Genomic DNA, 288,358 nt, shown 5'->3' with positions numbered 1-288,358 from the left:
GATAAATGGACATTTTGAATGTGTTTAAAATGCAGGCCGATATATTATAGGCCATAAATCATTTCCTCTGGTTAAACTTCTTCAGCTACACGCTGCTCACAGTTAAAATACTGTACAAGACTGTCTTTCTATCGCGATCATTCACTTACCGCTATTAGCAAAACATTGTTGATGTAGGTACAGTATGTAGATACATTATTTATCAATTTGTAAATTATAGGAACAAAAGCATATTGTTTGAATCAGACTGCTGTCTGAATGCTTTCTGTCTTGAGACCTTTAAGACATGTGGCTATTAAGAAAATGTTTCTGGGTTGCTCTCGAACAATATCTATAATTTGTTTGTCGAATAGAAAATATACCAGAAAGATGAAGGTTAAATAATCTTTAACTAGTGTACAGTAGACTTGGTACATGATTTTCAGGGGAAAAAGAGAACTAACGGTTACCTTGTATTCTGCATTGAATGTTTTCAACTAAAAGCTTTTGTTTCAGTCTTAGGAAATGTTATATTAATGTCTAGATACTGTATATCAGCCAATATATTGGTAATCGCCTTCCAATGTTAAAGAATCATCGGTTATCGTTATCGGCCAAAATGTACATATCGGTGCATCCCTACTTTGATAATTATTTTGCTGTTTTTGGTGCGCAGCTTTTAGAAAATAGCCATGCGGGTGTAAATAAGTCAAATGGATCAATGACGGGAAACTTGCCAGGTAATATATTTCCTGTGGTTGTGAAAGGAACACACACAGGAAAATTAGTTTTTTTTCTTTAAACAGAAAATTCTCACTGACCGACATCATCACACGGATTTCAGCCCTCTCAATTTTTAGTCCTTTCTGAGCGGAGTTTCTTTAATAGAATTTGAAGGGTTATCGCCCGATTCATGCCACTTTTTCTCATGTAATCATCGGTTCTGACAGTGCTATCATAAAAGTATTTTCTTTTATTTCCGTACTTTACCTCCTTGAAATGACTTTTTCCTCTCCTGGAAGGCCGGAGATACATTTCTGTCAGACTCACATTGTAATTTCTCGCTTTTCAGCCACAAATGGAATTTCGGTTTTCATGTTTTGTCATCGAATCATTTGTGGGGCTATTGTGTAAACTGATGTATTTTAGCATGCGTGTGCGCCACCTGTGTTTTTGTTAGAGCAAAAGACCTCGTTGAATTAAAAATGGATTAAAACATCACCAATGTGAGAATGCGGTTATTAAAGTGCGAGATATGGCGAGTTAATCAATACGTTATTCTTTTATCGCAAAGTACCGTTCAACCTGTTAGTAATTGGAAATTGAAATGAGTTTAAATAGCCTCCAAACATCAATATGTGTTTGAAAGTCCTTGCTGTGGTAGTATATGGTTCTGCTGCTCTCAGCACGCTTTGAATAGATGGACCTTTCAAAGGCGATTTGTTAAGTCCTTTGTCCAAGTAGACTAGCTCCTTCCTCCGAGTGTGTTTCTGCCTGACTGCGAGGCGCTCAATCATTAAACATCAATCAGGCTTTGAAATGCGTTCCTACTGTGTTCCGCAGTGCCACACTTCAGCGTTTTCTGCAGTTTGCCTTACAAATGCATTAGCCGTATGGTACACGGTCACTCCGGGACATTAACACGGAGCAGCAGGTTCTTGCGGCATAAGTCCCGTTTTTAGAGCGTTCGGGCGGTTTAAGCAGAGGTTGTGTGGAGATCTTGGTGCGATCTGTTGGACTTTCTATGTCAGTGTGACTTGGGTAGGTCTTGAACGTCAAGCCATGTTTAAATTAGTTTCACTTAAACTTGAATTCTTGGTTTTGTGTGTGAGCTCCAACCACTTTAAAGCACGGAGACCGTCTTGAAAGGTGAAACAGAAAGAGATTTACGTCCATTTTAAGAAAAAGCGGTACTTTTTGATCACTTTTTGACTTTTCAAAGATAATTCGCAAGGGGGAAGGTTAGCCGCTAGACTTAAAGGCAGTATTGAATAGTTTTAGCAGGTTTACGGATTCCCGCTGGCGGTTAAATTAGCATTTCTAAATTTGCTCTGCCAAAACATACTGTAGCCTAATGCCCAAGTCACAAAACTAGCGTTTCAAAGGTTGCGAACTATTAAGCTGACCGGTGCTAGCGTATGTGTATTTTATTGTTCCTCTCCTACTTCAAGGAGATATCGATCCCCCTCTCATCAGAATTCTGAGCACGCTTCTGTCTCCAGACTCCGTTGGTCACGTACAATAGCACCGGTGAGTGCTTGCACCGGCGGCATTCTTCAGGAACAGCTTTCGCACCCCCAAATGAGCTACTCCAATTATCTTGCCCGAGCCAAGAGCTCTGAGGTCTCTGTTCTGATGGCTGTCCTTCTTCTCAAAGCGACCGCTGACTCCCACCTGCAACCGTAAATCATTTTTTTCAAAGCCCACCAGCTTAGTGGCAAAGCTCTGTTTTCTTCGGCTGAAAGTCCCCGCGTTTTGCAATGTAGGTTACCACAGTAAGCCACTTTGGTTTAGGATGTATGAATGCCACATTGTTTGATGGACATAAACATGGAGTTCAGATGCTGATCATTTACATTTGTGCATAGCAGACACTTATACAAAGTGACTTATAGTATAATCAGGCTTTGCATTTTGTCATGTGCAGCTTTTGGAAATCTATCCCTTGGCTGATCATCAGTTAAGCTTAAGGAAAACCTTAAAACTTGTATTTCCTTACAGTTCCCCACTACAGTTGAATCCATTGTGGTACTGTATGTGCAAATCAATCACAATCATTTATCTTTTTCTCTCCCATTTAAGACAATCTTAAAATAATACTGTTTCCAAACAGATACTTATGCATAGATTTCTTCGCAACACTTCGTGATTCAAGCCCAGCATTTCTCTCATATCACTTCAAGCATACATGCTGTCAGCGATTCTAGGCATTAATAAACTCGTCAAGTCTAGTAGTGTTTGGGTTTCAGCGACACCGGCCTTCAAGCAATCGTTCAGGACAGCCAATCAATCACGACGCATATCATTTCATTCAGACACTGGCAAACCCTGGGGCAGACGTTTCAATCAAACCAAGAGTCATCAATCTCCAAGCCAGTGACCGATGCAACTTATTTGATGGCTGGCAAAGTGATTTGTTGGGACAAAAGAATGGATCGTCTAGCGAAAGCTCGCCAAATGTGTGCCTAAGAAAGCATGAAACACCTGGCCATTTCTCACGCTGTAAATCATGAAGGATCGTTGTTGTTTTTTGCTCACCCGAAAGTGAGCCTCATCAAACATTTAGTGCAAAAGAATAAAATGATGTTTAATGAAATAAAGATAACAATTGCTCTATTTTATTCCATCATTTATTCACCCTCATGTCGTTCAAAACCTGTTTGTGAGTCTTACGTGGAACACAAAAGAAGATATTTTAAGAAATGTCAAGATGATTTTGTCTCCGTACAATGGGAGCCAACGTGGTTCGCTGACCAATGTTAGTCATACCGTTTTAAAATGGCAGTGTAAATGATATATTTTTTTAAATAAATTAAACTAAAATCCATTTATAGCTATAAGTTTGACGATATTGCAATAGTATTGATATTGGTTTAATAAATTCGTTGAACTTTATGTGAACTCTCAGTCTCTCAATTTTAACTGTCAACCATCTCATTAAGTTGCAAAAAGTGTTGTATTCTTTCTTCTGAAAGAGTTTTTGCCTTCACAATCAGCTCTAAATATTAGAGCCTGAACATTTTTTTTATTTAATGGTTGAATGTATTGCAGACACCACTTCAGTTAAGCTGTACTTCAAGATTATATATGTCCACCTCTCGCTTCCCCTCTCTCTCTCTCTCTCTCTCTCTCTCTCTCTCTCTCTCTCTCTCTCTCTCCTCAAGCCTTTAAATAGTGCCAGCCACAGCAAACGTCCCCAAATCTGCGTGCTTCAAATTCTGTTACATTTAGATACAGCCGACTGGCCATGACTGATAATACCCCACAATTTAATTTCCCAGGTATTAAAGAGGACTTGCTGGTTTTTGAATTGGATGTACTTGTAGGTGGTATTTGGCCAAAATAAATCTCTCTCTTCCCTGCTCCAGAGATATGAGTTTCCTTCATGTCTTCAGTCTTAGACAAAAAAAACTGTTTCCATCCAGGAAAGCTTTGTGTGTGCGACCTGTAGCGTGACTGAACGGCATTAGTATTCATAAACTGCACTGGTTTTGAAGATCCGTCGGCCATGCGGAGTGTTGCTACGTGTGATTGTTTCAGGTAAAGAGAAGTCAGCTAGCAGAGCTTGGAAAACTACATTAAACCACGTTTAGTTCAGTGAGCTTTGGGGTTATGGTAATGTGTGGATAACCGTGTACGTTCAGCATGAGAATTTGTGAGTGTCCGGATGTCTGGTTGAAGGTTCACTAAATTACCCACGTAACGTACAATCCCACTTTTTCCGTTGTCTGTTTTCACCCGTGTCTTTTAAGCTCAGACTCCCCGCTGATTTTCCCTTGTTCGTTGAATTCTGTAGCCTTTGCTGCCCACACGCCGTGCCAGTGTTCAGAAAGCGGCCCTAATTGGCCGGGTCTCTGGTTGGCACCGGTGCCCGCCGCTCACCCCGGCAGCTAATTGGCTCAGTTTGCCGCCCGTTTCCACGAGCTTTGGCCGGGTTGGATTGATGGATGGAAGCAGGTGTCAGGAAAGCTGCTTTCTGACAGAGCAGCTTGTGAAGTCAATTTACAGCCCAAAAGGCAACAGGAGGGTTTCTGCATGTAGCCATTTCTCTAGAGAGAGAAGGTATTTGAAAACACTGCTATTTTTGGACCTCATTTTAAATCTCGAAACTGTCTTTCCACAAGTTATATAAAATGAAAAAATATCACTTTATCGGAGAAGGTGTTCCAGTCCGACTGAAAGAAATGGCATATAGCTGGAATGATCAGGGCTGTTGTTATCGCCAGCCTTAATCCCTGATTATTACACTTTTTTACAAGCATGGATTCGCAATTAATGTTCGCCGGGAGCGTTGTCAGAGTTACAATGAAGAAAGAATATTTTTGACCTGACAGTGAGGTGAAGGACAGTAGTTTGAAGAAAAGTGTGGTGTTATTTTAACACGGTTTTAAAATAAGGGATACTTTTTATACTAAAGTTAATATTCGGTCATCGTTTAGGTGCTCTCTTGTCATTTCAAACCTGTAGGACTTTATTTCTTCAGCAGAACACAAAAGAAGATATTTTGAAGAATGCTGGTAACCGAACAATGGCGCTAACCATTGAGTTGCATTGGTTTTGTGTCCATGCAATAGAAGTGAGGATACCGTCGTTGTTCGGTTACCAACATTTTTTAAGATATCTTCTTTTTTGTTCTAGAGAAGAAAGAATATCATACAAGGTTTGAAATGACTTTTTATTTGGATCAATATTTTATTTGGATAAATATTGATACGAGTTTGTTTGTATGTTTTTTTGTGTAATAAGCTGTGCAATAACTGGCTAGATGTATTTTATCCCTTTCTTAATTTACATGATAGTCGTGATTAAACATTTGTCTGGTGGTGGCTGGGGCTGTATTCATTCTGAATGGACCAGTTCATGAAGGTTCTCCAGATGGACAAACGTCATAATTAGATTTCCACTAAATGCCCACATATTTAATTTACTTTAATTGTCCTTTATCTTTGTGAACTTGGTGTCCACCAGCTGCGCCAGTTTCCATGTGTTCCGGATTATCAAAATACTATTACAAAAAACAACTTTTTTTTTTTGCAAATGAAGACAACACTGGCCTCTTTGAATTGAGCCACCCTGATAATTGCCGAGTGTGGTGAGAGCACAGCCCTGCTGTTTATCTGCCTCTTAATTGGGAAGATGGCCAAATGTTAGCAAAAGCGTGTTCATCCATGTGGGTGTTAGTGAATCTTTTAGCTCAATATAAGTTTCACTGCCGCTTTCTAGCTCTCAAAATAACCTGCAATAAATTCTGAAATATTTGTTGGGTTTTCAACTTTAATAAAAATAAATTAGCTAGATTTTGATATGTTTGCTGGGGTGCTGTGAGTGTTTGCAATAGCGGTTGCTATGGTTCTCTGGGTGGTTGCTAATGCACAGTGGCGTATCTTTGTTTGGAAAAGTGATGGGGACAGAGATGGCAAAAACAATCATTTTAGAAGTTATAACTCGTTGGGAATATTTATCATATATTATGGGCGGTCCGGTCCGTTATTATTTATTACTACAGTTTTAATGTTGAGGGCTCCTAGTGGAATCCATCCCTGGATGAGAAATATGGATATTAGATTTTTGTTAAGTTTTTTGTCATCAGTATATTTTAAGTTTGATTTGGTGAACATTTTGAAAATGAATAAAAAATGTGTCTATTATTGTCGAATTATTGTTTGAGCACACCAACAATGCATTGCGAATTGTGCACAGAATATTAAAGGGATAGTTTACACAACAATGCAAATTCTGTCATTATTTACTCAGCCTCAATTGTTCCAAATCTGTATAAATTGTATTATTGCACTGAAACCGTTTATAACCAAACAGTTCTGGGGCACAATTGACTACAATAGTATAAAACGAAACTATGGTACAGTAGTCTGTGCAACCCAGATTGGCTTGTTTTCCCACATTATACAAAGAAATCGTCTTTTGTCTTTATCAGAACTAAGAAATCTCTACATATTTGGTGAACATTTTGCACATAATAACACAAAGGAAGTTATTGTTTATAAATGAGCTCACACAAAGCTCCCCCAGGGGGGAAAGTTGACTGGGATATACCAAGGGCAGCCCCCTTTTACCCAGAAGACCCCAGTTGACATGAATACGTAAACAAGCTCATTACAGGTTTACCTGACTGAGGTCATGAACACAGACGATAGTAGTCATGTGGTCACCTTCAGCACAAAATCCAAAGTCAGCACAAAGTCAGAACAACCACAATTTTACCTTGACCCCTTTTGTATATGCATAATCTCCCTCTCTCTATCACTGTCTTTCTCTCCCATTCGGCCTGTCGTTCCCTCCAGGGAGAACTTTATTCCAAAAGCAATTGTTCAGCCTTTCAGCTTTCTCCGTGTGTCCTCTAGTTCGATATTAGAGAGCGAGAAACATTCTTTTGTTTTGTTCAGAATCTCTGCTCCATTGTCTGCAGGGGTGTCTCTCCTCTTTATTCGCCTGTTCTCTCGCGGTGGTAATAGATGGCTTAGTCCTCCTTAGAGACCGCTCTCTATGAACGTGACTGATGATTTGATTTCCCCCTGGTTCTCCCCATATGGCCTGAGCAGAGATAACACAAGCCGAAAAGCGCTTCAGCCATCAGTTAATACCTCGGGCCGCTGATCAGTCAATTAATCAAAGCGTGTGATCAGGTTGGTCAAAGCTGACCTGCGGAATGAAAGCTGTAAGGCCTGGCACAGAAAGGGATACGGGCTCCTGCGCCTAGGTTATACGCGCAGTCATCCAGGAAATGGCCATTTCTTGTTTTGATGGGAAACAAGTCTACGTGAGATAGAAAAGTGCACACTACAGTATTTTTTATTTGGTCTTTAAAGGGACAGTTCACCCAAAAATAAAAAGTCAGTCATGATTTACTTGCATTCGAGTTGTTCCAAATCTGTATTAATGTATTTTGTTCCAATTGACACACAAAAAGATATTTGAAAGAATGCTTGTAACCAAACAGTTCTTGGCCACCTTTGACTACCATAGTAGGAAAAATTACAATGGTGGTCAAAAGTGCCCCAGAACTGTTTGCTTTCCTACATTCTTCAAAATATCTTGTTTTTTTGTGTTAAACAGAACAAACATGTTTCTAAAGCAATGTTTCCTACTATGGTAGGCAATGGTGGCCAAAAACATTAAGGTTACAAGCATTCTTCCAAATATCTTTCTCTGTGTCCATCAGAACAAAAACATTTAAATAGATTTGGAATAACTTAAGGGTGAGTTTTTTTTGGGCAAACTGTTACTTGAACTTTTTTCCTGACAGTGTTTTCTAATTCTAATCATGTTTTTAAACTTTCGGAGTCCCCAGAATATTTTGTTGTATAAATATGTAAACATGCAGTATATCAAAAGAAAGAACAGAACCTCTGCTTTTAAACAACAACAAAAATATTATGTTTTAGCTTTATTTGTTTTTATCAACTCTCACATGCAGGTGTTTCATAAAAACAACAATGGCTGAGAATTTTTTCCAAAGCTAAGTTTCCCGAAACCTTCTTAACGCTAAGTCGTACTTAAGTTATACCTTAAGCTTTACGTTATGGTTAATACGTGTTTCCCGAAACCTGGAGGTGTTTGGGGATGAATATGGGCTGAGAAAGACCTCGGTGTGATGGTGCGTTATTCAGTAACAAACATCCTGCTCCGTCATGCCACCGATTACATACGTATGCCTTTCGCCAGGCAAGATGTGATGGAGGCACATAAAGGCTTCCATGCCATTGCGGTTGTCCCCCGAGTGATTGGCATTCTGGATGGGACACTTATCCATATACACAAATGAGTGATTCACATCAGTAATTTGAATCAACACAGATCTTGGAGAACATTAACATACGATGGCAAACTATGAGAATATAAATGACCCTTTCAAAAACAAGCGAAACCAAACAGCCAGTTAATGTAGCTGGTTAACGCAGAAAACGTATGGCCAAGTGGGTGCGGGATCGGACACTTGCAAAATTATAAATACATAAGTCGCACACTGACACATATTTCTTTCTTTATTTATACTATTTTAGTGAGCCCGGATAAATGCAATTTCTACTATTTCGAAAGCGTTTCTTTATAATAAACATTGTTTTCTCAATACTTTACCCACTCAATAACACATGCTAGAACGAACAATCGATTCTCGAGGCATCGATATCAACCTAACGTCGCACTTAAGAAGGTTTACCTTAACTAACCTCAAAAGGTATAGTTCGGGGAACACGACTAGAAAAGGTGTAATGTGTAACTTTAAAGTCTTCGTAGCGCGCTAAGAGACAACGTTCCCTAAGAGGGAAACGCAGCTCAGATCGTTGTCAAAATAAAATTAAAACATAGATTCAATCCAATAAAATGCCCCTAAAGCTTTTGAACCTCTAGTAGTTCATTACATTTTATAATTTCAAACGGTTCGCATTCTCTTACATGTGCATTAGTAATCTTTCCGCTCCTGGTTTACGCACATCTTATCTGCTTGTTTTTTAATCCGAAGATGATTTACTTTTCCAGAACATGCATTACAGCGCCCTCTAACGTATAACAGTAAAATCGTAAATCATAGAAAATGGCGTCAATTGCAGGGAAAAAGTTGGAACATTTCGGTAAAGCGAGTACGTTTACATTTCCAGCCAAACTGTAACAGATGTGAATCTACCGAAGGACAAACTAGCATAAACAATATTTAAATGACAGCATTCAAGGTCAATTGAGTGCTTTTGACATGAGCATATGGAGTTACTTTGTCAATTCATATCGATCGAATGAAGATACTCTTTGACAGGTGAACGTAGGAGTGTGTTCTTCGATCGCCGTGTCAGAGTTTATAGGGCATCCGAGTGGGGGTCTATATGGAGGGCTGCGAGTCTGATTGGGGAATCTTTGTATCTGGACCCTTTAATGGTATAGGACAGGCATTCTGGTTCACTGCTAATTTGATCTTTGCTCACAGAAAATGAGGCTCGTACCCTGTCGGGACAGTTCATTTTTTTACCTTTCCCAGTTGGAGACTTGTCCGGTGCTACACAGGGGACCGTTAGCTCCTTCTGCCTACGCAAGGATATGACCTCTGACCTTCGCCCAGCATCCCTCTCAATTACCCACTGACCCTTTCTGTCATAGCAGCACAGAATGCTGGGTAATACATTGTGTCTGCAAACAAGTTTTAGCAAGAGTAATGAAGGATTGGCTGTTTGTGTATTTCAAAGCAGGGTTGTGCTTAAGATATTTTGGTGGGGAAACTTCAAGGATTTTATTTGCATGTAATGAAGCATAAATTGACCTTGTTAAGAGTACGCAGGCGGTTTTTTGCAGCATCGATCGCCACCAAACGGTCCGACGGGATATTAATCATCGAATTTAGCATTTAAAGACTTTGCTATTGAAAGTCTTCTTTCAGATTTACCTGCTCACCAAGTCAGATATATTTCTCTCCAACATACACATTTACACTTGCTCATAATGTCTTTTATTCCCTCTTCACACTGCCAATTAGATCTGCGAAGGCTGGCTGCGACCCGACATCTGACCTTTGACCACCTGCGCCTGCTGGACGGGCGGGCTCCTGGCAAGCTTGAGTTTGTTATGGCAACTGTGTTGCCAGTGATGGATGCAGGGCTCAAATAGCTCTGAACTTGTGCTGTTTGGTCGAGAGAGGTCACATTGAAAGAGACAATGTTTAAAACCAAAAGCTTTGATTTGTTGTCATATGCGTGGGACTGCCAAGTCTCTGCAGGCAGCGGAGAGAAGCAGATGTTTTTTTACCCTTCATTAAATGTGTGTTAACGGGTCGAAGTAAGCCAAACCTGGAAAAACACCGGCCCCAAATTCGTTTTTTAAGAGCCACATGACATTGAATTAACATTTTAAAATGACGTACTTTTTGTTATCATGTTGTATGTGCATCTTCCCTCTCATAGGTTTCCCGCTTACCGTTTAGTGCTGCGCTCATTGGAAACAATTTAAAAACGAGTGCATTTGCATGGTCGCCGTGGCGATCTCTACAAAAGTATCCCTTGCAAATTAATATTTTTAGTCGCAATTGCGACCGTTGAGGTCTGGAGCCCTGATAAGAAAGAGTTTTAAAATCTCCCATGATTCTCCCATTGGCATCTTTCGAGTTGTGTTCTCACGCACTTAAACTGCAGCTCATGGCAAATTCAAAACATTCCTCTTCTTAGTTATTCAGCTGCAGCTAATTGATATTCAGCAAGACACTTTTCCTCCTAAAGCACCCGTTTAATTTGACCATGGGGTCTGCTGCACGGATGCCGGAGTCATCCTGCCGCGAGAGAGCAGAGATTGTGTGGGAAGAGTCATGCTCATAATTAAAAGTTTTAGTTTTTACATGTCAAACTTTTTTCAAAGCGAATGAGCTGGAGAAAAAGAGGCCCATCTGTTGCTTTGTGCCACTTTGCGTTCTCATTTAGGGGATATAAAATGATAAATGCCACTGAGAGGCTGTTTTTATTGGTTATTTCTCAGTGGATGCTTTTGTTGATCGTGAAGACGTGCTTGATTGTGTCTTTAAAATCATATTTTGCTTTATTTTCAGCTTAATGTCCATGGAGAGCATCTGTGGTCTCCTGTTGATTATCGTGGAAAATAACTTCTGGGTCGGTGTATGTATGAATAGGAAATGCTGTTAATCGTACAGTTATAGTGTACAGTAATTGTCATTACTTCATCGACATCGACTGTATCGACATCTTGGTTTGAAAAATACAATTGCAGGTTACTTTATGTACTTGAGGTATCTTTACATAAAATGAAGTTTTTCACAAAATCGTGTCTAAAAAAACCAAGTTATAAATTATTTCATAAGCTCATAACCGATTTTTAACCATTTGAATTAAATTTCAATTATTAATCTTACCCAAACATGTTGCAGATTGCATATTAAAATCCCTTGCAGTGAAAATATCCTGTATTCAATTACAACCTGTAATATTCTCTATTGTCAGATCTTGAGTTTATTATTGAATAAAAAAACACAAATATTGTCTCGGGTATATTAAAGGGGGTTTTCACAGCTATGTCTTATAAAGTTGATTTGTTTGATTTGCAATTCGATGCAAATGTTAAACTTAACTTAAAACATTTAGTTTTTACCAAAGTTTTTCACCATACTGATAGGTCAGATGTCATTATTTGGTGGTTTAAATACCCATGTGAAGTCTCAAAGTTTTAAAGAATTTTCGGTGTGTTTTTAAACGATAGTTATCTATAGTCAGATAAGTGAATTGTCAGATTCACATCCACAACTGTCCATGTTCCTCATACATGGGCACGTGAAAATTGAAAAATAGTAACTATTTCATGTTCGATGAAGAGACATCGCTTCTCCATTTTTTGGGCATTATTGATACTGGTTTGCGCATTTTAATTAACAGAAATCTTACAAAAGTAAGGTGTCTCTCAAAATCCTGCAGGTATAAGGACTCCCTATCAGGGGTTTAGTTAAATATAAACAGATGGTTCCGTGTATTGGTAATAAATACATTCTCTAAGAATATTTGAGTTTTGACAAAAATTTAGCAACAGATCCAATATTCACTTTTCCGATAAGAAGTCTTCCCCCCCAGGGGACATGTCACACAAGGTGTGACTTTTGCATGATAAACCGCTCTCATTGTCCTCCCACATATCCTCCTAATCTGTTGTTCTCAATGTTTGTAGTTTCACTTTCTTGCATCCCACTCCCCTTTCCTCACTAGTGGGATAATAGAATGCGATTGGTCACGTGACTCGGGGGCTTTGTTAGCAGTGTAATGTAATTAGATGACCTGCAGAAGACTAAATAAATGTGTTCTGGTGGAAATACTCTTGACAGCCTGTGTGACCGAATGGCAGGGGTCCGCCATATGCCCCCATGATGCGTCGAATGAGGGGGGAATCCCTGCTCGCCCATCGGTGGCGAAGCCTCCGTGTTCTTTAATTGCTCATTGGATACGCTTTCACTGTGTTTATCTATTGGCCTGTGAATGCAGCTGCTGCGTTTGTGTGTTTGTTCTATGCTGAAGGTCAGCGGCAATAGCTTTATATCTTTCCATAGAAAATTTGGAACAGAAATGTCTCCTTGACTGATTACCCACAATGCTTCTTGCCCACGCAAGGGTCTATATTGGTTTATAGGCTTGAATGTGTGTGTGTGTGTGTATTCGAGAGTGTTGGAGGGGAACAGAGCAGAGGTCAGGTTTAGTCTGCTGGAGGGTTGGACCGAGTTTGTGGAAGACTGTGGGTGTTTTTGGTGAGCAGTTGTTTTTCTAGGTTTTTGCTGCAGCAGGTGTTGGATTTGATTAAACGGTGGATGTGCTGCTTTTACGCCATGTTGTTCACACCCACACATCATTGTTATACTTCCTGGCTTTAAAGCCAAAAATAAAATGTTAAGGCATCTTATAGTATAGACAAGTATAAAACATTTTGCATTTGCATGAGAGAGGATTGAGTAAGTGGTGCTGATTGAAAAGTGTGAAACCTATACCACAATAATTAAAACAATTTACAGTTGTTATTGCTTTATACAATTTCTGCCTTGTTGGACTTAATAGCAGAACAACCAGAAAACATGATCATTTTCAGATAATGGTAACAATAATATAAAAGTTTGAAGGCTATTTGAAAAGCTATTATAGTATCGTAGTAATACCAGTAATTTTTTATTTTGTGGTTTACAGCGTATAAATCAAACTAAATGCTGTTTATTTGAAAATGTTAAAAGATGATTTCATGAATGCTTTTGTTTTACGGGAGTAGGGCTAGAGGATAGAATATACAGTTTGTACAGTATATAACCCATTTTGTCCCCATAAAACATGAAAATGCAATATGTAGGTGTACGTGCGAGAGAGAGAGAGAGAGAGAGAGAGAGAGATGTCTGCGATGAAAATGTTTAATTTTACTTGGGATTATAAAAAATCTCTATGACCTAGAAATGATTGCAACCTGAGGGTTTCTATGTGAGTCAATGTGAAGTTGAGCCATCAGCAGGAGTTAAGCTCTGATGGAGATCACTGTGCAGCCGTGATTAGATTTACATTAGATTAGATTTCCAGGTTTAAGATTTTTTGATGTGATTTCTGTCATAAAGAGCACTTTCCACCTGTACCAGCAGTTAGATGACCTCTGACCTCAACCCTACAGTTTTTTCACACTGCCGTGTGTGTGTGTCTGAATATCTGCATTTAGTTAGCTGATGCAAACATGCACGCACACGCACATTAAATGCTGAATGTAATTTAAAGGAATATCATTGTTAAATCTGTGTTCTCTCTCTCTTTTTCTTCTTTTCTTGCTCAATCACTGCAGCAGATGGAGAGAAAGGTAAGCATATGAGAGGCTTGATTCAGACATCCCTCACTATTTATTTTATTTGTGTTATAGTCTTTCTCTCTCACACTCCCTCTCATTCACATATTTCAATGACTTACTGTTGAAATGCTTATAAATCACATTGTGATTCTTGTGTACACCAGACGTTTATACATATTTTAACACTTTTTATGTAATTAGCAACCTTGTTTAAAGGTGCACACAGTAGTTTGTTACCTGGTTAAAAAGTTCAATCTGAAAATGAAATGGAATAAAAAAGCAGTTTATCTTGCATGTTACTTTCTTGCACAATAAATCAAATTAAACCAGTGACCTATTAGAAATGTATTGAGATACTAACCGCTTTATTTCAGTGACCTCTCAATGCTGACTGCAAAAATAAAAGAACAGAAAAAGAAAACTGCAAAGACTGCAGTAATCGTTTTTTGCTTTTGCATGCAGCTGCACTAGGTGTCAGAATCCAAAGTAACCATTGTAAAACAATTCATTACTGAGTGCACCTTTAATAAAATATCACTGTCTGTTTATCCTAAACCTATGAAAGCCAAAATGACCTCATGAATAAGACCGCAAGAAAAGAAATGAGTGAACTTGACTGTCACTACATCTGACCTCTGAGTATGTTATAATAAATTAGCGAGGGTCCCTTCCTGTAGCTGAAGGTCAAGAGGGACAGAGGTGCAGAGGCATGTGCAATAGGACAGAGAATCACAGATAAGAGAATAAAAGATTCCTCATTCTACCACTGCTGATGTTATCTCTCTGCATCCACATACACTAAGCCTCTTACACACCGGCGAGGCTTTAGATGAAGCCTAACGTGAACCGATGCCCTTGAAATAATAATAGGTACTTGTCATCTCCCGCAATACCAATGACCTAAGGCTATAATGACTATATGCATATTATTAGGATAATGCATATCCAATGTGCATCCTGGTGTGGAAACTATTCAGATTAGTTTTTACGATTCACATTTACATACTTAGTTTTGTGTCTTTGTTATTGTGTGACATGTATGTGAATACGCTGATTCTTACTATATGTGGTGTGTGTGTGTGTGTGTGTGTGTGTGTGTGTGTGTGACATCCCCGCAGGCCGGACAATTGGAGGAGAGAGAAAAGGAACTCAAGAAGCAAGATGCCTTCTACAGAGAGCAACTGGCTAAGATGAAGGAAAAGGTATGGTCTATACACTTTCTGTTACATTATCCGCAGTTGATATATGCACAATGAACACTGAAACAGAGAGTGAGACAGCTTTTACTGTGTTTTACAAACTGAGAGTGAGACAGCTTTTACTGTGTTATATGAACAGAGAGTGAAACAGCCTGTCCTGCTCTACAGAGACACGGTGTGAGACAGTCTCCTCTGTATCACAGAGTCAAAGATAAAACATGGGCTATGTGTGACACATGCTGTCCTGGGTTATGGGTTAGATTATGAGAGGGTCATTTCTACACTATACAGTGAGACAGTCTGTCATGCAATACAGATGCAGTAGGGAGTTCTGCGTTGCTCTACAGTATCATGGGAAGGCAGGTTGTCTTGATCTGTAATGTGTGGCAGAGGTCTCTCTGCAACCTCACACTCATTTGTTTTGTCCTCAAACTGACACTCTGCTTCTGCTCATGGTCAGAGCTTCCTCTGAGCCTCTGGGGGAGGAGGGGTTCACTTCCCCTCACCTCAGACCCTTCGTCCTCAAATGCACATGACCATACTGGGCTCCCAGAGGGGACTATGAAGGTGAATGTGTGCAAATGACCTATTTTTAAAAGAATTCTAGTGTAGATTGTGTGCCTGTAGGTATCTCTTTGTTCATGGTCCTCCTCTATAGTTCACCCACTTTGATGTTTGAGCTAAATGCTAACATACTGTACATATAGAAACTGATCGAGCCGTTAGCACATTGAGGTTGATTGAGCTCATGTTGGGAATAAATATTTGAGTCCGGCCTGCAACATTTCGTAATTCCATTTGGGAGCATGCAAGAGTCGCAGGACACAGAGAATACGTTGAATGTAACCCAGAATATTTAATGAAATGTGTGTTAAGTCAAAGTTTAGATTTAGTTTGGGTCCATGAAAGGTGCTGATGTTGCGCACTGCAGCTGGCTTCAGCACAAAGTCTCTTCACCAGGACAGATCTCATGCAATTTCAGCTTTGTACACAACGACAGTTATCGATCTCTCACAGCTTCATCAATCACCTATTGAGCTCTCTTCAATACTCACAGGACTGTCAACTTGTACACAACCACATATACACTTATTGGATTCCTTCTGTAATACACACACTCACATGGACAGAGATGCCCGTCAGCTGTATGGATTTGTGAATCAGGATTGGTGGGTAGATGTCAAATATAATAAATACAGAGGCCAAGGTTTACATCAAATGACAGAATATCCATTAAAAAACAAGTATCGGTTTTAAGAATTTCATAATTCACTTTTAATAGACATGAGAGGGTAATATTAGATGGAGGTAGGAGTATTTTTCAGTGTGATGCATTGAGTACGGACAGTATGCACGCAAAGCACTCCGTTTACTGTGACCATGAAAGATTTTCTGTTTAAAGTCCCGACTCTGCAAAGAATAATTCTGGGCACCACTAGATTGATTCTGAATCTACCACTATATATTTTTTTGCGGTTGGTCTCTCCTCCCCAGCGCGTTCCGTTTTCACGAGCCTTTAGACTGTAACAGTACCAACAATGAAAAAGAGAGAAAGAATGAGAGATAGAAAAGAATAAAACACTGATATATATTGCACGTCTCTTTCAATAGACGTTGCTCATTCATCAATGGCCTCCGTCTGACAGCCCATCACAGCTCTTAGACGCCGCCTGCCACCTCCAGCCTACTTATTGGCATGACCACTCAAATTGTCTTTCTAACAATATCCGTGTGTGTGTATGTAGCCCTATATCACATTTTCACCCAATGCTTGCTGTAAAAATCTCATAATTCAACTTGGCGTTTGCCATTTCTACATCCAAGTTCTTTTTCTGTGCATTATTGCAAGTCCTATACGTAATGCTTTACGATCACAGCATAAAAAGCTGCAGTCTAAAGTGAAGAGACCTGCTAACATAGTGTTTCTTAGTCTGATCAATAGAAATTCAATGACCCGAAGGACACTTGACTTACATTGGCTGGTTCTGTTTGCTTGCTTATAATTAGAAGTCATTATTGCTTTCTTCTTTTCTTTTTTCTTTAACGCCTCATGTTTCACTTTGTGCTAGTCTGGCTATGATCATGTGCGAGGAAACCTTGACCTCATACCAAGCCAACATGTTCATTTAAGGTGCAGCTCATTAGCAAACTTCCCAAAATGCTTTGCACCTGCCACTCTACAATCTGGCAGAAATGGATTGGGTTCGTAGGAATATGAATTTTTTTGGTTCTGATTCTGTATATATTTAATGATTTCTATTTCTTAACTTTTCCAATCGTTTTTATCACTTTTAAGAATTTTTAGGGTAACATGGTCACGATGCTCAAACAAACAACGCATTATTTAGACCTATTGGGGAAATCAGCCTCGCAAAGAATGCATATTTTTTTATGTTTATAATTGATTTGAACAGTTATTGTTATACGCAAACAGTGAGGACAACAACTTTTTATAGACTTTTAACTGTAATGCAGATTTTTACAAGATCTGCATCCATTGTTTTACTGTTTTTACAGTAAATGGAATGAAGAAAACTATTGTCAGGTCAAAGCAAATCTTTGATACAGATATATCACTCAGGGGGTGGTAACCTGGCAACAATACACAGTGTGGTCTTGTGAACCCGTTTCTAAGCTCTGGTGTTTTGAAATAATACTCTATATACGATTCATGGTAAATATCGTAGCTCTGCACGTTTACTGTAAGTCTGTTTTGTTTCCCATGCTTGCTGAGCACAGTTAAGAAACTGAACGTGTGGTGTTTTATTTAAGACCGTGTGTGGCCATTATCTCTTCCTCCCTGTAGACAAGACACAGGGAAAGGACAGCGTCTGTCTCCCCACGAGCCCTTGTTAATTTAATTAGCAGAGTTTTATCAAGACAAGAGGACCAGCTTGAGCTCCGAGTTCACGCTAATGTCTTTTTGTTTTTGCTTACAAACAGCCACGCACGACCATGAATCATAGAGATGGAGCGCTCCAAAAAATTAAAACTCTGTTTAGACACCCTGTTGTCATTTCAAACCCATATAACTTTATTCTTTTCTTGGAAAATAACGTTTTCTTGCAAATAAATGTCTGCAGCAGGGGTTTTCAAACTGTGGGTCGCACAGTGATGTAAAAGGTGGGGTCGCACAAAGTCACTCGGCTGCCGCTAAATGTATGTTTACGATGATAGAAACAAAACCAGATAACAAGCAAAGACAATTAAGAGACGATTCTTTTTTTAAATGAATCATTTAACTTAAAACACATTCACACGGAAGAATCAGAAGTCTGAATCAACACAGGACTCATTGAATGACTCAATGAATTAAATCATCCCATTCATTTGTGTTGAACTTTCAAATGTTTAACTCAGTATCCTACGATGCACCACATCATTCAGGCCTATCTTATAAAAATAAGAAGAGTATCTTCGTCCGCAAAGACGATCAAAGACACTACCAGCATCACAGGTTAAAGCACTGCGAGCCCCATTTTTAGCTGCATGTCGAATCGCAAAATCCAAAGGCCACACACCATTGGAGAGGAGCTTCTTATGCTGGTGTCCGAAATTTCATCCTCCCGTCAGATTATCCTACCAGGCATGCGCAAATCAGTGTTACGTCATTTTTTTGCGCTATAAAATCATCCTATTTGTTTATTTTATACTGCTGATTGTATATTTTTTATTGTTAAATCATTCTACATGTTTGTTTAATACTGGTAGTACAATTTTGATAGGGTATTGCACTGTAAATTAATCCTACATGTTTCTTTTATGCTGGTAGGATAATCGGACAGGGTATTTTGCACTATAAAGTCATCCTACATGTTTATTTTGTCGATGTGGTTAAGATTATACTAAGTTTTGCTGACTGTTTTGACTACTTGAATGTATACAGAAAGGCCAAGGTTTTACAGTGGGAAAATTGTGTGGGTATATTTCATTAATATGATAATAAAATCTGCTCTTGTAGATCAGGATGCCTTTTTTTCCATTTAAAAATATTTCGGTGGGTCTTGAGATTGACTGTTCTTGTGTAGGTGGGTCCCGGAATGAAAATTTGGGAACCCATCTACAGTAAAGATGGTTTCATCAGACACATTAAATGTTGATCAATATTCATTTAGATTAATATGTTATTGTATATTAGTTGTATTAAATTAAAACTACTCAACATTTATTGATTCTTTGCGGCGGTCTACCGGAAGTTAAGTTTAGGCCGTAAGACGTTTATGTTGTTGCCGCTGAAACCATCTATAAGTGCTGGTAATAAAGAAGGATTATTATTATTCAATTTAGATTTACTATTGTTGCGTTAAAAAAAGATCTACTTTTCTTGCACTGACTTTGTAACCTCTCATTGATGTCTACGTTGTGTGTATAGTTTCATTTAAATTAGTTTTAATAACATTTTTGTTTTTCATTCTGTTCAGTCATCTGAAATGAATTGATAAACAAAGTCATTTGGCAATACAGTTTATTTAAGAAACATAAATGCAACCCCAGACAAAATAAGTTATTTTAAAAAATGATGTTGTGTCTATTAATGTAAATAAGTATATATTTGTGCACATACGCACCTCATCCTGTATAGAACCACCATCTAATAAGTTAATATAATGTTGCAAACGTCACTCAATGTCTAAAGATGTTTTCTTGCTCCGCAAGAGTGATTATATTCTGACATTGAGTAACAGCTTTGTTTATGTACCCGTGCTAGTTTGTGAATTTCCACCGGCCTGTTTTCTTTCGCAGTCTCCCGCTGTAAGAGAGAGTGATAGAAGGATTGACTCCACAGGCCTTTGCTCGGTTCTCTTTCCCTGTTTGCAGTCGCCAGTTTTGATTTGTTAAACCTCAGTCTCGCGCCTCCATCGGCGCACCGCAGAGCCAATATGGCCGCCGTGCTGTTGAGCCATAATGGCTGTCACAGTGGGGTTTCCTTCCACATACTCTCTGGTGTGTGAGAGATAACACAGCCTGCTGATTACCGCACCACTGCTCACATCTCTCATTATAAAGCCTTGGAGATTTTGTTTGAACGTGGGGTTGTGGCTTAATCTATAGCCGCTGCCGGTGGCAGAAGTAGCTACCTGTAAATAGAAAGCGAGAGAGTTTGCGTGCTGCTTCGTGGAATAGTTGCGATGTTAAATATCACTAATGTATAGCATGTGCTTCATGTCAAAAAAATAGAAAGGAAGTACGTCTAAAATATTCATATGTCGGATAGAAGCGTCTGCTAAACGAATAAATGTAAATGCACGCTTTACATCCTCAAGCAACGCTCACGTTTCATGTAACGTCAGGTTCCGTAACCACAATCTGATACTCCTGCTGTGGCTGGCGAAGGGTTTAAGGTTTCGTAAAAGAGCTTGTGGGAGGTAGACGTGTGCTCTCGGGCTGATGGAGGGGACTCCAAATCAGTGTGTGCACAACTCGCCCTCAAAATCCCACTCTCTCATTAATCAAGCCAAATGACAGACCTCCCATAATACACCAGCGGTTGGGTCAGGGGGTTGTCGAATGTGTGTGTGCTTTTCTCTTTTCTCGTAATCAGTGTCTTTGCTGGTTGTAGCCCTGATTACCACTGACTCCTCCCATTAGTTCAGCATCAACATTGCATGTTGTTTAAATCACTGCTGATTCCAGCAGGCCGGCCGGAGCCTGATGGTTAATCCGATGTTCCACAAGGGGATGTCAGAAATAGTAGTACTTTGTTGGAGCCGATAGCCTTGTGGGCAGCGCACTGACATATAGAGCAAATGCTCTTATGGCGACCCAAGTTTAAATCCTGGCTCAAGTTCCTTTGTAGATTTTGTTTCCCTATGTAAAAACTCTGTACTTTCCTGTCCTCTCCAGATATTCTGCCGCATTTAATAAAATGGGACAGAACAAATAACTTCCAAGATACAGATCCAAGGCTGAAATATGTCATTTTTACGAGGTTTACTTAAAGGAATCATTCACCCCACAATGATCATTCTGTCGTCATTTACTCACCCTCGTATCATTTCAAACCTGTATGACTTTCTTTCTCCTGCAAAACACAAAAGAAGATATTTTGAAGAATGTTGGTAACAGAAAACCGTCTTGTGTCCATACAAAGGAAGTCAATGGGGTCCGACAAACGGTTTTTGTTAGACTTGCAGAAGAAACCTGTTTGTGATTTGCAGAAGAAAGAAAGTCATACAGGTTTGAAATGACACGAGGGTGAGTAAATGATGAAGGTATGTTCTGTTTGGCTTCACTTTGATAAATCATTATTATTTTACACACCTTTTCGTTTTAAATCAACATTTTTTGTAGAACACAAAAGAAGATGCTAGATATGATTTTAGGGAATGCTAGTTGGCCTCGATCTTCATTTACTTTCATAGTACAAAAAAAAATAAAAGAGCATCAACTTATTTTGAAACGAGGCTGAAAGGATTTGGAGCAACATGAGGGCGAATTAATGATGAAATAATTTGTTTTCTCTCTTTATTTTAAGTATTTATGATAAAACAATGTTGCTATACTAATGTAAATCTAATATAACTTGAACGTTTTAGCATTCGAATCGTAACAATTTGTCATCAAGACAAGCCTAGTTTCACATCATTGATTGACAACAGACAAATGATTTTGACTTGACGTGCAGTCCATCAAAAGCTATACAGTAGCTTCACTAAAAGCCTAAGATATAATTATTGATCCTCTTGACTGTTGTCTTTCATTTGTATTGATTGTGTATGTGTATGTGTGTGTGTGTGTGTGTGTGTGAGAGTCCGAGCTAGAGAGATGAACCTGTCTGTTGGTGATTGAGAACTCTCTTTATGGATGTAGCTTGACAGAGTCACATCCTCAAATTCACTCGTTCATCCGACATTCAGAACATTTCCATGTAATGTCAGTTATCTGTGCAAATCGCTGCCCTCAAGGTCCATTCCAGGACACGTTTGTTTTTTGTAACTGGACATAGTTCACAATTACCCTCACAGGGTTTTGGATTGGCATCATATTTTAGTGGAGAGTTCTTTGATCATTACTCAGCTTCATGTCATTGCAGACCTGAATGACTTTCTTTGTGAACACAAAAGACGATATTTTTTAGAGCGTTGGTGATCAAACAACATCGGACCCCATTGGCTCCCATCATATGTACACTAAACCACTGTATCATCTTTTGTGTTACACAGAAGAAAGGGACATACAAGGTCTTGTATTTGTATTGACGCTTTACCTTGGAGTTCCCACAGCTCCTGCTCAAAATGCAAAAGCAAGCAAAATGCCTTGTGCAGCATTGACAACCGTAGAAAAATACTTATAATAAAGTTGTAGTTTATTTTTTCATGTGCTGTAGAACAAGACGGCGGAGACTCAACGGGTGGCAGCTGCTGCGGTTTTGAAGTTTTGTTCGACAAGCTGCTTTTAATGTCTTATTTTCCAGTTACACTGCTGAAAACAGACGGGAAAGGGCTGAATTTACAAGCTTAGCTTTTGATTTGAAAAGCAAAGTGGGTTTGTTATTGCATATTTGTTTTATTCTGACAAAAGTCTCTCTCTCTCTCTTTTTCGCCCAGAGTGCCCAGTTCTACAAGGTGACCAATGAGAACTATAACAAAGCAGCCGATGAGGTCAACGCCAAGTTCAAGTGAGTTCAGAAGAACAGTATGACACTCGTCAGATACAAATTGATTCATTCATTTATTTGGCAAAGCTTAGCTGAAACACAAACTGAACTTTAGCAGTATAAAAATATATGTATTGCTTACATACAGATGTTATACTATAATGCACATCAATGTTCTTCATTTTGTTGCGGTAGTGCTAAAAAATGTTCTTTAGAAGAAAAATCACTAAAGCATCATTTACCCTGCCAGCAAATAGCAGCAACGGAGCGACATGATCTCAGTCATTTCAATGGGAGCTTGGTGACTTCTGTGACAAAATTGAGAACAGTTTAACTTTGAGCAAATGATGAGCGACTACCAAAGTCAACAGACAATTAAGTTACTCATTTACTGCGAGTCATTTTGTTATTTGATATGAAATTTTGTCGCTCATGATTTGTGTAAAAACTAAAGACACACGGGGCAAAGCTGATAGCGGTGTGTGCGCAGCTTCACTAAGAGAGAAATCAAATACGGAATTGCTAAATCTGTTCATTTATTTAACCGAAACTTGATTAAAGTGTAATAATTACTTCTTTGCTTCTCATATTTACAAACTTTCCCTAGAGAACTTGATCATGGCACAAGTGTCGTGAAAATGTGAACACAGTCTCGGCCATTAGAAATCGCTGAAAACTTGTAACTGAAGAGGATCCCAATTATAGGACATTTTGGCTCCATATATCTTAATGTGGCCTATTAGCCCCAATAGTAATGCACGTTGGTAAAGGGGAAGTGAGCGGAGACTAGCCTGTTTTAGGATTAGCCTTGGCTCAGAAATCACATTAGACTATCATTATCCCTTCTTCCTCAGTGCCAACACAGGGATCATCGTCTCTTTAGAAATGTCAGAAATTGATTTGTGATGTCCACTGGGGCAGAATTGGAGTCGGGAGGGGGAGGTTGTGCAGCTAATGCTAAATTGCATTAGGAAATGCATTAAAATAGCATTAGCCTGACATGGTTCTCCGCACAGGCTTGCGCCGGGGTGTCATGTGACCAGTGGGGCCCGCAGTGAATGCTCCCATTGGCTGATTGCATTAGAGAGGTGCATTAGCCGCGCTGTGATTGGATTACGGGGTGGAGGGAGGAGTGTGCAAGAGTTTTTTTAGGACGTAATGAAATGTATTCAGGGTCTGGCGTTACACGAGTAGCCAGAGTGCCATAAACCCTTCTGACGGCTAATCGGGTTTAAATGCATGCTTGCGAGAGAGAAAGACGGAAAGAAAGTTTGTGTTTGATGAACGATGTGCCACAGGTGGGTTTTAAATAGCACAGGGATGTTTCCGTCATACATTAGAAAGACTTTTGATATCTATATTGCTTTTCCCGAGTGGATATTAGAATAATATTACCCTCCGAAGGGAGAGCAGGAGATAAGATCATATCAGGAAATGGGTTGAGTAATAAAAATTAAGTATGTTTTGAGTGCCTTTTGATTTCCTGAAAGTTGAAACTGCCCAAGAGATAAATATGGAAGTCCAAATCTGCATAATTGATGGCATTAACACGAGTTCGATACGATTATCTTTATCGTTGAGCTTGAATGCGGCTGTTGATTCAACATCTTCCTTTTCAAGGTTGCAGAAAGACCCATCTGACTTACAGAGATCACCGTGAATCAACTACATTCCAATTAACCAATCAGTACCCTCCGTACCCAAGACACCTTACTCTCGCCGACATATGCACACACACAGTCTGTCAAGATGCGTAATGTTGGATGCTGGAAAAATTACAGGTGATGACTTTGAGTGTAGGAGTGTAATGTTGTCTTTAGCCACCTGTCAGTGTTGACCTTTCTCTCAGTCTCGCGTTGCTATCTTGAAGCATGCAGTCTGTGTGTTTGTCAGGTGTCCCTTGGGGGGCTGCCGTACTTGGTTTGACAAAAGAGACACGTAAAGGCTTCAATGGGTTGACCTCTTGTAGGTTCTCCTATCTCTCTTTTGAATGGCTTTGGATGTCTCAGCTTGTCCACATTCGTTTACCTTCCATTAACGTGTCCCGTTCAGGTCAAATGCCACTTGTTAGTGTTCAACTCCCCAACATCCAAAAAATCACATGACTTTCATTTACGTTGTTCAGGAATAGTTCAACCCAGATTATGCACGGATGTTAGTTTATGGAATAATATCAGAGGGGTAAAGCCACCCAAAGACATACCAAAAGCTACAAGGCCTACTTACTTTTTTCTTGGTAGTTAGATATACAAGGTAGTCCAGTTGTAAGGGTTTCATGTAAATTATAAAATATCCTATTTTGTTGCCTTGTCTTTCACCAAACGGACATTAAAAGAAATATACAAACAGCCGCCTTCGTATTCTCCGTCATGTTTGTTTTGTAATGACGTGATTGCGATCCAGCTTCTCTCCTACTAAATAAACTTGCTTCTTACCTCTTGAGTAGGCGGGTTTGCGTGATGTGGGGTCTGGAGAGGCGTGTTTAGGGCAGGGTTTTTAGAGCAGCGCTGCCGTGGTACTGACCTGACAGTGGAGAAACAACTTGATATTGGCCTCACAGCTAGAAGCCCGAGGCTCCTGGCTCGGCCCAGCTCAAGGAAAGCCCTGGCCCGACAGTCGAAAGCCGGCTATTGCCTTGCATTGTCACGTCTTCAAGACTTGGAAAACGCTCTTGTTCACGTCTCTTTGGAAAAGCCCCTTATACACAGCACGTACTCACTCTGTAATTGGCTTCTATAAAGAAATAACTCCATTTAAGAGGCCATGAAGTTTGACTGCCTATTGAAGCACAGCTTGACCTGTCTTAGCCAGCACAATTATAGCTATTACAGCGAAATGTAAGTGAACGGCAGTCGAGCGGCCATAATATTTAAGCCAAGGGTTCTGTTTTGAAAAGAGGTCAGTAGACGGCTTAGCAGCCGAGAATATCAACATAGTAAACGGCCGCTGAGCAAGAGCAGAGCAGAACCAAAACACACACTTAAAGTTACGGCCTGTCTGCTACAGGTTATCAAACTCTCGTCAACCCTAAAGTGGCTCTCCAGACTGTAACCGGACCACTTTTACCTCCGTTCCAACTGCAACTAGAATTACCTATACATCATTCTCTTCACTCCCTCCCCATCTTTTTGTTTTCTCCGTGCCTTTCTCGTCCTCGAATCTGACCTCTGCTCGGAACATCTAGAGCCTCTCTCCGTATCTAGTCCTCTTCCTTCTGTTCTGGTTGGTAATGGGATGGTATGAGGCTGTAACAGAGCCTGTGGATTGTCTTTTTTTCTTTCCTTTAGTGGAACTGATGGATCCTTTATGAAAATGATTAAAATTAGCTTTAGACATTTTGTTGGGAGTTTGGAGTGTACAACGTCATTTCTATCATCATTATTGCCCTTTGGCTTTAAGGTTAGGGTTAAAACGTCTGGGGATTAGGTTATGTTTTAAAGATTGGGATTCAGGGTTGGAATTACAATTTCAGGCAAGGTGTTTGGAATAGGGGTTAGAGATGAAGGTTAAAAATAGACGTTGAAGAACATTGCTCTCAACCAGCCGTTGCTTTGTTATTAAGAACTCGAGATATGGATAACGCTGTGATTGGCTGTTAGGAACTCTGTTTTGTTCACCCTCATATCTGACCTCTTTTCCATCCAAAACCTCTCTTCTTTCCAAATCCTCCTTTCCTTCCATTCCAGCAGGTAATAAGATGGCGTGAGTTTGTATCAAAGCCCGTCGCTTCTTAGTCGAACTGATGGATCCCATTTTAAAACCGAAGAAAATGAGCGTTTGTCATTTTTCTTCATAACAGCTTCATTTGTTTTGATTTCTGTCTGCCTGTCACACAGCCCGTCAGCTTCTAAATGAACATACATGTGTTTTTTTTAGAAGTGCACGCTTAACCTCTTAACCTCACTAGACCGGGAGTGCTTGTAAATGATGACTGATAGTCACATGTTGTCTATTAAAAGCGTGATCCCGGTTCAGCTAGGACGACTGTAAAACATGAAGTTAAATACACAGCGCTGGCGGGGCCGATAGTTCATTAGTCTTGATTTGAAAGAATTAAGACTGTTTGAGAAATGTGGTGGTATTTTATTAAGCTGAATACAGCACTATGGGGGCGTCTTTTGTCTGGGTTCTGTGGTCGTATTCTGCTCAGTGGAGAGCCGCCGGTCCGTGCGCTACTGCACCTGAACAGTTTTGTCTAGTGAATCCCCCACATACTGGCACACCTGAATGCAGTCCTTCATTTGCTAGTGTAGGGTGAAAAGAAAGGTTGCAGGATTTAGGATAATTTCTCTCTGTCGTTTCCTGTCATTTTCTGCTTTTTCTTTTACAGCTTCTCTGTTTTATTAGAACCGTTCCAGCTAAAATCCATTTTTCCCTCTGTTGATGTGTGTGATTTTGTCTTTGTTAAAATCAGGGTCCATAATGTACCTTTTTTCACATGTGATGGGTGTCAGCTAAGTTGAGAAAATGTACTAGTCAGAAATATTTCTTACTGGCTATAACTTCGGTCTGCAATGTCAAGGAAGATTCCACATTTGTTTTCCATGTTGAGTTTAGTAGAAAAACATCACAGAGGTAAATTTGCATGCAAGTTTTTTTTTCTTCAAAAGGCAATTTCTAGGTTTGATTTGCTTGTATCTTTTTGCCTTCTTGTACTTGCGTCTGAATGTAAGACTGTAAGCATCAGACGGACATTCTCATGTTGCTTTCTTAATTTCTACATTGTTTCTAAGAAAACACGGTTTTAATTATTAAGTCAATTAATTATTACTAGCATTTTTATGGAAGTGGTAATTTTAGACTTTGTTTAGATGTTCTTTTTTAATCATCCTTATGACTTTAAGATACATTAAGTGTACTATTTGTATGCCATTTATTCTCCAAAAAGTAGATCTTTACTACATTAACTTTAACATTTGCTCAACCAATGATTCTGGGGTGGAGATTCCTGTTCATCCAACCAATGGAAGAGAGGGGGGTGGCTCAGAAAACAGTTAGTTAACCTTAAATACAGAAGTTAAAAATGTCTTTCTCAGTCTCTCTCGTACTAAAGCATCTCATATCTGTGTGACTCTCTCAGGCCTCCGTGTCACATTCATCCGAGCGCCTGCAAGCTGTTATTTATGACCCACATCTCTTTCTCTTCTACCAAAATCCATTGCAGCTGTACAGAGGGATTTACACAGAGACATAAATAAATATATACACACCTATGATATTATAGAGCTGTCCTGCTTTCTCCTGCTTGATCTGTGGATGGAGAGAGAGAGGTGCTTCTTTGAAATGTTTTCTTCCTGCAGGGCTGTTGATTTTTGCTAAAAGGCTTTCTCGCTTATATTTCTAAACTCTTATTTTGTTTCCTTTTGCTTATTTTTTATCAGTTTTACATCACAAGTCTAAAGGAGGGGGGGGGGTCATAGACACCAGCTGTGTGTATTTTAGCGTATAGACTGAGGAATGGATGCACAGATAGAGAAAAGGAGGGATAAGAAACGTGAGAGAGAATCCCCGGCCCATCCGGGACCCAAAGACTTGAGACGGGTGACTGACAGCAGGCGTCCATTCATCTGCCCTTCAGAGCCCCTAATATAAATGATGCAGCGGATTAAACCACGTCTGATCTAAAAAAAGAGTGTCTCCCTGAATAAGGCAGGATAGCATCTCCCACCCGCCCCATCCTTTCTTTGCATTTTGCCGCCCCAAAGGTCACTTCTATCAAATGAAAAGTTTTGTGTGTGTGTTTTTACACCCTGGGGACGGGGGATGTCGTTTTTTGGACACACTGAGCCTGAGATTTAATGAGAACCGAGGGAACATATCATTTGCATATTTGGTGTCCTTTCGACAAAATGTTGTTTGGTTGAATTTTTTTGACCTTGACGGGAACCTGAGTTGTAGATAATGATCTGTAAGGTGTAGTGAAATCCAGCAGGCAGCCGGTCAGGAAACTCTATGCCGTCTGGGTCACGGTTTGGTTATTTTGGGGTTGTTTGTGAGTATTTTTGAAAAGCTCACTTGAGGTTACCATAGTGTGTGCATGTGTCAGGGTCATCGGACGGTTGAAGGTCTCTTCAGCTGATATGTTGTGAAGCAGAACCTCATTAGACCTGCATTGTGTTTCAATGCGCAATTATCCTGCAGGGTAATTCTGTACGGATCAATTCCATTATTGACTAGCAATTGATCTGATGTTTACTTGTGAAAACACACCAAGAACATCATTTAACAGCTCTTTGTCACTGCCACTGGATTAGTTTATTAAAAATGCTAAAAGTAATTATGATGGATGGTCACATTTATTTATTGAATATTTCTGCACTTTGACTTTTCCCCCTTGCTTATTTTGTCTCTGTCTCTCTCGATCAGGCGATATGAAATTAGTCCAGTGTGCAGCGACCTTCAGGGTGAGATTTTGAAGTGCTACAGGGAAAATGCCGGAAAGACTTTGCAGTGTTCCAGCATAGCCTCACTTTATCTGCAGTGTGTCAACAATGCTAAACAGGTGAGTGCGTGTATCTGCATGCCTACTTTACTTACTTGTGGACAAAGACAAATTGTACACTAAAAGTGATGGGTTATTTTCAACTCAGCTTTGGGTAAAAAATGAACAAACTCCATCGTTGGGGTACAAATAAACTTTTGCTGGGTTGTTTTAACCCAAAGTTTGGGGTGTCCTTTTCTTGACCCAACACTGGGTTGAACATAATTCGGCATTTTTTTTACAGTGTATTTGAATTAACATACAAATATTATCAAGCAACTTGTCTAGTCTCTTTTTGTGTGAAAACAAGTTTGAGTCAAAATTTTATTTTTATCTATTGAGTAAATGTGAATGGGGATCAAGGCTGCCAGTCATTTTGTACGTTTGTAAAAACGTAAGGGTGACCAGATGACAAAGGATGTCAGTTGTAATAGGGCCTTGAAACGATTAATCGCGATTAATCACATCCAGAGTATCAGTTTGTGTTTGCATAATAGATGTGCACTGTTAATATTATTTTGGATTTATAAAAACATAGACATGCATGCATATATTTAAGAGAAATTTCAAATATAAGGATTAATAAATATGTATATATAACTAAAAGTATTCGCTAATTTAAATAAATACATGTAAATATTTCCTAAAAATACATATTTGCATAGTTTATAGACATATATGACAACTAGGGCTGTCAACGTTGCATTTTCTTAATCGCATGAAAAGGGAGCGATTAATCGTGATTTAAAAAATGTGATCTGTTGACAGCCCTTATTATAACACAAACTTTTATCCAGCATGCGAGTAGTCACGATTAATTGTCATTTTTAAGTGAACTTAAAGTGTTTAAGTGTTGCATAGAAATAACATTCTAGTATGTATTAGACTTTGCATGTTTGTATGTGCATGTTATGCCATTTCTCCAAAAGCCAATCATATGAATTAGCTTCCACAGCTCCGCTATAGCCCACAGCATCCAGACCTAGCGCATCAACCCCGCCGTACCTTTCGATCCCTGTAATAACACACACTCTTCCTACCTGACCCAGACCTGCATTTGCAAATCGAAACTTTCTCTCACTCTCCGCTCGGCTACGTGCACCACTAAGTTCACTCTAAATTGTAGGCTCAGACGAAAGAGTCATTTCCATAATACCAGCTGACAGCTGCTGTTCTTGGTCCTAAGTGTGTGTTAAATGAAGTAAGAGGGAACAAGGGTTGTGTCATTTAAATACCCCGTCCTGCAATCCCCGCCGCAACATCCCTGATCCGGAAATAGGCAAAATTCAGAAAATCTCCTCACCACACTCCAGCAATTCCAGACAAACACAATTTATATTCAGATGGGGCTTTTTCATTAGATTTTTACAGCAGCACAGTTTCGGGAGCGAGGGCGCAAGAGAAAGAGTATTGCTCTCTGGGGTATAAGTATTAAAGCTCTGCTGTGAATTCTCCGCTACTTAGGCAATACATCATGTAAATAAAGATATGTTTTATTCATTCTTGTCTCGCGCCAAAGTTACATGTAACTTATTTAGCATTTCTAATGTTGCTGCATTTGTGTGTGTTTATATGCACGTTCATGCATACTGTAGGACTGTACTTACTCTTAATGTTTTGTAAATTTAATATGGATTCTTATGACGACGTGGCCTATTTTATGATTTTATTGACTGGGCTGTGAGGAACAGGGCTTACCTGTGTAATAAACTTTTATTAGTCACACAGGAACACCAAAAAACAACAGCAAGTTAACAGAACCACTTAACCATGTTTATGTGTATATGGGTTAGAATTGTGGGAGATCTTCACACAACAAATTTAGGCAACATATATATACATATATATATATATATGTATATGTATATATATGTTTCATTTTTTAGTCTCTGAAGTACCACCTTAGAAGAACTCTCTCCAATACTGTTTAACAATTTTAGGAATAAGAAAGTCATAATATACATCCAGATGGTTTTTATCGCTTTGTAAACCCGACAGGGTGGTCTGGACCCTGACACAAAGCAGCTTTAAGCCAAGACACCAAGTTCAAACAAGACAAACATTCAATTTGGTTTAATCAGTTTGGTCAAGATGACTCCCAGTACCCGAATGAGTAAATGTTGGAGATGACCAATCAGAGATGAGTATTCTAGAGAGCTGGGTAATAAGCAATTTCAACTACTAAATTATCTTTGTAAATAGTTAAAATGTTAATACGTTTAATCTGAGTCAAACCATTTTGGTTTCTTACAAAACACAAAAAATATATTTTGAAGAATGTTGGTAACCAAACAACAGCGGTACCCATTCACTTCTATTGTATGGACACAACATCAATGGGTACCATCGTTATTCGGTTACAAACATTCTTCAAAATATTTTGTGTGCGGAAGAAAAAAGTCATACAAGATTGGATATGACAAAGGGTGTATAAATGATGACAGCATTTTCACTTTTGGGTGAACTATCACTTTAAATGTTGTGCGACACACCAGTGAAGATCCGCTGTCCTTGGACATTGACTGAGGTCTCCAGATCTTTGTCTCTTCTGTTTAATCAATTGACCACCAGAACTACAATGGCTTTGACCTGCCACATACTCTTGAGGTTTTTCATCAGTTCCCTGTGCTTTCCAAGACCACATCTATCAGCCCTACGGTTTTTCACCGTTTGTCTACATTTACAATCATCATTTGTCCTCCAGCCCTGGCTTGTCCGTCTGGATCGGAAAGTCCCGCAGGATCTTATCCTCATGCTTTACAAAGAAGGAAGACTGGATCAAGCCACCATGTATAATTTGTATTAACACCTCTTATTGAAGCTATCTAGATAGAATGGATCTAATCAGTGGTCACCATAGCTAAAGAGTAAAGAAGAATGAGTTCCCTCCATAAGCAATCACCGGTGGAAAGGGTAATGACAGTGATCGGTCATGGCTGAGGCTTTGTGAACATAATTACTCCATGGTTTATCTCTCCTGGACTGATAATATTTGGCTGTGACCTTCTTCTCGTTCTTCCATCACTTTGGGAAGCAGTAACTGCGGTACAACGTCGAGCCGATAGTGCCCTGAGCGTGGAGATAAAGTGTACACCCTCTTCCTCTCAAAGCACCAATACTACTTTATCACCAGCGATCTCGCTCTTTCTTATTCTTAAGACGTGGTCAAGCGGTCTTCACCTTCTCTCATTTTTCTCGACTGTCTTCCTGTTTAGGAAAGAGGGGAAGAGTTTGGGACTGGTGCATGTGTTTATGCCGAGACATGTTGCTGGAGGAAAATCTGTGTCCTTTAGAGCAGGGGTTCTCAAAGTGTGGACGTTTGTCCAGGGGTCCGCAAAATGATACCCCAGTGCGGAAAAAGCCAACAGAACCGCATGGTTTCTTGCCGCTTTTTCTCTTACTTCACACTCTCCAAACACGCAATAAAAACATTTGTTACTTTATTAACTTAAAAAGGGTCGAATCATAAATCTATCTTTTGTATATTGCTAAAGACGTTTAGTAGCTATGACATTTGTATATTAAGCCTGTTTGGGCCACTGAATAAAAAGGTAATTGTAACCTCAGCTCTGACTTTGTTTCGCCGCAATTCACACTTCATTACACCCAATTTTCATCTCGCATTTCTGAGAAAAATGTTGTTATTGCGAGCTTATGTCACGTAATTCTGAAAGAAAATACTTGATTTGACTTGATTGAAAACTATAGTCAGATGGGGTACACAGTATCTCAATTATACTCACCAGGACCCGCCAACATAAAAGGATAATAATAGCTAATAAAAAAGCGAATTAAATAATTGTATTATATTCACACAATTTTATCCATATTAAAATTTTAACAGTTAGCCTCTATTGTTCGCCACTGTTTGCTAAAATTAATAAATACAAGGAATTACTAGCCCATCATATTTCCTTTTGAATTCATTTTCAAATATTTAATTTTCAATGTTTTGTGTCTTTATTCGTTTACCAAAGTGTCTGATAATTTTAATTTGTATTAAAATCATAAAGCCAGATATACTAAAGCGAAACACTGATATGATTGTGACAAGGCACAACAATCTGTCATTCACTTCATTTACTGTCATCATAACAGCAATCTCTCTCTCTCTCTCTCTCTCTCTCTCTCTCTCTCTCTCTCTCTCTCTCTCTCTCTCTCTCTCTCACTCTCTTTATCCTTGCCTCACCCCTGAGATTCTATTTCCTGTTATCGGGTGAAGTTACCTGTGAGAGATGCGTATTGACAGAAATAAAGAACCGTATGTTTACGTTCAGACGTGTATTGGGGCTTTTTGCGTCCTCGGTGGTTCGCCTATCCGTCTCTTCTTTGTTTCACTCACAAACATACTCTCGTGCAATTCACTCTGTGTTTATTTTGGCCGTCTCCTTGTGTATTTGAGTGCAGTTCCATTTTGTTCCTAACACATATTTTGTCTCTCTTTCTAGGAGAAGTTAAGGACTGGAGGTTAAGTTTCGGAGCAGGAAGCGAGGGAGACCTGTGTGTATCTGTGATCTCACCGTTTATCGACTGTTGCAGAGGAAAGTCACCACCCAGAGACGCACCTTATTCACGAGAGCAATAAAATGAGGCACATGCTCAGACCTTTCTCTATTCCACCACCCTTAACCTCCACTTTTACCTTCCCTCCTGCTGTTTCTCAATTCTCCAGAAAAGGAGAAAATGGGCATAAATGGACAGAACAGAATGGGCACCGTGCAGTCCAGCCCAATAAGCAGGGGTGATTGTTGGTGGAACCGAATGTTCAAGACACCGAACCAAAAAGCAAACATCTCATCTTGGTTTACCAAGGCTGGTACACAATGCAAGAAAATGTAGAAGCACATTGAGTTGGTCGTTCTAGCCCGATCTCGACCTAACCACAACAATCTCAGAACTCCAAGCCAGTAGTTTTCAAATCAAAGATTTGGTCGGTTTGCCTTTGAACACTGACGTATCATTTGTCCTCTTCCCTGGAAGCCAATCACAATTCTCCACCACACACCTCATCGCACTTGACACATCTTCAAGCTGTTCATTGTGTTTTTGTGCGTTACGTTCATAATCCACTTGATTTGTTTTGTGTTGACGTTCACACGAGGCGTTCGGTCCGAGCCTCTGATCTGCTTTGACGAATTAAACTATAAAACCCTAAACCACTTCTGCCCGTGTCCTCTTATTGTCCTTTTAGATGCATGTTTTTAATGCATTGATGCTGTTCATAGTCATAGTAGATTAGGGTTTCATGAAAAGCATTTTTAAGACAAAAGCTAAAAGCACAGAGATAAATGAAGAGAGAGAGAGAGCAGATGCTACCAAGAATCAGAGTATTTGAGAGTAAAAGCACGTTTGCATCCTAAAGCGTAGCCCCTCTCTCTCTCTCTTATATCTCTTTCATTCTTCGCACCATTTTAAATTTATCCGTCAGGCTATGCAGTGTCGCTCCAGTAGTTCTTGAGAGGAGTGAAAATGCTTCTTCACTTTCAGGCTAAAATCCCTTTTACGCACACACGCTTTTCTAAAGTTGCCAGCCATGAGAACTCTTCACCATGCCAGAACATTCCCTGTGCACTGATAGTTCAGAAACACAAACATGCAATCTTCTTCATCTCTCGAGTCCTATATGGATGTCGGAGACTTGAAAACTGTGACACGTGAAGTAAAATGGGTTGTTGTTGCTGTTCGTGGTAGACTGTCCTAAGCGAGATGTACCATGAACAAAACACGTCAATTTAAAGTAACAAAATCTATATTTTTATGTTGTTTATATTTGATGTTTTTAAAATGTTTTAAGACAAACCATGTGCAAGTAATCATTCAACACCATAACTGAGTATTTTCTATATGACTATTAGACTTATAGACTTATTTGACATATTCATGAATCCCTGTATAGGCTACTAATGCAGACTGAGAGTTACTTTCAAGTTATTTAAAAACACGAAAAACACATTAATTTTTTAATATTTCATTTTAATGATCAAAGATGATTTTTAACAAAGATGCCTTTTTCGTATTTCCACAAACATCACGCCCACAGATTCTACTCGTCTCTCAAAACTCCAGGTTTTCTCCATCATTGCCTCTCAGCAATCAGAGGTTTATCTTCATTCTGTAAAGAGGATTCCTCTCAGGGCAGATCTACCTCTCATCTCCTCTCAGCAGCTACGGGCGGAAACTCCGAAGTCCTCTCAACTTTATCGGCCGTTTTCCTCTTTTCTTCTCTTTCTGATAGCTTGTCTTATTGTTCCTGTTTGTGTGGTGTGTGTATGTTTCTGGCGGCTGTAATCGAAGTGTTTCTCATGGAATTCTCTCTTAGGTTCTCGAATTCCTTCCAAACCAACGCTTGGCATTATGGGAAGGACAACTGCTGAGGCACCATTGCGGTTTACTTGTATTACATTAAAGACTCAATGTAGTGGTTTGACGGACACATTTTTCTTTTCTGTGTTAAAGCTACAATATGTAACTTTTGGGTTAAAATAAAATATTGAAAAACTACTCAACAAAATCTGGTTTGGAACAACCTGAGAGTGGGTAAATGAAGTGGGTGGACTGTTCCTTTAAGTGAAAGGCATTTCTATGACCAATACGAAGTTAGGAGGTGGGACTTATTGGCCTGTTCTGGTATAAAATACTCTCCTCCGGTTTGGTGTATACCTCTGGCACACCGGTCCTGCCGTGGGGCGACTCTCAGTTCATTATTTTAATGTGAAGGCAGATGGCACTCTTGTCGATGGGCTCTGCTAGTCTGATGGCTCTATTCATTAACAAGCTATATCCTCTAACACTCTCTCCAAATAATTTATAAACTGCAGACTTTCTCTTTATCATCCTCTTCTACTCCACAATGTCTCCTCACGACAGAGCCGCTAGCTAAGACGCCCAAAAAGGTTGTTTTAATTGACCCGTTAAATATGGCTGAAACATTCAATTTGATTGTTGCTAATGTAATTCAGCCAAAAATGGGGCATGTTGGATTAATTGAATGGAACTAAATAATGCATAAAGGGAAGTATGGATAACTTTGCGCAGGTAAAAGGAGAGAGAGATCATAAGTGGGTTTAATAAAAAACGTGATTTGTGATCACCAGAGGGGAGTGAACTCCATCTGTTCCTGCCTTTAACAGGAGCAGTTTTCACAGCTTTTTTGTAAATGTTGGTCTGTGTACATGTGTGTACACATTTAGTCTTGTAAATGCGAATTATTGTCTTTAAACAGCCTTGCCCACAAGTAACGGCTCATTCTTTAAGCTGCTTTTTCGGTTTCTACAGTGTGGGTAGGGTTAGGGTTAGGGACAGTGTGGGTAGCCCCGCCCACTGGGAAATATCATTGGTCCGAAATCCTGCTTCGTTTAGCTACATAATTAAGAACACTGTAGTAATTCATGTGTTCAGTAAGTTAAGACATGTGTTTCCCTTACTTTACTTTACTTTACTTTACTTACTTTAACTCATCAAAATAACATCCAATTTCAACTTTATAAGTTTTATGAAATGCAACTTTTTTGTCATATCTAGAACCTTTAAATGCAAGTAACTTTGAAAAGCTAATTTGATTTAACCTAAAATCTTTGTGAACTTATTTTTTTACATTTAACAATTATTTTTACAATTAAATTACTTTTTACTTCTATTGTGCTGCATCGTGCCGCTAATTCACAAGTCAAGATTTTTTACCACAAGAAAAAGATGCTACAGAGGTTTTTTTGTGTGTGGCTCGGATGGACACTTATCGTATCTATCCCGTGATGCCACGGGAGCTGAGCAACGGTCAAATTTCAAAAGTAAATCAAATAAATATATCGAAAAAAAATTATAATATACTGTATATCATTATATCCTATAATTTGACAGAAATAAACATTTCAATTTTTTACTGATTTTTCTTTTACAGTGGACATGCATATTTTCTCCTGAGAGGAGGAACACAATAATGAGGTTCATCGCTGCTGACTTGGCAACAGGCAGGGACGGGAGGCTGACCTTTTGGGCCGAAGCTATGGGTGTGCGTGGCCTCTCCCTGTTTGTGAGAGATGAAAGAAAAGAGTCCTGAGTAGATCATCTTAGAAGATACACACAGACAATTCTGGGACTGTACACACCTGCCATTGAAAGCCTTTCCCTGGCATGTTTGAACTTTTAGTTTGAACCGTTTTAAAGTATAAATACCAAGAGGAAGGAAGCTTTGTGCAACTTGACACATGGCTCGTCTATAAATGATCCACAGGTGCACAAGCATTAAACTAAACATTCGTCTACGTTCACACTATTTAGACTCTCTCTCTTTCTGTGCAAGAATGTAGTGAACATAAATCTATCCATGTGTGAACACTCAATCCCTTTTACTGAGGAACTGGAAAACTGGTTTTCCCTTTGAGGGGATTTGAATTATTTCCCCTGCTAGTGTATCTGCTCCAGTCGCTCTGTCTGGATGTACTGCAGCTTCTCTGTTCATCCCTCCCTCTGTGGAACAGTAAAATGTCTTCAGTCCCTTTTACAAGGCAGTAATGTTCTCTCCCACCCTAATCTTGCTCTCGTCTGTTTTATTTGTGTGGTGTGGGGAGGGCAGGAATATACTTCCAAGCTTATGAGCTTCAGGCACAGACTTGGCTGTTGGGAGCTCTTGGACTTGTGGGCTGTATACTGTATGCATATATTACAGTAAATGTAAAAATAAAAAGATTTCTAGTAAAATTTGTATTAGTTAATTATTAAAACAGACTGTCGCGTTGTGATTTTGTATCTTTTTGTCTCTCTCACCTTCAAACCCATGCAAAACACTTACGGACTGAAGAATATATTGTCTGATTCAACAAATGCCAAGTGTCCGTCTCTTGAGAGTCGCTCACGCCTTTTCCTCTGCCGCACGCACATTATCGTTGGTATATGGCTGCTTCCTCTTCTTCTTTTATTGGTTTGTGTCTCCAGCTAGGGGGATTCCACTAGGGGATTGTGTGTAGAAAAATAAGCCTGCCTCCATCCCGACTCGCCTGCAAAGCTGTGTAATTTCAGTTAGACGTGTTAAAGCTCTTTTAGGTCCTTCTGCAAAGAGCTCTGGGATTCGCAGAATCTCTCCCTTTATGGCACGTCCACACACACACACACACACCTGCTTTCATACGTGTGCGTATCGTAGCGCAGGAGCGATAACACTGTGCTTCCCTTTGGACTGACCTGTGCGCACATACATAAACGCTACATATGTATCAAACTCTGATGGAGTGGATAAATATATATATATATATATATATATACGTACTGTATCTATTTCTGTGCTGATAAATGCAGGATATTTTTATATCTGCTATATAAATATCCTGTACTTTCTTGCTTATTTTTTTGTAGTTTAGTTGACATTGCTGCATTATTTATAGATTTATAAACCTTCTAGCTTTGCACATTTTTTTGGATCTGTTCTTTCTGTCAGACTAATCTGTTTTAGTGCATTGTGTCACTTTATAAAATGCTGTTATCTAAGTAACAAAACACAAATTGCTTCGTCTTTATCTTTTCTAGCCCATGCTGTGAGGTGGCTATTGATTCATGTTCACTAAAAGCCACCTTTTTTGCTATTGTTTAGGCTGCTGGTTGATGCATGTAATGCGATGTCATTTTTAACACTTTAATTTAATGCATATTTAAAAAAACATGCTTTTCATGGTGACCTTGACCCTTAGTCGGCACCGTTTCAGGACTTTTTTCAGGACTGTTTCTCATGTGCTCATCTACAATCCTATGCCGACACGCTTCAAGTCTGCCTTTATTCTGCAACAAAAATAGCACTTTTGACAATTCTGTGAAATTCCAAAGAGAAAATTCAAGCTCCATCCTACCACTTATTTCTTGTTGAGGATCCTGTTTCACATAAGAGAAATGAAATTGGTGCCGGTCACTCTTTTTGCTTTCATTATATACCCTCCCTTTTCATTTCTCATTTTTGAAAGCTTTACAGGTTTATATAATCCTCCAGTTATGTGCAATTCTTTGAATGTGTGGGGTTATATTAAATTAATTGGGGGGGGTCTGAAATTAAAATTACTAGCTTTTCACCCAAACTATTTTAAATGAAATATATTATATAATTGTATATATTTTATTTGTACATTTAATTGATGAATTCTCCGTATTGAGTTCTTTTGATTCTCAGACATGCTTCAGATTCTCTCAAAGAACCAAAAGGAAAACTTGCTCCGTAAAAGAATGTATGAAAATAACTGAAAGCATTACTATTATTTTCACATATTTACGTTATGAAATTTTCTTTTTAACCACACGACTCAAGGTTTAAATATATAAGCATACTTTTCAGAAGATACCAAAGTCGCTTTGGGGTCAGATTGACCGAAAACTCAACTGGATGGTTAAAGTCAAGTTTCTTATAGACCACTTCGCAAACACTGGTCCAGTTTAGTTTTCTCTTTAGGTATCTCACGTATGTTATTACATCTTAAAGATGTTCCTTTAACATTTTGATTCGGTTACAAATGTCCTGCTGGTTGTATTCTGTTCAAAGATTTGTGCAGGAAGTTTTGACCAGCATCGTTTTTCAGAGTGGTCTATAAAAGAATGTACACAATACACATTGCGTTTTGAAATCACACATTTGCAGGATGGGTTAAAGACAAAATAATTGGCACTTTGTTTGTGTGATGTGACACAACCACTGATCGACCCCAACCCACCGGCCGATTCATTTCCTCGTTCTATTTCCAAATTCCTTGTTTTCACGCTGAACATCTTCGTAGACAAAAGAAGCCCATTAGGGGGTGTGTAGGGTCCTTCACTCAAGTGAATTAATCTTAAAAGAGAGTCCAATCAGACCCAGGCAGCCCTAATGCATGATGGCTTAATTACCTGTTCCTGTAATCCTAATCATACTTAAATATTTATAAGGGGGTAATCTTTTGTTTAGACTTGACCTTTCTCAGGGGCTCATTAGCATCCGCTTATTACCCATTTTTTCCTTTCTTTTACGGCCCTCGGCCTGTTATTGATTTTGATTACCAAACTGACGGCGCGCCGAACGCGGGTTAATTCAAGAACATCATGACATTTGCTTATCTGCATCCGCTGCAAAGAGAATTCGCCAATGGGACGTTCCGCGTGCGCGCGTTTGTTTATAGGTCCGAGGAGCCCGTCCGAAGCTTATCTGTAGCGTGCACCATTGTCTTTAATCGACCACGAATGAAGCAGATTCATATCCGCCAAGAGTCAACGGCTTCTTGTGTACTCAGCGTTTCGAGTGACCGGGATGATTGGATTTTGCTGTTCCGTGCGAATTACCATCCAACACGCCCCCCATTCCGCAACGTTCCCGCACGAAGCCTCTTCCCTCAGGCTATCCCAATGCCCTCAATCACAAAAACAGAAAAGGTCTTTCATGTAAAAATGAAGTGGATAGCATTCCCTCCGGCAAACTGAAAGGCAGAAATGCAGCTTCCTCTCTCACCTCGCAGAGTGCTGATGTTTTATTGGCGGGCCGCGTGTCTGTGTATCTGGTCTCAAGTGTTTCTCGCTCGGAGAACATTTACGTCAGATGTTCAAAGCACAATCCACACGCTATGCAAATACACTCGAAATGATTTTGACGTTTTCCGGCTTGACGGTAATATTAAACACTATCGGGATTTCGTCTAATAAGTGCTCTGTGAAATGACTTCCCTAAATTGGCAAACAATCAAACTTTATTGATTTTTCTTTTTAGATAAAATATGAATAAAAAAAAGAAACTAAAGTTTTTCACAAGCTCTCTTGAACGAAATCCAATAACTCCAGCATTGCACCCTTGCCGGTCATTTGTACCATAAGGACCCATCATGTCTCTCCTTACACACCTGCTCGATTTCACAATAACCATCACCGCAGTGACCCGCAGCAGTCGATATACTGTACAGACGAATCTCTCTCTCTGTGCTATATCTATATCATCACCACACGATGACAAATCAAGGCAATAAATGCTGGCAGCTAAAATCTTCCATAGTAGGGTCCCGGAGGAGAATCTAGTGGTTTCTGTGAATAGGATCATCTGTCGGGGTTATAGACAGAATGTTATGCTTATTTATTTCTCATTCAAGCGCTACTGTAGAATGCAGGCCAATTTCAGTGTGCAGTGGCCCTCTTCATAACCTCTCGCGCGCGCGCGTGTGTGTGTTCCTCATAATGAAACTCAATTGCTCTTAGTTTGCTTTTACCACATGCGTGACGTCCAACCAAAATGTTTGCCAGAAACAACCAACGCAAAGACAATAAAGAGCCATTTTGCACCCAACGTAATTCTAATCCTTCTCCCTCAGCTCCAGTATTTCAGCTCCAGAGATCATTGTGGCAGAAACAGACCGTGGCAGTACGTCTGACTGGCAGGCGTCATTATCAAGCGTGTTCCTTTGGACACGCCATTCCAGACTGAGAAAGAGGTGAGAGGGGCCCATGTTCAGTGAGCGTGTAATGAAGCCCGGTTTGGATCAGGGTCATCGACTCGAGTGCCATTTATTTCTGCAAGGAGTCCGGTGTATGCGCTTCAAATTGCTGCCGTTGGAATGGTTGAAAGCTAGGGACTAAAAGTGAGAAGACAGACTGTAAAAATACTTCGATATGGTATTTCAAGCAGTGTCCTATAATATGACACTTCAACCATTACTCTCAATACTGTCAAATCGAAATGCTTATAGATCACATCTTGCTTTAAATCTATTGACGTCAACAGGTTTGGTTGAAGGTTATGTTTGGGCGATGAATATGATCTTAGTATCATTCTGTCTGTGAGAGCTTCTTGTATATATATTTTCTCACATCTGTGTGTGTATGTTGTTAATTGTTATTGGGGGTCTTTGAAACAGACTGTGCCCCTGTCTCTGTTCATGCCATCAGGACAGAAGCAGTCATCCATACAGCACATTGTCTAGATTTTTATTTATTTTGCAACCAACGGTCTCTGAATTTCCTCGGAGCAGCCTGCTGGACAGCTGCAGCATATGAAGCCACGTTACACTCATTAGCATGAACAAGGGATGAGACCCTAGACACACACACACACTACACGTGCTAATGCCCACCCTCTGTCTCCGGTATGGCTGTGCATATGCATATGTGCTTGTGTAGTTCCACAGTATATGCGTATACTGACACATCACGGGTCAAAGGGACACACCACAATTTAGTAAAACTGTATTGTTACTGTAGAATTTATAACACAAACGTATGCAAATTGTCAATGTCAGACTGAAAGCTCGTATCTCCAAAACCGCATATTTACAGAAAAAAAACACTTTTCCATAACTAAACACTTTTTTTCAAAGTTGACAAGTTATTCCTTCTTACTTTTTATTGGTTGGTTTATTGGTTAAATAGCAAAACCCCCGACAAACATGAAGAGTAACTATTTATGAAAAATAAAATCTGAAATGATAGCTTTATGAAAATAGACTCTTAGGTTACAACAAACAAATAGTTTTTAGAAATTTGTCAGTAAAGACATTTTACATTTCTGTTTTCATGCACATTAAAATTTCACAAAAATAAACCTTTTGTTCCAGAACCTTTCACTTTGATATGTACGATATCTATTTTGTATGGAAATACCATGTTTTGTTTTGTTGTTAATACTTTTATATAAAGACATACAATAAGGTTATAAGAAAAAGTCTAAAGCTGTCTTAAAACCCATCTCATGCTGGTCAATGTTTTGGACTGTGCAGTTGTAAGTTGACGTTCATATGTTTGCCTTTAAACTTATGGTCTCGGGTGCTGTGTGTGTGAAGGGGAATTGTTTAATTTGATTTAATGGCTACAAGTTAAACTGCTCAGAAGGGAGAGAGAGACGTCAGTCAACACTAGCACGAACAGAAATGAAGGACGATTAAGGTCTGATTATTGAGCATTAGAAAGTGTCAAATTGGATCACTCAAATGTATGAGACTCTTCTGCTCTGAGGGTTCAAATGAGGACAGAAGGGAAGGGGGGGGACACGGATGAGAAATATGAGTGATCTTCAAAAGCATATGTGACATACATAATCAGCCATATTCACCATCTTAAAGCATATTAGCACCTTGGCCAGGCTGTGAATCCATCTTAAAGATGTACATCATACGCACATATAGTATGTATGCAGGTTCATTTAGCCGCAGATTCATTAAGAGCACAACAAAACAACATTAGCTCCTTCCGCCGAATAATGTTGCTTTAAGTATGAAAGTTTATCTTAGAAAAGTACGTGAAAAGTAGAGAAACGTCGGTGAGGTGAGCAAGGGTACAAAAGCAATAAAAAGCGAGTGGAGAAAGAGATGGTTAAAGGATAAAAGGGAACTGTGGGGCAGAAGAGTGAGATATGAAAGGCTTGACGAGTTGAGAGAGGAGGCGCAGGGCTGTGTGTTAGTTCCTCTTCATTTGCTCTCTGTATGTGGCATAGAGGTCAAGCTGAGAGCTGGGACTCGGGCCATGAAGGAGAGAGCAAAGACAGCCTTAGGCGAGAACACACACATACACACCCTGTATACACTTATGCTCTATATGCATATGCCTCGATCACACATACACACACTCTCTGTTTAGAATAATACATGCTTTAACAGACAGAACTATCTGGTGCACAGAGAACAGATACAGTTCATTTTAATGACAAAATGCACATTTATCTAACTTCCATGCATGAAACAAATCTGCATTTTCAATATACAGCATGTTACTTTTTTACCCTGTTGAAAAAACAGCTGATCTTATCCGGTCTACCAGCCTCTCTACTAGTCTCAGCTGGTTAAGTTATAAGCAAATACTTTCATATAAGTAAATACTAAAAGACCAACCAGCTAAGCCTTGCAAATAAGAATCCAGTGAAATGTATTCTGATTTCGATCCCAAGAGATCTCTGAGACAACCCTGATCTTCAGACATGGATGACACTGTCACATCCTTTCAATGCTCCAAACACGATTCCTCCATCAGCTGAGCCCTGTTTACCCTCACCTCAGTAATCATTGAATATAATCAGCAGATGGAGGCAGAAAGGCAGCGTTGTTTCCATTTCCAAAATCAAATATGCGCTCGTCATAAAAAACGAAGAAATAAAGCCACCAGAGGAATCTGCAGATCCGCAGAGTAAATCTAATTTCCCTACAAATGCGTCTGAAATATTTCAAATCCACGGCCCGGGTTAATCTAACGCTTCATTTACATTCAAATAAAGCAGAAGTCATGTCTTATCAATAATAAGAGGAAAAAATAAATGAGGTTTTAAAGAAAGGAACTTGCGGTTTTTCTTTTTCTAGAGAGTCAATAAAACATAAAGGGACTCAATTATTCTATTAGGCTGAAACATTGCATTACCACCGAGCGTTACTGAGTCAACAGAGATTTTCGGGCGTGTTTGATGAAGTTTGGTATACACACAGCATACTCAATGAGCAGTGGCCCGGTAGAGGTGTGTGTTTAACAAATGAACGAGAGAAGAAGAGTGTGACCGAGGAAGCCTTGTAATGTTGAAACTTCTCTCATAGCGAAATGCTTTGTGTTTGTTTCCGTGGTGCTTGGAAAGAACGGCATCAGCGCTACATTTAGGTAACTTTGTTAGGTCCGCATTGTCTTACATGCATGAAACTCAAACCATGTGGTTTGATGAGGAGAGGGGTGTTATAAATGCAAGTCATTGGAAATAAAAGTCTAGTGTGACCGAAACAGAAATGTTCTTCGATGTTAAAGGTTTTCTAAGGAACCATTCAGCGAAAAATATTTATTTAAAGACACAAAATGAGCAAGAGAGAGAGAAAGAGGAAGAGAGATCTACTTGTCTTTAAAGTGTTCACCCAAAACAGCACATAAAACCAATGAAATGAATGGCTTCTTTTGTGCTCTGCCGAGTCATGCAGGTCTGAAATGAAAATAGAGTGAGTAAATAATGACAGAATGTCATCACTTTAAGGATGCGTGAGGCATGCCACCAGTCCTTTGCTATTCAGTTGACGATTTCACACTTCTGTTTTTGAAATCACAGAAAGCAAACACAGGTGTGCTTATTCACCACTATAGTCTCAGAAACACCCACACCGTTCCCTGTTCTCTAAATAAACCATCAACACACACAACAAACACAGGTGCACATTACTGATTATCATGGTTTTGGATGCAAACTCGCCAAGGACATTATCGGCTACCACTGGGACTGTCTGAAATAAAGACACAAGCGCACATGCAAGACGCCGGCCCGCTTCTGCACCTTGGTTTGACGGTGATAAAGGTTTTTATATGTCATCTGCTCATGGCTGCTGAACTTGCAGTGTGTGAAACTGTCTTTTAAATGTCACCTTGTGAAAACACAAGCGAAACTCCCACAGCACAAACGCACACTCGTTTTTCAAAGGCAATTCCTCGTATAATGTACTGAATGAGGGTTTGAGAGACAGACATGAGCTCGTGTTCCTACGTTTCTCATTCCATCCGTGGCATTCGGGATGCACCCCCGCTCTTGACCCTAATGGTTCTGGGGGCAGTTTACAGTCACACTATTAGGAGTGAAAAATTATCTCCGCCTGCATCCCTGGGCAACCCGCTGACCTATTAATGCCAATCAAATCCCACGCAGACCGTGGAGAGATTATGATCTAAGCAGGCCAGAGATGGAGAGATAGTATCAGCTCTCCGCTTTCAATCAATACGGCTGATTCTAATAGCCATTGATTGCATCAAAACCTTGATCCCAAATCGCAGATGTGATTATGTAATGGGGAGCCGTGACACTTTATTGAAAACAATGAGTCTGACGCGGGACGCTGGAGGAAATATTAATCTTACTGTGTCACGTAACAGAACTCTGTCGCTCCGCTTGATTTATGATGTGGGTGTGTCGTGGCGAGACGTTGTGTGTTTACGTGTGACAGCCGAACATATTGACATGATGTAGGACGTGTTCAGAATAGCATATTTTCAGCTGTATGTGTACTGTAAACGGTGTAATGTCAGTACGTGAACAAATGAATAAAAATATGCCTCTGTATTTATGGGATTAACGCAATTACGATCCTTCAAAATCGGCCAGAATGTGAATGAAATAGTTTATTCATGTAATGACCCATAAACCTACTATTTTATCGTTTATTCTTGTTTATCAAATCCTTGTAAAACAAAAAGTTTTATTCCCGTAACGATGTCAGCGGCTCAATAAACATTGAATTTGGATGGAACATCGCAATGCTTATTTATTTTTTATTGTGTGTGTGTATACATTCATCATCCCTCTGTCAACAAAGATCTGTTATTAGTTTTAATAAAGAAAAATATACACCCAGGCACCCTGGACATATGACAGTTCATCATAATGACCTGTGATGGATTGACGTTTATAATCCCTCCGTCCTTATTCCAAGAGAATTCTATGGCGTTGCATCTTTTTCTTTGTATACATCCATGTCTTTGTGTGCATTGTCTCAAATTGTATTATGTGTCCCATTGTATCCTCACCGATGCAGGAAACGGGGTGGAGAGGGGAAGAGAGAGAGAGAGAGAGAGAGAGAGACGCTCACCCTCACCAGTAATAAATCAAGAGAGATATGATGTAAATAAAATAAGGCTTTGCACACCGTATATCAACTTAGATGAAGGTTCTCTGTAGAAGAGAGGAGAGTGGTAAGAGTTATATTATGATTTCAAAGAAAGAGGCTTTTGTTTATGTACCAAAGAATTGCACAGATCTAAAATCTAAGTGCATAATAACCTCCCATAATGCCCCACCAGCCCCACATGTAATAAAAACCACTTGAACGACCCTAGAAATTCTTTGAAAAACTATCTATTTTAAATCAATTTTTAATGATGTAATTTATATGTTAATGTATATGTATGACTGGTTGTTTTGTAGCGACCGATGTCATAATACACACTTACTTTGGCAAACATTTCAATTTTTTGGCAACACAGCCACTAACAAACATAACGCAAGAAAGCCATACAACCCATTCAACCACACAGCACGACTGGACACGTAGCTGGTTGTGACCACACTGTATACAGATAACCTCACCTTCAGCAGGCGTGATTGAAAAGCCAGAGGCAGAGAATGTTTTTGGTGAATGTGTGTTTGTAACTCATCCTTATCACCACTGCCGTGGGCTACAGGTGCTCGCTGCATCTCAGCCATGCAAATGATAGCAGGTTCTGACAGAGGGCAGGTTCACATGGAAAACTTTACGTATGATTCTGGGCCCACAAGGCCTTCTGTAACCTTTTCTCAGGGATGTCTGCCTCTATAATAAAGCAATCTCTCCAGATGAGAATGTCTGAGTTGGGACACTGTGCCAGGCAGACACACGACACACACAATGATTGCCATTGACCTGGAGGATGGAGTGACCAGCTGTGTGCGAGGAACAGTGACGACAGTCATGGGTACTCACAGGAATCAGGAATCTTGTGTATGTGAGTTTAAATTCAGCAGAATGGTGAGATCATTGCTATGAGGCCACATTGAGACGTGTGAGAAGGCTTTAAAATGGATAGAAACACACATTTAGAATACAAAGTTCCTCTTTGCGGATGAATGTGATGTTGTTGTACATTGACACATCTTGGTTGTTTCTTTTCTTTTATCTGTTAGATTACATTTATATGATTTTTGACTTGTATTAAAATGTATTTTTATCCTTGTCCCAAACTCTCTATATTGATATCCATTTCTAGTTTTAAAATGTCTTGAAATATATAAAATATTTTATTTTTAAAACTATAATGTCGGTTTGTCAATGGCATAATTTGCCTTGACCAAAAGCGTAATAATGTTTTATTAAAACAACGTAGTTGTTTTTAGTTTAAAGTATGATCCAAAAGATCAAGAACTGGCTTTAAATGACACACTGGACATTCAATGTACAGAAGATATAAGAAACATTTATCAGAATATTTTTTACTGTAGCTCATATTTTCCCTAAGAAGTAAAAATGGCCATTGATGACATGCATTCATACACAAATAATATTATAATTATAATTGAATTGTGTTGAATGTTATTTTATTTATTCTACATCGGAACGCTAACACATATGACAGAATTGCACTGTGCATGTAAAAACAACTGGACAAATAACTAAACCGCTGTGAGTGTTTTAAGAGAGTGAAATTGTTGGACACACAACCGATGCCAAACAGATCACAAGAACAGATGAGGTTGTGTGCACAGCACTGACAGACATGGTTATCAAAGGGATGTGCATCAGACAGAAATCGGTGTTGAAACACAAAAAGCAGCCAATAAGAGGGTGGACACATTTATGAAGGCAGACACTATAAATCCTGCCATGTCAATGGAAAACCCATAAATATTATGGGTTGTGGTGTAAAATGGCTCTGTGCATACACATTTGGCATGCACGATTTAATAGCATAAATCCAGTACGGTACCCTACAATGCTGAGAAAGATGAATGCTGAAATGATATTACGTAGCTGGTAAGTGCAACCTCTATTTGCCCACCCTCCTGTCCCTCTCTGTCTAAATCTAGGATTTAAAAAACTTGGTGTGCGCTAAAACTCCTCATTCTGAACTCAAAGTCATCATTCATAAGAGGTGTAAAGCGGAAAATGGCGTATCACTTTCGTGGGACACCGTCAGGTGCACTCTTTACTAATGCAAGACCACTATTCCCACTGCCAAAATCTGAGAGTAGCCTACAGAAACATGAAGTGCTGTGAAACTAAAAGAAACCACTCTATTGACTTAAATACATTTTACATGAGTGTGTCAGAAGTTTTTACTAACAGACACATTTTTTTTTTATTGAAGAAAGTATCAAAACAGACAATAGAAATACAGTACATTTCAAAACATTTCAAAAGCTAGGGGGAGGTACAGTCAGTATTATAGGAATACTTCAAAGAGTGTACATGCTTGCAGAATTTTAGTAACTTTTTGTTTCTTCGAGGGCAATATTGTCTCAATATAAAGCTTCACTTCATTTTCAAATGCAACAAAACACAGCTTTTTCCCTGAAAATTTGCTTTTATGAATGTGGAATTTAGCCATTAAAATTAATAAAATAAGTGCAGGGTTGTTTATCTTTTGAGTTTACAATACCTAGTAGAACAATTTTCCACAGTAATGTAAAATTTTTATCAATATTTCCAACAATGAAACAAAGTACATTTTGCCTAAAAAAAGATACATAAGGGCAGTGCAAACGACGTAGTTCTAACACATATTCCTTATACGATTTGCGTCAGCGCAACATCGCCCGCGATTGGTCGTTTCCGCTGCAGCGCAGTGTGTCGTGCCTAGTAGCCCCGCCCACTCAAACGATTGTCATACTACACTTCAAACGCGGACGCGCGTGGAAGCAATTGCGCAAAGAAGAAGTAAAACAACATAAGGAAGATCGGTAAATATCATGCATCAAGAGAAGAAAGTCGTGAAAACAACAAGGTAAGTGTGTTAGTTTAACGCTTTAAATATGGCGCTGTTGCGAGCAAACGGCACACACCTGGTGCTGATTGGCTCTGATTGTGTCGCGTGCCCAGATTCCCATTTGTTATGTTTATTTGTCATAAGCACGCGATGTTTGTAAACTAATATGCCTGATGTTTGTAAACTAATATTCTTAATGTTTGTAAACTAATTTTCTTAATGTTTGTAAACAAACTGCTTGTTGAACAAAACATTTTCTTCTGAATGGCCTTCTGCCGCATTTGTATTGGTGCACAGTTGATTCACTGTAGTGAATCGATTCGTTGAGTTGCCTATGTAAATGAACTGATTCACTGAGTCACCGAGTCATTTAATGCCTTTTTGGGCATTATTTAGATAAACTCTGCTGTTTATTTCTAACCACAAAAAACTCTTGTGTAATTTGGTATAGACTATAGTCGGCTAAACTGTAGTAAGATTCCTAGAGACCATTGTGTTTTAGCTTTACAGGGATTATACAGTATTTGAATATGAGTATTTTTTTTACCTGTTTGTACAAAGTAGGTAGGACAAAGATTTATTTATTTTTAAAACACTTGACCAAAACATTTCTTTACTCATATAATATTGGATGTATGTTTGAAAATAACACATCCGAGGTAGTGTAGTAAGTTTCCGAAGTGTTGCTTTTTCTAAAGAGTGTCCTGATTGTAGTTTACGTACTTCATTGTAAATTAACTTGTATCCTGGCAACCTAAAGTTTCCCGTATGCAACACCCCCATTAGCATTCACACCCCCTTCCCTTCACAGCGCAAACTTGAGGAGCCCTGCGCTGGTCTGTCTGTAAGGCTCTCGTAGTTTGGCCTCTTGCCCTGCATCCTTCAAGCTTTTCTTTTGGGCACCAAACACTCCGATCAATAGCATTGATCATTCCTCGGCAGGCTCAACCTGTCTGAGGAATCTATCTGTAGTGAGCAAAAATGTATGAACTTTTAATCTACTACGCTGCACACAAACGGATCCGTTGAGGGGCGCTAGATTGTACCTCTCTGTCATGCACGGGAATAATACATCTTAACTAGATTCTTATCTAGAGTAACTGACACAAAATCACTGAAAACAACAGCTTGGTTGTGGGAGCACTAAATCATGCCTGTCCTAGAAAGGCAAAAATACTTGATAAACAAAATGTTTATTCATAAAAAATGATGCAATATACAAAAACATATATTTATAAACAACAAACTTTCAGAAGTAAACCTTGCTGATTTTCTAGGTTAGCTTTGCTCCCTGGTCCACATACATTGCCTATTGATCAGACTGGCAGAAAAATGGCCAATATCGGGCCCAGATCTGTTAATTCCTCTGCGCCGTGGACCGTTCGTTTAAAGTGACAAATTGTTTATTTTGTCTTTATATTAATTGTATTTGACAGCTCCCTGCCTTTGGGACAATGACTGAAAGTGTAACAGATTACAAAGTTGACCCTTCAGCAGTCTCAATCAATGGATTCCAATTATACATTTGGAACTTTGGTGTTTTCACAGACATATTCAATGTTGATTCATAGTCTCTGCATTGATTTACTAAAAGGTCAGTGTTCTTCACAGATGACAATTCCTTCAATAGCACAATCCCTTGTTTTTTTAACTTTGATTTTTCCATTGTTCTCAATCTTCTTAACTTCAGAGTAAATAATGAAATGTTCTCATAAAGTCACTTCGAGTCTGTACCTAAAGTATACATATTGTTATATGTTTGTTTATTAAGCATAATGATAATATTTGCGTGGAAACCGCTCTTATTTTGTATAGTTTTATTTTTTATTTTCATGCTTTTTATTTGTAAACCTTATTTGGAATTGCCATGCTTTTCGATGTGTAGCTGTTATTCCCCAAAAGTAAATAAAACAAAAAAAAAACATTAGTCAACGATGAAAGAAGCTATCGACTGAAGTGTTTACGTTTGCTTAATTTAAAACATGTTTTGAAATATAGAGACTTTGGAAATGTGTTTGTAAGCATCAGCATAACGTAAGCATTTATCATTGTTATACCACCATAGACATGTGTATTGATCATTTGTCATTGAAGATTGATTGCTCAGTTTACTTGTATTTAAATGCTCTTTCAAACTGTATATACAAAACCATGCTTTCTCATTAATGTGGATTCTATTAACTTTTTCAACTAAACATTTACCTGAATTGGATATTTGCGGGGGGAACAGAGCACTCGAATGAGCAATGCATTTTTATCCATAAGTAATTATGATGTTAACACATTTAAACACTCTATCCTCGACATTGACTCCAAAACTCCACCACTGTGTCTTGAGGGAAATTACTCGTCCTCCACAAATATTCAATGCACAGTTCACCAGGGCGTTTTCTAGCATATTACCATGTGTCATCAGTCCAGGCGCGCTTTTAACATACTGTACTTCATGCATTCTGAATTTAGGAAACAATAGAGCGGTGTTTATTTTTTGAAAAGCCAAATTTTGAATAATTTAAATGTGGCATTGAAACGTTCCATGGGATGACCTACAAGCACCCTTTAGCACAGCGCAGATCAGGGTTGCATTCAGCATTGTACTGATTAGGAATGAATGAGACGCCTGGTGCGCAGAGCAAAAATTGGGATGTGTGTGTGTCCGAACATAGATGGAATATTTCTGTGTAGGCCTGCAGGTGGAGCTGTGATGCAGTGTTTTGAGGCTCTTTGCATTCAAAAAGCGCGACCAGATCGGGCAGGAATATTGCACCGAGTCAACCAAACAGTATTAATCACGCTACAGTTGGTGGAAAGTTTGAGATTATTGGTTTTAAAAGTTGGATTGTAAAGTGGATTGTAAGCAAATCACTTGCTTGTGAATAGAATCACAAGAGCCTAAAACATTTTCCAGTCGGTTTAATCTACATGCATAGCATAATGTGAACATCATCATAATTAACATTCTCTAATTATTCTCTAATTTAAAGACTTGCATTATTGTTTTTAGATAATCTCCAATAAATAGTATAATGGAAGTAAATAGATTTGTATAAAGATAATCCCTCAACAAAATCTTTATTCATAATTATACATTTACCTCCTATAATCTCCATGTCTAAATGATCCCACAGATTAGATATTCAAATCCGAACATAATTCAGTCCCCATCATTGTATTCACCCGTGTTTTCCCCTAAATCCCTTATAGGGCGGAATGAATGCATTATAGAAACATAAAAAGACATTAGTGTGCAGCATCCTATGCATCATTCATGCAAGACGCGCGCCTTCATTGCAGCCAATGAGATTTTACAATTAGCCCAATCCGCGGCCAAATTCTGGGTGTCACTGCGGGCGAGTTAGGAAGGTTCGTAGAACAAGTCAGTCGCAGCGTCTCAGCAGAAAGCCACTGACTCACGCCTCTCTAGTTCTAGAGAGTCAGCTGCGAACCAGCAAACTCCAAGACAGCCGCTCCGACTCCGAGCTCCTACTGCAGCGCGCACGGCACGTTCTTTCCCACGCGCGGGATCCCAGTAACGCGGTTTCAGTTCTGTCAATCAGTGCGTCATGATGGAAACTATAGCGGCAGTTTTAATGGTCACCAGCGCTTCGGTTTATTAGTCGCAGAGGAGGACACCGCTCAACGCTGATGGGATTCTGCATCTCTGTCGTTTCTTCCCGAGGAAAATAAACGCGGAGGATTTTTGCGGCAATTACAAGCAAGTCAGCCAGAATAGAACCAAGTGTTTTAATGTTTTTAAAGGCGTTGTTTCTGGAGTAAGTGAGTTGGGATTCCTGCGAAGGTGCCCATCATCCGCAGTGTGAGCGCGACTGCGGCGGTGAGGTGAAATCCGCAGCGGGAACAGGTAAGCGCTTGACACGGGACAACCGCACCACCGGATTGCTATTTTAACATTTCGAACTTGTTTTTCAACGAAATTGTGACCCGGAAAGGTTGTTAATGCAGGTAAGCGAGGCGCGTTACCTGTTATGTAGTATAAGGGCGTGCTGCGAGGAGGGCAATGCACCATACGCACCCGTGCGTTAAAGGATTTTAACGTTTTACTCTCCGGATATCTCTTTCTATATAAAACGACACGTTTCCAGGGAAGTGCACTGGCATGATGAGATCTGAAACGTTTAAAACAAGTCATTCTTTATAGAAAACGCATAAGCGCGCGGAGTGCCAACGAGTCTCAGAGACTTGGCGTATTTATGTTAAGAGGAGCGTTCGTCAGTATTACGAGCGCCTTATGATTATATTATAATACATGACTCGATTTAAGACTTGATTCATGACTTCAAGTGAACTAGCGCATCTTTCTCCGCTATTTCGGGATGACAGTCTATGGCTGGGCAGGGAGGATGGAACGCTATTGACGGGATGGTGGCATGGGTGATTTATTTTGATAAGGAACGCGGGCTTGATAAAAGGCTTGAAGAGGAGATGCGCGTGCCGCGAGAGCGTTAACTTGAGAAGAGCGCAACTTGTAAGCCGCGTGAGTGAGCGCTGCCTCTCGGCTCGCGCTGTACCTGACGGCATGAGGTGGAGAATAAGCGCGTGTCATGCGAGAGATTTTACCCTCCGCATTTTTGGCAATGGTTGGGACCTAGTTATAGTGCGTCAGTATTTTATGAATTTCACCAGGGTCACCAGAATGTTGAGGTCTGGTTTAAACGTCCTTGATGTCCCAGTCATCTCATTCCAGCCTTATCTGAAAGTTCCTGATTATGATTCATGTTATGCATTAAACAAAACTCTCCTTTAGCGTATTTAAATATGCTATATATATATTTATGTACGCATTTCATTGAATTTATAGATGTGGATGGATTAATAATCACCCTCATATACATCCGAGCTCATGAACAGCTGCATGTCATGCATCTTCTGCTCCGATCATTCCGTCTAATAGTCTCGTGACCTGAGCGATCAGAAGCCACATTTCTTGCTTCAATGCAACATAGAGCACGTGAGGATGCACGTATCTAATGTTAGATGGATGGTGCAGATTCGCTGCTCTCACATGCACAGAATGGACCTAGTCATCATCATCAGGCACTAGTGCATCGGTGCTGTCTGATTGACAGATGCTGTTCACTACTTTACATTTAATTTAACGTAGTGTTGACTGCTGCGGATCAGAATCTGTGGCGGTAATACAGTGTGAATCTGAGCGGTTCAGCAGCTTAGATGAATTCTATTCATAGTGGGACTTCACAGCGTTGACAGCAGAAGACTGTATCTCGAGATTTCATCTTTGTGTTGCGAATTCAAGGCGGTTGTGTTAATGAAGTATTTGAGGCATTGTGAATAGAAGAAAGTTTTGTTGGCTGATAAGAGATAGTTTCCACTTGGGGTTGTATACAGTATGTGTCTCTATGCAAGTCTGATTTAGATGTTAGTGTGAAGCTGTAGGTGAGTGACAAAAGAATTGGAGCATTGCCTGCATCGCCGTGTGAGTGTGTGCATGCAAACTTCTATTCTTTTATTCGCTCGTTCCTGAAGTGTGTGCGTCAGACAATTTGCGCATAACGCTCAGTTATGCAGCCAAAGTGCCCCGGAGCTTCAAGGAGAAACGGCAACTACCATCAGACTGCGATAAAACACAAAGCTTAATCATTTCAGCACATTCCTGTGGAGTTTTGGCCTTGAATGCATGACGGTGTGCTTGTCTGACTCCCCCCACCCACTGAGCTTTCAGAGACCTTAAAAGCACCACGCTATCAGCAAGGATGAATGTAATATTGACATAAGATCTTTCATCTCTCGGTCAAAGTTGGAAATAATAATGTTCTGAGAGCAAGCGAGTTGGATGATTAAAATGTCATAAATGTTCTAGAGTTGTTAGTTAGGACGAGAGTCTTGTGGATTGAGCCGAGTGTGTGTTCACACGCACTCCAGTATGAGCGCAGAGTGGGTGAGATGGGTTGTGCGAGTCTGAATGACTGGTTTGGGAACTGGTGAATCACTCTCTCTGTCTGTTCTTCCAAAGAGGTGCCGCCCACTCTGTTCTTATAGGAGGTTAATGGGCTTTGCCAGCCAATCAGGTTGAAGCAGTGCTATTGGAGGGCAATATAACAGCATTTTTATAGGAGTATCTATTGCTTTTTCTGCCACTAGCGCTTATGGGTAATTGACACAGGAATGATGAATGGTGATGATGTTTGGGTAGCATTTTTACCCCATTTAGAAAGGTGATTTGATGAGCTTGCTTGAGGAAATTAATCTCCAATAAGGTGAGCGACTAAATTGCTGACCATCTAATACATTGGTACGACACAACAGCGTACAAGAATCTTAAAGGAAGAAAAATCAATGTTCGTAAGCTGGTGTGTATATAATGAGACTCTGGTAGACTGGTTTCCTCAACCGGCTTGTTAAATATGTGCGGCGCATGCAGTCTGTCGATTGTACAATGTTTCTTACTTTGCCTTTATGATTGTGTTACAGCGGTTGATAGGATTTGTGTTAGCTTACAAACATATTTTCTGTGTTCAGAATCTTACATTTTCCTTTATGCATTTGGAAAACGATGTGGTTTTGATTTAGATGATAAGTTTGTGCATGTAGTACATCATAAGTAAAATAGAGACAGTGTACTGGTTTTAAATGCCACACTTGCACTGGTAAGGACTTTTAAGTGGACTATTACTCAATATTTATTGTAACAAAAAGTAGACTCATAGGACTGAGGGTGTCATTCGGCACAAGGCCAATGTCAACGGCTCTTCATGCAATTGTACATTATATGCATGTCCACATGCTTATGTCATTGTCAATATTATGTGTATAGCTGGGTGGGGATTATCCGTAGGTAAATGTGTGAATTGTGAGTGACAGTCCTGCTTGTAACATCTTCAGAATAGACTCCCGTCGCGCGTCCCCACATCCCGGCACGAGTGTGTGCCGTAGGATGTGTGTCTGTGCGGATAATGAGAAGAGAGTGATTTCTAGCAGTATGAAGCTTGGCTTCCTGTCAGCACTGTTGCACACGTGACTACCGTTGTGAATCAGCGGGCTGTCTGTTTTTTTGAGGGTGCGTTACGTACATCTTTTATATCTTTTTACACCACTGCTTTCCCTTTATCATGTGAAACTGACTGTTGTTTTGTAACAAGCTTTAGCCTTATGCTTAGGTGCAAATGAACCAAGACTGCATTCTTCCACGTTTCACTAGCACCTGATATTTATAGTGCAGATGATCAGAGACAGTATTAGGAGATGGAACGCTTAACTTATAAAAACAAAAATAAAATGTGCTTTTGAGCACGACCCTCATGCTCTGTTTGGGGTACTGTGAGGTGCTTTGGATAGAAAGGCATATTCTAATTGTCAAGAGCTCAAATTTGAGAGCAGAACGGATGGAACACCGCACAGTGATTTTGGTGCAGAATGCAGATATTCCCAAGGGTTAGGTCAGGAGGATTATAATAAAAAGAGAAAAAACAACATCCGTGTGGCGGTTTTATGTTTGCCTCTGCTGAGCCATGTGTGACAGGTAATAAATTAGTTTTGTTTCAGATGCACAAAATGATTTGAAACTGCAGACAGGTTTGCGTGCCTTATTACTTTTGCAGGGGACCTTACTGTCTGAGATTGTCTGGCTTATCTGATAGAAATATTATATTATAGTCTCTGTTTTAACACAGCAGAGTCACGCCTGGAAACGCGAACAAGATTTAAATGTGATTTTTCTGTTTTATTTCCTGCACTGTCTTGAGAGTGTGAAGGGAAAGTTAAAAAGCAAAAGGAAGGATAGGCCCTTATGCAATGGTGCAGTCTTTCACGGTTTCTTGAGCTTGTTTATGTCATTATGAACAGCGTTTGAATGCCCAGCTTGTGTTTTATCATTTTATGGTTAACATGAATGCAGGAAGTCTTTGGCATCTCTTGATACCTTTCATCTTAATGGCTTATTTCAATTGTCATTTTCCATTTGGCCAATGAATGTGCTTTAAACCGAATATGGCGTCCGTGGCCCTAGATGAGAATGTATTAAAATGTTTTGAGGTGAGTCAACTTCCTGTTGACTTGAGCTCGACTATTGTGTAGTGTTTATCAAGAGCCTTGACGTTTTGTGCATTATGAGTTGCAAAGGTAGGGTCTGACTCACCTTGACATTAAACACTCAGGGTAGACAAGTAAACCGTATTTTTTACTCCTTTAATTCCTGAAGGCACAGGTGAACTCATTCAGCAAAACGCAACCATGCTGTCGGTGTCTGTACAGTACAACAGATGCGTGTCGACAGTTGGATTCGTATATACAATCTGTGCATGGACATGTGTATTTATGATTTTCTTTTTCTGTGTTCTGTGCATTAGGCATCTCTGTTGTATCAGCCAGCTACAGTCCCTCTGCCACCCACTCTCACATCTATAAGTGTTCCCATGGAAACATGGGACTTTTAGCTCCGTTATCGCTCTTAATGTCTCCCCCCTCCACACACGTGTACACACACAAATTACGATTGCGGCGTGAGCTAGAGGGTGCTAGTGAGTCTGACACACTGATGTGGGTTAAGTCATTTAATGCAAATAATCCTGTAACCAATAACCAGGTCAGAACATTTTAATGAATGGCGGACACTGAATTGAGGACTAAGCCAAGATGCCTCATCCCTGCTTTATAGACGTATTTCAAAGTTTTCAATAATGCCATATCAAGTGCATTTTTTGCTGTCACACTGACAGGGAATTACAGCTGTCGAACGATCTTCTCCAGCGGCTTTTTGTGCCCCTGCCATCCCAGCGACTTCAAGATAAGGGCTTTCGAGCCCTCATTGGACACTTTTCACAAGGAAAATTTATTTGGCTTGGCTCAGCGAATGCAGTCAATATTAGAATCTTGTCAGGGTGATTCATGTTCGCTTCTTTTATTGCAGCACTACGGGACGAAACATCCTCTTATAGCAAGATGGAGAGTAAACAAGCGTGCTACAGGTTATTTCCACTTTTCCAGTGTGACTGGGATTGAGCCAGTGTAGAACATCGGCACAAGCTCAATCCGAGCCCTCAGCGTAAGAGCCTGAGGGGTTGGATGGATTCACTCACGTAAGAGATGTGATGCGTTTAAGCATGTTAAAAATCAAAACTAAACAGCCCGACCAACTGCAGAGAGGGAAAGAATAGAGGAATGGATTACAGTTCCTTTATCCCAAACCACAGGAGCCCCTGCTGAAAGCCCTCCCATGTTTACGCCGAGGGCTCTGAAAAACAGAGCAAGGAAGGAAGGTAAATAGAAAACAGAATAGAGCGCTATCTTTGTGTTCTGACTCCTGCACGGAGATGAGTAGGAGAGGAAAACTGGCGCCAGAGGGCCAGCAGAAGGATCGCACTGTAAGAAAGTTGCGGCAAAGTTCACGAAGAGACTCCGCCAGCATCAACGGGGCAGCAGGCAAAGCCTTCTCATTTCCAATTGATTTGTATAACATTCATGTTGATGAGGTTGATTTTTTCCTGCACTTATGCAACCACTGCATATCCTCCACTTGCTGCTATTGCACTTCTGGTTAGACAAAACTATATTTTGTTGACTTGTACTTAATGTAACTTACCATAATGAAAAAGATCAATCTAATCTCATCTGCATGTATTTTTGCAACGCTTGAGTAGTATGTGATCTAGCAGTGGTTTGACAATAGGGTATCTGTGGTGAAGTCTGCTACATGAAAACGATGGACGTTGGTGCATCGTTGTTAACCCGCATCATCGAAACGTCAGTCTCGTGTTCATCATTATCTCTGCATATGACGCACATGACGGTTTGCCTCCGGGGCGTTGGCAGTGTGAAATCTTCACAGTATGGATGTGTGTGTTCACACAAGTGTTATTGTCACCAGCACTTGAATGCTGGCATTCAGGGGGATCCTACTCCTTTGTCCGTGTGACTAGGGAAACCATAGATTAGACACAGTGATGGTTTTGTGAGATGTATTTGCTTTTGTGTTTGGCAGTTCATAAACGATGGTAAAGGCTCGGATTCGGATGTAAAGTCATAATGCTGTGTGTGTGTGTGTAGTTTATCAATGACTCATTCATTTGGAGATATTTGGGAGAAATCATATTTAAAATGTCTGAGTCATTTCTTAAAGTCATTCTTATCAGTAGCTATCGTTGTCAGAATAATGTCTCATTAGCATAAGTTCCTAAGCCTCGACATAAGACGAAATCGACTGCGCTCAGCATGATTCTTTATTACAGTAGCTAGAATTACAGCGATGAAGCTTATATAAATACTGTTAAATCTTATATCATTGTGTGTGTGTTTTCAATGGCCGTATCAATTGTTGGAGAGAGAAGCAGAGAGCAAGTCTACTTGTTTAGCATGTCAAACTCTGTCGGATTTATGTGCAACAGTTTTGCCAAGTCACCTCATTCTTGAGAACGCTCTATAGCTTTATTATTGAACTGGGTGACCTTGTCATGTCGCACACTTTTACAAAGAGTTGTCATGTCAACTCTTTTATTTGGTGCATCTCTACTCGTAGTAATATATGCAGACGCAATACTTGTTCTTGGTTAGAGGCGTGATTTTAGACGCCTTCTGTTGTGACCTTTCAGAAAACCGTTTCCCTCTCTATTCTCTCTCCCTCTCAGCCCTTCCCTTTGGTTAATGTTGACCGGTGATTTATCACTTGTGTGAGTCTGTAGGAAAATGGGTTTTCTCCTGTAACAGAGGCAGTGCTGACAGATTCTTTAAAACCTTGCTTTGCAGCCTCCCTGGCAATTAGATTGTGTTTCCAACCCGTTCCACTGTCTTCAATTGACTTCAATGTGGCTGTGATTTATTTTAGACCTTGAATCTGCACACATTACTTCTTCCAGAGTACTGGATTTAAAAGAAAGTGCCAGACAGGGTCTTATTGCATTTAGGGTGTATATTAGGGTTCAGATGTCATTTAAAGTACGGCTATTCTCAAAGCAGGTCACTGCCAACACAAGGGATGATCATTTAAGTAATAGCAAGGACATGTGTCCACTTTTAATGGAATATTTCACCCATGAAGTTAAATTTGTATTCTTTATCTAAACAAAAAAGTAGAACTATTTCAGGAATCCTTGTTCAACACTTGTTCAAGCCATTGCTGTTAAGTCATGGTCACCATACATGTATGCACTTATGTTTGACTGAAGCTGAAGACTGATTGAAAACCAGATTTGGGTGAGCACATTTTTGCATTTAAATTGTACCATTTTCACCAATGTATCATACAACCAACAATTTTCTATAGAATCAAAAGTAATTATATAGCCTATACATACAGTATGTTGGAATATCAGAGACATCATATAAAAATCCAACGTTCATTTGTACAGCATCTTACATTTCACCAGAAAAATACCAGATGGTGATGGGATTGTGTGTAGAGAATGTGAGGGTAAAAGTTTATCACAGCTGAATCCAGTCATGTGTGTCAGACCCCATTCCTTTACACACAGATTATTACACACCCCCACCACAGGGGCGTTGCTATGGTCGGAAGGGATAGTAAGCTTAGCCCCCTGAGAATAACATTCAACATTACTTGAAGTAAAAAATAAACTTATTTAGTTTGACTTTTTTCTTAAATTTATGCTAGTTTTTCTTAACCCACTGGTAGATTATTTAACTGGTAGCTTTTTAAACTTGGAAAAGTCCAGTACACTGTAAAGAGTCTTATCTTAAAATGATCAGAACACAAAATTCTCTTGAGCATATAACAGTGACTTAACATCATCATCTCATTTTTGACAGAGGTGTTTTTTTAGAGGGTTTTGCATCTGAACTCTTTATATGTCGATCGTTATAATCATACATTTCATCAGTAATGAACTGTTTTCAAAAGATGAGGGTCTTAAGCCCCCATAGCCCACCCCTCACAACGCTACTGCCCCACCATACAGACACACAAATTAAAAACACACTTTATTGGTTTATAATAATCAGTACAAAGCTAGAGATTATCAGGCTTTCATGTCTAAAATTCTAATCTTGGGTCAAGACCATTCAACACAATCTAATCCTTTACAATTGAAGCTTAGTATTAGTAAACTAGTCACCAAACTGTCTGAAAAAGCAATTCTACCCGTTCCAGTGTCAAACTGATAACATAAAGCTTATTCCCTAAATACATCTCTCAGGTATATCATATTCATATGAATAATTTCCCATGTCTCGTACAGTTTAAAGGCCCTATGATAGGAGAGGTAAACTGAGTTGCATTTGGTATTTGAGATCATATCTCATAACTTTATTGACGTTTCCATACTTCATTATTTGGTTCTTAACTGTGGCATTTGCCTTTGGGCTCAAACGGTTGCTTCACCTCTATGAAGTCCTTCAAACTAAAACATTCATCAGCACCTTCTAAACATCTTTCCCATAGTTGATGTAACAAGGCATTCATTGATGACAGTCAATCACCTCCAGTCTCCACCGCCAGTCGGCCCAGAACACATCAGCACTGTATTATTGACTCTGCTGTGTGGGAAATGAACTTTTATGATCTCTGATTTATTACCTGCATCGGTGCCTCTGAAATTCCCCAGAATTGCTTTGGGAAAGGCTGAAGGGTGGTTGGGGGGGGCAAGGTGTTCATGATCTGCTGTCACTAGCCGATAAAAGCCATGCATGTGTGTGTGTGTGTGTGTGTGTATGTGTGTGTGTGCACAGTGATTATGGATTTCTCATGAGCCATTTTTTAGACATCTAGTAAATGTATGTGTATCATAGCGGGGGAATTTTCACGTGATGTCATACAGTCTGAAATTCACAACATTATGATTTGTGCATGGATACATTGAAACTGGAGGTGGCTATTGTCTTGATTTAATATGCTGAACTGTGCATTCGTCTCCCGGCAAGTGTGTGGGTCATAAATAAGACATCATCTGAGTGGTGACCTCTCATGACTGTCTTTGAAAACAAATCAAGGAGTTACGGAGAAGTTCACAGAACAAGCTGGGAGAGAGGGAGCAAGAGAGCATAACACAGCAGCAGGATACTAAGAGCATATAAAACTTTCAGTATGCAGGTGTAATGTGGTGAGACTGACAGAAGCCGAGGGTGAATTTCAGTTGCTCCCGTTTCTTAAATGGAGGTAGGTGAAAGGAGAGGCAGCGTGGAACGTGTTGAGACTGCGAGTAAGGACTTTAAGGTGAAAGACGGAGGACCCGATTTGTCGAAAAGTTCTGCATCCGATTTTCTCGGGCGGCTCGGAGTTGAAAGGGGATGATTAAAGAAGGATACGGGTGGGGATCAGCAGTAACCCGGTAATACATTATTAAATCAATATCTGGGTCATAATATAATAATGTTGATATTTGCTTTGTTTGAAAACTGTGATATCATCATGTTTTAGTTCTTTCTCTCAGATCTGTAATTGGATTTTGGCTGAATTGTGTATGTTTTCAGACAGTTATGTAGAAGTTGTTCAGTCTGTGTCTGGTTTTGCTTTGCTTTACCGTCTTGTCATCTAAACGAGTATAACATTCCAGTTTTTATCTAAAGATCATATCATTTCCCCATCCTATCACAACCAGGTCATTAAGGTCGATTACTATTTTGTGGTCTTCCTGAGATCGCTTTAATTGAATTCAAGGCCTCATCTAGCCATAGTAATGAGCGGCAAATAAGACATTTGTTTACATGAAAAACTGGAGACGACTGACAGCGGCAGGAAGCAGCTCTTAGTTTAACCTAATAACAGGATGCCGATGATGAAGATCAGTAGCTTTCCTATAGGCTTCTTAATGGTATCAATGCATCCGTGGAGTGCGGTCAACACTGAGTAACAGGACAGATAGAGATGGTGTAGACACAGACGAGTATGTCTGTCTTTGTTAGATGTAGCATGTGGGAAAGAGCTGGGTGTTTGTTTGATTGTGCACACATGACTAGCTGTCTATTTTTGTGTGTTTATGAGCCAGTTCAGAGGGCTTCGGTCTTGACGGGAGACATGTGCCTGCTCAAGGCAGCAAGTCTGACAAACACATTTTCAACTTCGAGTAAGACCCCAGCTTCTTTGATGATGCATAGAAGGTGCGAGAGTGGAAAAACGGGAAGGCAGATTTTTTGTGTGTCGAAGAGAGAGAGTCGGATGGAAAGCGGTTGAAAGCGTATTTGAACCCAGAGCTGCTGTGGAGGATTACAGTCCCTCTGATCAGAGTGAGAGAGGAAATATAAAGAAGTCGAAAATGGGAGAGAGAGAGCAATAAAGAAAGAGGACAGGCAGATGTCAACACGTCTTTCAGATCCAGTGGATTTGTCTGACCAGCGTTGGGCTCAGTTCATCGCTTTGAAATACCACAACACTGGGAGAGCTCTCGTTCGGGCTAGCTCATGGTTTCGAAAACAATCAAAATAATGTCAATAATTTCAAAAGCGCAACTGATGTATCATTCTTGACATGTATGACCTGTTCACACAACGCACTGCTCGTAGTTTGATCTTGACATCAGAGTCATTGCATATAGTTTTACTTTTTGAGATAGAAGATTTGTTAGTTTTGTGTGCGCTTATTTTCTTTATGATATGCCTTCGTGGATCGGTTGGTAACTTTTTTGCTTTTCTCACTATAGTTCTATATATTGTTGACTACATAACCAAATTTTCAAGCACTTTATGTCTAACGGTGCATTTCAATCCATCTTTAAGATTCTAATTGACATTGGGAGTTAATCACATTACATATATTATTTGTGTAGAATGTGCCCTCTCTCGGGCATCCAGAGGTCCCTTAAGGTTTATGGTGGGCGGAGCCTCTTCACCCTCTGGGAGTCTGTGGATAATTAAAACCTTTATCTGTGTGAGCTCTGTGTGTAAACACGGCTCCTTTTCTTTCCGCCATCCTTCTGTCGCCCTTTCCTCTAGACCCACATGAGGGATGAATCCCTCCATCTGTCCACGGAGGGATGAGAAGTGAAGCCTGTATTAATGAAAGTCTAACGGGAGGGCACGCTGGCAAGCGTCTGCGCGAGTGTGTCAAAGAGCACGAGATTCCTCGCGGATGTATTTGTGACATGTTGTAATCAAAGTTGAATTGCACTGTTGTGAGATAATGCTCTGAGATCAGCGAGGATAAATTTGTGATTGTAAGGATGCCCTTGAACCCCCCACCACCAGACACATACACACTCACAGGGTGTTCTGATGTGATTTCAAGGTTGAGTGTTTGCAAAGCCTGAAGAGGCTCTAGTCAAACACTCCGGGTAGCTTCAGTGCCTTACAATCTCTTTGTTGGGCAGTTGAAATCAGCACCACCACCAAGTAGCCCGTGACTTTCATTTGACCTCATTTGACACTCAAATGTCCTGGGCTGTCACTTGAAATGCAAATAAATATCATGAAAATGGTGACTACCCCTGGTTTAACCCAACGCCCCTCCCCCCTCTTTGGTGTCAACTGACTTTGCCATAGTGGTGCCCAGTATGGAGTCTGTGGCATTGGTGGCAGTTGTTGCACAATTCAGCCAGAAGTCCATTAATGAAACAGTCAGGCTGGACATGGCAACGGAGACAGCAATAAATTCAAACATGGCTATTGATTTCATTATATTGTTTATTAATTGAAGAAGGCTTGAACTTGTCTCCTGTTAACCTTCTGATGAGCAGTCATTAAAAACCCAATGTCACGAAGACGGCATATGAGCAAACACGCAAACTCTCGCATTGATTTGGCAACACGGATGCTTGGAAAGTCATTTCTGGCTTAAATTTAAGGTCTTAACCTGGACAGCTTTTTCTCGGCCATTTCACATCTAGCCCACAGCAGTGTGAAATCAATACACCCATGTTCTGTTTTTCCCTCCTATTTTTCTTCAGTGCAGAACTATTTCCAGCGGTGGTCCGACGTGCTGCTTTCAGAAATGCTGTGATTCAGAATTACATATTTTTCTTGTTATTGCTGTCTTACTGTGATATTTCTTTTAGTTAACTGAAAGAAATGCATCAAGTGAGACTTCCTCCGTGGCAGCTGAATGCTGGAAAGTCAAATAAATTGAGCGAGAAGCGTGAATATCCAAGTATTCATCAAGTATGCACACACACAAACACTCATACCCACACGCAGCCCGGACCCTAAATGTGTTGTTTCCTCACATTCCCAGAAATGCTGCTTGTGTGTGGTATTAAACATGACTTCATTAGCAGTCTTTGATGTGGCTACTCAGCATGTGGTCTCTTGTCTGTGTGTATGTGTGTTGCTAGTAAGCTTTCCAAAATCTTGCCAGCATGCTGGGTATATCTCCACTGGCCCGAGTTTGAGTGTTCCCGGCCCGGAGGTCAAATCATGTTTCCTATTCAAGATACTGGAACTTCTGAAATGAGGCCAACTGGAAATATTTTGAAGCAGCCTATGGGAAGAGTCTGGCCAGACCCTTGTTTTTGGATGACCTTGCAGATCTGTGGATCATTAAGCCTACTGCTAAATTAGAAGGGTTCGCATGAAAGCTATCCAATCATTGACATATAACTAGCATGCACAGTTTAGTTGGTGTGGAATAGGTGATGCTTTTACTGTGCTTTATTTAGCGACTGGGAATAGATGCATGCTTTTTTGAAGGGTCATGGTGTGTTTTTTCCTTAGCTTTACAAAACCATCTCTTCCTCCGTGCATGTTTTTCCCCACCTCATGTCTAGTTTCTTTCTCACCTTAAATGTAATCGTAGTAAATTATACCTGCTCTAGCATTATGAAGGGCTTGTACGCTACAGTTTTCTATCAGAGAAAATTATCCCCCACTGCTCAGATTACATATGGCTATATTTTCAACCCTTTCCATACACATCTACCTAGGCTGCAGACCCTAATATAAGTCTACTATGCCTCTGAGTGGGCCAACTCCCGCGTCTCTGCTTTCTGTTTCAGTGGCTAATCATTGCTGTGAGGTCCATACCCTTCACTCTGTATAATGTATTAATGGCCGCTACAACAGCAAAGCGTTGATTTTCACATTCGCAGTGAGCCTCAGTACTTTTGGGAAAGCATATCATGCCATTGCTAGGTTGGCTGCAAGGCCAACAATTGGCTATCAAGAATAGGTTGAATTTTGTGTGCAGACCAGAAAGGTGGTCCAAACCTAATTAACTTAAGGATAAACCTTTATGTTTTTGATTTGCACAACCTTTAGCAATTCCTTCTAATTGACCCTGTGGTCTACCACTGTTCACATTGCAGGCATGGCTATATCAGTGAGCCACTTCTTCATATTTGTCAGCCGGTGAGCTGGGCTATCTGGAGAGATGGGAAACTTCGGCAAATCATATACAGGGGGGAGAATCAATTAGAAGGCCAGAGGTCCAGCTGTGAGCTGTGGCACAAGCAGAGAAATTGTGCCCACACTTGCTGTTAACTCCTGGGGCAAATGCATTATCCCATTGAGAATGGCATCCATTCATGCCAACTGTCAGCTCCCAGAGCGCCCTTTTCAATCTCATTTACTGGAAAACTGTCATAATTTGTCTTCTGTGGGCTCACCATATTGTGTGGTGTTGAATCTAGTTGTATTTCTTTTCAAAGTCTATATTCACAACACTAATACTCTTGTTTTTTTCTCTCTTTACAGGTACAGAATGTCCTCAACCTCACGAGAAGCCTGAATACTTATACCGCGTACAGGTAGAGAGCAGTGGACAGAGACACTCTTCCCCTAAGGCACAAGGACAATGGCTTCCCACAACAGGAGATGGAACTTTGTAACTTTTTCTTGCTGCATCATTGTCTTGTTGGTTCCCCTCGTGGCTCCCAGGCCCCAACAGCCTTCAGCGGCATCCATAGTACTTGAGGAATATAATACATTCCGGGCGGAAAACCCAGAATGGACTTTTAACCACCTGGCTGTAGATCGCAGAAATGGGAATGTGTACCTCGGGGCAGTTAATCGCATCTACAAACTTTCACCTGAGCTGGACGTACAGGTGTCACATCAGACCGGTCCGGAAGAGGATAACCGGAATTGCTATCCACCCCGTATCGTCCAGCCTTGTAGCGAACCACTCACATGGACCAATAATGTCAACAAGATGCTGCTCATGGACTACCGTGAGAACCGGCTGCTGGCATGCGGCAGCCTGTACCAGGGTATTTGCAAGCTGCTTCGCCTGGATGATCTCTTTAAACTTGGAGAGCCCTTCCATAAAAAAGAGCACTACCTCTCTGGCGTCAATGAGAGCGGCGCCGTGTTTGGAGTCATTGTGTCTTACGGCGATGCCTCACCCGATAAGCTTTTCGTGGCTACAGCTGTTGATGGAAGGCCGGAGTACTTCCCAACAATTTCTAGTCGTAAGCTCACCCGTAACTCTGAGGAGGATGGGATGTTCGCGTACGTCTTCCATGATGAATTTGTTGCCTCTATGATTAAGATTCCTTCAGATACTTTCACGGTAGTGCCAGACTTTGACATCTATTACATCTATGGGTTTAGCAGTGGAAATTTTGTCTATTTTCTCACATTGCAGCCTGAAATGGGGGGAGGCCCGACAACAGGGTCTTCCGCAGCAGGACGTGAACAGGTGTACACTTCCAAACTGGTGCGACTTTGCAAGGACGACACAGCGTTCAACTCGTATGTTGAAGTTCCTCTCGGTTGCGTAAAGGATGGAGTCGAGTATCGCCTGCTGCAGGCTGCCTACCTGTCCAAGGCTGGTTCTATCCTGGCACGATCACTGGGCGTAGGACCCGATGATGACATCCTTTATGCCGTGTTCTCCAAAGGTCAAAAGAGGAGGCCCAAAGAATCGTCTCAGGAGTCTGCACTCTGTGTGTTCACTTTGAAAGAAATCAACGAAAGAATTAAAGACAGGCTTCAGTCCTGCTATAAAGGAGAGGGAACGTTGGATCTCGCATGGCTCAAAGTGAAAGACATCTCATGTAGTAGTGCGGTAAGTGTACCTTTTTGTACCAGCTATGGGCCATTAGAATTACAATACAACTCATGATGGGCACTCTAGTAACTCACTATGACTCACTGTTATTATTTATTACTGTTGTTAAATTCGGGGCTAGTCATTCAATTCAATGCAAATTATAGTTTTAGAAATGAGGGCATTCAATTTTTAAGCAAACTGTAGAGCTAGTTTTTGAAGGATAAAGACCCAGAAATCTGGTATTGCCTGCTGGCAATGTATTACCTCTTGCGATCAATTACCACTGGCTGTGTTTCTAAAAAGCTTTTTGACAATATGGAACAAGGTATCGGAATAAAATCGTAAAGGTTCCCTGGAAACAAAAATGTTCTACATTCTTTTCTGAACAAAAAGGATTTGTGGGCTAAATGATTCAGACTAATATTAGACGAGTTTAATATTTTGAGGGAGATGATTTTGCCATGTACTGTAGTAGATGCATTTTATCTGTAAGATTTTCACATTACTTGTTCTTATTTTTTATATTGATTTTAACACGCATTGAAATGTTTTAATACTCCAAGCCGTGACAACATAATAACTATCATTTTGAATAATCCTGACTCGCCTGATCCAATAGGTTTTTCTTCCATTCCATAAAAGGGTTAAAGTGTTGGACACTCAGTAGGGGGTTTCATTTTTCTTTTAGACAAGCTGAAGAAATACAACATTGCTTTTTCTTTAAAATGCCAGGGAAAAAAATGAGTCATTACCATACATGAGTCCAACACCAGACCAACCTCAACTTTCTTTCAGAATTCTGTCGGTCAAACGCTACAGCAATAAAATAATGTTAAAGTGGTAGTTCACCTAAAAATTCACCCACTTTTCAAACATATGTGACTTTCTTCTTCAGAACACAAAGAAGATATTTTGAAGAATATTGGTAAACACAACAATGGCAGTACCCATTTACTTCCATTGTAAGTTGATGGGTACCACCATTGTAAGGTTACAAACTTTCTACAAAATATCGTCTTTTGTGTGGAGAGGGTGAACTAATAAAAAATAATGTTGTTTTAACATGCCCCCATGGTAATACCATGGTATAGGAACCTATTTTAAGAACCTATCTGATACCCTCTGCCATGGTAAAACAGTAGTTTTAGCAACACAGTAAATGTGGTAAAAAAAGTTTTTTGCGAATGGTCATAACTCATCAGGAACAGTTAAAGAGGCTCCACGCACACACAAACTTGATGGCACTCATAAGAATAAATGGGAAGCAGATTGTGTGAGAGTACTTTCCGATAGGTATATGGGTGGAGTGAGGAGGAAAGGGAGTTATGTTGAGGAATGATGCTATTTCCGCATGCGCTGCAGTATGGCCACTGCTGCATAAATTAAAGAGCAAGCGACACGGCGAGGGAAGAGAGAGATGGATGGTCTGCATCTCCTCCTCCGGTAACTATGGCTACTAGCTCCTCATTTAAAAGCAAGGCAAGTGTAAGAGAAAGAGACAAGTGAGCTCAAACCCATTGCATCTGAGACTGATAAATGCTCTGTTGTTGTGTGACAAGACACTTGTTCAGAGACACATGTGACGCTGAGATGCACCGTCATAAATGTATTACATGAGAAAACATGAATTAAAAATAATTCTTAACAGACGTTCCAGTTCCTGAATGACAGAATTTAAAAAATATTTCTTTACCAAAATGTAACTTCTTCTACCCCTTGTGTGATGATGAAATTAAGGCAGAATGGGCGGGGAAAACATTATTAAGCAATAATATGAAAGTATATCATATTACAGAAGCTAAATGCATTGAAAATACAGTTTGATGTTGTCTTTTATAAAGGGATTAGACTAGAAAAAAGCAGCTTCTAAACAACCCCAAATCGCCTATGCACAAAACACCTACTCGTAAACTGATTCCAAACACTCGCCGACCAAAACACATGAACGTACATATACAAATAGGAATGTTTGAAGCCATCCCAGTGCAGAAGTGAACGACATCTCTCTCGTGCACTCCTGCCACTGTAGTTAAATGCTTTCGGGTTGCGGTGTTCCTGGATACTCGCTCGTCAGGGCCGCGTTGACAACATGAAAAGTGGGGAATGACAGGAGCGGGGAACGGCGCTCGAACTCGCTATCTGCACGCAGGAGACGGATGCGTTACTAATATCATTCGCATGATTTTACAAGAATCGCTGTTGTTGGTCTCGGATGGGTTTGCGGTTTAAATAAAACATGAAAATCTGCCTCTGCATGTGAATGTTGTGGGAGCGTTCGCATCTTTTAGGGCACTGAACACATACAAGCTTCAGAGCATAAACCAATGAGCAAGAGAGGACTTACGAGGTTGTGCGCTCAGGGAATGGAAAAAAACCAAGTAGGGACTTTGTAGCTTTTGACTTCTTGATATGAAAGTCTAATTAAGTAAGCAGAGAAGCGCAGTGAGATCAAGAAAGCCCCTCTTCGTGAACGCGTAGATAACAGTCTCTCAATATTCAGCTCTCTCTGCTTACGCTGCATCAACATGACACGATAGGGATGCAGGTGGGGTAAAGATATGAAAGTGATGTATATCTTAATATCCTCACTGTGCCCTCTGCGGATATGATAAGGATATTATACTGTGAAATATCACGGCGTAAAGTATAAGCCCGGCTCATAAGAGATATATCTGTAGTGCCGTCCAAAATACAGGGGTTCGCTCGCAGTCATATTCATCACGGGCGGACACATGACACGGATGAATAGCTTTTTGATGATTATAGATGCATATCTGAAATAACAATATAGAAAGAAACGGGAAACGAGGCCTTGTGTGAGAACATTTAACAGAAATTCCTTGTAACGGTCACATACAAATAAACACTTGTATTTTATAGCATTCAGTGTTATCATTACAGACATTTGTCATGGTCTGTTCTTTATGGTTAAAGAACTCAAATAAAGAATTAATGCAGTTATGTGTGTAGGGAGTTTTTGTGCGTTCACGTTTTTAAACACAGAAATTAAAAAAGATAAAAAATGTATGTATCTCAAGACACCTGCTTTCAAAAATCATATCGAACCAAAAATACATTCGTTCCATCCATTCAGAGGCAGTTTTTGTCAGACGTCAGTTACCACGGTAAATTATAGTAAGGGTTGATTTGTGTGTCAAGCCAGAGTCAAGATGTCTTTGTAAAGGAAGCAGTGGCACTCTAAATGCTTCGCTCACTCTTGCAAGCTTTCTGTCGGCCTTTCCTCTTATGCTGTGTGTTTCTTTCCGGTTAATGAACAGATGAGCAGCTCTCCTGCTCATTAGGGCAGTGCGACTGCACGAAAGGGCCACTGTTAATGTCAGATGTGACATGCACACAAACTCACAATAGAAGGGGTGTGCATTTCATCGTGCGTGTCACAGACTAGCCATCTTCATCAGTTCATTAAAACGGACTTACATTAAACCGGACTGGAGTACAATAATGAAGTCGTCTCTCACACACATACGCTGATGCAGTCACCATCATTAAAAGAAGATTGCATGTCTTTGAAACATGCACTGCTACATTAGAAGTGCACCCTTAATTATTTATAAACAGGACTTGGTGTACAAAGTATTCATTTTAGTGGCATCCAGAATAAAGATTTGTGTTTACATAATATATGTCTGTGTACAATGCATTTTTATTCATAACAATATACACATACATGCAGAGAATGTTTAAATGTGAATTGATAAAAAATGTTTAAATGCTTGGTAAATATAAATAAATACCTTTAAATGTTTCCTAAATATGTATGTGTTAATAAATACAAAATTAATATGCACTGTGCACAGAAATACTGTATATTATGTAAACACAAACTTTGCGATTAATCACGATTAATGGTTTGACAGACCTCAAATATATATATTTTTTGTTATTGTTATAGTTATTTTATTGAAATTATACATTATGTGTAATATATAAATATACATGCAACACACAAAGATGTTATATACAAACATTTATTTTGGAATCTATTAATAGTGGTTAATCGATTTGACAGCCCTCATGTATTTATTCATTGTATGGTTTCTGTTATTTAATAAGAAATCTATTTGCAAGATTCAAATGTTTTAACTTTTTGGTTTTTCACTTAATTTATTTATTCAAACTATTTAATTTTTATTTAGAGATTTTAAAGCTGGGCCCTGTTCCCTTAATCCCGAGTCCAGGGTTCGATAAGTCATGCTCACAGCTTTGCTCCCACGGGGTTACAACTGGCAGCTGTGCGCTGCTATTTAAAGATCAGACACACGGAGGGGGAATCCAAATGGAGAAGCAGAGAACTGAAGCCCACTCAAAACTACTGTAGCTTCAGTTCAGCCAGACATCTCTCAGACTTCCCAAGTGCCTATGGGCCCAGACAGATGAGCGTTTAAACCTGAACAACAAAAGACAATCTCATGTTTGTAGGACGGTTTGTTTATCTTGTGGATGGCATTGTTTGCAGGACGGTTTGTTCATCTTGTGGATAGGATTGATCTCCGGGCATGGGCTTTTCTCACAGGAACATGCTGTCCATAATGTATTTTTTTAGTTGTTAGTTAAAAAGTTTCCTTCGTTTGAAAATGTGAGAACTTTGTTCATTTTTAATGATTTGTAGAACATGGCATGCAGTGTGTGCTACTGAGGTGTTGTGCTTTTATCCTAGTAGGAGAGAAGATAATTTCAAGGCATTCTTGGAAAGAGAACATCACAAATGCATAATATCATAAGCGTGGAAGGCTTGGTATCTACCCATAGATCACGCTGTGCTGACATCTGACCTATTAAAGAAAATGTCTGCCAGCACCCCATGTTCCCTGTGTCAGCAGAAAAAAAGTGTGAAAATTACGCACGGTGAATGTCTCCTGGAATCATGTAAATAAAAGCAATTCTTGCACTGACTGTGTGTTTTTTTTTCATTCATTAAAATGTTCCTGAACCCCCGGCTCTCTTATTCAGACATTGCGGACTGAAAGATAAGAATATTGCAAATGAATATTGGGTCTGTCATTAATATTCATAACCAGCTCAATTAGACGTCATTAAAATCAGACTATGGCTGCTCTCTTACAGCTGTCACTCTTTCTGCATTCTCATTACATCACATTGCTAAATAATTCAAGCTTTTCACCCTCCTAGACACACCAGTGCTTTTTATACTACAGACTGTAAAATCAGCTGTCAGTTCTCCGTATGTTCCTTTTTATTTGCATGAAATGAAACCTGATTTAGAAGGCTAAATTCTGTAGTGGATATACTCCGCCGGTAGTAGTCTTGATTTCTCTTAATTAACATGACTTCAGTTGGCAGCCAAGTTTCACTCTGGTCAAGATTTAAACCACATTTAAGCACTTTATGAGATGGTGTGACATGGTTTTAATCAGTCCTGTGCACTGCGAGCACTGCATATCCATTCATTAAAGTCGATCTCCAGGTTTATTTGCCTCAGTAATTACATCTCCCATCGTAACTACTGCAGCAAAGGTCATAATCCATCATAAGATCGTTATCTCCTAATCAGACTAAACTCACTTTACATGTAGATGTGAAAAGGTCACGTGCCCCAGCACTTGTCGGGTAGCGTCGGCTTTACCTTTCGTTTCGAAGGACTATATAAGTGTTAACGTGCGGCATTGCATGTTCACGTGCATGCGTACGCAAAAAAGTAGATCCTTGTTGACAAAAGTGAGCATGCTTAGACAAGAGCTTGTTCACAAACGCAATGAGATGCTGAGCTGTTTTCCTGTTGTACTGCTTTTGACAGTTGAGATCATGCAAAAACATGATTTGCATCACAAACCCGGCAGCTTTTGCTTTCTTGAATATTTCACAGATGCCGAAACAAATAAACAATATTTTGCAGACGCACGCGCACACAAACATACAACCTCAGATGCTTGTCAAGCATGTGGAAACGCAAAACTGGAGTCTAGTCACAAATGCTGACATTTCACATTTAAGGGTGATGGAGTGCGTGATGACATCATCGACAGCGACTGCATGTTTCTGTAATCGAGCTTTACTCAGCCAAATCAAACAAATGACTCTTTTCGGATTGGTCTCCTGAGCTTTGCACAATGAAAGCTCAGTTTTTTCATGAACCTCCCGTAGGTCCGGCGGGTGATTTTTAACTTTTATGTTTAAAGAGACTGTAGTAAGGATACAGCTGATGTAAGAAGGCTTCATGACACACCTGCCCTTTAGATACCATCAAAGGTCTTTGAAAATCCTGTCCTGTGGCGGTGTTTAGATGTTGGATTTTACCGTATATGTTAACGGCACAGGAATGCCTTGAAAAGGGGATTTAATGGTGTGATTTAGATCAGCAACACTCCTTTTGACATCCGACAGTTAGTTTGAAGTTGGACGTGCTGCACGGAACAGGCCGATGTTGGGTTAAATCAAGGCAACAGTGCTTTCAAATAGAGGTCTGCTATGAAAGTCTAGCTCACGGTCAATTAAGTTATTAAATGTCATTACATGCAGAGAGTTGTACGATACTACTCAACCTGTCTTTGTGGCGATCTCTGGGTAATGTCAGGGCTGGGTAAAGCCCACGTCAGAATAGAAACAAGAACTGAAGACTTCTTTAATTTAAGAAGCAGTGTGAAAACAAGCGTGAACAATTGAGACAGAGAAATGAATAGAGAAAAGGTAATAGAGGTCGAGTGACAGAGTGCTATTACGCAGGATTGTTGCCTTTATTCTCTACTCCATCATTCAATTATACGACCCATCAAGAACACCGACCACGCATCTTAAATATTTGGCTTGGAGTTGAACCCCAAACCCTTCCATACTAAACAAAAACCGCACCATTGCACTACTTAATTTATAGAGCTAAGTTGCAAATAGGTATTTTGATCTCAAAAATAAATATTTGTGTATTTTGCCTCCGGCCAAATGCACCTAAACCAAACAAACGTGTTACAAACAAACAACCGCTCAAGTGCAGGAGATTGGGGTGCGCATGAGGATCGGTGTGCTCCGAGCTGATTGAGTGTTGATATAATTACGTCGAACATGGAGCTGAGATTTGTGGGAAATAATGTCTTTGTTGCTAACAACAATCCCCGCATGAGATATTACTTGAGCATGAAAAGGAAAGACTCTGAAAGGCTAATTATATGACTGTGCAGAATTAGCTCTTGAAGAGCCGATTCATCTTCTCAATGATGTACACTTGCCATGCTGATCAGGCTTTATTTGCATAAACTGAGCATTTTGATCAAACTGTGATCTATTAATAGGGTCTTTTTCACCCTCACAGGTTTTTTAAGCCTGGTGCATGCCGTGCTGTTTTCTTTCTGTCCTTTATGGCAGTTCCTTGTTATGTGTGATGATAAAACCCTGTTGAGAACATAGTGTGTGACATCAACGTTTTTAAAATATTAATATAAAAAGTATCTTAGGACTTCAAAGGGTAAAATGTTGGCCAAGTTCAAACAGTGGTTTCAAAAACATTTTGGAACGTAGTCAAGTTCATCATACTGTAGTTCAAGCCCCGGTTTATTGTCCCCGATCCTTTTACTTCTTGTGCCAGAGGTTTCTCTAGCTTGGTCCCGTACGTGCTCAGATTGGACAAAGGACCTTAAAAAAAGCTCCTGAAAAAGCATCTGATTTCACTTGTTGTCTTTCTGTAAAGGGACACAGAGACGCCCGCTCAGGGAAAGAGAACCGTCTTTGTGTTTCAGGAGCTAGCAAGGCAGCAAGCGGTCCGAATGACCCCATTCTGCTTCCGCGCCTCTGGAACGAGTTCAGATGAAAAAAACAGCGCCCGCGTCGATCCAAAGGCTTTAAGTTGCTCTCGTCTAACCGTTCCCTCCTCCTCTTTTACACCTTCAGACGCGCAGCGTGAAATTGCCAATAATGCAGCGGCTTGTTCGCATGCCACGCGCCGGCAGCGAGCGAGAGAGTCGTAGATGCAAGGAAAGAAGAAGAGGTGATGAAAAAACTGTGAAAGTTGGGAGAGATTGATGGGTGCTCTCCCTGTTGCCCCCTCTCGCGCATCACACCCGGGGGGCGGATCGTTGAGAGATGCCGTTTGCGTTGGGATGGGCTGAATAGAGATAGAGGAAATGTCATGTTTATGTGGCTAGGTAATGAAAACTAGTCTGCTTCCTGAAAGGTTGATTGACAGGAAGCCTATTTCATTAGATTGCAGCACATAGGTTCTGATTGGCATGTTGTTCTCCTCGCCAGGAATTACGTGGCATATGCCAATGAGGAGATGAGAAGACACATGCTTTGTCACCAAGCCCCCCCCCCCTCTGTGTCACTGGCATATGCGCTCTGCCATGCGAGGCCTGGGACTTCTGATAAAATATCCGCTGTGCCAAAAGGCATGAGTGTGTGTCATAGATACTTGTGGCAGGATATGATGGTCATTGAGTTTATTCTTAGCAAAACTACCCTTCAGACAAAGTGTTAAGAAGCAATATTGGCGACGACATCTCAATGAGGATTTTGTAATCTGATTTGAACAGTATTTCTAAATGTATGCTGCACGGAAACACTTGTTGACACAAGTCAACATTTGAATGGACATTATTTTTATTTTATTAAATGTTACATTGTTTTTAAATAATAATATAAACAATTATTTGTTTATTCTTTTTTACAGTAAATTTTATATTATTATTTGTCGATTTTCTTTAAAATTATCAATAAATTAATCGATTCATCATTAATACCACAGAAGACATATGGAGAGCTTCACTTTATCAAGTCCACTGGATAGAAACACCTATAATGGTGTACAAAATACATCACAGTTCCAAACTTAATGCTCACTTGGCTGAAAAGTTTTTCTTGATCTTGAAAACTTTTTAATATGAAGGCGTATGTCTAATTATTTAATAATATTTTTGGTTAGATTGGTTAGATTATTTTACATCCCATCTGCTCGTGTGGTTCCTAAAAGCCTTTGTGTTCAAGTTAAATGATCAACAGTCAACAAGCATTATCTATTAAACTACAAAGATAAATTCATCTGTCATCGATTAGTAGTTAACATAATATTTTGTCCGATTCATGACCATTAATAATACCAGGATCACAAGTGATCACTATATTTGCAAGGACGTTTAAAAAAAATGGCACCCACACGATAAATATAGCTGTTTTTTGTGAGTCAGTTTAATCGTAACCTCAGAGGTGGCTGTAATGTCTCTCTAACAGTTTCTGCCGACGCTGTGAGCTCTGCTGTGTTCGAATTTTACATGTTATGACCCGTGTAAGCAAGATAAAGGCTGCTGTAGGGTGCGATTGCGGCTGGGTGTTATTTTTATTTGCCTGCGTAAGCAGGTGCGCATGTAGAAGCAGGTTCCTGCTGTATCAACAACCCGTGATGATTCATGGCCCCCGATACGGACAGGAGACATCTGCAGAAAGACTAGCACTGCAGAAAACAGATCTTTCATGTAGCTGCGGTTTTCTAACAAGAGCCGCATGCTAGAAACGAAGACCATTAGTCTGCCCTCGCGCAGCCGAGCCGCACGCAGGCTTCAGCTGACAGCCGAACATTTCTAAAGGTCAGACATCCACAGAGAGAAGAAAAACACACAACTTTTAACATTTCCCTATTCTCTCCCACTCCCTCGCCGTCTCCCCTTAATTTCTTTATTTATTCTTCATTCCGACTTGGAATTGAGTGCTGTGTTCTTCATCGATTCGCCCGATCACTCATAAACCGCCATTTTAGAGAGACAGCCCCTCTTCCATTTGCTTAATGAAGGGTCTCGTATCTTCTGACCGCTGACAAATAGACATTTGCTATATTGCATGTGAAGACCTGTCCGCTCGAGTCTACCGGTTACTTGATTGATCGTGTCTCTCTCAGAGGTCGGTCCGATGCGGCCTCCGGGGGATGAAATCACTGGAGATTGGTCCCACAACTCACAATGGCTTTTCAGACAATGATGGCCTGTGAAGACAAACATCATTAGCCGGGGTCTATTGTTATAAAGATAAACACAGCCCTCGGATGTAATTGAAGTCTCAGGGGAATATGTACATTATTTCAGTGAATACATAATGAGTTGTGTATGATTGATGATGTACACCCAGATGCTTCCTCTCACGACCTGGGCATCGCTTAGTTTTGCCCTTTACCCACATTGTCACAGGGGACCGAACTGCGGCGTGGTGCCTGGGGGCAAAATGCAATTCAGGCCATCTCGTGTTTCATGATCTTAGAGAGAGAATATGCCATTAAAAACTTAAATATTAATGGTAATTTGGTTGAAGACACCTGTTATCCGTTTTCACGGATGGACAATTATTGGCGAACCTTTTAGAATCAAATTAGACATTTTAAAGGGGCTGACATCATGCAGCGCCGACCATTATTCATGAAGACAAACACAAATGTTATATTGTCTCTAAAGTCAACATGAAATGACATTAGAAAGCAATTTAAGGGCTGTAATGTGATGCATTTCCAGGATATTCAATAAATGTACTTTTTTATTGTGCTTACACAATAAGACCAGAAATGTGCATAGGGTCAGTTTTTATTTTTATGTTATTTTTTTAAATGTAACAATATTTGAATATATTAAATATTTAATAATTACATGTTTCCTATTTTAAGGAATAGTTCACCTAAAAATGCTCCCCGTTATCTTATCCATAGTATTTTTCATTCCTCCTATGGAAAGTCATTTTTGGGGGTGAACTATTCCTTAAGTAAAACACATTGTTATTTATATATTTAAAAAATCTATTTATATTAAGATTCATAATTCTTCATTCAGTAGCGGCCTGAGGAATCATGAATGACCTAAAAGCCTTCAGCCTTTCATATTTGGCAGCATTTGAACTGTTATGGTTTCATGGCCTACAAATTTCCCAGCAATCATTAATCACGCCTTCCATTTTACACTCTATCCAGAGGTCTGCACAGCTCTTTCAGTGGATGTGTTTCCTCACAGCAGACTCAAATATAAAAGCATTACCAAATGATCATTTGTTTATCAGAAGCTCTACATCACTTCATTGTGGCTGACACTCGCAACTGTTCCCGCAATATGTTATTTGTCAAAAATTCACGCTGCATCACCTGATACGCCACATTTAAAGACGCTTTTTACCCGAAGTGATAAATACACCCAGTCTTATATCAGATAATCTCCGCAACCCTATTTTAAATACGGCTGAATAGATGCTAAATAGTGACATTGATGTATGTGATATGAATTCTGCCTTCATAAGGTACGGCTGACGTGCTTTTTCTGACTCGTTTTGGCCAACGAAACAGCTCTCATATTTGCAGACGTTTTTTTAACAGTTGAATTTAACACCCGCTGCCTTTTCCTTTTTAGCTCCTCACCATCGATGACAACTTCTGCGGCCTGGATATGAACGCCCCACTCGGCGTCTCAGAGATGGTACGTGGGATTCCTCTATTCTCAGAGTCCAAGGACAAGATGACGTCTGTTATCGCCTACGTGTACAAGAACCACTCTCTGGCTTTCGTGGGCACCAAAGGTGGACGTCTAAAAAAGGTAAGACCCTTGTTTCTTGAAATGGCAACGGATCTGTTGTTTCTTTGTTTTTGATCCATCGATCACATCATTGTAACCTTGTAAAAAGCTTTCGGGATCCAGGAAGTGTTGTTCGGTAATTGCTGATATCAGGGATTGGTTTGTAGACAGAATGACGCATGAAAAGATCAGAGGTGGTCTGCTTTAACCCACCCTGTAGGAACGTTAGATCTGGCGAGTTACGCAACCGTGGTCATCTTATCCGAGGTGTGTCGAGAGGGATGGTTGGGAAACACCGGGCCGAGAGGACCGTGTGAATGCCTGCGCAGGCAGTGGCTGTTGAGGGTAATTGGATGATGCGGTGCAGAGGCTTTCGGCCTGGTACCCTCTCCTCTGACTGAGCCTCTGTGGAGGCGTGTCTGAAACGAATCCGAGGGCCAGCCAGACACAGCAGAGAGACGAAAATAACATTAAAATAGAGAGAGAGAACACTGGAAAGGAGGGGAAGACAGACAGAGAGGAAGAGAAAACGACAGTATAATTTTTCTCAAGTGCTAAACCTCCAGGGTATTGGTGTTACAGGCGGACAAATCTTTGCCAAAAGGCAGAATTCCAATTTTAACGCATTCTTGTTATTGTGGTGCCGGTTTGTGTTGTTGGATCTGGCTGTGGATGAGAATCCAGGACTAGTCCCAAAAATTCCTGTAAACAGGAGAGGTAACAAGCATTCCAGATTTATTAAAACACATTTCCTGCTTTTGTGGAAGAATATGATGAAAAATACAGACAGAAAAGTACAGATACAAACAAGTGTTACGGCCAAATCACCAGGGAACAGACAGTCAACACAGTGATGTTCTTGTTCGGCCAGACGGACAAACCACACGCACACACGCGCGCACAAACCTTTTAGTTGCCATTTCGGTGATTGCAGATCTCCGTGGAAAAAAACAGCGGATGATGTCACTGTTGTCATTTCGGCAGACCGAGACAAAAAAAACATCTCACAATCATTAATCAATGAAAACGAGTTTATTACCGACCCTAATGGATAGTGAATTATAGACTGCCATCACGTCACACTAAAGGAATTGTTTACTAGCTGATGACGAACTCTTCAGTTGGCGTAAATATTATCCGTTGCATCTCTGACCCTGTTTATACGATCACACAGACTGTTGAAATTCCTAAGTCAAAGTATGAGCTTGTTTCGGTAGTGCTTGCATGAACCTATGAAAAAGACACAATTGTCAACGCAAACATTTGCATTTATTATGTCTCATCCCTGTTTTGTACACTCAAATGTTGAATGTTGAAATTAGGATTACCTAGGTGAACAAAAAAGCAGAATCCCCAGCAGGTATTTATTTTAAATTTAAAGCAGGATAATCCAGGGTTTACAGCGTTTACGGCTGCGGTTCTCCGACTGCAGTCCCCCGTTTGATTGACTCTGAGAGGAGGCGCAACTGCGGAATGTTCTGCGTCTCATCGCGTTAAAAGACAGAGCTGCAGCCAAACCCCAGAGAGAGGCAGTAGACAACTTCTTTACCCTCTAGAGAAAATCCCACAGACACATTTTTATGCATGTGCGCACACACATATGGCCGTCAGCATCAAACACAAAACGCTGTTTGCGACAGAAGCCGTTCGGCACCATGGCACTGTGACGAACCTCCACACCAGATGTGGTCCGGGGACTTTGAAACCTCTTTATCACTTCCTACTTTATCTTTCTGCCTCCATCTATCTGTTCATCTATCCCTACTTCTCTCAATCCAGCTGTCTCTCTTTTGGTAATTCCCTTTTCCCAACGGTGTTGGGATTTCAGGCAAGCCATCATTTTTTATGACTTTCAGGTTGTCATGGCCTGCTGTTTAATGAGAAGGTTGTATTTATGAGCACACATGAACGCCACATGTTGTAATAACTAGAGGGAGAGGAGACCAATGGTTGACTTTTTGGGTTTGGGGGCGTGTCTATTAAATAATGATGGCGGAGGATAATTATTGTGGGTCAATATAAGGATAGTTGATATATACTGTCCATGGTGTGACATCACAAAAATTCTGAAAACAAACTTAATATTATATTATTCTGTATTATAATATTTTATTTAAACTCTAAAATAACAGTGAAATAAATCTCTTTTCTATTTTGTAGAAGCTAAAATAACAGATCTCCCATAATTCTCTGTAGCAGCACATGAATGATAAAATATCTATTTTTATCTGTTTTCTTGCTTAGAGATTTCTCCGTTGGTCAGATGATGACCAGAGAGATTTATATTTAATAATTGATTTGGATTTTATTTATATGAAAACAATGTGTTATACTATTCAAACATCTCTGCATATCATGTGTTGTTGACAAACCTCTCCATTCCCTTTCATTCTTCTCATTGGCATCGACTTTGCCCTTCAAAAACCCTGCACGATGGCTTTCAACGTATATTAAATAGGCCATATGGCCGAGGCCCCAATCTTTCCTTTGGCTTGTCTCTACGTCAAAAAGGGTGAAATTAAACCTATTAATTGCGGTCAGCAGATCCGTTTCAAGCCAGCACGGAAGGCGACAGGCTTCTAATCCCTTTTGCGTGAGGCATTCGCAGCACCGCATGCGGGAGGGAATTTGAGTTCTGGCAGGGTCTGATGAGCCCACCAACACTCCCCCAAACCCCTGTGGAGGTGATAATGCATCCAGGCCCGCTGTCCGCTGAGGGAATCTCAGGCACTCACTCGATACAATGATCAACTAACCTTGAATCAGACCTGGCACAGGAAGGCCGGCTGACAGTGCCCGGCGTGAAAGAGAAAGAGGAAAAGGCGTACGTGTGCAGGGGGTGGAAGTGTGCGAGTGTTATCTGATGAGGTTCTGTGCATTTAGCCATGAGGGGTGCGCTGAAGTGAAATCAACAGCCCGGGGAGATGGCATTAAGGAGATGCACAGTTCAAAGGGCAGAATAAAATTGTTCGGAGGAGACGGGTTGCTTCAGCGTAAAGACTCAGATTGCAGGTTGTCGAGGGTGATGGCTGGTGGAAAAAGCTTCCATTTGTCTGTGAATGGGGAAAAGGTCACGTCATCCTTCAGGCGCTGCTCACGGCGTGTATGCCTCTCTGTGAATTATTGTTCTTTTCCTTTTCCTGTTTTACTGATTCAAGCAGGTGTGCATGGCAATGATGTTTGACTAGTTAAAATCTCATGCAAAGATTCTTGCTAGATACCAGAAAGCAGCCTAACTATCTTAAATTGGTCCTAAATCTACACTCTTAGAAATAAAGGTGCTTAAAAGGTGCTTCACAGCGATGCCGTAGACGAACCATTTTTGGTTCCACAAAGAACCATTTTTTCTTACTTTTTTATTATCTGAAGAGCCTTTTTTCAATACACGGTACCTTTGGTTCTTCGGATGTTAAAGATTCTTTATGGAACCAAGAGGTTCTTCTATGGCATCAAAGCACCGTTTGAAGCACCTTTTTTTTAAGAGTATAGATTGATGTTGTTTTGCGTGTATGCTTGCATGATGTCAACGTGGGTTTGCTGAGACCCTCACTGCAGATGCAGATTATTGAAATGATGTGTAAGAGCAAGAGCCACTGAAGCAAAGGATTATGTGTTGAAATTTAATGATGAAATATGCTGCAGGATAGCGGAGAAACGTTGGGTGCTAGTGTGTTATTAGTGTGTGCGTATGTGAACGTTCCTATATGGGTCGTGTGTTTGTCTGGGTGTGTGTCCTTGTATACAACAGTTTTATCACTCTCTCTGCAGCTGCTTATGCCAAACCCCAGAGGAAAACGCTGTGTTTTTACTCGGACCATTCTGCACTGAAACAGGACGGCCCTATAGAGAGAGACAGTATGAGAGTACACAAACTCATTCGTAAGAGACACTTAAGTATGTGTGTCCTGAATATGTAGGTAATGAAAGCGAAACTTAGGCCTCTTCTTGTGCTTATGAATCTATGGGAGCGTTGCCATGGCAGCCAGTTTGCTCACTCTCGCTGTACGCGTTGCAGTTTCACTTATAAGAGAAAAAGATGCTTCCTTTCATGTGACAACAATAAAATCTGTTTTTTTTTTAACAAAATGCATGTTTATGTTTATGCCAGTTTGATATTACTTTGCAAAATTTGATACGTGTATTTCAGTATTTAGTGATACTTGCATTTGAACACAACACACACTCCTCTCTCGCCGCCCACAGACCTTTACTCTCCTCTCTCGGTTTTAGTTTTAATGACTTGTTTGTGCTGTTTTTGAGGCGAGTTTAGCTGCAGTCGGTCTGTTCTGAGGCAGAGCTGGAAGCCTTTGCTGCGGTTGTTTTGTGGGTAAAGCCTGCAAACGGCAAATGAGAAGTGAGGCGCAATAATGACCTGGGAGCAGTCTGAGATCCACACCGCCGACAACACGCTGGCCTGTTAGTGCTGGGATCATACACACACCCGCCCACACGCACGCCTTATTATTCAGAAAAGGAGAGACCAAGACAGAATGAAATGGAAAAAGAAAAGGCAGCCTTATTTTGGCATTCTGTGAAACAAAACAGTCAGTTTAAAGACGTGTTCACACCGACACTAGTGTGCAGTCGAAGTCACTGGAATCAACAGTGAGCACTAGTAAATGTGATGCAACAAAGTGAAGCCACAAATAAAACCTTATAACTTCATCTAAACATGCAAGGAAGTAATGCTGTTGTTTTTCAGTTCCATTCAAATAGATTTTTAATGCGCTTGGGTATGTTTTGGCCTATGGTTGTCTATTAGATCTCTACAGTTATGAATACATTGAGTTTAAAAATATCACCGCTAGGTCATGCATATGATATATGGCTTTTTATAGTCAATCTCTGTTTGGTCCGCCTCCCTTTCCATTATGTATAATTGATAAAGCCACTTTGAGCTCTTCAGGGTTACAATACAAATAACCGATTACACGGGGCATCATGGGACTCGTAGTCAATGTGTTTTTCATAATGCGCTACTCTTGTCTTCTGTTATTAAGACACTGATGTTCTGTCGGATGTAACCTGGCCCCATTGATATTTCGATTAACCTTGTTTGATATTCAGTTTTTTTATATGCCATATAGTTCCACGTTTTTGAGATTCGTGGCTATTTTTTGTAAAGGAAACGACAAATCAGAGCTGACAGAGAAACCAAAAGAGTTGAATATTCCTGAGTGCGCTCATTCATGAGGAGGGTTATTCATCCCGATGTGAAGTGAATGCCAGAGCTCTGTAATCATACTGCAGCGATGGAGAATACGGGCACTGCTGTACCATTCAGTCCAGTTGAAGATATGCAGGGCTTAGATTACCATGTATATTTTAGCTGTGCTGTATCGTGTCCTGGCGGTTATGTGGAAGGGGTTATTCTTTATATGTGTGAATAACAGGTATTGTGTTGTTGTGTGTGTGTGTATTATCTGTGTATGTGTATGTGACCGTTCATTCCCTGTTCATATCAGTCCTCCGAATGTGCCACAGCCTTAGTGGATTGCCTTGCTTCTTACTGCCTACATAATGGAACCATTATGGAACCACATAAGTGACATTTTTAAACTAGAGAGCCACCGATACTAAATTTCATATCTGCAGATTTATTATTAATATGTCTTAACTTGTATGATGATGTTGAATGTCATTTCATATAATGATTATTAATATTAAATATTAAACATCAAACATCAAAATTATGTTTCTTAACATTTTCTATATACAGAAATTATTATTTTTGATTGGCAGGCTGTATAGGCACTAATCGTCGGTTGTTTTTAAACCATCGGGCGATAGTGTGAAAAAGAGCTTTTATTGACCGATACAGATTATTGGCCGATAAATTGGTGCATCTCTAATTTCAATTGATTCATTTACTTCGATACTTACAATCCTGCCTATGTAGGTAGTTTATCAGATTTTTAGACCGAGCATACTGTACAGCAGGGCTAGTAAATGGAGAGACTCGAAGAACGGTGTGCTTTAAGAAATGCACGTCCTGAGACTCCTCATACTCGAAAGTCCAAAACGCTGCTACAGTCAATACAAAAGTAATTCCGTGGTTCAAAACGTTATATTGACGTCTTATAAAGCGATTTGATCGGCCTGTCCAAGATACTTAATGTTATTTACAACTTTATAATCTGCGATCCACGAGCCACAGGCAGTCGGTTTGCACATGTGATAAAACACGTCTTGTGCCTTTGAAGGTAACTGCAGGAAGGGTACAACACGTGAATAGTTGTTTCAGGGATAAGGAAAAACTGTTCTGTTTTTATTACTGCATTCAGCATGTATGATTTAAACGGCTATATTTAAGAAAACAGCTGTTCATCTCCCTCCAGAACTCGCACTAGAAGGATCTGCCCTTCTTAGTGCGTGGGGCACATGAATGCGATTGGTATGAACCCGAAGATGCGATAGTAGCACAGACCAATTGATTCACTTTATAAGACACCAGTTTAACATCACAAGCGGAAGGGATTACTTTTGTGCTAAATGTATTAGCGTTTTGAGTTTTGGTAATTCAACCTTCATAAATATCTTCTTGAAAAAATTATGCCACCCACATCTTGGATGTACTGGGGGACTGGGGGGAGTAAATAAACAGATAATTCATTTTGGAATTAATGAATATAAACTACAATTAAAAAACAATATCTCTTTAAATTAAATTTTATACGAAGGCACAAACACTGAAAATACTGCATACAGTATTTGGTGCATGTTTTAATATATGGCCTATTTGTAACAGCATCAAAAACAGTATAAAAGGAACAACATGCAATAAATAACAGAAGTACAAAATTACCAAATTAATAAAAAAGTACACTATTTATACTTTTAGAATCTGGCCCACAGAGAAAAGTAGTTGAAGACCCCTGCTATACAGCACAGTCAAATAATGGGCATGTGTGTAGACCCGCCCCTTACAAGACCAGAAGCCTGTGGTTGTTTATGGGAAGTCCTAATGAAATGTTACGAGCCAGGCCTTTCCTTTTAAACAGTTGTAAACAGACTATTAAGACAACAGTAAAACCACACAAACGCCCTGGAGGGGAGGGCAGCCTTCAAACGGCAGCTTCGCCTTTCAGTCTCTTTTTGTACTAATGGACATCTGTTCACTAAAGCTCTCACTTTCAACATTATCTGAACTCGTAGAGGGAGTCAAACCACCTTGGATGATTGAGATTGTAGCGGTTGTGTGGGCTCATGGGTGAAAATTGGGTAATGGAGCTGATATATGGTAGCGTTTCTGAAGCTATATTTGGAACGGAATAGTAGTGAACTGCATACTGTACACAGTATTCTTCTTAATGTATCATGTGAATTGTTTTATTCATTTTTAGTCCAACTTGCAAACATGCAAAACGCCATGTCGAAAATGACAGAATAAAGTATTGCCAGCTGTTTTGTCATATTGGAAATGGAAGGGAAGGTTAAATGCATTGTGGGATATTGTAGTATTTTGCTCACACATACATTTCTAGGGATTGAGCGTACAAGCAGTACATCACTATTGAAAGTGTATTTCCCATAATTCTCAACCACAATCACTCCTGCCCATCTCCTGTCCAATCACCACCAGCACAGAGGAGTTCCAGCAATTTCATAAAGGCCACATCCTGCCCAAACAGTTTCAAACCATTAATATCAATATTTTTGCCTGTACAATGTAACGTCTTGTGATTTTGTATGTCTTTATTATTCAAAGCAGCTGCTTCTGTGTAAGATGAGTAGTCAAACATAGACTGCACATTCAAGAGACACTTCTGTACGGTTTAATCAATCCGGTTTGAGACGATGACGAGTCATCTGCGTGTGTGTGTTCGTGACGAAGTGTGCTTTAATCGGTAAGCGTGTAGGATGTTGAGGAAATGATTAGAATGAGACATGCAGAGGTGCCACTCCTTTCAGCTGGATAGGAACTCCTTGATTCTACATTAATTACTCAGTGTATCAGACTGTGAACGTTACCTTTCAAACGTTTAATTAAAACCAAAGTTGATCTTTAATTAAATAGTGCGGCGAAAGGTTATTCGCATTCATTCGACGACTCGAAACTTCCATTGTTTTAATTAGTCTTCAAGATGTCTTAGCGTGCGAAAATGACGGTCGAGATTGTTGTACGTGTTTTTCACAGCGATCGATTTTTAAGACCCGTAGACCATAAACAACAAGAAGCACTCACTGTTTCCGGATTTTTACCATTACACAAACGTTAGACAGAATACAACCAATTTGTGGTACTTAAACGGTTGCGTAACTTTTAATATTTGAATCCCTCCTTTGTTCCCAACTCCAATGCATGAATTATAACATCAGTGAATGTGTCGTGTTAGAGTAATGCTGTCTATATATATATAGATATATAGTCTGTCCTGCTTAACTGCAAAGCCAGCTCTTTATCATCATCGTTGTTCCTTCATCTCTCTCTGATTTATGAGCCTCCCTCTTCAAATATCACTGTAACAGTAGCGGACATATTGCAGGTGAGCTTACATCAGCCAATCACAGCGCTCCATCTGGTCTCATAAGGTGACCGTAGCGACTCGCTGCTGTGGAAGCAGGAAAATGGGTTTCCTCACAACTGGGTCACTCATTTTCCTCCCTAGACAATACAGCATTGGAACAACCTAGAAAAGGTGTGCTGGATAACCGTTTATGTGTGTGCGCGCTTACTCTTTAGGTATTTTCATTTTGTCAGTGTTTGTAGGATAAATACAATTTGCATATGAATGATGCTGCACAACTATTGCGCTTTCTTTAGGCACATTCTTTTTAACAAGATTTATGAAATAATGCAAAAATTAGGACGTCCATTCCTTCCATTTCCCTCGTCCCTTCATCCCTCTGCCGACGGAACCATCACCCATATCTTAATAAGTGGATTCTTATCTCGGCTACACCGTCTCTCCCAAAGGATTATGGGGCTTTTCGCTACGCTCATGGAATGGTAATTACTGATCTTTGAGAGAAACACATTCTACTCCAGAAGATGAGAGATACATGAGATGCGTTGCTCATTAGGGCCCGTGCCCCCGAGTTTGACTTACACATGCATTCATCACTGTGCCATTTGGGTTTGTTGAAAATTAAAACAAGTGTGGGTGTTTGTGCGCATGCATGTTGCATGTAATGTTTCCTAGGGGATACAGAAATAAGATTACGTTTTTTAGATGAAGTGGTCTGGCAAGAACACACATGCAGTCTTGTGCTCACCCACATACAGTTGTTGTAACTGCAATATCGTAAAGCAGAACATGCTATTCAAGATTGGCTGTTTTCAGCTTGTTGCCCATTGAGTCACCAGGCTTAAAATTCTGAATGTGATTCTTGGAAAGTGGGACGACAAATCTCACTGCAGCAAGACTGTAAGTTTGGGTGTGTGCATGTCAGTCTTTCTTTTTACTATTCAGTGCTCAAATATTCTACTGTGTTGTAACTGCCAATGGTGGACAAAACGTTGCATGGGTCAACAGAAAGACATTGGAGAGATGCATTTCATTTAGTTTTGTGCATTAGGAACTAGTCAATGCTTTGGGTTGGTTGCACTAGTTTTATATGATGACAGCTGGCAGAATATTTCACAAACCGCATGTCCTATCATATTTGCATGTCATTTCTTTACAAACCAAATATATTTGTATTTTGGAGATTGTGTTTGAGGGAATTGTAATTGTCGACGTGTTAAATTTTAATGCCTCAATCCAATCCTACACCTCCCTTTCGAAGCGCTACGGTGGCTGACACATCACTAAGATGTAGTCATGTTTTCGCTTTCTTCTTGAAGGAGATAATTTTGTCTGCTTAGGGCTACTGTAGAAACAACATGGGGAATTCCATGTATGGGGGACCCGCGGTGTATGTAGATAGAAATAGCTCATAAGATAATCAATATGTAACGCATCATTATGTAAGATCTTTATACACGTCTGAAGACATGTATGTATATTATTTTACATATCTGTCAATAGATACTCAAAAAATGACACACAGCACCTTTAAACCTAAGCTACGAAAAGGCACGAAAAAGCATGGTTGTGCACTTTTACTTTTAAATCACCCCAAAAAGTACAAGGCATCATGGGAAATGAAGTTCCAAGGACTTTCAAATGATGATCTTTGAAGGGTTTTTTATGCGGTTAACAAAAGAAAGTGCTGACAGACATTGTGCTCCCTCGAGCTTGTGTCCTAGTTTAGAAACTCTCAGTATGTAATCAAGTAAACCTTCTCGCTGAAAATGACATTGTGGAAAAGAGAAGATCGTGCGTAAACGTTCAGCATTTTATAAAGGTGAAACATTTGCATTTGTGCATGATGCATTTTATCTGCATTGATACGATTTGCCAGTTTGTTTCCTGTTTGTTTCCCCTGGTTGTATCAAAGCCCTGATCTTGTGTTGCTAGTGCCATACGGCACCAGCCGACCTATAGGAACCAATTAGGACTTATTCCATTTTCTTTCTCCCTCGGTTAAAGAGATTTTCTGCGTTTGCTGAACTAAAACACCGCAGAAGGACCAGGGCAATTGTATTGGATTTGTCTCTAATTGATTTCTGTTATTTCATTATAGCTGTTTAGTCTCAGCTGTTCGCCTGGCAAACCAACCGTTTGTTTGCTCCGTAGACTTGTTCCTCAGTGGGCTATACCCCATGCTGACTCGTTGCAAGGCCTCATCTGTTTTTATGCGGTAGGCTTTTAACACAAACATGGGTTTCGCTCTGTCACGGAGCCCTTCTGTTTACACCATTAAGAGAGCTGAGAATTGATGTAATCTTCAGCTCCAGAAGGTCCATTGGACATATATGGCCCTTAGGCTTTCCCCTGATGAGTCTTGCTGGTTCTTGATGTGTGGCAGAACTCTTTCAAGGAACGGTACGATATGAATCCACACAAACACACACACACACTTGGTTACTATTTTCTTAGTTTTAGCCAAATGTTCGTTTTAAAGGAGACCCCACTCCTTGACCCGGCACCCTCACCCATTGGATCGGCAATCACTCTTCTTATCAGGGAAGGACATACATAATTGATTCAGGAATGAGGAGTGAAATTACGATGATCTATTGAAAACGCCGACTCAGACCGCCGTGGCTATTTTGGGTGTGCCAGGCCGGAAACTAACTCTTAGAGTCTCTAAGGATACCAGCTCACTTAACCTTACAATGTCTTTCAAGAACACAATCTGCGTAAATGAAAGCTTAAAATTGAGTTAAATGTGCTGGAAGTTGATTTAACAACCGATAATTTTTTCTTGTAATAATTTCAGTGGAACCATGTGTTTGAAATAAAAAGGTCCCGTTACAGTCAGTGGTTTGATTCAGACACAGTTCTGTACTGTAATTTCTCAGCGTCTCTGTATAACAGAATTACACTTGTATCGTCTGTGGCAGAAACCCTATACGGGATGGAAAGCAACGAAGCGCCTTTGTTTTTATGAAACGCTATCCACTGTTTCGGCAGCCGAAGTATCTGTTTCCACACCTTCTGCGGGCCACAATCGATGAGACGGATCCATTTCTGTAGAGTTTTGTGTGCAGTGTTTTCCCAGGGCCGTGGGTTAATGAATGGCCATTTTGCAGAGTCTCATCTAGTCTCATCTCTGATCTCTGAGTGCTGGTTATCTCTCTCTTTGTCTCAGCCAATGGGCATTTCTCCAAACACACAGCTTCTAGGCCAGATACCTGGAGAGGATAATTCAATATTCTGCTTAAAGATATTATAATAATAGTTATAATGAAACTGTCAGTTTTAGCAGTAGTATAGTTGTGCCTTGTTTTGTAAATGTTTTATATTTAAAGTCCCAGTGTATGAAATGTAGCAGCATCTTGTGCTGAGGTTGCGAATTGCATCAAACGGATCACTCCCCTCCCTTTCGAAGCACTACGCTGGCTGACACATAACGCTTCATTTTGTAAGGTCTTTATACACCTCTGAAGACAAAGTGATGTATATTATATTACATTTCTGTCATTAGATCCTCACACATCACCTTTAAATATAATGTTTTCATGAAAACTCTGACCACTTAGCAATTACAAATACACTTTATTTTTGCTTTCTGTGTGTTAGTTTGAGTGGAGTGGTGCCACAAAACACGCAATAAATCCCTCGAACCTTTCTTCAGACTTTATAGCCATTAGTCTGTGTGTCACATGTAAGCTTGGCTTTTAGCTGTATTAAAAGAGAGCGTTTGTTTTGCCCAGCCGAGTCCAAAGTTACAGTCTCCTGTCTGCACGCCGTCATAACACTCACGCTGTTTTCACCTCATGTCTGAATGAGCCGCTGATTTATAGGTTTAGAGGTGAAGAACGCGGCACATCATATTGCGAGCGAGAGGCCATTTATACATTGCACTCTCTCGCTTTCTCACCTGTCCAACAGTATTGATCATGCTCACCTTTTGCGCTCCCGTTGAGGTGATAGCGTGACCTTCCTAGACGTTCCATTAGTGGTATTAGTCTTCCATCTAATCTCCTTCAGCACGCTAGGACCCCCGGTTTAGGCTGTAGAGTCAGATCGCTGCTAACTTGTGTCTGTATTGCTGAGGTTTGGGTGAGTCTGAATCATGAAAGGAATGACGCACTTAGATGTTGCTTGCTCGGCTGCTTGCAGGTTTAGCGGTGTGAATGTCGCTGAAGTAAGATGATGATGTCAAAGGAGCACAATTTTCTTAAAGAAACTAAGTAGATGCCCCAGAGAACTGTCTTTATTTCTTATGCCAGATTTCCACTGCTCCAAACCTTGTATCTCCACATTTCTTGATTTCTGTTGCGATGAATCATTATTATTATTCACCCTTTATGTTTGTCACTAAAATGTATGTTCTTTTTTTTAAACTACTTCAAAGTGCTTGTGAACTTTGACAACACAGTATTTAATCATTTAAAAAGTACAGTTGATTTTTTTGCAATTTCCTGAAAAACAGCAAATTTGAGCATCCAAAGTTTTGGAAGGACAGCGACGATATCATTGTTGTTAAATTGAGTTAAATACGTGAAAAATATGTAATAGTTTGGTTAAATTCAACATTTTGGCTTGGGTGGATTTATGAAAAGTGTTGTGGCAGGGTGGGCACGGACCCAGGAGCCATAGTGCCAACCCTTCTAGGGGTTCAATTTCAACACCAGATGTAAAGAATCACTTTAGAGAAGGAAGATAAAAGGATGAAAGGATAACTGATCGAATCATGGTCATTTTATACCTGTTCAATTTAAGTTTAGGTTTCGATTCAAACTCTCTCCCTACCAAGCAGAGTGGCATGTTTCTTACAACGCCTTGTGGGCCTTATTTGTTACAGTTGAAAGCCTTCTACAATGATTCACGGATAAATGATTTTCACCAGCGGCCTGCAGGGGTTCGAACTCGGCCCAGCGGCTGCCAGCAATTCTCACGTCTACTTCATTGTATAAACACCAGTGTTTGTAAATAGATAGAATTGCCTTCAGCAGCTTGAAACCTAAAATATCCAACTTCATATAGAGCCTATGAATATAGAGTTTTATAGGGAATGATCTGATGAAATGCTGCGTACACACACATAATAAACGTCACTCCTCGACAGAGAGAGGCGAGAGAAGAAGCGCATGAGATCATAAAAGAAGACGGACTGTAAAAACGTACAACCCCAGATGCCCCGCTGTTTATCCAAACACAGCATTTTCCCACTAAATCTTTCAAAATAAGACACCCCACAGATTAAAACAAGGACATCTGAGCCCCCCACCAGAGGTCAGGGTTAGAAAAGTGATTAATCTGCCAGCAAGTGTAAATAGGATCATTAGTTTAACATGAGAATCGAATCAGATTAGTGAAAGCGCAAAATATTACAAAGAGGGAGAGCGGAGTGGCTGACGTTTAAATGCCACACACGTACACGTGTTCTTCTGCGCCTTTTCCCTCTTTTTCTCCACAGCGGCTGATAATGCACGCGTAGCCCCCGGTCGCAGCTCCAATTGGAGAGTGATATGAACTATGTCATTTGCTGTGATGCGATGTTGAATAGTGACAATATAATGACATGGGTGGGTGTGAAGGGGAAGAGTAATGGAGAAAGATGAGAGAGAGAGAGAGAGAGAGAGGAGTGTAACATGTTGGCTTTCTGTGTAGTTGAAATTAAAAACTCCCAGACTTCAAAAATCCTACTATGTCTTTGCCGGGTGACTTCTGTTATGGATTATCAGGACGGATAGCAGTAGACACACTATACAGAGACCCCCCTTGTGATATTTTTACTTTGATCTGCCCAGCTGAGCTTAAAGGCACAAACAAAAAATGGCAACATTTACAGACTTGCATTTTTCAAACCTTTTTCACATCCAAACAAATACAGCACTTGGCTAATGAAAAGGTTAGTTTATCATTAAACCAGCTCACCAGCTGTTTGACCTTGACCTTATGCCTAACCTTGACTTTTGACCTTGACCCCGTGCCCGATCTGTCCCTATTTAGAAAGCGTTTTTTGGAAGACATAGACAGTTGTATTCTTTTATTTGTATGGCCTGTCATGTTAGGATGTGCCTTTTAATCCAATTTGTTTATTTGTTTTTCTTATTTAAACATCAACATCAATGCTCTTTTATATGTTATCAAACCGAATACATCCTGCGGGTCTCAAAGGCTTCCCAGACCGGGGTAAGTTCAAGTAGTTTTGTTTTTTGTTTTGGATAGCTGGGATTAGAAAAACACAACAGGGAAAGTTTGGCTCATCCTTTAGTTCGTGGTTTGTTTTGAAAATCACTTTCTTTTGATGTTTCTTTCTTTTGTCTCACTGTCTCTCTCACTCTTTGCTGTCATCTCTAGTTTACAATGAAAGGTTTGGGCCTAGTGCAAAGGTTTACAGTGTTTTTTTTTTTAATCGGCTTAGGCTGTAATACACAGTTTGAGTTCTCTATGCAATATCGCACACAAACAAACACAGATATTCATCGCGTTGCATTTTTGAATGATTAACATGTTGGGAGGCAGCGTGTTTTTGTGAGAAGTCAGCCCAATGAGAGATGTTTCGGATCCAATAGAACCCCCCCACCTTCGATGGCTTGCTGTGGTATTAGAAAACCTCACCCCGGCCTGCAGTTCACACGCCGTACATGCCGAAAGACTTGTTCATTCCAGCTGTAAATGTGCACTTTACAAAACGCCAAAACAAGCAGATTGTATTTCACCTAGAGCCTCAGGATCCAAAAGATATTGCTTTTTCTCCCGTTAATATCTTCCTTCAAAGGGAATTCAATAGTGTAGGATTATCAAAATGTGGTTAGGGTTTGTTGGCCCCTTTTCACTGTTAGTTTATTCTACCAATAGCCAATGGGTCACCACAAAGACATGATCTGAACCTGTCATTCACACGGCGTCTTTCTTGCTTAAATAAACAGTTTTTTTTATATTAAATGTTTTGTATTTGTCTTAATTTGCTCACTTCTGTGAAACACTAAGGGAGATTTGCATGTTAAAATGCTTTGTTCCTTACAATATTGCATAACTGTATGCAATATTTTCCATACAAAACCATACTGTACAATACCTATGCATGATAAACAATGCCATTCATATCTTGATTTAATGAAGATGTACAGTAAATGGCAACCCCAGGCCTCATTCACTTTCATTGTATGGAGGAGCAGTTTTGTTTCTGGGTGAACGCAAGCACTCATAAACAACACTTTAAATGACATTAAGGTGTGAGACGTGAAAACATGTTAGTCATTCAGTGTTAGAACGTATAAATGATCATTCATTATTCTGTTAAATCGTATTGTTTGTTTTTATTAAGTGTAGTTGAAGTTTATTATCATATGTTAATAATAGCTGCTTTGGCAGAGAAAGATTTGTATTTGTGATGTATAAATTGACACCCTGAGCACAACAAAGGCATTATAATGAATGAACTGTGAACTGAATGATATCCGGACAATAACAAGCCTATTTTCCATTTTCATGATTAATGCTCGCCATATCCCAGCTGACCACTAAAGCAGAAGAACTGCGCTCTCTCACACCCCAAACACCAAGCAATTAGTCTCATAAATGATCCGGTTATTAATAAGCTTTGCGGAATAACAAACTACTGTCTGACACACCCTTGAATATTTCATTATTTTTCGTCTCATGAATTATGAATCATTTTCCATTACAGAATATGGCTACAATCCAACAACGATCACTAACCGTGAACTTTACATTACTTATTTCAAATAAGGTTTCCAGCCACGTCAGACAGAAAATCACGTCGAGATGTTTTCCCTAAATTTAAGTCAAACTCTAGCTGTGGATTAGCCTCAGGGTTAGTTTCAAGTCTGAAGTGGATGTGGATGTGACGTTCAGAGGGAGACGCATTGGTAAAACTGTCATACAGCGAAGAGATAAATTGAATTGCGAGCGGTGGATGAGGCTCTATTTTAATCTCTCCTCTATTTCAGCCGGCGTGGTTGATGGGCTCTGAGTGCCGTTGATGGAGAGATGATAGTCCCTCCCTCCCATCAGATAGCGCTGCATCTTTCCGCTCACGCACAAGATACCTGCTCAGTGCAGAGTCTATCTGTAAAAACAACAACAGCATCCAATCGCCTCCTTCAGATAAGCTCGCTAAGGAGAGCGGGGATTCTTTTTATTAACTGATTCAATGATTCAGTGAAACTCTAATCCTTCATCATTTTTTGGTCACACTTTTGATGAAGCCTGTCAGATGTGCATTCATTATTTTCAAGTATAGTACTATATAATGCATTTTGGCTTTTTAAGTGCTTACATTAAAGATGTAGTTGGGTCAAAAATAAAACTCTTTCTCCTGCGGAACACATTTTGTGAAATATCCAAAGTTTTGTCCATATGATGGAAGTCAATGGGAATATCTTATTTCGTGTTCCCGTTTGGAATGACATGAGGGTGAATAAATGATTCAAATATATTTTTTGCGTGAAGTATCCCTTTAAGTGTGCATTATATAGTGAAAGGTATTTTGAAAGCATTTTGATTATATATACAGTCTTCATGGAATGTGTTTATTTCTCCTCCCGTCCTCTCTTCATTTACCTTCTTTCCCGATCTTCATCTCTTCGGCTCTTTTGTCGGCAGATGAAAGTCTCCCCATGACTCTTTTCTTAAGCTCTCAATGAGCCCGAATGAACGGGAGGGATGAATCCCCCCACCCTAGCCTGACTCTCGCTGCGGGGAGTACAGAATAAGATCCGGGGACATGGCATGAGATCCCGCCACAGCCCCTGCGGGCAAGGGGGCGACATCAGAGTCTGTGTGTTACAGGGCCGTGCGTCAGTGGGGGATGGAGTCGGGCATTGTGAAGTGTTTTTTTATTAAACTATAATCCGGACAGCTGTTCTGGATAGATGCCCGCTCCCCAAACACGCCGACTCTCTGCCTTTGTGGCTTCCGCCCGTGGGCGAAAGATTCCTTTAATTATACACATCATGACACACACATCAAGACGCTGGTGTCATTTTCCGTTACACCACGAAGCGCAGCGGGGAACCCTCATTGTGCAATTCGCAGGGGCGCAGTTTGCGTGTGTGTCTGAGCGCGATATGAATCGCACGCTTGCCAAAATATTAATCACGTTTTTATGTGTCATAATAATTAACGACTTTGGTCGAAGGTACAGCTGTACCCCCTTTCTAGAGATATTCCCTCATCTGCATTAACATGTGCTCATCAACCCCTCACACGCTTTATCTCAAACACACACACACACACACACACACACACACACACACTTAAATGCAGTAGTAAGATCTGAGGAGCTCCTTCTACCTGCAGCTGGTCTTTGATTGAGTCGCGTCTCGCTGGGGGACCTCTCAAAGCGGGACACGTGCATCCCTCCTTTAATCACCCCTTCAGCCGCCTGCCAACTTTCCATTCCCCCTTTTTAGAGTCCCACTAACAATCACGACTCTCACTGAGGGGTGCGACGCTCTCCGTTTCTCTCCGTCCGCCGCCTCTTTTCAGAGCGCAGATATCAAAAGTGCCACAGTCTGAGCGTCTGAGTCTCCCACAGCCTTCAGATGAGTATTGAAATGAAGCTAATGACCGCTTTAACTCTTTCCCTGTGGGATGTGCATATGGGCAAAGGCTGACACCACTGATGCACAGAATAATCTCTGTTAACGGTCAATAAGGGCCTTATGTTACTCTATATTTGACCATAAAGAGATTTGATATGGTTGATTTCTCCATTATATATTTTTTTCTAGGGGTTTGTGGGGATTTGAACGGGACATGTACAACTATCTACTATTATCTTGGATACACAACCGAGTCCTCAACTAAAAAACAAACAAAGAAGTGAGCAATGATGGTGATCTTTACCATCTACTTACATCGATCAGAGCTACAAAATCAAGTATATTTTTTCCAAAAAAGGAACGAGAGCAGATGTTTAATACCAAGGGTGGAGGTTTTTCCTCTTTGATGTGTTAAGTGTGTGGGCGAGACTCAGTTCATTGGTGTTGCGCCTTTACCAGCAGGAGGGGGGCCGGGGGTCCTGATCTCCCCTCTGTCAGCTCAAGTGCTGTGCAGCTGCAGATATGAATGCCGAGACCTGGATTTGAATCAGGCAAACTAATAACTTCAGTTGACTTTAGTGCCTGCGACGTGTGATAGAGTTCACCAAAAGGCCTGTTTCACACCGGCGCCCAAGCTGCACAGCAACGGCACAACATTGCCACACATGCTATAGAGAAAATACATTATTTTTTGGTTGAAGCTCCACTTGCGGCCACACTTTTGCTACGCTGCTTGAACACGCAAAATGTAAATGCTAGAAACTGTTAATATGGAAATTGAAATAAATATCTGCAGTGTGAACAGGCCTAAAAAATAAGGATATTTGCTGGTGTGTCTGCTTTAGCCTACTCATACATGGGCTCAGTGAAAACCCCACGAGAGAGACGCTGCTTCAGGCTGTATTTCTCGACTACATTTGCTCCCGTGTGTGGCAAAATGTCTGAAATTAAAAATACATGTGCGCGACGATCAGACCGCCAGACTGAGTCACACAGTCGCAGAGAATACGAAATGTATTCGTCTTGCACAGAATGCTACATCGTTCTCCCAGTGTCTGTATTTGCGTTTCATTGTTTCTCAATTTTTGAATATTTCCCAAAGCACACAATAATGAGCAATATCAGACGCATGGCTGAAATGATGAAGAGACGTTTACAGCTGGGAGATGGACACTGGCCTTTCTTCGCATTGTTTCCATCCTCCCCTGTTGCTGGGTGTGAAACGAAAGAGAAATGGAGAAAGAGAGAGAAAGAGAAAGCGAGATTGAGCAGAATAAATCCCACTTGTTCGTGTTGAGAGGTGACACTTTGAAAAGGGTAGCGTTTCTCACCATTTTTCTTGGTTGTAGCTTGGACGTTGAAGCGCGAGGCGCCCGGCCAGCGTTTTTCGACGCGACACTCTTGAGGTGTCACTTTAGAGAGGCATTTTGGGGATATCTGTTGTGGCCGATAGAGTTTACAGTGAGTATCTGCATAGAAAGTGTCACCCGTCTAGTGTCAGGCGTCTGTTTGAAAAGGTTGATACTGTCAATCCTGGCGAACCAGACATTTTTCTGGAAACTATTGTGTAGTTTCACATGCACGCTGGATCCACAACACCTTAATGATCGTAGAGGTACACACCTCCAATCTGTGGTCAAATCCCTCGGTGGACCGGCCTCCCGCTCGCAGGGACTAATGAGCGGCCGTCTCACGAAAACATTAACCACGTGTGTCATAATAAACATCTTGGCTAATTCGATCATGCTTGCAACTACCAAAAGAGTCTAGTTCAATCAGCTAGTACGCATTTGACCAGGTTTATATCTGCAGAACCCAAATCAGAGCCGAAATGTGAGATGTTTCGAAGCATGCTAATGAGGATCTTAGCCAATACAAACCTCGATACATCCTGTTCTTTCAGGCCACGGTACAGAACATGTCTACGCATTCATGATGCGAGCCGCTCGGTGACCTTGACAAGCTGAAGTTGCATAGAAAACTCTGTCCTTCTTACTTTTGCCACAGTTGCCTTTCTCCGACTTTTGTTGCGAGCTGATTAATGTATTTGTGGAAGAAGCGCAGCTGCACGCTGTAGGGAGGATCATTTAAAACGATGCTGTTGGCACGCAAGACAGACAGACAGAAAAACAGACGAGCGTCTTGCAGCACAACGCTGTTGAAACATCTTTATTGTGCAAGTGTGTAATGAACTTTGGGCTAGTGCTCTTTTGGCACTTTTGCTTTATAGACCACTTTGCAAGATGTAACCACTGGTCCAGAAGCACTTCTGGTTTCAGTTTCAGTTCAGTTATTAACAGTAACATTAAATTGTTATAAATATTCTGTTGGTTGAATTTTGTTGAAACAGTTAACTTGTTGTAACTGAAACAGGAAGTTATTTTGGACCAGCGTGGAACCAGCATTTTTGATGTTATCCGAAGAGTTCTATAATGTTTCAATGATACATTACAGGTTCTGAGTTCTTCGAAGCACATGCAAATAAATAAATAAGAACTGAATAATAATGTTGTTTAGGACGTCCAGGAAGGTTCTACTATGAAATCAGGCTGTAAAACAGACCTTTCAGAGCCATTTCATCCAGATTGTGTTTATGGGTGCGTTTTCTTTGAATGTCACTTCCTTTGTTCCTTTCAGCACATTAACAGGAATGAATTTTAAATAGGTGCCGGTTGACGTATGGCCATGTGTTTATAGGCACTCACATATGCTTGTTGTCTGTGTGTTTAATGATGGCCTCTAGTGTTGTTGACAGTCTGTTTGGGCCATGTGTCTGCCCATGTTGTCATAGATTTATGGCATTACATTACCCAAGAACGACACCGGGCCACTTACCCTCAGTCCCATGTGTGCATTAGCACACCTCCTCACACACGCACACACTCCATACATCAGACATACGGACAGTTCCACACGTGCACGTCTGTCTCTGTAAAGTGCAGGTCAGTGACCGTACGACTCCATCGGTTCAATATCGCAGCAGCTGCGCGTGGTCTCGCCCCGAGAGCAGAGTGCAAGACACGAGCACCGCTTTAATGGCTTTGAACTAACGTTGGCCGCTGAAAGAGAGCGTATGCACACACTTCCCAAACATGCACACTTCTCATCATCCACACTGAATTATTCCTCTGCTGGAAAGTTTTCTGCGTCAGTGTTAATTTGGAGAGAGAGGAACAAACTGTATGCTCTCACAAAGGGACCATGATTAGAGACTCGAATCATTTATGCCGACAAGAGCTTTATCATTCTTGGTTTTGCCCCCTGTGCTACCGCTTTCTCTGTTTTTCTAATTCGTGTGCATTTCTCGCTCATGTCTTTGGCTCTAGTGTTTGTCTGGCGCACTTGCCATGTGTGAATACTGTATGTGGGTTTGTGTGTGGTGGCGTGGTTGTGTGTATGTGAGTTGCGGTGTCTTCTAGAATAGCCGTGTGTAGGTACCAGAATATCATATAAATGTGGAGATGTCCGTTTGGAGTTGGACCAGAAGGCAAACCTGCAAGAAACACTCATGCGTCCAACTAGAACACCCTAGCAACCACACAACACCTTAAAAACACTACAAACACCATAGCAACTGCAGAGCAGTGTCCTGGCGACCATCCAGAGCACCTTGGCATCTTGGCAGTGACTTTTGCATGGACAGACTTGACCCACATTTTAAACTTCTAGATTAATTCTTTATTTAATCTTATTTGCTGGTTAACATCTTTACACACTGGACTGTGCACTTTGATGAACATAATTAATGTTGCATGTTGGTTGTTGTGTATGTTTTTTGGAAGCAATTTTTTCTGACATGTGGTAAAATACATGAAATAACATCTTTTTTTCATCTTCTGTGGTCGGGGGGTTGGACTATTGCCAGTCTAATCGCACTGTACGTTCTTTTATTTCCACCGTCCGTCACTCTGTTGACACTCTGAGTGTGCACACACACAAACACACAATCACTTATCCATCCCCTGAAGAGGACTCTCACGTAGGGATCTGTGTGTGTGTTTTGCATTGTGGGACCTGTACAGTTTGGCATCAGATCTCTCCAGATGCCACACGTTGAACGCATATGTTGCATCTTTGTGCGTGTAGCATTGAGGTGGGCATGTTTCATTGCAGGCTTGGCAGAACTAATACAGCTTTCTTTGTTATGGATTTTTGGCAGTATTTCTTAACTTTTGTTTGGTGTTTTTGGGACTCACTTGCCAAACTCTTGCTTCCTCTTTCTGTCTTCTTTCACTTTGACCTGACCAGATGTGATGGGATAAAGCAACAGGTGATAATCTGTCTCTTTGGTGTACATGCACTTTTGTTATAGGCCTTCTTTTTCTTTTGTTTTTAAACGTTTTAAGATGTAACCATATACAAGATTTGAAGTTGGGATTTCATTCCTAGTTTTGATTCAATTGTAGAAGATCAAAAGATCCCTTTTGCTCGACTGAGATTGATTTTTCATCCGTGGACGCTTTGATGACGTCTGCGGAAAATGCCCACGAGTGTGCGCGTGTTTATGTGTGTCTGCACATTCATATGCGTGTGACCTTACCGTGTTCAGGCTTGCTCTCTCACCTGGGATCTGTGTGGAAGTGTGAAAACACAACAGATGCATCTTAATCTTTCCACTTCGAGTTTATCTGTCCTACATCTAGATCTTAGTTGGGATAGTGTGTGTGGTTAACTCCAGGTTACAGGGTCACAATAGGGACTGTGTGTTATGAAGTTTGAGAGAGCGGGGAGTTCTCTAGAGAGGGTTTTCCTCTCTCACTGTTTCCCTGGAGGATATGCCGTTGCAACCAGTATTTTCTTCAACCTGCTGCAGGAAAACATCCACACACGTTCCCGTTGGTGCTTGTACAGTTAATAACCTCCAATTGATCAAATTAAAATTAAAAGTGCAGCGCTTCAAAGTAGAGCGTACAACAGTACACAACTAAATCCTTCGCGGAGAGAGCATCTATGCAGTTCAAAAACAATTGAATTCCGTCCTGATGACAAATTTGTCCCCGAAGCAAAGATATGTATTGTATGTACACATACAGGACACTGGTCTGAAAAATGGGCTTGTTTCGTGTGTTCTTAAAAAAAGATTTTTCCAATAGCTCATCCCATAGTGCCGAGGTTTTAAAAGACTGTAACTCAGGCTGGGTGGACAAACACCGTCAGACATTTATCTGCTCTCTGTTCAACTCCACTCGCTCACTGACTAAAACTGACCATTTATGGGGAGAGAAAGAGACTCCGAACGAAATCCTCAGAGAAGGAAAAATGATGAAAAGCAAAGATCTGCAGAAAAGGAAAAGCACAAGAGAGAGAGTGCTCTGTGATGTTAAGTAATAGTGTCTCGTCTCTTTGTTCCCTAAAGGCTCTGTGATCTGCAGTCGTGCAGTCACACTGCAGTCACATGTTATTCCTCTAACGTGGATGTCATGTTTAGGCATGGATCATGATGTTAAACAAGTCATTTTAAATGCCAGTTGTGAGATCGGCTGCATTTTGCATATTTCTTGTAACAAGAAATCTTGTTTCTTCTGGAACACAAAAGAAGATATTCAAAGAAATGTCTCGTGGTTTTGTATCCATACAATGGAAGTCAATGGGAACAGTTGCTTGCCCACCGACATTCTTCAGAATATCTTCTTTGTTGTTCGGCAGTAGGAAAATCATACAGGGTTTGGATGATCTATCTAAAAACTTCATAAGATATTTTTCTATCTTACTCAGAAAAGCACAAATCCCATGTATAACCTGGGACAGTTATATATAACATGATCTGATCCTAAACTGTATTTGTGACATTTTACTAGTTGTAAAATGAAATTGTCGGTGGCGTGTTTGCAGATCTATGTCACACAGGGACGACTCAGTTTGTGTGTCTCTAATTGGACTGGAATGTTCTGTCCTGTTGTGAGACTTCTGTAGACAATCCCTCCCTCCCCGAGAGTGCTGCATGTACCTGCAGTCAGGAAATTCAGCCCCTCAGGAGACTTCTGTTTTCCAGTGCACATGCAACAAGTTTTAAGTGGGATTATCAAGACTTTGTAGTTATGGAGACGTCCAACAACAACTTTTCAAAATCATGTTTTTGAGGTTTGAAATGTGAACCCTTTTTCAGTACCATTGCATTAAGTTTCGTAGTCATTTTAGTTTGTATGTTTGTGAAAGTTTCTGTGATTAATGCATATTTTTGTGAGTACAGAAAAGAAGACGTCTTGGCATTTATTGCGCCCTGGAGAAATCTTAATAGTTTACGCTCCAACGCGCGGCTGGGTTTCGCTTGATTTGGGTAGAAACGTCTATAAACAATTTAATCAAAGAGTCCTACATGCGGCTCTTTGCACGTTGGAACAGTGTAATGTAATAAATCAATTCGCCGGTGGGTCTTGACACGTCTGGCAGGCCTGTGAAAGCCTGCCGTAAACACATCTGATATAACCTGCTTCTGATCGTCATGAAAACTCGATACCTTATTAAATGTTTCGCTAGAATTGATGCTCGAACCGATGCTGTGTGTGTGTGTTTGCATGCGTGTATGCGTCTGCTCTCTTTAACCCTTTGGTGCCCTAGAGCGTGCCAACATGCCAACTTTGCTTTGCCAAATGGTTAGCACAGATGCTGATGAACCATTAGACAGATGTTAGATGTTTGTCTTGGTTGTTAATGGCAATTAACCCAATAACCATCCGAGTCAATGCACAGACATTTGTAAATTCTGATGTGCATTTAATATCGGTAAACCGTTTATATGAATTAACTCATTTGTAACATACGTATACCAGTTCATTATTAAAAAAAATAATTATATGGCATAATATGTCATTTAAAAATAAGAATAATTACACAAAGAACAACACTAATAATAATAATAATTATTGGGTTACAATAATAGTAGTAATAATAACAATAACAATAATGATTATTATCATTATATTGCTGTTACTAATCATATTCTGTTTATAATAATAATTATTATTATTATTACTTTTTCAACAATGTACTTTGTGAAAAGTGCTAATATAAATAAAATGGAATAAAACTCATTTAGTTCTTGAATCCATTGTATCAAACAGCTGTAGCGCTGCTGTTTCCTTACATAGAAGTCATTTGACTGGAAATAGTGGAAACAGACAGTGTCTTTGTTTTTTGCAACCGCCATTGCACCTGAATGGGGAAGGGAGGGATTTTTCCTAAACACTTGATGGGGATGGAGAAATGAGGGAAAAAGAAGAGGAGGGAGGAGAGTCACCTCCACAAATAAACAACTTTACTCAGTTGATTTGAATTATTCAGGGTTGTCAACAGCAGAGAACCAGAAAACAGCTCGACAAATAACAAATTACGCCATCAAGCTCACTGGGGCGAAATTGACTGAGCGTTCGGCGCAGAGCTGGAACACATACGATTGGAAATTAAAGGAATGCAAATGCGCTTTACACGGACGTGTTTGTCTGTAATCTGTGTCAGAATACATCAAGTGTATGGCGGGTTTTATGCTTATTGCATTTTACATCAGGGAAATGAACATGATTGAAGCGGATGAGTTTATAATGTTGATGTTTGAATATTTTTTGCGAGACCCCTCGAAAAGGAATTGAATACCTAACTGCAAGGTGTAGGGATTCATCCAATTCACAGTTTAATTCGGTTGTGTTTGAGTTGTAAGTAGGAATAACTTTGGAAATTAATATTTATACAAACATATTTCAGCTTGAATATTTCATACATACGGTAGGAAAATACTGAACGTTTTGGGATGACACAATGACGCTAGAATCATCAGACTTCACCTCTATAGTCTAAAAAGGGAAAAAAATCTACAATTTGGAATTACACTGCAATCGCAGTTTCAGTGCATCCGCAATACTCTCGGTAAGCTCAGATGTCTCCCCTAATGCACCTGCATCCCTGAAAGCGCCAGGGGGGTCGATAAAGTATGACTTTCACATGTGTTACCTTTACACCTGAAACAGTTGTTTGATTTTTCCTTGTTTTAGTCCTTTCTTACAGGAGAGAACAAAGGAAATTCAGTCCATTCCTGGAATGGAAATATGTCATTCATAAACTTTTTTATCTGTTAATGGTTACCTTGGTTAATGGTTTAATTTTGGTAATGTCTTCCTTCTGTTTTTAAAGTTAATACTTTTAAGAGCATTCAAAAACCAGCCCGACCGTCCCTGTTTCCATGGCAATAGCCCTTGTGCACTAGTTGGGAATAGAATAGTTCCTCTCTCCTGCCTTTAGCTCAGTCACGGAAAGACTGCTCAACCCTTCTATCAGCGTTTCTTCAGGATAACACGGCACACACACACAGCTCTCAAGAAATCACAGCAGCACACAAATCCCAGCATGCCACTCTGCACGCTTGTCTCTGCGGAGACTGGCAGGTGGGGACGGACATAAACACAGTGTACAGGTGTAGCCTGGGAGATAGCGGTGACAGACTTCAGCCTGGAGTCTCTATCCTGTCTGCAAGGAGATGCACTCGTCTTACCTCATCGAAATGTTCACACTATGGGGTGGAGATTGTCTTCTGGCTATTTGCTCCTCTGATTTAGATATGTGTTATCTTCCAAATGTGGAGTCTAGGCATGGGCCGAATACCGGCCAAGGTATACCGAGGTTTGAAACAGTCAAGGTTTCAAAACCACAAACATTTTCTGTGATACCGTTTCTAAGGTACAGAAATAAATAATGAAGTCATGTAATGCAATGTTTGATGTTTGAGGCTTCGGTTATCATACCGTCAAAATCTCAAGCCGGCCCATGCCTATTGGAGTCCCTGGTTGATGACATCACAGCATGCGTCACCTGTTTGCACCTGTTGGAATAGGAGGAGGCAGGTGCTGCGTCATACCTGAGGCGCGCTTCCTCTGAGGAAATAAAATGCTAGGTATTGCCCAATGCACACATTCAGGAAAGCTTACTTGGCATCCACTCTTTGCCATGGGCAACATGATGTGTTTGTCTCTAATGGCTGCAGCATCAGGCAGGGGAATATGGTGGATAACATACAGCTGTATGTGATGCAAGGTGAACCGCTAGTTGTTCATTTCCTCCGTCTGTTCATCTGTGTTTCTCTTTAAGTCTGTGTTTTTTTCTGTTATTTTAGCACATGTCCAGTATAGGGATGGTCCAGGTCATTTCACCCCAAAATCAAAAGGACTTTTGTTGGAAAATAAGCAATGAATATAAATGCAATTAAATGTAAAAAGTAAAATACAAGAATGATTCATATAAATACATATTACATATATATATCAATAAATATAAAACATTTATTTATACAAATAGCATTTTAGCATTTAAATTCATTGCATTGCACTGCTTTTCACAAAAGTCAGTTTTTACCAAATTATGTATTTTATTTATAAAATTATTTGTACATGGTTAATAGTATTTATTTTACATTTATTTATAGGTTTAGGTATTTGATAGGATAGGGATGATAGTACGGTCATGCAGAATATGTGCTTTATATGTACTAATAAATAGCCAATATGCAATTAATAGGCATGCTTATAACAACTAGTTAATAGTGAGAATTGCCCCCTGTTTTCTACATAAAATCATTAAATCTCACATAATGTAAATAACAATATCAATGAAACCCTTGAACAATATTAATAACCTTTACTATTGACTGAATAAGGCCTTGTCAAAGATTGAAATTAACGACAACAATCTAACTTTGATGCTCGTACATTGAGACTTTAGCCTGGATTTTACAAATAATAGAAAACAAAATATTTTTTTAATCCCAATAAACTGTAAGACATAAAACAGCGACCTAACACACTTCACTCCACTATTTGAGTACTTGACTGATTTATCTCAAAATGACCAATATACACATCCCCATAGGCAGTCTCTCTTCCTGCTAAGCGCCTAGCCAGGGAAATTATTTTGGCCATGGATAAAACAGTTGGACTGAGTTTTCGTACCTCAGCCACTCCCTCCCTTCTACATCTTTTCATCCCTCCATCCACACAGCCCGCCTTCTCTTCATTTCCAATCCCGTTTCTTCCCCAGCAGCCTGCTTATAGAATGGAGCTACATTTCTTAAGCGAGAGACATTGCCAACAATTATAACAATTACTGCCAATTTCGCCACCTGTGGCCCCGCTGAAGGAGAGAGCCGGGCCCGAGCCAGTGTTTTATTCGCTGGAACGCCACAATGCACAATGTTTAATTACAACTAGCCAGCCAACATTTGTTAAATCTGTCTTTGAATATACACTGCCTGGTAATCCCCGCCAACTCTGTCTTTCCGTCTTCGTTTTTCTCTTTTTTGTTCGTAAATGCGTGTGACGCGCAGTGGGCGTGTTGCATTTGTCTGCTTTAGTTAGGAAATGTTTAGTCTGTTTCTTGCAGGATCAGAGACGCCACATGTATGCCAGTAAACTGCAGTGCGTGCCAGCTGCACAAACGCACTTAAATATTTCGTCCACGCTTCAAATGCACAACTAGGATTAATGCAAGCAAGCAGCATGCTCGGCACCTGCAGCTGGGTCTCATGTAGGCGCTCTCTGAATCTCAATTCACCCCGTTAAAAGGGAACGGAAAAACAGGGGCCACTTCTTTGTTGCATCTCAACAAGCTTAATGTGTGTGTGTGTGAGCACCAGCTCTGCTAAAACCCCTGAATGGGGCTACCAGATTACTCCAAAGTGCAGTCGTTTCAATGACATGACAAGCTTGTCAAATGCTCGCTCTATTCTCTTCCAGCGTAAATGGTTTGTCTAAGCATTTGTGCATGGCATTCAGTTTTAATGGGTTTTAATGGCTCTGAAGAGGGGCCTGATGCAGGGGCTTGTTTAAGAAAATGCTCAAGGGCGGAGTCCCGCCGCCTTGCTCCTCCCCGAGGCTTCTCATCGCCTCTCGTTTCGGTGTCTTGTATGAATAAGTGATGAGATTTCATACTTCACTGACCTCGTGTCTTTTTTACAAGTTCATCAATCATGGCCCCCTCCGTTTTATGAAGAGCAGATGTTCAGGGGTTCAGCCGTTTCAGGGGTACCACGCTACTGATGACCACCATCAACATCTGACCCCAAAGACCTGAGTCAGCAGAGGGAGAAAGAGAGGAGAACAGAAAGACAAGGTCTTAAATGAATACTCGTCACTGTGAGTATTATTGGCTTTGGCGAGCAAATTTAACCGGCCAGCTGGCTGATAACTTTAAAGTAATATAATTGTATTTATTGAGAATGTAATTTGGCCTCTGTAGCTTATATCCGATTTGTAAGAAAGATTGTCTGACCCTCAGTGATGGCCGGTGACATTTGAATGAAAGAAATGCAGAGACTTGTTTAGTCACACTGACATAGTGACCTGTGATGTTTTTAGAATAACGTCACCGTATTATCCCCTATAGAAACAAAATTGGGCTATTTGAATCCTGTGTGAAGAGAATGTAAATATGCCGCAATGACAAAAAGTAATATGTTGGAAGTGGGTGAAAAGTTAGTGTGGAGGGAAAGGAGAAGAAAGAGGAAGAGAGCGATTGTGGGAGAGGTATTAAATGAGCCACCGGGGATCATTGATCTGCTGAAAGTGCAACTCTGCACTGAATTGTAAGCGTACAAGCAGATCTTTGAACTCGTACAACATGTTTGTAAAAGGGTGAGAGAGAGACATTGGACAGAGAATAACACGAAATGAGACTATTGAATCAGTGTTGTATATTGTTTTTATTCAGGGTGTTTTTATGGCAATCTTGCTTTGGATTAGGTTGTGTGTGTTGTATTTGGTTAGCTTGGATCTGTATTATTTTCTAATATTACTTCATATTGCAACATCAGTCACGCTCAGTTAAATCTCATCGATCCAAGATCCGGCTTCACACACACACAGTTGCCCCACAAAGAGTATATTAAACATCTAATGTGCTCGGATTGGGCGTTATTGTTATTTGTATCATCAGAGAAACGTAAGGCTAACATGCTGACGTTTGAACGTTTCAGTCATGAACTAATATATTATAAAGTATATTGAATTAAATGCCACGTGTGTTATGTAATGTATGAAACTATTAACTTACCCCAAACATTTATTTTGTCATTTATTCACCCTCATGTAGTTCAAAACCTGTGAAAAGTTGAAGATATTATCCGAAAAAATATATTTTCAGTGAAATCAGTCAATCAAGTCAATAGGTCTCAATGTTGTTTGGTTACAAACATACTCCAAAATATCGTCTTTTGTGTTCTGTCAAAGAAAGTCATATGGGTTTGGAACGACATGAGGTGAGTAACTGATCAAAGATGAACGATCCCTTTAATACCTACCCTAGTATATAGGCTTAATACTTACTGCATAATACTGTACTGTAAGTACTGTACCCTCCTGTGTTTTAGCAGTCAGTGATCTTGAAATGAATAGAGAACCCATTCTCTCTTGCATTCTGTTATTTGATGTTGTGGTTATGCCTGTAACCGCGTAAAATGGAGTGAAATCAATATTTATTTTCTTATCAGACATTGTTATAATCCCAGCACATGAAGATGTGGACTGCAGGATGTTTTCCAACCGCTAGATTGCAACCAGACCCACGGGCTTGCGGTGTAACGGTGGGCTAATAATGTAAATCTTTACAATTTACAAATTCAAGAGAAAGAGACAGGAAACAATAGAAATGGAGACGGTGACTTGTGCACTGCGTCTAATTTGCATCCCCCGTTAAAATGGATGTAGTACATTTGAAGCACTTCTGCATGCAGCCCTTAATGTATTGTCTCTAAAGCAGCAGTGAAAATGACGTATTGATTTGATCAATCAATGCAGTGAAAGCTATAAAGGCATGCTGTAATGGTGGCACTTAAGGAAAGAAGGCTGAACACTGATCATTCTCGAGGAGGGAGAGAAAAAGCGAGATGGAACGAGTGCTCGTGAGTGGAGTTAAGGCAGCGTCTGCTACGCGTCAGTCCGGATGCTTCTTTTGTGTCTCAATGATTAATGCGCAGCTAAGGAGGGGGTCTTGTTCTTTATTACTTATTCCCGCATTTCCCTGTTCTTTGTCCCTCATTTGTTTTCTCTCGTGTTTCATTATTCAGACAATGAATGAATATATGACGCTTCTTATGATTGCGTTGTTCAAACCCAGGTTTGCTTCCACCCTCCTCCCTCTGTCCTTGCAGGTGTTTTTTCCAATTGCAGACTGCAACTAGACAACCTTTCAATGTCTTTTGAGCTTGTACTCACGTCCATAAGTGTAAAGTCACTTTCACACCAACCAAACTAAATGAACTGTGATGTGAAAGCCTTTTTAGCTTACGGTTAACAGCTTAAGCATTTCTGTTTATTTCTCTCTGAAGGACAGAAAGAGTTTCTCGTCATCTGACTGTTACCAGAAACTCATTTAGTTGCAGTTCTCAAGCACTAAAAGCCCTTCGTGCCCTCACAGCTGGGTGGGGGATACAGCCATTCCGTTTCATCAAAGATTCATTGACCCAATGCACCTTCGTCAGGAAATGGCCGGCATATGTTTTAATTCTGATTTTCGGAAGCTTTAAATGTTTAAAATTTTGCTAAAATACTGTAAAGAAAGGCCAGGGATAGTGTTGAAAAAGTGCGATCACTGTATTGTTAGGCAGTAGTTGTTGGAGTAGTGCTTCATGCAATGAATCGTAAACGGCAATTAATCGTAAACGGCAATTAATCGTAACTGTCAATTAATCGTAACTGTCAATTAATCGTAACTGTCAATTAATCGTAAGCGCCAAAAAATGAAAATGTCGAGGTGAAACAATTATTGTGCTGCATTCCTTTTTGCAAGAATTTACAGCTGTGCAGCTTTTGTACTTTGTTGTTTCAAATGGCAGTGAGTAATCATGTTAAATAATGTTTATACAAAATTCTGGCCAAAATAATCATGATAATCGAGCAGCCCTAGCTTCTGGTAAAGAAATAAAAGAAGATGGTTTTTGGATTGGGAATGATGGTAAGTGAGTGAAATGTTAACCCTAATCCAGTAAGACCTTTTTCCACTTAGTCCTGGGTCACCTGTCTGTTCTCTCGTGGGTTGAATAGCTCCTGGGCTCATGTATGTTTTAAGACGGCTCATATCCAGACATGGGGTATTGACCTGCTTGATTAACTTCTTTCCTCAGGGAGGTGGGGCTAAAGCTCTTGAGTGCCTCCCCTAAGCTAAACAGCTAGAGGAGAGAGAGCGGGTGTCCCGCCACAATGACCTGCACAGATTGGGAGAGGCTCTGTGGAAATATATCGAACACCGTAAATAGGATTTTACGGCTCCACCATTCGACAATAAGTGCCGGCCATTTTCCACAGAGACGTCCTAGTCATTGGCCTCAGCGCCAGGCGGTGGGGAGTTTGTGGGAAAAGCAGAAATCGCAGGGAATGCTGGGATATGGGGGAGCACAATCCGAGCCTACAGAGGTTAAATATGTTATGATTGATGAGCTGGCTTTAATGGCGCTCGTCTGGCCTCCCCTATCGATTAAGGAATGGATTATGCATGCATTTCCCCTTTGTGTTGGCCCAACAGATGACTTGGATTACAGTGACGAATTCGGGAAACGTGAACTCTGAGCTGATTGCTTTTCCGTTGCGTCTCAGCTTCATTATGAATGATGGAGCTAGTCCTTCGAACGCTCCGCGGCAGCTTCCGGAAAGCTGTAATAATCCTGTTGTAACATTTGGGAAATCCTATTACGGGGGTTTTTATGTGGCGAAGAAAGAAAAAAAGGTAAAGAAGACGGCATCTCATAGAAGCAAAACCAGATTAGAGTTTAACAAGATGGATGTGGACGTGTATTAGTCTTTGCTTTTCCTCTTTCCCGTAATCCCCTTCCTCCACATCGCTGTAGAACAGGGCCTACTTCTCATTCGTCTATTGAGCTGTTTTTATTGTTGACGTGTTGTTGTGACGTTTTCAGGACAGTTAGCTACACTGCTGTCAAAGGCATCAACATTTTCATAATTCATAAACCCTAGACATATAAGGAAATCTTAAATATGGTTTTCAGGCCTGGAAAAGTATTTTAGCATTTTTTAGGTTTGCTTCGTTTATATTTTATTGGTTCAAATATTGTTAAAATCCTCTTAGAATGGTTCAAATAAAAGTTTGGGCTGCAAGATGAAAGTGTTAAATATGAATCTGTGTTTCTGCTTTATACTTCACTTCAGTTCAAATGAAATAAATCCGAGTTCAGTTCAGCTCCGCCAAGCTTTTTTCAAGACCATACAAGTTCATATAGATGCAAGCCATGTTTTATTCCGACTCCTGTTGTGAATGATTGAGTCTCTGATTTGTGTTTTTGCCCGGTGGGTCACAACTCTCTCAGACCGCTGCAGCCGATCACACGGTCTGACTGTGTTCTGCAACAGAACAGACGGCTTATCACAAAATGCGGCGGACCCTGATCACATTTACAGACTCGGTGGGCGTCCAGTGACGCTTTTCAAACCCCAGCAGAAAAACATCCTTTTTTATGCACTGCAATCATACGCTCACGAAGTCGTGCCCCCTGGCTAAAGCAGCGACCGGTCTAGACCTATTCAACCTCTACCCTCCAAGATCACCCCACATGTCAAAGGTGGAAGGTCAACCTCAATGGAAAGACGAATGACTGTGTCGATGTCTCCTCGGGGTGTGTCGAGCACATCATGCGTGCGTTTCATAAGCTTGCACATGCAAGAGGTGGTCCTTATTCGCAGCCTTTCTCTGAATGGATGCTGATTACGAAGATTGAGTCGTTAATCGTCCGCACTAGCGTTAGAATATGTCACATACAAATGAATGATTTGATTATTAAATGCGTTTGTGTAAAGGTAATGCATGATATTACCACTGCCCTGTCACGGGTATGCAAATAAAACATGAAATATAGATCAGATTGAATGAATAACAAATAAATCGTCTCATTAGACTCCCAAATAAAGCTTGATAAGTGTATATTAAGTGATAAGCTTCACTCTGGATGGCTCTTTCTCAGGAGGGATCTGTGTTCATTTGTTATGGCTATAATGTGTGCGTGTCAGTTGGAGTCTAATAATGGGCTCTGGTTGAGACAGAGGTAGAGACATCCCTCTGTCTCTGCTCTCTCCTCCAGATACTCTGTTTAATTGAAATGACCCCATGGGGTTGTAGCAGTGACCGCAGCAATTAAAACTGCCATCCGGCACAGCAGAGGGAGAGAGGTCGGTATAGAGGGGGATACAGGGCAACATGAGTGTGTGTGTGTGTGTGTGTGTGTGTTCACATTCATGCTCAGTCAATAAGCACTGATGGCTGTAGATAGTGTCCCTGATACTTAATATTTAAAAGGGTCAAGTGCCTTTCCGCCCCCTCCGTACCCCCATTCATAGCATCTCGTTGTACTTTGCATATCATCCGGTTTTGGTCATATGCTGATTAAAACCTCATGCTGGTTTGTGGGTTTCAAATTTGCACTTCAGCCTTTTAATAATCATTCAGTAAAATTTTCAGTTTATTTTTGTAAAAATATTTTTGATGTTTTGGGATAAATTTCATGTAATTGAAAACAATACATGTGTCATTTGGTGTGACAGCAAAAATTCCGAAAACATACTGTTAATAATATATTATTTTATATTATTAATATTTATATTTGGGTCAATGACGTATAAAGACCACGACCAATAATATCAGAAATTAAAAATAAAATATATTCAATGTTGGTGGCTGAAACATGAATCTTTGATGCAGTATGCTTAAGTGAATAGTACATTTCAATTGTTATTTCAGTATTATACCAGTACGTTATTTTCATGAAGAATACGTTTAATTTAGTTCATTTAACAGTTTTATTAGTCAACTACCCATAAGCGATTTTATACAGTATATGTTGCACTGTTGTATGCTTATATTTTGACAAAACATTAAATATAGTTCATAACAAAAATGTGTTTTTTGTAAAAATGAGAATAACATCACAATTAGATTTTACAAACAACCTAATTTACGTTTGTGTTCAATTAAATAAGCCGTCTAACTAATAAACTGTGAACGTATCATCTCTCTTGTTAGTAAATTGTTATGATATGAGCCATTTCAATGAGTCAACATGGGCTTTTAGGCACCAGCTACAGTAAATCAACGTTTAAAGTGCCGAAGAAAACAGACGACACATTGTTTAGAGAGTCCAAAACATCTGTACAGGTGTGTTATTATAGTAGTGACCGCGGCTGTTTACTGTAATTAAACACAGTTTGTTGATCAGCTCCTGTATACCTCAGACATATGAGCATGTGTAGATGTGTCAGACAGTACGTGTCTCCATCGCTCTTTATCTTCCTTACTTCCCTGAAACGTACTGTTTATATTCATATTAAAATTCATTTCCCAGAAGAGGGCTTTGAGTGTGAGAACGCAAGTTCAGCTATAACAGAGTCCAAATTACAAGACTTCTCATAGACAGCAGATGGAATTCTGTGGTAGGACGCTCTCTCTCTCTCTCGCTCAGCCATAAAGAGCCACTTTCTCTGTGAATATGTCTTTGCTGACAGTTGGAAGTAATGGGACCTCTCGTGCCATGTATGGCTGTCTTTGCTGTCACTAACACCAGACTACCAGCGTGCGAATGTCCATATTGTATTTCCATTTACATAACCTGACTGTGACACCCATATGTTTGAAGGTACTCCTGTCTGTATGTAAAACACAAGATGTGTTCCAAAACAGGCATCCCAGTGTCCCATGCATTTCACATGAGTACGGCTATCAGATGGTGGAGGTTCTACTCTTGTAAGTACTGTCGAGCATTTTCTATAAGGGTGCTGTTTTAAACAGCGGCTATGTACTGTAAGTAATAAGAGAGCGAAGGCAATCTAGTAGGTTGTGGAGACAGCTGTGACGCGCTCTTACATGCAGTACCTGGTGCGGGTGTCTGCAGCTGAGATAATTAGAGCTGCGTGATTAATGAACTGCAGGATAATGTATGGCTATAGAACAGGATGTAGAGCTCATCGAGACACACTCCAAGTCTCAACACAACCATAAAACATCCTCACTTCCTCTCATACTGCAGTATGACGGATTATCACATCATTCATGAGGCACATCTCAAGAAGCCACTCTCTGACTTCAATTACACAGGGTGCGGTGCGGCTTTAATCAAGGAAAATATCACTTATTTATATCGAAAAGGTTTTTTAAGGTTTGTTTGTTTTTCTAAGAATAAATCAATCAAATTCATGTTAATTTGTGGGTTCGGTTTGGTCAGTGGATCACACTGTACACATACGAGTGTAGGTAGACAGAGAGTTTGTAACCAAACTTAAAATATTATGTAAACACAACATTTAATTTGTTTTATATTTATGATAATAATGGTTTTTAATTTCACAATTATTGACAAAACCAGCATATTGTGATATATAAACACTTTGCAAGTCTTCAGCTACAACCAGATTTGTTTTAGCATATTCTGCATACACTTTTTCTATATTTTTTGGTTGTAATGTAATAAATAGACAGAGACATAATTCAATATTGTCATTATGCCATTGCCAAAACAACAAATGCATAGGATGGTTTCTATGTAATATATGTATCTATGTATCTACTGTTTATCCATAAGATCTTTTTGCTACAGTGTATTGAACAAAGTTCGGCCATTCTATACTTGTCTAAAGCTAGATTTTTTTTAAACCCATCCCCGTCATGGGTCACAAGTTCAGTTTCCACTTAATCCGCATACTGATAAATTTCACCTAAAGTGAGTTTAATTTGCATATCGGTTCGATTAAAAGCATCTGCCAAATGAGAATGTAAATACGAGTTCAAAAGACCAGCTTTGTATATTTAACTGCAATTGCGACGCTGGCTCATTCCCTGAAATTCTAGCCCCAGGCTCTTACTGTGACAAACTGCGATCAAGATGTTCATTTTTCACACGACCAGCATGATCCCTCAGTACCCACTGCCGGACAACACAAGATGTGCTTCTTTTTTAGGAATTTCTCACAGAATGACTCCGTGGCCTCAAATATTCCTGATGGAAGCGTGTGCTGCTGTCCTCGGACGTGCGGTGGCCCGGCCCTGATCAATAATGAATGACGCTAGTGTGGAGCTAACAGATTTTGTGAAAGGCGAGGGAGGGGCACAGACAGTCCACTGCTCTGACACAGTGGGAGCTGTCACAGACATGCCCCTCAGACACAGAGAGAGAGAAGTAATGAGATAAATGCCCCAATTAAATACAGATGTGATAGTGGAGAGTGCTAAAGAAAGTCAAAACATGACACTGTGCATTTGAAACAAAAAATAAACTGCTTTTATAGAAATGCAAAGGGTGATACATTGGAACGAAAGAGTGATGGGTAGATAGACAGAGAGAGAGTCCGTGGAAGAAAAGCTCCGGTCAATAAAATCAACATCAGTTTGTTTACCCATCAGGCCGTTCTGAAGAACCCTTAACATGTCCGTCGCAGCCTCATCTGTGCACTCGCTCCTGTTGTTATTGTCAATTACGTCCAATTGACAGGCAATTTCCGTCGTTTTAAGTGGCATCATCGTTCAGTATGAAGTAATTCTGTAAATTGTACAGATAATTAGTTAGAACGGTATCCGCGTTTAACTGGCAGTGAACCGCGGCATTACTATAGCGCTCATTCAAAATCAACAATGAACTCCAAGCCTCGAAGATGCATTTTCTTACTTGCACTACAGCAGTTTTGTATTTTATTTCTCTTCCACGTTTTTGATCTGACTTGAGTGTTTTTTTCATATCTTGGCACCATGTCTCTTAGTGATGAAATGTCATGCAAAGCGTTGCCTTATGATTCCCATCTGCTCAGTTTTTATCAGCGTTGCCATAATTCCCCCCGCATGCATCTTCTCTTGTTTTTGAGGCATTTATCTAAACAGAAATTGCTTTTGCAGTAACATAGCGACTCGAGACACAAAAGCATCTCAGCGATATTTGATAACAATTTAATGAGCTGAATATTTTGATGCGCTAAAAGCATTCCGATCTTTCCTTCTTTGGGTTTCATTAATCAGATATATGAATCTCCTGCACGCTATCATACAAGAATGAGCTTCTTATCAGTAGTGTTGTATTATAGCCTTGCATACAAAAAGATATCCAATACGTTTAAAGAAATTCATTAAACATTTTCTATGCTGTATCTTGGCATTACGTGATAAGTATACTTTCCTTGGATTGCTTGGATCTTTAAATCGAATGATTTGGTCCACTACAGTGGTAGTCACTTAAGATCGCTTTTATGTTTATTTAAAGCCCATGTTATTAGAGCATTATGATATTGTATTGCAGTTCCCTCATGTGGGAATTCCCAGAGCAAGGGATGCTGTCACAAATCAATGAACTGCTCCCAGGTCAGCGCCTAAAGCGAATGATATGTTGTTGCATTACAATAGCAGTGGTCACTGTGTTTTGCCTGTGCAGCCCACACATATCAATATGGCTGTCCTCTTTGACCCAGTGCAATCTAGACATTATTATCAGGCAATCTTAGCCGTCTCTGCTTTTGATGTAACAAGATGTCTTTGGTTTCAATATAATAGCTTTTTAAAAGAGGTTTGAAGATGATGTTTCCTCAGGTCTTCCCCAGATTTACATACATGTCATCCTCACTCCATTAACATGACATTATCCTTCCCGGCCCTTTAAGACATGGGATATTTACGTTATGAATATAAACCTTCTGTGAACTTACGGTCTAGATGTAAACCACACCACTAGTTCTTTCAGCTACTGATTGATACTGCATATCCCATTTTTAGTGCTTTTTGTGTTTTGCAAGTTCGTAAACATTGTCGGCACATCAAAGGCAGGCTCTGTTTCAGTGCATCCTTCGTGCAGAACGAAGCTGACCCGCTCCGATCCTTCCCAGAGCTCATCCATTACAAATGTGAACTCTGGGTCATCGGTGTGCCACAGCACATTAAACTGTGTTATGACAGCCCCCGGTTGCCCTTTTTAACATCCAAGCCCTCGCGGGCTATTTCAGAAAATGCCTGTGAATGCTTTAGGATGCACAGCGTGGTACTTGGGGTGGCTGGTGTGGATCTTCAGCGAGTTGGCATGGAGATCAGAGCTGTCGGAGAATCGTTCCGCAAGTACAGCCAGCTGCCAAACTCAAGAAATTTAAGATCAGCTCAATTCAACATGTATAGAAATCAGAACTCACAGGGAGTTTAGTTCGAAATTGGAAGTCTGGACCATCCACAGGTTTTCTATCGATTTATGATGTTCTATAAGAATTTAAACGAATCCATTACATTCTGCAGGATCAAAGAAATTGTAAACATTCAAATTGTACACTTATCTTTGACCAAACACGTGTAACAGGTGGATTTTGTTTAAATGGCTTCGCTGCACAGCTAGATTTGGACCGGCTCCACATCCTTCATATGAGAATCCTTCCATTTTGCTGGACAATAAAGAATCTTGTGGTCCCCTAGAGGGTCGCTGCTTTGTCTTGTCGCATGAGGGGACCTTTAAAACAGTCAACAAACGCCGCAAGCTGCAATCTCCAGCCACGTAGGACATTACTATCCCGGACATTGATTAATAATGCTGTGCAACATGCAGAAAAGACACATGATTGGGCGAGAGGAAAGAAAGGCAACAGAAATGTGCGACGTTGTGATAAAAAGCAACCTTGCCGTCAGCTAATTATTCCTTTTTGGAGATTCCCTAAGAAGAAGCGCCCCTGAAGATTTTCAGAATAAACACATTGTCATATCTGTACCATAGGAGGACATTGATGGAGCAATGTGGGGATTTGCAGTCAGTTTGCCGGGTGCACAGAATAAAGATTCTCTGTGGTCAGGAATTGTTGAATCTCCCTTACCTTACGGAAATTCTGTCATTATTTACTCACCCTCTTGTCGTTTTAAACCCATATGACTGACTTTCTTCTGCAGAACACAAAAGAAGATATTTCAAAGAATGTTGGTAGCATAACAGAGACGTCATCTATTGACTTGCATTGGTTTTGTGTCCATACAATAGGAGTGGATGTTACTAACATTCTTCAAAATATCTACAAGGTTTATCTACCAAAATGGATTTTCGTTTCAGTCTTGAGGTGGATTTGGTTTGAACTTGTTGATTGAAGACCGGGTGCAGCTGATACCTGCCAGAGCACCGTGTGTCTGGTCTCTCTCTTTCTCTCTCTCTGGCCCCTGGCACCGTTGAGCGTTGATCACATTGCATCTGTGTGCCGGGCTCAGGCAGCATCTGCTGTCTGCTCTGAGCTCCCCACCCCGCCAGCCGGTCCGCTCCGCTCACACAGAGCCATCTCAGGTCGAGAGCGGTGAAACTTCCAGTCTGAACGTCGGTTAATTACATGACTCATCACCTTCTCACCATTTCTCGCTGTATTATAGTATACATATTCTCTTTTTCATCATCTGTTGATCATCTCTTCATCTCAACCCTTTTTCACATCGTTCCCTCTGCATGTGGTCACCGAACCTTCCATTCGTGTCCAGATGGGATGGACGCCGAGAGATTAATGAAGCACACTGGCCCTCGTCTGGGTCTCTTCCGCTGTCTCTTCATCTGACCGCAGGTGACCAGACCCACACACCTTAGGACCATATTGCGACTGACTCGGTAGTCTCAAGACAAAACAATCGGTCAACGGGTTATATACTATGACTAGCATGACCACATCCGAGTGACTCCATATGCTTTGATAATAAGAAATGACAAAGTTTAGGTCTGTATGAGAAACACGTTTAAAGGGAAAGTTCACCCTCAAAAATATTTTGTCGTCATTTTCAAACCTGTTTTTGACTCCGTGCAACACAAAATAATATATTTAAAGAAATGTCTAAATGTGGTTTTGTGTCCATTAAATGGAACTGCCAGCCTGACACTTTTTGATATTGATCTAAAGGTTGAGATTTGATTTAGAGAAACAGAATGGAACGGTTCAGGTGTGTCAGTGTGTGCACATGTCACCGCTGTGTGTGTGTTTATTGATCAAAATAGGCTGCTCTGTGTTGATATGACTCCGTGTCATCTCTATCTAGATGATATGACAGATATATTTGTGGATTGTGTTGGCTCTTGTATCCTCTCTGGCTCAATCGTTGGTCAGCGGTAGAAATGTTTACTGAGTAAATGAATGCGTGCGTCCGTGTGTATGAACCAAACCTTGCATTGTTTGTTTCTTTTATGATATCCAACTCCCCAGAAATACACTTTCTAGAAAATATTATTTACAGTGTGCTTTACCTCAAACCCAACAGTCCATAAAGAGGCTTTACATTAGAAATACATCTCAAACAAAAGATATTATATTCAAGAAACCATCTGTTTACATGCAGCACGGATCAGATATAATCTCAGGAGATCAGAGCACATTGAATCTGTTTAGTGTCACGATTGGCTCTCATCACGGCGGAGGACACTGAGATCAGTGTCGTCGTGGTTACGTCTAGAACATCAGCAGCGTAACTTAATTACCACCATTTTCGCTCCATTTTGTGAGACTATTTTAAGCAGTTCGAATAAAGCTAATATCCCTCTGTTCACAGCGTGGACAGCTAAACCGATCAGGCCTGTAATGAAAATTATTAGTCGAAATCGTGTTAAAAGTCAGCGAATCGTGATGTTGTTTTGCAGGTTTTTGAGACCATGCTGGTTGACCGGCTAACTCTTGCTTTTTTCATTCGCTTCAGAGGATTCAGACGGCACCGGCAACTTGTTTTTTGTAATAGTTCACAGACATACAAGATGCAAAGAAAAAGAATGCTGTATATTTAAACTATTTCGCTCAACTGGTTGATCTCCATTACGTTTATGTCTTGGTTCTTTTTTAAAGATGTTGAATAGCAACTCACTCTTAAAGGAATAGTTCACCTTCAAAATAAAAATTCTGTCATTATTTACATGCCCTCTTGTTTGACTTTATTTATTCTGCAGAACACAAAAGTATACAAATATCTTCTTTTGTCTTTTGAAGAAGAAGAAAATCACACAGGGTTAAAATGACAATTTGACCATTTTCATTTTGAAGGTGAATTATTCGTGCAGGCTTGAATACAAAACTGCTGGATTACCTTTGGCTTAACCTCATTTTTGTAATATTTCAAGTCTGAACCTCTCTACCTGTTCTACCTCGGTGCGTTTTTCTTTATTCGTGTTGTGGGCAAACACATAACCTTAGCTTTCTGCCGCTCACTGGAGCGAAACGGGTGAGAGGAACTGATCTGTATTTCAGAGAATTATCCTGACACAAATACCCTCCTTCTGCTATCATGATATCTTAAGAATAAAAACTCACCGTTTTGCATTTTTTCTTTTCCAAATTGCAGTTGACGGAATTGAACGCTTAAGGGAATATCGCTAATGTACGATGGCCCAGCTCTCGTAAGCGCTTTTCTTGTGGCAAATGGTAAATAGATGGAAGCACTTAATCTGTCAGGATTTGTCAGGAGACTGCAGGAGTTGTGATGTGCCGGTTGGGTTTGTCTGAGCGTGTGCACCCAAACGTTTAAACATGTTCTTCCTCTCGTTTCTTTTCCTCTTTTTCTCAGTCTGCTCCATCACCTCTTGATATCAGCGTTCTGCACTTTCACCTCAAAACCTGCAAAATGCACACGCTTGCATGCTTTTTAACACACACGCACACACACTAGCTCTGTGCCAAACACCTGAGCTGCTTCGTTTGCATGCAACCTGTATAGGGATTAAAATAATGCATTTTAATTACAGCACATTCTTTTATATGGAATTTTATCAGGCCTCATAATTTGATCATCTAACTTTTGGAGTGTCCTTCATCCACTGTGATGCCTTGAAATCCTGGCTCCATCTCACTAGGTTTTGGAACACATCACCGCCTTCCCTCCTGTCTGCTCACAGATTCTCCACTCTCACCTCACTGAACTTTTTCCCCCTTGTGCTTAAGAACCCCACCGATTTGTTTTTCTAGCCCCCCTCCGAGTTCCCACAATCCACCACGCCGCTACACTGCGCACCCTCCTACCTCTCCGAGCACCTTCTCCATACCCTGCCTGATGCGTAATGAATGCAAATTCAGGCAAACGAGATGCGCAAAAGAAGAGCCACGTGTCCCAGCATGCCTCCCCGCTCCAACTCGTTACCTGCAGGATTCATCAGTCCGCAGGAGCAGCCAGACAAGCATCTGTAGAACGCGCGCTGAAAAGAGCAGAGATGCAGATGTCTCGCAGTGTGACTGGCTGCTGCGGCGGGGAATGAGTCAAGGGGGGTCCGCTTCTAAAGGAGATGTCTATTTTTTGGAGGTTTTGATTCGAGTGGAGATGCTCTTTGACGCTGAATGGGATTCTGAATGGTTAGGAAATAGATTGCGCACTCCGAATGAAAGCACCTGGTTTGCAGTGTGCTCTTCAAGGTCAACAGCACAAATGTCATCGGATCCGTTGTCGTTCAGAACGCTCACCACTCGTGATTCACACTCTTGACTGCTAGTTACGAGCACACTAGTCTCGCTAAAGCTGCTAAATAAAGAGCTGAATGTCCTCGCAGTCGAGGGAAAGTAAAACTGTGTGATGCATATTTGAGGGTGTCGCCACCATCTGCTTTATTGAAATGCACCGAGAACGTTTCCAGCCCGCCGAAATGCTGACTCATTATCTCTGTGTCGTTACACCCCGAGAGTGATAGGGTGACACTTAACAGGTCACACAAACAACCGATAGGATCACCAAGAAAGCACCGTAACATGGTAATAGTGAGGTATTATGACATCACAATGTCAGGGCAGAGAGAGTTGTGGCACAGCTTTTACGGTCTGATTGAAGGTATATGTCAGTCATTCTCTTAAATATAATGCTAGCAGCATAATCAAATTTTAAGCCTCGGCTGGGATGTTTTTGCAAGTAGGTTGGTGAGACTTATTGGCACAATAAGTTAAATGTCTAGCTACTTTTAATGCATTCTGAAGGGTATAATGGAACATATCTTTGGTCTTTCGATAACCAGGTCACATACTTAAGGCCACGCCCCTATCCATGCCTGCATTAATATGCAACGAGACTCATTCTCGGGCACATCATAGTGCCATCACTCTCAGGAGTGAATATCTAATTAATCTGTCAGGCGATGATATATAAAGAGCATAAATCATTTATTGGTCTCTCTATTAAACACACTAAATATATATTCAGTCTTAAGAAGTGATACCTGGATCCAGACCCCCCAGGACAGGACATACAGTTGTCTTTCTTCAAGATTTGGTCTCCTGTGTGTTATCAGTGCAGAATAAATATTACTCTCTCAATTATAAATGGCCGTCAGTTGTCGAGTTGATTGAGTTGAGAAAAGAAGCATCAACTCATTGGCCTCATGTAGCGCCACAGGCTAACATCTGCCGAACGTTGTTTCCATGGAAATGCGGCGCTCTTCAAAATGTAAGTTTTGTGTGTGTGGTCTGCAAATAAAAGTGAACTCAAGACGCACAGATTTTGATGTCTTTGTGTGCTGGTGTCTCTTTGTCAATGGCCGTGTCCTTCACGATTTGAAAGGGTCTGTTTTTTTTAATTAAAACTTCGTTCTTTTGATCGTAGCTTTGAAAGCGGCACTTTCTTAGAGGAGCTTTCGCCTGGCCGTGTCGGATGAGTAATTACCATTCCTGCAAGCTTTATCGGTGTACTTTGCTCAGACTGAGGAACCGATGTTAACTTGTTTTTGATATAGACTTTTTAAAGTAAAGATTTTGCCATGCCCTGCCATGCGAACATCAATACATGAAGAACGTTTGTGATATTTTGACATGTTTTGTCCATATAACGGAAGTCAATGGGGCCAATGTGTTTGATTACCAACATTCAGCAAAAGAGACAAAGTCTTAAAGGTTTGGAGTGACTTTACAATAACGAAATTGAGAAAAAATCAAACACTTTATCCAAAGTTATTGAAGCTAGCAGGCATTTGTTTAGTCTTGCAGCAAACACGTTTGAATTGTTGTTTTGGTTCGACAGATCTTGAATAAAAATACGAATTTGTTTTCCAAAATGTTCCCTGAACTGCTGTAATCTGTTGCCAAGGCTGACGTATTTGCATGGAAGCTTTTGCAAGACCGTATTGTTTATTTAACTTTGAGTGAAGGCTAGTTACCACCTACGGTAGTGGCCCCACAATGGCAGTCTGGATGTGAATCAGGGTGTTCATGAATATGCATTAACACCTGCCCACAGTGAAACTCAGGTTCAGGAGACAGAACTTTGGAACGGCTTGATAGGGAAGGAGAAAACAGGAAAGCAAACTGTTTGCATCGGTCTTCCGTTGGGAAGCATTACAAGTCTTTTAGAAGCGCAAATAATAGAGAGGAAAAGCGAGGGAGGGCGAGTGGGATGGATGCTCACCCCAAGTTGTGTTATCTCTCATAACCTTTCGCTTGACTGTTAATAAGCTCTTTCCCTTGGCACATATAAAGCTCTATCAAAGCGCAACACAAACACATAAATAAATGCTTTTTGAGTCGTTTGATAATAACGCACACCGTAAATACGCTAATGGGCGAAATCTCTAAACAGTTGCGCCTTTTTAGGGATCTGGCATTTAAGTGCTTATTATGGAAGTCGAGGGTGTCAATTGAAAAAGAATGTAAGAAAAGCTCGGTCAACTAATACGAATAAACCCGATTGTGAATGGACAAATAAATAGACATTGACTCATTATCTCAATTTATGAGAAAAAAACAATAAAATTAATTAAATTGTGCATTCAGACGTTATGCATTTAATTCATGTTTAAAAAGTAATTAAAAGTAACAATAAAATATTGCAACTTTTGCAAGTTCCTATTCTTAATAGCTTTCTGCAAAAAGCATCCACAAACATGCTTAACCAAATTAAGTCATTTTCAGCACATACAGACCCTGCAAATGAGGATTATTATAGATGAGGTGACAAATAAAAGAAAGTATATTGCAAACATTTTCCCACACAGTGCTTGATATACATTTAAACATTATACATTTATGAAAAATTCCAATTTTCCCATACTCTTTTGTGTCTTGCAAACTGCGCTTATTTTTTGGCCATGTTTGCATCGTTTTGATCTGCCTAATGCATTCTGTGAATCGGCTGCAAAAAAGGAACCCTTAACGTAGTCACACACAGAAGCCAAAGTTGATCTCAAACATGATTTACCACACCTGTTTGTTCACAGAGCCATTAAATCAAGGTAATAATACGATCTCTTGTGGTTACGAATGCACTTCATCACCTGTGGAACAGCTTTTTGGCTTAGATCGGAGGCAGGTGATGAAACAGTGAGTAAACTGCAGGAGGCGTGAGTCAGCCCGAGGCCAGACCTCCGACATCACGCTGCTCTCCTCTGGGTATTTACAGCTCCTGGGCACGACAGGGTCAACCACTTTGCCTAAAATATTAAAGACCACCGGGCCCACAGAACAGTGCAGAGATTAGACTATTGAATCTTAAGTGTTAGACAGAAAGGCAGGAGGGGGTTTCCCGCTGCAAGAGCATCCGGACTATAATTAGTCCTTTCGTTTGTGTTCTCCGTTTTATGAAGCTGAAGGGATTTGTGCAGCAGGAAGTGAGAGAATGTAGCATGGCTCTTAAAGAGTACATTTGGTTGTCAGCAAGGAAAGAAATTGGGCAGAAGTTTCTCAATGACCACTAAAATAGAAGAATGAGAAAAGGAAGGGGGATCAAAGTGCATTCTGGGTGAAGTTTGTTGTTTCTCTTTAAGGGCGAGCATTAATCTTTTATTTTTTCATAGAGTTGAAAAGGACAAGAGCCTTTCTTGATGCAACAAAATCACAGCCAGACAGAACAGCACACAGACAGGCTCTTTCTAAAGTGTACCGTGGAGGCTTAAAGGGACAGTTCATCCAAAAATATTCTGCATTTATTCACTCTCATGTCATTTCAAACCTGTATGACTTTATTTCTTCTGCAAAACACAAAAGAAGATACTTTGAAGAACATTGATATCCGAACAATTGACTTCCATTGGCTTTTACATTTCTTAAAATATCTTATTTTGAAGAAAATTCTTCACATGCAGGTTTTAAACACAACAATTGAGTGAATAAAGAATGACGTTATTGTTATTTTTGGGTGAACTTTTCCTTTAAGACCAAAATAACATGACTTCTACAATTCATGCATAATACTCCACCAGTTTTCGTAACTGTTAGCAAGCTTTTATATCGTTCATCTGCTATTTCACATCTACGGAGTTTGTGTCAAGCAGAGGCATTGTGTCATGCAGACAGGGCATGGAAAGGTGATTGAAGGCTGATTAGTGTTTATTGACCGTCTGTCACGCTGAGGTTCGGGATAATCCCCGTCTGTTTTGATGGGTTGAAGTCAGCATTCATTACACTCTTACTCATGGAGACATCATCAAGACAGCACATTCCTGCCGCTCGCGCGATCATAAACTAGAAGTAATGTGTCATTGTGGCACAATGGCAGCCTGATAGAGAATCTCGCCAAGGCCACAGGTTATATTTTGTTCCGGACTCTCTTTATGCGGCATGATTTCTGGCTGACAGGAGGCACGGAAGAGAACATTGAGAGAAGAATGGAGAACAAAAACAGAAAGACTCGCAGAGAGAGCTTTTTGTTCCCAGCTTTATTTTCAAGAACACATTTCATAAGAGCGAGGTTGACTGTGTATACTGTATGCTCAAGTTATGTATTTTATTATATTTCTTTGTCACTGGTTTATTGATCCTTGCGCTTTACTGTCCGGATTTACAAAGCCAGATATTTTTTTCAACAAAGGTGCCGATTATCTAAAGTACGAACACAAACTGCTTCGAAATACAGTCAACTAAAATTCTCTCCTACCATTACTGTTGCTTGTTGTTTAAGAAAAAACATTACATCTGAGGGTCGAGGGTCACATTCAGCCATAAGCATCTGTTTTGGGGTCAATTTTGCAAACACACTACAATCTGTTCTGGGATCTCGGTTTAATAGTACAGACGTCACAGAGAAAGCCCATGGAGTGATGGAGTAAAGGAAAGAAGACACTTTCACGTTTTACCCTCATTCTCATGTCTCTTTCTCTCTCTCCTGTCCTGCCTGTTCTTCTGTTCTTCATGGAAGAATTCAGGAGAATAAGTCTGCCCTCTCAAAATAACCTCCTGTCTCCCCACCTGTGTCTTTTCTCTTTTTGACGGAGAGAGAGCTGTCACGCGAGACAAGAAAGTTCTGTTTTTAAACCTAGTGAGCTGACATGCTGTCTACGCCTACATAGATAGTATACTAACTATCGTGAAACCTCATAAGTGACTGATTCAGAAAGATCTGCATAGGCACAGAAATAGACATTCTATTTGTGCACACTGTTAAAAACTCGTAATTTTACGTTTTTTTAAAGATATTAACATGTTTTTTACATAAAATTTCACAGGGGAAAAAAGCATTATTTTACTGTTTATTAATGTTTGTTTTTTAACAAGATTTTATTCTTTACAGTTTATTTTTGCAATACTGTAAAAAACTGTAAAATTACAGGTAAAGACAGCATATTTAGAAAAATGGGGAAAGCTATTTATTATATATACATACAGGAAAAAACTTTTTTTACAGTGCAGTTAATTTCATTGTGGTCTTATGTTGGGATGTCGCTGGCAGAACACTCCAATAAACATAAAAATACATATTGTATCACATCAGTATGTAAAAATATCAGTCAAGTTTTTATAATCACATTAAACGCTGTCTTTCTAGCCAGCTCGCTGGTTTTTGGAGCTGAGCAAATGTCTTTAGTATTTCTTCATTCTTCTTTCATCCCCTGTTCTGTTTCCCCTCCTGTTTCCTTGCTGCATCAAATAGGCACAGACTCCTCACCAAACACAAATAAACTGACAGTGAGAAGATAGAATGAAAGAGAAACCTTGGGGAGGGACAGAAAGAAATTGTAAATGCGTGATTAATCGCAAAGGGACTGTGCAATGCGAGTCAGATATGAGATGTACTCCGAACAGAGTTTGTGATCCCAGTGTCTCTACACACGCATATGTTTTGGCTCTAGGTTATGGTTATGACTCAGCAATATTATTACATTTTGTTCACACGATGGGCACAACATGAAAGACATATGAGTATTTTAGTTGTCAAAGCATTAAGAATGAATTGAGTTGAAGTTAGAGTTCACATCTCAAACAGAGCAGTTAAGATTTGCTAAGATGGCAATGTGTGCGATCAAAAAATGTAAATGGTATTTAAAGGAATAGTTCATACAAAAATAAAATTCTTGCATGATTTTTTTGTCTTTATGTCATTCAAAACACAGAAGAAGATATTTTGAAGAACACCGGTAACCAAACAACATCAAACCCCATTGACTTCCATTGTATCGACACAAAACTACTGAGACATTTCTCAAAATATAATCTTTTGTGTTCTTTTCATTTTTGAGTGAACTATAAGTCAATTCATTTATTAGCAATAAAGTTAAACTTTCACGGGTTTAGTTATTTTGGGGAAAAAGTGACATCTGACATAAAATCATGTTCATTGTCATCTACCTGCTTCCACTTAATCAAAAGTCACATTCTACGAAAAAGGCTACTAGAAATCACTCATTTTTGACTTCTGAGTAAAATCCATTATTGTTCCAAACATGCACTAATGTTTGTTTGTTTTTCTGTGAGGTTTTGCCTAATGGCCCTTGCTAATGAATGGATTGAACATTTCATTTGAAAAGCTGGCTTGCGTCGCTTTTTGCACTTTTCATTAGGTTTCACCAAATCGCGCACATACTCTCACACTCCCTCACGTACGATCACGTTGAGTTTCCCGTCAGTCGTAATTAATTTGCTTGTTATTGAAGGATATATTCGAATGGAGTGAGGAGATGAGGAACGTCTATGCTGATTGGATCTCAGAGATGCCGAGGGTTCGAGAAAGCTCCTGACTCTCAGTTTACAAAAACAGATCTGCAATGCATGCGCCCAAGAGACAATCCTAATAATGATCAGCTATTTTTGATGGTCATGTTTTCATCTCAATTCTTACGGTATTATCAGTTGATTTACATAGTAAAATACTAGCGAAACAGTGTGACCTTCACATGTGATGGATGGGCATTCATCTTGAGGCTTGTTCAGATATGATACACATGCTAAATCAGCTCGCTGTAAATTTGTTGGTCACTTGTTGCCGTCGCCAGCAAGATGGGAAGTTTGAAATTTAGGCGAGACGTGTTATGTGTAAAAACTAACTTTGAAATGTATAAACGCTTGTGGTTTTGGTGCAGGTGCAGATCCCCACAGCCCTCTCAACTTTTTCAATATTGCTCACAGGTGGGCACTTTTCAATACAAAACCTATTGTTGGCTATGGCAATTGTTGTAAGACACTGACGGATGTTAGGATCCTGTTTTATGTGGAAGCACAAACAGTAATAAAGCAGTCGACCCCTAAAGCGTTTGCATAGACTTAGTTTTATGCGCCAAGGTATTGCTTTTGTTCCTAACCAAGAGTGACATTTTGATAATTACGGTTCTGTCGTATGATGTCCCAACTGTAACGTTGACAAATGACTTATTCATGCGCCTTGCCCTTGCACACAGGAATCCTCTCAGCATTGACGTTGAAGGACATTTTAGTCATGAAGCAGGTGTCAGGAACGTGCAAGATCGCTCTTAGTATTCAGCAGAGGCCGTATTGTTTCTCGAGAATAGAAAAAAGAAGAGGGAGAGTGAGTTGAACATTTCTGGTCACCCTGTGCCAAGATGTTCTGTCTTTGTACGCCTCTGGGTGCCTGGCTGCAGTTACATACTTTGTCCCTCACTCTCTCTCTCTCACTCTTTTTCTCCTATCTATCTCTCCCTCCCCACCACCACCACCTATCTGGTCCACCATGCAGGCCCGTGTTGCCATGGTAACTGGCGGAGCAAGAGCCGCAGTGATGGAGGGAGAGTCTGAGGGTTTCAGTCAGCCTCTGGAATGTGGTCTGACATCAAACATGCCAGACTCTTAGTCTCTCTCTCTCTCTGTGTCCATCTATCACCGTTTGTTTTCACATGGCTATGCAGATGCTGATGGTACAGCAGTGCTCAATGTGTGGTGTCTGCTGCAAAAAGTTTTCTTTGTTGCTTCAAGCGTTCAAACTCTGAAAGAGTTCTCTAAAGTGGGTAGTTCCTAGTCTAAACCTTTCGATGAGAGTACAAGTGTGTGTGTGTGTCTGAGAGATAGAGACTTCACAGTTGATGCACTTCATTATAGACAGGGTGTCAAACCTGTCTACCTAATATTCCTCTTGTGGGTCATAAAGTACTGTGTTGATGTGTAATCATATGTATATCATCTACAATTATATAATCGTGTACTCTTTGTAAATTTGTATATATTACATTTTAAGTTTAATTTCTCACACACACAAAGTACGTCATGTAGTGAAATGCTTTGTAAGATTGTCGTCGAACAGCAATAAGCAAAATATAATATATAGGCCTACTTTAAAATAGAAAGAAAAATTATATTATATTGTAAATGAAGAAAACTATGATATAAATATTATTATAATTATTATTAGCGATGTTAGATATTAAAATTTAAAAGCATAAAGTAATATTACATATTTTATTATTTTAATGCATTTTTACATATTCTTTTTGAAGTTTAGGTATTTAAAGTATACTATACGAAAACAAATATACAATACTGTACAGACATGAGGTCTTGAGTACTCAAAAGTGAGGGCAGTAAATCAAAAATACTCTTATGCTTGTTATGGCAGGTTTGGTGATACCTTGAGATTTTTATTAAATTTAGATAATTGTAGTTAGTTATAACTACTTTTACTGGCCCACAATTTACGGTATCCCGAATGCTCCTCTGATTTATGTGACTCGACCGGTCACAACAACCAAAGTGCACATGCCTAGCACGTGGGAAACCGTAGTATCGGTTGCGATGCTTCTGTGTTGTAAGCTCTGACAGATCTTTAAAAGTGCCTGGGGGAAGAGCTTATTAACAAGAGCCTGATGAGTGAGTAGTCGCCCATTAAACTGTGTTTAGTTACAGTTATGAAAGATAACAGATCTCAGTATGAGCCTTCATCTCTCTGCTGCCCTCTTTCCTTTCTAAATAGAGACAGTTCATTACTGCTTTCCTCCAACAGACTGCTGGGAGAAAACTCACAAACCAAAAGAAAATGTTGGAAAATGAGGAGAAACGGTTGGAGTTGGTTTGACACTTGTTGTGCGATATTTCTGGTCTTTCCGAGGAAATAATAGCAGACATTTACCCTCAACATTTTGTGTATACTTATAAACAAATTTAATATTAAAATGAACATACCATTTCTTGGAAAACTGTATTCTCGGACACTGACTGTTAGCAACAATAGGACATGTGATTAAACGTGGTTATGATGTCAATCAGTCACATTCCTTATTGACCGCTTTCTTGACTTTGTCATCAGGGTTTATATAGGGAGATCGTGCACGTAAGCCCGGCGTGTAATAACAATCCATGTTTACCGTGTGGACAGTAATTAATCCCCGGAGTGAAAGCGATAATTTCACTGTAATTACAATTGTGTGTAATCTATTTATTTCTGCCTTTTTTTGCTGTACCGAGGCAGCCAAACAAAGCCAAATGTGGTGTTAGCGCACTCCTAATTACAAACATATCCAATTAATTACACACAAACACACACTTTCATCTCAGCAGACGGACGGAGACGTGCACGCAAACATGCAGAAAGTCACACAACGTTGTGCTTATGCTTCTGTTGTGAGACTGACAAGTGAAGAAAAACATGCGTGTTGTAATTGGAGGTTCACGCATGTTACCGGCGTGTATGTTTAATGCGATAGATCTCTGCAAAATGTACGCATAACACACACTGTGATGGATCTCTCGTGTAGTTTAAATCAGAGAAATGCCTGCTGTTTTTATGCTAGCTTTTATGAAAACATACATGTAAATACATACATCATGTATTCGGTTGTTAGGTCTGACATCACGCGCCCCCCTGTATGGAAGTTGTTATACTGTTTCCGGGTCCAAACGCTCAATAAGATGCTATAGGCAAACAACAAAAAATGCTAATTTGCTGTAAAACCGGAAAACCATTTTATAATAATAATAATACATATAGTTAATACATGCTCAGCTTAAATATGCGATGTGAGTTAACAGTGCTCATTATCAGCTGTTTAAGCTGGAGCTCCGCTTGAAGTGAATTGATGCTTGGACCCGGAAGCAACCGAATACACGCACAGACTTCCTAAGTGTTGCATACAGATCCTAATATCTTACTTAGAGTCACTGTGTGATATTAGATATTGTTCGAGTTTGCACCTTCCTCTCTCTGCACCTGCTTAATTATTTCCCAGTACCTAATTCCCTCATGCGTCTATGATAATTATAGCATTCCGGAGTAAATCAAACTTGATTTCCTTTGTGGATAACATTCTCCAGAGACCTCTGCACCCCGTCGGGTGTACATCCCGGGGGAGCCGCCCATCCGGCTCGTAATGCAGCTGCCGGTAGCGTGGCCTGCTGAGGTCGGGCATTAAAACTTGCCTTTGATGAACTTTAGATGTGTACTTGACATTCGTGGCATAGCGGTCGGACAGGACCAGAACAACATAAAGTCTCTATAGGGAAGTGAGCATGAGCACTGAGCCATGCTGTTACACTGCTAGCAGGAATTATGAAACAAATATCACCACAGGCCTCAGACTGAACTTGCCAAATTTGCACTTTCTCTCCTTTCTTTGTTTCACGTGTGTATCTCAATACAAGAATGTTTTTTTTTTGTATATTTTAAATTGAGTCTGTTTTAACTTAACATTTTAACCAAAATATACTAAGTTGGTGTGATAGTATGTTTTTTTAGCAGTAGATTTTTTGCAGGCTAAAAATGGTAATATTATTATCCACTAAACCCACTATTGTCCACAAAATATATTTCGATTTTTTTATGTCTGTCAATCTGACTGTTTGTCCCCCCTTCGCTCTCTTTTTATTGCCACACCCTTTTATTGCTTTATCCTCTCTGACTCTATCTGAATCAGTGCCGTCTGTCTGTCTGTCTCCTTTGGCAGACGGTTTGCACTTATCTCTTAAATTAATTAGACTTTAAATCAGTGGTTTGCGCTTTTCTCTCGATTTTACATTCATCAGCTCCTTATCTACAGCCGAACAATTGTATTTGGATTTTATTAAAGTGTGTAAATCACTGCTTTGCTTTCCCACTGCCCGAGTCTTTTGTTTCTGAAACACAGACTGGCACATCCCTTATCTGGGCCAGCGCATGCACTAATTAAATTCAGAACGATGCTATCCGACTGGAAGGTGTTGGGCTGTGCGCGTTTGCTCGCTGGTGCGCCTTTTGGTTCTGCTTCCTGTGGGCTGCGGTTCAAAGCTTACTCAGTCATGGAGAAACATGAAGTCAGCTAAGTCATGCAAGATGCAGGGTAGACGTGTTTACATGGGGGCATTTTGTTGTATTTATTTTATTTTTTATTTTTGCAAGAATTCACACAAAAAGACTCTTTCTAATTTATAACATATTTATTACATTATTATAACATATTATAACATAACTGCTATTTAAGTGCATGCTTTTTGACACATTGGAGACATGATGCACATGTTCTATAACAGACGCCACCCCAAGACACATTAAGACCCAAACCAACCCCCCAGATTACTACTTTTATGCATATTCCAAATCTCTAGTTGTCTTCAAGTTCAACAGCCGTTGACCCATAATGAGCTAAAGTCACGTCTCTACCCCAGGGGCTCCTGGGTGAAACGCCCGCGCATCCCTCCGCCTCAGGGTTTGTGGCCATCTCCTCGAAACTGCTAGCCATTCACCATCACCAGCAGCTGACCGTGAAGGCCGACTTCTGCCTATCAAAGACGCCGTGCATTCATAGTGCTCACAAACCACAAAGAAACGGCCACAGCCAGGCATCTCTTTGTGAAGCTCTCGGTTTCATCACAAAAAGTCTCATTTCAGTCCCATTCCGAAGCGTGTCGGCTGAGGTCAGTCAAGGTTATTTGTGCCTTTTCAATGAGATTATCCATGCATTCTTTGGTTAGCAATCAAAGCCGAGATGGAATCTTCGGAATTCTGATTCTTTATTATTTGCAGGACGCTAAACAAGCGGCACCTCGAGTCGTCCAATAGAAAAGCCTCTTTCAGGCCGTTATTTGAGGATAGGATATGTCTGTCTGTTGTTTTCTGGATGTCTTTGGGAAATGTCTCATGGTGTCAGAATCACCCTGCTAAAACCATGAGAGGGACGCAATATGTCGAGTGTCTTTCCACCCTCACCTAGTATTTCTTTGTTGAACATGGTAGTACCAGAAATATGTTATTGTCCTTGTCAAAGACTCCAAATGGCCTAAAGGCATGTGGACATCTGCGTGTCCGTATCGGTTACATTTATAGTAAAGTGAACAGTCACCTTTGATTTCAATGCTGGGTTTTAGTGTGACTCACAAATTGGATCACACACTTGAAAGTGTCAGTAAATGATTCATATTCAGATAAAAAAATGCCATTTACACATAAACTCTAGTGAATATATATACTCTATATATAATATGCACATTTTATTCATTGTATACTTTTTAATTGAATCCTTTCATACCAGGCTTTGCTCTTTTTTAATTCTCTTGTTAATATACAGCGTATAATATAGCTTCATTACATTTTTATGGAGCTATAATTGCCGTCCTGTTGTATTAATTATCAATAAAATTTTAATGCGCAGCTCCGTCTCTCTGCATATATCAAATATCTAATTCGTAATGATTTTAAAAGGTGTTTTCCTTCGACTCTCATACATTTTCTTATACTCCAGAACGCGCCCTCTGATCATTCCTCTCCTCCCTGCAGTAACATAGACGACTGACGCGGGATAATGCGGCTCATTAAGAGTTTCAGAGGTGTATCATGTACCAGACCCTCAACCTCATGAAACGCAGTGTGGTGGAGAAGGTTGGGTCTTGTAGACTGGTCTGGAATCAGTTTGTTGCTTAATATGACCCTAAGAGGAAAGGGGAGGGGCTCGATACCTCATGAAGCTAAAACGGTTATTTTTTAAGGTAGACATACTGTATGATTGTAGGTCATCATTCAAATTGATTTTGAATTGAAGCAGGATGTTTGGGTGGGGCTTGTCAAAGGCCACGCCCCCTTTATAGATCAGCTAGGCTGAATTAAGTGGTGAAAAGGCTTGAGATTGTTTTCGAGGTGGCTGCAGTTTAGATGCATAAAAAGTTGACATGGCACAGGTCTGGTCCAGGTGTTTCGAACACAGGTGACCTGCGTGTAGAGCAGTCGGAAAGAGAGTGAGGTTATGCTGACACGGCTGACACTCCCATGAGAGTGAGATGACCATCTGTCTACCTGTAACAATCTTATAGTCATTCAGAGCCCTGCTATAACCATCAATGCATATTTCAGTTGAAAATCTGTATACAATATTGTTAGTGTATAATATATATTGTATAATGTTTTATCGTTTTAGATGGTATAACATCATTGTTAGTCGCTCAGCAATGTGTGATGTCATCTGCATTGAGCCATACTGTACATATACTGTACATTTTTGTTACATTAAACATCCGCTGAATATGTTTTCCCCTGTATGCCCCATTGCTGCTCATTTTCCATAAATGTTTATTCTGAGCAAACAGCGAGTGTGTAAACATTTCCAATTAGCCTTTTTGAATTTCATGAGATAATTAAACAAAATAAACCATGTTTGCTCCATTAGTTTGGCCACTAATGCTGTTATTGGTGGTGGCATGTGTTTATGTATTAATGTTTATTCAAATGGGCCATTGTTTTCAATTGGCCTGTTTTCCCTTTTAATCATTTCTCATCATTGTGGCAGATCATAAATTGTATATTGTATCGATACAGTTATTTCTTATAAGACTTGCTTAGAGAGACAAGAAGGGCGGAAGATCAGTCCATAGTCTGTCTACAAAAACTGAACCCTGGTTTTAGATATGGACGGATGACAAATCAGCATCGTTTTATCAACCTACCTCTGTAGCCTGCATTGCATATGATGCGTGTGTGATTTCTTGCATTGTCTGCTCCAAATCACAAGTTGCTTCATACCTGTACCCCTGGTTTCCCACACGGAGTCCTTTAGTGTAAGACACCATCCATTTTGCAAATCCATGTAATGAATTCACTGCCGAGCGTGTGCGTGTTTGTGTATCCGCACGCGTGGGTGTGTGTGCAACTCAGCCGAAAGCTACAGGAAACACAAGCATTGGCACCTGCCAGCCTGTTTGCTCTCTCCACAGCCTCTGTGGGTGAGGGGCGTCCCGGCCCGCCGGAGCCCTGCGGGGTTAACTCTGCCTGGGCCTGTCATGCTTAAACAGCTCTGTGCGGGATTTCCACTCCGGCCGCAGGCCTTAACGTTTGGATCTGGTGCAGAGAGACAAGATTCAGGGCTCTGGAGAACACAAACGCACACATGCAAAACTACATATACAAGCATGTAAAAATAAGAGGAAGTGTGGGTTGAGTGCTAAGATTATTGCCTTCGAGGCATTCCAAGGTAGATGGGTTAATACTGCCATTTATTAAAACATACAGTGCCCTTGAAAAAGCAAATACACAAACAGTCCTCCAGTTGTCCAACTGCCAACTCTTACAGTTAAAAACAGCTCCAGGGCCAGTCTAATTAAATGTGTGCCATTGTTTGTTGGTTGTCAGCATCTGCTAAAAGATGCAGTGCAAATTGGTCCGTGTTCGATAAAATCGAGTCCCTTAAGCACATATAGTACATGTTGCGTTATCCAGAAGGCCTAGTTTAGATTTGACACATTAGACATTAGAGAACCGGTATGTATTGGATGTTGATGTTTTTAATGTATATCATATCAACCACAATAAGGATTAATACAACTATAGCAATAACTGGATGATGGGATCATGTTATTCTGTGCTCAAGCGCTGCAGTTTCATATTTTAAATGCACAGGATTTTTTTTATTCGAATGGATTTTGATTGGTTGTCAACCAGTGTAGCAGTATAATATTACAGCACATGCCTTATTTCTTGAGTATATATTGAATCTAGCGTCTCAGCCTTGAGAATATCCTAATGGCTGTAATTGTGGCTAATGGTAATGTTTTATTAGCTTTCATACAGTGATGTAAATTACCCTGAGCGAGAGGTGAAGAGGGTGCCAAGCACGTATGGCGTGAAGCATATTTCCTATTAACGCTTCAAATGTTTTTAGACACAGTTAAGGGAATGACTGGAGGAGCTTTCCTTATTCCCAGCATCCTTTGCATTGGTTGTTTGTTTTAGTTTTTAAACAAACATTTGAAGGGACAAAAAGCTTTCAGGATCGCTGGCAGACAGTAGTGTTTTATAGTAATCTAACCTGGAAAAGATAAAAGCAGTCAGGGAAACGAAGAACTAAAGAACAGCACTTTTAGTTCTTATTTTTTTTATATGATGCATTTTATGAGCCCCTCCACCTGAGTGAAATATTTATTTTTTTGTAATATTTTATTTCACCGTAGATGTGATAATAAGATTCACAAGGTAATTCATCCAGAGTACTTTTTCAGTCCGCCAGCTCATATCCCGGAATTCCTAGACCTTTCCTAGACCTCACCGAAACAGTAGGTAAACAGCTTTCAGGAGAGATACAGGAAGAATGTAGGAACAAATAAAAAAAGCAAGGTAGCAAATGGAGTCCACACGGTGTCCTTTTCCCATTTTCTAATTGAAATTTAGAGGTGTGCGTATGAAAGGATTTCTCACGGCTGCTGACAGGCACGATCTCTGATCCTCTTTAGACTTTCTTCTCTGCGGAGAAACAAGCCATTCCTGCTCCCGAATTCAAACTTTACGCTTACAAGAGCTGTCTACCAGATTATACACACGTTTCTCACGCTCTCTCTCCGTATTTATCGCACCACTCTTTGCCTTGTCACTCAGACTTACTGTATGCAAAGACAATGGCTGCCAGGTCTCGCTTCCCGCTCTTTGATATGTCACATGCAGAAAATGATGAGCAAACACACACATGCACGCTCACTTCAGGCTTGTCACAGTTCAGGCACAGAAATAAAGGTACGAGGCTTTCAGCTGTCTGCAGGATGATGTTACATCCGAGTGTTATCGTCAGAAATGTGAGGAGCAATTAGAGCAGGACCTTAGTCAGGGTAGATGCCAAATTTAATTGTGAGGAACAGAACAGTCTGTTTAATGGGTACCCTCTTACAGAGCTTATGAAATCATGTCTCTTTCCTGTGTTGCCGTACTTTCGAGAGAAAGAGAGAGAGAGATCTAGCTAGAGAGTGAAGATAGGAACTGACGAAGAACTGCTGTGAAATGCCAACACTTCTCTCAGGCAACAGAGATTCCATGTTTCAGAGCTAACAAGGCGTAATGCACCGTTCACACCTACAGAAGAGAGAAACAGGGATGGCCTCGAACCTCCAACATAGCGGGCAACAGAACATGGAAGTCCAGGGGTTGATGGGCAGATGCCGATTATGGTTGAAAATGTTTGTTGTAAAAGCAGCTTTTGGTTTACATAACATGTTTTTGTTTGACTTTAAATGAATAACAAACTGTCTGTAATTTCATAATAAAAATATTATTATATAATTATTATTATTGTTGTTGTTATAGTTGTAAGTATTGTTGTTATTGTTATTCTGTATATACTATATATACAATAGGAACTAATGAAGGAAATATATTGTTTTAACAAAATGTTGTATTATTTATTTTTATGTGCGTGTTTTCAGGGTGTGTGGGGTTGATAGATCAGTGGCATGGCACAGTACATTTTTTATTTTGGTTTAAGATGTATATTGCTCACCGTTTATCCCCCCCACTCCAAAAAATAAGAGCGCTACGAGATAATGTGTTTCTATAAGCGAGGTGACGATTTAGCAGATCACACCTAAATTTATCTTCCTCTGGTGATGTTCCAGTACATAGCTGCGTGTTGAGAGAAGATCATTGTCCCTTGATTTAATGTGCAATTGCTGGAATGTTGGATTGGTTTTATGTTATAGATTTTCTTACGAGGCGATATGAAAATGTGTTTGTGTGAGGAATGACACTTATTACTTGTCTCGCCTCTTTAGCCGTTCAATTCTTCTCTTACCATAAATGCTTTTTAAAATCATACTTGTATTCAGTTCCCTTACCATGGCCTATTATCGCACTTCAGATAGACGGAGTTGAAAGGCGGAGTTGACCTCAGGATGTCACAGTGAAGAGCTTAAAACTGGCCAGTTAAACAGTGACCCATCAGTCACCTCTCTCTCTCCCTCTATGTGTATATGTTTGAGGATAATAGAGAAATGAAAGAGAGAGAGTGAGGCAGACGCCAGGGCTTTAGGGACAGCTCAGTGATAACTGGATCTGTGATCAGGTTCTGGTCTGGTGACTGTTTCTCGTCTGGCCTCGGCTCTTCATGCATTATTCACAGCTTTAAGAACCGTTCTCACTCATTCCTCTTTCATTCTCCTTTGCAATCCTTCTGTCTGCTCTCTCAGAGAATAACGCATGCTGTCACACAACTCGATGTTTACTTCTTCAAAAAGTGTGACTTGGTACTATAGGTGTATTTCTGCCATTGCAACTCAAAAACTTACATTTCTGTTGAAATTGTAAAAGTTAATACTTGATAATAAAGAGAAGTCAAGTACCACTTTTTTATAGTTTTATCATCTTGACGCACGCACACTCTTGTATACCTGTCGCGTCTCTCCGCGCCCGTCCCGTTGGCATGTTAGTTGTTGTGAATGGAGTGGCATTATGTCTGTTTCGGGCGTGCCATTGTGAAGCTAATTGAGGGGTGTGGGTGCGAGAGGGGAATCAGACCTGTTGTTTTAGCTGTCGGCGTGTCTGTCATTTGCTGAAGGGCATTTGCATGAAGCTCAGACAGGAAATTGTCAGGTGTGTGCGCATGTGGCACGCTAGATAGACTGACACACACTGCAGGAGTCTATCAGCAGTGCTATTTCAGTTAATCAGCCCACAGAAAATAGGTATCAGCCACGTGTGGTAAGTGTCTGCGTGCGACTGCATCCTTCCGTGATTTTCAAAACATGTCAGAATGCCCTGCGAGGTTAGCATTTTGTGTGTGGTCCTTTAAAGATAACTTGAAACATTTTACTTTAAGTGGCAAGCGGAGCTTTGTCGTGGTTGTAGAATAATGCAAACATATTTATTTTGGAGGGAAATTTATTCAGAACCTTGTGTTTCCCTGCGTGTTTGGTTTTGTTACATGTGTCACAAGTGGGCAGATCTTTACAAAAATACACTGTGTTCCACACGTCAAGAATCCATGGCACTGTGCAAGATAGTGAAATTGATTTATAATGAAAAAATGAAACGTCCTCCTCTTTATAATAACATGGTCAATAATTGAATTGTTCTTTTTAATTGTTGTTGGTATAAATGGTGCAGATAGGTTTCAGTGATTTGGTGCTGTACATTTTAATCCGAGCAGGCGGAAACTTCCAGCATCTCAAACAATGGCCCCTTTTAACCGCCAAAGACCATAGATCCATGAGAAAGAAATGTCTCTATGTAACTCTATCAGCATCCAGTCTACCACAACCTCAGCCTGCCAGACACCACATACAGAGAAAGGGAAATATTGTCATTGGATATCTTTGTTTGTCACTTTATTCTTTGGATGCATTTCAGAATGTTGTGAGTCTTGCATAGGCCAGTCATCCAATGCTGAATGCTCTTTCTGTTTACTTTCTATTTCTCTTCATTTCGTCCTTTTATCTTCATTTTTCCTTCCTCTTCTTTTCATCCTTTTTCAATCATTTTCCTCTTCTCTTTCTCCCTCTGTTTTTCTCTCACTTCAAAGCCGACAATATTCCCATCCACAATTTGTCACACAGCCGATACCAAAAATTCTCACAGGTGCTCTAACACACCTCCCTCTCTTTCTCTCCATCTCTCTACTGTTTGTACATTTTCACATAGCTCATCACACATGGTGAATTTAGCTTATATACAGTACTTAACAAAAATCCTGTTTGTACAGCATAAAAACACTGTAGTTATAGCCATTTGGAAAACAAACGAACTCAACTTTTCTTTCAGACCTTTTCCCCTGACAGAGCTTCACTTTCCCAAATGTGTGTGTGTACGCGCTTATGTGTGTGTGTAAATGTGTGGCACCGGGTGCGCGGTTGTGTGCGACTAAGATAAAATGAGGGAGTGCAGAAGTAATTGTTTTTTCCCAACTGGAAAAAAGCGGGTTGATGGAAAATAGGTTTGTCTCCCTTCTGCAGGTATTTGTCTCCGATAAATTACTTCATTTGAGAATTCCACCAACAGCCTTGTCTGTTTTTCCACCCTGCATTGACTATAATGAGGAAATGGAGAGAAAGAGAGAGCCACATTAAATAATGAATGGCCGTATTGACGGCTGAAAATAATATGCAGTGAAAGCGATAACAGCGAAGTGTTTTAAAGGTGATTTTTAAGGCTGAAAGGGAATTTCGAACCGTTGGAGGGCGACAGGTTTTTTCACTTGATCAAAGAAATGGTGTAATGTCACGGGGGGGCCTTTTAATGTCAACATGAAGTCACATTTGTAACATGTTTTGCTTTTGTATTGTGACGTTCCTCAGAGCAAAATTTTGACTTTTGAGAAGAAAGAATTGTAGGGCGGGGCTTGATTTTATACAAGGTACTGATTGGACAATGACAAAAGGGCGTCGCCAGACTTGAATGTGACTGCTCTCCTCCTAAAACCACTTGAACCTTTCATGTGATTATATAGTTTCAGCCAAATCATGTTTTGTGTTTTATAGATGACAGGATGTGGTTGTGTGCAGTATGTGTGCTGTTTTTCCGTGTTCAATGAGTCTGAGAGCGTCTGCTGGTCAAGCATCGGCCCAGAGCTTTTGCTGCTCATGTCTGAAGAGCCACAGCCAAATGGACTCCTCTTAAAATAAGGGCGAGTTAAAAAAAAACAGAGCTGCACAGATCAGCCACAGGCCACGTGCCTCCTCTTCGGCTGAATATGCTGAGAAAACCTCTTCATCTCAGCTGAAAAGGACAGACAAACCAAAAGAGACCATATAGCAGAAAATGGAGAAGAAACGGTATGTGGCCCAGAGGTCAAATCTAACCACAGATTAAACCAGGAACACCCAGTGGGGGACAAATAGAGAGAGAGAGAGAGAGAGAGAGAGAGAGGAGGAAACAAGAATGGATAGAGAAAAACGAAATACGGTGGCGAGGAAAATTGATGCAAGGCGAGGCAGGTTTAAGGGCTGAGAGGATGAACAGAGAGATGGTCTACGAACGCTGAAATCATGAGTGACGTAAAGAAGGAGAGAGATGGAAATGGAACAGATAGGGAGTGTGAGAACATTGGAGCTGGAAGGGAACGCCGGAGGACGTGGGTGATAGGAATAGAGAGACAAATGAAAGGTCAGGCTCACAGAAACCCTGGAGAGAGAGCAAGAGGGGAGTCCTGTCTTTCACTCACCTGTTTTGCCACACACTCGAGAGTTTCTGCAGCTCAGTTTTTTAATCATGAGAGTTAAGTCACCATTCTATTTTTAGACTCACTGAATGCCTGGCTGTGTCTTCTCCAATGGACCCGTGGCAAGACTGCAGAGAAGAAATATGATGGACGTGCCTGCAACATTTCTTTGCCAGACTCCCGTGGGTAATCGTTTCTCTCTCGTCTTCTCTGAGAGGGCTTTTCGCAGTGTGATCCTATCGTAGCTTTCCTCTCTGCGGGACTGCAGGGTAAGAGAGGCGACACTGAAACTTTTGGCCTAATATCGCCTCCGTTTCCCCCGCAGCCAGCACAGGCCCAGCATATAAAGCGTCCCTCAAGCAGAGCGGCTGCTTTCGTATTTACACCGTTGCTAAAGACGACAAATCTATGCCAACCAATGCAATGCAAACCAACGGAGAGTTCAGTGCAATTACACAAAGGTTAACTGCATCACGGACAGGGTAACAATGGGTTAGATTGTGTTCTTAGTTGGTGTGTTCATGTCCTACGGTGTCTTATGGAGAATGAAATGAGAAAATGTATGTTAGTTTTTAAGGTAATTTTAGGTCAGACGGTGTTAGGGTTTTTGAATGGCTACCTTTAAAAGCTTTGAGCGAAGATGTTCAGTGGCCTCGGATAGCGAAGTTAATTTGGTTGGCGGTGACATTCCGCACTCGTTGCAGGTTTGTGCCACGCTGTTAGAGCTCTGGTAATTAAAATCATGCCGCGGTAGCGACCGTCTGACTGCAAAGAAGAAACCGGAGGGACGGCGGTTCAGGAAATCTGATTAAGTCTCCCCTCCGCAGGGTTCTGTTCGCGGGCTCCCCGAGAAACCGGGCCCTGGCTTTGTACGCACCGGCACGCACACGTGTTTTACGGATGAGAGCTTTTCAACAACCTCAATCTCATAACCCGGCAACCAAAACAAAGCCGTTCTCTCTTGTGAACATGACCGCTCGCTGGGTGCTTGGAGTTTAAAGCGGAACAGGTTCAGTTCCCTTGTTAGTGACAGAAATGCCATATTAACAGGACCGGTTGCCTGGTTGCAACGGTACCTGATTATTGAGCCATCTGATGTCAAGGTGTCCTTGCCGGAATCAGTTTACTTTTTGTGTTCTTATAATCTTTGTAATTGTATAAATTAGTAGGGACTGAAAGTAACACCAAGGCACTGAATTCGAAACTTAGCTGGGAAATGTGCGTTTGTCAAATGTGCAGTTGCGTGTGATGTGATGAATTGAAGAAATTATACAAATTAGGTAAAGGCGCAATGACATGTGTAATGCGTTAAAGAATGATAACTGTTTTTAATGTGGCCCTAAATATGTTGACCAAAGTCTTTTGTCCTGAATAAAAGAATTCCATTTGTTTTACCCAATACTTGTTCCTCACCAAGGACGAGTTTAAGGACAAATTCATATTTAACTCCCCAGCTTCACCATTTAAAGGTAGCCTTCACAAAGGGCTAAACATCGACGCTCCTGTTGAAAAGTAGGAGTTCACAGTTTCTTTCAGCATTGATTGACATTAAGAGACTTCCCAGTCCACCCACTGTCTGTCGGTTTACTACAGCACATGCCGGCTCAGCCAATGGAGGCATGGAAACAAAGCATACCTTCGTTCCACTTTCAGGCTGGAACACGTCAAAAGCTTCCAATGTGTTTAAAGCGCTGATGCATGGGTTCGCTCTTAAAACTTTCCCTGGGGATTTTGTACTGAAGATACTGAAAACAGTCACTCAAGTTCCTGACGCCCAAGTCAGTCACGGCAGCGAGGCCGATCTGCTTACAGTTGTTGACAGGCGCCACACTATTTTTGTTTTAGTCTGGGTTTGAATGTCACAGATCAATATCTGCGCATCAGAGACGCTCACTGGAATCTCTCGGGGGAGCATCCGCACTGCCTTAATCACGGTGGCCTTCACCCAAACACAGCGTCCCGTGAGGTTTCCGAGACACGTTTGCACTGTCAGATCCACTCCTCTGCAGACAGTGCTGCCTTGTTTAAGTTATTTGTAGTTTGTCTTTTGACACAGTTCTTTAGTAACACAGCGCTGGTTCTCAGTTCTGTTCTATATCAGTGGCGATTCTTGGTAATGGGCGAGCGAGCGTTGCAGCGTCGAACAGACTTCCGCTCTGTGGGAATAGGTGTATTCTTGGCACCGCTCATTTGCAAAGTAACAGAAGGAACACCTTTCAAGTGACTGGAAAAATAGCACACGTTAGGATCGCAAGACTTACATTTTGGGTTTTTAAAGAGTTCTCAAACACTCTCTCGCTCTGTGAAATGGTTCAGGAGGCTTTAGCGAGGTCTGTCTTGTGCCTGCCGGTGGAAGTGAAAAGGGTTCTTCCGAGCTGCTTATGCAGATTATTCTGAAATCAATAGCCACTGCTAGATAGCGAATAGAAATCTAAGTTTGCAAAATGAAAGATTTGTTCTTACAGTTAATATCAGCATGAATTTGCAGTTTTTTGACAAATGTGCCTGACTCCATTAGCCGTAATGTATAGTGATACCGCTGGCCTGAGACCGGTGCTTAAGTGGAAGTTGTTTTGAGCCGGAGGAAATTGCAGTTTCCATGGATGCTGGGCAGAGTCTTACCCACATTATGAAACGGCACATCTCCTGTGGTTATCACACCGGAATGGCTTACCTTATCCCTCTCCTTATATCTTGTTTCCTGAGTTCAGCACAGCCTTCAGGTTTCTCTGGTTAACAGTACATCATTTTTGAAAGGTATCAAGACTTGTAAAATGAGATGAATGCAGCATACTACCTCACAAGTAAGTGTGATAGATTAGCAATGCTTCAACATTAACCGCATCATCGTTTTTTGATTTTCATACTAAATATAAAATTGTAGCACAATACAGTGACCTTGGTGAAAATGATGAAAGAAGAGCTGATAATTTTAAAGTTTTTCATAATTTAGCCTTATCACTACTGCATCATTTACTGTATAACCTGACATTTCCCACATGTCTGGTTGCTGTTTTTACAGCCCATGTCCACTAGGGGGACGTGTTTTCAGACTGAGCAGTGCTTTCTGGATATAACTACTGAATATACCTACAACCATACATGTAAGGATTTATCAACTCAAAAATGATGAAACAGATGTTCTGGATTGATACATGGACACCTTGCTTAATAATATCTTAACTTTCAATGCTATTTTTAATAAGAAGTGTATTTAGTTTTTTTCTTCCATCAAATTCGACATATTTTATTAAACAAAATATATGTGTATACACATACACAGAGAAAATGCAACACGAAGCAACAGCAGCTTATAAAATAACATTAGAGTCACGCCTCAACCCATAAATTAAATTCAGATCATCATGTGATTCATAGATTAGCTGTGTAATCCAATCAGGATGCAAAACATGTAATCCACTTCATTGATATTGAAATGAAACGAGTCCATTTTATTGTTTTGCTCAGGGCTCGGGAATCCATGATCATTTTAACGGACTAACGGAGGGAACACAATATATGCACACTGCATACTCTTCTTTAAGAATCTGAAAAGGGATGTTGAAACGCATCATTTTAATTCAAGTAACATCATACTAAGAATAGTTTTGCACATTATTGTGTTTAACATGTCTACAGAAATGAGACCGGCTAAAGGCATGGTTATCCTAAAACAGGAATTCTTTCATTATTTTCTTTGTCATTCCAGACCAATATGTTTTTCTTTCCTCTGTTGAACACAAAAGAAGATATTTAAAAAAAATGTCACATGGTTTTGTGTCCTTTCAATGGAAGTCGATGGGGCCAATGTTGTTCTTAAAAAGGTCTTCTTTTGTGTCCCACTGTTGAAAAAAAAGTTATACAAATGTGAAAAACCTACGATGAATAAATGAGGAGTTTAAATTTCACTTTAAATAAGAAACAGCTTGAGCATAAAATGATGATATCATATTTTTCCTTAATGCCGTGTAGTTGTGTGTTCGTTCTACAAGGAAAGTTTGGAAAGCAGTGTCGTCTTTTCAAAGTGTATCTTTGATCAGATCCTGTCATTTCCCAGGCCTTTAGCATCTCAAAGTTAACGTTAACAGACAGGCTAATAGTCTTCCCCCGTGGCTAATTTGTTTAGTTGCTGTCCTGATAACGTCCATCCACTTTAGCCGATCTCTCCAGTGACCGTGGACCTGTCGCCCCACTCTGTGCGTCTCTCCTGGGGCGCGACCGGTGCCGAGCACCCCCCTGCAGTTCATTCTCCCAACGTCCACACGCTGCCATTCCAAACACTGGCCGAAACCCAATCCCCAGCCAAATTAACCAGCCCGATCAGAGAGATTAGATAACCCTCCCTCTGAATAAGGCCTTGGCTCGTGTTGAGGGTTTTCTCTTTCTTACTCATCTCCATTCTTTTGTCTTCTTTTGTTCTACCCTTTTTCCTCTTGTCTGCATTTGACCCTGAACATACAATAAGCCCTAGAGAAAGTGACAGCAACACGAGGGGACGCTTTAAAGGTGAAGTGTTTCGATCTCAAAAAACAAACAGACTTATGGTCTGATGGGACTCCAGGCTATAAACTCGAAGATAAAGCTCTTTATTTTGATGTGAACGGATCTGATGACTATTTAGTGTCGATAGGGAAATTATTTTGATGATTCACGCTGAGTCATAATTGGTTATCCGGTGCATTGAAATGTTTAATGGAAGGATAAACTCTTCAAGTTCTTACAGGTCTTCTTGGCGTGTCGATTTTCGTGTGTGTGGTTGGAAAGATGTAATCCAGAGAAGAGGGTCGCGTCATATTCCTCACTGGAAGTGTGTGTGTGTGTGTGTGCGCGCGCTCGAGTGCGTTCCCACATTTGCGTCATAAACAGCAGATGTTCAACTATATTCATGAGACCTCAATCACTGCAGTCCAACTGTGTAAGGATGTTACAGCACTCTGCTGAGCCAGCGATTTATGGCACGTAACATTACCCTACAGCTGTTTAACAGCATAACACCCCGTTCCTCTTCTGCACTATTCCCTCTCATACATGGAAACACATTAATGATCGAGTAACGCCATCTCTTTATTCTCTCCTTGTAGATTCGTGTTGACGGCCCTTCCCGTGGTGCCCTGCAGTACGAAACCATTCAGGTGGTCGACAACGGACCGATCCTGCGAGACATGGCCTTTTCTGCCGATCAGCACTTCCTGTATGTGATGTCAGAGTCACAGGTAAGTCAAATTTTCAGTTGCCTCCATCACACGGGATGTTTCACTTACTGTAATTACAGCACCAGAGGAGAGCTGTGCGTTTACCTTGCAAAAAGTGACGGATGATGGATTGGTGGATTAGACACTCACGCTCTCCGTGTCCAAAATACACACAATTTAAACATAAGGATGTGCTACCTGAAAATGGCTCAATCAGTGTAATGGACAGAGCGGATACGGCTGTGCTGATACTGTATCACTTCTAAAGCTTGTAAATCTCAACATCAGAAAAACACTGTATGCACTTAGTGCGGTAAATACGCCCAGATGTCTTGAAACTAAGGCTTTCATTTCTCGTAAAATAATCCCTTTTATACTGAACTAGTCAGAATGCAAGTTCATAACAGATCCATCAAGACTTACTGCGTGTGTCTGGTCATGGTGTACACTGTTGATCACTCGGTGGAAACAATCATGTGTGATGCATGAATCAAAATAACATTGTCTCATGCTCTTTCGCTATGAACGACTGCACCATTCAATAACCATTAACACTCTTGAGTACATATAGAACCAGGATTTAGGGTTTTCCTTTTTCTCTTTATCTCTTTCAATTTAAGCCTACAGGACCCAATGGCTCAGTGGTAGGCGCATTGACAGTTGTCCAGGTGGTTCAGGGTTAAAATCCAGGTCCTATAAGTTTTCATGCTTCTGCATTGTTATATAGGTCTGTAAAATGTCAATCGAAAAATGGCAATGCCAGAAGAACAACAGCAAGGGACAATGGCTCAATGATGAAAGCACTGATAGTAGACCAGGTGGCATGCTTCTATCTTTTTTACATCTGTAAAGCGTAAACCCAATATTGCCAGGCCAGGAGAACCATCAAAAGCCCACAGGACCCAATGGCTCAGTGGTAAGAGCATTGACAGTTGAGTTTCTGCTATGAAACAAAAAACTCATTCAGAAAAATTGACATGCAGATGTGGAACGACAAAGCGATCGGTTTTTCGTTGTCTTTAAATGATATCTGGACACAATGGCCCGGTTTCACAGACACGGCTTGGCTTAAGCAAGGCCTAGACCTTAGTTAAATTAGGATGTTTGTGGCACTTTTAAATAAACATTGCTTGTTTGCATCTTGAGATAAAACAATGGAACTGTATATAACATTTTAAGATATGTCAGGATAAGTTATTTTCAGTTGAGACAGGTCAAACATTCATTTTATTCTGGGACTAGTTTTACATCGTGTCTACACTGGACACGACCGGCACGACGTGGCAAGACAAAATACATTAGAAATGCATTAAAACACAATATAATTGTAGATTTTGTCCAAACTGGATGTGGCACCGTGCGACGCAACAAACCCATTAAGAACAAGCAAGTTGTCATATCCCACCTGTCGCGTCCGGTGTATACACGGTGTCAAGCCTTGTCTGTGCAACCGGCAAATATGTTTTAGAGGGAAAATTCTCACCCTCTCGTCATTCAAACCTGTACCACTAACTTTCTTCTGCAGAACAAAAAATAACATATTTCGAAGAAAGTTGGTAACCAAACAACGACCTTGACTTCTATTGTGTCAACACAAGATCATTGCAAGTCAATGTATAGCGCTTTCAAATCTACTCACATTTAACATTCCCATGGCCTGGTTTTCCTAAAGTTTTTTTTAATATGATTCATTTGTCACAATACAGATATTAAACTAGTTTTTAGTTTAGGTCGCTCTCACCAACTCAAGCTATTTTGTAAATACGATTTAATCTAAAAATGTGGATTGGTTTAAAACTAGGCCACAATGAACCACTCGCGTCCTATGGGAAAGGAAAGATGTTTTCTTTGACGGGGATAAATACCAGAGCTGGACCTGTGGTGTTCTGTCAGTGTATAATCTCACCCTGTTGCAATTAGCCTATTAGCCCAGTTTGCGAGTAGTCGTCTGGTTTCTGTTTAGTATTGAGCATCAGGGGATCACATCTACTCAGAAATCATGCATATATTTAGAAGCTATTTTGTCGGACATGCATTCGCTCGACCCACCTGTAATTCTGCCCCCCTACAGCACACACGCGCGGACACACACACATCTCATTGAAACGTTTATTCTGTGTTGTTTGAAATTTTAATGAACTGTGATGTAATGTGCCACTTTGGTGCTCCCTCACACCGAGGCTTTACTTCGATTCAGATCTCACACAAAGGCACCTTTTCACCTGTGTTTACAGAATAACATGGAGACGGGCCATTTTTTTATTTGTTTCCCTCTCCCACTCTCACAGTTTTTCGCAAGCGCTCTGGTTGAGATGTCCACATTAATATTTATAGCTGATAACAACATTCTCGCAGACCAAAATTCTCATAACTGTTTGCGGTCCGGGCTGGTGCATCTGCTTTGTGGATACACACAAACACCTCTCTCTCTCTCTCTCTCTCTCTCTCTCACACACACTCTTTCTCTCTCCTCAACTAGGTTTTGTGGAGACAAGGAATAGAAAAATAAAAGCAGAAAAGGTCACACTTCCTCATGTTTCATTAACGTTGAGACCAGAATAAAATCATAGGCAAATTGCATAACAATAATTAATGGATGAAAACAACTTATAGATTGAACTTTCAGCGTCCATTTTTGAGTTATGCAAAGGTTGACAGGCAGGTAGGATTGACCAAATGCAATGATTGGACGAAACTTTATAATCCTGAGATACACATACAGAATGCATGAGAATACTCACACGTTGACAGCCAGACAGCTTCCAAATTGAGTTTACCAAACACAAAATGACGGTATTGTTATACGTTTTACTTTTTCATCTAACATCCCTAGTTTAGTATGTTCTGAAACAATCTGAAACTCACAAGCAGTCATACAAACTCCCTGTGGGTGAGCGGAACTGAAAAACAAGAACAGTAGGTCGATAATCTCCTGCTGGTGGAGTCTTAAAGAGGGGGGGGGATGAGAGGTGTCGGGAGGCAGGGAAAGTGATGATAGTGTTTGGGAGCTGCGGATGTCTGTGTTACAAGTGCGATTACGGCTGATTGGTTGAACAGAGCTTTGGTTCAAAAGCCCACAGTCCCTTCACAGCATGAGCCGCAGCTGAGGTCAGCACATCGGGTGCGTGAGAGAGAGAGAGAGAGATTTTGTGTACAGGCCTGTTGATATCGATGTTAGATCTTCTCTGTGATGCGTGACATCAATTACAGTGGACATGTCTTTGAAGGCCATTTTTGAAGCGTTTAGGGTGCGATGTCAAATCTAGAGCAATGTGGGTGATGACCTTCGACCCTCACACTACTTTATGACTGCCCTTTATATGTAGTGTGTTCTCATTTATGACAACATCAATTGAATATAGCTGTCGAAAGTGGTGATAAATCAGGTGCGGCCGGAGTACCATTTAATTGCTATCTAATGTATCCTGTAAATCATCATTTATATATATAGAATATATACACAAAAATGTGATCACATAGTTGCTTAAAGTAATTACAAACTTTTATTTTCTTCTTCTTGGTGAAAGTTCACAGTTCACAAGTCAGTCAAGTTCAACTAATACATTTTGAAATGCTTGCACCTGTTTTTTTTCTTGTTTATACATTTTACAAAAAAATGAAATCAAAATTAAAGTAAAATGACTTCAACTTACTATTTTAAATGTATTTTTTACACTATTCTTAATCAAAATACGTGTATCTTTCTCTTTGACTGCCTCTCTCTCCCTCTCTTTCTCATTTTTAATGGCGATTTATGTAACATGAATGAAGAAAATTGAGACTGATATTAATATTGAGGTCTGTATGTCTTTTAGTGTTTATTCAGAGCAATAATATTTTTTATATTAAAATTAAGATTTCATTAGCAATATAGAATGTTCGAAAGAATTTTGGAGTTCTGTTGAGAACTTTTTCTTGTTTTTAATTCTTGCTTTTTGGCCTTCCATAATGTCCCTGTCCTTTCTGAAACCTTGTATGTCCAATTTATTTTTTAACTTTTTAACTTCGAAAAGCACTTTTTCATCCTTTTTATTAGTTAGATATACAATGACAAATATAAAGGGGGACTAATAGTAATGATTAATGGCAAAAAATCAAATATGGAGATACAAGGTTTCAGAATCACATTTGTACAAATATGTGTGTTCTTAGTGTTTGATCAGTGACTGCTTTTAAAAAAAGCACAATAAAGTGATCTCTCTCTCTCTCTCTCTCTCTCTCTCTCTCTCTCTCTCTCTAATTAATCCCCTGATTATCCGTCTAATTAAATCTCGCTACTTTCCAGTATCATTTTAAACAGCCAGATAAATGCGTCTTTTTAAGGAAAGGGGCCAGACTGTCTGTTCAGAGTAATGCAGATTACAGTTATCAGAGCTCAGCGCTAATTGTCACGCTCGGCTTATTGTCCACATTCATCATTCAGCCTTTAAGTGTTTTTGATTGTAACTTTAAACAATGTCGGTTTCAGACGTGCGCGTGCGGTCAGAGGGACAGCTGCGTGCTCTAATGACCGAGGCCTCCGCTATAGTTCTTCCTGCATTAAACAATTGACTGGGGGGTTCGGAGCTCAATGGAGTTACACGAATTGCCGGTCTTCGCACATTAAAGCCTTTTGTTCCGTCTGTAGCACCCAAATGGGAGTCACGTTCCTCTCTCTCTTTACTGTTATTTTACACTGGATTTTTGGATTGTCCTTTTGTGCAAGAGGTGAGCGCATCCGCCAGGGCTTTGTCTGCTCGGTCCGCAATTTAAGACAAGCGGTGCTTCAATGGCTCCGTTTCAATGTGAAGAATCAATGCTCTCTGTTTTCAGTGAAATTATATTGATTTGCCGTCCGTCTGCGTTTTTTATAACAGTCGTGTCACAATGCATTATGGGTATCGCTGGAGCGAGCGGCTCCTCTACGCTCTCGTACTTGAAGGATATTTATAATTCATGCGGGGCAAGTTGAAACTGCAGGTAGTGTAAGTGTTAATAATTTAAAGTGTGTCTTACACCGGCCAAACAGCTTCGAGTCAAATGCACTTATTGCCGATCTGCTTACGCGGGATAAGACATATTTCATACTTCATCTGAAAAAGTTTAATAAAGAAGACCTTTAATTTCAATTACGGGCTGCCGTTTCATGTCGGTCCCATATGTGCTGTCCTCCCCGGTGTGACATACGGTTCATGAGAGCGTTTCGATTTTATTACAGAAGCTTACCTAAATCCCCATCGCCGTTGTGTTTGAGTGAATAGAGAAACTTGGGGACGTCTTGTAGTGTTTGGCACACGTTTTTATTCACATACACAGGATAGTGGAGGCAGACAAGAGCATGAGGGTTTGAGACCTTGGGTCTAGCATCGGGACATGAAGCAAGTCGGACTCGAATCGGAGTCCCCGTGAGCCTACATGTCAGGAGCTCTGACCACTGAGCCACAGCTCTGACATGCGTTTATATAAAGAATTTTTAGCCAGGCATACATATATCGGTTTACAGATGCATATAAAATATAGGCAAGGCACTTCAGAGCTTATATAAGAAGCTTATTTGAAGTATGTTTGTTGGGTCAAGTGTATAAATGATGTATCTGTGTGCTTAAACACGTGTATGTGTTCGTGTAATGAAATCAAGTATTCAGGCAGGCATGCTCTTGTCTATATCGTTGTTGTTTCAGCCGTCTGATCTCCTCTCTATAGGGCGTTTAGGGGTGATGTGGTTCTCCTGTTGGGTGCCTGTAGGCCTAATGATGTCGTCTGGACAGAATCAGACCTCATATGTTTGTGTGACGGCCGGGAGCAGAGCATCAATGCTTGAATGTAAATCCGTTTAGCGCAGAGAGTGGCTGGGTTCACAGCACATATAATTGCATTTTGTGTCTGTGAAGCCCCCGGGGCCTGAAAGGACCCGACAGAAACGCAACATCCAGTGTTTAACCGTGACTATGACCGGCTAACAGACCTGAGCATCCGATGCGGGTGAACAGACGGATGCATGTCAGCAACGAATGCCACGAGTTTGATTCTTAACACTATAGATGGTTGAGGGATTGATGTATTTCGTCTGAAAGTTGTGTGTGTGCATGTATTGTGTGTGTGCTTTTGTGGTGTTACGAGTGTTAATGAGATAATGTGAGAGTTAAGATGCAGACACCCCAGCGCAGCTGTTTCTGGGAGAAAATCACAGCTCATATTACCAACCTTCATCTTCCACTGACACGCGCCTTAACACGAGTAAGAAGCCGCTTTTTACGAGGCCCTTCGGTCGTGAACGTGGTTTTGTGTTAACACTGAGACTCATTTAGGATGGACGTTGATGGATTAATTTCATAAATCAGACGTGATGAGATGATGTCATCGGTTTTCTGCTTCCCCGGTGGTTAAGCATCCAAAATGAAAGGAAGAAGAGGGTGGAATCAAGTACATGTGCTGAGCTACAGAGAGCCCTCTGGATTAGACTCCATAATAAAGCACAGCTCTGCTCTCAGTCAGGCCTCCAGGATTTACCGACGGATGTGATGAGGGGAGAGATACCGAAGACGAGTTTCTGTTTGACTAGATTAATAGGGTGATTGAGGCTGGTTTGATGACCAGGACCTAAATAGGTGATAAGGAGCTCACTATTAATGTGACTTATTACACGGCTCATTGGAATGCTTGATTCTGATTGGCCTGCCACGACATTTGCAGGTTCATATTCCCGGATAACAACCTCTCAGAACTAACACGCGGTAACCAGAAAGCAGGAAATCATTTTGACAGGTTTTTTTGACAAATTTAATATAAATGTTGTATTGCTTGTGATATGCAGAACATGACAGGGTGTGAATTGCACAGAATTAAAGCAAGATTTTTTTGGGGGGGGGGGGTTTACTTGCCCTGCCTTATGGTTACTGGCAGACAGCAAAAAATTCATAATTATGTTTATAACAAAAAAATATTACAAATATAAATGTACTATTGTATACACTAATTTATAAATATGATAAACATATGATCAAACAATTAGCCTATATGTTTCATAATATTTGTAAAATATGTATTATATTTAATAACTAATTAGGATTTTATGTTTTTAATAATATATCCGCTAGATTGTTTTGGTGGGGCATTTTATTTGCACTGCCATATTTTTACCAGCATGCAGCCAAAAAATATTATAATATTTATTAAATATATTATCCCATATATTGATATAAAACATATAAATGTATTATTCAATATATCAAATTATAAATATGTTAACAATATTGTCATTACGTAAAATATAATATTTAAAATAAAAATATATTATATTATTCTCATAATTCTTTTATATTTATTTTCTGTGTTTACACATATAAACCAGTAAAGCATGTGCATTATATAATTTAGCATCACCAGTAAGGTGATGAGGAAGTTACGAACATGCATCCAGTCTGGTTTCTTAACACATGTGCATTATAAATGAACATATCGCCCAGTGGGGCAGTGACAACTCCATCAACTGGCCCAAATTTCTCTCACTTTGGCCCTGGGCCATCAGGTCATCCTAATTGTCAGGCCCTTCACCACACACATACACACTTTTATTTGCATACACACCCAGACACACACAGTGATGCCCCTCTCTGAGTTAACGTATTCATTAATCTGTTGGGATGTGTCATTTGTCAGTTTGTCTCATTATCTGCTGGTCTCAACTCTCTTACGGAGCTCTCAGATAAATGACTAATAATCTAACGGATTTACGACATAATGAGATTCCTGAGCCCCTTTTCAGCGCTCCGGAGGGCAGCGGGAAGTTCTTTTGCCGGACACATTTGTCTTCCTCTTCCTCCCGTGGTCTTTCTCACTCCATCACTGCAGGGATTGTGTTAAAACACGCTCTGTTCTGGGCCGCCGAGAAAAGATAGAGAGAGCTAAATTTACAGCATTGGAGAAAGAAGAACGCACACATCCACTCCACTCCAGAGGAGCGCGCTATTCCTTTAGACTCACTCATACAAATACAGTTATTATTGTAGCTTTTTAATACACGCAACATTTTCTAGTCAAACTAATTATATTACTGTCCATTGTATGCAGATAATCATCTGTGATTTTATCACTCAATGCTTACAAACACACACACACAGATGAGCCCTCTCACGAATAGGAAACATTTCATGGGACCCTTATAATTCTCTAAAGGTAATGAGAGTCTTGCTCTCTGCTCACCAAGGCCTTACCTGCAGTCTCTCAGACCCCCAATGCAAAAGCGGGCCCTCTATCACAATGCCTGATAATTTACCTCTTCATAGCTGTGAAATGGAAATGGAAAAGGAAGAGAATTTAGGTGTGCAACCAAGGAGAGACCGGGGGCTTTGTGGCTTCGCCGAGGCCAGCTGACAGGCATCATGTGTGCGTGACAAGGGAAAAATGACTTCTCTCCTGGATTTAGACACACACATACCGGCAAACACACTGCGGCTGCAGATCATGCCATCTGGAGCACTCTTCCAAAGGATGGCCTCTTTTAGTTGCAACCTCCTGGCCTCTTATTCATCTCTAGCTTTCTCGCTCTCAATTTGTCTCTCTCTTTATTTTATAGTTGTAAAGGTATAGGGTGGCATACTTTTTTCCTTGTTGGATGCTTGGTCTTTTAAGGATGTAGCTCACCCTCCAAAAGTATTTATATTTATTATTAATGATATATATATTATATTTATATATAAAGAGTTTGGTTCCAAAATGAGATATCACATGTTTATTGTTATCATGTTTTTTTTATGTTTTATTGTTTAAGTAAGCTGTATTTTTTTAATAATTATGGCTTAATTTTGTTATGGAAAAACAAATTCATTTTGGAACCAAACTCTTCATATATTTGTATTGATTTATTCACATTTGTGTTATTCTAAAACGTATAATCTTAGGTTGTTATCTTTGGAACACAAAAGTACAATTTTTATTTAGCTTTTACTGAACGAATAACAGAGTTATGAGTAATTCATCTGCCAAATGACTAAATGTAAATGTAAATGTAATTTGCGACTGTATCTGTGTTTAGCCACCTTTTGTAACACATTGTGTAATGTGACAATTTGTATGTAATTATAGGCAGATTGTTTAGTTCAACGCCAACAGTAAATGTTTTTCAGGGTAATGTCATTAAAAACTGATAAAATTCATGCATTTAGATGGCAATTCGTTAATTCACTTGGGACGAGGGACCTCCGCCATCCAAAACCCAAAATGTTCAGTCACATGACCATACAGTGACATTTAAGAAGTGTCACTTAAATGGCAGATTTTTAACAGTTGATCAAAAGTGGATTATTATTTTCCTCGTCGTCCATGTGCCGGGGCAGCTATCCCTGCTGAACCATGCCCATTACACAACAGATAATGTAATGGTTATATTGGGATACGTATTGGCTTTATTGGGTCTACTGGTGTGTGATGGACTCTGTTGGTGTGGTGTTATCTGGCAGATTAATCCTATTAGAAAAATACCCAAAACACATAAACACGAAAAAATGATCTTCTAATGGTTTTAATGGAAAAAGCCAATGGTTCACAATGGCATTTTAATGGAATCCAAAATGTTTGTGATTATTTCCATTATATTGCTACATGTCCTTCTGGGTGGTTGGGGAAAACACTGACAATAAAATACAGCCAAGTCATCTGCCACAATAAATACTGAAATACTGTCAAACACCTGTAAAACTTTAGTAAAACCTTTTTAGTAAAACCCTCAACCATCTATAGTGTTAAGAATCAAACTCGTGGCATTCGTTGCTGACATGCATCCGTCTGTTCACCCGCATCGGATGCTCAGGTCTGTTAGCCGGTCATAGTCACGGTTAAACACTGGATGTTGCGTTTCTGCCGGGTCCTTTCAGGCCCCGGGGGCTTCACAGACACAAAATGCAATTATATGTGCTGTGAACCCAGCCACTCTCTGCGCTAAACGGATTTACATTCCACGTAAACGTGTCTCCACAGACAGTATTGAGATATCTGAGAGTTTATGTATAAATGTGGCAGAGGGTAAAGAAATAGTTTGACATGGCACGGCAGTAAACAGGCTGACGAATGAGTGCTGACACCAGAACTAGACTGAAGCTCTTAAATATAAGGCGTGATTCACTGCGACTAGTCATATAAACGTTATAGTCACATTTCCTCATTCTTTAAACGCTGCCTCACTTTCTGTTTTGTTTCCCAAGCCTGATTGAAATGGAAACTGTCCCATTTCTTCCCAACAAAATACGAGAACACCGCTGTGGTGAGGCCGGGCTGTCATTCTGCCTGCCCGAGCACTCTGGACATATCGGCTGTCATCTGTGCTTTGATTGACGGCAGTCATCCACCAGTGACAGGTCATCAGTCAAAAAGGCTGAAGAAAGCTAAGGGCTCTGAGCCGTTGCCATGGAGACAGGGATGGAAGAGGGTCCGCTCTCTCTCATAGCTGTTACATCTGTTTTTCAGTCCAGCCTCTCGGTTTCTCCAGTACTAAGGGCTTCAGTCTGTTTCTCATCACCATCGCAGCGTCTCTCCATCTCTCGAGTGATATATTGCTGTAAATGGAGAAATGCTCTTGCCTGTGTCGACTTCCCAGGATGAGCCGTCTCGGTAGATCCTTTTCTGTCGTGTGTGACGCAACTCCACGTTTAAAGAATGTTTATGCGGTTGTTCTCACAACTACAGCGTTCTCTGCCTCCCCGTGTTTATCGCCATTGTGATGCTCTTGCTTTCCCGTTTATGTTCAATGGTGGCTGTTTTCAGTTTCATGGTTGTTTTAAGGAAGTTAAAGTTCGGAGCAGATGACGTTTTTCCACATGAGGAAATCGTGAAATTGCAATGATGAATTAACATTTTAATGACAGATTGCCTTTTGGGTGTCATTGGCTCTAAGCTATAAATCTCTAGAAGTTCCTGATCAAAAATGTTTTTGTGTGCATCATTTTTGCCAAGAAACCTCATGACAAAGGTAAAGCAAACAAATCCCATCGTAGTTTTAGTCCAAATTTGTTCATGTTAGGGAAATAATAAAACATCTCATGTTTACTTAACATCTGTAGAGAACATGAATTGCTGTTTATGACGTTCCATACTTATTATTACATTGTGTAACATCTTATAAATCCTGTTTAAGCTTAATATATTTCTATACAGTAATAGAAATATGCTTTTATAACAAAAGCTACCCTCTCTTCTATTTCTACAGATGACACGTGTCCCAGTTGAAGCTTGCGAGCAGTACTCGTCCTGCAATGAGTGTCTGGGATCTGGAGATCCTCACTGCGGCTGGTGTGTCCTCCACAGCATGTAAGTTCAAGCTTTTTTTACACGCTGTCCTGCACACCTGACTGTAGACAAACTCACTGAGCATTATACTGTACAGAAGTGGACTAGACAGATAAGACAACTTTTGTTTGGATACAATCAGGGAAAATTCTCTTGTTCTGTGCCTCCTAAGGCACTTATATGTGGTGAAAAGCCATTTCCCAATTTTTACTCTTTTCTCTCTAATGGATCTCTGACACGTGTACACACACACACACAAATAAACACACTCAGCCCACCTTTTTCACCCACTGTGAGGGTGGGATGCTTTGGACCCTCAAGGGATGACCATATTTCCACTCCACTGTAAATTGGATTCTTGTTCTCTTTTGAGGACCAGAAAGGAGTGTATGTGTGTGACATGCCAATCCTCACAAGCTATATGTGTGTGGCGAGTTCTTTACTCTGTATTTTTACTTCCCTATGTTCAAATAGTGGGTGACACATACACACACCGTTGGCACTAAAATGTCAGGGCCACAGAAGGTCTGGCAGACATTGCAGGTGTTTTAAAGGGAGGGTGTTAAACTCTTAAATGCTGGATAGAGAGAGGGCAGAAGAGAAACAAGGAAAGCGAATATGTGTGTAGAAATGGCTGGTGTGTCAGGACACTCTGATCTCTCTCCCTCTCTCAGGGCTTCTGAGTGCGTTGAGACTGAGGCCATGGGCACGTGCTTTGCCACATGGCTGCCCAAGGTCAGACATGCTTAAAAATCTCCCTCTCTCTCTCTCTCTCTTTCTTTCTTTCTCTAAAGTGGAGTCTGTGCATTAGTGCATGTCTCGTTTCCTGCATTTCGTAAGTTTCAGGACTTGGACATTGTCATCATTTTTGAATGTTCCCTTACAATGCACAGTGTGTTTGATGCAATGCTGTTGCAGTTTGTTTATTAGTTGTTGTGAAGGGCGGAGTTATGGAAATAGCAGGATGTTAGTTTATTGAGAATGTTTTTTGTGTAATGTATTGCACTGTAGATTCAGGGTCAGATCAACCTGCCCTGAACATGCGTAAATTTGTTCAATCAACAGCTTCAGATTGAAGGACTTTAATTCTCGATCAAAACACAAGCAACATATCTTCATATGTTCTACATCTACAGGGGTCAAACCAGCCCAATCTGACTTCATGTTATCTCATTGGGGGCCTGAGTTCTATGTCACTTGTTATTTTGGACTTTATCTTTCATTGCATTTTTCACATCTTCTTCGTCCACAAGGTTCCTTTTCATTACTTTCTTATACAACCTTCCACCTCCCTCCCTCTCTCTTTCCCACTCTCTCTCATGGCCTCACGCCCAGAGAAAGTGAACATCACCACTCTCTGATGGAGTCAGGCAATTCGACCTGGCCTCCCTGGTTCCCCGGCTGATTGATTGCCCTGGAGTTTACCTTTCCCATCTACCCCTCCCCTGCATACTTAACCAGGGTCCCTGTAACTCGAGTCCGCCCAGAGAGGGCTCTCTCACGCCAGGCCTGACTCCTGCCTCAGATCCCTGTCTCTTTAGCTGCCCTTTTTTTTTTTTACAGATAGCATTGGAGCACACAAAAACACATCCCCTTGCATGCATTCAGAGTGTTTGTTTTTGATGGCTGATGAAAGTAACAGATCGATGTAGGGAAGTGCAGAGATGAGATGGACTACGCCATCGGCCAGATCATTTCGATTTGAGTGCATTCCCACATTAAAGCCGGCAGATAATCCAGGTGGAATGTGGGAATGGATCCACTGGACATTTTCAATCAGGGTTCTGTCCAAGGAGAAGGAGAGATTATGTTCGAGAACTAAACCACCTCCATTTCAGCCATTATCTAGTGGGTTAGGTTAGGGAAGTGCTGTACACAAAAGCTTTTCTGAAAGGGTTTGATTTTCAATGAAAAGTGGTTCTGAGTCATCCTAAAATGTGACAGTAATAACTAGCACATGTGGTTTTTGAGGTTTGATGTTGAGAGACTTCAATTCTTTTGGTTGGTCGTGTCTGTAAATTTTGAGGTCATCTATATGCTTGCCAAGGGTAACATTTAGCAAATTTATGAACTAAAGGTGTACCATTTGTGTAGATTTTGTATTTTAGTTTAAGGGGACGTCCAGAGTATTCTTTCTTGTTTAGTGCCCATACCCTCTGTTTTAGTGCTAAGTGAGGTCAATACATTGGCCAGCGGAGCATAAATATAGTAATCTACTGTGGGATAGCAGTTCACCGGGATGAGACGAACTGATCGCTCTGGCCCTCCAGAGAAATGCGTAAGTCAACAGAGTTCCACACGTTCACCGGAGAGAGAGTGCAGGACAACACACTTATGGGAGGGATGGCTGGGCTTGTTTGTTCGACCTGCGCTGCTATTGATCATTGAGAAAATGGAGCAGTGGGGTTAAGGGTCAGAGGGGGGATCCATTTAAAAGGTTGTGAGAGCTCGCGTGTGTGTAAGACACTTGGGGAGATTGTGTGTCGCTAAATTAACAATGCATTAACTCTGTCTCTGGATGCTTGGCTCTGACCTTCGGTTTGTAGACCGAAGCACCACACACTCTGTCCCACTCAGACCCTGTGTTTTTTTTCTATAAACCTTTTACCACTGGTCTTGATGAACAGTGTAAAGTAATCCCGAGTCTTGATTCCATGAAAGGTTAAACGCAAGGGCATTAGAATGTTGAGCTAATTGACTCTGCAGGCTGAATACCTTTTGTGCCGAGGTTGTTAATGAAGATGATGATGTGAGAGAGAGAGAGAGAGAGAGAGAGAGAGAGAGACTTTTTACTTTTACAATCTCTTTATTTACAATCACATTTAGATAAACATTAATAAAAATATTAAAAGAAAAAATTTATAAAAAGCTGGCCAATAAAGTACCTTGAAATTGAAAATTGAGAGAGAGAGAGAGAGAGAAACAAATCTTGTGCATAGATGACGTACTGTATATTACCATTAAATGATTTATTAGAGCTTAAAGACGTCTTCAGAAGATGTAAACAAAGTACAAAAAACAACAAAGATAACATTTATAACTAAATAAAAATGTTATAATAATATCTTTTTATATATAACTATATGTAAGACTAAATAAAAACGATGACAGTGTTAACATCTTGTGAAGTGGTCTATACAGAAGGATGCATGATATCCAGAGTTTTTGCAAGTTTGTTGTTCCCTATCAACCTTGAAATAACCTCCTCCTCCTCTCGTCATTAACACAGAAGCAAAGCAAGACCTCTGTTAACTTAAATCTCCAGAAGAGTGTGTAAGTCTTGGAAAACAGGAGCGGAAAGACCAAAATCTATATTTCAGAGGAAGGGTATTCTCTTAAGTTTAGATATGTCATTTATAAAGTAGTTTGTTTACTTGTTGATGCTTTAATTTTCATATTTATTTGATCCCTCTCTGCCTCTTTATTCTTCTCTGGCTTAAAGAGTGTTTTTTATGTTTAGGAGAGAAAGAGAGGTCATAAAGATCCGTGTGAAATATCAAGACAACCAGTTTGTTTGCCTTCCTACTCACTTATGATTCTTGCTCGCTTTGTTTGTGGGTGTACATCATTTGGATTGATGGAAGGGATTCAGATACGGTAAATGTACTAACTTCCTATTAGCAGCTGAACGCATAATCAAATTAGTCATGGAATCAGTTTATGAATCGGTTTGAGATGCGTTTAGCTTACTCAGAAAGTAAAAGAATCAGAGCAATTGCGATTTATAACATTCCTATTCTGTGTCAAGCCTGTCCATAGTATTATTTTCTTGCGGAGAATAATCCCCGATCAAGTGGAAGACGCATTCACCACAGTTTAATAACATTACATCCATCCCTGACGAACCCTGCAGTTCCCGAGGGCTGCGCTGAATAACTCTTCTGACTGCTTTACAAATGTCTCGTAAACATTGCCAAAATGTTTTGCAGGCAGTCGTTTTGCACAGGGTGTTAATGAATAGCGATTGTGATGGTTTGGAATGGCGTGGTGTCGGATAGGCTGTAAATCATAATTAAGACAGAGAAAATAAGGCTGTCACTTTTCTTGTCTTTGCCCGCTTTTTGACGAGAGACAGAGACTGACGGAGAGAGATTGGGGAAGATTGACAGTGATGCAAATTCATACATTATAATATCTTGATATATCTTTATTAGGATAAAGATGAGATGGATATTATTTTGTGGCAAATCCGGAATATCAATATATCTTTCTCCATACTTTTTTGACAACCTGTTAGTGAATTGTAACGAGAGATAAGATTGTTATTTAAAATTGTAATGACAGGTCGTAGTGGACTTTACAGATGTTTTCAGGTGTAATGCATTATGACTTTTGCTATATTGGGGGTTTTACCGCAATGCAGTTTTGACCAACCAGCATCCAAGATTTTTTTACATAGATTTATTATAATTTATTGACTTTTATTTTGGAAACCTTAGATGCTATAAAAAGAAAACCCTTTTAAGGACCACATAGCACCACATAAAATCTTTGTGTGGGAGAACATCTGGAAACATCATAGACATGATTTTGGTACTGTATGTTATAAGGAACTTATTCAAACCCTGTATTTTAAGAATATCTCTTTTGTGACCTTCTATGACATCCAGGCCCATATTTATGTCTTCTTTTGGTTCTGAAACGCATTGAGGGAGATATTTTCTTGTCCAGATGCACGTTTTGGTGGTTGCCTGGGGAAAGGGTCTTTTTGATCTGCTGTGTGTGTGTGTGTTGGTTTGTTAACTGCTCAGGCTTTGTTTATGCTACCAGAAGAGCCTCTCTCCTGCGGGGCCTTCACCAGCGTTCTGTTCTAATGCAAGATGAGAGAGGAACTATCATTGTCTTTCAGAGGACAGTTCTGGTGTTGTTGTCTGTACAAACGTCTGTCAGGAGCATTCACAGGAACAGCGGTGCAGTGAAAGCCTTTGACTCTGGAGCAATGCCAAAACTTCTCAGGTGTCGACTTTTTGCTTTCCTGTAGCTCATTGGTATGTGCATGGCGCTAGCAACACCAAGGTCATGAGTTCAAACCCAGGAATTGCACAAACTCAAATACAAATGTGCAGTATCATGCAATGTAAGTCGCTTTGGATAAAAGCATCTGCCAAATGCATTAATGTAGTTCTACAGGTGGTGTTGAAAGTTGTGAATGTACAAAAAGGCTAGAAAGTTAAACACATGGTTAGCAACAGGAGATGCGTATGGTTGTTTGTATGGTTAATGTCAGAAGTTCAAACTAGAATTCACATTTGCCAATTTATTTGAGGTTAAATTGACAGTTTTTAAAAGTGTTTACACTTTAAAGGCCCTTTTTGTTAGTTTGTAATTGTTTATCAAATAAAAATAAGTAAATATTATATTTATTTATTTTGTTTATTTATTTATTTATTTTATTTATAAATACTGTCACTTCTGGGGTTTTTTTTCCATCAAAGGCTTTTAAGTCCGCCTTCACAATGATTCCCCTTAAGTCTTGACAGTCCTGAGTTTTTGACCCAGGCGGACATGCACACCACCCTCTGTGGCCAGTGGAGAGTGATGTGTCCCTGGGGAGCAGGACTGGCTCTGTCGCCCCTTGCATTGCGCTCCAAAAGGCTTTGGAAGAGGAGTTTGTGGGTGGCTGAGCGAAAGAAACATGCTCCAAAGAGAGACAGAGGCATCAGGACAGAACTCCAGCCACGTATGCGACTGTCACAGAGATCTCTTAAAGAACAGGCAGCACTACATGACTCAACCTATCCCTCACTGTCACCACGCTGTCACCGGTAAAAGAGCAAGAGACAAAGAGAGAGAGAGAATGAGAGTAGCCTGGCCTGTCTTGGTTAGACAAAGCGTGAACTGGAGGCTGAATACAGACACACCTGAGAGAGAGAGAGAGAGAGAGAGGGAGAGAGAGAGAGAGAGAGAGAGAGAGAGAGAGAGAGTCCATTGATTGAGAAGACAGAAAATAGATCGAGAGGAAGTTAAAGATGAATGTACATAGGGTATTTTAAGGAAGAAAGAGATGGAAGCATGGGGGCATCTGCAAGCATGTGAGAAATCGAGCAGATCAGATTTTGCTCTCCTTGTGACATAGAAAGGGGTTCTTAATATAATATAACTGCCCTTTAATCTGCATGTTTACACCAACGGCATGCCCATAGCCATGGCATACACTACACCTGTGTTTCCCAGCCCTGGTTCTCGGGGCACACCTCCCAGAATGTTTGAAATGTCTCACCAACAAGCTGATGAGTTGAATCCGGTCCAATCTAAAAAATTGGGAAACACTACATATGCGTTGTGTCAACACCCCGGATGGAAGAGGCGTGGGGTGCAAAGTAACTCATTAGCATTTACGGAGACATACCGTAAATGTATAAATTAATTATTTATAGTAAAATTAAACATAAATAAAGTCATCACATACATTGACAAAGCCCATAAAATTGTACAAAAATTCCTCTAAAATTATCATAAAAAATCTTTAAGCAACATCACAAGCTGGGTCTCGCCAAAACTTTCCAACCCAAAAATGTGAGATTTACGAACTTTTGACAGCAAATGTTTGTTTACAGTAATGTACTGTAATAACAAAAAATATGAATGTTTGTCTCGCTAAATGTTATTTTCATTTAAAGCTCTAAAACACTCTAATGCTGTGGGGATAAATACGAATTATCCAAAGAACTCTGTGTTCACCGGAGAAGGTGTTCTGTGATTTAGTGGCGCCTCAAGTAAGGTACAAAAAGACAGATAGTCCCCTGTTTCTCATTTTTGTGGTTGTGCATATGGTTAGTGGCACAAACTCTTCCACACAGAAATGTGATGTGTTCACAGAATACAATCTTTTGTATAAATTGCTGTTTACCTACCTTTATTTTTTTTATAAACACAGGACCAGATCTGCTTGTTCTAGCGCTCACATTGGTCTAATTTGAGCTTTTCGCCACATCGATTTTTCCTCTGGACACAGAGACCCGTTGGACCTCTAATCATCTCTCAGGTAGCCGATGACCAGCTCATTTGCCCTTTGAGATTCTAACTATAGCTCGCACGCACTCCAGTTACTCTCTTTTCTTATGGAGTCTTATTGAGTGTGACCTCTTTTAAGCGGTTTGAATAACTTGGAAGACAAAGAGTCTAAATGTCCTCACTTCCACTCCGCCTTTGTCTTTTCTGTCGTCCTTTGAGGTCCATTGTATTCTCAGGTGTATTTCTCTTCAGCAGTAGTTGAGTTAACCCTTGCAGCTTTAAGGAATTATAGATCTCGGCTCAATCTAAAGACTCTGAGATGAAAACAGAGTTGTAAACGTTGCTTTAAGTTATATCGTGACAGCCAGAAGGCAGTCCAAGGAGACAGATCGGGTGTTAATACGTGCAATGTTTGATCAGATCTGTAGGGGAAGTGGTATCGGAGAATACAGACAACCTGGTTAATATAAGCAGGGTAAAATCGGTCTCCTGGCCCACGGAGAAACAGTTATTTCTGGGAGATGAGATGAAGGACCCGGTCTGCGATATTTTTGACAGCCAAGAAATTGCATGTGGGTTTGGAGGCGAGTTCTGCTGCATCACAGAAGTCTTGATGATTTTATGGCATTGAGATGAATTGGGTGTGTTGGGGTGACTTTGATAGGTAATGCATCTCTACAGATTTTTTTCTGATCACATAAAAGTTTCAGTATCTCACCGTGGGGTTTCTCTGGTGTTTCTCTGTTTACTCTTTAAAAACAATTCAAATTAAAAAGTTATTAGATTAAGGATTTTGATTGAAATGTAGACATCGCTACCAAGGTTAGTATAGTTTACTAAAACTGTAAAAACATTGGTGAATATATAAATATTGTTTAAAAATTTTAAATACAAATTGTTTTAAAAACTTAAGATAAACACAAATTAGAAATGTTGTCTCGGGAATAAAATGAATACATTTAAATGGAAATTATTCATAATTATTTATAATTAATTAGGAAATAAATGTATAAATTAATTATTTATAGAAAGTAAACTTAAACTAAAATAAAGTCATCACATAAATAATAAATCATAATTTGATAAATTGAAAAAAGCCCATAAGATTTTACTAAAATGAACATAAAAAATAAATAAAACCGAATTCAAAATAATAATAAAACTTCAATAACTATAACATCAAAACTATCTCCTAATATAAAACATTTTGGGGTTGAAGTACTATACTACTATTTCTTGATATATTCATGTCACACATTTCTCACACCATGATATATGTTATTTTACGTACCCTTGCTAGTAAATGATACATGTCAAAATACAAGTGCACATGCGCATGCATGTTTGTGTGTGTTTGTATGCCTGAGTGTGCTGGTGTCATTCCCGGGTGCTCCACACTAATTTTCCACTCAGCTAAAGGATTGCGGCTCAGTGGGGGGCAGTAGCCCCGAGGTCTCTCCGCCGGGAGTAATCGGGTCAGAGCCACTGGACTGCGTAATGACTCTCCACGACCCTCTGCCTTCATCTTCTTCCCCCCAATCCCCGCTGTCTTCTTCCTTCCCTCCTTCATGCCTTCTCTCCCATCCTTCTTCCCGCATAATGATGCTGACCGACCGGTTCTTTTTTCACAGGGGTCTCAGAGGGTCTGGCTCATAATGCTGGCTCTAAATTTAAACCTGCCATTTGTCAGCATGAATGCTCTTTTCATTCGTCCGCCTCTCTCTCTCTCTCTCTCTCTCTCTCTCTCTCTCTCACACCGTATTTTAAAATGCATTAAAGTATAAGGGTTAGGGTATCATGTAAGGGTAGCAAGCTTTATTTTTACTGCATTACATTTCTTACATAGTGGTTGTCTGATTGGCCGGTGGGTAACGGTTCAGCTCAATTTCCCACAGTTCTTCTTACCTCTCGAATGTGTGGACACGTAATGTCAGGATTAGTTATGCGATAGTTAGCCAAGCACGAGAAGACAGCGGGAAACCATCCCGAAGGGAGGCTCGATATCCATCAGGAGGAATCCGTATTTAAGTGCACGTTCAAATATGCAGTGACTCATCCATAAGTGATCGTACTTCACCATGACATGTAGAGCGTGAACTGTCTGAGATTCAAGTCTTCCTTCAGCGGTTAATTTAGTGGTAAAGCAGCACTCGGGCTCTGCCCTTTATGCTTTGTGGAAGTTCATATAGACATTTGGAATATAATTGGATGAGGAACAGCAGGCGTTTTTATTAAAAGTTTTTGAGTCCTTATCAAAATCATAAGAGCTCAAATGCTCTTGGTTTCTGGTTGTATTTAAATGTTAATTAATCGTGAATTTCATATTTCCAGACGCATATAAACTTGAATAAGTAATTCGTTGTGATGTGAATTTTTTTAAATGTCTGGCTCTATTAATATTTTGGACCCAATTTTTTCAACTGTTTCCACAAGCTGAGAAGATATAAATAAAAGGCAAAGCATTGTGCACATGATCATATGCGACTAGTTAAATCAAACCATTGGTCGTACATAAGCACGGAAGAACCTAGAACATAATGATGGCCTGTGTAATGCATACCACATAACATACACTGTACAAACACAGTAGTTGTTATTATTTTCTTTTTGTACTTTTTGGTAAAACAGTCATAACAAAATGGGTAAAACAGTCATAACATCAGTTTGTTCTGAAATGGGTTGTACTCTGTGGTTGTATAATGCACATTTTGGTTTCATTTGGTCATATATCCCATACAAATGAATCTTGTCAGAGTTGGGTTGGTGCTATTTTACAGCCAAACTCATTCTCTTAGCTAACATTAGCTAACAATTAAAAGTCCATAAATAATAATATTTGAAGAAAACACATTTATTAGCTGCTTTTGGCTTTTTTGTTAAACTAATCCATCATTTGTTTTTTGTTGTTGTTTTTTGTATATATGTGGGTTTGATGTAACAGGCAGAGCTGCAAGCCTAACACAAGTATTCCCCCAATTAAAACAAATTGCAGTTGTTATAAATAAATAAAACCAACCAGGATGTTTAATTTCATGCAGTAATGACATGTTTTCATGTATTTATTGATGTAATGGAAATTGGGTCGGTGTGTCAGTTTGGAGTGAATGGAGGGTCACGAGGGGACAGGAAGCAGGCGAGCAAAGCACAGAGCATGATGCCAGGGCGGGATGTCATTTAGCGTTTTATGCCCACTCCTGCAGCCCGTCCGTGTGATCGCTTTGATGCGATTTCATTTCCTCTTCATTATTCATCAAAGTTGTGCATTTCTCCATGTTCAGACATCATTTACATAACGAGGAAAACAAATTACCCCTTCGTCTCCTAATCGAGCAGTTTACTTAACTAATGATAAGGTATTAACACAAACCTCCCGCATGCTGACAGGTGCGCGCGGGATGACTTATCAAAGACATCACCAATTCGTCAGATGGAAAAGCATTTGAAGGAGGCAGGGTAAATCAGGGTAAATGCCTTCTCTTGTCTTGATTTTCTGGTCTAGGGGCAGAATCATGACAGACCCACGTGTTTTATGTGGAGAGAGACAGGACTTAATCAGGACTTAATATGCGTTCTCTCCTGTCTAGTCATTGGCCCCGCCCCTCTCGTTCCTAGTATTGCTTTCCACCTGTGTCTCATTCCCCACACCTGCCCATTGTTATCTCCTTTGTTAGTCTCCCTATAAAATGCCCTCATGTTTATTGTCTTGGGCTTGTTCGGTGTACTTGTTACCTTGTCCTAGAAGCGTTGTGCATTGTCCTAGTGCGCTCGTCCTGATAAATACTGTTAAGTATATTCTAGTCTATGTGAGCGTTCTGTTTACTCTTGGTATTTTGTAGTTAGGGTTCATGTCGAGTGTTTAGGTCTTATCAGTATATCGTGCTTTGTTATCATGTCCCCTGTTATTGTTTTGTTACCCCATCGTGGGTGTTTGTTTTATGTTTTATGTGTATACATTAAAATCCGTTAACCCCTTCACCGCTGCCTGCACTTGGGTTCTTCCTCCACATTCACCCTGTTTCACGACATATATACTGTATGTATAGCCTGCTGTATGTGTGTGTGTATGTGTGTGAGCCTTTTAATGGTCTGGTACATAAATACACACTCATAAAGCCTAATGAATTCACAACGTATTTCACTTCAGTAATGTGACATTTCCGAATGAAAGAACATTCTAAAGATAGGGGGATGGATTAAATGCATGTGGAATAAATTGGATTCAGGGAGGTTGTCTGTATATGACAGCTGGTTGGAGGGGAGGGTTACACAATTGGAGGGCTTGATGATGTCAGCTGGAGTTTTTGAAAAATTACTTTTTTTTCGATAAAGTAACAAAAAACAGACACTGAGAGGAATTGCTTAGAAATGTTCATCATGTCAGTAAATGGGCTACATTTTTGTTTAATGATGACTCAACATACATTTATTTTTATTATTGTTGTTGTTTATTAGTTGTTCTGAGATTTTACTACGAGCTTGTATTACACAAGCATGCCTATAAAAAGGCTTTATAGTAATTTCATTCCCGGATATATAACCCTTTAATAAACTGTAAACAAATATCCCTCATCCCACTCAAAAGCCACACTGGCCATTTAGCCACAACATGTCAAAACCCCTGTAATCTACTGAATGATATTGTAAACAGACAATATGCCCCCTATTGGTAATGGGCGGTAATGCATGCGTTTAAACAGTGCTCTGTGCCTCCAGATTTTCCTTCAGTTACGGGTGAGTTGCTAAGTGTGGTTTTCATGTGATGTTTTAGACAAGTGAATCTAACAGCACAATCTGCACCTCTCCTCTCAATCTGCATCTCGTCACATCATCCAGAGACACGCACAGGACAGTTTGTCTCTACCACAGCACTCCACATATGCCTGCTACTCACTCACGTCTTGTACCCGCTGTTTGTGACACATATATGCGCACGCGTGTGTTTGAACAAGTAGCACAGCACGCTTATTAAATCGGCCGGCAAGAGAGATTCAGAGCGATCGGAGCCACAAAGAAGGCCATTCTGATTAAAGGCGTCTTATAGCTGCTTAGCACAGCAGCGTATTGAAAACGGATGATTGTTGTTATTTAAATCTTTTTTCTTTCCTCTCTTTGAAACACCAGCAGATTATTCCCATTTTCCCATTCTGTTCGGCGAGTTCTCCGAATTAGGGTTCTCAACTTTTCAATTCATTCACTGGTTTTGTACTCAGTCACAACTGTCATTCGCTATAAACTTCTCTCACTCTCAGAAGGAATCAACTCCGTTCTGATTCATAATTGCATTAGACATTTAAAGAAAGCCAATCTGGATTAGTCACGGGAATGGCAGCCCGAAAAACTATTGACTATTTTACCCACTGCTATACTACAGATTGTATTTTCAATGGATAACTCAGAAGTGTTCTTTGGTGTTTGATTATTTCCAGACAAAGATTATGAGTAGTGCCTAAAACTCTCTGCAAGCTCTAAAACCTTTTCAAGTTTAAAGAAGTGGTGAATTGCAATCGCTAGTTTAAACGGTCGTAAACCTCAGGCTTGTATTCATAGCTGTAATGCGATGTGTCTGGATTAGATGTCGCCATATAAAAGCGGTCTTCTGCTGGGCTCTGTGACCCAGCGTTGTGAACGGATCACAGTAGATGGTGTTCAGATGTAAAGGGAGGGTCTCTGAGCTCTGATTCTGTACACCTGCAGAGCTCAGACCCTATGAATACACTTCATTAAGGACACAACACAAAGCTGGCTTGTCCTCTAACCCTTTCTGGCCAACCAACCGGTCTTTCTCTCTCTCTCCCCCCTTTATTGCTCTCTCGTGAAATATGAAACAGAAATATGATGCATGTATTTGGACTAGTAACCAAGCTTGTGTTCCATTTCCTTCATGCTGTGCCGGTCACAGATGGGAGATGGTTGGATGCATTTGTGCAGCTGTTTTTTGTTTCCATTTCTATCAAACGCTTTGTCTATCTTCGACTCTTTCACAGGCTGCTTTTCTCCTCGCTCGTGCTCATATGTTTTCTTTGTCTTTGTCTTTCAGGTGCACCAGAAAGGAGAAGTGCGAGCGGTCATCCGAGCCTCGGCGTTTCGCCTCTGATATAAAGCAGTGCGTGAGGTTGAGCGTTCATCCCAACAACATCTCCGTGTCCCAGTACAGTGTCTTGGTAAGATATAATCGTTCGCACCTAAATAAGCCAAGTACATACAAAACTAACGTTATATATCAGATTAATTTATTAGTATCTTATATATAGAGAAATATATTGCATTATAAAAATGACTTTGATCACACGCCATCAAATATTCCATTTGGAATACTGAAGAAATACTGAACCCCTTTAAGTGTTTTGGAGGATAAAGCCAAACGCTGGATATATTGACATTAGCCTGCGCTGATTCAGTTATGGAGCCTATTGCTGTTCTGCCTCCATCATTAATGTGATCATGCTCGTGTAAGTTCAGCCTTTATAGATCTGCCTGTTGCACTGATGCGTTTACGAAGACACGTCATGCAGCTCGACCGTAGCACACCATGACACACACGTGTTTTGTTACCACGAGATCAGATGTGCATATCACTGTGAACAGTAACGTTTACTAAGGGTTGTATTTGTGTCGACTGATTGCAACTAAATGCTGACTCTCACACTTGCCCATCCGTTGTGCACACTTGCTTTCGTGTGTGTGCGTGTGTGAGTTTAAAATCCATCAAAGCAGACCATGATTTCAGGCCTTATCCTCTTGTAATCCAGCACCTCCTCTGAGCCCTTATATCAGATAAACGTCTCCACTGGAGGAGCTGCTCTTTCAGCTGATTCAGGATCTGTATTCTGGGCCCAAAATCAAAACCACCACGACTAGGCAACACAATAGCTAATGAACTATTCTCATGTCAGCATAAAAACCAAGATCTGTGCTCACCAAGGAAATGGTTTCTGAGGGACCTAGATGTTTTTGATAAAAATTAAATCACTCATTATTTGTAACTGTACTGTATGTGGGCGCTGTGCTGTATATATTTCACTAAGAGCATGCGTGGATGGTATCTAGGCAATGAAGCAGCGTTTATCGTCATTGTCCCCATCGTTCCCATGTTATAAGGCATCTTTGAGAAAGGTGGAAGAGGAATATGACAAATGTCACAATAAATTGTGGGGAAAAGCATTTGAAAGTGTGCAATTTCCACACCATAAGTGTCACCTAAATGAAACTGTTATAATGTCGTCTTGTCTAAGAACTACATGAAGATACATTATCTTGACCAAAATGACTGATGGAAAGATGTTTAGTCTTGTTTTCTATCAAAAAAGATTGAATATTAAGTGAGTTTAGGCTTAAAACAGGCCAAATTATCTGCTTCTAGTTATTTTGCTTCTCATGTAAATCTTTTTGATGAAACTTTTTAGACATTTGTACTGGAAAACAAGACAAAAACGTTTTCTATCGGGAACAACCACGTAAATATTATAGAATTATATATTTTTTTTAAATAAGAAAGGTTATGAATGACCTGATTGACATCAGGTGACATCAAATACAGAGTTTAACCCAGCAAACTAAAAATATCTTCAGGAAAACGGCACGAGTGTACACAGAAACACACCAAAGTCTTCCACACTAGTTCCTGGACTTTTTTCATTATTGAATATTTGTTTGAGGAGAGGCACAAAGCTCTTTTATTCCATCAGCGATATAATCACATAAGACTGAAACAAGTTTCTCATCTTAAGAAACAGACTGTTACATGTTTGTGAATAATACATTTTCTCCATAAGCCTTGATGTGCTGTAACTCACAGTACGACCCTACTGACCCTACTATGAATAGATCTGTCTGAAACCGCTCTTGAACAAATAACTTCATGCATTTACCTCAGCAAATTATTTGAGATAATACACAGGCTCTGATGAATGGAGCACATTATACTCAAGTTGTCATGACATCCATCCTGACTGAATTTTCATATATAGGTGCTCTTAGAATTCATTTAAATGTAGATTGCAATTTTTTAAAAACAACGACAATAAATAGAGTCTCAGAGTGCCCTGGGTCTCCGGGGGTACGACGACAGCTCCGTTTACTCCTCCTCGCAAATCCCGCAGCATAATTAGAAACCCGCATCAGCATCCGAAGTCTGCGAGAGTATGCTGTCTCATCGCATTCTTCTGTTGAGGTAATCAGGTAGACCGTATTCCCCGTCGCACCCTGTGCCCCAAGAGGCCCTCTTTTTGTTTGTTTTGCGGGGTCCCTCTCGTCGCCGTGCCGGATGAGTTTCATATTCATCAAGTCCGTCCGTCGCTGCAGCAAATGTAATTGAAGAAATTCTCTCTGCATCCCGCTCTAAAAGGAAAAATAAATTAAATCCCAGAGTGGCGCCGCCGTCCACCTGTGCATCCTGAACCTTAATGGGAAAGCGGGATGTGGCGAGAGAGGGAGCGAGATGGGAGAAGAGTGTCTGCTACATGTCCCTGGCTTTTCATTAAACAGCAATCTAAAAACAGCCCCGGTCAGCCGTTCTGTTGAGTAAAGGCTGTTTCGGCCCGTATCACAAATGTAATGCTGGGAGCAGGCGGAGCAGAGATGCTCCATGCAAGGCTACTACTTCCCATTAGTGTGGATATTCCGATTTTATCCACTTCACCTCCCCTGATGCCCCTGCAGAGCGTTACTGAACGCTTTCGAGTCAACTTAACAGAGAGAGAGTCTCTTTTTTTAAACTGTCCCATCTTTCTTTCTTTCATGCAACTTTATTATTCCCTCCTGCAATATCTTTATTGAATTTTGTATTAAGATAGTGTCTAAAAATCTAATTTCTGTCATCATTCATTTACTCTCAGTGCAACACTGAAGAAGATATTTTGAGAAATGTCTCGGTGGTTTTGTTCATAGAATGGAAGTCAATAGGGGGCCGTGTTGTTTGTGGGCCCAACAATCTTCAAAATATCTTTTGTTATCTGCAGTGGAATGAAAGTCATACAGGTTTAACACAGGATGAGTAAATGATGAGATAATATTCATTTTGGGGTTTACTGTCTCCTTAAGTCTGTTCAGTTTCTTTAGTCTTTTCTCTTTCCATGTCACCCTTCATACCACATGCGCCTCGGAGCCGGACTCGAGATTTTCAGAGCCGGAGGGTATTGTGGGTAACAGAGATGGAGAGGACACACAGCGAGAAAGAGAGAGCAGCAGCTCTCCAGATGAGAGTCATAAAGAAGAAAGGGAATAAAAACTCTCACCCCATAGCCCTCTCTCGCTCTCTCTCTCTCAACTCCCTCTTTGCCGCTCGATTTTCCAGCCTCTTGTGTTCAGTGAAACACATTAGAGTCAGTGCGGGCTGACTGATAGCTGAGAGAAGTCTCTTGATGTATCTGGACATTCTCCTTCAAGAAATTTAGGAGATATGTGACCGCCGGTTCAATGGCCTGATTTCGCCGCGCAGCTGGGATATTTATGGAATGGCTGCACGTGTATGTTTTCTGAGATGTCTTGATGTCTGCAGTCGCGTTAAGATTTCACTTGTGTGAAATGTGCAGACTTCCTTCTCTTTCTCAAATCGCAGATGTAAGAAAATATGTACATTACAGCAGTTTTAGGACCGGCAGCACTGCTGAAACAAGTTTATTTGTTTATCACTGTGAGTTCAGTTTCAGATTTGACGTGCAGTCACACTATTAATGTAATAGTTGGTGGATCATTTAAAAATACACAAATGTCCTGTCCTTTATTGCTTTTTCTCATTTCAATTTTGTATTGTTCTCTTTCTCCCTAACAGCTCGTCCTGGAGGCCCATAATGTGCCAGAACTTTCTGCGGGGGTCAACTGCACCTTTGAGGACCTGGCGGAGATGGACGGTCTGGTCGAGGGCAATCGCATCACCTGCAGCTCTCCTGCAGAAAAGGAAGTTCCACGCATTGTCATAGACCAAGGTATGAAGTCACACTGACACCTATATACTGGTAACACACTGTTTTAGCAAATTTTTTATGTCGGGGACTGAAGCTAAGGCTGAGAATAAGACAGGTTTTTAATTAGAATTGCTGGATAGTTGGATTTTCTTCCTCCTCTAGAGAACCTGCAGTTGACTTTTGCCGCAGGACTTGTTTTGTAATTGAGTGAATAAAGGTTGTCAAGAGGGAGACAGGTTGGCATTCTGTCTCCTGCTCTCTCTCTCTCACGCTTCCATTGGCAGAGAGATTTGAGAGGTTTTTCGAGTAAAGTGATCGGATTGGATCTCCAGAACCGATGACGCTCTTCACTCCATCTGCTCGGGCTGAAAATGGTTTTGACAACATTCACTCCAGCCGATAAGAGAGAGAAAGGATTGTTCAAGAGAGAACGCTTTATCGTCGTCTTTCGCTTCCTTTCTTATTTTGTGCGTGCCGTTTAGCGATTCTGTTCGCCTTCGTTCTCCAGCCGACATGGTCGGTTAGCCCGGCGTAATTAAAATGAGCACACATCTGGCCAGCTGTCTGGAGGCTGGTAATTTTTCATAATACGAAAATATCTCAACGATAATGAAGATGCGCAGTTGCGCTGAAATGGGGGAATACTCGTCTGGACTTTCTTCGTAGACTGCAAAACACAAAAAATACGGGTTCGTTCTGAACGTCTACTATCGAAAGCACCTTCAATTTAATTCGGTAAGCGACCGCTATGCGGCAAAACAGTGTATTTTCGGGGCCGCCGAAGACGTGGGTAGATTTACTGCGAGGTGTGTGAATAATGATGCATGTAAAGACGTCTCAGTGGAGATGTGACGCTAGTCAGGCCACCATGAAATTACAGGTCGGCTCGGTCTGCAGGGGCCCGGCGCTCTGAAATGGCCCAGCACAAATACACACACACACTCCTCCACTACTAGATATGTACACTATTACACACCCGAGGGCACACACACTCCTAGATATACGTACACCATCTAATAGAGAGTGTGAGCCTGGGGCTTGAGTTAGTATTTGGAGCATTACTTTAACCCCTCATAGTGGGGTGCATCATTAAAAACAATAAAGTGGATTAACGTTTGTGTATTTGTGAATCACACAGGGAAGGGAAAGATTAAGAGAAAGAAGGTCATTTATAAGCTGGCTCGTGTTCGTAGCGTCATGGTAACCGCGTATGTCCTGAGTGACTCATTAAAGGCGGACGCACACTGCAGATGGTGGCAGGGGGCCTACACACACACACACACACACACACACTCCTGAGATAGCAGCCATCAAGGTAACATTTAGGTGAGCTAATTAGGACAGATTCAATGTCAGGCACACTTTATAGTGATTGATGAATGATTCGCTCTTTGTTGAAGAAACAGCACGCGTCAGGGAAGGGGAGCAAACAGAGAACTATGTGAGAAAAGGAGAGACCTAGAGAGAGAGAGAGAGAGAGAGAGAGAAAGTATGATTTTCCTTTGAGAGGAGAGATGTCATGTCCGTCTTGTTGAATTAAACATGAGCTTCTTCATTAGCTCAGACAAAAGTATGCTGAAGATGGGCACTTTTGTTCCACGTTTCCATTAACTCATACAGGTTCTTTCTTCAGTTTTCTCCCCCGTCCTAGAAGCGAAAGTTATTTTTGGAATTTGTCTCTGCTTATTACATTTTTTATCTAAAACACTTTGAATAAAACTCAGTCACGATGCTGATGTCATCTGCGTATGTTATGAGCACTAAGTTGAAATGTGTTTGAACCCGATTGTGTACTTAAACATTTCTTGTGCTGCGTTTGACAAAAGTTTAACATCAGCTGGGTAACTATCTGCAACCAGTCACAGGCTGTATTGTTTCTTTCACCTCAGCAAATTGAAACGCCTTTGTCTCAGCGATGGAAAGCAACGATAAGAGACTCTTGAAATAGCATTGTTTATATGGAAATAGCTTTGACTTTATCTCCATTATACAATCTCTGGACAATCCAGTAACAATTTGCATCACTTACACCCTCCGCCCGTCTTAGGTGACCATCAAATCGTGCAGCTCTACCTCAAGTCAAAGGAGACGGGGCTAGCTTTCGCCAACACTAGCTTCGTCTTCTACAACTGCAGTGTCCACAAGTCGTGAGTACCTTTTTGTTTGTTTAAAGGGAGAGTTTACCCAAAAATGTAAATGTTATCATTATTTACTCATCTTCCATCATTTGTTTTATAGCATCTGAATCCCTGTTAATGATATTGTGTAACATTAAATGGACAGTTCACACAGGAATAAAAATTCTGTCATCATTTACTCACACTCAAGTTGTTACAAATCTGTATACATTTCTTTGTTCTGATAATCACAGGAAACTATTTGGAAGAATGTTTGTAACTAAACAGTTCTTGACCACCATTGACTACTATAGTAAGAAATGGCAATGGTAGTCAAAAGTGCCCAAGAACGGTTTGCTTTCCTACATTCTTCAAAATATCGTCTTTTGTGTTCGACAAAAGAAATGTATGAAGTAACTTTTCATACTAGGGTAGTCAATAATGGCAGAGAACTGTTTGGTTACAATTATTCTTACAAATATCTGTCATTTGGATCAAATCGAGTGTGAGTAAATAAAGAGCGGATTTTCATTATTGGTTTAAAGCATTTTGGCCGTCAACTCTCACCAAAACCATTCCCTCTCAACCTTAGTGGAACATTCCCACCTGTTTTAAGCAGGAGTCAAGCAAACTACATTAATCAGCACCCGTTTCCTCTCTCAGGTGTCTGTCCTGTGTCGGAAGCCCCTACCAGTGCCACTGGTGCAAATACCGGCACACCTGCACCCACGACCCCAGCAGCTGCTCTTTCCAGGAAGGTCGGGTCAAACAGCCAGAGGTGAGTCGCTCCTGATTGGTCACACACTCCAGGATTCGTAATTGGCCTACATCAGTCTCAATTGGACATAATTGAGTTGAATGGTGCAGAGGTGCGGTTCGGGTCACTTCCCCTATATGTGGCGTCATTTGCTTTCTGCACATCTGATTGCTCTGAATCAGATCTAATTTTCATAAAACACTAATATTTCTGTCTGGATTCCCACCAACATTTTATTAGGTGTAAATGATCATTAATATTGGCGCTACACGCACGCCTTGAGGCCACCACAGGCCTGTTAGAGTTATTAAAAGCTGTGTAATGAGCTTTCTTTTATGGAGCCGAACCCATACAAACTCTTAGAGAGATGATGGAATGGGTTGAATCATTGAAGTTGTATCACTCACTAACCCGCCCTTTAATCTTCCCCCCGAGGGTCTGTGACGTGGCTTTTACGTCACATGTTTGAAGAGAATTTGGCAGCTAGCGTGCATATATGATGTGCTTAGCTATGAAAGAGTAATGAATTACGAGGACACCTGTCTCCCAAGGCGACGTGTTTTAGCCACACAAATGCGTAGCCTCATCGTTTAGCATTCATTAACATCTCTTATCACAGTGTTTCTGGGGCCGCCACCATTTGGCGTTTCAATTATCAAATGGCTCTGCAGTCAATATTGACCGGGTTAATATTAGGATTCCCTATTGTGTGCCCACCGACTTGCGCGCAAAGCCGCAACCGAATATTAGCACACGTTAATGACATTTCCACTGGATGTTTTTGTTTGATTTTTTGTTTTAAGGCAGATGTTTTGTCCGGTTAACGAGTTTCATTTGGATTTCATTAACCCGCCGTAACCGGAGGTCTCGCATTCGTTTCCCAACGCGGCTCGGCTTTGAATTAATGACTGTGGATGTTTACCTTGCAAATCCACAGAGCAGACTCCGACGAGTCAACTTCGCACAGAGAAATGAGATGACCTTTAGCGCTGACCTTCCACAGATGATTTTTTGTGTTTTATACCAATTAAGGGATTGCTGAGGGTGATCTGAATAATCCGGGCTGGTTGGGGAAGTGAGAAGCCCCCCTGCAGTCAGAGCCCCGTTTCATTATGCACTTTAGCGTTTGAGGCCACCGTTGAAGAGTCCGTGGACACCAAGCAAAGCGTGACACGGCATCAGACTGTCGTCTTTGCCAAGATTGAACAACAGCGCATCTGCCATTCACAGTCTCTCACATTTAAATATCTGACGGGCCCTCCTGAGCTGTCTGTTTTGTTATTTCACCATCTTTTAATATGTGACACATTTGTTAAACAACGACAACATAGGAATTATGCATGATGCCAAAATAGAAGTTGTTTTATTCATTTCTCAGTTGGTTCGCTTGGTCATTTAGATCAGAATGTGTTGTTTTTCACCATAAAATACAATATGCATGTTTTGTCCGGTTATTTAGACCAGTGTTTTCCAACCATTTACAATTTGTTTTGACCCAAACCGCCCCCTCAGTAAAGCTCAAGTATGTTTTCATCAACACCAAAGTGCATCTTTTAAAATATTATACTAGATAACAGTATCTATGAATGTAATTAAATATGAATAGCATTATGGGTAATGTGATTAAAATACTTATAAATTCCAATTAAAAAGTGTATACTGTGGATAGATAAACAGATTCGAAAAGGTTCCGACCTCTTTCTTTCTTTAGACAATATATATATATATTCACATATGTTCTGCACTTATATAAATATGTTATTCTCACGACTTTTTGTTTTCTTTCCATAAAAGGTACCCAAATGTGTTAATCCGCTAATTACTAAAAGAAAATCACAGAATTAAGTGTCATTAATCTTTTGACAGCCCTAATGCTTTACATTTAATAAACCTTAATAAAGCAGATCCCACTCAAAGACCCCTGGGGACATGTAACGCTTGGTGGTGAACCAGTGATATAGATGATATGTGTTTTTATTTATTTCTGGCTAGTGTGCATGCTAATGCTAGTGGTAAATCCTGACAGTGTCTGGCTGTGTCTGTGTTTCATATCTCACTCATGGCCTCTGGCGCAACGCTGCACGACTAATCGGCCTGACCCAGACGTTCACAACACTTTAGTGAAAAACCTCTGCTTTGGCTGGGCTTTCACGGCTTCGTAGGGAATCCAAAGTACATTTTACAGTGTGTTAAAAGCGAGTTATGCTTAATCTGTGAAGTGAATGATAGTACAGGACAGTGAGCAGATCAATTAGGTCCAACAGAATTTTCCAATTGATCTTTTGAAGAGAAGGTTTAAACTCATATGCTTACAATTTATATTGTAGACGAATTTAAATGGTTTTGTTAAATGTTAAATATTACAACTAATGATGATTGCATTAACACTTAGTGTAGATTCACAAAAATGCTTTTCTAGAAGCATCTGCTAAGAAGCATTACATTGGGGATCCATCAGAATTTTTTTGAAAACAAGGAACGATTCAGTGTGACCAAACATTTAGTATTTATGCCTGGTATTAAGATGGGTTTTGGTCGATCGGATCACAAGTGTCGAAAGAGGCACATTTCAACACAATGGAATGGTAAGAAAACATTCTGCTTGGTACGTTTTTCGTCTTTAAAACAAACCTTTGGATCTTTAGCTGGCATCGTTGAAATCCTGTCTGGCAAGCAAGCTTTTCATAATGTTTACGCATGAGGTCCGTATGCAGAGAGAAGGCGGTCTCTTGCGACTATTCAACAAACGCTACAAAAACAAAAGTCAAAACTAAAGTTGAAGCTGATGTCTAACTAAAGCAGCGCGTGAGACACAGCGACGCTACTCTCCTCTCCTATTGTCAGGCAACACTCTAAAAACAATAAAAATCACATTATATTTCCACCTAGTGGTCCAACCTTAAATGCATTACAACCAAATTTATAATAATTACATTTTATTTGCTGGGAGAGGGCTGAAAATGGTTCTTTTGGTCACAAAGGTTGCCGACCCCTGGACTGAACAAACTAGGGCTGTCAAACGATTAATCACGATTAATCGCATCCAGTGTTTACATAATATAGGTCTGTATCCTTATATTATTTTATTTATAAACACATACACATAGATGAATACTTATTTACATTTTCATGCATTTATTTATATTAGCCAATTATTCAACTTGTATATGAATGTTTATTGATTTTTATATTATATATTTTCTTAAATATATGCATGTATGTGGATGTTTTTTGAAATTCAAAATAAATAAGCATTGTGCACAGACATATATTATGTAAACACCAACCTTTATTTTGAATGCGATTAATCCCGATTAATCGTTTGACAGTCCTAGTACCAACACTTGACTCTAATGGAACTCCTAAATGGAAAGAATATTGAAGTACAGAGAAAAAGTAGACATGCATGAGAGGCAAGCAAGCACCAGAGAAGAAGGAGGTGTGGGAAAAAGGAATTAATCGATCCGCTGAACTCTCCACCTTCTTATTAAGATGTTAATTGACAGACACAACCGGCAGCTTTGCTCAGTCAAGCTGCATATTGTGAGTAGGTGGATTTGGATCTGAGATCAGAACCGCACCACAACCTCTCTTCCTTCCTCAAGGCCCTCAGGGAGAAACTCTGAGGTAAAAATCATTTAGAACAGGATTGGAGGACGAGAGCTCGAGAAAGAAAAGACCAGCACGGGGGGGAACGAGAGAAAACAAACAGAGAAGAAAAGGAAAAGAAGCAGCTGAGGTGAGAGAGCATGTGGAGCCGAAAGGGAGGCGGGAGCGTATTTGCCCGTGGCGGTGGGAAGGCACGCTAAAGCGAGAAGGGTTGCAGGGAAGCCTCAGGATTCATCCAGCAAACACGGCACGAGCTGTAGAGAGAATTAGCCGTTTCATCTTCCACCCGACTGAACGCCACCAATGCGCACACATACTCAAACAGCTCTAATTATGGATCTATCACTCCCTGCCAGCTCGCTACCCTCTGTTCTCTGTGCCAGGGCGTTCTAGTGCTGTGTCAATGACTATCTTTGTCTCGCTCACACTGCTCTTCAATCTATTCCCCACCTACAGTATCTCTTTCTTCAGAGCCTAATTATATCAGCCCTGAGACGGTTGAGATTCAGCTGCAGTCAGTTGAATGAAATTTCTCCCAAGTAGTAAACAATCGGGAGCCAATTGCTGTCTGTGTCGCTCCACGTTCCGCTTTTGACAACGCATCATTACGCCTCACCCTCGAGCATCTCTTGCCCAAACCAAGACTGTAAACAGTGTCCCTTTTATCTGTAAAACGTCTGTTTTTAATAATAATTTCCCTTTTTTAATCAAACCCCGCTTTGTTTTGGCCTCAAATGAGCCGCCTCGGGCGTTTCTTGTCAGATTTGACGTGCGTCACGGGACGAGCACGGAAACCGCAGCGTCGAGTCAATCGTCTGGCGAATGCGTTTCGCATAACTGTCTCTGTATTATAGTCCAGTTCTCTTCCAGTAAGACGCGGCAGCCCGAGGCAAAAGGAATCTTGCTTTTACTGGGCTGAATGGACACTGGTTGTGTTTCTAAACCTCACGACAGGAAATGCATGCCAAAGTGTGGCCGCTTTTATCTCTTTGATCTGTTCCGAAAAAAGATTGTGTATGGTACGCAACATATAATTCGCCACAATGCAATGTATGAGGTTGGGTGGTTGGGGAAGGAAAGACAATGATGTGTAGGAGTATAAATGTGTTTCATTTTCTTAAAAGAATTGTTCTGACTTTCTATAAAAAGCTCACTTACATTTTTTCATTACACCAATTTAATATTCGATTATTAAATGTGGTGGACGTCATTTTTCCTTTTCTCTCTCTCTCTCTCTCTCTCTCTCTCCTCTCTTTGTGTCTGTCTCTGTCCTTCCCTCCTCATCCTCCTTGTAAAGACTTAATAACCTGGCCTGACAAAACCGACTCTAGCAGAACAGCGTCTCTGAAGACTCCATATTACAGCCTTCCAGCCTTAATTTATACTGTTGTTATGCTTGAAGTCAATCACCCTCCACATAAAGCTGCCAGCAGAGCCCTACTCATCCGTCAGTAAGGGGGGTCTGTCCAGACACCTTCCCCAAAGCAGGCCGGGTAGCCCGGAGAGATGCGAGAGCTCCCTGCGTGGATGCCATTAGATATTAGTGTTGTAGTGGATGATTTTTCCTTGTCATGTCTTATTTACGACTCAGACCTCTGCCAATAAACATGTGCACATTATATCAGGATAAAAGAGAGATAAATCCTCGGGTGAGGTTTGGGGAAGGATACACAATGAGCTTTTAGGACCTTGAGACATGTGTGGGGCCAAAGAGCTCTTAAGAAGAATCAGTGGCTCTGGGTGGGATTTAGAGACCCAGGAATGGGCTCAAAGTTGGGTGTCCTCAGCAACACGGTTGAAGCTTTCACACTCCGATCAGCGCTGACAGTGTGTTTTATTTACTAATATCAGAAGCCTGTGTGGTTGGAGATATGAGGGAAAGGAGTCGTATAGCGTCACCGTGCATGCGAGGTTGCATGCTGATTTGCGGACAAAAAATGCTTGCTGTAAATATCAAAATTGAGAGTTGTGCCTGCTCTTTCTTTTATAGACCCACCTTATGCAAAATATTACCTGACTGCAGTCTGACTGCAGCGCACCTTTGAATTCACACTCAGTATTCACACTCAGTATTCAATCTGCATTTCGGAACTGCTTTGGTCCAGAAAGCACCTCGGTTTATATTCATCTTACAAACGACGCCTGAGCACTTTAAATACACAGAACTGCATAAATACCACTTTGCAGCACCTCAGTGGGTTCTACCTCGGTATATGACAGACAGCGTTACATCACTATTAAAGAGATCAGTTAGTCAGGCGCGTAAGACTTCTCTTGCTAAAGACTTCTCTAACCAATCTTTCTTTCTGTGTTCCTGAAATTACATCTTTTTGTCAGTTTGAATTAACGCAAGTCACTTTCCTTTTGTAGAAAGCCTCAAATTATCTTTAATAGCTTTTTTAAAGCGTGCCCCGGAGCAATCCTGCTATGCTAATGAGATTGAGACCATCATTATTGGTCCATCTCTTGAGCCTACGGAGAAGTCAGGACAGATTTTGATGTTGGCCCACGCCCATTTGATCCCATTTGAAGCCATTGAGGTTTTAATCTAGAGCTCAGATCAAGCTTAAACGGAGAAACGCTCCGAAAAAAAGAGATTAGCACATAATACAAGAACGTTGGGTTTAGAGTCACTGAAGCAAATCGAAACTTGTAATTGTATATTTTTATGCAGTGAGAAGCTTAAAGTCTAGCGGTGAGGTTGCAAACTTCAAACAACAGCTCGCTCCACCTCTCCATGCACTACACAGGATTTATATGTTAACCCATTATGGGTTTACAAGAATGTTTTATGTTGTACCTTCATGTTTTAGGCTTACGCTTCTGTCTCTTTTTTACATGTAGGAATGTCCTCAGCTGCTGCCTGCAGATCATATCCTTGTACCTGTCAACGTGGTGAAACCCATCACCCTACGGGCCAAGAATCTGCCCCAGCCACAATCAGGCCAGCGCGGGTACGAGTGCGTGCTCACCATACAGGGCGTCGAGCAGAGAGTCCCCGCCCTCCGCTTCAACAGCTCCAGCGTGCAATGCCAGAATACATCGGTAAGTGTTGGTGTGTGTGGGACTGAGCGCATAATTGTAGACACAAGGGGACTTGATTTGAAGCAACAAAAAGTTGTCGATGTGATAAAAGCGAGAGATTGTTTAGAGAACGACTTATTTTGGTCGCAAGTGCGTTCTGTTGTGAATATGAAGTATGTGTGGTTGTCCCAGAAGTGCGGGGACTGCGAATCTCTTTCTGTGCTGTGATGACTTACCCGAGGATGAACCTGCCATGAATGATAAAAGTGCTCTTCTTGTTGAACACAACTGGTAAATGTGCCCCTCTCTCTCTCTCTCTCTCTCTCTCTGTTCCCATGGCTACAGTACTCGTATGATGGGATGGAGATGAGTAGCCTCCCTGTGGATCTGACAGTCATCTGGAACGGAGACTTCAGCATTGACAACCCGGCCCAAAACAAAGGTAAGACCTCTGAAACGACAGCTCTGCTGCTACCCCTGCATTCGGTGTCCATGGCAACAGACCAGCAGCATCCTTCCCTTGACACGCTTGGAGGAGTTTACAGCACCAAGCGACCTTTCTGCTTCACATTTTGTCCCGTGTCTCACCTCTTTTTTTCTTACGTTACTTCCATTTAACTTGTTACACAATTGCTCTTTTCCAAAACCTAGTGTGCTGCCTACATAGGCAGCGTTTTAAAACATCACCAGGGATCTTTGTTTTATTATATTTGCTATGGTTTATTTTACTCGAAAAATTCTTTCTATGCCACCTGGACTTTCAAATTCCAAATAAATCACTTTTGAGGTTTCGGGATGGTTAGGAGACTCCTGTAGGCCGCCCACTATGTTTAGAAACACGCTCCATGTCTCATGTTGTCACCTCTCGTCTTCTCTCTGTGTTTGTCTTTAGACTAGACGACAGGTTAGAGGTGTGCTGTCACAATTAGATCCGGTCTTTTTTCCTGTTCGGGTGAGCCCGTATGTTTGCCCACCTGTTAGACAGCGAGTCAGTACAACGTGCGTTGTAAGGCATCTGTTCTTTAGCCAACAGGCGCACGCGGTAAAGAAAGAGCGACAGATAGAGAGAGAGAAAGAGACTGATGCATTGCCTTCCAAAGCAGACATAATGAATAGAGACTCGACCCAATATAAGCCGAAATCAATCTAAATCCTTGGCTGTAAATTCCAGGGCTTCCATTTCGAAAATATGTTAGTCTAAATTTGTGTCTTGGGTGTTCACACGCGCAGAAAATCTAGTGAGGTTTATGCTTGGCGCAAGAAAAATGTATATTTGCCTGTTGGGTAAGACAAATTAGCTGTCTGAAAACAAGTCTTTTTACCTCAAATCAAGTACATTTATTTTGTAACAAGAAAAACGTATTAGACCAGGCATTATGAATACATACGCATTGCTATGAAATGAGATTAAAGTTAAACACGCCCCACTTCAAGTCACAAGAAGTCGTTCTTTATATTGGCTGAATGGGTGTGATCGTGAGTGTGTTATTAAAGCAGCGTCTACGCGTCTGTGTGAAGGTTAAGCTAATTTAATAGAGGAGTATGTGAGATTCCTCCACTGCCACCCACCGAGGGAAAGCCACTGAGAGGGCATCAGCTGATGGACAGATCAACTGCAATTAAAAATGACTGTGGTCATGAAACCTAATATTGCAGAGGAGAGGAACGGTCAGTTGAGAGAGAAAGAGAGGGAGGGGTGAGCAAGACCTGCATGTTATTCTAACACAGTTTGGAAACACTTCGCTCCATTTCTGCAAATAAGTGTATATAAACCAATTAACCAACCAATGACGAATGATCCTGCTTCACTCAGGAACTAAAATAGGTTGCAGACATGGTTTCACGTTGACCTTAGCCAACCTTGTACGACTATCAGTTTGTCTTTGACCGATGGGTCCAACCTGACCTTTGCCCTCTCTGCATCCCCAGTGCACCTATACAAGTGTGATGCTCGGCGGGAGAGCTGCGGCCTGTGTCTGAAGGCGGACCCTCTGTTCGGCTGCGTGTGGTGTAAGGGAGAGAATCGCTGCTCTCTGAAACAGCACTGTCCTCACCCCCAGAGCATGTGGCTAGAGCACAATGGCATCAATAGCAAGTGCACAAACCCCAAAATCACAAAGGTAAACCTGCGCACCCTCACACACCATAATATACTGCATGACAACCGCAGTGAGACATTTTCTATTGTGCGTTTCGGTATAAAAAGTATTTAAATGAGATTAGTAGATTTGCATGTGGTCTCACACTCAATACAATATATACAGCCCACTGCACTATAAGGGCCGACTTCAACAAACAGTGATTATATACGGAAGTCATTATGAGATATATAATGGAATGATGACCTTTTGGGCATGATACTGAAGGTGAAAGATGATAGTGAGGAAACGTGCATCACCAACAGCATTTGTGGATCAAAATGATTGATGAGCATATAGGAGAGAGGGAACGCTACCTGTGCTTTGATTGACAGCATACACGCCAGAAGCGTATTAATCAAATGGAAACCTATTGGCAAGAGAAATCGCTGAGGTGTGGATGGGCGAATGCTTACTGGTCCAGGTCAAAACCGCCCAGCCCCGATGGTCCTCCTGTCACCTTCTTGGACATTTTTCAACCATTGTTTCAACGTGACCTGAGGTTACACATCCGACGAGAAGTTGTGTATCCTACTGTATAACTACGTCATATTTGGACCTTTGTTATAGGGCGCTATGCCAAACAGAATTGTGGGTAATGTGAGAAAAGTATATTTAGTTTTAATTGAACCTCCCGAGCAGAGCTGTCCTCACTCTTCGCGCTCTCTCTCTCTGATTATCACTCTCGGTCTTTGAATTGATCGGCCCACAGGTCGTAATGTATTCTAATGCACTCGATTACCGTGACATCGCAGACGGGGAATCTCTCGCTGACGTTGAAGTGGATGGTGATTAAGTGTTTTTTCTCCAGCAACCGTCAATTAGCTTGTCAAAGTCACAAATCTAATCAACTCCCCATCTCCTAATGAAAAGAGACCACAGTCGTTCTCTCTTACACATACTCATTAATACTCTCTCTCCATTTTCTCGCAGTAGATTGCAAATGTACAATGACTTCCCAGTTCACGGCTGCAATAAAAACCCAATTTCGAATAACCATTTAGTACCGCAACACTCAAAACAGATCCCTTGAGCCATGAGCGCATTGGATAGTTTTATAAAAAAGAAAGCTGAGTAAACTGAATTACTGGAGACATCAATTATGACTGTATCGTAATGTACTTCGAAGCGTTTTGGGCAGGCGGGGTGTGTTTATATTGCGTGTTGAAAATGTAAAGTTGATGAGGTCTTGGAATGTCCAAATTGCAGCGGTGCCTCTAACCCGAGAAGAAAATCTCTGCCGAGATCGGTATATGCGATGGGTTAAAGGGAAATGACCTCTCACCGTGCTGCTCATGAGATCTCTAAAGTCGGATCATTATCCGACAGAAAATAACGACAGTCGTGCTGTTAACCGTGTCCCTCGTTTGGCCGAGATGAGAAATTGGTGTCCTATATTGGACTAATAGCCCGGCTATCAATACACCGACTCCGACCCGACCCTGAGGAACACGCTGAGACAATTCGTTTCATTTCACACCCTGCGACTTTTATATTTTATGGCACATTAATTGTCAGTTAAGTTAATAAGTCATATTTGTATTAGTCGCCACATTTCATCATCACGAATGTCACGCTTCCCGTGACAGCATAAGATGAAGCTTCGTAAAAGTGTTAAATACAGTATGTATATCTCAATCAGACGTATTTTGGTGCCACACACCAGAACGGGAGCAAAGAACAAAAGGCATTTGATCACCTGACACGCACAGATGAAAATAAGCATCCTCCCGCACGGCCGTGTTTATATTCCAATCTTAGCAGCGTGTGATTTTACACGCCGGTGTCTGCATATTTTTTCCCAGACGCCGACGTCGGCGTTCATAAATTAGCGTGGCTTTGTTTGCGCTATAGGCAGGACTCAGCTGGCTGTGCGGCTGATCATTATTCACCATAAGCACGCGCGCTCTGCTTCCCTGACAGAGAACGGCCCAATTATCCTGCAGAACCGAATCGCTCACAGCTTCTCCCACTGCTACCCTCCCCTGAAGCTCACTGACTCCTGCAGGTGCATGATGGGTGTTGTTGCAGAGTCATTCTCTATTTCCTGTTGGCTCGTACCAATGACGGGGACGATAGGAGTGTGCGGAAGCCTGTGTTGTTGCTTATTGTAATAGAATGAATGGACAGCATGTTTCCCTGTGTCTCACCGGCGACCTGTTGCACAGATAACTCCACTGCGAGGGCCTCGTGAGGGCGGGACGCTGGTGACCATCCGAGGCGAGAACCTGGGGTTGGAGTTCAGTGAGATCCAGGACCATGTGAAGGTGGCAGATGTGCAGTGTGCGCCAGTACTCGAGGGATACATTCCTGCAGAACAGTAAGTGTTTAATAACGTGGCCAGGATCCAGCAGTAACTTTTGGCCACTTTGAAGCAAATGTATCCATCGTTTTACTCAGGGTTATGATGTTATCATTTCAGGTTATGCAGTGTTTGTTAATTATTTCAATCTGTAGAATAAGCAGTATTAAAATGTCTTCAGCATTATTGTCCTGACCTGTTTTACTCAGCGTGTGTCTCCTTCGCCTGCCCTCGTTTATTATTGTTGTTATTTTTAATATTGTTTTCGACACGGAGAAAAGCCTCTTACCCTGGCATGTGATAAATGTTTGACTCATGTCAGTGAACGAGGAGAAAGATGACTTTTTATCTCCATGGCTTATGCATATATTGTTATGGCAGGGACGGAAAAGACTAATTTACACTGTATAATGTTTCAGGAATGGTTTGCTTGTTAGACGGGGACGCGTTCACAGAACGTTAATTGATTTTGTGTCAGGTTTGCCCACATCAAACCAATCGAATATCCAGATAAAAATGTATCTGTGTTATTGTGTTTACTGGTGAGACAAACACTTCCATAAACACGCCCTGCAGGCAAATTTAGAGAAAATTCACTGTCCCTTCTATTAGGGAATGAAAGCAAAAAACAAACCTGTGTGTGTGTGTGTGTGTGTTTTACAGGATCGTGTGCGAAATGGGAAAAGCACAGCAAAGCCAGTTTGCTGGAAACGTCCAAGTGTGTGTCGGAGAGTGTCGGCCTGAGTTCATGGCCAAGTCATCTAAGTACTACTATTTTGTGGTAAGTACCGCAACAAATCACCAGTCATAAAATAACCCCCTATTGACCAGCAGGTTCCTCCGCCGTGATCTTAATCACGCCTGTGTAATTAAAAGCCGTTGCTAGTTCAGGGCTGAATGTGTCTGGATTTACTGTTCTCTCTGATATATAGAGAACCCTTTGGTCTCGTAGCCCTGATAATGTGCTTAGTCATATCAGTGGGCACTTGACCCCTCTGAGAGAAAACACTGACCGTAAAACTAACATTTTACAACTGGCCTCACTCATGTTTACACCCTTCATTTTCACCCTTTCTTCTTTTATATCCATAGCGCACGCGCTGAGACAAAACCCATAATCCGATTGGGACCCATATAAACAGATGAATTGAACTGCCGCAAAAAATATTTCCCGTTATAGAGCAGTTTTATAACATTTAGCATTTTTATGCAAACATAAGTGGCTTTTATGTTTCGGTCAGATGTTGTAATTGGATTGTGTGATTCGTAGGTGAGAAGGGCAATTGCACTTCTGAGAAAATTGTGATCTGATAACCCGTTTGGGGAAGCAAAGAAAGCATGACTGTTTTCATGTGTCGTGTGTGCATGTCAATAGTTCCCATTGACCTTGATTTCAACAGATTCCCAGATTGTTGAATTTGAAGCCCAGTCGTGGGCCTGTGTCTGGGGGCACTATCGTCAACATCACCGGCAGCAACCTGGACGCTGGCAGCAATGTGTCCATCATGTTCAAAGACCAGAAGTGCACTTTTCAAAGGTACAGTGCCCTTCATGAATCGTTAGGTTGGCTCGCCGTCCACATCAAGACTTCCGTGGATCCAGTCTGCTTGAGACAATCAATACTGATATTAGGAGCTTGAGAATTTTGGATCTTTAATCAATAACATCAATAAGCATCACTTAGGCGCAAGCACAGTGTGTCATTATATAATTGGAAGATGAAATTAGGCTTAGTATGCTCAGCTTTAATGGAAATGTGAATATCAATAAAGTTTGATTTATTGGGTAATACAGTGCCACTTCATATTATTTTTGTATTTAAATTACTTATCATACATATGAAATATGATTAAATGTTACATTTTAATAAAATATACTGTATACTTATTATATATGTACATTTGATATTTAGTATTCATATATACAATTATTTGATTAATATTAGATTTATTATGATTTAATAATAATACGTAACTTAAATATTCAACATTATGAATAAAGAGAATTATTAAATAAGAAGTGTATACAAGAAATATATAAAGTAATATAACAAAATATAATACGTCTAGATATTTCATGCAATTTCAGTATAAGATATGGCTTAATTCTGAATAATATTTAAAATATGAAAATGAAACTGTATGGAGGGTTGACTTTCATAAAAAGCTGAAAACATTTATTTTGATGATGCAGGAGAGGAGGACAATGGATAACGTGTCGATCACATGCCTCTATGCAAGGCTATGGAAATGTGTCCATATCTGCGTTCATTGACAAAGCTCACATTCACAAAGATCTCAAGTTTGAGTATGTGGAGGACCCGACTATCACCAAACTGGAACCTGAGTGGAGCATTTTCAGGTGTGTTCAATACAAAAGGCGTCGAAATTCTCCTGGAAGGGGAAAACAGAGGACATTGTCCCTGGGATTATGTATTATTTCCCAGAGTATCGTTTATTTCCAATTAAACTGTTCAAGCCTTTAACGCTCTGCAAAATACAGACTAGGAGTTTGATGATAAAATGAACCTTTGAAACATTAAACATGGTGTTGGTTTCACAGTGGCAACACTCCTGTGACCGTGACCGGTACCAACCTGGACATCATCCAGAACCCCCTCATCAGAGCCAAATACAAGAACATGGAGACGGTCAACGTAAGTGCAAACGTTTTCCTCGCGATAAATGAGCTTTTTACCTAACCTGAGGCTAGTGAACTGGAATGACCATTAGCAGACTATTCCTTCCACTCCAATCACCTGTGTCGGCTGCGCCCCATCGGATCAGAACAGCAGTCTTAGATTAAAGGGAAAGGAGAGAGACAAAGAAGTCACAGAGCATGAAGGCTGCCAGGTCCGAGCAGCAGAAGCAGCAAAGTTTCCTTTGTGCTGGAAAACGGAGAATGCCGTAACAGGGTGGACGCGTAGACAAGGGTATAGTGTTTCATGTCTTCAGAATGAGGAGCTACGGGAGGCTGCACTCAGTGAGATCTGATTGAAAGGGAATAGAGACAAAAGAGTGTAATGTTATCTTGTGCACGTATCTCACACATGGCCACGTTTAGCATCTGTGCTGCGATATGATTAGACGTTGGCACGCTGCTCCTCAAAGCACAGCAGAATATAGTCTCTGAAAGAAGTCCATTGTGGGGCACAAGACGTCTCGGAGGCTTGTTTGTAACGCGGTCGCTCGTGAGGAGTCTGAAAAGAGGTTGATCGCAGTTGAATGCTGACCCGAAAACAGTTTTATTTTATGATTCCACACGTTCTGAATCCAATTTGTATTTTATGCAACACACATTTAAAATGGCACTCATTGAATTTCCGTCTTGTTGTCATCTACATTTGTTTCCTCCAGACGTGTCAGGTGCTGAGTCCCACCATTATGCAGTGCATGGCCCCGGAGTTTCCTAACAGTCCGAGCAGACAGAAAGAAGTGCCAGAAAGACCCGATGAGTTCGGCTTCATCCTGGACAACGTTCAAGCTGTGCTGGCCCTCAACAACACCAACTTCATCTACTTCCCAAATCCCGTATTCGAACCGGTCAGTGTGTCTGGAGTCATAGAGCTCAAACCAGGATCTACCATCATACTCAAGGTAATCAAATCCTACATTACCGCACATCGATTTTCCGCTGCGATCGCTGTTTAAATATCTGAATGTGAATTTCAGGGAAGGAACTTCCTCCCTCCAGCACCGGGTGGCAACGGGAAGCTGAACTATACCGTTCTGATTGGAGATAAACCTTGCACGTTAACTGTATCCGATACTCAGCTGCTCTGCGAATCCCCCAATCTAACCGGACGTCACAAAGTCCTGGTGAGTTGCATTGTGGGTCCCCCAAACATCTGCCCATGCATCAATAGCTGTATAAAGTTAAAATTCATGGTTGTAAAACACTTGTTTTTGTTGTGTTAAATTGGCCCCCTGGTGGAAAACACAGCCATGCCGGTAGCCTCTTGATAATTTACATTTGAGATCCCCGGTTTAGGGGTCTGTGGTTATTGGCTCATCTGGAATTAGCAAATACCTTGCTAGTAAGATATATTTGAGCAGAAAAAGCCAATAAAAGCTCTATTTGTACTCCTGAATGGGAACTCTGGGCGGGAGCCTACTACACCATCTGCTTGTTGACAGATGCACCAAAGACAGTGCCATTAAAGCCATGTAGTCAACAAAAAGAACAGACATGTTGTCTCCCTCTGCTTTTGAGCCGTTGGCCTAACTGCCAAACAACAATATAAAATATAAATATAAGATATTTTGATTTGCTTCATATCTCAAGTGTAGCATTACACAACAATGTCTCGCCATCAAACAGGGTACCAGGAAATGTACCAGAAATGTGTATGTACGGCAAAGTTTTAAAATTGAAAATGTTCTTCATTTTAGGCCCGTGTGGGTGGTATCGAGTTTTCTCCAGGAGTGGTCCACATCACCTCCGACAGCCCCCTCAGCAGCACAGCCGTCATCAGCATCGCCGGGGCAGGAGGCCTTCTCATCTTCTTCATCGTCATCGTCCTCATCGCTTACAAGCGCAAGTCCCGTGAGAGCGACCTCACCCTGAAACGCCTTCAGATGCAGATGGACAACCTGGAGTCCAGAGTAGCCTTAGAGTGTAAAGAAGGTGAGGAGTCGTAATCCAGATTGCAAGATTTACATTAAATATGAATGCAAACAGCAGGATATTTTAAAACAATGAATTATCTGCGGATTAAACACAAGATTTACTCAAACTGTCAATTATATTGCTCGAAAAAAATGCTGTAACTTTGAGACCAAGACTTAATTGTTGTTTTTGTTGTGTCTTCTGCAGCATTTGCCGAACTACAGACGGACATTCACGAGTTGACCAGCGATCTAGATGGAGCCGGCATTCCTTTCTTGGACTACCGCACGTACACCATGCGAGTTCTGTTCCCTGGAATCGAGGAGCACCCTGTTCTTAGAGACCTTGAGGTACTTAGAGACCTCGTTTTGCTGTTACAATGCAAACTCTATCTAATACAGATTGGCCGTGTAAACTGTAATTCATTCTTGATAGAAATTGTGTTATAGTTTAACACAGTGGCAAAGTCTTACATTGAAGTCAGTAGAAAATTCTCAATAAATGCTTACATTGTCTACAATCTCACTCCTCTACTTCGGGGTCCTGAAATGTATTTTGCGCCTGTACATTATCCTTTACTTATTATTGGGCAGGCATTAAACACAGCACTCAATTTTATATAATATGTAACAGTAGGTCCCTGCTCCATCTCTTAATTCATAGACGAGCCCTTGGCATGAAACAGTTTGAAGCATGAAAGAATGGCAAATTACAGTGTTCTTTTTGTGCGATAATACATTTGCATCTAAATGGCCTCTTAGTCGGATGCATTCGCGCACGTATATTATTACTGCATCCTACCTATGTGAGAAACAGACGCAGTAATGACTGCAGAGTATTTATGTGTTTTTCAGCTCTGCTGCCATAACAGCGTAGTGGGGTTTTTGGGAATAAAAGCTGTCACTGTACTGTTTGTGTTCACCTTCAGTTAACAATAGACAGCAGCTCTCATTATAATGTACATGAAGTCTCTCCCTCTCAATTTTTTCTTAAAGTAATGAGCTGCTCTCCGATTCACAATCACTTTTTCCTTAATAACAGTAATGACACGCGACACAACTGTTTTTCCAAGCACGGGCGCAGAATTAAAATCTATCGCCGCGCCGGGCACACCGGGCTACGGGTTATTAATGTCCCGCTTTGACAATGATGGACGTTTTTAATTGAATCGCACACATTTCTGCAGCCAGTCATACAAGGCAAACCTTACCTACTTATGCCAGATGAGCTCTGGTTCTAATTAGCTGTTTCAATTAAGACTTAATTGGAATAAACGTCCCTGGAAAAGTTTATACCCAAATCAAATCTAATGACAGGAGCCATCTTGAGAATCTGACAGGTTTTAATGATTATTGAGATAAATCACATGGAATGATGTCATCAGGTTTTCATTTGTTTATAGGTTGTTTAGTTTCTAGATAAGATTGTTTATTCTCTTCATTTATTTGTTTTATTAGACACGGGCGCCTTAAAATGTGCCAACATATCGCTGCTGTCCTTCTGAAACCTTGTATCTCCATATTTCATGTTTTTTAATGTTACCATAAATCATTATTATTAGTCACCCTTTATGGTTTTTCACCGGGTTTTGCAAGTATCTAACCAATAAAAAGTATTCAAAAGTGCTTGTCAGCTTTGACAACACGGTATTTAATAATATATATATATTGTTTTCATTTCTTGAAGGTTTCAGAAGGACTGAAACGATATGGACTGTTCATCATAATATCATTCTTTAGGAATAGTTCCACCAAAACTGAAAATTATTTCATCATTTACTTACCATCTAGTCATTTCAAACTTGAATGACTTTATTTCTTCTCCAAAACACAAAAGAAGATATTTTGAAGAATGTCAGTAACCAAACAAAGATGGTACCCATTGACTTACATACAATAGATGTGAATGGGTACCGCCATTGTTTGGATCGTTCTTTACAATTGTTTAATTGTAAAGAATTGTTTGTTTATTAAAAATATATATTTTCTTTGGCACAGGTGCCTGGTTACAGACAGGAACAAGTCGAAAAAGGGCTTAAACTCTTTGGACAGCTTATCAACAACAAGGTTTTCCTGCTGTCCTTCATCAGAACCCTTGAGTCCCAGCGAGGGTTCTCCATGAGAGACCGAGGCAACGTCGCCTCTCTGATCATGGCGGTGTTGCAGAGTAAACTTGAGTACGCCACTGACGTTCTCAAACACCTGCTGTCAGACCTCATTGACAAGAACCTGGAGAGCAAGAACCATCCCAAACTACTGCTCAGAAGGTACAGTACCACACACAGCTCCATAATCCAGTCCTGGGGTTAAAAAGGCTCTTCACGTGAGCGTAATTGTCAGAGCTCTTGTTCTAAATTTTGGAATAATTTCTAGCTGCCTAATTCTATTTATAGATGGAGAGCAGATGACCTATGCGAATTGCCTGTGATACATGGACTTTACTGTACAGCGATTGGGAATAATTGCTCTCGGGGACATTAAACGCAGACTTTCTCTCCCAAACACGAAATGCACTGACACGCTCATCATTAAATTGTAATTAGAACTAATTAGCTCTAGATCCAATTAACAAAGCGCTAAAAACCTACTGAATGCAGGGAGATCTGTAAAGCTCAATTCCCCATGCAATCATCTCTTCTACATTGCTGTATTTTAACGGCCAATGTTATTACTGTGCCATGCAAACTTGATTTTTACTCTCCATCCTAATGTTTCTTTAATTTTTCTTTAGTTCTAGCAATCCATTTATAAACCCCAGAAATCTCAAAGCCCTTCAGCTACATTAGTCTTTGGCTGACGCTGTTTGTTATTTGTGCTAATTGAAACTGCTGGGAAAATAAAATAACACCAATAAGCAAATTGAAAATGAAAACATGATAATGTGTTGGTCGAAACAGGATTGTAATAGCATGAGGCTGATCACGTGATAACAGTAGAGCTCAGTAACTAATTCAACAACAGAATTGGAAAGTATGCGGTAAGATTGATTTCTGGATGAAAAAATAGCTGAGGTCATCTGATTTTAAATTCTTGAAAGTTCAAATTGGCGTTTAGATTTGTGCTTTTAGTACAACATCACACCATGACCTTTAGTTAAGTAGTTCTCTACTGGTCTTCTGTTTTACATCCATTGGTGACCCAACACACTTTGAAAATTGTGAGAAAAATACCCTGAAATGTCTGTAAAATGAATCATAAACCTAATATTATCGCACTTCCTAAATTGTACAAACCCATTTGTTTAAATATATTTGGACCATACTGTTTTTATATTCCATCATGCTGGCATCCGTGTAGCAAAATGTTTTGTTGTCTATCAAAACAGACGCACCAATTGCCACTGCTCCAAGAACCACTGCTTGAGTCCATCAATTTCAACGGATAAGATCCACGCCGCGCGAAACCAGTCTATCCTCAAGCACCTGCTTAGCATGATGCAAAGCGCCGGCCCAGAAGCTTAATCTGTTGTCTGAGAATCACTTTCCTCTCTCTCGCCGCTTGATTTCTAAATCTGTGTTTAAAATGCAGAGAAGCGGGATGTCTTTGGCAGAAGCCTCCAACCAGCTTTCCCTTCCCCATTTCCAAGAAAGCGCAAGCGTTGGCCGCCCCATCTGTCCAGCATCAACCTGAGTTCACAAACACGCCCGGGCTAACTAACTGACGGCCGGCTTCTGCAACCATCTGTCGTATTTCTCTCCCTCCCGCGCTCCCCGCAGCCCACTCTCCTTGTCTACGATTAAAAATAACCTCACACAGACCCATTTCTCGGGATGTATGGTATCAATAAAGCCTGCTTTATGCAGGGTGTTCTATTCAAACACATGCCTGTGGATGCATCGTACGCCTGCGAGCTCGTGCACTCATTTAACTTCACTTCCATTACTAAACAGAAGTCCTGTGATTTTTCTCAGGGGATAATCCTCAGCGAGGGGGAAACCGTGGTTACCCAGCGGGACTCGGCCGTGCGCCGAGCGGCCAATCTTCTCCACATGAGCCGGAGTGCGAAATAGAAATCATTCCTGGCTTCAAGCTGCGTTCTTTAACACACGTGCATTAGGGAAGGGACGTACCGGGGGTTTATTTCAACAGGCGATTGTTTGTTTAAGAAAATAAACCCAATGATGCTGTGAGCCTTTCCGAGATGCATAACATCAAACCGTTAGACAGGTGTTTGTGTGCGGGCTTCTGATGAGAGTTTTATTTCATAGCAGACTTCACACAGAACATTTCCGTTGCTCACAAATTTCTCTTTCAAAGCTTTGGAGGCTTGATGGTAGTCTAAGTAATCATTTGTTTATGTATCGGTTAAATCACGGATAGAAGAACTTAGCATTTTGTATGTTTAAGAGGTCTTCAGAAACTCTAAATGTGTGTGAGATTTGTAGAAACAATGTAGCTTTTATTTGTGATTTGAGCTTTACTCACTCAACGCCACACTTAGCAACACCGTTAAATCTACCAACGTGCTTACGAGAGACATTTTCAGCATGTAACAGATACTCGCGGCACAATATCTGTCATGGCATGACAGCTCGCGTTTTTGCTAGGCTCTGGATCATAAACAAGCTCTTAGGTCCTCGACGTCAACAGAGTCGGCTGCTCACATCCATTTGCAGCAGCAAACACGGCATCAAATGCAAATGGCCTAGGGTGAATCCGACAAACGATGGGAAAGATAGATGGACCATTTTCTCTCTTCGTTCTGTTTATGAATCCTGCATCCTGATGCCACTTTGCACGTTGACCGTGGATGAATCCTCCTGCAGCTTTGACATTATTCCGTCTGAAATAGAGTGTTTAATCAGGCAGAACTAAGCACCAGGTGCTGCCCACTCCCCAGCTCCCCATTCTTCACAACTGGATGGGTCATCACTGTTTCAGCAAACAAGTTCTTTCTTTCCTCGCCAGTGACATGTAACATAGGGATCGGGGGGACGGTGATAGTTGCTTACTCTTGGCACCATGGCGGTGTTTTATAGAAGGTGTGCCAGGAATCTCTGGCACTGATGCTACTTATTCCCCCACCGGTGAGCGGAGAGGTAACACAGGATATGGGTAACTGAGTTTATGGGGTCTTGCCAACGATAATGACAGTCAAATCAGCATACGGCAGAGGAAGCTCTTAATAGCAGAATTATGGATAGAAACATGGTTTTCAAGTTGCCCCATATCATTCCCTATTGTAATTGGTCCACATTTAAGGCTTTAGGAACATTTTGGAAGTGCCGATGATTACAAGGCAGTGTTTGCAGGGACAGATTAAGATGAAAGAAAAGATGAAACGTGACCCAGTTGACCACTGGCCCCGTCCTCCTTTGGCCCACTTGGTGCCGTCTGAGGCAGTGGCAAGGGGACACTAATCCTTTACAGGTGTTGCACCAGCTTAGCGGGCACACAAGTACTCAAACGCACACGGGGAGACAGGGAATGCAGGTGGCAGCTGGGATGCAGGGCAGCAGAGGTGCATACACCACAATAACGTAATCCTAAAATATTGATACTCTGTGCCATGGCTCATTGCGGGGCACCTTGGCAATTTACCAGGTCCCTGCAGCAGACACACATGGGGGAGACACAAGATCCGAGTGTATCTGCTTTCACTTTGTCATAGTTATTATGTATGTACATCTTTAATGTCGGACTAGAGCCTGTGGTCCGAGCGAAGGTGCCAATCGTGCTGTGCTCGAAGCACCCCGACCCTCCATTCAGCCACCTTCTATTGTAATGTGATCCATTTTGAGCTCAATGGCCGGACTGTGGGATGAAAAATGTGTCCGGTCTTATTCCAGGGCGGAAAAGGTTAAGCTGGCATGAATCCAGGCAAATCACATAAAGACTTTTAATTGGGTTTCTTGAATTGGAGTCTTGTGGATTATTTTGGCCTTGGAGTCTGGTAATAAAGATCGGGGCTATAGATTCCAGAATGAAATTCATGTTTCTGCAATTATGTTTGTTTAACAAAGTCCCATTCATTAGCAGACACCAGGCTTTGTGGCATACATTTTTAACTGCCGTGGTAATCGCGTTTGCGCATGACGATAACGGTAGCTCTGTGCAGCATTTATTTATTTTCTTTGTTTGTTTGTTTTGCAGAACGGAGTCGGTGGCTGAGAAAATGCTCACAAACTGGTTCACTTTTCTGCTGTACAAGTTTCTCAAGGTGAGTAGATGGCTCTTTTGAATGGATTTGCAGTGAGTGTGAGAAGATAAAACAGAAGGACTCAAGGTCATTTGGCAAACATGCTGCCGTGCACAGAGGAGCCAACCTTACGGGAGAATTGGAAATGGTGCACTGCAGGTTTTTTTTTATTTGTGTGTGAGAGAGAGAGAACAGAGAGAGTGTGTGTATTTTATGTATATGTGTAGGTGTGTGCGTGCGTGCGTGCACTTCCAATCAAAAAGGGTTTAAAAGTTGGCCGCGTCTTGCTGACTCCAGTGTTTCTCGGCATCTGTAATGAGACACTGGGCTTAACACCAGGTGCTTCTTAATTCGCCGTTCAGCTCTGTGACTGGTAGTACCCCTGCAGTCCTCCCTAGCTTCGGAGTCACACCTAAAACCTGCCATTAACCTCTTCATAAACACATCCGGACCAAAAGTTGTCCTTAATTCTGGAAACAGATACTGCACAGCAGGCAATAAAACCTGGAACTCTAGCCTTAGTTTCTTTCCTGTCTAGTTTAACGGGTTGGTTGTGAGTGAATGAAGCCGAAACGTAGCTCAAGAGCTTCGGGATTCATTTAAGCTCAAATTGGACTTCACTGTACAAGAAGGACTTCATAGTGATCTCACCCATGTGTGACCATAACATTATTATTGGGGTCACAACACATTGATTTGAGTATTATTGAACAATGCTTGACCACATGCCCGGACCAATAGTTGGTTTTGGATAAATTGAAGTGTTGCTGTCCATTTTTCACGTCAACAAGCACTGGCTGTCTTCACGCCTGACAGGGAACATGTAGGCTTGGTTTTTCCCTCAATTCAACTACCACTTTGGCTTATTTTCTAGCCGAGGGTTCTTCAACGGGTCAACATTTGTATTATTAAAAAAAAGTATAAAGGAAGATAATGTACAGGTTTGTGATGTAACACTAGTACTTAAAATATCTGACAGGCTCCACCAAACGGCCCTTGCTTCACAAAAATCATGTTTTGTTTAACAATCGCTGTAATTCTAATGAGCGAAAATGTGCCATCAACTTAAATTACACACATCATCACAGCTGCACGGCCCCGTCCAAAATGTCTATTACCGTGGCTGAATAAGATATGACAGCCTGTATTCTCTGTAGGTGGATAGTGTGAAATGTAAGAATGTGGAAGTGACAGAGTGTTTTCTTTTCTCTCATCTGACTTAGGAGTGCGCCGGAGAGCCGCTGTTCTCTCTCTTCTGTGCCATAAAGCAACAGATGGAAAAAGGCCCCATCGACTCGATCACAGGAGAAGCCCGCTACTCGCTGAGTGAAGACAAGCTCATAAGACAGCAAATTGATTATAAGACATTGGTAAGACCCTGAAGTAATGTACATGTGCCAAAAGTAATGACTTAGTTGTATAGAAGCATGCAAAAGCAGTTGTTTGGGGCATTTGTTTAGGGTGACATGGAATGCGGTACCCACTGCCTGTCTTCACACCTGACAGGGAACATGTAGGCTTGGTTTGACCTTTGACCTATACATTCACCGCAGGGTGTGTTGTGGGCCGCTGTGACAGGCGTGAGCGGGGCCCTTGTAAGTCAGGATAGGCTGTTTACCAGAACACTGCATCAGGAGGTTAATCTGTATTCTGCACAAAGAACTCCAGAGAGACAAAAGAGAGAGAGAAAGGGTGGGTAGGAAGTGGAGACTAGTGTCACCGCTTGGCATTCGGCCTGTTCCTGTGAACACTATGCTGATTTGATGACTGTAGAAGCCATTTCAGCTACATAATTTTGTCCTCCCGTCCAAAGCACTTAACAAACAGCTGCAGAATCACCACAAGTCAGCCACAGCAAGTTTTATTGTGGCATTATTAATCATTACAGTGCTTGTAAAATAAAAATTGTATAGAAATCCTTCTTATATTCTTTATGAACTTTCCGTTTGAAATCCTTTTTACATCTGAAGATCTGCCACAGCCTTTGACAAACCCACGTACGGCTTTGCATCTAATGATATTGATTTCGTTATACTGCTGGACTCTTAGTATGATGTGTTTTTCATCCAAAGAAATGCTAGATCCTCCTAGTGTTCTTTAATCTCTCTTATTGACGTTTTTTTCTTTTTAATGATGTGACGATGATGATATGATGATGGTGGTGGTATAGTGGAGACATTAATGACGACTATCATAAAAAATAGTGAGTGACATTAGGAGAATTAGTGTGTTAATTGCAGGCTGAAGTGAGCAAAGTGACGACTCCCTTAGGGTGGCAAATGGGCTTTTACACTCGCAGTGTTACGCCTGCTGTCACGCTGTAGTTGTTTGATAGACAGCTGTGGATGTTTATTGTCTTAAATACAGATTTCAGATCATACAGTCCCCACTTGAGTAAACCTTTTAACAAAAATTATGCTAAATACTTGCAATTATTCGGTGTAGACTGAGCTGACATACGCTGCACTTAATATTTTTTAAATATTCTTTTTTTGTCCAAGCGCATGGTAATTATAGGAATTGTATGCCTGTATTTGTGTAGGTGGTGAACTGCATGCACCCAGACAACGAGAAGAGCCCAGAGGTCCAGGTGAAGGCTCTAAACTGTGACACCATCAGCCAGGTGAAGGAGAAGATCTTAGATGCCATCTACAAGAACGTCCCCTACTCTCACCGACCCAAAGCTTCTGACATGGACTTGGGTAAGACTTGCATTACATTATTCTATTCTGGAAAATGTTATACTTCATGTGGTGCCACAAGAACTGATTGGTGGATGACATCACATTCCCGCAAATGCACTTTTAAATTAGTCTGGCGGTATTGTGATGCCATGCTCCAAACAGTTCTAGTGGCGCCGCATGAAGACTGCAGGGGGGATGGTTAATTTTTTTTAATTTTTTTAGAGCCCCTCAAAAAAAAATTTATGAAATTATTGGGAATTTGGCGCATAACCCCCTGTGTCCACGCCTCGGATTCTCGGGGGGAGACACGCTCCGGTGTTTCCCCCCTTCTGTGGGTACCCTTTTACGCATGGGTGAGCCACCCCGCGTGTTCCGGATTACGGTTGACATGTGCAGGTCAGCCACCTGGCCTTGAACCCTGAACCATCTGATTCAGAGACAGTGCTCATACCACCTGAGCCACTGAGACCCGCACACTTATGACAGTTCTCCTGGCGTCTTTGTCTTTCGTTTTACGTATTAAGGGGAAAATGCAGGGAAAATGCAGAATCATGCAAACTCATAGGACCTGGTCTTGAACTCTGAACCCCCTGCTCCTCTGTCACGGCTGTTACCACTGAGCCACTGGGTCCTGCCGGTTGTGGTATTTCTCCTGGCGTCTTTGTCTTTCGTTTTACGTTTTAGATACTTAGGGAAAATGCAGAATCATGCAAACTCATAGGACCTGGTCTTGAACTCTGAACCCCCTGCTCCTCTGTCACGGCTGTTACCACTGAGCCACTGGGTCCTGCCGGTTGTGGTATTTCTCCTGGCGTCTTTGTCTTTCGTTTTACGTTTTAGATACTTAGGGAAAATGCAGAATCATGCAAACTCATAGGACCTGGTCTTGAACTCTGAACCCCCTGCTCCTCTGTCACGGCTGTTACCACTGAGCCACTGGGTCCTGCCGGTTGTGGTATTTCTCCTGGCGTCTTTGTCTTTCGTTTTACGTTTTAGATACTTAGGGAAAATGCAGAATCATGCAAACTCATAGGACCTGGTCTTGAACTCTGCCTTGCACACTTGCTGTTGTTCTTCTGGCATTGCCACTTTTCGTTTGACATTTTACAGACCTATATAACAATGCGGAAGCATGAAAACTCTTGGGACCTGGATTTGAACCCTGAACCACTTGGACAACTGTCAATGCTCTTACCACTGAGCCATTGGGTCCTGTGGGCTTTTGATGGTTCTCCTGGCCTGGCAATATTGGGTTTACGCTTTCCAGATGTAAAAAGATAGAAGCATGCCACCCGGTCTACTATCAGTGCTTTCATCATTGAGCCACTGTGCCTTGCACACTTGCTGTTGTTCTTCTGGCATTGCCACTTTTCGTTTGACATTTTACAGACCTATATAACAATGCAGAAGCATGAAAACTCATGGGACCTGGATTTGAACCCTGAACCACCTGGACAACTGTCAATGCTCTTACCACTGAGCCATTGGGTCCTGTGGGCTTTTGATGGTTCTCCTGGCCTGGCAATATTGGGTTTACGCGTTACAGATGTAAAAAAATATAGAAGCATGCAACCTGGTCTTCTATCAGTGCTTTCATCATTGAGCCACTGTGCCTTGCACACTTGCTGTTGTTTTTCTGGCATTGTCATTTTTCGTTTGACATTTACAGACATATATAACAATGCGGAAGCATGAAAACTCTTGGGACCTGGATTTGAACCCTGAACCACTTGGACAACTGTCAATGCTCTTACCACTGAGCCAATGGGTCATGTGGGCTTTTGATGGTTCTCCTGGCCTGGCAATATTGGGTTTACGCGTTACAGATGTAAAAAAGATAGAAGCATGCAACCTTGTCTTCTATCAGTGCTTTCATCATTGAGCCACTGTGCCTTGCACACTTGCTGTTGTTCTTCTGGCATTGCCACTTTTCGTTTGACATTTTACAGACCTATATAACAATGCAGAAGCATGAAAACTCATGGGACCTGGATTTGAACCCTGAACCACCTGGACAACTGTCAATGCTCTTACCACTGAGCCATTGGGTCATGTGGGCTTTTGATGGTTCTCCTGGCCTGGCAATATTGGGTTTACGCTTTACAGATGTAAAAAGATAGAAGCATGCCACCTGGTCTACTATCAGTGCTTTCATCATTGAGCCACTGTGCCTTGCACACTTGCTGTTGTTCTGGCATTGCCATTTTTCGTTTGACATTTTACAGACCTATATAACAATGCAGAAGCATGAAAACTCATGGGACCTGGATTTGAACCCTGAACCACCTGGACAACTGTCAATGCTCTTACCACTGAGCCATTGGGTCCTGTGGGCTTTTGATGGTTCTCCTGGCCTGGCAATATTGGGTTTACGCGTTACAGATGTAAAAAATATAGAAGCATGCAACCTGGTCTTCTATCAGTGCTTTCATCATTGAGCCACTGTGCCTTGCACACGTGCTGTTGTTTTTCTGGCATTGTCATTTTTCGTTTGACATTTACAGACCTATATAACAAAGCAGAAGCATGAAAACTCATGGGACCTGGATTTGAACCCTGAACCACCTGGACAACTGTCAATGCTCTTACCACTGAGCCATTGGGTCCTGTGGGCTTTTGATGGTTCTCCTGGCCTGGCAATATTGGGTTTACGCGTTACAGATGTAAAAAAATATAGAAGCATGCAACCTGGTCTTCTATCAGTGCTTTCATCATTGAGCCACTGTGCCTTGCACACTTGCTGTTGTTTTTCTGGCATTGTCATTTTTCGTTTGACATTTACAGACCTATATAACAATGCGGAAGCATGAAAACTCTTGGGACCTGGATTTGAACCCTGAACCACTTGGACAACTGTCAATGCTCTTACCACTGAGCCAATGGGTCATGTGGGCTTTTGATGGTTCTCCTGGCCTGGCAATATTGGGTTTACGCGTTACAGATGTAAAAAAGATAGAAGCATGCAACCTTGTCTTCTATCAGTGCTTTCATCATTGAGCCACTGTGCCTTGCACACTTGCTGTTGTTCTTCTGGCATTGCCACTTTTCGTTTGACATTTTACAGACCTATATAACAATGCAGAAGCATGAAAACTCATGGGACCTGGATTTGAACCCTGAACCACCTGGACAACTGTCAATGCTCTTACCACTGAGCCATTGGGTCCAGTGGGCTTTTGATGGTTCTCCTGGCCTGGCAATATTGGGTTTACGCTTTACAGATGTAAAAAGATAGAAGCATGCCACCTGGTCTACTATCAGTGCTTTCATCATTGAGCCACTGTGCCTTGCACACTTGCTGTTGTTCTGGCATTGCCATTTTTCGTTTGACATTTTACAGACCTATATAACAATGCAGAAGCATGAAAACTCTTGGGACCTGGATTTGAACCCTGAACCACCTGGACAACTGTCAATGCTCTTACCACTTCATCAATGAGCCACTGTGCCTTGCACACTTGCTGTTGTTCTCCTGGCATTGTTATTTTTTGTTTGACAGATGTATAAAACAATGCAGAAGCATGAAAAGTGAAAAGTGATAGCATCTGGTTTTGAACCCTGAACCACCTGGACAACTATCAATGAGCTTACCACTGAGCCATTGGGTCCTGTAGGCTTTAGTTGGTTTTTCAGAGTGAAAACTCTGAGTATGTTAACCCTGAAATTAGGGAATGTCTGGGTTTCCCTATCAAAATGGGATGTGTGTCAATCCTGAGAAAGAAGGGTATGTCGTTTCTGAATTTATACTGAAGAGTCAGTTACCATGGTAACTTAGTCTGTGAACCTAACCAAATCAGGAGTAGGTTTTCCTCAGCAAAAACGCAGTTGCGTTCACTCTCCTCTCCTTTTAAGGTGCAAGCTGTGTTCAATTAATTCCTTTATTACACATATTTGATCATGAAACAACAGTAAGTGTTAAGAGCTGATTTACCTTAAGATGGGAAAGTGAGTTTTTGGTTTCAACATCCTTATTAGCTATGTAAATATATTTGAAACATGTAACCAGACATGCAAACTTCAGCAACCTGGGTTTGAACCCTGCCCAACCTAGTCAACTGTCCGTGCTCATGACCCTGATCCACTTGGTGTGCGCTACAGAGAATTATCTTGGTATGTTTGTATTTTTTATTATATACCTGAAAAATGAATTGTAGAGCACTCTGTGTCCAGCAGGTTGGTCTTGAACCCATGACTGCCAGTCTCTGCCTCAATGTTTATAGGATTGAGCCACTTGGTCCTGTGTGCAACAGGGATTTTCTTTCTCCATATACATTTATTTAATTAGAAATCAAACAAATGCACAGAGTCATCTTCAACAACTACAAACCAGTAGAACTTGAACCAGAGGCTGTATTGTTATATTAAGCTCTAAAGCCACAAACACTAACCCCTGGAGTAAATTACACGCCAAATCTTTACCAAATCTGAGCACAGAGGAAAAACATTTCTTGTAAAACAGCTACCTGTCTAATTTGATAAAGCATTTGTTTTCTTGTCTCTAAAAATGACTGTCCTACTGTGGAGAGTGTTATGTAAACTCCAGCAGTGCTCAGTGAATTAAATCGTAAACCAGATTAACAATTGACCAGTTTATGAATCATACACACTCACACTTACTGATCTTTCAAGAAATACTAAAAATACTATATGAAGTTTAAAATAACTTAATTTTGACAGTGATGTCGTCATAGTCAATCTTATGTTGCATCCACAGATACAGTTGTGAGAGAGACATTACCGTTACAGATTTTTTTCAACTAAATGTGAAGAGATGTCTCGAAGAGCTACATGTGTTCAGAGCTGGTGTGAGAAGAGGAGGTTTTAATCACTATGACATACACTCACCTAAAGGATTATTAGGAAGACCTGTTCAATTTCTCATTTATGCAATTATCTAATCAACAAATCACATTGCAGTTGTTTCAATGCATTTAGGGGTGTGGTCCTGGTCAAGACAATCGCCTGAACTCCAAACTGCAATTTTGAGCGTGGTATGGTTGTTGGTGCCAGACGGGAGTATTTCACAATCTGCTCAGTTACTGGATTTTCACGCACAACCATTTCTAGGGTTTACAAAGAATGGTGTGAAAAGGGAAAAACTTCCAGTATGCTACAGTCCTGTGGGCGAAAATGCCTTGTTGATGCTAGAGGTCAGAGGAGAATGGGCCGGACTGATTCAAGCTGTTAGAAGAGCAACTTTGACTGAAATATCCACTCGTTACAGCTGAGGTATGCAGCAAAGCCTTTGTGAAGCCACAACGCGCCCAACCTTGAGGCGGATGGGCTATAACAGCAGAAGACCCCACCGGGTACCACTCATCTCCACTACAAATAGGAAAAAGAGGCTACAATTTGCACGAGCTCACCAAAATTGGACAGACTGGAAAAATGTTGCCTGGTCTGATGAGTCTCGCATTCTGTTGAGACATTCAGATGGTAGAGTCAGAATTTGGCATAAACAGAATGAGAACATGGATCCATCATGCCTTGTTGCCACTGTGCAATCTTGTGGTGGGGTGTAATGGTGTGGGGGATGTTTTCTTGGCACACTTTAGGCCCCTTAGTGCCAATTGGGCATCGTTTAAATGCCATGGCCTACCTGAGCATTGTTTCTGACCATATCCATCCCTTTATGACCACCATGTACCCATCATCTGATGGCTACTTCCAGCAGGATAATGCACCATGTCACAAAGCCCGAATCATTTCAAATTGGTTTCTTGAACATGACAATGAGTTCACTGTATTAAAATGGCCCACACAGTCACCAGATCTCAACCCGATAGAGCATCTTTGGGATGTGGTGGAACGGGAGCTTCGTGCCCTGGATGTGCATCCCACAAATCTCCATCAACTGCAAGTTGCTATCCTATCAATATGGGCCAACATTTCTAAAGAATGCTTTCAGCACCTTGTTGAATCAATGCCATGTAGAATTAAGGCAGTTCTGAAGGCGAAAGGGGGTCAAACACAGTATTAGTATGGTGTTCCTAATAATCCTTTAGGTGAGTGTATGTGTGTATATATATATATGATAAACACTGACATATCACATCAAAAGATATCAGTGACATGTACACAGACCTGTTGTATACTGTATGTGATTAGGTTTTATTCATTCACACCTTCTTTAAAAGCTCCTCTGTGCCAGAAGCTACATGCGGCAAACATACCCTATGCCCAACATTGAACATGTATTGTTTCCCAATAACCTTAGTGTTAGTATTTTTGTTTCAAAAATAAAATTTCTATAACACTTAGACCAACACAGTGATTGGTGAGGACATTTTTTACCTCTGCAGTGAAAAATGCTTTTATAGGCCCCGGAGGGCAAGCGTGTTGTTTTTAATGGTTTTATTAGAACAGAGGAATGGCCGATGTCTGAGATGTGTATGCGTTCACACTCCCCGGATCAGGGTCTGCGTTTCGGCATTCCATGAGCGGATCTTAGGGTCTCCTGAGCCACAGTCTCCGATCTTGGGGCCAGATAAAGATAATGGGAATGAGGTAGCCTCCATCTCCTCAAGCCCTCTGAGACAAATTGGACCGGAGCGTTTCTGTCCCCTGCCTTTGTTTTAAATTCTCTCTGTCACACTCCCCCGAGGGGACGGAAGATAGAGGGAAAGAATGAGAGAGCGATGCAGACAAATCAATGCACTTCAGCTCATCCCGGGCTTGACTCCGGTCGTCGCTCTGGCTCAGTTTTATCCAGCTGTACACTCCTACTGTCATCTTCAGCAAAGATCTCATCCATTCTACACCATCTCTCGGCGGTAGTGCCACAAATGCATTTAAGCGCTTTATTCTCTTCCGTTTCACATGCCGTCTGCAAATCACAGCAGGCGGATTTGGGAATTAGACCATCCTGCAATTTTCATTTCTTGCTTTTCCTATTTCCTCTTTGTGGTTTTTCTGTTGTTTTCGCTTCTCTTCCCCTTCCCTATTTGTTTATCCTTATCTAAGTCAAGGCTCATTTGAATGTTTATAGACAGTGGTAGTGTACCGAGATGCTCAATGACCGGCCGTCTCTTGGAGATTCAAAGTTATTCTCATCACCAAGAAACACGGTCCATCATCTGCCTGTGATTACCGTTTCGCTTTTCTGTTTAGCATCAGAACAAAAGATATCAGCAGGCGGTGTGAAGATGCATCGGTCCTGCAGCGTTCATTTCGCAGCAGGGGAGTTAAAAAAGGACATCAGTCTTGTTCGCAGTCATGTCATCTCTACATCACATTACACAAAGATGTTTATTTGTTTCGGTGTCGATTCCCGTCTGCGACTGGTGGGTCCCAGGTGAGCGCGGGTGGGAGAATATCTTTGTATTTTGTTGTGCATCTCAGTAACTACAATAAGAGCAAGCTCAGCGGGATGCTTAATGCGGTCGATCAGGGCCGTTTGGGCTCAGGAAGCTCGACCCACTACAGATGAAAAAGGAAGTGGCTTTCAGCAGCAGCTGTAATCACACCCATCGATCCACTGGCCACGAAGGCCCGACTCTGTAACAAAGGGCAGAAGAGATTAATTTACCTTCACTTTTCTTCCACCCTTTCACAAATGCTCCTTCACGTACCCTTATTTTCTCTGCCAGTTTTATTTATTTCTACTTCTCTCACTTTAAAAACGCTCCCTTTCATTTCAAACTTTCATTGTTTCTTTATCCCTTTTCTATTCCATAAAAACGTAGAAACTAAAATAGTTCACCCAAAAATTTTAATTCTGTCATCATTAACAGACCAACTTGTCATTTCAAACCAGTATGACTTTTTTCTGCTGAACACAAAAGAAGATATTTTATTTGATATGTCTGATTGTTTGCTGATTGCTTTTTATTACCATTAAGTGTAAACTCGTTACTGTGGTGCATTATGTGACTGAAAGACTGCATTCTATGATAGTCAATATGGTTTTGGACACCACTATCCCCTGATTTAGCACTATATAGGGTAAATTATTATTTTGGACACCGCCATAGTTAAATGTGAAAGTAGGCGTCACGGACGTGATCAAACGTGAAAAGTCTTTTTGTGAAATCATTCAGTGAAGCAAAAAGTACTTGATTTTATTTACAAGATTGTTCTGTCTTTGCAGAGTGGCGACAAGGCAGAGTGGTCCGAGTCATACTACAAGACGAAGACATTACCACAAAGATCGAGGCCGACTGGAAAAGACTCAACATACTATCTCATTACTTGGTAAGTATAAATCTTGATTTTATATTTTTAATATATTACAGAAAAATGATAAATAACAGATGTAGTTTACCAGTAGGGAAACCAGGCTTGTAGATTTTCCAGGCAAAACCGCAACACTCTTAACAGCGTTAGTTTTTAAAAATATGCACAGTAGTAAATGGTCTTTTCCAGGTAATCTCATTCCTGTAATGAGGCGTTCAGTATGCAGGTCTGTCTCAGAGTCAGAGGTCAAACACACAAATGCGTCAGAGGGGCGGAAAGCAGACATAACTTTCCCTTTTTTTCTTTCTCCCATCCCTACCATTTTCCCCAACACAAAGCATCTATAAAACACTACTATAAAGGCTTTTATCTGCATATTTATTTACTTTTTAGTACAGTATAAAGGCTGTTTAATCGGATGTGCATGCCCCTGTCCCCCAATTAACTTCCGGTCTGTGTTTGACCGAGTCAGAGTCTAAATGAAAAATATTGGAGAGACAAGTTTTCTTCTCGGTTTCTTTTGATTGTTAAGGTGGAAGTTAAGGTGGGGTCACAAAATTGTGCATGCGCAGTAACGTTTGTTTATGTTGTTAAGTTAACTGTCTATAGACACTCTTCGTCTCTGTAATGGCCTTTCAGTCTTTGAAATATATTTAAAATCAGAAAGGAACGTGAGCATGATTTCTATTTAAAGCATCATCTCCAGATGTCCCAGTACAGTTAATCTGACAAATGTGGGAAGCAGGTGCATGTGGAGCTGAACATCTGACATCTGGGAAAGGTTATGCAGACAGTGCCTTTAAATAAACAGTTCACTGTAGTTTTCATTCTGGCTTCTAATAATAGATTCTGTTGAGATATATAATAAATTAATAACTTATTTAATGTTCTTTTACACGCTACTCTAGTTTAAAAATAAGAACAAATATAATTTTATGTTGTCTTTATTTTCCATTTACCCCAGTTTATCTAAATAAATGAACATTGAAATCTTATTAATCTCATTCATTACGTCGCAGCCTCACCAAACACTCTTTCGTGCCCTCTAACCCCTGTAACAGGTTACAAACAAGACATTTCCTGGTCCTTATCAACCCTGCTCTAAAGTAGTTGACGGGGACCAAAAGGTGATTGCCGGGGATTGGGAATATCTCAGTAGCGAACTGATAAAATCAGTCTGCTTACTTTTGACCAAGCAAACATGAATGCTCATTCAAACGAGAGAAGAGTCGTATCCCTAGAGAAAATATGTCCGTCTGTCTGGGTCAGGTTAGGAGAAGAGACAGGCGCTACTTCGTTATGGTGTAAATAATATCCCCTGTAAACCGGCCTTTAAATGAGTTTTTGGAGAGAGAGGTGTCTGCATGGTACTTAAATTAAATGTCACAGGGTGGCGCGTGGGTGCAGGGCTGCGAGTGGCGGGGTGGATTAGCCACTGATTGGAATCGGAGATGAGATAATGAAGACAGAAGTTAATTCATTCTTTAGTCGGGAGGGCAGGCTGTCCTTGACAAAAAAAGAGATCTATCAGAGACTGTAGGAGTTAAAGAAGCGGTGAAAGAGACCCTGGTACAATCTTCTGTTTCCTTATTTCCTTGCAACAGAGACAAGGAGATTTCTTCACAGTTTAGTGTAGTACACAATGTGAAGTAGCATTCTGCGTCGCTACACTCTGATGTTGTGTTTTCCTATAAAATGATTTGTGCTCTTCTAATGTTCTATATCTCGAGTCACCTTTGATACTCTTCTACATATGGAGGAGCTTCTCTCTAGTCAAATGCATCTGCCTCTTATTCTCTGACGCTAAATCCTTGATGTCTTCCTGGGAAGCATTACATAGGGTTGTATAAGCCTCGATATCTGACGGCTCAGGAATACAGAATCTCTCTAAAGCAGAAATTTACCCACAGAGGAAAGATAAAAGAGAAAATCCCTGCTGTTTCCTAACAAAAAAACTTTTCAGTGAAATATAGCCGTAGTCTACTTCCACGGTCATTCACCTGTCTGTTTGGCATCTTTCCTGCAGTGTATGAAATGTTCATTTGATTCTGTTGAAGTTTGGCTGGGGTTTGTGGCTTTCCTCATGGACCGATACGGTGAACAAGAAACACTTAACTGGAGTAAGAAAAGAGGTTAAGGTGTAAAGAATAATGCCTTAATGGTTTGAAAAGCCCAAATTCCCACTGATACAGTAGTCGCGTGTCCTCGTGCAGTTCTGAAACTACACCATCTAGATCTTCACCTCAATTAACCCTTAAGTGCCACAGGATTCCAGTAGCAAATTATGTAGAGTGAGAGATTTCTCATCGGGAGACGTAGTCCCTTCATGTTAATTGAATTTGGCTTGCTATGGCTTATTGTAGTTAGCGGTTGCTGAAGCATATAGTTAAATAGTCAAGACTTTCTTGAAGTCCTATTGATATAAGAGATCTCATTTCAGAATTAATTTCTCACTCATGTAGTTATACATGTAAAAGATGGTTATCACTTTTTGATTCTGAATTAAATGTTCACACTAAACCTAAATTAACCTCAACTTACAATTGTGTGGTATGTAGAGGCATGACGTGTAAAAAAAATTTCCACGTTTTTCTGTTTTTCTTTATCCGCAGGTGCCTGATAATGCCGTGGTAGCGCTTGTTCCAAAGCAGGTCACTGCATACAACTCCGTCAACAATTCCACCGTCTCCAGAACCTCCGCTAGCAAATACGGTATGTGTCTGCTCTAAAATGTTTTATGACATAATTATTTTGGATATTGATCCAATATCAACTACACTAAACCTACTATTCAAAGTATTTCACCATGGCTGAGTTTCTTCATCTTGACCAAGCCGGTAACAAAAACAGAGTTAAGAAAGTAACAAAGCAGTCTTGCCATCTTACACGGAACTAAGAGAAAAGCCATAGTTAAACATGCAGCGTTCTAGCCGCTCGCAAAATGAAACGAGAACGAAGCTCAAACTGAATTACGCTGAGACGGTCGGGCGGCGTACAAAGGTAAAAGCATGAAAATGAGTCTCTTTGCACTTGACTTGCTTCCCGACACTCGGAATCCTTCCCTGTGGTTTGGCCGCCATCACTCCCTCGTACGATTGGCTCTGAAAAAGCTCAAGATCAAAGCTTGGACCGTGCGAGCGCTCCCCCTGCACATCAAATAGACCATTAAGATCATTTCATCTCCATATACTTTCCTCCACTCTAAATGAGCCTTAAAGACAGAGAGAGAGACCGACGGTACATGCCACACATCACTTCACTCTTACAGAATCAACTTGATGACGGCAGAATTTATAGACAGGATTTATAGACATGGTTATGAAGTATTCTCTGTATTGTAGCTTCTATATTTCGAAAATGTAAGTTAATGATAACGTACAGTATATGCAGTTTAATTATTAATGATATGCACTTCAAACCTACTGTCGATCGCCCCTCTAAAACTCTCTGGATGCGTTTTAATCATCAGGTTACTCTCCCAAACTCTGCTTCTTTCCCCAAGAGAGATGGATTTCCGCTGCATCTGCCAGTGTGAACTTTTTTATCTTACCAAATCAGGCCTTCGCCAATCAATTTTTTTCCACGCCATGTAAACATTCATCGAGCTCTGTGTTTTTTTAAATGTCATGGCTGATCTCTCCCTATTGGCTGAAGCATTAATATTTCATCCGGCCTGACACCTGTTCGATTTTGTGTCCGCCAAAGCGCGCACGTCCGTACGGAAAAAGCGTGCGGTAGAGAGCGAGATAAAAAATTAAGTGGCTGCACGTTCTAAATTATTCATATTCAATTTCAAAAACTACCTGACGAAAGCCAATGTGTTTTCTACAGTGAGGTACACTCTCACCGTAGTCACGAATCAATGCTCACCATCTTTGTCTTTTCTCTCCCACAGAAAACATGATCAAATACACGGGCAGTCCGGACAGCCTACGTTCCCGAACCCCAATGATCACACCTGACCTGGAGAGTGGCGTCAAGGTGTGGCATTTGGTAAAGAACCATGAGCATGGAGACCAGAAGGAGGGAGACCGTGGCAGCAAAATGGTCTCCGAGATCTACCTGACCAGACTGTTAGCAACCAAAGTAAGCTTTGTCTGTTCTTTAACCAAACGGTATTAGAAAGACTTATTAGCGCAATTTAGGGTTTGGGGATTTAAACAAACACAACTGATGCGGTAGCTCAGTTTAAGGAAGTTAATTGTTAAAGTGCCTTCTGAAATGAGGCAATAGGCCACAAATGCCCAAAACTGCAGTCGGTCCGTTTTCTCTATTAGTTTCATGCCGAGTATCTTTCTGTGTGCTTGCGTGTGAATTTCAGATCCCTCTCTTCTTAAACAGAATCTAACTGCACAGATTACATGGCAAGGGTTTTTTCTCTATATATCAGAAGAAGTACAGAAAAATAATATAATGATATATATGTGACCATCGAGACGTTTACCTGACGCATTCAAGTGAGAGCGTCAGCAGACATACACGACAAACGCCCCGGCGATCACCTCAATCCTCTCACGTCATGATGGATTTTTCGTGTGAAATAACCAGTTCATCTCAGACACCATCTTTCTTGGTGAAAAATGATTGGTGTGTCAGCACAGTAATTGACTGTTTGGCTTTCACCCCTGCAATAAATACTTGTGATCTGCCCGGGGTGCGGATGCTTCTTGTATTCAGTCCATCAGCATCTCTAGAGGACCATTGTGCGGTACCTATTTTTGCCTCCTTCCATTAGGCCGAGCTTTATTTTATCTTGCACGTTCTCGCCTTTTCTATTTGCGATTACACTAATAGATTTTTTCCCGTCCATACGAGATCACTTGAAGTTTAATGCTCAGCCTGGCCGCGTCTGATAGCATGCTTTTAAGTGAGCCGTAATGACCAGGTACATTTCAAACAGCTGCAAATAGCCGCTTTAGTTCCCAGGCGACTAATGATGATTTCAGTCGTCACACAGGATGACACCTGTCAGAACCCTCGCAGCATCCCTGTCTTTAGTACCCCACGGCTGTCGGCGCGTTGATACAGGGTGAGAAATATGTGTTTTCATCTTCATAGGCAAAAGATAAGCTGTCAGGGATCTGGGACACAGTGGAATTATTGTCGCGATTGTCAGCTAACGGGATTTTTTTCTTCCGCTTCCTCGCCGACTCTTGCCGTCTGCTCAAACGGAATGGGATTTTATTTGCACACCTCATCCGGATGCAGAGCTAGCTGCAAGATACGGGCAATGCTTTTCATCTCTCTCTCTCTTCCATGTGTCCTATCAGTTCTTTCATTACAAGTGGATTAGATTCTGTCTTCTCTCCTTCTTAAACTCGCTGCCATTAAATCAAATTAGGGTCAATGGTGCAGGGTGGACGTTAATCCAACCGCACAAAGCGGCTTAGGCAGAAACGCTTCTGTTCCCTGATATTAAAAGTGAACCGCAAAGTAACAATTTCACTATCAAAGAGTTTGTCTCAGAAATGGTGGTTTCCTAGGTGGGATTACCAACAGGTGGCCCGCAAACACAGATAGCTGTTTATAAACACAGATAGCTGTTCGTAGGGATTTAAAACTCCTTTGAGTCTCTTTAAGAGTAAATAAGATGAGTAAAGAAATAAACACAATAATATTTTTGTGTTTTTTCAGGGTACGCTACAGAAGTTTGTGGATGACCTGTTTGAGACCATCTTCAGCACAGCGCACAGAGGAAGTGCCCTCCCCCTCGCTATCAAATACATGTTTGACTTCCTGGATGAGCAGGCCGACAAGCACAACATTCACGACCCGCACGTCAGACACACGTGGAAGAGCAACTGGTAAGAGACAGCACAACATTTCACAACATCACACACATACTTGCATTTATTAATTTTTTCCAAGTCAATCCCATAAAACCAGACACGACAGCATCACTGCCACAGTGCTCCTGCTACCATGGCCATCATCATGACAATGAGTGTAAGGGGAAATTAACATAGCTCGTTTCCAAATTAATTTCACCAAACCAATGGCGTCAGGGCGGAAAAGGGGGTTAAATAAATAACGAGCAGATAAAACCAATAGAAGAGGGGGTTGAAAGGAGTGGGTGGAGTGGAAAGGAAAGCTTAGCATTACATTTAATGAGTGGTAATCTATCATTAGCCTCTGCCAGCTTCCTATCACGCACCACCCCAAATGTGCTGATATTGATGAGAGGGCACGAGGGGGGGCGATGGGTACAGGTCCTCATATTTACTCTGTTTTATAGACCCAATCTCTCTCTCCCCCACAGCGCGTTTCAGGGCCATTTGAGAGCGTTAAGTGTTTTCGGAGAGCACGGAGGGTCACTCTTATATTTTACATTAATGGAATCGTTCACACAAAGAGCGGAAAGTTAAATAACGATTTATCATCCTGGACTTCTCGACGTGCATTAAAGTTGATGCCACTGCAGTGTCTGGGAATTTTTCTTTTAATGCATATGAGAGGGTCTTCCAAAGGACTAATGCACCTCCACTGCGTTTTTTGCTGACGGCTAATGTCTCTGACGGAGAAAGAGCTCGGTTTGAGCAAAAAATTACACCTTAATTTACACCAACTTAATCCAAGTCACTTTATTTTCCTCTATTATGAGTGTTTGTCCTGAACAGACGGATGCTGCTGATGATAAATTGAGTTTAACAGTCTAAACGGCCTAAGTCAAGTTTCAACTACTAAATAAAACAACGATCACTGCCAAAGGCAAGATCATGGGTTTGATTCCCATAGAATGCAAATATTGCTATAGCTTTAAAGTTACCTTTGCATACAAACTGCATTAAACACCTTTTTGTTTGTTTGTAGACCTGATCTACAGTGGTTCAATCCAGAAATATAAATTATGGATTTTCCAGTAATGCTACAAACCTCATCATCAAATGCATCCAAGGATTCCTCACCCATCAGATCTTTAACCGATACCAGGCAGAGATGGATTACTGATGGACAGAGCTTTTTGTGAATCATCCATCATGCCATTATCTTTCTGGTGGTCGTGCGAGGAGTGGGTGGTAGAGAATGTCAATCAGAATAGAGGCTGTCAAAGAACAGCCATAGACGATCAACACAGTTGGTTCAGCTTGCTTAGATTAACTCTCTTTAATCAGCTACTCAAAATGCAAATGACCAGAATTAATGCCATTTGTATTAGTTATTTGGTGTGTTCACACTAAGAACGACACACAATCCTGTATCACATGTTGTGGTTCTTTAAAACCAAAACTCGGACATAAGAATGCGAGGTTTGCCCAGTGAGAATTGTGATATATTTATTTGCCATCTAGTCCATCCACACATCACTCCTCTCCTAAATCTACTTATACGTCATTCCCTCTAAAGTACACCACCTCGGACACGTCCTGCTTTTTCTTTTGTACTGATAATATGATGTATTACAGAGGCCAGCTGTGGCAGGTTCGGTGTTGTCTTATCATTGATATCCTTCTGATAGACACAGATAATCCCAGACGATTCTTTCTGATTAATTCTGGAGTAATAATCCAAGGTTTGCTCCCTAAATCCTCTTGGTGCAGTTGTTATTGTTAAATCAATTCAGAGGACAATGAAGGGGGCTGGTAATACTCGCTCTAAATCTCCTTGTGATGCGTTACTCTGCGTCTACTTCACCGCAGCGTTTTATTAATTCCTTTATTTTCTTCTGCTACTTTCATCTAGTCTTTGCTTTGGTTTGGTCTGTGATAACAAAAACAAGTGTTGAAAACTAATGAGAGCTCTGCAGTCACAGAATCCTAGTCCAAACACTATCTGTGACCTGAGAGACACTTACACACACACACACCGGGCGAAAGCTGATTTCACTTTAGCACAAATGGGCCGGGGGAATAAAGTAGGCTTGTATATGTTTATTGTTTTAGACAGGTGCACGATTGCAGGCCACCCAACAAATACAAAACAAACTAATATTAGATGTATCTGTAAGGATGAGTGTGGACCAGATACACAATGGCACATTCCTACCAACAGGGTGCAAGGGCTCCACCTAAAACTATTCAACGCATTTCCACTTGAAATATTAAATAATATTAAAAACTGCTCATGAAACTATTTCCCATGCAAGAGAACGCATGTGCTAAAATGTCTTTTGTTGTTGTGCTCCACAGTCTACCTCTAAGGTTCTGGGTGAATGTGATCAAGAACCCACAGTTTGTGTTCGACATCCACAAGAGCAGCATCACGGACGCTTGTCTGTCAGTGGTGGCGCAAACTTTCATGGATTCGTGCTCGACGTCCGAGCACCGTCTGGGCAAAGATTCCCCTTCAAACAAGCTGCTGTACGCCAAGGACATTCCAAGCTATAAGAGCTGGGTGGAAAGGTGAGAAAGAATACGTGTTTTCTATCCGAGCAGATCAAGTAGAAATAAGCCGTGTTTGTGTAAGTAACAGGGTGTAAAAGAGAGTGGGTGTGTTTGGTAATTTGTTAAAACTAGACATTCCTTATGCTTGCTCATTGGGGGATGTGTTTAATAAAACATTGCTTTTTTGGCGGGACGCTGTAGTGGTTGTTTGCCACTGCTTTTGCTGGAGGCGGGTATTGTTATGGGTCTACAGGCTGGGCGGAATGAATCAATGTGATGTATAGCTTCTGGAAAAGTGAGATTCATATGCAGTGTGATGTATAGGTTTTCAGCTACTGATGTTTGATGTATATGTTGTGGGGGGCGGGAGATGGGGCTTTACATGCTTTCAATGAAACAAATGAGATTCGTTTGAACATCACACTTTATAAAGCGTACTACTTTTGTAAGTTGTGTAATGGTGTAGGTGTACAATTGCTTTTATCATAGTTATACACTGCGTGTGGGGTGGTTTTATTATGTCCTGTTGTGCTGTAGAGGCACAGGATGATAAATTGCAGGTCTATTGTTGTTTAGTGGATCTACTGGGTCTACTCAACATTGCACCAGAGCAATTAGTCACTGTTTGGAGAGAGAGACAAACTTTTCTGCTCTACCCACAATCCTCTGGGTCAGAGGCTGTCTGTTCAACAATGCCAGGAAAGGGAATCGTGGGTAAACAGCTACAGAAGAACATCATTCTGTCACAAACAATACCAGTCAGAGCTTTAAATTATTCCTTTGTTTTCTAAAGACAACAGCTCACATCAAATGCTGCAAACTTCCGTCCCACAGGAAGTGTATAATGCAACGCACTGCTATACGAGGTTGAATCGCACCGTCCAACAGTACACAAAAAGCTTATTTAGCTTTTTGTCCCTGACCCCTCTAACATGTTTGTGTGTCGTGATGTATTATAGGCTACGGAAAGAGATTTGTACCTGGCGGACGAGTGTGATGGGGAAAATTATGAGACCGTTATTACAGCCGAGATGGGAGGAAAGCTAATTTTCATGCATTAGCTAATGTGTTACGTCTTTAAAGACTGAGGTCACGCTAGGACTTCGAAGCTGAGATGATAGCTGTGATATTTCTGCGGATGTGCTCAGGTTAATGAAAGGGTAATGTTTTTCGTCTATGAGAAATTCCGGGTTACGGCTCTCACGACGCTCTCTAATTGGTTGTTTTCGGCAATATCCAGAAAGGTGACAAATTTAAACAGATTGAGACAATTCCTCTATTTGCTTTTTGTTTGATAAGACTGTTTGAGATGGGAACATCAAGAGGCGAGTTATAGATTAGAGATGTGTGCACCATGCTGAGACTCCTCATATACTGCAGGGCACATGAAGGGCTCGGAATTACACGGCACAAAAAGACGGCGAGAGAGAGCGAGTCAAGGACAGGTGTTGAAGTGCTGCCTTTGATCCTTTCATGTCTTTATAAATGCAGGGGTAGATCTTAGCGTCTCATTTACCTATTCCCATAAAACCGCAGTTTGGGCTGGGTGCGTTAGGGAGGAAGCTGAATTCACAGTTAGAGACACAGTAAACGTAATTGCCATGCCCTTGAAAATAGTGTACATGGATAGGGGAGTGTGGGGTAAGATGTGGCAGCAAATATTGAATAATATGTAATAACTATAAATAATGAAATGTGATTATGAAATCAATTTAAATGATTTTAGAACTAGTCCCGTCACATTGATTAATAAATCCAAAATAAATTTTGGTTTACACAATATATGCGAGTGTGTGTAGATTTATAAATATAAATAATACACAAACATACAGTGGGGGAAATCATTTTTTGATCCCCTGCTGATTTTTTAAGTTTGCCTGCTTACGAAGAAATGAAGAGTCTATCATTTTTATGGTAGGTTTATTTTAACTGATAGAGACAGAATACAAAAAAATGCCAGAGAAAAAATTGTATATAAAGGTTATAAATTGATTTGCATTTCAGTCAGTGAAATAAGTATTTGATCCCGATATTTCGATACTTTCAGTATATTTTACACTACACAATATCTAAGAGTTATATAGTAATAATAAACAATAATTCAAGTAATAAAACAACTTGTGGCACAGCTTACCCCACTCCCCCTATCTGTTCTGTAGCGATTTGCAAAACATGCACGATACAAGGATATAATCAGCACAGACTCGCTCTGGCAGAGGAATGGGTGACATTTAAACACAGTATTAATTAGTGCCAGGCGAGATGCCAGTCATTAGCCTGGGGAAACAGCAACCGGAGAGCGACTAGCCAAACTCAAATGAGCGTGTATAGACTGTACCTGTCATTTGAGATGATACATTTGGGAGGACGCAATTGGGTAACCTCTCTCTCTCTCTCGCCGTTATTCTTCACCAATAACCCCATGGTGCATTGCAGCACGTACCTGTCGCTCAAAGCGTTCACAGGAGCTTAGCAAAGTTGCTTTGAGACAAACACACACATGCCAGCAGTTAGTCAGTGAATGTATTCATGTGAAAGTCCAGGAGTTGGAATGGCGCAGGAATTAAAAATGTAAATGATCTGACTTACTGAAAGAGTTGACAGAGCCTGCGCAGCTGCATGTGACAGTGACTGATTGCACTTCCACCAGCATTCCACGTTCACTCACTCAAGCACCGGCTGCCCACTCAAACACAACAAAGAATGTGTCCGTGTGCATTTATATGTACGTATGCATTTTCTTTGAGACGTACTAGAGTGAGTTTAGCGTAATGCGTGTGTGAGGCGCATCAATGGATGTTCTCAACTTCCTGTTTTTTGGGGATGGGAGGCTTGCTGGAACTCTAAAATGCACTATTGTGATTTAATTACAATAAAACGTTATGATCAAGCCCTGTCACCTGTCTGTGTTCTCAACGTCCATTAAGTAACCAGTCCTGTGTGTTTGTGTTTCCACAGATATTATTCAGACATTAACAAGATGCCTGCGATTAGCGATCAGGATATGAATGCCTACCTGGCAGAGCAGTCCCGCATGCACATGAACGAGTTCAACAGCATGAGCTCCCTCAGCGAGATCTACTCTTACGTGGGCAAATACACAGAGGAGGTATGACAAAAACTTAATTTAAATCAGTAGATCGACCTGTAAAATCATCAGATTTCATATGGGTGAATCTCACAAAGGCCAGTCAATTATAATGAGAATATTTTCCCAACCAGTTCCTGTTGTAATAAATGATGAAATGTCATTCTCATTAGGGGGAATGTGCGAGCATACAGTCGCAAAGCAAAAAACCCTTTTCATCAAGATTGTGATGAAATATGACCCTGGCATGTTTTCATGAGATTCACCCATAAATCCTCATAATCATTCAAGCTGACAATGACAAAGCACACTAGATTAACAAGGTCGGTTGGTGGTGTGTGGGATTGTAATGAACTGAAATAAAATCACTTTGAAAGTACATACAGTGAGACGATCCTCAAAGATATAATGTATGATTATATGGAGATGTGTATCTGATATATTTCCCTCTGCTGGCAGATCGTGTCTGCGCTGGAGCAGGACGACGGTGCCAGGAAACAGAGACTGGCCTGTAAACTGGAGCAGGTGGTCGCCTTCATGAGCCTGGAGAGCTGAGGACCGCATTTCCCAGAGTGCACTGGGAGATCCATCAGAAACCAAGCCGTGCCTGAGTGAAGACTGTCCATCTATCTCATCTCTTCTGTTCGCAATCTTCCCACAAAACAAGCGTTTGCATCATATTAGCTCTGCTTCCTAGAAGAGTAGAGATGGGAACCGAAGGGTGGGCGGAGGAGCCAAGGACTACATAACCTATGATGCAGCGGACTGGGTGGCCATCCGGCTCTGCTGTGTAGAGGAGGGGTGGCTGCCTGCGAGTTCCCCTTTGACGTATCCACCATCCTTCTCCCTGACTGGAAAAAGACAAAAAAAAACTTTTCTGTTGCCTTCGAAATTTAGCTGATAAGCAGAAACCAAGGTGTTTGGTGTCAATTTGTTCAGATTTTTTGACTAGGGTAGAGTACGGCACTAATATAGAGTCATTGTAGTGCTTTTATTAAACAATGAAACGCAAGACGGCAAAGGTACTGCACGCATCTGAAGAATGCAGACCATACCATTTCAAAAGACACGAAACACCTCGAGAATGTGGCGTTTACAGGACACGCTAGATGATTTTTGCATTTTAGAAGCCCGGGCGGGTACTTTGATAAAGAGTCACTGCCTGCTCGTTCACGCTTTACGGAAAGTGACGTGTATTAAACCCTTTGGGGTTTAGCAGGACACAGGGACTAAGTGCTTCAATTTTTTCGTCTCTTCCAGGAGCTTACTTGCTCACATCTCCTCCATTTCACCCCCGGCCTTCATTTTGGCACACAAATTTAACCACTCTTTTCTAGATGAGTGAAAAAAAAAGCCAAGGTTCGATCCCCTTAAAAGCACACACGCACGTCTCCTTGCAGTTGCAGTGGACCTACGCTGTTCTGCAAGTTGGCAAGATCTTTATAAGCACACGTTCAATAGCTTTCTCACTTCGTTCATCCAGCAGAAGACTTTAATTAGAAATTAGCCAACTCTGAATTAGTTGTTAAAGGGGGATTGAAGATGGATCCGTGACGGGATGAGTTGCTAAAAGTGCACACATGCAACCTGGCACTATTTACTGCTGCAGGGTCCCCCGATAATGAACTTTCCAGAAACTCACGTATGAACAAAGTTGGTCAGCGAAACGGCAAAGGAGCCCAATTTAAAAGAATTGCACGCATACACACACACACACACACACAACAACATCAGTGCAAAGATTCTCTCAGAGAATAAATTACTCCCGAGAAAACAAACACAAGGCAAAGTGGTTTTGTTTTATAACCTGCAGAATAAATCTAATGCTCCGTATCTGCAGTCCGATATTTGTTTCTCCTCATTACGCCGCACAGGGCACAAAGCTCATAGTTACTCATGTACGTCCGAGTTTGGTTATTGCACAATTGGAAGAATCGAAAAGGAATCCCTGAGCTAAAGTTTAAGGGCTTGTCGTGGTATGAAAGTGTATTGGCAGCACTGTATCTTACATAGGCACACGACTCCAAACAAAGAGTCGGAGCAGCAAGGACTTACAAGTATTTGACTTTAACGTCAAAAGAGAAGGGAAAGAGTCGAGCTGCCCTCTTTTCCATCGTCCTCTGACCTATGAGCTTTCTTTACCCTTGACAGCGTATCCCAATGTGTTGATGTGAATGTGTGGAGCTCAGCCCGGGTCCACCTTGGGTTCTTTATTGGCTTTTTCAGCGCATGTATTTCAACTTTGAAAAAATGAAAAAAAACGAAAACCGAAAAAATAAGCCTTGCAATTGATGATGTGGACGTGTTCTTTTCTTTCTTTTGCTTGGAAGAACGAGATAGAAGAAATGACTGTCATCTTCAAAATTGCAAACCTTCGTTAAGGTGGAACCTTTATCCTGCCCTCGCATTCTACTGCCATAACCATGTTTTGTGAATGTGTTAGATGCTAATAAGACTAAGGTGATACCTTACGCAGATATAGTATATACCCTTGCATGCTGACCTATTTGGATGATATGACATGAACTGCCTTGCTAGCAATTTATCTAATACTACTAGGAATTTCTAAACAGAACCAAACTCTTGTTAGGCTCTCATTAGACTCCTTTGCTTCTGAGAAAAATCCTATTTCTGTCCGGCGGATTGCCTTTCTCAAAGGCTGTCCAGCCAAAATTTCTCAACAAATGTGCAGCCGGACCACTGCATCATTAATGTCCACACACCTGTCAGATCCAGATGCTAAATTGCTGGAGGTTCACAACAAACATTACATTACATTTACCGATTTAGACACGCACAATATTTTTTATTATTTATTGTTGTCTTTGAAGGCAATCGTCTCCTTCGAGCAGTTCAATAGTGTTCATTTGTACCCCTCCATATCTGTTCATAACGCATTACATTTCTGCATTGTAAGCCTGTAACTGTTATATGTTTGAATCGTTTTGAGGCAACCTAATGTTTTCAGGACCGATCAAATAGCTTTCCACCAAATTATTTGTTTATATTATTTAGAATATTGTGTGTGTCCCTTTTGCCTGTGTTTTTTTCAGCGTAGCTTAGTAACAGAAGACTGTTATATGGGGAATTTCAGGAACGTGACTTCCCTACCGATGCTTTTAATAAGATTCTAATTTTAAAAAATTGTCGCTATTTTTATGTATTATTCTTTCAAACCAAACCTGTATTTAAAAGTCAATACGCAAAATCTTGCAAATAAGAAGGAATACATTTTCAAAGTGAACAGAGGTCTCAAATGAGCTGATGGTAATCTAATTGAGAACCCTGTATGAAAAATCTCATTTGATGTTCCTGGACTTCCCCACGACAAACAAAAAAAAATCTGTTACATCATACGTGCCATTTCTCATGTATGTCCGCAGCAGGTGTCATGTGACAGGACCACCCCCCTCCTTTATGTCAAAATAACCTGATAAAGCTTCCACCTTAAACATTTTGTTAGAACTGAAAAGTCCTTATAGCTCAGTGTTACAGCAGGTGTTACAGACCTGTTAGAAAATACTTTTTAATATTTCCTGATTCGATGCAAGAAAACGAGTTACCCTGATGGGAGGAGAGAAAGAGAGAGCGAGAGAGAGAGAGAGAGCGAGCAAGCGAGCGAGAGAGACCAGCGGAAAGGCAAGCTTCTCTAACTTTGTTATAATTAATTGTATACCTGTGTATGTAAATATAATGCATTCCTATTTTGCAGTCAAGAACAAAATACTATTTGTAATATAGAATAAACTTTATTATGAAAAATATGTATTTTGTCTTTTATTTTTATGTCCCTCCCTTACTTGGAATTTACAGAGTGCTGTTACCATGGAAACAAAAGCTTGGTGACCACCCTCTTATAAATGATGTGATTTTTTGCTATATATTCTAATATAATGAGTTAACGGAACAGTTCACCTTCAAAATCTAAATTCTGTCATTTATTCATCCTGTTGTCATTTTAAACCTCTGTGATTTTTGCAAAACACACAAAATATTTTGAAAAATGTTGATCCCAAAAACTGTTGGTTGTATGGACTATTGTATGGACACAAAAACAACGTTTTTCTTTCACCAACATTTTTCACCAAGTTAAAAACGGGTTTGAATTTTAAATTATACAGTAAGGTGCTGTTGAACTGAGGCAATGCTTTAAAAGACTGCGGTGCATCATAACATGTGTTAAAATGATAGTATATGATACTTTCACTTGTGAAAAACAAAAGAAGATATTTAGAAAAGTGTCTACGTGGTTTTGTGTCCATACAAGGGAAGTTAATGGAGCCATTTTGTTTGGTTTCCAGTGTTCCTACAAATATCTTCTTTTGTGGTCTGTGGAAGAAAATAATACAGGGTTGAAACGATTAGGAGGAAAAATGTATATAATAATTTAGATTTTTGGATGAACTATCGCCTTCGAGTAAACAGTGCAATAATATTACAATTTATCTCTGAGCAGTATGGATTCGTTACTACATTACAGAGTTCTATGAAAACATACTTAATATATTTTGAAAACTGAAGAGTTGAAGAAACTTTTGGAGCAGCAGTGGAGAGGTGAGACCTCCATATCTTTGTGATCTGATTAGAAGAGACAGAATATGGATCTACTGATCGATCTGTTAGCTCAAACTTCGTGTACGCCCTCAAACAGACCTTTGAGATTTTTTCCTGTAGAGGAAGACTCGAGCATTTTTACAACCGTCACCATACAGAAAACAAAGTCTCAAGACTTTAACCTTCTTCTCCAGCCCCAATGCCAGAGGGCTCAATTGCCACGTTTATTACATTTCATCTCATCGCATTGTATCGCTTCTGTCAGTTAATGAGAAAGCGTTACCCTGCAGAACTGCGCCTGTACTTCCCTCTGACCTTTCGTCGTTTCTCTCTTGGCTCTCCCAGAGGAAGGTCAGAGCTAGATGATTTTAAAACCTCTTTACAAAAATGTCACCCACCAACAGGTGCTAAAAGCATCTACCCTTGTTAAATTATGTCTTGCCTTTTAGCTTTAAGCACAAGGTCGTCCGACCGGCCACTGTTTACTGCATAGTGGTCTGACAGTCCTTGAGAAAATCTTCATTATACTTTTATAAAACAGACAGTGTCAGAGAAGTCATTTAGAGGATTATTCTTTTACGATATAAGCTTGTTGACTGCAACGACATCTCTAGTTTTTACACGTTGACATATTCAATAAGCTTATTTCTCCGTGAATTCTGTCTAGCCGAGGACGCAGCGCAAGCCGGCTAATATAAATGGTGGGTGAATGACGGCAGACTAATTCCTGCGATGGACTAAAATGGCTATTGACAGCTGCGGGGGAGCAGATGGAAGCAATTAGCATTATTAGTTGGTTGTGCTTTGTCCTATCCATCTTGGTAAACATCTGCGAAAACACAACAGATTCTGAAAGCGCTCCAATCAAGCACACAGACAAAACCAAACAGTGATTTCAAATCGACTGAGCTGACACGGCAGCTTTATCATTCACAACCCACACAAAAATCTACCTGTAGCAAGCAACAGCAGCAGCATGACTTGTACACTTTGGTTTTGCTGTATTTTTGTACCCTTCATAGAGCAGCACTGCCCTCCACTGCCCTTACAACTTTCTTTCTGCCAACATACAAACCTACCGTCTTACATGCATTACACAAATCCCCTGCAGTACCACACCCACTAAGCTATTGATCGGTTCCTTCTCTGTACCAAAATGTAAAATGAATTCACACATATTGGCGGTTTTGGAATCAATTACTAGCATGGGTTTATTTGTTAAAATGGATTCCATTGACTGTGCAGCGATGTATAATTTTCTAATAAATGTAGGACACGCTGGCAAATGCGTGTTTCTTATGAAGGAAAATTGATTGCCGGGCACAGGCCATGTTCAATTTCACATTTCGTTGTTGTGTTTGAACGTCTCAGACAAAATTGCCTATTTAACAATCATATTTGTGGTGTGGTGAGATCCGACTAAGTCATTCTCAGACTAATATTAAGACTTAAGGTTGATAACCGAGGAGCTGTATGCAATTCTATACAAAGGCACAGAATATGAGAAGAGTTTTCTGATTGGTCTTCAGGAAAAAACAATGATAAAAGGCATTAATTAAGACATTATTTCCAAATCTGAGATATGGGAACTATGCTGTGTTTGAGACAACTCCAACTCATTGTTTTTAAGTAACATGTAAAGATATAATCTAACTTAGTCATACATACCACAGTATACACAGAACAGAAACATCTGTTGATGTTGACATTTTATTCTGTCTTAATGTGATATACTGTCATGCTGCCCATGCCCTAACTTGTGATGTGGATGTGATGCTAATCTATTCTATTACAATTTCCCGTTACATTTTTGGGTGAACTGTTCCTTTAAGCATACTGTAAAATAACTCCTTGCTTTTGTGCCTTCCACAAAAACAGCCTACGCCACATGGATGCATGACCCGACTGTGTACACGCGCTGAGCCGAGACCAGTTTCCATCTACCTGTGGTGTGCTCTGTGTATCTTAAAATCGTTTGCTCATCCATATTCATGTGTTTGTGATGCACACATGTGGGCAGTGGTGACTGAGGTTACACTCATTTGCATGTAAAGTGCTTTGGGTGTCTACAAAAGCTCTATACAGATGCTATGACTCATACAGTACATTCAAAATTTTCGGCGTTTAATCAATACATCACACAATGCGGAAAGTTTAAAAACTCAAGAGCATGTTTCTGATAAATTAAACTTGTGAGACGGCACAGCCTACAGCACATAAACATCTACAGATGAGGAATTTACTCACATACTATATATGACACGGGTATCCGGCGAGAGGCATGCGGCGTTGTCGTACCTCCGCTAACCAAAATAAAATATGCTAGCGTCTTCTTACCCCCCCCAACCCCGCACTCTCGACGCTGTTCATATTTCATTTGTGCTGTAAAGTTTTCCTTCCACCCACTGGGTGGAAGATTAAAATGCAGAGATGGTAGACACATTGCCGCTGTGAAGCAGATAGGTGTATCAGAGAAACTTTCCGACGCTGAATTTTGTGAGATCTCATTTCAATTTTTCTCCCCATATGGAGGGGTCATCATTCAGAGAGACTCTGTAGTGGGATCCAGCAAGAAAACCATTCAACAGCAGTGCCCTTCATGCAAACTGCACCCTCATCACGGCTCGCCATTTTAAAAGCACGTGCTTATCACAGAGTTATCTGTTCTATTTATAGAACTTCTGCAGAACACAAAAGATATAAAAAATAATGATGGTATAGAGACAAAACTAATGCAAGTCAATTGGTAACCGTTCTCTAAAATATCTTCTTTTGTGCTCTGCGGAAGAAAGAAAGTCATGTGTATGTTCTAAACCCATATGCTTTCATCTTAGACATTTTTCAGACTTGAAAACAGAAAAAAGCTGTAGAATAGACATCATTTCTGTTTCATCTATCGAGTTGGGGGAAATAATCAGTATATTTTATTCGATCATTACACAGATTTTCACAATACTAGTTAGGCATTCGATAGGCAAATATTTGTACAATGACCTATAAATTCCATAATTGACCATTGTCCCTGACAACCGATCATCTTCTGCGCTAATTTACGATCCCTCATATCACTCGGGCATCTCTTTCATCCACCATAATGCATTAATGTAACATGATGTGACACCAAATAAATAGATGGACCTTTAATTATTTTTAAGTAGCCGTGTAATAAGCAGGATAATGTAGAGACGGTCATTATAGAAAAAATAATCACCAGGGTCCAGATTGACCTGTCAAGAGTTTATATAGCCATAATAACCACCTGACCTGCTATTCCATGAATGGAGAAAATCAGCATATTGTGCACCTTGACATATCATTATATGTCACTGTCAGTATGGTGTATGCTTCAGATCATTGCTAAAAATATATTCAATACACGCTGACATTCCCTCGAACAATATATACGCAATATGTACCCATGATGTATATGTGAGACCATTCCCTTAAAACAAGAACTATCAAGACGGGCATTTGTGAATGAAGATGTTTGATGTTAATGGTATCCCTCTGAAAATCTCATTAGTTCAAAGCAGGCAAACACAGAAAAGCCTTTTTCCTCAGCCTGACATTACGAATCATGAGAGCAATTTGCCGATAATGTTTGTCCATTGATACATAATATGTTTTAGAACACGAACGCCTGGCAAGATAAAAATGTTCATTTATCTTCATGAGTGGATGAATGTCAAAATGAAAATCGCGAATCTCTGACTATTAGCTTTCCGCTAATGTTTGATCTGACATTTACTATCAAGTTAAAAGTTTGACAGTGTGCCTCCTATTGGCTTCAAAACACATCAATCAACCGTGTCAGAGAAGCCCAAGACCTTACAGTTGTCATTGAATAATACGTTAAATGATTAATAGCTGAACAAAACCAATCGATTTTCGTGGGAAAATAGGGTGTGGTAGTAGGGAAAAAATATTTTTTTCTCTCACGGTAAGCTGGATGGATAGAGATATAAAAGACGGGAAAAAAATACCACAGCTTCAATTGTAACAAAGCTTGAGGACAAACGTAGTCATTCAACAAGTCAATGATGAGAAAAATGATGTTGAAAATGTCCCCAGGGTAAAATATTAATTCTTCAATAGAGCATTCATTCAGCCATTAAAAAGACGCTTTTCTTGTAGCTGTCTATGCGAAAACCATTCCAGATGTCCAAACCTTTAACTGCCATCCATCAGGATATACATGCAGCATGGCACTCTGCCCAGACGGGTCCAATTATTGACAGGCTTAAAAATCACTAATTCAAAATGACCCTTTCTACTTCCATATCCGCAGTGATATTTTTGGCTAGACATATGGATGACAAGGGCACTGCAGCTGTTTTTAAAATTAGATCCATATGTTTACTCATCATTAAAAAGCGTTCAGCCTTTAGGCTGTAAAATCATTGAAAATATTAGAAATAAGTGATGGGTGGAAAAGCACAAGATTGGTGGATCAAACATTACTCCTTGCTGTTCTTTAAAATAAGCAGTAAAGAAAAAACCCTACATTGAAAATATACTCTGTAGGTTTAATTTGAAACTAGGTTGGGCCCAGTCCACTGTCAGAAAAAAAAGAGGTTGCTGGGGTGGTACCCAAAGGTTATTTTTGTACCTTCATCAAAATGTTGTACATTCTTGGGTCTAAGGACCTAGTGTGTACCTTTAAAGGAAGGGAAATGATTTGTAATATTTAACTGGTGCACAACTGGTCCTCAGGTTACAATATTGTACCCAAAAAAAGGTAAAAAATTAGCCTTCAAGGGTACCACCCCAGTGACAGAAAAGGTACAAATTATTTTAAACCTTTTTTCTGACAGAGGTTTATGGGTGTGTAAAGGATAAAAAGTAAAGTAAACAGTACTGAAATAAAACACTAAAATGCTGTATTGGTGCAGTTAAGATCTTAATGTACAATGTGAGCCTTTGGAACCAGGAATGTTGTCTGAACTCTGTAACTTGAGTTGGGGTTTTAAGGAGTGGAACATGCAGATCTTAACATATCTGTTACTGTTACTTAAAAGAAAACCGTCAAGTTATTATGACATTTAATCACAGTACCAGGGAAAAAGTAAGAAATGAAAGAGCTTGTCAAACTATAAGCACATCAGCCTTTGTTGGACAACAGGATGCTGCACTCAGAGAAAACACAGGTGTTATCTCAGAGCAAATAAACCCCAGTCTGATATGTTTTGTTATCGCATTTCCCACAATCCTTTGGGCAGATGAGGGAATGTTGGGAGACAGAACAGAATAAAGGAGTCCAGATGCCAGAGGAGGTGAGATAATTGTTTATAGTATTCAACACTACATGTATTCTGAGAAAACAAACCAAATGAAAATACTGACCGATCCAAGATAAGGCTGATGAAATGGACAATTCCAATTCTATATTTTATCAGACACCCACTAAAGTTCAGGCTGAATATGACTGTGTGTGTTCACAAGAGTGAGTTATGGCCTATGCTGTATATTCAAGGCGCTTCCATCTGCCGCCTGGCAGGTCATGAGTCAAGAACCCATATGGTTGTTTCTAGGGTTTTGGAGCAGAAGGTGGAAGAGGGAAAAGTCTGTGCCACCCAAGGCCTTGGACCAGAGAGATGGCTGTCGACGTTCACATGACAGGCTGTGACCCCTGGGTGATTGACAGTTAACTTTTAGATGAAGCAGAGGTCATTGTCTGCAAAGAACATCATCCAAAACTACACTTAAAACAACAAAACTTTCATAAACCCCAGTATTTGTAATATTTGTATTGGAAACACATCATCAACATCTAAGACCTAAGCTTATCCTTTACAAACAGAAGCTTGACTCGACCGTTGCACCCTCAGCCTTCATTTAACAGCATCCGTAAAGTCTTTCCACTATTCTGCGCTGGAAAACGGGAGCAGGACTTTAAAAACCTGAATGCTAAAGTGTTCTTCAGAACACCTGCACGGTTGAATGGGCTTCAGATGGCAATTAGGAAATGGCCTGTGAAATGACTTGATAACAGCAGACTCCTGAGATGCTGGAGTCCAATTCGTTTAAAGCCAAGTGTTTGCCGCTGCATTCTGGGGCTTTGGGGGCTCGCTGATAGTACATTTAAATTAGGCCTTGACAACGGCAGTCTGAAGTCAACCAAGAAAAACATCATTCAGCGGATGGAGAAAGTGACAGAACCTCTAAAGCCCTCTAATAATACGGCGACATCTGAGCGAACACGGGATAAACTCTCCCCTCAAAGTCTGTCATTCACAAGCACGTGTGAAGAAAGAAATACACATCTTTCCCTAAAAAATAAAGAATAACAGATTTATTTTAATATGAAGCATTCAGATTTTGGTCTGTTGAGTCACTGCATGGTTTCTTGGTTTGGGTCTCAACTATGATTAAAATTAATTTTTGTGCCATCACAATGTATGCAAATAGGAAACATTTTAACAACGACAGGTTTAAAAGGAACAGTGAGTGAAATTTCTTATATTTAGATGTTTGGTTTCAGGGTCTCTTTTCTAAGACGAAATGTGCGGTTTGTAACAAATACGGAAATATCTGCTGTCACAAGAGACAAAGATACTTTCATGGCCGGTGCAAAGTATGGTAATTTACCTGTCATTTGCAGGTATGGTAAAAGGTTGGGGTTTTTTACCACACTTGTGGATGCTCCGTGATGTGTTAGTGAATATTTTCTAAGTTTTGCTATTATTATTATTATTTTGTTCCAAAACAACATTGATTCTCGCATCAAGCTTTGTTACTCTTACTAACGCTCACCACTTTACAGCATCTCGATTTGCATTGATATCAAAACAAAGACCGAATGGACACAGATAAGCTAGATGGTTTCCCAACACGGCATATTCTGAGACCCATCACATAATTGCATTGCGGTGTGACAAAAGACCTAGTAACCGGAGATATTTACATTATGACCATTGAGATCAGTGTCGAACAAGCTCGCTGTCCTCATCAGAAGGACAGACAGTGACATCACATGGCACTAAATTAATTAGTGAGCACACCGAAGATCGACTGATAAACAGAAGACAGGATAGTAAATAGTAAACACACTTTCTTTGCTCTATTTTGACATTTATTGCATGTTGGGTGCTTTGTCATCTGACCGCCATTCTATGCCCTTTAAAACTGCAAGGAAATGGTTAATTTGTAAATATCATCCAAACATTATTGCACGTGATATCGCAGCCGGTTATCAAAGAGGACTATGTATGTAGTGATCAAGTGTAATCACTGGCCAGTTAAAAGCCCATCTTTTGTTCTAGTGGTATAATTGGTGGAGGGCTGCTTACGTGATTAAGTGGCAAGTCTGAACTGAAACAGTGTTCAATTCGCACTTGGCATTTCATTAAAATCTGAAAGCGCTTTATCTAATGAAAAGTAAACGTGTTGTTGCGGCGGTTACATTAACATCGTTCATTTTAAAGGGATTGTATTTTCATCTGATGTTGTTTGACAAAAATTACACCGTTCCACAAACCCACAGCTAATCATGTTTTGCTTTTATTTACAATGGTATCAATGGGCTGCTGAACTTAACATCATCAGGGACATGAAACACATTGCATCTCTTAAATATTAGATTTCTTTAGTGATTCAGGAAAATTCTACAAGAATCACTACATTAAACTGACATGAACTCTTTCGTACACAACATCTGTATATTTAAGTGTATATTTTCTGGTTTGGAAAAATGTGTGATTTTGTTTTATTCATTGCTGACTATATTAATTTCTTATTTATATGATTATAAACCTGAAATATCTTATTCTTACATCTCTGGGAATTATCTTTTAATAAACCCTTTATCTATGTACGACCATTCAAGAATAGTGAACGCTAACTAGGTTAATGACCCAAAACCAGCCTTACTAATACGACTTGGTCCGGAGCAATTATGTTTCTAAACTGCCATTATGACATTTTTTCCAGCAAACACTAAATGAACATAAGTACTGAAAACAAATAAACATTCCTGTATTTACGATCAAAACAAAAATTAATGCAACAATATTAAAGAATTTTGTTTCCATCTGTGTTTCAGCCATTTTGGAAGGACCATTGGCACAGAGCATTGTCATGTTGTCAACAATTGCTATAAAATTAGAAACGCACAATTCTCTGGAATATCATTCGATGTTTTAGCATAAGGATTTGTGTTCACTGAATTGACTGATCATATATGTTTATTGGAAGAAGGTATCCCAACATTTGTCCGTACAGTTTATGTTGAAGTGCAAGACTTTAGAAAAAGGAAACCTATGTGTTTCAATTTTCTAGTGTCAATTCAGATACAGTATATTAGAAGAAATCGAAAGAATGCATGCATAGTGGGTGTAGACAAAGGTAAAATGTTACTCCTAAATGACTCTTAAACAATTTCAATAAAACAAATCTATCATACAGATATAACACACGTAAACGAACGCAGCACATTTCTCAACACTGTTTACATACAAACAGGGGAAATACATTTTTCTTTTTTCAATGAGGCAATCTTTCTCGAGATCCTGCATTCATGCGAGGGCCATTGTAATATCCTGTTTTATGGTGAATGAGTATCTGAGCTCAATCCAAATTGTTCGCTTCATATTCCTGTTTCACATCACACAGCTCTCACAGTAAAACAAATGTAAGATCAGGCAATCAATAACGCCTCGCATCAAACAACAGACTACAAGGCTTGAAAAGATATCTATGGTGTGACAATGCCAACCGCCTGAAAGATCATGAAAATGAAGCTTTTTTTTTGCTTTTACACAAAAAAATGGACAATCTGCTTTTCAGTGGGCATAGAAAGAGAGATTGTAGAAAAGTTTGATCCTGATGCTTCTTTTTCGATAAACTTCGAGATTAATCATAATCGCCTAAAGGCCTTAACCACATGTAACATCGCAAAAAAAAGAAAGAAAACGGAGACATAGAATTAAAAAAGTGAGCCAGTGAGAAGAATACTCTCTGGTGCATTGATGGGAGGAAACCGATTGCTTTTTCCTACTCCGGCCTCACTTTCATACAGACGGAGATGGAACATTGTAGGCAGTGACATCAGGACCAATCAGCTAATTACCAATGGAAGGGATGACAAGCGAGAAGCATATGAAGATAAAGGTGTGAGGGAGTGGACGTGGGTTCTAATCTAATGTTGTCAGAGGGTGGTGATATTTTCAAGAGATGAAGGATGAGCAGGTCGTTGAACTAATGCACTGAACTTTAGCGACCACCCTTCACATCACTTCACGCTACGGGTTCAGTCTGGCCTTGATACTCTAGAAAGCGCCGTCTGTATAATAATCCTGTCCAAACCAATAAACATCTCCTGGAAGCAGATTAGTCGATGATAAACAAATAGTGGTGACAGTAAATTGAAGAAAAGCAACAGGGCTGCTGCCGATGAACAGCATGAGAATTATGTTCCTGTAGACACGGTCGATAATTGTCACAGTGCAACTTAAAGCGGTGAGAAATTCAACATGAAATCCAAATTTACTTTTTCAAGTCAGCACTTACATATCGCTGTTGTCCTTCTGAAACCTCAAATGTTGTTATTGTTTGCCATACATCATTATTATTAGTCATCCTTTATGTTTGTCACTCGGTTTTGTAGTATTACAAAGAGCTTGTCAACACAGTACTTAATCAAATTAAAAGTACATTGTTTTTTTTCAGTTACTGAAAATCTGTGAATTTGGACATCCAAGGTTTCAGAAGGACATCTACGATTGTTTAAAATCGCTTCTAAAAACTAAACTATTTCTTGTTGCATAAAGACACAAGCAGGCAAAATGTTTAACATTTAGTGTGCTTTGTTTATAAATATTCTTGTGTTTTACAAATACATTTACAAATCATGCCTTTGTTTATAAATAAATGTGACTTGCTGACTATTTACGATTCACATTGCTGTCTTTTCTGCACAGTATACAGAAAAAGTTTCTTTGGAATCTTTCATACAAATGTAATACTGGCTCCGCCTCTGAAACATCAGCATCTTATTTTTAGCCCCTCCCATCAACTTCCTGGCTTCATTCTGGAATAAAACATCGACTTCAATTTTTATTGGTATTATTTCAGAATCCGACTAAAAAGACTAAGAGAACATTTGTATCAGTCCTCTACATTACTCAAGGAAAGATTTAGACCTTGTCTCCGTTGTTTCTCATCTGCAGTTACAGCTATTATACCCTTATCAGAACAAATGCAGAGATAAGTCTAGGTAATTAGCTAGAAGACCAAAATCTGATCTGGTGGAGGAAGTCTTTGGTAGATTTAACGTTCATTCATGTCAGCCGGCAACAGTGATAACTACAGCTGCTGGCCTGTTATTGTTTTATCTCTCCACCACATTTACTGTGATAAAGAGAGAGAGAAAGAGAGTTGGTGATATACCAAGACAGCAGCTATAGGTTAAATGCTGCTGATATGCTAAGATACTCTCGTCTTGCTCTATCAGCATTTCTCGAGGCCGTCTCTCCACTCTTAACCTCTAGGCCTTTGACAGGAAATCCTTGTTCCCCAAATAGCTCCTGATGGACAAGCAGGGAAACTAGTGTCCGGCACTTAAGGGTCTAATGACGGGGCAGATAAGAAACCGCTCCGGGGCCATGCTGTCATTACCTGCCCAGGCATCTGGATTGATGGAACAAAGCCGAAATCTCATATTGTCAAGATGGCGAGCCTCTCTCTCTCCCCATTAACAGCTCATTTCCCTTCGGACCCAAATTGAGTTTTGTCGTTTAATATTCAGAGACTTCTGTACCCTCCGCTTGTTGTCGTCTGACATTATTCATCATTTAAGTGCCGAATATTAGATTGTGTTGCTCATCTCCACTTTCTAAGCAGTCGATGAGGGAAGAAGATAAATCTCATGAGGATGTTGCAGACCTCTGGCGATTTATTACAGACAAAACAAGCGAGTGAGTGGGAGAAAGTTCGAATGAACTTCTGTGTTTAGACTTCGGTTTTAGAGAGACTAATTTGGTTGCGTAAATTCCCAGAGGTACCTAAAGGGGGAACTATAAGAAGAATGACACAAGAAGCCACAGAGCAAATAAAAGCGAAATCTAGTTTTAGAACTCTGGGAAAATTGCACGCACATACTGATCTTCCCCCTAAATCAGACTGGGCATGCTGTGTAAGGCACCTTAAATCAGACGTGTTTTTGATAAATGACTGGCCGTCTAAATCCCACAATGCAATGCGGAGGTAAACCATTTTCAAGAAGACACCAAGTACGCAACACCTCTGCTGTGCTTATTACGGTTGTTTAGTGCACTTGAGTGGACCAGATGACAGAGGAGCACTGAATCTATCAACCTGACAAACACCTTGTGAAGACTGTGCAGACTTACAGATCTAACTGGACTTCGAAAATGAGACGACAAACTCACATTTGAGACATAATAAAAGTCTCAAGAACCCAAAGTACTCTTCAAGTTGAATTATATAAACAATGCATAAAACTACAAAAATACAGGTGCATGAGAAAAGCTGCCTTATTCTAAATATCTGCTAGCGTTACTTTACAAAGATGAGTGATGTACACTCTATTTGATCTCATATTTCATCATATTTGCTTTTTTTTATTCCTGTACTGTCAATTATCTCGCCTCGTCTGCAAAAACCCGCCCGATACAACTCCCGTAAGCATTCTTCATACCGAGACAGCAAGTACGAGTGCCAAAGTATATTGATGATCCTATAAAGGAGGCTATGAAGTTCAGCGTGAAATTTAATGCAAACAAAACAGCAACAGGTGTTAACAATATGGTGCCTGTACGAACAAATTATCTCAGAGTAATTGAAAGTCTAAATCTCCTTACATCTCTATCTCTCTTTCTCAATTAGGTGAATTTTAGAGATTCTATTACAGCGCAGGTATAATCTGGAGGAGTGGAAGTGGGAGGGAGTTATATGAGACCGGTGAATCTGTTTGTGATTAGTGGGTTATTAACAACATCTCCAGCCATCATTCTCTCAAACAAAAGCAAACAACAGCCCCGTGGAACTTGTTGGTAGCATCTTCATCTCAGGTGCTTAATAGCTGCAGGTAATCCAGCAACAGCAGTACTGCCTTAACAAATTCAAGCTTCAAACAATTACCTGTGACTGTGTAAATCTTTAATACAGCACTGCATGATATACACTGCAGAAAAAAACAGCCCAAACAAGTTTAAAAGTTTGTGAGATCCCCTGATTTCTGCCGTAACTGTTGCAAGATTATTGTAACAAATCCCGCTCAATGGCCTGTTAAACTAGCCCAAACAACTCAAAATATGACCTTCTTATACCTAAAAAGACATATTTTGACATATTCAGTGTTATGCATTAGACATCAGTCAATAAAAACAGTGTATAGTAGTAATTACTGACATCGTAAAGACTGCTTCAGATACACGCGCCAACCTATAGTTAACTTCGGGTCTGTGTTTGGTTATAATAACAATATAACCCATTTTATATTTAATTTATATCAATATTAATTTATATTCCTTTTTTGTTTATTATTTGTATTCAATTCAATAAAGAAAATTAAAACAGCTATTGATTCTTTGCAGAGGTCTACCAAAAGTAACAGTAAGTTTGGGTCACGTATACAATTAATAATACAGTACAATTAATAAAAAAGAATATATATCAATTAATATTCATATAAATATTATTGACATACCTATTTATTTTGTTAAATTTTATATTTGAATAAACAGACCGAAAGTTAGGTTAGGTCAACATAATTTATGAATACATCAAATCATCAACTCGCAGAATAAATAATCAGTTTTAAAACTGGAAAACTTCAGAGCTTATAATAATAAAAACAATATTGGGGTGAATAGTGACATGTACCTGTGTTACCAATTCTAATCAATCAAACCACTTGATAGGTAACCCACAATAAAAAAAGATTGCCCCTAATAATGTAAGATCCAGTTCAATCCGGCCTTCAAATGCAAAAGATTTTGACACCTCAGGTCTATAATCAGACTGTGTTTGTAATCAATGGTTAGGGGGATTTCAAAGGATTATCACATCTGCCCCCTCCCAGTACTGACTGTGACTACATTGTTGACGTAATGTGATGAAAAATGTTCTGCACGTGATTATACAGAATCAGTTTGCAACACAATGGCTATGAGCGGGTAGGGACAATATGCCCACGCAAATGAAAATATGCTGAATTTTAACGAATCATTAGAGGCACTCAGCAGAGCTTGTGCACGGCAGAAGGGAGAAGACAAACATTATTCAGACTTTTTGATTGTAATTACATGCTACCACAGAAGGAAAGCAGACACACGCATTTGTGTGATTTAGACATGATCGTGGCATGGCTCGTGTCTCTTCCATTATCTGTTGGTGTGCAAATGAGGTGATTAAATAATAAACCGTAGATTTGAAATTGTAAATGTAATCGCTCTTTGGCTTTGACAGAACAGAGTAGACACATGACTGCAGATTACATCGCTGTGGTAACCTGTTCTGTGGGCTCTCATAGGCTCCTTTTCAAGCAATGTGATATTAGGAAATGTGTCTGGATGGAGGGCACTGATGCATTGTGATGCAGAGAATGACATCACATTTAGAAACTCAGTTTCCGTTTTTGCAAAAGACCATGTCAAAAAGTCATTCTCAATTCTTTACCTTTAATTCAAGCCTATTTAAAAACGTTCTGTGACTTAAGGCCTTAGCCAAGAGTCCTAAAATGCATTCGGTCCTCATCACTTAATTTCCAAGAGTCTCCCTGATAATTTATGATAATCAAGCAAATGAACACACAGGCACAGTGTGTTCCAAAATCTATTTCTGCACTGACCTGGCTCATCCATCGCCACTATATATATATCTGAGCTACACGCAGTCCGCAAACACAGTTAAAGAACAACCACAGATGGCATCTAAATCTTGTGCATCAGACTGATAGGAGAATTCATGGCACAGAAGGATTCAACCTGCAGCACACACATGCGCACGCTCCTGCCTCCCACGCACTCCTCTAAAACAGCTATATCTAATTATTCTTAATGAAACCCTCCATCTCAGTCACGGACACCACAGTGTGCTGGGTGAGAGAGGGCGGATGGATGGTGCTCGGTCACAGCTGTGTCTCTGTTCTCGCCGTTGAATTTTTAAAGGAACAGTTCACGCTTCCAACAGGGGACATGAAATGTGACTTTCATATAAAGAGTTTCATAATTTTTAAATAACAAAATGATCACATTCAATCACCTACGCATGAATTTGTGTGATTTTTTATCTGTTTCTCATACAAATAACTATGCTTCAGAGGGCTTAAAATGCACAAGTTGTATGGTCCACTTTTATGATAATTTTACGGTGTCTCCCATGTCATTCCGGACCATTACAGCACCAGTGCCCTTTCACTTTCCGAAATGAAGAAATACATGACATCATATTCCTCAAAAGAATTCATTTTCTGAATTCCACAGAAAGAGAAAGTCATGGGTTTGAAATGGCAGGAGGGTGAAATTTTCAATTTTGGAAGATGGACCGAGGGACATGATTGAAGGGCTGAGATTGCATTTAACATCTATAACTACTGTGTTCAGCTTGTAATAGATCATAACCTTAAAGTGCAGATTTCATACACAATACACAGGAGGACGAAACTATAAAAGGCAAGATAACATTTTATAAGTTGCTATATTCTGTACAGGGCTCCAGACAAATAAATGTATATCAAGGAGCCATTGGCTCCTATGGAGGAAAAACCAGGTGCAAAATTATTTTTTTAAAAGCCGAACTTGAAACTACTTAGTTATCCTGTTGCATTGTCCATCTTCCCCCTCATAGGTTTTGCTCACATAGTTTTTTTTCAAGTTGTTTTTCTCATAAGCAGAATTCTGTGGAATAGTGTCAAATGTGTTCACATCTGCCCACAAATATAAATGTGTGAAATGTGTTAAAATAGTCTTAAAAGGTTGCCTGTCTATACTGTATATTTTAATGCAGTTGAAAGCAGATTTGGTTCTGCTCATTTAAAAAGCTTTGTTATTGATTGATGCTAAAACGGCTGTTTAAACTCTGAATACACCTGACCAAATTTGTACTCCGAATTCATTTAAACCAACAGAAAAGGTGCATGTCAAGACCGTATTAATATATTATATATACTTTATGAAAGAGTAAACATCATATTGCTTATAGAGTTTAAAGCAAAAATGATGGGGTTGTGTTAATATTATTATGTTGATTTCAGTTTGTAATAATGAGATTTTCCGTATGTTCAAATAAAACTTAAGAGAATTCGCATATTGTTTGTCTTGGCTTTGAATGGATTTGAAATGATCCAGTGATGTCTCAAGTAATAGACCAATTACGTTCCCTGAACTTTCTTTGTGATCTGATGCCTTGCACAGTGCATACAGTTTGTTAAGTAATTCTGCAAATTCTACTTATTATCGGATCGGTACTCCGTATCGGCCAATACTGAATCTCAGGTCTCGATATCAGAAGCAAAAATGGTAGATCAGAGCATCCCTAGTCAATACTATGCCTTTCAACAATCACATAAACAGCGTCACAACCTTGTAAACAGTTCTCTCCCTTTACAATGAATATTGTTGCATATATTTTGCCTTTGTGTAACACCTACTGGAATGTATTCTTAACAAGCCACATTTGTTTGACCCTGATTCACACTGAATATATAATTCTCAGGGTTTTCATCTGTAAAGTGGATATATTTTTCGGTATTTCACAGTTTGAGAAACATTTCTGTGCTTTTGCACTTCTATTTGTGGTCACATGCTAGTGAAATACTGTCATCAGCTGTGCTGAAGGAACTTGAGAAAAAAACGAGGGTGGCGAGGGAAAAAGAAAGAAGGAAAAAGTAATGAAAAGAGAAAAAGCTGACACTGAGGGCGCTATAAAAAGGACAGATGATGGGAGAGAGAGGAATGAGTTGATATATTGTGTGGACTTTTGCACATTTTAAATAATGTCTCGCACATAAAGCCCAGTCAGTCATGAAATTAGGCTTTTACTGTTTCTATAGCAAACATGGAGACTAGCAGTGCCAGCCTTGAACTGAGCCAATAGCTGCAAGATGTTATAGTACAAAAACACACATTCCCTGAGACAACAGTGTTGAATAAATGTCTGTCTTTTGTTAAATGTCTTTGGAAGATGTTTGGAAAATATTGCATGCTAAAAAGTATGTAAGGATTGCTAAAAGTACAGTAATATGGGAAGAGTGAGGTACAGTGTGTCCATCTGGCAATATATAGTTTCAGTGGCAATAACACTATCATTGAGTAGTTTTAATTTAATTTAATAGAATTAATATACATTATAAAATATTAATATGAATATAAATGTAATCTCAAATAAATGTATAATTTAACGTCATAATTTATAATTTATAACCATTCAGTAGGTTAACTTTAGGCTAGTGCATGCATCCAATGAAACCGTCTATAGCTCTGGTATATATAATAGATGATAAACCCGAAATATAATTAGATATATTCTGTGTAACATAGTTCGACTGTGGTTTGAATAGAACCAAAAAGACATGAAATTATCACAATATCAGATTTTCACTACATGTTATCGTGACCGAAATAATTTCCAATAGCAATGTTATCATGATATCAAAATGTTTTTCATAAATGACTCCATTAGTCAAATTAGTCAATTTTGTTTATTTTCAGTTTTCTCTGTTATTGGGTCAATGAATGACTCAAAATACAAGTGTAGGGAGGCAGAGAGAAAAATAAATTGGTGCTGAAGAGTTTACAATATTGTGATGCGTGTGGAATTAACACATGGCTTTTAATATCACGATCAACACCGGTATATAGTGACACCCCAATGCAAACTTAAGGAACAGGTGTCAGTGATTGACAGATGACTCACAACACTTACACACCCTAGAAAGCCTAAGAATAAACTCCTTAAGGATAAAGCTTTTTATTTACCACAGACTCACTCTTTTTTACACTTCATTAAATAAAAAAGCAATGAATGTGACATTTAGATTTCAAAGTGATTTTCATTCTTTACAGCAAAGAAAGAAAAAAAACTTTTCACAGAAAGGTCAATAGACACATCTCTGGGCCCAGGCGTGGGAGAGCGAGTCGAGTCTGTGTGTTTCGATGTGTGTGTGTGTGTGTATGTGATGTGTGAATTGAAATGAGTTTGATTTATGGAGACAGTAAATGAAAAGAACGTTGTCAAATTGTCCTCCGCTCACAAACTCTCTACATCTCACTTTTTGTCTCTCGCTCACTCACACGCTCTCTTTGCTGCAATGCGCAAGTATGTGAGTGCACAGGACTCGCCGAGCTGCACTTATGAGAACACAAACAGCACAGTGCAGATGTCCACAATGCTGTCTTCCTATCTAAAACATTTCTTCTAATTCATTCTTTTCACTACCATTATGTTATTCTTCCGCTTTCTCTCCATCTCTCACTGCTTCCTTGCCCTACGTGACAGCGGCATTTTAACTCAACGTGTAACAATAGCTGCTGAAAGCGTTTTTCAAACATTTACTGCCAATTGTCACTCCGGCTGGATTTCATCTCCTCACAAAAAGCTAAACGTAACACAGAGACAGTTTGCTAATGCATCTTGATCTCTTTTGCAAAAGCCCTGCAGAGTTAACTGTGCTTCGGCATTGTGCTACAATTTGTGCAGCTTTTTTAATACACGTTCAAGGATCAGAACACAATTGCATATTAAAAAGCATGCAAATGCTTTCCTCCCCTCTTTTGAAAAAACTAAGAAACCGTGTTATGATTTCAATGCACATTAACTAATTTATTCAAATCTTTTAAGTAGAAAGAAGCTAGTTAGAAAATCAAAGTAGGTTTTATTGTAGCTGGCTGGATGAAGTTCAAAAAGAAAATGTTTAGACATGCTGAATCAAACAAGAACGTACAACTGATCATTTTAGGTGCCATTAACTATTTACTGATCATTTTAGGTGCCATTAACTATTTACTGAATATCTGTCTCAACTATATTGCAGTAAAAATATATTGCATATTAAAGCACTAAGCCATTAAGTTAATGTTTTCATCGTATCCCCCTTTTCCCCTTCAAGCCCTGTTGTAAAATGACTGTAATCCTTTCCAGGTGTTATAACTCACAACCTTTAATTGCTTTTATATTTTAGATGTCATTCTCTCCCTTTCTCACTCTACCTAACACAAATACACAGCAGGCCCTCTCCAAAGTACCTCAGGACCCCCGAGTGTGCTGGAGTGTGACCCCGCTCCATGGGTGAGTGTGTGCCCTCATTATAAATTACAGAAACACCCCAGGGCCATGATGGCAGGACAATTAGTGGACGGCGAGGACCTAATTACGGCCCTATGATCTCCTTTAATGCCCGAGTCTAAACGCGCACGCCCGGGGCAATTTTCCTCCCTGTTAATTACGCAATTATTCCATTATTACAGATTGGCCCGGACCACGACTACTGTATGACCTCATGAACTTCAGCCAGATGAGGAGAACAGGCTGAGGAACGACAGCGCTCTCCTGCCCAGAGATGAGAGTCAACATCACTGGACAGTAAAGTTTGAGGCAGCACTTCTTATTCTAATAGGCACTAAATTAACTGCAGAGGATCACAAAAGATATGGTTAAAGGGCGTATAAGACTTGAATGTAGAGAATGGACTATGGCAGAGAGCACCTATTGTTCGGTTAAAAATATAAGTTCCTTTAAAATACATCATCACTGACAAGGCAAAGAATTGTTGTACTACCAACACAGATAACGCAAAGATAATCTAAAGGTAAAGCAAGGTACTATGAGGAACAGAAAGCTAGTGAACAAAAAACAAATACTAAACATGCATTTTTCATTGTCTGCACCAGTACCCAAATGTAATTTATGAAAATATTTACAACCTACGAGTAACTGATCTAATCTGTTGACTGCGAGATCTCCTACTGTGAAATACTTGTGCTTACAGCAGTTTCTTTGGAGATTTTTTATTAATTTTATTTATATTTCAAACAATGACTTCCCCAAAGGACAAAACGTTTTCGGTAGTAAAGATTTGTCCAGAGACTTTAGGAAGCACTTAGTTTTAACCACATGGACTGATGTAACCATATGTAATGGACTATAATGATCTAAGCCGCCTTTATGAAGACAGGATCCATTGATGAAGTAACCATAAGATCCTTACTGCCCATTCTTGTACCTTACACTCTGACCTAAATGTCCGTACACATCTACTTTCTGTATGGTTTCATAAGATTTCCCTGCCGCTTTGCATCATCGTGGTGGTCTCAACATTACGAGTTTGTAGAGGGCATGAGTTTTATTTACCATTGTAAAGTGTCCATTTGCTTCTGTGTTATATTGCTAACATGCTTGCATTTTTCATGTGTCTTTGGGGCATTTTCATACAGTATGTCCAGGCCATCACATCCCGCACCATTAAACATGGCATTTAATGAAAGTCATCCACGTGTAACCGCGAAGTCGTGAAGTCCTGTTAACATGCATCCGTGCGGCTCATGCCATGGGCTACAATATCATGTCAGAGTTTGAATATGTTATGCATTTATATATGAAAAGCAAAGCGAAATGCATGTATAAACACAACATAATGTTTAACAAAATAACCTCACTAAATTTTAAATGATATACAAGCAAGCTAAAAAGCCTTTAGATATCTACACAAAGACTGTTTGTCATTTGCTGCGTCCAATTCATCTGAAAATGGCCAAAAAATGTTTCCAAATACAAGTGTTCTCTTTGAAGTGCGGCTGCCTTGAGGCTCATCGTGAGTGTTTCGTGAACGTCCCACATTTTGCAGTGGGGGTAAGTGAGCAGTGCATGTCTGACAAAAATAAAGATGGCTCGAACATTAATCTAATTGCCTGATGATGGTATTTTAAAGTCTCCTTGATTATAAAGCTGCAGCTAAGTGCTATTGATCTGGGACCTGTAGGGGATGTCTCAGTCATGTGGTATTAGGACCTAAACCGTTCCACCGTGCATTATTCAACAGGCAACTGACAAGCTCTACTGGCAGCCAGCAATCCCAGGGCAGCGGGAGCTCAGCTGTGACTAACCTCCCTCCCTCCCAATACACACTCAAACTCACATACCCACTTGGCCTCTGGCTAGCCCGCATTGTTGCCGGATTGTTGTCGAGAACTCATCGACCCGGAGCAGCCAGAGGTTAATATATGAACTGCGTGCGGACCTGTTGTCTATTCCTGCTGAAAACGAAGCAGACAATGTCAGATCACAACCCCCCTGCTCCGACCCAGTGGAGAGCACAAAACAACAAGAACAAACACATCCAAACAACCACCTGAAAGGTTTGAAGAACAACTGAGCTGGCGTGGTGAACCTACGAATGCAAACATCTGATTTGGAGCGACGGCTCAAGCTAGTAACAGGAGTTGTACTTTTCACATCCTATTCATATGCGTTTGAAAACACTGTTGTTGTAAGAACACTTATTTCTTGTAACCGTTCAACTGGCGAGTTGACATCCAACAAGCAAATCAATAAACCAGACCAACCTCCTACTAACCCATCCATCCATCTAAAGCCCTCATCTCTTCAATCTTCCTTCCCTACGATCCACCGTGAGTTGCCCCACAAACCCTGTATAATGTATCTTTGTTTGCACCGACTGCAATTATCATGGGGATCAATGGATGCGATTGATACTTTGCAGCAATTAACATTTAATATCCCTGCACAGCCACTTAGTCCATTAATGGGAGATTGATTATTCCACTGCCTTGCTGGAGCTCTGTGTGGAACAGACATATTTTTCTGCTGTCTATCACACAGAGGCGGGGAATACAACAGCAACACGGGCTACGTTTACATTTATGTTCTTACAAACCTGACGGCAATCGAGTGTGCAAATCGTGTTTCTGCCAAATGCTAAGACAGGTGTTAGGAATATACACAGGAATATATAGCAGGAAGAACAGGAGACCCGTCACACTACCTAGCTACCTTCCACTTACAAGTTAGAAACTCTAAGGGAAACAAAATATGCAATTCAACTAAAAACACAACATATGCACATTATGCATTGATTTTGCTCTAACTTGTATAAGTCATATTTTATCTATTCATTTTAGTGATGGCTGTCGCAGAGAATTATTGGAAATGCAGTGAAAATTAGACAATAACGCAGATAAATACGCAGAATTCACTGGTCTACTTGACTTAAAGGTATAGTTTATCAAAAAATTACTTAATTCTGAAAAAAACTAAAGATAATATGATTGAAGAATGTTGGTAAACAAACAACAGCGGTAGCCATTCACTTTTATCGTATGGACGCAAAATCAATGGGTATAAATGTTTGGAAAAGGATTGAAATGACAACAGGGTGAGTAAATGTCAGGATTTCCATTTTTGACTGAACAACCCTTTTAATACTTTATCACCATTACTAATAAAGAGACACTTACAGTACCTTAATGTACATTGTGATTTTTGGCACAACTTCCGAATCCTACATAGAGACAGCTCATATATTTTAGCCTAGAGTATGGTCTTAACATTTACTCTAAAAACAGATTTTAACTGTCCATTTGTTATGAAATGTGCATCTTTCCTAGTTCGTGAATAATACATTCAAATGGATTTTTACTACTAGACTGCAGCAACCCATTCCTGTACCTGTGGATTTCACTTAATGGTGATATTCGATTTATAAATATAATTGACGTTAAACAAGTAAATGATAGTTTATGTGGGGGTGTAAATACAGTAGGAGTGTAGATGCCACAATTAATGGTCTTTAAAAATAGCACAGAACATTAAAAGTTATTTAAAACTGAATGTGTTAACTGAATTTACTTTGGCAGCCCTGCTAGTTTTAAATATAAATGGTCATCAAACATGTCAATCTACAGTGAAATAAAAACTATTTTGCTAGTGCCATGCTCTAAGCACCAAGCCAAAGGAAAGCAAGTTTATACCCAAGATGCTACAAAAAAGGAAGGATGTCCACCAAATACAAATCCCAAGCAATCCTTGCTGTATACATATTTTCTACATGTTTTTTGTGTGCTTGCAATAAGGGATGAGAAATGGTCAGACAGGTCTAAGTCACATTAATTAATCGATTATTAATTTCACAACATGCGATCATGCCATTGTTCCATCTTCCACAGAAAATAATCTTCCTCCTTTCACATTTAATTTGGCATGAAATAATTCTGTGTACAAGAGGTTTAGACTGGCCGCCGTGCATGTTGACAAGCAGACTGTGTCATTTACGCTCCGTCTGATATAATCACCAATATCAGTTAAGCGACTGGAATGAGAAATATCAATCTATGCGGCCGAGGGCAAAACTTCGCCCCAGGAGTCCAGCCCCGCTTCCACGGTCGCACACAAAACAAAGCACATTTTGCTTGGATGACCGGAGAATGTGTTTGCGTAAGCGAAAATAGAAGGATCAGGCAATTAAGAATGCTGTCAGATAAACTCCTCTTGAGATGCTACCGGCATGCTTTACACTCAGGGGGCATCGACAGGAAGGCTGCCGTGGCCTTTGCCTCCGACGCGAGTGCCGTGCCGACGTTGCGAGGGTTCTGCTATATAAACACGGTTTCTGCTGACGATTTGAGGGATGAGCTGGCTGCAGCATCTGAGGTATTGATTCACTGATGAGTTTCCTGCAGTTACTGCTTTAAAAGGCTCTTTAGAAACAAGGGAGGAGAAAGGGATGGAATGAGAATTGGAGAAGAGAGGAGGGAGCAAAGTAACGATTGGTGAGAATAGCCAAATTTGAGTGGGACTAGTTCTTTCCAAGAAATGTTGGAAAATGTACAATTTAAAGCCATTTGCAACAAAGTGTCTTTTAGTCTGGACACCTGTAAGAAGTCTAATTGTGTCCAGATAGAAATGTTTGTGATTGTGGTAGCATTTTATTTTTCACAATACGGCTCGTCATGTATTTATACCTTTGGTTTAAATGTCCAGTTTATGAAATATAGCGGCATCTAGGTGTGATGTTTCCAATTTCAACCACTTTTTAACTACAGCTAAATTTGGATTCGCAATATGGATTTAGATTTTTGCATTTGGCTTTTCAACTACAAGTAAAAAGTAGTTTCAAGAATATTAAAATTAAGTAACTTACTTTTTAGACATAAAATTGTTTTATATTCTTTCTGTGGTAGCTAAATGAAAAGGTCTAAACTTGAAGTCTATCTGACATGCTGTGAAGACAGTCAGATTAAAGTGTAGTGAGGTAGGCGGGACAAGAGCCGGGATTCGAGGGTTCGGGTCTCGTATAACTCAGGAGATTGGGAGCATAAGAGCACGAGTGACCGGAACGTCAATGATAGAGAACCAGGCCTGGGATTTTTGTTGTGGTTTTATTATTATGTTTGTATTGCATTTTACTTTGTTTATTTTATTAAAAGTATTTTTACGTTCGCCGGTTCCTGCATCCTTCCTTTGATGGATCTTTGTTAAATTTTATTACCGATTTCAAAAGTACCGTTATTAATTTTGTCTCATCCAAACAGTCATAATGACAGTGAGAAAATGACAGATACACAAGAATAAAAATGTTTGTGTGCTCTAGGGCCTTATTTGTAAGTTTTTCTTTTATAAAGATGGCTTTTGTGGAAACTAGTAACTTTGTATAAGCACCTATTCTATTATGACATAACGCTGTATTGTTCCCTGAAATCTCTGTAAGTCATCATCATCATCTTCCGCTTATCCGCTGCCGGGTCGCGGGGACAGCAGTCTAAGCAGAGATGCCCAGAGATCCCTCACCCTAGACACTTCCTCTAGCTCTTCCGGGGGGAGGCATCCGGAACAGATGCCCAAGCCACCTCAGCTGACCCCTCTCGATGTGGAGGAGCAGCAGCTCTACTTTGATCACTTCCCGGGTGACCGAGCTTCTCAACCTATCGTTAAGGGTTCGCGCAGCCACCCTGCGGAGGAAGCTCATTTCGGCCGCCTGCATCCAGGATCTTGTCCTTTCAGTCATGACCCAAAGCTCATGACCATAGGTGAGAGTAGGAAGGTAGATTGACCGGTAAATCAACCTTCTTCACCACGACAGACCGGTACATCAACCGCATTACTGAAGAAGCTGCACCGATCCGTCCCATCCTTCCCTCACTCGTGAACAAGACCCCAAGGTACTTAAACTCCTCCACTTGAGACAGGAACTCTCCACCAACCTGCATTGGGCAAGCCACCCTTTTCCGACTGAGGACCATGGCCTCGGATTCGGAGGTACTGATTATCATCCCAGCCGCTTTACACTCGGCTGCAAACCGTCCGAGTGCATGCTGAAGGTCCTGGTTTAAAGGGGCCAACACGACAACATAATCTGCAAAGAGCAGAGACGATATCGTGTGTTCCCCAAAGCTGACACCCTCAGGCCCCTGGCTGCGCCAATTCTGTCCATAAAAATTACGAACAGAAAAGGCGACAAAGGCCTGCCGGAGTCCGACATGCACTGGGAACAAGTCTGACTTACTGCCGGCAATGTGAACCAAGCTCCAGCTTCGGTCGTACAGGGACCTGACAGCCCTTAGCAAAGGACCCCGGACCCCATACTCCCGAAGCACCCTCCGTCCCCCTTCGTAAAGAGAGACCACCACCCCTGCATCCCTTACTTCCGGTGTCCACCACCAGGTTCGGGGAATGCCGCCTCGACAGGCACCGGAGACCTTACGGACACAACTCAGAGCGGCCTCTACGACAATGGAGGTGGAGAACATGGTCCACTCAGACTCAATATCTCCAGCCTCCCTCGGGATCAGGATGAAGCTCTGTCGGAGGTGGGAGTTAAAGATCTCTCCGACAGGAGACTCGGCCAGAGGTTCCCAGCAGACCCTTACAGTACGCTTGGGTCTGCCGAGTCTGTCCAGCTTTCTCCCCCGCCATCGGATCCAACTCACCACCAGGTGGTGATCAGTTGACAGCTCCGCCCCTCTCTTCACCCGAGTGTCCAAAACATACGGCCGCAGGTCAGATGAAACAACAAGTAAATCATCGACCTACGGCCTAGGGTTCCTCCCAATCACGCCCCTCCAGGTGTCACTGTAGTTGCCCACATGGACTTGAAATGGGCATCTCTGTAAGTCGCTATGGGTAAAAGCGTGTGCTTAATGACTTAATGTAAAAGTAAGGATATTCAGCACATACCGCTAAAGACACACAAAGCAGATTATCTTAATTTTCCTTTCTTTAGTATATACTTGGCGAAGAATAGAATAGATAAAACTATAAATTGGCAGAGCAATTCTAAAAGGCAAGTGGCAAACACAATCGGGTGACAACTACATCTGTAAAGATTTCCACTGGTGCAGACTCTAGTATCTGTTCAATTGTGCTAAAATGTTAATGTTATTCAGAATCATAAAATTGTAACATACTGTCTATCAACAGCCTTTGCCAGGAACTAGATTAGGGCACCACCACATCCAAGATGTCGAACAATTATGCAGTTCATTATTACATACTGACGCATGGACCAATTACCAATCAAATTATACTCACTTCAGCCAATTACTTATGGACTCGTGATTTATAAACCATAGGATAGCCAGAAGCTATGAGCTGGAGAAAAGAAAATACAACATTCACCAAATAAAAAAACTTGTCCATAATGCCATTGTTAAAAGAAAATAATTTAATGGGGATGTTAGAGCTACAAAAAAATATGGAAATTATGCCTTGGAGAGAACACAAGACAAATCTCTGTGTTTTTTGTTTTCTTTATAAACAAAATAACAACTGCACATAATGTCCTGTTTCAAGCTAACCCTGTGTTTGTTTTCAATATCAAAGAAGAATAGAAACAATAACCACAAAAATAATAATGGGATCATAAATAAATAAACAAATAAAATGAAATAAAAAAACTCACAGGAAGAAATGGAAAACGTTGCCAGAGGTGACCAGATAAAATGCAAGAAATTAAATGGAAGGCTGAGTTATATACGTGCCCTGGGGTAGCTATTTAAATATGTGATATTAAATGCTACATCACTGTGTACGTCAGGCAACTATTTCTCACAGAAAATAGCTACAAACTCCTGTTCCTTCCAATTAAATTCACCCCGGGGCGGGACGGATCTATGGCGCGCGATGCTGTAATCTTGACCGATCCTTTTGAGAAAGTGACAGCGCACCGGTCACTTTGGGTTGGGTTGTAGCAGGGGGAAGATGGGGAGAAGCAATCATTTGAGCTGTTCCACACCAGGCTGCGGTACGCATTACAGCCACGGGAGGTTATTTGAATCGAGCCCATCACGTCCATCCACCCCCCTTGCTGCTTTAATCACAAACAGTCTTTTATCTAAGCTTTGATTTTTGCTGGAGCCTTCATGTGTCGTATTCGGCAACATCCGCCGTACAGGAGGTGAACGTAAGCCGTTTTAAGTACAATATTGTGGCAAGCTGGTTATAAAAATGACGGTATCTGAGCGTGTGCTGCATGTCAACAGATCTCTGATAGAGGGACGTGAGGCCTGGGAAAGTAACTATCAGCTCTCGTTTGCTTGCGGTCTCGTGAGCGGCGGACCGCAGAAATCAGAACATTGTCACAAACGGGAAGCCTTTTCCTCGGTCCGAAATTCAATATGATGTTTGTCACAGATTAGAATAAAGAATACAGCAGTGGTGAAGGGGGTCAGTAAAGGTCACGGTGGAACTACAATATGGAAGATCGGCCCGTCCGGGGGGGATGTTTTGTAATGTTATCTGAAGTATTGATGAATCAAAAACAACATAACTCATCTGAATTCACCACTTGCTAAATGAAAGGATGTTCCTTAAGATTGAATTTGAAAACCAGATCAGAAATTTTCATGGCATTTCACAACACTACTCCAACGACGGTCCCATACTCGGCGACACAAAGCAAATAACATTTCATCTCAAACGCTGACCAAACCAATCAGAATGTAGATCTATTGCAAGCAAGTGATAAGGACTAAATTAATACATTTCCTCAGGGGTAAAATCAAATACTGGTCATTACCCACAAAGATTAACTTCGGGGCACCAGGCAGGAGGAAATAACAGAGGGAATGTTAAATTCATTTACTTGAAGCTTTAATGACTATAAGGAAATGGATTGTGCATTCGAGTAAAAAGATCTTGTTGCACAAAACATCCCTGTCAGATCATCAGAGCCTTCAGGTAGGTGTTCAAAGTGTTAATAGAGGTCTTCGTGAGAATGCCTTCAATATTTTCCATTACGAAATCATTAGTTCACCCAAAAATTTAAATATCAACATCATTTATCCACCCTTCTGTATTTTGAACCAACAGACCTTACAGAAAGTTTGCACTTATTGATGAAACTAAAGCAAACAACGTTACGTTTTGACTTGTATCATCAATTCCGCTCTTTTTAATTCTGGCAGTGTTTTGGAACATAACACACTTTTAAGTCAACTCACAATGTATAAAAACCCTTCCTAGTTTATCTTATTGAATAATATGTTGCTTTTGGAAATGTCACATTACAGAATTAACCTGGATTAATGTCAGTAAAGCACTGAAAAGGTGTCGATCAAGATGAGCACAATAAATGCAGATGAGGTCAAATGCATTATTTGTGATTACAGAAAAAGCCATTCATTAGCCAGAGCTCAATAGCGGACAGTGATAAATGAAGAGACATCTTGTAAGACAAAAAAATATTCAATATGCGCATTACAGAACTAATGGTTGTATGAACAGTGCAGGGAAAGTGTTCAGCGTAGTTTGCAAGAGTAGCAATAATTAGGACCAATATCAATCAAAGCTGTCTATGAAAGCCATGCTTAAGTGCCTTGAGTGCAGAAAAAGCCATGCAAGTGTGTGCATGCAGGGTCTAAAATTTACTTTATGTGAATTGAAATCCTTTCTTGCTTGCAATAAAACCTGCATTCAGCATTGTTTTTACATATATATTTTTTTTAATCATGAGATTATACAGGTTTTCGGACTGAATTTTATGCAAATGGTAATAAAACTTTGAATTAAATTCAGAAAAGCGCATGGATGCTTGTATTACTGTCATTCTTTAACTAATAAGGTTATTTACTCATATCTGGTTCTCACCCAGTGTTCAATTGCATGTATATTTTTCGAGATTTGCTAGAGTCATTTGAAGCGCCTACAAGATGCAGGACCCGGACAAAGACTCAGTTGGGGGCAGCTTGGTGGGGCAGACAAAAAGAGACACCCCCTCCTTCATGCAAAGATGAAGAGGAACGGGCCCCTCAATCTAATGGGAGGCCCCGTTGTCCAACCTTTAGAAGGAAGGACGAGGACAGTGGGATGGGCATCTCTTTGCTTTCATCCGGAAATGAGACGAGACCAGCGGCCGCCATTGAGAAGCCATGCATTTCAAAACCACTCACATCTCCAGTACTGAGATTCATCTGCCCTGACACAAACACACACACACACACACAAACAAATGCTTGATTTGCTTCCCGAGCGCCTGTGGAGACTGAAACGTACATATCTATGCCACGAACCAACACACACATGCACTGTCGAATACTTGGATTTCCACACACACTCATTTTTGTGAAGGACTGAGGTGTGGAAATGAGTTAAAAGAAGAAGTTTCTGTTGTGTGGCTGAAATGGGCTTTGATTGCTGCATTTTCAATCAGTCACAGCTGTGTCAAGGCATTTTTCTCAAGGTCTGCTTCCCTTTTCTTTTTTTAGTGGTCGAAAAGCGAAGAGAAAGATAAACACGTTCGGCACTTTCCGTTTAAGGTTCATTACACAGCCTCAATCTAGGGCGGACGAGCCAGCGAAGAGTTAATTCCTCGCCATGTGAGAAAATGCATTACCAGAGTCCTATCCATCTTGAAACTGACATATTCATTTAAATGTTTGCCTCTTATTTTTAAAGAGATGCGGGCAGGAGATCATCGCTCACTCGCTCTCTCGCCTATGAACACTTGATCTTTCTTGCTGAGACACAGTTTCTTGTTTCCCTCTCACATTTAGAGTTTGGATGGTACGAAATGTTCAGGAGCAAAACTTGAGCCCCTTTTTTCGTCGCTCTCAGACACCTGCAATTCAGATGCTACAAATAAATGCTTTGTGAGATATGTGCCAAAAAATTCCCCTCAAAGGCGGAAAAAGATCAAATAGACCAATGGTTCCTAAACTTTTGTAACTTTGCAGCTGCATTTGATGATGTAGTTATATACTCAGACGGCGACATGAATCCAACAATACTTTGCTTTAACAACTGCTTGTAATGTGAAATTTTCTTTGTCAATAAAACACTGATGTCTATAACCAAGTAAATTTCCAATGTCATAAACTTCCTTCCATGCAGTTTACTGGTATACACAATAGTTTCTTTACAGTGATGCAGGATGCTGTAATTCTTCCATGTCCCATCAAATGGTTTCAACACAAAGCATAAATCACTCTTGTGCACTACAAAGAGATATAATCATCAGCTATGAATTTGAATTTGTATGCTTCCATTAATACTGACACACTCCACTTGACTTTCTATTTCTATTCTATTCGCCTTGCTATTTTGTTAACGGTGTGCTGCAATCTCATTGGGCAGTCATAGTGACCATACTATACTACTGGACATTGTAAAATAACATTTTTGGCAATATCAAGTATTGAATATGGTGCAACGTGCCGTCGTATATTCGTTTTACTTCCTCAGTTTAATCGAAGAATAAGAATTTACCGTTAAAAAGGAAACAAGTTCCTATGAACCTCTGAAAATAAGTGGCAATGCATTGAAATGGATATTTTCCTCGTTATTTTGTACTCCGGGGAAAAATGTGTTTCTCGAAACTGCATTAAGGTACCTAAAACATCTTGTAAACTTATTTTCTTAGACTAGACTATTTTCTTTGCTCATAAAATTAGCTGTAATGTTAGAAGGGTTTAAAATCTACTTTAAAAGCTAATTTTATTTGGGCTATAAGGTTTGCGAACAGGTTTTATTAAAGTAAATGCTCCACTCTAAATTATGTCATTGATTCGAAGCTGATGTTTAAAAATGTACCCACAATGCAACAAAATCATCATGGGAAATCTATGTTTAACGTCCCAAACCTCAGAGTGCTTTTCTGATTATACAGTAAACCTGCTGGCACCTTTTAATATATGAAAATGTAATTTACAATACAGAAACAAAATTAAATTTGTGATCACTGCATGAAGAATAAAATGAATATAACATTGGGTGAGTGATGTATATACAGTACAGTATACGCTTTACTGTCATTTAAACTACAATAGTAGCTGAATGCTTTAATATATTTGTTCTTTTTTTCATTCTTTTTTAACTGTTAGGAGCACTCTATCAAAAAATAGCTTAACGTTAATAAGCATGGACTGAAAAAACTAAATCATAATCTTGGATTCATGGGCCCTCTGCAATGCTCCCAAAAGGGCGCACAGAAAACAAACATTAAAATAACTAGTAAGATGCTGCGATTTTTAAACATGGTCCAATATGGTTAATACAATAAGGCCTGATTTAAACCAAGAGGATTCTGGTTATATGCAAAACACAACATTAAAAACTAATAACAGGGCTTTGAATGGCACAATGGGAATTTGAAATCTCTCACAGGCAGAACCTCTTTGTTTTTCCAATTGGATATGATTTCTTCTCTCTGCTCTTCGCAATAAGGGTCTCGGCAGCCAGCAGCCATAAAGCCAGAGAAAAAAAAACAGACAGAAAGACAAAATAAGACCATCGAGGCCCTGTGAAGCAGGGCAGAAACTCTAATACGGAACACCTTTGTGCCGGAGAATGAACATGACGGAACGCTCTAACCTTCCTCAACACTTCAGTGGCCTTCAAAGCCGTTTGAATTCTCGACAAAAGAAGAAAATAATTTCCAATACATATTAATGACTTTGACTAAAATCCATCCATGTCCTTGAGACTTCAGCTTGGCAAACAAAGCCAACAGCTTCACTCTGTAAACACAGGGGCCTTGTCGATACAAACAATCATTACATGAAACACAATGAGACACGATGTGATCTGAACTTCATCGCCATGCAGAGCATACGTTTATAATAAGTGTAAGGGTTGCGCTGCATCTTTAAACTTGCCATCATGTCAAATATAAATGCATATCATGTATAACACAATTAACACCGTTAGAGTTAACATCGACCACTCTGCCATTTTTCTTGACCCTGAGTGCATATTTTCACAAGCACATGCAGGTGGATGGAGATGAGATTCACATCTCAAAAAAACGACTGTTCGCTCATAAAACTAAAAACAACTAACACGTAGGCGGGAAACAACAAGGGTGCCCATAAGTCATCAGACCCCCCTTCACTTCGGCCGACTTGACACCTCAACTGCTTCCACAGCAGATCTGGATGTTCAGCCCAGCACGGCTCGATTCGTTTATCAGACTCTCTGCGTGCGGATCGATCGAGCCGGTGCAAGCACCGCTCCTGTAACGACCCTGACGCCGACACTTACGGCCTGACGGATAGCCCATTTACACTCAATAAAATACACATACATATTAATAACAGGTTCAGGTCCTCCTGGGTACACGCGTGTGCTGTGTCTGCACACGTATGTATGCACATTTATGGGTGCCTACTCATTATTACATCTATAGCACGATTCTTCATAAAGATCATCGTTTCACTTTTGCCATGCGTGCAGCTCATGGGATCTCATTTGCTATGCTGTTGTGAAGCTTGTGTGGATAATGTGCTGACCCATCACTGTTGTTATTTATAGATGTGAGAGGATGACGAAAGGGTCAGAGGAGTCAAAGCCGGCACTCATAATTACTGCTGACTCAGAGCCTCGGCAACTAGAAAATGGTTATACAGTGGGCACGCGAGAGAGAGAGAGCGAGAGAGAGAGCGAGAGAGAGAGAGAGCGAGAGAGAGAGCGAGCGAGAAAGAGAGAGAGAGAGCGAGAGAGAGCGAGAGAGAGAGAGAGAGCGAGAGAGAGAGAGAGAGAGAGAGAGAGAGAGAGAGCGCTAGTTATGAATTGTGCTTTCTGTCAATGCCTTTCAAACAGACAACAATATAACATATGATGGACTCAACATTCTGAACTAAAATTGTGTGTCTGGTTGCCAAGGTGTTGCTATGCATCTCTTGAGGTGTTCAGGTGGTTGCTAACTGCAAGCATAAGCAATACTAGTGATAGTCTCCTTAGCAAGTACCCCTAATAAAACGAAGCGTCTTAAATAAATGAGAAGAGCTCAATGAGGAGTTTTATTGACCATAAAACACACTGAGTGTTTGCTGTAGGTGTATCATTTGTGCTCGAGAGAGTAAGGGTGAGCCACAGAGCTCATTTTTAAGTTCAAAATAAAGAATGTGGCTGAGAAAGACACAGAGGATGGAATTTGGGGTACTGTATTGCACTCCTCTTGACCGACTGCTTTAACCGAAAATAAATAAGCTCTCTGGATGCTTCTCTCCACCCGCTGCTCATAGATCCAGCTATTCACCTTGAGCTTCGACTGCACTGCAGATTGAAAAGCTGGATGAGAATGGAGGCAATACTGGCAACAACCACAAGAGGGCCCACCTAGAAACAGTAATATGCAACAATGTAAACTCATCTAATAAAATAATCTAAATTATCTAAAGCACTGGTTCAATATGAATAAGTTGCATTATTACTTTCTCACTTTCTATACTTTTTCATTCCTCTTTCACATATTATATTATGTATTATTGTTAGGCATATGCCATTCACCCTATTTTAATTATTTTCTAACAATAGAATTATCTACAATTTTCATATTATGTTGATTCAATACCTTACGTCCAATGCAAAATCTGTGTCCTAAAGCAAAACAAGTCAAATACACAAATATGAGTGAAAAGAGACAAACTCCCATTATCCTGATTAAATCACTGATTTATGCAATTCTATGCATGTCTAATGTACATAATTGTGTAACTCTCGTGAATTATTCATGATGTGGAAGTGAAATACTCCCACATCAGGCACGGTCACATTTGAATGAGTCATGCAGGTAAATAGTATCTCAGAACTCTTTTAAACTTGCTCCAAGAGCCTCTGGCTTTTCGAGAGAGATCTAAATGACAAAGGAGCCCTGCGCTGCGGCGAGCGCAAATGCGGCTAAACAGGCACACAGCAGCGCAGCAGACGGGCCCAGGGATTCAGTCGGTACCAAGGGGGATAACAGATGGCCCTTCAAATTAAATCAAATAGTACAGCTCAGAATCGGGCTTACGGCCGCCTACGGGAGAGCTGTATATGACTAAAGCTCCAGCCGGGGGGGTGCGGATCGGGAGAAAAATCACCTCCAAATGAGTTTCTGAAATATCTATCGAGAAATTGAATGTGAAATCTAGACAGTGAGTGATATAAGGCTGGATGAGAAGCAAGTCAAAGATGGCAGTCATTATTTCATTCTCCCCTTTACACACACACACACACACACACTCACTTGTATTCCAAGCTAATAATATCTTCGATCACATAAATCGACCTCTCAACACCAACCGGTGTAATCTTTTTATTTGGTTTCCATCAACACATAATTCAATATCTTTATTAAGTCATTTCTCTTCCAACAATGTAGACAATTTAAGGTTTTACTACTCTCAGATATAGGCGGAACCCACACACACACACAATTCTCATGGTAACAAACTGCGCTGGACTCTCATGGGCAAAACAGACAAGCATATGATATTATATTTTGTTAACAATTATGTTTGCTGCATCGCTGCCAAATAAGCACCCCAGCCCGACCTTGAACATCCTGTCTATTTTAGCTATTGCTATTTTTAAAATGCCAACCTTTATTCAAAATGTTTCCAGACTTACACCTATAGATGGGAAAGGTTATTTTGAGAGCCAAAATTGAACCATCAATGGTTTTCACCTTTGAGTCTTTGCAAAGGATGAGGTTGACACCACAAAACTCAACAGGGCCTAATGTGGACAAAAAATCTTTATGCAATTAGACTTTAATCCAGAGCAATTTACAGTTCATTCAATATGTCTGTTCTCAGGAATCAAATCCATGACCTTTGTGTTGCTAACGCAATGCTCTGAGCTTCAAACCTACAACATTTTGAAACAAAGATAACTTCGGACCACATGCAGGCAACAACATTCTACAAAAATTATGCCATTTTTTGAAATAAAGGGGCAATACAGCCCATCCACGGATACATCTAACTCTCCCCATTTTATCGTTTTCTTTGGATCCCACACTTGTACACTCATCTTGTTTGAATAATATCTTCATTTCATGCATTTATCATCCCTACAAGGTCCAGGTTCCTTCATTACTTATGATTCATATCACCTTTGTAGCTGCATAATCACTAGGTAGGTTATTAGAATACAAACACAAAAAGATACATTGTGTGTTTTCAGCATCCCGTTTGACTGAGTGAAAAAACTACATGTGATTTTCTCTTCAATACCGATCTATCACAAGTTGTGCCTTAAGAAAACTTAGAAGCCACCTATTAATGAATGCAGGCATTAATAGTATACACTGTAGGGCTTTAGCTGCGGTTGTGAAACGTGAAATTTTCAATGCTCTTTGAAAATTTTACATTTATACGCCATGTACGCAAGTCTTGCATCAACACATAATCTAATATTCTCTTCTAAAACTGTATATATTGGCCAAAACAAGATATTAATAGATGCTTCTTTTTATAACACTGTTTGTTTTGTCATTGAAAATTATTAATTATTCATTCTGATTTGTGCGCATCTATTACTGATACTGTCCCCAGAAGTCATTTTAATGGCGTTAGTGTTCGTCTTTAGTAGTTATAATATTTATTTATAATTTTTTCTATAGTATGTACTTATTTAAAATAAACAAGTGTTTATCTCTTCTTCTGCAGTCTGAAAAGTTAAGTCATATGGAAAAATGTATTGTTTTTATTTTCCTCAGATCCCAATCTTTTTAACTTAGAATTTATATGCTGATAATTTTCTTATGTAACTTCTAATTTTGTGCTCTGCTGAAGTAAGAAAATCCTACAGGTTTGAAACAACATTAAGTAAAAAAATTATATGCCCTATTTCGGCGTTAAAACAACGGACAAAACATTTTGTGTTTGACGTGTGTAACATTTTCTGGCTTCATTCCTCTGAAAAGAGGAAACCGAAAACTCATGAAAAATGACATTTGCTTAGTTCTATTTTGTTTTTTATTGTCGCTGCAAAGATTCACATATGCGATTATGAGGCTTCGAGGCGCACGGGCATCGGCTTAATGTGTTTCATTCCAACACGTCTCTTTATAAAGACAGACCATTAGAGCTGATCACAGAGGCATGTCTAGCATCCGTTCAGTCTTTTCTATTTGCTCGAGGGAGGATGCCCTTCATTAGAATAACAACAGCTCATCTCATGCATATGTGTTGACCAGCAAAGCTCTAATATGTGAATCCATTGCTTATTCAGGCTGATCCAGGATCAGCTCCCTACATCCAAATCCTCACCTTGAGCAAGGTGATAGGAACCGCACGGCTGGGATGGGAACCACATTTTTTAAACACGGAAAACCAGGATCAAAGCAAACCTGTTGAAATGTACGTTTGCATTTCAGATCGCCAAATTCATCAAATGCGCCACCTGCACAGACACATTCTTCGCTCTTTTGTCTCTGTCGGATAATTTTTTTTGGTCGAGTGTCAGGCACAGGACGAGGGGGCCTTTTGGAAGTGTGTCTCACTACGGGGTCAGCATAATAACAAGATTAGAGTTTTAATTTAGATTAAACAGGGTTTGGCTTTGATTGAAGAACAATCTCCCCTGCTGCTGTCCCTCGGTACAAAGGACAGGCATGTGGACATCAAACGGACATGACAGTGACGCACTGTTCCCCGCTGCACTTCATTAGTCACAACAGCTGGGTAAACCCCTCAGCTTTAATTTGTGTGTGGTGTTAACTCTAGAGAATTAAAAGAATCTGTCCGTGTTTGTCTGCATCATATTTTTTCATGTTCAGAATCTCAATAGTGTCATTTTGCTAAGCTCTTGACTACACTAATTCTAAGGCACTGACTTTTCATTATGTCATCAGGAATTTTGATCGACGATCTTTTCGCTCGCTAGGCATAGGGTTAATCCAAGTGCCCTGTGATAATATCATTAGAGAGTCTTTTTGATTTTGCTTAAAATGGGAAATGAGACCATATAGACCAAAGAGATTTTGGGATGTGTAATGTTTTTGTAAAGCTTCAGAGAAAAAGGGCGTCTCTGTGTATTGTACTCCTAAAAAGCTAAATTAATTTCAACCAGAGATGCACTTTTAAAAATCTATTTTTCAGAAAACAAAAAATATGAATCATGTCAATTAAAACAATAATAATAATAATATGGCTCATTTGCAATCACATGCATTTAATTCCTCTTCAAAAAATAGATTTTTATGTTTATGCAATTTTGTTATATGCTTGTCATTTTATTGTTTATGTTGATTTATAAGATTATTTGTTATTTTAGTTTTATTTTAGCTTTTATATATGATTTTAAATGTAGTGCCTTAATCTTATTTCAGTTTATTTCTGAGGCAACATTTAAATGTACCATTTAGGTTTTTCAAAATAATTCTTAGGCAAATATTTCATCTTATTTCAAAAACAGAAACATTTTCAAAGTTTTATTTTAGTAAACTAAAATAACCATGTGAAACTTGAAAATCTTGAGAAATAAGTTGGTATTTTAGGATATATTGTATCATGTCTGATAATACCACAGTGTGGTTAAATCAATGTATGATTTTGAAATGCCTTTCATTGGAGCTCAATTGGATGTTGAAAAATGTCTAACCTAACTGTGAACATTATGCTTATAACAATGGGAAAAACAGATGTGTTAGGGGTTTCTAGGCTCTCTGTAAAAACACCATTCAACCGTCTGCTTCTGGACTTCATATTTTCCTCAACTCAATTACACCTCTGCTAACAGTGCAGTGGCGGTAAGGCAAATGCAATACTAGGCTCACGTCAGCAGAACATTATGCATGTGCTCGATTTACGGCAAGTGCCTTCATTACGCAAAACCTGATTAAACGTTCCCTCCAGGCTGAGGTAATGATCCCTTACCCATTGTTATTCATTCGCTAAGGGTTCGGGCTAAGCAGCTCCTTGTATCTCCACTCTGGGCTTCATAAATAATGTCTGTTCACAGGCCGTTTCTAAATGACACCTGGAGTTAACCGCAAATGGGCCAAAGTTGCAGATGGGGTCTGGTCATGAGTGTATTAATGTCCATTAGTCCGTGTATGACCAGTGGACATATGCTATCTAGCATTCATGGCAAAGGCCCAGATTGCCTTTTCTAATACTCACATGGTCTCCAAAGAATCACAATGCACATATTTACATAATGCTGTAATGTAAAAACAATTACACGAATCGGGCGGGTGAGGAGGTGAGGTTCAACTTCTTTTCTTTCTCGTTCTCTGTCTATGTACAAAAGAGATCACTTAGCTATACTGTGTTGACAAAACTATTTAAACTGTCAATGGTAAAAAAAGATGCTTCTTTGCACTCGAGAGATACATTTTTACCTAAAAGGATTTTAACAAGATTTGTACAGAATGGTCTTGTTTCGCTTGAAGAAAAGTTTTGAAATGTTCAAACAACAGTTCTGGCTACTCCTACACCCACAAATATCCAGCACTTGAGGTTTTAAAGTTTATAGATAAAGCTAATAGATAAAGCACATCCTTAAAGTGTCCCAAGTTCTGTGCCGCTAAAGCGTAAAAAGAACTCCCCCAATCTGTCATTGACCAGCCAAAATGGTAGTCCCGCCCCAAACTCACAATTAGTTGAGGACTGGTATAGAAAGTGGTATACAAAGGGGGACAATTAACCCAAAACGAGCCAACTTATAACAGTAAACATAACATTATTTTGACTATTTTATCATTTAATTTATTTACAGAATAGGGTGAACAATATCTAACATCTAAGAATTACAGTTCATCTTTATAACGACAGACATCAGCGATGATTCTATGCAGAAAAATTATTATACAGATCTCCAGTCAAACAAACTTGACAAAGTCAATCTGTCTCTACAAAACGTCTCGTACCACTGAGTTTCCATCCAATACATTCTCTAACTGATCTTTCAGAGTTCAAGACCTTCCCATACCCCCAGCATGCAGACAATCAAGTGTTTTCTGATTCACTCAGCCCACCGCCTCATAAATTATTCAGCTGGATATAAGTAGATACTAAAAATTTTATGATTCGCCAAGTTAGATTCTGTAGAACAAACCGGAATACGTAGACAGGATCGATGTGGTTTGGATCTTAATATTTTACTATAACGGCACAGCCCGGTTGTTTTAATAAAAGACTTTTGAAATATTGGCCCTCACAGGCAAATTTACTGATTTGTGATACTGCGAGCAGATGAAAAACTCGGTAGGCGGTGATATATACACGTTCGGAGATGAAAGTAATGTTCCTATGAATACTAATGCATTAACAAGCCGTTTGTAAGGCGGCCTGAATCGGCATGTAAAACTGCATAAATAAATAAATACTCAATCTTCCATTCATCATCTTGGAAATGAAAGGTAAATTTAGATTTATTATGGGGTTGTGATTTCACACACCTGCTGAACCCACATATCAACACGGCAGTGCACGCCATTGGAATCGGAGTGTGAAGGTGCCGCATGGGTATACACACACACACACACACACACACACACAGAAGTGCAAAGATTAAAAAAGTAAAGTTCCTTGCCTATTACAGTGATATGCTGACTGACCATATAGCAGATCAACTCAATACAAACAAATAGAATTAGTCATCATGAGACTTTTGTCAATATATTGAATGCTACCAATGGTGTAAAAATACATTTAAATTATTTGTGGAAACCGTTTAAGTGTCAAATACTACCAGAAACATGCTGGTGAGAAGGAAAGCAACCATTAGGAGTGTCTCAAAATGCCAAACAGTTTTGAAAGGAAAAATTTTAAAACAAAACAAAATCTTCATATCTATTGTGGCGCATCTGTCACTATGGTTAACGGTATTACACAAGAGAGAATTTAGAGAAAGGGATTGGTTCCTGACTGATTAAATAGTGTCACTGTCATAGCTGGTAATACTTTTTGACTAAAATGTAGAGCTTTGTTAACATTTTCAGTACCATTTACCAGTCCCAGTGGTTTGATGCTGTTGTCCTACACACAATAAAACCCCTAGTCTAGCTGCACAGAAAAAAATCAATGTGATCAGTATCCTGCCCAATGTCTAACCTGATTTCTTACCTTTTCCTGTGTAAATAGCCGGCTGATCTACTGTACAGAAGGTCCATCGGCTTCGCCGACCTGAATCCGCCCGGTGTTGTGCTTACATGCCTGACTGATCCAGAGTCATCCGGCAGGACCCAGCGTAACAATCCAGTGGACAAACTCAGAGTCTAAATTTAAAATAAAACTAATTTAATGTTCATTATCTGCATTGATGTGATTATGCAAAGTTCGAAACTGATGGGCAATTGTTTTCTATTTAAATAAAACGTATGCTTTTCAATATATAAAACACACAGCATCCCTGTGTGGTAAGTCTTACAAATAAAAAACACACATTTGAACTGTAACTGTACAATTGGTAGAGCTTTGCATACTAATAAAATTGAACTTGAATACCCTACAAGTTACTTTGGATAAAAGTCAACTGCTTAAAAGTAAATATAAACAACACCGTACCAAGCAATAACCATCCAGTAAAACAGCCTTCGGCACTGCAAGGATCGATGCTTGATTTTTGCAAACCCAAAGACGTAGCTGCAGAGTCAATTACACAAAGGACACAGGGCATGTGCAGACCCTCCGCCTGGCCTTCACGCCACATTTCATCCTTGTAGTCCTGCCTGGAAAAAACACCACAAACCACCATTCCCACAAAAAACACAATAAGTAAATGTTGACAAAGTTAAAACAGCTGTGCACATCTTTTGTACACTAATAAGTGTTCATGCATGCTCAAGCCTGTTTGTGGTTTGTTTAAAAAGCCGGCAAAATTATGCTGTGTAAACAAACACTGCATGCTGAACAGATTTGGTCAACATGCTCGGAATAAAGGAACCAGAAAATATGTGCTGAGTGCAGGATCTCTCTTCTTGACATGCACGTCAACACACGTTGTGAATCGATAAGAGAAAGAGGCCTCTGTCTCCACGCTTATTGCAAGAGTACAGCAGAATAGCACTTGACATGTTAGCTAATAAGTTCAAAATAGAAGACTTAGCAACTTTCTTGGGCATTATCATATTGTTTCAAATCCGAGCTATTGACATAATTGGGTAGCTGAACGCTGTGGTAGCTATAGCAATGCACAATCGTTCAGTGCAATGTCAGCCGAACTGTGCACAGCAGGCCTAAAGTAATAAGGTCTCCAGTGGGTTAAACCTGAGAAAGGTGCCCTAGGATCCGTTGCTTTGAATTAGCAGAGCTGCAGAGTAAAAGGCCTTTTTGTGTATGTGACCTACAATATTTATTTAAACTGTCGGTGCAAGTGATCAAGTGGACTGTGTGCCAACATGTTGAGCAGCAGCACTTCGGGCAACCCGAGTTCAAGTCCCAGCTCGTGGTCCTTTCCCGGCTCCTGTTCCCCTCTCTCTTATCCCATAATTTCTCTCTCTCACTCTACACTTTCCAATCTATATAAAGATTCAAAGGCCAAATATATATATATGGTGAGAATAATTTAGGAGAATAACCACAAGACTACTCCAGGTCAACATATAAAAGTTGGGCCTGTTCGTGCACATACTTATCCACAACATGACTGTATCCTTCCACTGTTTTTCAGCCGTCTTTCATTCTCTCGCTCTCTCGCTCTCACTTCCTGCCATTCCCTGTCATTACTTGCAGTGCAAGAAAAGTGAGAGTGTGGCATTGATGTCAGTGTGCTACTATCCCCTCCTGAGCGTTAAATTAAGCATTCACACCGAAGAGAGACAGAGAATGGCCCTTTTAGGTTACTGTAGACATGCGATACAAGACTGCTTAGACCACCCAGTCACATCTGTAGATCTATTTCCCTGTTCTGGCCACCACTTTTGAACTGGAACCTTTTGTAATAGAAGTCTCTCTTTGCCATGACCTTCAAACCAGATACTTGCATCTCTGACTTTGTTTTAATAGTCGCTGTTCTTACTTTCAAATTCGTTCTGTCCATTCATTTATTTTCTTGCGATGTATTCCCAACTACATCTTGACCATTACAGTATTCCAGAATGCAAGACCATGTAAATTACATTTTTCCAGTTTCTAAAGAAGGACAAAAGTCAACATCACAATGTACTGAGTGGTTTAAAGCGTGTTGAGGATGCTAGAATGTCTCTTATTCTAATACGGTTTTGCTCAGACCATCAAATGTAAGACGGCTTCATCGGACACTCGTTCCTGGCCCGAAGTTAACATCCGGTCTGTTTGGTTATAATATAATATTTAGTATTTATTTTATTGTATATTCATTGTATAAGTGAATATTAAAATATTCAACAAATCAACTTATTCTTTGCGGATGTCTACCAGAAGTTAAGTTTTGGCAAAATAACGTTTATGTTGTTGCCGCAAAACCGTCTATACTGTATCATTTTTGTTGTGTTATTGATCGGTCAACAATTTTAATAAATCATAATAAAACTAAATGCAGAACTCTAGTAGAGATCTGAACATTTTTATGCATGCATTCTTGTATTTATCTTTCTGTTGACAACTACAAATGTGCACATGCTCCATGCAGTCCTCCTTTCTTTACACGTGACAAGAGACTAAACGCAAAGAATTTTTGTCTTCTGTAAAAAAAAAGGAAGGATAATGTTCCACACCTGTTCACCAAAAGACCTGCAGCGGATTAGGTCCGAGATGGAGAAAACCACGGGAAAAGGAGAGAGATGATATGAGACAGGCATGGCAACAGGTTACGTGGGAAAAAAGTTAGGTGCTGATATCTTAATGGCTCTGCAAATTGGCTGTTTGCTACACATCAGCCCACAGACAGCCACTCAGCACCACAGGTCCTCCCAGAAAACAGCAGAACAAGTGAGAATCCTCCCAATTATGAGCTGATTGCATTGACAGAAATCTGTGCACTGATTACAGCTGGAATAAATTACACCAGCCTCTATTATGGTTAAAGGGCTTAGGCTATTTCAGGCGTCATTCCTTCACCCCAACACAGATAAGGCAAAGATGAGAGTAGACGGTTGATTTGGAAATGTTAATATCTGTAAATACTGGCATATTTACATAGTCCTTTCTTGTGCTTATTATCTGATAAAACATAACATTCTTCTATACATCATTGTGTAAAATAATATAATAAGGTACAAGCATTATGGTGAAGACTAAATAAGCTCTAATAATGTAAAAACACTTTATCACTTTGATCTCATTTTAATATGCAGATAAAACCGAAAAAGCCATTTGTAGGATTATTACGATTTCCCCTCAAAATGTGTTGCTATTAAAACGTTACGTTCATTAAAAAATGATAATTAAATTGTCTGAGTTTGGGTTCGTCCAACCATTTGAGCACTGGGAAAATTTGAAAACAATTATTTTTGCAATTCCATTTGGTGTCACTGGGGACAACAAACTATTTTAATAGAAATCATTTTAATAATGCAATAATCAATAGCAGCTTTACCGCAATATATGGGGCCTTTCCAAATTTCCAAGGTGCCTCGAGATGACTTTAAATGAATTACAATTGGAAAAAACAAGCATTAAAATAAACAAACATCTTATTTCTTACGTTTTGGTTATTTATAATTTATAGATACAACTTAACAGCCATCTAGATCTGCCAAGTTCTGGAATATTTCATTGAATTGTAGCCTAATTGTGAGCAGGGGTCTTCCAATATTGCAATGGAAAATGAGGAGGCCTTGAAGTCGAATAGGTAGACATTCACCAATATATAGTCTTCTAGTTCACTCTGGTGGTTCAATCCGAATTCACAAGCGTATTAGCACGGCTTGATGTTTGATAAGCAAAGCACAATCTGTTTCTCTCGTAGTTCATTGCATTTACACAGAGTGCTTTAAAACAAATTGTGACTCTTCTTTTGGTCTATCGGTGTAAGTGAGAAAAGCATCCGTTATCCATCCCTCAGTGGCTTCAACTCATGAGATTCTCACTGGCCTGACAATTACCATGAATTATCTTCACTTCCAGACAATCAGTTAGGCGAATTATTGAACTCCTCTCTTTCCTCTGAAACCTTATCGGTTCTCCCCGGCAGGGCAGCGCAGTGGAGATAGATCGCAGATTGTGAAACCTCTAAAGACTGACTCTTTATCACCTGAGAATTAGCTTCATGTCAAGCACTACATGGCCCCACAGTCACACACCTCCGGTGTTAGCTCGGCTTGGTCAAAACCCAACCTTTATTTAAAATATTGAGATAGACTAATGTATTTTCCATGTATTGGGCCACAATACCGATGCTCAATGAAGTGAATTTTATATAGCTCATTACATAAATTCCCCAGTGATTAAAATGCTTTTTAAAACAGTAGTTTGCCACAACAGAGACTAGTGATGTTATTAAACAAATTCACTGCTTCACACAAGATTGTTTGTTATGTCTTGGAGAAGTTTATCAATAATAGTGTTTACTATTTACTAGAGTGATACACAAATAAACACAGCACTGATGTCATCCCATCAGCTGGTAAACAATTCATGATCGTTCTCTGCCATCTAGTGTTACACAGACAAACAACTGAGTGTTATAAATAATTTGCGATACAATATTGCCATCTTATGGCCATATTTTGATATTTATAAAACACAACCATACTTACGTTCGTTTGAACTATTTTGTCATCGTGTGGGTTCGTTCTCGTTACCAACGTTACTTGACCAGATAGTCCTTTTAAACGGCCTTTCAAGCTGTTTAGTACGTTTCGGACATTTATTTAATTTATGGACTCTAGTTTATTACAAGAAATAAACGAAGGATTTACCAAATTCGAAAAATTATAGAGGGATCCGTGTCGTTGTGGTATCAGGAACGCCCCACGTCGAATCATCTTGATTGGTAACAGGTGTGTCAGAGGTGCGTCGCAAAAGTCACTGCTGTGGTTGTTGTTTAACTTTCAAAAATTCATCAAGCTCTGGAAACAATTCACAATTTAGAAACAACATTTTATAAACAATTTACACGTTTCGTAAGTAAATTATAAATCCGTAACAGCTCACAAAGACAGTTTTTTTTATTATTAAAGAGCAACAATACACAAACTATGTTGTGTAACAAAGTCACGATTAGCTTTTTACTTAATTTAAACACTTTGTATATTTATCGTAACCTTCAAATGCTCTGCTGTAGTTCAAACACGTTTCAAGCGCGCTTGGGGACTTTTATTTTGCATTACATTTTTTATGATTTGCTCTCGTGCAATATTAGGAATTAAAAGTAATATTATAGGATAAAAAGAGAAGATGGGTTTTACAAACAAAAGGAATCGATCATTTTACTATAACACAACAACTTTAAAACTACAAGTATACATATTATTTACTAAAATAACCCCTACACTGAACCAGCCTTGGTACAAATAAAATTCAAAGGAGATCTTAGAAATGCTAAGGAAATAAAATAAATCAAAATAAATTTAATCCGTATATTGCTTGCATATACAACAACTTATAATATCACATTCAGACCCATACAAACCCTTCGTATTCTCAGGTCTAAAGTAATTTAACTGCACGTTTAGGTGCAATTTGTCCAAACTGAAAGAGGTGAGGGAGGGGACATTTGTCAGTGCACACGGATCGGGGTCGCGCATCAGCGCTGAGCTCAGGACGCGCGCTCACTGCTGCCGCTCGTTCTTTGTCCTCCATTGCAGTTGATGTTCACAGCTCCGCCGCACCGCGCAGGCCCGAAGTAGCGCAGCCGCTCTGAGGTTAGTGCCCTACCGCGCAATCTCCAGCCATTTCAGCCCCGGCGCAGCCGCACCAAACAACCCGGCAGCGTTTGTCTTTCACACACTCGTACGCGCAGATGCAGATCGCGACGATGCAAAACAGAGCATGGCGTGATATCAAGGGCATTTGTCGGGATGGCATTTCTTTACTTACTCCGTTCAAAAAGAATCATGGCGTTGTAGCAGGCCTTTGGCCTACATCATTTAGATGAGCATTTACGCGATCGTCTGTATTTGTCCAGATGCTAAATAGCATCGCTGAGCTTGATGTGTTGTGTTTGGTAACGTTATCCGATTGAGGAATTAAAACGAGTTCGTGTTAAAAACAATACTTACACGCCAGTATTGTCGATCACTTGTGATCGGTATATAATGTCTTGAGCTATTAAGATTTTATATACGATCGACAAATGTAGCCGGCTTAAAATTGACCTATAATAAAATGTCGGATATTTTGCATATTATCTCGATCTTCAACGATACCGTGTTTGAAAGAGAAGATAGAGATCGGCGTTTATTGTTTCTAAGATACGCTTATTTTTGCGCGCTCTATAGACATTATTCAAAGCCTGGGCTTGAAAATAACCGCCATTTACGTCAATTGTTTTCGCTGGGATGACGCGTATGTCTTTTAATTTGTTTAAGAGATTTAAACGTACATTTAAAAGATATCTAGTAATCGTAAATACTGCGTTTTTTTGGTGCATTTAAACGCGGTTTCTGGTGAATTTACACGTTACGTTACGTTCTCGCAGAGCTTCAGCGTCAGGACGTTCAATTGAACTTACGTTAGATCAGTTACAGATAATGACAGAAGCACCAACCTCGTCTTTGTTTGTACGTTTTAGGGTTGAAAAGTCATTTTTAACATCCTAAATGCTGCAATAAATGTGTGGACACAACAGTGTAAATGCAGTGACTGATTAAAAAGAAAATAAAGCTCGTAACGGTTCTTGTTTTGTGTCGTTTAGTTTTTAACCGACATTGGTTGCATTGGTTTTACTGTATATATTTACATTTCACTTGACTGTACATTGCGATTCAAAATGACATGACACAAGCTCTGCTGTTACTAATAATGAATGTTTACATAACCTATGCAGTCAGCTTCATAGGGTACAGACAACCCTGATCAAAAACAAGTTTTACTTAATAACAATAAGGTTTTAGCACAAGTTTGTTATACAGTATTATGATCCTTAGTGCCCCTACTGGAAGGATGTTTAAATACAACTGGGCACAATGTCAATTTGTGTAAAAACTATTTACTGGACACTATTCAAACATTTCCCATCCACTTTTTTCAATAAAAATAAATAATTTAACTTTTTTTGAACACCCCTGTTAAGAAAATACTCCAGCAAAAGTAATACAAATGTAGGGTGGTTTAGTATGTAATGGACCTAAATAAAAGTATACTTTGACTGTACAGACCTCAATGGGCTCCATGCATGTGTGACTATAGGGAAGAACCCTATAGGCAGTTTCCGGTTTGGGAGACTTTAAGCAGAGAGAAATGAAAAAATTAGAAAATGGTTAAATTTAGCAGATGCTGTACATTGCGGCACACAGCAGTGTTATATAGAAGTGCCGTTCTACCGTATTTGAATGCTATAACAAAATGTTAACTTTGAACTAAAGTATCATTTCAAATACGGTCTCAATGTCAGAAGCGCCACAATTTATTTGAACTTGCCATAGATTGTAACCAATTTAGCTGAACAATGACTTGAGGAACAGCATTATGTTTGAAGAGAATTATTTGGTAAATATGTCTGTGTTTACCCAATGCCAATATACTGTATTTGTGTGTCTCAGTGTGTTTGAGGGAAACCGTATCGGGGGATGGATCAGACAGAACACATGACCACCATCGAGGCCCACGCTGTATCTCATCAGGTCGGCCAGGTGCATGTTGCCACGTACACTGAGCATGGCATGCTGAGTGCGGACGAGGATTCGCCTTCCTCTCCTGATGATGATGGGTATGATGACTCTGACATCCTCAACTCAACCGGGACAGATGAGGTCACTGCACATCTGGCAGCTGCAGGTGGGTTTCATAGCATCAGTGCGTACACGCTTTCACTCTAATTTTACGATTATAAAACGGGTTGAAAGGCACAGGTAGCAAAATTTTGATGTAATAAGAGTGCTGTGATGGGGCAAAGAATTTAGGCTGTACTGACGTTGACCACTAGGTGGCATGCTTGAATTTGAAATGGTCATTCTGCTTGCTCATATCACGTAAATGTTGTTTAAGAACACTGGTTCCCTAATTCCTCATAAACAGTTTATCTCATGCATTATTTTCACTTTAGGGCCTGTTGGCATGGCAGCAGCTGCCGCTGTGGCAACAGGGAAAAAACGGAAACGGCCACACATCTTTGAGTCAAACCCCTCCATCCGTAAAAGACAACAGACTCGACTGCTAAGGTAACACTCTACAAAATCGTATTTCTTTTTATGTAAAGCATAAAATGACTGACTCTGACTTATGTTCATAGGAAGCTGAGAGCAACATTAGATGAGTACACAACACGTGTTGGTCAGCAAGCTATCGTGTTGTGCATCTCTCCTTCTAAACCAAACCCTGTGTTTAGAGTCTTTGGAGCAGCCCCACTCGAGAATGTGGTGAGTGTGTGTTTCCTGCTCCATACCTTTTAAATATTGAATTATCTTGAGTTTCCCATGTTTAATTCATGTCCTCTTTCCTGTGATCAGGTGAGGAAATACAAAGGCATGATTCTGGAGGATTTGGAGAATGCTCTAGCTGAACATGCGCCCCCTGGTGGCGGGGAGCTCAGCTCTGAACTTCCTCCACTTACTATTGACGGCATTCCAGTGTCTGTGGACAAGATGACGCAGGTAGGCACCAGGTGGCACTGTAAGGCAGAGATACTTGCAGTTAATGATGCGTATTTATGCTTTTAAATATGCCCGTTTAGGTTTTTATATCATGTTTATGGGGCAGCATTAAATCGAATTCCCATCAAAACGAAACCACATGTATTTTAAAGACTTCTTATCAAAAGCCACAATATGATGCCTCTACGTCATATGGATAGTAAAGTTTCCCCATTACTGTGCATGGTTTTTTTATTATTAAAAGGACATTTCTATGATATAGTAGTAAATGAAGCAGTTAAGTTAGACATACATCTTTTTGGGCTTGCAGGAGCACGTATTGCTACCTTATACTCCAGAGTATTTGCTCAGGTCTATTCCCAGAATCTCTTGTTTGTCTGTGTGATGTTGCTGATGCAGTGATTCATCATCTCCGATTCATCAGAGACCATAAGCAGGTCTCACGTCATTCACTGCGAACACCGTACTAGCAGAGTTCTGCATCCCCTTAGACGAGTTCTTATTTATTCCCCGATTAAAGATCATAAAACTAGTTTAACCAGTATAACTAGTTAATTAACCAGCTGCCCCATTACTCAACCCCCACGCTGTTCTGGGGCGGGCTGCTGATAGCTGATATCCCCAGGATGGAAACACCTTGCTTGCTTTGTGGCAGTTGGACGCAGGTTTGTACAGGGATCATCAGGTGAGGCTTGTGCGCACGAGTAATTATCGGCGCGCCGTGGCCGGGCACAGAGGTTTTTGATTGGCTCCCAGGTGGATTAAGAGCAGAGAAGGGGAAGGAAATGGGTGGCTGAGCAGTGTGTTTGGGCCGCGAGATTCTTCTTAATTCCTACGCCGTGCAATTAGTCCATCTGCATGAACACAAGGCAGAGCCTGCTATATGATGCTGCTGCGTCTGCCTGACCTCAGGGTTTAGTTCGTTTTTTAAGTAAGCAAAGATTTTTATTTGGTTTTGTTTTCAGGTTCATGGAGATTTGGGGGTACATTTTTGAGAGTGGATACACTTAAAAAAGTAATAAATTATATTAAAACGTAATAATGTTATTATTATTATTAATAAATAAAAATGTGAACATTTCCAAGCCTGGTTAAAATGGATATTAAGATTTTTCTTCTTTTGAAGAATACTATTATATTCCTTATAAAAAAATGTGGGAACCCTGCAAATTGTTAAATACAAAAGCGTTTATTGTTAAATAATCAGCACATGTTCATTACTCGCATTTCCACTGGCATTTCAGCTTGTGGAAGTGTGTTTGTCAAGTAGCAGAAGGGGGAAGCTATGTTGGGAACTGATTTATTCCTCTCAAGCCAAATTTAGCCTGCAATGTCAGGTTGAACAGACGTTGCTAAGGTGAGCCGTGCACTTAATTCCCTAGCTTGCCTTCGGAATTACCAAGGGCACTGAGGACTCTAGGATTAGCTCCGCCCTCAACTCTAGGGTGGGGCAGTCACTGGCCTGGTGGACTGTCCACCAATTTGTTTTGCAAAACCCAACATTGCAATTATAACTCATTCATTGATTCATCCAAAACACATCTTGATTCTTTATCGTCATGTTTGTTATCTAAGCAAATCTCTACGCCCATATCAATCTACTTCAGTCGTACTGGAATCTTAAACTTTTCCTCTAAATAGAAATTTAATAGTCTCCTTAAAGAGGCAATATGGGTGGCCAGACTGTCTGCAGCCAGCCATGCATCAAAGAGGAAAATCAATGCTTCATTGTAGTCAAACTCATTTTCACACACATTTATATTTTCCAGAGGCCTCTGATGCCGCTCTGAGGTTAGTGCCCTACCCTACCGGTCTGAAATCACCAGAACTTATTGTGTTTGTCTTTGCAGGCTCAACTCCGAGCGTTCATTCCAGAAATGCTGAAGTATTCCACAGGCCGTGGGAAGCCAGGATGGGGGAAAGAGAGTTGCAAGCCAATTTGGTGGCCAGAGGACATTCCCTGGGCCAACGTACGCAGCGATGTCCGAACTGAGGAGCAAAAACAGAGGGTAATGTTGACAGAATAGTGATCACACAAAGACTCAAGTTACTGTTTTTTTATTAAAACGATTTAATGCATTCAAAAATATCAACTGATTCAACTTAAATATTGAACACTTTATTGTGAACCATGACACAGTCATGACGCAGCGCAGTTGTTAAAATTAAAATGTACATGCTAAGCCATAATTTGGTCCGAAGGACAAATGCATCGAAACAAAAAGGTAATCCTTACATCACACAAACCTATTGATGTTCCATCTCTATTGGCAACAGGTGTCATGGACACAAGCCCTGAGGACTATAGTTAAGAACTGCTACAAACAGCATGGGAGAGAAGACCTGTTGTATGCCTTTGAGGACCAGGTCACCACACAAGTTGCCACAACAACCACACACAGCATTGCACACCTGGTTCCGTCACAGACCGTAGTGCAGACGATCAGTAATCCTGACGGTACGGTCTCGCTTATACAGGTGAGCTCGGGTCCCAGCTGTGGAAACAACTACAGGGGTGTTTGTGACTACTGTATAAACAATAAGGGTGTTTTTCAATACAGCAATAAAGTTTTGCTTTAGCAGACTATTTTGAGTTAAAACATTAAAAGTAGAATCCGAGAGCTTCAAGATTTTGTTTACTTTCTGAATGCGCATTGGTTTTTATTGATCAACACACATTATGATATCGTTCAGTCCTGACAGTTATTTAAACAAACTGTTCATGATCATTTTGGCATCACAAACAGGATTCCATGATCTAGAAATTGCTTGTAAAGCTCATTTAATTTGCTCATGGGACAAGATCTATTTTAATCAAGTGATTTTTCAAATGCTCTTACATTTAGAAGTCACTTTGGGTAAAAATATCTGCTTATTGAATATATTTAAATTTACTACAATGAACCCTTGATGATGAGCTTTGTGTTAAATATCGTTATTCTAACATCCAAATGTAACGTTTTTAACAATTTCTAGGTCGGCACTGGGGCCACCGTAGCAACGTTAGCAGACGCATCGGAACTTCCTGGTACGGTGACAGTCGCCCAGGTGAACTACTCCACTGTCACAGATGGAGAGGTAACGTCAACATGTTTCTTTTATATATTTCTGAATATTGAATGAATTCAGTTCCTTTACGTTGTACAATTTAGAATTCAATTTCATAGTTTTGTTCCTCCATGTCATAACTATCTATTCTTATTGTTTTCTTTCAAGGTGGAACAAAACTGGGCCACACTACAAGGTGGTGAAATGACCATTCAGACCACACAAGCGTCAGAGGCCACGCAGGCTGTGGCCTCCTTGGCTGAAGCAGCAGTCGCCGCGTCGCATGAAATGCAGACGGGGGCGACTGTTACGATGGCCCTCAACAGGTACTCATGGTAAATACAAATAATTTTGGGTTTTGAGAAAACAATAGGAAATACTGTACTGAAGCAGCATCTAGCGAAGTCGCGGGTGCGAGTCCCCGGGGTCTCGTTAACAGCCCTCACCTGAGCCTATTCTTCTGTTTATCACAAGCCGGTAACAGCACCAGCAGCACAATGGGAACATGCTTCATTCCCACAACAATTAGGCTGAGGAGGCAATGTTTTCTTCCCTGTGCTAGTGGAGGTCTTTTTTTACCGCAGTAAATCTGCCATCGGCCTTCTGGGTGCGGTCAGAGCATCATCAGACGTTACCAAAAAAAGTACTTTACTTAATCTTTTGTGGCCACTTTAATAAGGAGCCCTTCGTCGCTCACCCAGAGACCGCTGGTATCGGTAGTTTTCGAAGTTTGTCACTCATTTACAACAGCCCAAGGAACCAGCTTAGGGCTGTGGTTACATTCTGGCATTTCTGGACAGTAAAAAAAATGTCCTGCACTAGGGGGCAGTACACAGCAATCCGGATCCACAATGTTTATGGAAGTCGGATTGACATTGAAATGTGTTTTGTGTGTGTTGCAGCGAAGCGGCGGCTCACGCAGTGGCAACATTAGCAGAGGCGACTCTTCAGGGCGGAGGACAGATCGTGTTAGCGGGAGAGACCGCTGCGGCCGTAGGAGCATTAACTGGAGTTCAGGATGGCAGCGGTACAGCTTCCTCTTTCTGTCTCTCTCTCACACACGCACTCCAGTGTGTCGGTTTCCCTTTATAAGTTTAGAACAAGACACACACAAAAATGTGTTTATATTTCATTTCAATTTTATTTAGAATCATTATAAAGGTTATAATCATATAAAGGTTCATTAGTTAGTAGCAATCTTAACATTTTACTAATATGGCTATGTTATAATATTGAATGTTATATAATATTATGCTGTATTTTAAAGGTGCAATCTGTAATGTAAACATTTCTTTCACCATCGAAACAAAGTTGCAGGCCTATTTATCTTTATGTGGGTTGAACCCTCTCAAAAAGAATGTTAAATGTAGGCAATTTTAACGTTGATTTTTAACTCATTGAGTCATTTTGTGTTGATTTTGTTAATTAAATAAAAGCACAATGTTGAGTTTTAAGTAACTGACATCAAACTGATATTTTCTGACTTTGAGGCTAAACTTAAATCATTATTGTAATCTTACCATTGCGAATCAACGGAACGTTTGAACACAGATTTTTTTATGTACTTCATGCTGAATAAGTGAAATTATGCCAAATAATTCGTTTTAACCAAAAACAGATTACGACGTTACGGATTGGCGCTTTAATAGTAATGTAAATGTCAACTAAATAAATTTAAGTACCTCTTTACCTTCTTGACACACACTCACCTGGCTTACATCTGATACGTATAATCATGAAAGATACCTGTGGATGTATAACATACAGGTAAAGCCACACCCATACACCCAACAGACTCTGAGGATCTGAATGGCTGAAGACAGCCTTCCTCAGTGATGCAGAAACGTAAAAGAAAATTATGATGAAATGTCACGTCATGAATTGCACATATAGGTGTGCGTGTATGTGTCTCCTGTGAGTTTTGTGAAGTCCATGGATGTCTACTGTAATCCCCTGAGTGTTTGTGGGACAGATGGTGTGGGTGTGTTTGTGTGTGACCGGTGTCACAGACTCCAGGCTCTACACTTCTCTCTAATCTCAACCACTAAGCGCTCTACATATGCACATCAGCCTATAGTACTCTAGCTAGGAGTGGATGATACTTACACATGCATTAGAAGCAGTGATTCAGTCTGCAACACTAATGTGTACTAAAGGTGTTTGTTACAACGTGATGAGATGCTTTAGTCACAATAAAATGAATGTTGGATGGAACGAGGCTAAAATGATTGTTATTGTTAGTTCGTGAAAGTTGTTAAATACAACCATATCGAAATATATTGATATTTAAAATATAAATATAGGTAGATATAAAATATGAGTTTTGAATAACTACGCACAGCATAATGAATCACATTATTATTGCATGGTCACGGATGTATCGCCAGGTCCCTTCTGACCCCATCCCGAAATGGTTTGGCTCAAAGCTGGTCCTTTTCTCGGAGTCCTTTTCTGGCTTTCCCCGTTACCCCTGGTGACCAAAGAGAAGCCCCTCCTCCTGCTAACCCCCGAGGATCCCTCTTAAAGGGCTTTGATCCTCTCCATTATCAGTGCATAGTCTAATCACAGAGCCAGCTGTCAACACTGGGAAGGCCGGTCTATAAAACACACAAACTCGCATGACATGGAGAGAATAGACAGAAGCAAGGGCTGTGTTCAAACAAACAAGCTGATTAGCAGGTAGCAAAACTATTGATAAAGAAATGGACATCGGGTCTTTCACACAGACATATTTTATTCTGCTGGGAATATACTGAGATAGTACTTAAGTAGTTTGTTAAATTGTCTCCATATTGTATAATGTAAAAAATATTACTTAACAGCCTAATTTAATTGGTCCCGTCACTTAAAGAGGATTGTATGGTCATCTCTTGATAGACCACCTGTTGAAAAATCCCCCATCCATCCTTTTTTGTGAATGAACACAACAGTTTCCGGACTGAAAACACGGAAAACATTGTGTTTCCCAAATACGTAACAACCACGATCAACTGTTTGTTGATCTGTCTGTGAACAAAATGAAGAAAACTAAAATCTAATTAAATCTAATTTACGCTTTGGTTCAGGGAGGTTGGTGAGAGCACAGTCGACGACAGGCTCTCGGTGGGCAGCTAGCGTTTATTGACCTTTTTCAATCAGCGAAATGGCAGTGCAAGCGCAGCTTTGAAGTGGCTGGTCTGAAGTAATCGTGACTGATTTCCCATGTTTTGCTCCAGTGTCCACGTAAGCTCTCGTAGAAACCCTCGATGTCAGAGTGATGGAGGGGTTGCAGGTACTTCACCCAAAAAACAATGAAGCCCCAGACTATTATTGAGACGCAATGTGATTGCGAGGAATCAGAGGATTCTTTTTTGATTGAGTCTCTTGAAACTGCCAAGAACGTTTGAAATAATTGAATTTTTTAAAGAATATATTTTACTTATTGCACTTCGAAGTGGTGAATTTAGCAAAAAATAAATATATATATAAAATAAATATTTATAAAAATACAAATTTAAAATAATTTAATTTAATAGAAGATTAATATTTTGTCATTTAACAATTTTTTTCTTTACATTAAAAACATTAGTCATTTTGGAATTACTTTTATCTTTGAGTGCTTAGACAATGCCCTACTGAGTAATTGTAATTTGAGTATTGTGAGTAATTATTTGTCTTTATTTAATTTTGAGAAATACGACCTTGACATGTACAGTACTGTCCATTTACCTAATTTAAGATGCATTTAGGGGTCAAAACTGATCTTTTTGCCTGTTAAACTGAGATTATGGGTGAATATTTTGGGAAATATAATGGGTGACTCCTAGTCTTTCATTTTGCTCGAATTAGCTTGCGGGTATACTGCCCACCGTCCCACGTGACTGCAACTGTAATCCAGACTGCTCTCCTCACAGCTGGGCATGGAAAAAGACGTAAAGAGAGCCAGGAGTTGGGAGCGGCCCGTTTCAATTACTCCATTGTTCCGCATTGCAGTGTGATGCAGTGGCCCGCCCTCGGCACCCTATTTTTCAGGTCTGGCCCTGTGTCTACGTAGTGTGCAGACTCTGAACGCGCAATCTAACATGGCCGGTCGATCACTCGCGCACTCAACGTCCGGCCCACAGCCTCATATTACTTGCGTTTAAAAGGTCCCTGCTTTCCTCTCTCTCCAGCTGTCTCGGTTTCACGGGTAACGTACGTCACTTAAGCATTTTTAGTAGGCACGTTTGATAGGTGTTGGGATACATTTTAATAAATCTGTACTACGTTTGTCGAGATGTTCAGCACACAAAAATGAATTTCAACACCTGTTCTCTTATTGCAGGTCTTGTCCAGATTCCCGTCAGCATGTATCAGACCGTCGTCACCAGTCTGGCCCAGGGAAATAGACCCGTTCAGGTGGCCATGGCTCCCATAACCACACGCATAGACAACACTGTAACGCTCGACGGACAGACAGTCGAGGTGGTGACCCTGGAGCAGTGACATACTCTACCCCTGCTGCTGGGTGGGACAGGAAGTTCCGCACCTACGTAAAGAAAGTAGCTGCTGGAATATTGTAAAGATAATATTTTAACCTGTTACCAAACGTCTGCAGGGGTTGTAGGCTTTTTCTTTTTTACCTTGTAAACAATACATAGTCTTATTTTTCTTCCTAGTGTTGTTAACGTCAATATTCTTTTTTTCTTGATGTTTGATAAATGTTTTGCAGAGGATGCTTTTCGGATATCATGGACTAATTCTTTCCCAACAATTAATGGCAAGCAAAATGTTCAGTCATCAAACTTTTACTCGCATAGTTTTGTGGTTATTGTCCATATAAAGCATTAGTTTTGACACATTTTCTTCAGTTTTGATCTTAATTTGTGTGTATATATACAATATATATCTTGAACCATCCTGTGCCATATTTGTATAATTTCGTTAATATATTGTGTAAGGTGCATAACAGTTTTAGTATTGAATCCCATTTATTCTTAACTACTGATGTGAACATGCATGTCATTTTTTGTCAGTCTGTGTAATGAAGAATTCTCTGTGTATGCATTTCACATGAACTCCCAATGTAAAAAACAATCTTAACCGATGATGTGGTACTTAGTTGGAAACTGAGCGCTAACTGTAGTTCACTGAATTTACTGTTAATAGAGAACTATATCAATGAAAAAGCAGATGATGTAGCACTCCATCTCATTTAACCTTTTTATACTTCAATAAATGAACAGAACTTTCCATATTCACTAGCGTTTTGTAAACAGATCCTGCAAATGTTGTCAAACTGCTGGGTAAACTGTTTTATTTATTTTAATTTATTTTCTTTAATCTTTTTGTATGCTCGTTGACACACACACCAATGTACATGTTGAAAGAAATGTCGACACCACATTTCCTCTCTTGAGTGCTTTTTTTTTAGTACAACCATATTTTCTTTTTCTCTCATACACTTTTTTTGTATGTAAAATGTAAATTTGTTGATCAGATATTCATTTTTTGTTATGGTTGAGCAAAAACATCCTAGTCCGATCATTTTCCATTTGTGTATTCATTGATCTGCTCTGACCCCACATACCATTAACTTTTTAATGTAAAACTTGTATGATATATAATCTTGTATGATGCGAACGTTTAATGAACCCAAACTTTCCCATCTTGCTGATGGGGACATTGATGATGATCAGAGTTTGTCTTTTTCCCTTCTTGAAAATAAAATGGCCACTATTTACAAACATTATGTCCTCGATAGATTCAATGTATTGAATTGTTTTCCATATTCTTAAACGACCATCACTGTCTCTTTTACTGGTTGATCCATAATAAACCATAAAATGTCAACAATCTCCTATAAGGGAATAAGGATTACAGAAAAAACATTCACTAAACACATGGATACATTAGATATAAAAAGTGTCTATACTGTCAATAAATGACATTTGCAACATACAAAAATAAATATACTAGAGCTGTTTTCCATTAAAACAGTTTATTAAATATTTGGCCGTGTCATTGTACTGAGGTTATTTAATATTTTAACATGGGTGTAAAATTGCCCCAGACCTATCCATTGTATAATGTACAAATCATTCAGTCCCAGAGTTTCTTCTAATTTGAGACCACAGTTCACAGAAATTTGCAACCCATGAGTATTATATCAAGTTACTGGACCTTTGTATTTATGAAGTCAAGTAATCCAGTCATGAACACTCAATGACCTCTTTACAAAACGCACACGGTCACATCCGCACCCCACCTCCAGTCCGGATGGAGCTCCTGTTGAATCATAAGCCCTGATCCCTCCCTCCTGGCTAAAACCTGGATTTAAAGCCTGTGTCCTTCTGCTGGGGGAAGAAGAGGGACACACACACATGCACTAATCCATCAGGCATCACACACATCCCAGAATCCCCTTCCACTTCCAGATTATCAACGCAGAGAAAAATAAAGCGTGCAGCTGTCTGGCCTCCTCTTTAACCCATTACAGGTTATAACACATCCGTTCTGGGTTAAAAGGCAAGAGTGCTACGTGTATATAAAGAAAGAGTGAGTTATTGAGTGAACTGGTTCAAGTACTCGTTTGTGTTTGTGGTTTTCAGGTCATATTGGCAGCTGGGATGACACACTCGGTGTACTGTACGCATGCGTCACCCGTGAGCTGCAGATTAAAGGACTCTTATTAGCACGCTTTCTGAGAATCTTCTTTGGCCCTGCCCACATCCCATTCAAGTGCTCGGCCAATCTGTTCCTGAGATGGGACAGTGTTCAGTTTGAGCCCTAATCCTAATACATAATCGCAATTCTGGTTTAACGTCAGTGTTGCGTTTCCAGTTAAACCGTGATGTCACTTATGAGATCATTGACAAGTTTTGTACAATCACTAGCCTTAATTTCATCATGATTTCCCGTGGATTAAAAAAAATCTTTGTTTTGGATTTTTCGAAAATGATAAAAAAAAACTTATCAGCATTATAGACCACTTCGCAAGATGGTAAAACACTGGTCCTGAAGCACTTCTGTTTTTGTCTATCTTACATACAAATTGAAAATTATTCGTTCAACATTTTAATTCAGTTATAAATGTTCTGCTGGTCGTGTTTTATTCAAACAACATTGGACCAGCGTTTACATTTTTCGGAGTGGTCTGTAAAATTATATTGAAACCAATTCATGTGAAAAGTTGCAAAATGTGTCATATTTCATGGAATTCACAAACAACGACATTTTAACTTTTGTACAAATGCAAAACAGAACAAATTCACAACTTACACTTAAAAACATGTAAACAAATTCATAAATATGACAGTGATGAATCACCATTCTGGTTTAAAGGCCAGAGAGAGGGTCCGACATTTGAATGCATGTGGAATGAGTTACCCACATGTAAACTTCAGGGTTTTGTGCTTGTGATCAACTAAAAGTAAAAGTCGGATGCCAAGAGAGGACGATGGGGTGAGGATGGGGGGAAATACAGTACAAGAGCATCACTGAACAAGCTAAAGTTGCCAATAATACACTCGCCAAGCTGAAACATGCACAGGAATCCCCATTAGTTTTATCTTTTTATGAGGCCTGCCATTAGCTCAGACAACACGAAATAGCCGTCTGGTGGTGTTGTGTCATCAGGGGAATAGGGCAGAGGTATTGATTGTGTTAAGGAGAGGATGTGAGGCTCTGATGGTGCTGAAGGCTCCAGTCTCTGCGGGGGGCTCGTTCCTCCAGCCTGGAGCTGCAAAAACTCTGGGCCAGAGCTTTAATCTCTACTAATCGTATCTTAATACTCAGTGCATCCCTCTGGTCCTCTCTCTTACACACACACACATGCAAGAGTACTGAACTAATGGATTATCCCCTCTATCTATCTATCTATCTATCTATCTATCTATCTACCCACCCACCCACCCAACCATCCATCCATCCATCCATCCATCCATCCATCCATCCATCTATCTGTTTTAGCGTACTATTATGACACAATTTCCATACATTTTATCTGTTTAGCATTAGATTATCTGACGTGGTGAATAAAAATAAAGAGATACCGAAGCGGGCGATGCATTATTCCCAGTCATCATCAATATCACATCATCACTTTCGTACATCGTGTGATGTTCTCACCACCACATGCACCCCGGCACCAGACAGTGCGTAAGAGAGATGGACCCTAATCTCATTCCACTAATGCTCTCTTTACATTAGAGCACAGACCAAGCTCTGTCTCGCCCGTGCTTTTGCTCTCTCTCCTTACCAGGGATTATTCACTGAATGAGAGAGAGAGAGAGAGGGTAGTTAGTACAGAGGAGGGGGCCTTAAAAATGCTGTGTAACCCGACCCGTGCGGCCCATCTGGAGAAGGCCCACATGGACAGAGATTTCCCACAAAGCAATTACGGCAGTAGGAATCTGACACAATGTGTCTTTTTCTCCATGTTTGGATACGGACAGGTAAACGCACGCATTCACAGGTAAACTAGTGATACTGGTGGAAAGTCGCTGAAAGTAAACAAGCGCAGAAAGCTACATTTAAGGGAATATTCCTGTTTCATTTTGAAGCATAAGCATCAAAGTCGTTGTATGGGAGGCGCCCCACCCCCAAAACTTCAGTGGTCGATCAATATGGGTTTTTAATGACCCCTTTTTAAGATATTACATTTCATATTGATTATTAGCGTCTATGTAGTGATAACTGACCGCAACGCATGCAAATAAATATGAAAAACTGAGTCTCCTCCGCAGTTTCAAATTCAAGTGTGCGTAACACATGCAAAGGGAATTTATGACACTAAGAATAGCATTACACTATGAAGGGTAATATTTTCATTTTGTTATTCATTCTGCACGAATTGATTTATGCAAAAGAAGATAAAGAGGACTTAATCCAGCAATCCTCTCTTCACCTACATGAGCAGCCCCTGACCCAGATACAGGGCCAGGATCTCTTCTTACCATGCACGCTACAAAACACAAGCTGTTCCACACAAATGCTGAACCACTTAGTTGTATTTAAGACATTTTATTTATTTATTTGTAATCATGAAAACACGTTGCCCTTAAAAAACTTTTCTTTACCTATTTATCATAAACATTCCGTGCTCCATATTAGAATAAAAAATTGGATTCATATGAGAGATTGGGGTAATGCAACGGCAACATCAAAAACAAACACGGGAGTCAGATCATGACTGAAGCATCGGGAGCTTTGAGACTGTGGTGTGCAGGGGGAATATTTGAATCTCAGCCCAACCTGCAGCACTGTCAGTCACTCACTCAGGGCGGGGCCTGTGGCATC

At 40.4% G+C, this 288,358-nt stretch overlaps 3 protein-coding genes across 8 annotated transcripts in view; all 3 read left to right on the top strand.

Moving 5' to 3' along the window:
* Positions 1 to 34,436, top strand: part of chchd3a (coiled-coil-helix-coiled-coil-helix domain containing 3a) — a gene marked incomplete at its 5' end in the record, with an annotated part of 51,403 nt that extends 16,967 nt beyond the window's left edge. The window contains 5 exon segments of the mRNA XM_079454383.1: positions 13,996 to 14,010; positions 15,117 to 15,200; positions 22,745 to 22,815; positions 29,161 to 29,296; positions 33,724 to 34,436. Coding sequence (XP_079310509.1) covers positions 13,996 to 14,010; positions 15,117 to 15,200; positions 22,745 to 22,815; positions 29,161 to 29,296; positions 33,724 to 33,747 — 330 coding nt within the window. The 3' untranslated portion in view covers positions 33,748 to 34,436.
* Positions 34,437 to 53,056: 18,620 nt separating this feature from the next.
* On the top strand, positions 53,057 to 225,949 carry plxna4 (plexin A4). Its single transcript, XM_079455328.1, has 32 exons — positions 53,057 to 53,522; positions 67,205 to 68,519; positions 79,841 to 80,023; positions 148,518 to 148,649; positions 159,808 to 159,908; positions 172,879 to 173,002; positions 176,611 to 176,764; positions 178,791 to 178,890; positions 179,524 to 179,638; positions 186,071 to 186,271; positions 186,596 to 186,692; positions 188,180 to 188,370; positions 190,557 to 190,708; positions 191,354 to 191,471; positions 192,091 to 192,227; positions 192,884 to 193,051; positions 193,253 to 193,346; positions 194,047 to 194,286; positions 194,362 to 194,508; positions 195,082 to 195,316; positions 195,506 to 195,648; positions 197,296 to 197,564; positions 201,391 to 201,457; positions 202,660 to 202,806; positions 203,979 to 204,138; positions 212,210 to 212,313; positions 214,908 to 215,007; positions 216,191 to 216,381; positions 217,930 to 218,099; positions 220,422 to 220,634; positions 223,575 to 223,725; positions 224,164 to 225,949. Exons 2-32 carry the CDS (start codon positions 67,305 to 67,307, stop codon positions 224,257 to 224,259), a joined length of 5,715 nt encoding a protein of 1,904 aa, XP_079311454.1. The 5' UTR covers positions 53,057 to 53,522; positions 67,205 to 67,304; the 3' UTR covers positions 224,260 to 225,949.
* Positions 225,950 to 271,980: 46,031 nt separating this feature from the next.
* nrf1 (nuclear respiratory factor 1) lies at positions 271,981 to 284,909 on the top strand. 6 transcript variants are annotated; one of them, XM_079455330.1, is made up of 11 exons: positions 271,981 to 272,310; positions 275,003 to 275,237; positions 275,506 to 275,620; positions 275,692 to 275,818; positions 275,909 to 276,052; positions 277,903 to 278,061; positions 278,330 to 278,530; positions 279,029 to 279,130; positions 279,269 to 279,435; positions 280,003 to 280,127; positions 283,404 to 284,842. In XM_079455330.1, the coding sequence occupies exons 2-11, from the start codon at positions 275,030 to 275,032 to the stop codon at positions 283,562 to 283,564; spliced, it is 1,509 nt and encodes a 502-aa protein (XP_079311456.1). In that variant the 5' UTR covers positions 271,981 to 272,310; positions 275,003 to 275,029; the 3' UTR covers positions 283,565 to 284,842. The 6 variants fall into 6 exon arrangements, with proteins under 6 accessions (XP_079311456.1, XP_079311459.1, XP_079311457.1 ...); XM_079455333.1 differs by having other exon boundaries at positions 272,262 to 272,310; positions 279,269 to 279,426; positions 283,404 to 284,803; XM_079455331.1 differs by having other exon boundaries at positions 272,288 to 272,422.
* Positions 284,910 to 288,358: the final 3,449 nt, after the last annotated feature.

The sequence above is a fragment of the Barbatula barbatula genome (genome assembly GCF_947034865.1).
Source record: "Barbatula barbatula genome assembly, chromosome: 4".
Classification (NCBI taxonomy): domain Eukaryota; kingdom Metazoa; phylum Chordata; class Actinopteri; order Cypriniformes; family Nemacheilidae; genus Barbatula; species Barbatula barbatula.
This window is presented reverse-complemented; position numbering and strand designations above follow the sequence as displayed.

Excerpts from the sequence above, each read along its gene's own strand:
- nrf1 (XM_079455329.1), top strand. The coding sequence starts at position 275,030 with ATGGATCAGACAGAACACATGACCACCATCGAGGCCCACGCTGTATCT. Across the intron at positions 275,238-275,505 it reads TGCACATCTGGCAGCTGCAG|GGCCTGTTGGCATGGCAGCA; the intron begins GTGGGTTTCATA and ends TTTTCACTTTAG. Across the intron at positions 278,062-278,329 it reads CTGAGGAGCAAAAACAGAGG|GTGTCATGGACACAAGCCCT; the intron begins GTAATGTTGACA and ends TATTGGCAACAG.
- plxna4 (XM_079455328.1), top strand. The coding sequence starts at position 67,305 with ATGGCTTCCCACAACAGGAGATGGAACTTTGTAACTTTTTCTTGCTGC. Across the intron at positions 192,228-192,883 it reads CAGAAGTGCACTTTTCAAAG|GAGAGGAGGACAATGGATAA; the intron begins GTACAGTGCCCT and ends TTGATGATGCAG. Across the intron at positions 204,139-212,209 it reads AGCTTCTGACATGGACTTGG|AGTGGCGACAAGGCAGAGTG; the intron begins GTAAGACTTGCA and ends CTGTCTTTGCAG.